The following is a 284,198-nucleotide window of genomic DNA, read 5'->3' as shown; positions in this document are numbered from 1 at the left end:
CATTTTCTGACACCACCTCTATCTAATGTTCCCATGGGTTTTTGGAGGCTGGCAAGTTATATTTTTTTGCATAATGAGCAGTGCACTAATTTTCCCACACCATCTTGTCTGATTTTGTAATCTGTTTTGAGTAAATCACACAGAGATCTAACAGAATTCTAACTTTCTCCTGCCACTTTAGGCTTGAAGAACTACTATTACACTGGGCCCTTTAGTCCAGCAGCTAGGGCCAGGTAATTAGATTACAAAAATGAATGTGAAAATATGGTTGTTTCACTTTCCATGCATTCATTCACATTTTTTAAACTACCTGAGTAGGTTAAAAAAGTATTCAACGACAAGGGTGAGTGATAATCTTTTTTAGAGCACTAAAAAAAAAATATCACAAATTTGAGCCAGCTTTTGACATCAGATGGGTCTTCCTCAGGCGAAGCACCACAGAGCTGTGCAGAAAAAACATAAAAGTTCCGAAAATCATGGCTAGCTTTGTGCGTAAAGCTCTGTGGTTAAAAGTTTCAAAACGTGGGCTGCAGATCCGAATCAGAGGCATAGGTTTCAGATTCTTCTATTTCTGCTGGTGTGGACTGGAATTTCTCCTCCAACCACATTAGATGAAAGGTTGTTCGTCATTTCGATGCAGGCATGCACAATACCTTTATTGGGCCATTAAGAAAATAAAACAAAGAACAACATGATTTTTTGGAGTCATTTAACACTGCCCTCTCCCACATTACCCTATGTTGAAACATAAGGTTTCTTTCTGGCCAGGAGTTGGAGTCACACAGAAATATGGCAAGGCTTAGTTGGGATAAAATGTAGCCTACACAACTAGGTGAGTCAATGACAGCCGAACAAACAATATTACCTAGAATTTGGAGGAAGATTGTTGTCCCAGTTCAAAGTCTCACTTGGGTGATATTAAAGGTCCTTGTTTGGTTGTAGATGGAGCTCTGGTGGACTTCCATAATCCAAGTGGTTTTCAGCTGGGATGGTAGTCATTCAAACTCAGACTGTGGCGAGAGGCTTTTCTCTGGGCACAGGTGTGTTTGGTATAGACATAGGAGAGGGCCTTCTCTGCTGCTGCACCCAGACTCTGGAACTCCCTCCCCCAGGAGGCCAGGCTGGCCCCATCTTTGCTGTTCTTCGGCGAGCAGGCAAAGACCTTTTGCTTCAGGAACACTTTCCTTTAATGACTGGCTGACTGAGTGGGGTTCTTAAATGGATCCTTGTGTCTTACTGCTCTGTATGTGTTTGTGGTGTTGCTTTTGTTTATCATTTTTAGTGTGGCATTTGTTTGCTCCTTTTTAGCATTTGTATGGTTACTGTTGTTAGCTTTATATATTGTCATCTTGAGTCCTTTTTAAGGCCACCTTGAGTCCTTTTTAAGGAAAAAAGGCTGGGTAAAAATATTTTGAAAGAAAGAAAGAACAAATGAACAAACATACATCTCAAAGGGAAGACTGAAATAGATAGATCTGTCCAATTATTTTATAATGCCAGTTCACCCCCCCCTCCTAAAGGTGGAAAACTCTTCATGTTTTGGTAAATTCTTTCTGTTTTACACACACTAAAAAAGCATCATCTTAGGTCCTTATTTTCTGCCCCTAATGACAGAACAAAGTGCCTCTGAGTACATGCATATGCTAAGTTCCTTCCATCTCTGGGGTTCTAAGATTATTTATTATTCTTATTGCACCCTAACTTAATTTGGTCAACAGCCAAATTTAGGAGGGAATTAAAGCCGCTGCCATCCTCCTCCCCAGGCTACTAATTGGGAAACCATTCTGTCTTGGAAACTGGAGCCCTCTTGGAAAGTGAAAATGCTCCAGGTTATAATATATTTTAAAGAGCAATCCAGGGTGCTGAATCTGTTTTGGTAGGAGGTTCAGGACCTTGGACAGCTTCTGTAAAGTTCGGATTAAAAACCAAGCAGATTTATTGCTTCACTGACACTGTAGGCATCAGCAGCATCCACAAAGGAGATTTTTTTCCTCCCCTCTTTGCTCCATGATACGACATACAGATGTTGGCTGAACACACAGAGAAGGAAACAATCTTGTTCTGGTTTTTGCTGTGATGTGCTGTCAAGTCACCACCAACTCGTGACGTCCCTATGAATGAGCAAACTCTCATGTTTCAACTGCCCTGCTCCTTTCTAGTAGACTCAAGGCAGTGGCTTCCTTTAGGGAGTCAGTCCATCTTGTATTTGGTTTTCTTCCATTTCTGCTGCCTTCAACCTTTCCCAGCATGAGTGTCTTTTCCAGAGATTCCTGTTCTGGTTAGCTCCCCCCTTTTTGCCCTGTACTACTTTCTCAACATGATTAGTTCTCAACAGCACAGACCCTGCCCTGCATCACATCATTCTATACCATGAAACACCAGATGGTCTCAACAGCCATGCTTGTGTACCCTTTTCTGAACCACTATTTAAAGCAAAGAAGATCTGCCCTCTTTTGCATTTGGCCACTGTTTTAACCTCCTCCTCCCCTCCTGGTTTTAGAACAAAACACATTTAACTCACATGGGAGGGGATAGCTTAGTGTAGGCAGGTCAGTGGAGGTGGGATGCCCGGCTCCTCTCCTCCTTCAAAGCGTCAGAGCTTGCGGCACGCATTCTGTGTGTCTCCTTTAGCCTCTCTTGACATCAGAAAATGAAAGAGGAAATTGCTTGAATTGATACATAATTAAATGCTCCTTGTGCACTACGCAGGCCTGGCTCTCCTTACCAGCCGCTGTGCAGAGCTCCGTGAAAACATCCCAAACAGCTGCAGAATGGTAAATTTTTTAGCAGCTTTCTCCAACTGTCCTTGCAGACAGAGGAGCCGAAGACGGTGGCTTTCCTCGCCTGGACTTACAGGTCAAGTCAGCTTCCCAATCTTCTTGAGTATTCAGGAACTGAGAGCACAGCCAAGGGCCCTCCATGAGCCGGGGGAGCCAAGGCAGGCAATAATCAATAAGGGGTGTGTGGGGGTGAGGAATTCAAGGAAGGATGCTTGAACAAAAGATGAGAGACAAGAGACAGAGAAGGTTTCCTCCTTTGTTATGGCCCTGGCACATGCATCCTTTGCCGACGCCACTACATCTTGTAGACCTCTATAATGTCAACAGTAGGCTGTCTTTTCTAAATTCTGGGTTGCACCATTTTGGATAAGGGGGAAGCAAAGCTTTTTTTAAAAAATATATTTCTTGAACCACAACTCCCAGAATCTCCAGCCTGGTAAAACTCCCAGAAGCCTTCATCGCTAGCTGTGCTAGCCAGGATTTTTGGGGGTTACAGTCCAAGAACATCTGGGGACCCAAGGCTGGGTACCACTGCCCTAGGATTACAGGTGTAGAATTCAAGGAGCTCCCTGCCACTAGAAAAGTACAGATGTGTAAAGTTTCAATGTGGCACTGTTTTTTTTTAAAGGGTATATGTCTGTATGTAGTGAATTATGCAAAATATAACCCCCACCCCACCCACACTGCAAAAACAATACACCATGATAAGGCACATGGCAGAAGGCAAGTAGGGTCTGGTTGGTGCCTACATGGGAGACTGCATGAGAATCTTATGAACTTGAGTTCATCATCGAGGAAAGATGGGAGAGGGCATGAAATGAAGAGGAAGAAGTGCTCTTTCGGCTAGATGTGCCAGCCAGCTTTCTTGTAACTGGCATGTGTGCTCTCTCCTGACATTTGCAATGACACTGTGTCAATTGATTCATGAGTAGATCCTCCCAGTGTTTATTTTTAAATCTTTATTTTTCTTAGCAATGTTCACCTTTCATCAGGATAGTGCTTTATAAAAGGTAAAGATATACAGTGTGTTTTAGTTAAATAAATAAAAGTAGACACATTTTTTAAAAGTCTGTTTCTGCTCCGAGTTCAAAATTCTGGTTATGACCTATGACACCCTATACACTTTGCAGGGTATAGGGCTGAAGGGCTGTATCCCCCCTCTCCACATGAGCCTTCCTAGCCCCAAAGATCTTCAACAGAGGCCTTTCTCTCAGCCCCATTGCCATCAGAGGCACAAAGCATGGTGGCATAAGAGGACGCCTTCTCTGTGGCTGCTCCCAGGTTCCGGACTGCTCTCCCTCTGAAGATTAGGCTGGCCCCACCCTCTTGCCATTTCAGGGACAGGTAGAGACCCACCACTTTAGGCAGGCTTTTAATAATGGAGTCCCTCTTGGATGCTGGGTATATGATTTTTTTCAATGTATTTTTAAAGTTCTTCAATGTTTATATCACTTTCTTAATTACTATCATATGTTTAGTTTTTCCTTTCAACCCTGTCATTTATTGTAGATCTAGCCAAATTTTAGGAGCTCCCTTGGGTCCTCTCACCAGGAGAAAGGCAGTCTAAAAATGAAAGAAAGAAAGAAAGAAAGAAAGAAAGAAAGAGAGAGAGAGAGAGAGAGAGAGAGAGAGAGAGATGGATAAAGACATACAGAGAGAGAGAGAGAGTACTATTTTTTTAAAATCGCTAGGAGTAACAACAAGAAATCCAGCCAAACGACCACAGATCTAATTGAATTAAAAAGCTTGAGTGAAAACAGAGTTTATCATCCGCTGCCCAAAGGATATCCAAGTAGGAGCCTTTCCATAGTTGATTATTCTGATGAGAAGTTTTCCCAGAATTCTTTCCCCATCTAAAGTACAGGAGTTTTCACTGGGCAAGAGGTCCCTTTTTTTGGATGATTCTGGGCATCGGAAGGGCAAAACCCCTTCACTTTATGTAGGCACTTCATCCAGAAGGCCCTCCGTCTCAGAGTCACCTGCTCTGCTTTGGATAGTGGGAGGCTTCCAAGCGGAACCTGTTCTGATGGAGACCTTCGTATATGGACAGTGGGGGCTGGTACAGTATATTGGGTACGCAGGTTCAAAACCTCTCTCAGTCTCAGTATCTAAGCAAGAGGCACTGTTCCCAATAGTCACCTGACAAGTTTAGTCATGTGACTCTTGGGAACAGTGATTCTTGCTCAGATTCTTTAAGTAATCACGTGCATTCTGACTTAGGGTCACCCTTTTTTCAGAGTTTTCCAGATCAGAATACTCAGAAGTGGTTTCCCATTCCCTTCTTTCTGGAGGTGCCCTGGGACTGTGTGGATTGCCCAAGGCCACCCAGGTTGGCCCTTCTCCCAGGAGGGAAGGTGCTGAATTGAGCTCCAGATCCCTAATTCACTGAGCTATCCAGCCAGCTTATTATTCAGATACTTAGCCAACCCCATAGTTTGTTGTAAGAGTAAAGAACAGAAGAACCATACATCTTGCGTTCAGTTCACTGGACATACAGGGGGAAAAAGGTGAAAAAGATACCCAAGCAATGCAAGTAACTTTTGCAAACTTTATCTACAAGTGGAGAGCAAATAATAACCCCTCATTGAGCCAAGACAAGGTGCATAGTTCCCAAAGCCAGTCAAATTATTTGGAGATATGGAAAAGAAAGCAGCCTAAGGCAACTACATAGTTTGCTTTGCCCAAGAATAGGGCTGGCCCTCCTTAAGACTTTGCCTCCTTTTCCCCCTCCCCCTCATGCAAGCAGCATTGCTGGCTCACTTTCAGCGGTGACCGCATTTAAAGGACAAAGGAACTCTGCCAGAGATGCTGATGGAAGCAAAAGATGGCCTTGAAAGCTTTAACTGATGCTCACGATGATGGGGCAGTGGGGAGTGGAAGCTGACCCGCAGGCCACGAGAAAGGAAGACAGATGTGATTTCCATCTTTGCACTCAGGGGCAGGCAATATGTGTGTGTGTGTGTGTGTGTGTGTGTGTGTTGTGTGTGTGTGTGTGTGTGTGTGTGTAATTAGTCTTGCCAAATGAATGGCAGAGAGCCTAATATAGGGATATGGAAATAAAGGAAGGAGACTATAGATCTGAAATCAGAGAATCCCTGGGGCAGGAAGATGGGGTTCAATGACTGGCAGAGGAGAAGGAGAGAAAATAAGATTTATAGCTGATGCTGAATATACAAGGTCATGCTTTTGTGGGCTTCTTCAGTTGGCCCTGTAGAAATGCTGCCTGCTGGTTTCTTTGCCCATGTTGTTATTAATTTTGTCAAGTCACCTCTGAATTATGGCAACCCTATGCATGAGAAACCTCCGAAACGTCCTATCCACAACAGATCTGCCCAGTTCTTGCAAACATAAGCCTGTGGGTTCCTTTAGGGAGTCACTCCATCTTGTATTTGGTCCTCCTCTTTTCCCGCTGCTTTCCACCTTCCTCAGCATTATTATCTTTTCCAGAGAATCCTGCCGTCTCATGACGTGCCCAAAGTAGGACAATCTCTGTTTCAACACTTTTACCTCCAGAGATAGTTCAATTTTGATTTTATATAGGACCCACTTATTCATCTTTTTGGCACAAAGCTCTCGTCCAGCACCATATTTCAGCACTCGCATAATACTCACATGAGATTAAAACCAGAACTTGATGCAATTACTTTTTTTGACTACAGTTCCCAGAATGCTTCATAATTGGTAGCCTCAAGAAGTAATTTTGTGTGTGTGATCAAAATAGAATTTGTGTGATCTTTTACACTGAGCACCTGCCATCTTTTACACTGAGCACCTGGCTGGGGGGATTTTGGTGGTTGTGATCCAAAAGTGCAACTGAGCTCTGATCAGAGTTTACATCCCTCAGTATCCTGCCTGCAGGGACAAGAGCTGCTTTATAGTGTTTCAGATTACTTGGTCATCTGCCCCAGGCTTTCTCAACCTGGTGCCCTCCAGATGCTTTGGATCACAACCTCCATCATCCAATGGCTACCTGGGGCCAGCAGAAGCTGTAGTCCAACACATCCCGAGGAGTACCAAGCCTGATGCTAATCTAATATTGTCCACTTCGAAGCCGGCAGTGAAAGCTAGTCATTGTGATGTGATGAATCCACTCCAGGTTTCCCCCCTAACTTTACAGGAGCTCTCCAAAGTTCTGAAACTATTTTAGGGATAAGATTCAGCACAAGAACCAAAATCCTGCGCTGCTATTACTCAAATGGTGTAACCTTTGGGAGCAAAGTGTCACAAGTTAAGACATCTCCACAGATAGTATCTGTTGCATACAGTTTTTTTCCCTCCCTCCCAGCACTTGCTGCCTGAAATCAGGGCATTCTCTGTTTCTCTCATTTACTCATGTGCACCTGCTTGGGGCAGAACATCTGCTTGAAAATTAGGATCATCATCATCGTGTACCATCAAGACTTATGGTGACCCTTTCCAGGGTTTTCTACGTAGAGAATATTCAGAGGAGTTTTACTATTCCTTTCTTTTTTGGGGTGGGGGCATCCTGGGACTCTACAGCTTGCCCATGGCTACACAGGCTGGTTCTGCTCACAGGAGACACAGTGGGGAACTGAACTCCCATCCTCTGGCTCCACAGCCAGAGTCCTAAACTATTTAGCTATCCAGGCAGATGAAAAGTAGGAAAAAAGTACAATTTTTAAAAAAACATAGACTAAAGTCCACTAAACTCTAGAAACTCTATGTACTGTGATCCACAGCCATTTCATGCAGAGCTTAGATTTTTTTTCCTTAAAAAATACACCTCCTAGAATCCCCCTGCCTTCTCTGTTTGTTATGTGCCATCAAGTTGGAACCAATTTACAGTGGTGCCTCGCATTACGAGTGCTCCATTTGACGAAGAAATTGCATCACAACGAAGATTTTGCAATCACAAAAGCGATCGCAAAATGATGTTCCCTATGGGGGAATTTCGCTTTGCGATGATCGGTCCCCTGTTTCGCTAACCGATTATCGCAAAGCAATGATTTTCGGCCAGCTGATTGGCGGTTTCAAAATGGCCGCCGGGAGAAAAACATGGTCGCCTGCTATTTTCTGGCACGGATTCCTCGCTGCACAGGCAGCGAAAATGGCCACGCTATGGAGAATCTTCGCTGAACAGTGAGTTTTAAGCCCCTAGGAACGCATTAATTGGGTTTTAAAGCGTTTCTATGGGCTTTTTAAAATCACATGACAACATTTTCATTCGACAGCAATTTTTTTGGAACGAATTAACGTCGTCATGCGAGGCACCACTGTATAGTCAATCCTAATAGGGTTTTTAAGGTAAATGGGTGGGTTTTTAAGGAGTGGTTTTACCAGTTCCACTGGCCCAATGACTTTCCATGGGTGAGAAGGGATTCAAACTCTGATCTCCCGAGCCCTAGTCTGCCACTCTATCCATTGTACCACCCAGCCTTCTATGTAGGGTTCAATTTAATGCAGAGCGTCCTACAGCTTGGTCCAGATCAACAACTGTTTTTTTTTCAGTGACAAAACTCAAATGAGCAAGTGAAGTGATGGAAAAGAGGTGACCTCTGTGCATGTAAAGAGCATCTTTCCCTGCCTCATTACCAAGTAGATACAGCCAGAAAGGAACCTTGGCATTAGGGTGCATCAGAAGCTCCAAACATAATAAAATGAGACGGGATGGGGAGGTAGAATAACAAAGAGACTAGGCAGAGAGAACTCTGGTCCGAAATTCACTCCCACATTTTGGGTTCAGACTCCCCCTTGTTGGAGTTTTTGCAACCTCGCATGCTGCCTTTAGTAGGTGTGGCTGGGAGGGGCCTCTCTGGGTTGGGGTGATTGTTAGTGTATCCAGCACTGGCCAATAGTTCCCTCCTGCCTCTGATTTCAAAGAGAGCTCTGCCTCTCTGCTTTCTCCAACAAATGTTGCAGAGTGAGTTACTGAGACTGTGTCAGTTGAGTAAAAGGAGTGGACTAAATTGGGGGACTTGAAGCTATTCTGCTCTGTGGATCTCCACACTCCTGCTACACAGCTAAAGGAATTTAACCTTTATCTGCAGCATCAGCTCTGCAGCAGTAACAACACACATGCTTACTCAGCTTGGAATGCTAAAATGAACAGCATCTGATGGAGTATAATTATAATTGGCTGATTTTTGATGTATTGGCATCATGCCACTTGCTTATCCCTATGATTTATTATTATTATTATTGAGGGTGAGAAGTAGATTTCAATTCCCCCCCCCCAAAATTTAGTTATCACTTTATATCACGACAAAAACTTATAATTCTAATTAATATTTTAAAATAATACACCTAAATTGGTTCCAGGGAAGCAGCCCTGTTTGTGTGTTGCAGTAAAAACAATTGAGTTTTGTGGTGCCTTAAACTGCTAGATAACTCAGTGGTTTAGGTCTCTGGCCACGGAGCCAGAGGTTGGGAGTTCGATTCCCCCACGATGCCTCCTGGACAGAGGCGGGACTCAGCTCTGCAGTTTAAGATGATGACGATAAACAACTGTTACTTGGGACACACTTTCATCATCCGCTATTTCCAACTTATTATTTTATTCCTGATGAACTGGTTCTATTATTTCCTTTTTCCATCTTGGTACTTTGAAATCCTAACCCCCTTTTAACCCCCCTCCCCGAAAAACTGGGTTTAAAAAAATAAAATAGAAAGTATCATCTCTTCCTCCTCCTTCAGCCCACCTCCTAGCGTTTCGCTCCAGCCACCTATTATCCACAGGTTCCCACCTCGACCCACGGAGCCCTTCAGCACGGGAGGAACGTGCTCCGGGCCATGTGCAGAAGGTCGGGGCATGTCACCAGCAGGCCCAAGCAGGACGCGGGCGTCGGCTGGAGGAGAGCGCGGTCCCTCCCGGGCGACCTGAGCGTCTCGGGGGTGCCGTCCCTCCTGCCGCCCGCGACGGGGCGAGCTCCGCAGACCGGGAGCCGGCGAGGAGCGGGAGGGGGGGGCGTGGCGAGAGCGGTGAATCAGCGCCGCCGGGGAGGGTGGGGGGCGGCCGTGGCGGCGGCGGCGGCGGGGGAGGTGGCCACGGTTTGGGACCGGCGGGGCCGGGTTGCTCAGCTCCCGCAGCCACTGCAGAGAGAGTGGGAGAGAGCGAGCGAGCGTGACGCATCCTTCCACCGCGCATCCTCTCCCCGGCACTCTTGTCTCCCTCCACCGCCCCCTCCCCGCACATCCCCACGTTGCTGATTCCCTACCCACAGCGCCAATCGCCCGATTTTGGGGAAAGGGAGGGGCCGGGTGCGCGACACGCGTGTCCCCCCCCCGCCTGCCCCCTCTGCCTCTCCCTCCCTCCTCCTGCCCTTACCCGCCACCGCTGCTTACTCGCCCCGCGCGTCTGGCTGTGGCGTGGAGACCCCCCCCTACACCCTTTCTCTCTCTCTCTCTCTGCCGATCCCCCCCCCCGCGGGCCTCGAGCCCCTCCGCCCGGGGCCCCCGCCGCCTGGCTCGCCCGCTCGCTCGCTCTGGCGGCTCGGGCTGCTGCAATGCATCAAGTTTCCCCGCGCCCTCCCCCTCCTCCGAGTGGCGCACGCTTTGCCTCCTTCCCCGCCGCCCTCGCCGGCCGCCGCCGCAGCAGCTCGCCGAACGACACCGCGCCTGAGCCCGGCCTGGCCCGCCGCCCCTCTGCCGCAGCGCCGCGCGTCCCCGGGAAAGGCTAAAGGAAGGACGCGCCGGGCGCCTCGACCGGCCCCCTCGTCGAGGAAGGCCAGGGAAAGGGCGCCCGCCGAGAGGGAGAGGGAGAAAGCGAGAGGGAGGGAGGGCCATCCGGCCAGCGAGCGAGCGCCCCCCTCCCCTCCCCTCCTCTCTGCCGCAGGCAGGCAAGGGCGCACCGGCACCCGCGCCTTCGGACTCCCGAGTCCTCCTGGAGTCCCTCCGGGCGGCCGAGTCGCAGATCGGCCCCCTCCACCCACTGCCCAGCGCCGCGCAGGAAGGCGTTTTCCGACGTGCTCCTCCAACTCGCGGTGGAAGCGGGGCTTCAGAGTCCCGGGCGGGCGCCAGCCTCTGGAATCGGCCGAGAGCTTTTCCTCGCCCGCGCCGTCGAGGCGGTTTGCTGACATCGAGTCGCGCCGACTGCAAAGATGCGCTTTCCGAAGCGACCCCGAGTTTAGGAAGGGCGGGGGAGGTCGGGGATCGAACCGACGGACTCACTTTGCCGGGGCAAGGGAATGAGCCTTCAACACGCCTCGGTCGGATCACCTTGAAAGCAGAAGGACGTCTCCCCGGAGTAACCAGGAAGACCTTGACCACTTTGGCCGAAGAACCTGCTCTTTTATTCCGGAGTCACACCGAGTCGCAGGCATTCGGAGCCATGCCATTCATCCCATAACAGGACCATCCTTGGCTGCGCGTAGGGGAAGAAGAAGACCACGACGACGACGGGGAGGGACCCGATCTCCCTACTTTCTCTGCCCGAGCCCTTCCCAACTTTTATGGCTCCTTTCGCCGGCCGCCTCTCGGGCTTCTTGGCAAGTCGCCCCCTCCCCGGATCGGTCCCACCGCAGCAGCAGGCCGAGAGGGGCAAACGCCGTCGGGGAAGGTAGCCGCGGAGCCGCCCCCCCCCCGTGCCGCTCGCGTCCGCTGCGGGCTCGAGCCGGATCGAGTGTCCGAAGCCGGGCCGGGCCCATCCGGCTGGGACATTCCAAGGCGCGCTGGGCTTTTCTTGGGTAGCTGCTAAGCCCCCCGCCCCCGCCCCGCGCGGGCTATAAATACCCTCCTTGGAAGCTTCTCCCCCAGGATCGTCTGTCGGTTGACCGCAAGAGCTTGCTCCGAAGGGCGAGAAGGGCTCGGGGAGGCCTGCCTAGCGCGCTTGTCCCCCCCCACCCCTCCAGGCCAAGCGGGGACCCCCCCCCCCCACGCTGGATCCCGAGCCTGCGGCATGGCTGGCCCTCGCCCCATCGCGATCCTACTCTGCCTTGCCCTGGGTAAGTGGGACCAAGTGCGGGGAGGGCGCAGGGAGGGGGAGAGCCCCCTGTTTTGGTCTCGGAAACTGGGGACCCCCCGATCTTCGACAGCCTTGCTGAGAAGCTCAAGACAGCATTGGGAATGGGGTGGGGGTGGGTGGGGGAGAGGCTCCTGCTTTGGCCCTGTCAGGATCCTGCTTTTTCTGCCAAATTTTTCTAAAAGGAAAAGAAAGGTGATCTTGGAAACCAGCAGGGATAGCGATTCACCGGTTAAGTAGGTCACACACACCCCAAACATTTTTACACCCCCAAATCCTTTTGCCAAGGGGAAACGGCTGTTTCTAGTTTCTTTCTGGTGTTTCTTTTCTTTCTTTGTTTTTGCACTTTGGGGCACTTTTGGAGGTCTGTGAGCCCCCCCCCCAGAAGAATCACTGGGTGGAAAAAGGCCCCACTCCCCCATCTGCTGAAGTTGCCCACTTTGGATGAAGGTAGCTGCTTTCAAGCTTTGGGGGGGGGGGAGAAGGCTGGAAAATTAACGGGGCGAAAGAGGAGGAAGGAGACTTAGGAAGCCAGGGCCTGGTCTTGTTGGTCCGTTCGGGTCGGCACTTCCCATCCAATCCAGGTCCCACGCATGGCGTGAGGTGGAGGAGGCAGCCGCCTCGGGCGGCAAATAGTCAGGGAAGGCACAGAACCATGGTAAAATCTTGAGGGACAGAGGCACACGTCTCGTGAGGCCTTCCTGGCATCTCTTAGGCTAGCCTGATGCTCTTGGACGCAGTGGAAAAAATGTGCTAAAACAAAATACTAGCCAGATTCAACTACCAGCCTAATTATTCCTTGTGGGAATGGGGTGGGTGTGGGGGAGGTGTCCTCTTTTCCCTCAGGCAGCAAAATGTCTTGGGCTGCACTCAAGAAAATAGGTTTCCTGGGACTTAAACACAATATATAATTTAGGGACGCAGTCCCTGCCTTCTCCATAACTAAGGTGTAACCCCTGGATTTACCTGAGAAAACTCTTTGGGGTGGCTTCTCTAAGCTCTTGGAGGCTTAGGGAGGCGAACGCACACAACGCCGCCCAGAGACCTCTGGGTAGAGTGGGTGGCATATAAATAAAATAAAATAAATAAATAAACAAACAAAGGCACACACTCTGCTCTCAGGACTTACCGAAAGGAGCTGGTGGTAAGAGTCACTTCCCGGTGTTCGAAATCCAGCTCCAGGACTTGCTTTTCCTTAGAATTGTCATATAGACTCCAATCCAAGGGCCCAGGATGTCCGTGGCAGGTCCTCTGCACAGAAGCCACGCTGTTCTCCTTTGCTCTCCAAAGGCTTTTTGGCACCTTCACTTTTGGATGCATTCCGGGGACCCTTAAAGTCCGGATTTCCTCCATACTACTGGAAGGGCAAGAAATTCAGCTACAGCTTCCTGGGATCCCCTCAGATTCTATCCCAGCAGGTCTGGTCTCAGAATAGGCCAGAGTAAAGGGCAAGTAAATGAAATTGCTTCTAGTACCTGTAGGGAGAATACCAACTGCAGAGTTAATGGAGATTGAAGTGGGTTTGATAACATGCTGAATTTGGTGATATACTAATTCTGTGGACCAAAATATCTATCTTGAAACTGTATTTGTGGTTGTTGTTATGTGCCATCAAGCTGCCACTGACTCATAGTGATCCTATGAATGAACCATCTCCAAAAGGTCCTGCCCTCAACAGCCCTGCTCAGGGCTTGTAGATTCAAGCCTGTGGTTTCCTTTTGGGAGTTAGTCCACCTTGCATTTGGTCTTCCTCTTTTCCTGCTGCCTTCCACCTTTCCCTGCATTATGGTATTTTCCAGGGAATTCTGCTGTCTCAGGATATGCCCAAAGTTGGACAGCCTCAGTTTCAGCATTTTTGCTTCCAGAGGTAGTTCAGGCTTTAGGGCCGCTATAAGTTGGCTGTGGATTGATGGTCTGTAACAGCAGCAAATCAGATATCCCTTCCTTCCCCAGACCTAGCATCTTTGGAACCTCAACCCACATCATCCCTAGGCTAACATGGTCCTTCTGCCTGGGGGAATAACGGAGGTTGTGGTCCAGACATCTTCAGCGGGAGGCAGACTGGACAGTGGACTACAGTCTCTATGAGAGAATGGGCAGCAGAAATAGACACACATCTTGCTGCAGATGACATAGAATGAAGTGTCTGTTACAGGACGGGGGGAAAAAATAGGAAAGGTGTTTGGTAAAAAGAAGCTTCCCACCTCCTCTGCCTTGTGCTGTCAGCTTCCCTCCGCCCCCTTTGTCCCCAGGAATATTTCCAAAAAGGACAGAGCTTCCATCTGCTCCTGCCTCTGTGTCAGCTCTGTATTTTCCTTATGGGTTTGTAGGGAGTGCTGGTTTTCTCCAGAGGGAGAACCATGGCAGGCAGGGGCAGGAAAAACAACACCAGTTCCTACTGCAATGGAAAGACAAAAAACAACGTAAGACTCCGTGGAGTGTTTAAGATGCTCACGGGGGGGTTCTTTCTGCTCACCCGCTCACTTTTCTGAATCTTTCCCGGAACCTCTCTCTCCATGCTCTTCCTTTCTCTCTTGAATCTAACAATGATTATTATGTGCTGGCCAATTTTGATTGATGACAACCCCTTCCAATGTTTTCTAGGTACGGAGTACTCAAAAGTGGTTTCCAGTTGCTTTCTTCTGGGGGCACTTCGGGGACTGCGTGGCATGCCAGTTCATTAAACCCTCTCCTGGTTTCATTGGGTAGGGCAGGGGAGAAAGATGCATTGAGCTTGGAAGGAGAGAAGGATGTTGAATGCTGGAAACTCCTCCCTCCCTCTCCATCTGGCAGCAGCATCAGCTCCCTTAGGATTTGCTCTGAACTCGGGAGACCTACCTGAATCTTACAGGCAATGGGTTGGGGTGGAAAAAAAATCTGCCCTTAAGTGCTCATATTCTGCTTAGTAGAGCGATTAGAGCCACAAGCTCTTATTGGCTGTTGATTGCCTTCAGCATCTGATTTTTTAACCAGAGTAATTAGACAGTGTAGAGCAGGAACAGACCAAGAAATAATATTACCTCTCTCTCTGGCTCACCTCAAACACCTCCAATTCAGGAATATAATGGGGGGGGGGAAGGCTGGTTTCCGAGCAGCCATGCAGGAAGACAGAGAGGCAATATATTATGTGTTCCCATTCATCCATGTCCTGCTTTATTACTTGTAAGATGATCGGGATGTTTTGTGTGTCTAGCAGGAGTTTTAATATCAGAATATTGGATCAGCAGGTTAAAGCACTGGAACAACATGACACAGCATACGGCTTAAAAGCCCTCTTTAAGTAAAGGGAATCGTAAGCCTGTTTCAGATAAATCCAATTTTGCCACCCATTGGAATATAAACAATACCGGTGGACGTGCGTTCGCAATATAATAATCTCAAAGCCTTCACACCATAAGAATGAGGGAAAGATCCACTGAGGGGTTTGATTCTCAGACGTTTGGAGTGGCATGCATGGCTGCCCCTCCATTTTCATTTTGTTCTCACAATAACTTGCAAGTTAGTTTGGGGCAATTGGCGGTGACTGGCATGAAGGCAGTACACTCAGAGTAGTGGGCACGGATGGGATCTCTCTTAGGGATTTCTGTGCCGAACATGGATTTGAACTCGGCTCTCCCTAGGTCTAGGACGTAGTCTGGCACACCATCCTAGATAACAGCAAACCATCTGTTATTCCACTCCCCCTGACTTCTCAGTGTTCCTGTCCTGCCAGGCCACCCTTGCCTAGTCATTTGTTGATGGCCTAAAAGAGAAGATGTGCCAGTTCCCATCCAGCTTCCAAATGCTGCCTTCTTTGCCTGGAAAGTATTTTCATCTACCCCAGCCGAGTCAGCATTTACAAGGCTGCCTCAACAGCAGGATCTGAGCAAATCTATGTCCATCCTGCATCATCTTGAAAATCTCTGAGAGATCTGTCTCCCTGCTCCCACCCAGCCATGCTGGCAAAGTTTGCTTATTTTGTCATGGAAATCATTGATCTCTATGTTAGAACCACCCTTAGTATGCTGACCTCAGATGATTTTAGAAGCAAAGCAAGATTGGGCTATGCCAGGATTCTGATGGGGAGTCTACCACAGAACAGCAAGGATCGCCAGCTAGGGCTTGGAAAGAATCTTATCTGAAATGCTAGAGAGTCACTACTCGTCAGAGCTGAGAATACGAAGCTAGATGGGCCAAAGACCTGCCACAGTATAAAAGAGTTTTCTGCATTGCTGTCTTGAAAGAGTGGATGATGTAAGAGCCCCTTCTTCTGTTCCCCTTTTCCATATTATACATGTGTTGCTAGGGCTTCTGCAGGAATCTCATAGGGGTGAGATACCTAACACTCTGTGTTGCTGAAATCGGCCGGAAATGTGGTGGCATGAAGACAGAAAGCTTGTCAAGGCAGGCCCCATGCAATGCCGTAGGCCAGGTGTGATTCTGGCTTTTGCTGCCCAACCCTGCTAAATTTGGTGCTGAATTTGCCAGAAATAAGAGTCTAGGCAAGTACCCGTCTGCTACTCCAGTACTAGCCGAGATGAATCAATTTCTAAAGAACTTGCCAAGTTTGTAACCAAAGATCTGATTCATCAGCCATTGAGTATGGGGTGCAGGTGCTAGGGATGAAACAGCTGGAAACCATGATTTTTTTATAAAAAAAGGCAAAATGGGGTAATTGAGTTACCAGCATCCAGCACAATAGCTGCACTTGGGGTCTGAAGTATGTTATCCATATTTTAATCAATAGGAAATTAAGGATCTCTAACCAATTCTGCAAATCAGTTGATCATTCAATTTATTTTGGTATGCAGGTGTAGAGGCTGCTTTTCTAAAGACTTCATCTCCCAGGCTGGTTTATGACAATAGCATAAAGACATAAGAAAAACTCTCATGAATGAAACCAAACTGATCCATAGCTTGGGAGGTTTTGGCATCTGGATGGGGAGCTGGAGGTTGGGAGTTCAGTTCCCCACTGTGGCTCCTTGACATGGACTGGATTTAATGATCCATCAGGTCCCTTCCAGGTCTGCAATTCTAAGATTACGTATTACTCTAAGATTTTAAATGCCTGTTGAGTGCAGCTTTCTGTCTCCGTGGTGGCCAGTCAGGATGAGGGTACAGTACAGTGGTGCCTCGCTTAGCGAGTGCTTCGCTATGCGATGAATTCGCATAGCGAGGGGGTCCGGGCCATCGCTGGAGCATTCGCTCAGCGATGGCCCCTATGGCGATTTTTTGCTTTGCGATGATCGCTAAGCGATTCGCTTAGCGATCTTCGCAAAACGAAGCGGGGGAGAACAGCTGATCGGTGGTTCCAAAATGGCCGCCGGAAGGTCCGCGCCGCATTTTCGCGCCCTGCCCTCGCTTACCGAGGGCGCGAAAATGGCGGAGCTATGGAAGAAACATCGCTTAACGGTGAGTTTTCAAGCCATAGGAACGCATTGAACAAAGTTCAATGCGTTTCTATGGCTTTTTTAGTCCCGTTTAGCGATGTTTTCGCATAGCGAAGGTTAATCCGGAACGGATTAACCTCGCTATGCGAGGCACCACTGTATTTACAATGTTTCATAAGTATCATAGCATCTTTTGTTTACCACGTCTTATGTGTATGCGTGTCTGTAAACTCCATGGTGTGGTAAATTTGGAAGCACAGGCGAGGAGATTCCTCCTTATTGTAACTTGTTTGACAACCATATGTGTTAGAATTTAGCAATTACGGTATATAAATGTACTAAATAGCCTGTGTATTCTCTTATTATCTTGTAGTGTACCAAAGCCCAATGCATTATGCCAAATTGCTCTTTCTTACAAATCACAAAGACAGGGAGGCAATATATAACACCATTAACACAGGCATGTTTAAATCCAGGCCAGATGCAAAAGAAATGTGAGGAAGGAGCTTCAAAGAAATATTTTGTGAGAAAGAAAGCTTGAAAGGAATACCAGTTTTAATTACTTATTTATGATGCTTGTGTAACCATTTATAAAGCTGTCCTGTGCATTCAGCTTTTTGGACTTTTCTTTACTGCACGTTGCTAGGTAAGTATTAAATATATATTAAAATAATAAATAAATAAATTGGTATGAGTATTGGTCTCCTGGATGGCATTAAATAAAATGCTTCCCTGATACCTTGCAACTTAAAATGCCTCCTGGCAGATTTCTAAGAAAAAGGTCTCCACCATTACAGCTGTGCATCATTGGAGTGCTTTTATCCAGAGAAGTTACTTTTTTGGGGCTATAGTGTCCAGAATCAGCCAGCACAGCCAATATTAACCTTGGCCAGGGGATTGACAGAGTTTTGGTCCAAAAAACAAAACAGGAACATTTTGGGCTCCGCTTACATCTTTATACCCGCAATAATAACAAGCACATTTCAGCTTGTGAAGTTTTGAAATAATAGTGAGAGAGGAGGCCTTTGATATGAATCTAATGCATGTTGTTCAAGGATGATGCTAATGATGTCATCACTTTAAAATATTGTAAAGGCTTTTACTTTATAGTAAGAGACTGAGCTGTATATCTGGGCCTTGCCTACTTTAGGATGCTACTTAAAACTAATGGTCAGCTTCTTTCTAATCATTAAATTTGCAGGGTGGCACAGTTGATTTTTCAGGTCTCTTGCCAAATGGCAGTACTCATCTCTTGAAATTCCCAGAAGTATATGCAGGATCCTTCCAAACCTGCCTTCCCAGAGCAAATACAGCCTTAAAGCATCTCTATTTCACGTGACAACTTTCCATATCTGGCCTACTTTTTAAAAAATTACATACTGACTGGGGATTCAGTAGTCCGAAAGAGTGATCTTTCCAAGCTCTGATTGGAAAAGTGGAAGGCGGTGGCTAGATTTGTGTATGAAATATCCCTGCTGTATTTATTACAATATCACAATATTTTGGCAGGAATCCTGAAGGCACTTATTAAGGAGCAAGACCTGCTGTACACAGTGGGACCTGCTTATTATTTATTAATTACGTAATACCACCACCCCTTTTCTCCATTAAGCACAAATACATGGCTCCCATCCTTCTTGCTTTACCTTCACAGTAACTGTGGGATGTAGCTTGAGCTGAGAGGAGGACTGGCCTCAGACCACCTAGTGTAGTGGTTCCCAACCTTGGGAAATCAGGTTTTCTTGGATTGTGACTCCCAGAAACCCTAGCCAGCCCAGCCTAGTGAGTTTCATGGCTGTGTAGGAACTTCCCTTTAAATAAACCAACTTTGGCTAGGTTGGGGATCTAGCTGAATGGCAGAGTCCATCTTCTGAATATGTAGAGTCCTATGTTTAATTCTTGACATCTCCAGTGCTGGAAAAGGTCTTTCTTTTGCAGAGACACCAGAAAGCTGCTGACACTCAGTGAGAGGGGTATTTGGGCTATTGATACTAAGGCTTTGGCCCAGTAAAAAGGTAAAGGTTCCCCTTGACAATTTGTCCAGTCTTGTCGACTTTAGGCGGTGGTGCTCATCTCCGTTTCCAACCCATAGAGCTAGGGTTTGTCCAAAGACAATCTTCCGTGGTCACGTGGCAGCATGACTAGACACGGAACACCGTTACCTTCCCACCATGGTGGTACCTATTTATCTACTCGCATTTTGCATTTTGCATGCTTTCGAACCGCTAGGTTGGCGGGAGCTGGGATAAGCGACGGGGGCTCACTCCGTCGCATGGATTCGATATTATGATTGCAGGTCTTCTGGCCTTGCAGCACAGAGCCTTCTGTGGTTTAATCTGCAGCGTCACCAGTAGCTTTACAAAAATAAGGTCAGCTACCTCCCTCAGGTGGCAGATCCTAAGGAACAGCATCACCAACCTTCCAGGTGTCCCTCTCAAGCCTCCTGGGTTTTACTTCTGTCTTCAAAGGATGGAATATGTGCCAAAAATATTGTTCTACAGCTTCTTGGGTTTGACCAAGTGCCTTCTCTTGGTGCTATTCCAGCAGAGGGAAGTAGTCTTCCTTCTCCCCAGATTCTGGAGCGATGCCAGCTTAATCCAGGGGTGCTGCTTCCTACACTGTGCAAAGTTCTAGTTCCATAAGGACAATCTGCTCTTCACCATCCTAATGCAGTTTTAATTCCTCCCCATTGGAGGACTATTTCAGTGATGGCGTGATACATTGTCGTTGTTTAGTCGTTCAGTCGTGTCTGATTCTTCGTGACCCCATGGACCAGAGCACACTAGGCCCTCCTATCTTCCACTGCTTCCTGGAGTTGTGTCAAATTCATATTGGTTGCTTCAATGACACTGTCTCATCCTCTGTCGTCCCCTTCTCCTCCTGCCTTCACACTTTCCTAACATTAAGGTCTTTTCCAAGGATTCTTCTCTTCTCATCAGATGGCCAAAGTATTGGAGCCTCAGCTTCAGGATCTGTCCTTCCAGTGAGCATTCAGAGTTGATTTCCTTTAGAATGGATAGGTTTGTTCTCCTTGCAGTCCAGGGGACTCTCAAGATCCTCCTCCAGCACCACAGTTCAAGAGCATCAATTCTTCGGCGGTCTGCTTACTTTATGGTCCAGCTCTCACTTCCATACGTCACTACAGGAAAAACCATAGCTTTGACTATGCGGACTTTTGTTGGCAAGGTGATGTCTCTGCTTTTTAAGATGCTGTCAAGGTTTGTCATCGTTTGTCATCGCTTTCCTCCCAGGCATGATACATAGTCACCTGCAAACAATTCTGAACTTGCCATAGACGAGTGGCTATTTATCAGCATGTTCTAAAGCCATTGCATTTGCAGCAGGTTCACATTATATCCTGCTGGTTGTCACTGTGGATAGTCCTTGTTTGAAATAGATCAGAATCAGCTTTTTTGTATATATATTCTGATCAACAAAGCCCTTGTCCTTCAAGCTGGCACAGTGTCCTAGAAGAATGGGAGAAGAAGCAAGGGAAAGAAAGAGCTTGGCTTGCTGGAAGACACAGACAGGATCCCATCTCTCCCACCTGTGCATTGATATATCATGCAGCTACAGTACAGACACATTTGCTCATTTCTCTCCCTCATACGTGATCAGTCACATTTACCGTACTCATGGAGCCCTGAGATTCTATCTCTGTTGGCTTCCCACTCAGTGCCTTTCACTCCAGTCTCCGAACTGATGTTCGTTTTTTAAAGCTGTTTTTCCATCTGCATAAATCTCCCATCAGACACCACACACTAAAAGCCAAAAGCCGGATAGAAAGGGTAGCTTGCTTGTCTTCTCTCTTCTCGCTTCCCACTACATCAATGCTGGTTTCTTTATAGGAGTCATCAGTAATCCTTAACTACAATATAGTGATGATTCATTTATGAATTGCCTTAGTTCAGCAACAAAAGTTCTTTTATGTTTCCATGCTGCCTCGTCAGACATGCACTGCCAAGATGTGTACATCTCAAATGATGGGCTTTATGTTGTAAATTCAAAATCATCCTTCAGCGCTTTCAAAGTGGGCTCGGCATGCTCATGCTATTAACAATTTCCATTCCAAAGCAGTATTTCCAGTGCATAACTTGTCTTTAATTCTCTCCCATGTTTGCAATTCTAGGTCTAATTTCCTCTCCTATTTTTTGAATGGTACTGCCACCAGCTTTCCAAGTATTAGTTTTTTTTGAATGGCTCATTTTACATCTGTTTGCACTCTACTCTCCTGCAGCCCCCCCCTTCCCCATCTTCAGTCAAGAGGCAAAAGTCCTCTAGGATGATGAGAATTTGGCAATGAGCCAGGGAATTGTTTCTTTCAAATAACAGCAACAGCCATAACAAAAAGAAATGGAGAGCATACATTGCTAGAATGAATGAATGGACAGTCAGGGAAACAAACTCCCATGCCTGGGAAATGGGAGACACAGCAGTAGAACAGTATTTAGTTATTATTTATTTTTTTCATAGATTTCTATACCACCCCAATAGGGCTGGGCAGCTGACAGATGTTAAAATCAAACAGACAGTATAAGATATGAAACAAAAAGTCATAAAAACAAATAACAGAGAACACAGAGTCATGATAGATGGTGTGAACATTGCCCATAATAGAGAAGACAGGGAACATAGCAAATGAAATTCATCTGAAGATGCTATCAAAGGCCTCTATAAAGAGCCACGTCTTAAGCATCCTCTTGAAAATGGGTGGGGAGGGGGCCAGGTGCAGCTTGACTAGAAGCCTGTTCCATAGTGTTGGTGCCACTATTAAAAAGGCCCAACTTCTGGTGGATGTTTTCCTGGTCTCTTTTGACATGGCAACTGGGAGAAAAATAGTTGGAGAGGATCTGGTGGTGTAGGTCGATGTTCTGGGGAAAGATGCTGTGACCAGTAATGGGGTCCCAAACTGGGAAGAGCTTTATTGATAGTACAAAGGGACTGTGTTTCATCAGATGTTTTGAATGAAAGTGGTCTTCCTTAAAGAGTTGTTGGCAGTGTGATAAACACTGTGAAGTGTTAAGGAATACTGAGAAAAGCTTATGTGGTATCATGGTTAGATTTCCGTTGAATTAGGATCACTGAGTCTTTAAGTGCTGATCTCCATTGAGCCATGAATTTTACTGGGTGACTCTGACAGGATCTCTCATTTTAACTCATCTTATGTGGTTTTTGTGTGGATAAACAGGGAGGGAAGAATCACATTTCCTGTGCTCTGCTCTTTTGAGAAAACAATAGCAGTAATAATAAATATAGCTTCAAAGAGAGGGCCACATCTTATTTGTCTTGTTTATTTAATATATTTCTTACCTGATGTTAAAGATCATGACCTTTCTTTGAATGGCACATTTCAATATCACAAACACATTTTCGAAGTGCCTCAAAATGAAATGGTTTCTTTAAAAAATGAGCTAAAATAAAGTACAATTTCAGACATATAGTGACAAATGTCACTTTTCAGCCAAAAGCTAGAGGAAAACAACTATTTTTTTGGGGGAAAAAACCTCTTAAAACTAGCCACCCATTTTTTAGGAGCGAATTCTCAGGTTAGGAGTTACCTCACTTGTTTCATGGGTCTTCATCACGTTTACAAAATTTAGTACTGGTGGGTCAGTAAGCAGGGGTTTTAAATTGTCTTGGAATTATTTAAGATTTTGTATATCTTGATTCAACCATCAATCTAAATGGAGCCTGCAGCTAAGAAATCAGGAGACTGAAACTCAGAACGGCAGGAGTGAAAGAATTAGAAGTGTAAGGATGTGTCAAAATCCAAGACCAGCATCATCCATATTATTGTATTCTTGATCACTGTGTACAGGTGTGAAAACTGGGCAATAAAGAAAGCTGACAGAAAAAAATTTGATTTGTTTGAAAGATGATGCTGGAGGAGAGCTTTACAGATACCCTGGACTGCCAGAAAGAGAAGTGGGTCCTAATCCAGATCAGGCCTGAACGCTCTCTTAAGGCAAAAATGATGAAACTGAAGCTGTCGTACTTTGGGCACATCATGAGAAGGAAAGGTTCTGTGGCTTGTCATGATTCCATTCTCTCAGAGCATTTGCTTGTGCCCTTGTTTTTTATTCCCACATCAGCAACACTATGTCCACCCTCTCCTGCAACATGGGCTTACAGCCAGTGGCGAGCAGCATTGGAAGAAGTGCCACAATTCACCCTACAAACTTTGCTGGCAAGCTCCTCTCCATGACCCCACCACCCCTAATCTTGTCCTTTCCAGGAAGCAGTTGCTTGTGCCAGAAGTTTCCAACAAAGGTTTTCATTCCCCCCCCCTTCATCCTAGTCATCTGTTCAAAGAAATAAACTCCAGGCAGGTATGTACACCACCCTGTGTGGCACAGCTTTCTGTCAGAGCATCTCTCCTTAAGATCGTCTACCTGGGCAACCCGGTCTATTCAGGCTTCTCTCTCTGTCCTCCCCCTGTCCCATAAAGATGTCTGGAAAATCACCACTAGGAAATGAGCTTTCTACGTGGTGGCCGCAGTGCTATTGAACGCATTGCCTGTTGAAGTTTGCCAGTTCAACAGCTGTTTTGAACAGTTGCCAAAGTTTTGAAGTTCGTCAAAAAATGGATGAAACCCAAGCATTTCAAAGAGGCCTTAAGACAGTTTATCTGACATTGCTTCTGGAGTGTTTTCATTAGTTTTTTTTATTGGGTTGTATGTGTTGGTGGTTGGGTCATTATTTCTCTTTATTGCTGTTAGCTGTCCAGAGTAGTGCTCTGTCACGAGATGGGTGGAATAAAAAACAAAAAAGCAAATTGTGTGAGGACATTCGTGACTGGCTGCTCATCTCACTTCTTCTCCAGTGTCTCCTGCCCCACTGGGCACACTTCCACCCCTCCCAAGGCAGGCTTGAAAGGCTGCTGGGCCTGCAGCCCTCTCCTATAGCCAAGCATCGGCTGAGCTCCAAGCTGTGGGAGAATGGAGGAGCTGGTGGGACCTGGCGAGGCTGGCTGTGGTTGCGTTAGTCAGACCTTGCATTGGCGTTATGCAATATTTATCAGCATTGGTATTCCGGTACTTTGTGGGAAGGTGGGGGTGGAATCCTGAGGCCTCTCTGTCTCTCTTTCTCTGTGTATAACATTTTAAACTAAACTTCCAAGAATGCTCCAGCGAGGTAATGAAGGCTAGGGGATTCTAGAAAAGGAACATTATCAAGGCTTAGCATAGTCGTATATAGGACTGGATCCTTAGCCGCTCCTGTATTAGGAAGTCCAAGGATATATCGTCATAGATCCCTCCTTTCTGCTTGACAAAAATGGAAAAATGAAAACTTCAGAAGCAGAGTATTCAGAGTCTCTTCAAAAAGGCAGGGAAGACTCAGTTCAGAAGAGACCGTTTGGGGAAACGCCAACTGTTCATTCGTGAACGCAAGGCTGGAGTGGTCCTCCAAACCTTGTTGAACTCCAGTTCCCATCAGCACCAGCCTGCATACCTGATCAGGAGTGATGGGTGGTGTAGTCCAACAATATCTGTGGCAGTACCAGGTTCTCGGTCTCCATATTTTGCAGCTGTATCTGTTCCTATGGAATCTGCCCTCTACTTGGGCTATAATGAATAGCCTCACTTCATGATAAATCACAGGTAGGAATAAGGAAGGAAAACAGGTCTGGCTGTCAACGTTTCTACCTGCCCCTGCTAAGGCTCATATAGCTTTAGCTGAAGAATAAAAGGAAGTGAAACTTTTGCCATCACTGCTTCTCATGGCCAAGATATGCTTTCACTGTTAAAAGTTCAGCCTGTCTTGCAACTGCAGAAGGCATAGGGGTAAAGCCTAATAGCAGGGATATACAGTGTTGGGCCCTTGCTGAGGCCCAAGGCTTGGCATGGCCCTGGAATAATGGCATGTCCTTCCTTTGCAACTCAGGCATGGCTGGCTGTGTCATTAGGGAGAGTGAAACATATATTTTAGGCAGCAGATTGTAATGGCTGAACTCCCAACCTCTGGCTCCACAGCCAGATACCTACCTACCTACCTACCTACCTACCTACCTACCTACCTACCTACCTACCTACCTACCTACCTACCTACCTGCCTGCCTGCCTGCCTGCCTGCCTGCCTGCCTGCCTGCCTGCCTGCCTGCCTGCCTGCCTACCTACCTACCTACCTACCTACCTACCTACCTACCTACCTACCTATTATTTAAACACACACCCCGGCACACAGGAAGGCTTTCTCCCGTGTCCCTGTTAGACACACCTATAAAGCTGACAGGACCACAAGAAAGGCCTCTCCTGGTGATCTTAACATGCAAGCTGCTCATAATGGGAGATATGGTCTTGTAAGATAGCTTGGGTCCAGGCCATTAAGGGCTGTATAAGCTAGAACCAACACTTTGTATTGTGCCTAGAAATGGATTGGCAGCCAGTGGAGCTGCCCTAATGGGGGGATTATGTGATCCCTGTAATGGGGGGGGGGGTCCCCACTAAGGGCAGCTTGATCAGTGTGACTTCTCAGGTCTCAGAACTGGAGCAAGAGCCTTAGTTTGAAGCACTGGTTCTTAACCTTGGTTTGCTCAGGAGTTTTGGACTGCAACTCCCAGAAGCCTTCACCACCAACTGTGCTGGCTGGGGTTTCTGGGAGTTGCAGTTCAAAAACATCCGAGTAACAAAGGTTAAGAACCACTGGTTTGAAGGACTGAAGGCAAACCTCAGTGAGAGAAGCTAGAAGCCCACCATGAAGAAGCTGGAGAAAGGTGATAGGTGTGTGTTGCCCATGTCATAAATTCTCTTTTGCCTCCTCCTTCCAGTGGCATCGTGCCAGGGTGGCTGTGTGGAGGTCGAATCGGAAACCGAGGCTGTGGCCGGCCATGAGTTCAGGATCCGGTGCATCTCTTGTAAGAAGCGTAGTGAGACGGAGGCCGAAACCTTCACCGACTGGTACTTCAAGCAGAAGGGGACGGAGGACTTTGTCAAGGTGTGTGTGGTGGTGATGGAAGGGCAAAAGGTTGTGTGCAGAATCTGTGAGTCAGGACAGGGTGGAAGCACGACATGCCCTTCCTTTGCAACTCAAGACATGGCCGGCCCTGTCATTGGGAAGAGTGAAACCTGTCTTTCAGGCAGCAGAGGGTAAAAGTGCTGGTGATGATGGATTCATATCAGCAACATAATTTTAGCACTTTTGATCTCTAGAAGAAGCAGGGTTTTTTTCTCAAGCAAGTGAATCTTAATTTCTCATTCAAGACCAACCTACCCTCAAATACGTTGGCTAAAAAGTCTATTGAGAAACACTTGAGTCAGGTAAAAGGTAACGGTTCCCCTTGACAATTTGTCCAGTTGTGTCCAACTCCAGGGGGCAGTGCTTATCTCTGTTTCCAACCCATAGAGCTAGCGTTTGTACGAAGACAATCTTCCGTGGTCATGTGGCCAGCACGACTAGACATGGAACACCGTGGTGGTACATATTTATTTACTCGCATTTTGCATGCTTTCGAACCACTAGGTTGGCAGGAGCTGGGACAAGCAACGGGGGCTCACTCCATCATGAGGATTCGATCTTACGACTGCAGGTCTTCTGACCTTGGAGCACAGAGGCTTCTGCGATTTAACCCGCAGCGCCAGCGCTTGAGTTAGGATGTACAACTGTATCGCGGTCCTGTACCAACTGGTGTGCTTGTGCACCTGATTTCACAAGCAGTGCATGATAGCTAACAAGAAGTGAGACTGCAGGGTGTGCATGCCCATGGTTGTCCTTACGTGATCTTGTAACTCAACAAGCTACTTTTCTGCAAGAAGGGAAGAGAAGCTTGCAACAATATATGGTTGTCGGGAAAAAAATTCCATACGCATAACTACACCCACAAAGTCCTGGGAGAACTTCAGTGAAGTGAGCTCAGGGAAACCCAGGGCAGTGTTGAGAAACCATCCGAATACCTGGTAATCTCAGAGTCCCTGTGAGCTCTGATTCCACTGCAACACTGGACTGACTTGAGCAACCAGGCAGTGCTTTCTTACCTTGCTTATCAGAAGGAAAAAAATATGCACAAGTTTTTTTAGCTAAGTAAAAACCTGATGTCAATATACAATAACATATAAAGGGGATTACAACCTGTTCAAACAAACATAGTGTGCTTTATAGCTGTGTGTGGGATTTGATTGAGTGTTCAGTTGCATTTTAACTTGAACCAAGTTAGAAATGGAAAAAAAAGGTATACACTGGCTCCCTGTTAAAAGCTTTTAAAATTAGGCTAAACATTGCCCAACCTGATCTAATTTAATAAATCAGTGGGCCATGGAAGCCAGATATGCATTGTACACCCACAGAATATATGCATCTTTTTGCCAGAGGCAGCTGACATATTAATATATATGTTTATTGGTTTTATTGTTTTTAAATTTGAAAACCGCCCAGGGTTTTGGTCTAGATGGGTGGGATAGAAATCTAATAAATGAATAAATAAAAGAAATAATAATAATAATGTGCCATCAAATCAGTTCTGACTTATGACCGCCCTTTTCAGGGTTTTCCAGGTAGAAAATACTCAGAAGTGGTTTCCCATTCCCTTGGGGCACAGTGGTTAAACCGCAGTATTGCGGCACAGACTCTGCTCATGACTCAAGTTTGACCCTAATGGGCTCAGGTAGTCAGCTCAAAGTTGACTCAACCTTCCATCCTTGTGAGGTTGGTAAATTGGTTCCCAGCTTGCTGGGGCGGGGTCAATGTGTAGCCTTCATAATTAAGTTCTAACATGCCCAGAGAGAACTTTAAGTTCTATGGGGCAGTATATAAGCAGCACACTTTGCTTTCTTCTGGAGGGCTTCCTGGGATTGTGTAGCTTGCCCAAGGCCACAAAGGCTGACTCCTCTGGGGTGAACAGTGGGGATTTTTTTCCACAACCAGATACCTAACTCCCTGAAGCTTGATAGTTTTCTCCTCACACTTATAAAAACAACAACAAAAACAAAGCATGAAGAAGCGTCCTCCAGTAAGCATGGTTCTCCTTGAGATGAAGGCTCATGGTTGGTCATTCATGCTGGACCAACCAGTGTTTGGTGGTTCCCAGCTCCATCTCTGTGAGGGCCCGCTCAGGGACAGTGCTCTGGCTTCCCTGCCCAGCCTGCTGCGGGCTCTGCCTCTGAGTGGGTGCCCACTGGAGGAAGCAGGGCTGGGAAGGGCTGAACACCTGCTCATCCAAAGGACAAACCAGCACGAAACATCTAATTAACAGTTTGTGCCCTTCTCTAATTCTATACAGTGGTGCCTCACATTACAAAGTTAATTCGTTCCAGCGAAATCGCTGTAGAATGAAAACGTCATAATGCGAAAAGAAAAAACCCATTGAAATGCATTAAAACCCATTTAATGCATTCCAAAGGGCTGTAAACTCATTGTCCAGCGAAGATCCTCCATAGGGCAGCCATTTTTGCTGCCTGTGCAGCGAGGAATCCATCCCAGAAAATAGCAGGGGGGCATTTTGAAACCCCCGATCAGCTGTTGGAAAATTGTCGTTTTGCGAAGAATCGGTTCCTGAAGCAGGGAACCGATCATCGCAAAGCAAAATTTCCCCATAGGAAACATCGTTTTGCGATTGCAAAAAGTTCATCGTAATGCGGTTTCGTCGTTAAACAGGGCAATCATAAAGCGAGGCACCACTGTATATATATCGTTTTTCATTAAACCAGAAGTGAACTACTGGCTATTTCTGATTTCAGTATCGAGGGGGAAGTGCAGCCCATAATGATTCTGGAGTGGCCTCCAGAGCCTTTAAATTAGCCGGTCTTTGTCTTAATGCTTACAGAGTTATAACAGACATGAGACAAAACAAACGGTGAGTACCCAGGTACTCCGTGTTCCAGGGAGCTGTTCCTGGGGCTATTTTTACTAACTGCATCAATGATTAACCACTTTAGAAGCACCTGTATGTATATGTTTTAGAAAAAGAGAGAGAAGCAGATGGAAATGCTCCTTCAGGGCAGGGGGCAGATGGTGCAAAAGAAATCCACAAAAGCTGTGCTTCTGGATTTGAGATGTCTTTGCATGTTCACTGTTATTATTGTTCTATATCATAATAATAATGTAACATTAGCTGTCTGTGCCTAGTATTTTCAAGCATTCAAAGAGCAGTGCAGAAAAGTTATTTTTTGGACAACTCTCTGAATCACCTCGCCCAGTAGTTCCCAACCTTGGGAACCCCAGGTGTTTTGGGGTTACCCAAGCAGTTCCCAGAAGCCTTCATCACCAGCTGTGCTGGCCAGGGTTTCTGGGAGTTGCAGTTCAAGAACACCAGAGTCACCAAGGTTGGGAACCACTGACATAGCCAGCCCTGCTGGTTAGGGAAATTCTGGAGGTCATTCTTGAAAAAGTAATTCCCCTTTGCTCCCCTCCCGCTCTGCTTCAAAATGCTTCATATGTGTGTGATTCATCCAGACAGGACAGACATTTATTCCTAGGTGGCCACTCAACTAACAAAGCCCCTTTCCTACTTGGATTCTACCTGAGTTTAATTAGAGGCAGCCTTGCAACTTACTTGACCTTGTCAATTTCCCAGAAGGTGACATTTTAAGCCATTATAGGATGGCCACCTAATAGGGATGCTGTAGCAGTAAGCTCTCTGCAAGGGGTTGGACTAGATGATCTTGGAGGTCCTTTTGAATTGGGTGATGTGATTATTCTTAACACTCTTGTTTTGATAACTATATCCTAAGGCGTGTGCTTTTATTAGTGGCAAATTTGTCTTGGTTCTGGATCAATGATACAAACATAATCTTATAGTGCAAAGGTGAGACCTAGTTAAGGTAAGGATATGACTCTCTCATTCTCAACCTTCTAGATGAAGAGTGATGTACTGTATTTGGTTAGCCAGTAGGCAGTTCAAAGACTGGATCTGCCACTTCTTCTGGTCAATCTGTGACACAGTTCCAGTTCATTTCGAAAGAGTTTCCATTCAATTTCTATTGAATCCTTCCCCATTCTGCCTAAAATTATACCTCAAGCCTGTTGCTTTAGCTGGTGTCCTCACCCTGCCTCTTGATAAAGTAACCCATCATCAAACTTTTTAAAAACTGATTTTGGTTCTGTATATATGTCTGTTTATTTCCTTCCCCCGTTCTTTCTTGGAATACAAGTTGGTGCACAACAGTCAAAAATACATGTATAAAATCACAGTAAATTAAGATATTATCATTAAAATAGGATGAAACCAAAAGAATTGGTTAAAATAGGGGGGCAGGGAATTCCATTGATGGGAAGCAACTGCCAAAAATGCCCTCGCCCAAGTCCGAACGAAAGGGTTGGCTGTGGGACCAAGAGAAATCCTTTCCTCAAAGGTCTCAGAAGAAGTCTTTCTCTTGTATTGGGGGTGAGGAGGTCAGTGGGCTAAATCCAGATTTACTTCCAGTTAGAATGATTCCATGAATAGGATTTGTCAGTCACACTATGGACAGTATATGTCTCATTAATTTTGGTGGGTTTCTTGTGGTCATTGAAATCATATGTTGCCCTGTTTCTTCTGGCTCAGACTCTGATGAGGTTCTCTCATGCCTTTCCTCCAGATCCTTCATTACGATGCTGAGACTAAGCTCAGCGTATTCGACGAGCGCTTTATGGATCTGGTGGGCTGGGAAGGCACCCACAGCGGCCCCGACTTGCAGGAGCTTTCCATTAGATTGAAGAACGTGACCTATGACCACGAGGGCGAGTACATCTGTAGTGTGAACCGCACCCTCCTTTATGCAAATGACTTCGCACACAATGTCTTGGTCAAAAAGACCATACACGTCGACGTGGTGGACAAAGGTAAATGGGGAAATGGAAGGAGGAGTTAGGACCTGGGGTTGGAAGGGAGGCCTCGCCGGTTGCAGTGGTAAGTTTGAAACATAAAGGCCCTGCTTGATTGCATCAAAGATTAATCTCATCCAGCACATGTTTACCTAAAACTGCTGGATCACTCAGTGGTTTAGGCATTTGGGTGCAGAACTAGAGGTTGGGAGTTCAATCCCCCCCTCCCGTTCCTTCCCTGTTAATGATCCCCCTGTTAATGATCCACTGGGTCCCTTCCAGCTCTGCAGTTCTAAGATGATAATGATGATGCTCCTTGGAAGCTCATAAGTTACTGTTTTTACTTTGGACTATAGGCTTTTATCTTTTTAATTGGCAGATTAAATCAGCTCTTCTCTTTGGAGGGAGAGTACAAGAGCCTTTTTTAAAAAATCGTCGATACTGATAGCTTAAACATTGGTTTAGGATAGAGATATAAAGAATACTTGACAAATCTCTTCTTCCTCAGGTTATCTTGACACTATGAGATGCCCCAAAAATGAATTTTTCAAGCCCCTCAAGTTTGCTCAGCTCCAACTGAGAGCAAGACAAAGAATGCCATTTTAAGTAGCAAGGTCTCTATATATTTTCACAGATTACTTCTGTGCAAAACAAGTGTCATTTCTATTTCAGAAACAAAACACATACAAAGCAAGCACAGAACAACTGGCTCATTGTTTTATAATATGCAGATAAGCACCCTGATGCTTCTAATCCTTAAAAGCTGATGCAAGAATGTGGCAGCCATTCTTTTGTCTTAGTTTGAGATATTTGTGCAAAGTTTAGTGCAGTAGAACCACTATATCTGCAAGAGTGTTACCCATGGTTTCACTTATCTGTTGCCTGAAAATATTAAATAACACCCCTGAAAAATGTGCATTTTCAAGGAGTATTACCAGAACTGAACACTAGAGGGAACAAGAAACTATGCAATATACTATAGGAATTGTTATTTCTAGGATTTTCGGCATTCGTGTGGGGAGGGTTTGGAACTGATTCTCTGCAAATATCACAGTCCTACCATATTTAGCAATTTCAATTAGTCTGCATAAAAATTCATTGCCTTTAACATCTCTTCCTTAATGTGTCTCAAAATACTCCACTTTCTCAAAGTACAAGGATAATAATTTTGTGTTTCCTCATCCCTGAGTGCAAGGATAAGACAGATAAGGATTTTCATTATGCAGTTGAGCTATGAAAATACTTAAGCACCTTAAGCCTAATCAGCTAAAATGCAAAACTTAAGAAACTGCACTAAAAATTAAAATACTCTTTGATGCACCCAGTACGTCTTTAGTAATCAATAGGGCAAATGATTCAAAATATAATACAAAAATAGCTTTGATGGAACTCCACTAAAAATAGTAATGACACTCACTCCATCCCAGCCTAACCTTACTGAAAAAATAGTCTTATGCAGTGGGTGCTGTGACTTTAGTCTGACTGTGTTTCCAGTGGGAAGCATATCAACTTCAGTTAATTCATCAGTTACATCCAATTTAACCTGCTGTGAGATGAAAATTCACGGCACATCTTTATATCTGGAATCTACATTAATTCCTTGACACTTAAAACAAGCACATCTCTATCAGCAGCCCTATTGCACTGGGCAAAGTCTCTCTCTTCTAGAGTCTGTTGGGAGATAGAGGGAGTTGCGACTCAAGGGATAAAGGATGAAACATGTATTCCAGATGTTTTCACTTGTAATTCCCATAATTCCTAGGCAGCGTCTGAGGATTATGGAGTTTGTTGTTCAAGACAATTCGTAGGCTTTCCCTTGGTTCAGAATCATGAAATTAAAAAGTGCCTTGCTGCAGCCAGAGATCTCTTCTTAGGGAGGCCAAAAAGGGGATGACAAGAAATCAGCCCGTTTTGGCAGCAGCCCCTAGTCCTTGGAATAAGTTATCAACTGAGATATGCCTCCTGATTTTCCCTCCTGATATTCAAGAAACTGGTGAAAACAGAATTATTCAAAGCTGCTTTTGCCAATGAATTCTCCTGGATGTTGTTAACTTTAATGCTAATTTTAATCCCCCACTCTTTTTGTATGAATTTTAATCCTGTATGTTTAGACTGCCATATACAGTAGTCAAATGTATCCTGTTACATGGGGTTTCATGAGGTTTTAAATTTTAACCTGTAGACTGCCCAGTGGAGTGCTTGCACTAATGGGGTGGTATGATTGATTGATTGATTGATTGATTGATTGATTGATTGATTGATTGATTGATTGATTGATTGATTGATTGATTGATTGATTGATTGATTGATTGATTGATTGATTGATTTATTTATTTATTTATTTATTTATTTATTTATTTATTTATTTATTTATTTATTTATACCCCACCTATCTGGTCAATTGCGACCACTCTAGGTGGCTTACAACACACACTTTAAAAACAATTAGACCTATAGCATAGCACATAACATAATTCGCATAAATAAAAAGAAATAAAAATTTTTCCCCCAAAGATGGCAAGAAACAGGGTATATTATAACAGAATAGGAAAAGAATAATAATTAGGAATTAACTGGAAAGGGGGGAAGGCCTGCCTAAACATCCATGTTTTCAGTTGTTTCTTGAAAATACCCAGTGAGGGAGCCGCGCGAATCTCAGGAGGTAAGTTGTTCCAGAGGCAAGGAGCCACCGCTGAGAAGGCCCGGTTTCTTGTTTTTTTCCTTCTGGGCCTCCCTCGGCATCAGAATAAAAATCAATCAACCAAACAACCAAACAACTAAACAAACAGCCAATCAATCAAACACCCAACCTCTGGCCCCACAGCCAGATGCCTAAACCACTGCAAAGGAGAATCAGTCTGCATAAAAGAACAGCATGATTTAAAATTTGGTGTCTTTTTTGTTAAAAAAAGAAGAAAGGAGGGGCAGCAGAGCAAAGACAGATAAAGGTAAAGGTTCCCCTTGACATTTTAGTCAGTCGTGTTCGACTCTAGGGAGCCGTGCTCATCCCCGTTTCCAAGCTGTAGAGCCAGCGTTTTGTCCGAAGACAATCTTCCGTGGTCACATGGCCAGTGCGACTTCGACATGGAACGCTGTTACCTTCCCACTGAGATGGCCCCTATTTATCTATTTGCATTTGCATGCTTTTGAACCGCTAGGTTGGCGGGAGCTGGGACAAAGTGATGGGAGCTCACTATATCGCGTGGATTTGATCTTATGACTGCTGATCTTCTGACCCTACAGCACACAAAGGCTTAGATATGGGGTATATGTGGTACATTCCTATTCCTGTCTTCCTTTCCACAGCAAACCGAGACATGGCATCCATTGTCTCCGAGATCATGATGTACGTTCTAATTGTTGTCCTGACCATCTGGCTGGTGGCTGAGATGATCTACTGCTACAAGAAAATTGCTGCAGCGACAGAAGCAGCTGCTCAAGAGAATGCGTAAGAAGTGGGGACAGAACAGGAGCTCAACTGTTGGAGGTGGAAATCCAGGCGGGGCAGAAAAAAAGAAAAAGGAGCCACTGGGCAGTGGTAGGGACAGGGGATGGTGCTCCCCTGGTTTCGGTGCTCCATACCAGCAAAACCATCTACCACTTCTATTTGTGTCCTGTTTCACGAGCAAGATTATCTTATAACCGTGGTGGCATTTTGGAATGGGAGTGTTGGATTTCTTGGACTACAGATCTCAGAACTCTCAATTCTGGAAGTTAAATACATGACAGGCAGACTCTTTTCAGAAACCTAGGCGTTCTCTCAAGCTTCCAATTGAGAGAAAGGTCTCAACTGGAAGCTTCTGAGGCTGAACTAGGCCTAGCTCCACCTAAACTTCCTGTTCCTGCCCCAGTGCTACCTGGGACCTTTTTTTCTGAACAAGAATGTAACTAAGCTCTAAGGCATTCCAGCTGAGGCCTTTCTGCCAGGTGAGCCACGTTTAGGTGTCTGTAAAACGTCCGTCCATCAGATAGATCTCCCAAAATGGAGAACTGTGGGATTTGTAGTCCAAGAAACCCAACAATCCCATTCTTAGTAGCATTGCCATCAGTGCTGCGTTACTCTTAAACTACCCGTTGTCTTAAATTCCCAGAATGCCAACAGCTGTATTTGGCCAGCAAGCTGTGTGCAGATCTCCACATCAGTTTCTGTGAGCTCCACAACACCTATTTCAGTCAGAGTTGGTGGTGCACTGCTAAATTCATCAACATTTTTTAAAAAAAAGTGGTTTTGCACTAAAACAAACTAATAACAACCACATGGGTTGTCTGGATTTTCTGCAGTGGTTCTATCACATCTTCACTGTAGGGCATTGTGGGAAATTAAAATGGCAGTGCTCCCCAGCAATATTATTATAATTACCACCAGGTGGTGCTATCTGGAAGCTGTCTTTGTCTATGTCATTACAGTCGTGCCCCACCTAACGATTACCCTGCATTATGACAAATCCACTTTACGACGATGTTTTTGCGATTGCAATTGCAATGGCAAAACGATGGTCTAAATGGGGGAATTTCGCTTAGCAATGATAGGTTCCTTGCTTCAGGAACCGATTTTCACTTTACAACAATCAAAAACAGCTGATTGTCGGGTTTTCAAAATGGCCGCCGGGTGCTTAAAATGGCTCCCCGCTATGCTTAGGGACAGATTCCTCGCTATACAGGCACCGAAAATGGCCGCCATATGAAGGATCTTCGCTGGACGGTGAGATTTTAGCCCACTGGAACGCATTGAACGGTTTTCAGTGCGTTTCAATGGGGTTTTTTATTTCACTTTACGACGTTTTCACTTAACAGCGATTTTCCTGGAACGGATTATCGTCATTAAGTGAGGCACCATTGCATAGGAAATCAAATAGCAATGGTTCCGTAACCCATTGCTCACTGGAGTGCCAAAACCTCTTAGCAATGTTCTTTCTCAGAGAGGGCTGGAGTAGAATTCAACAACAGGCCATGTTAGTCCTGAGATCTCAGCAGTGACTTGAAGGAGTTAGGGTGAGGAAGTTGAGTAGAGCCATTTTCTTACATATTCCTATTTCCGCCCCCCTGTGTCTCAACAGCTCCGAGTACTTGGCTATCACGTCGGAAAGTAAAGAAAATTGTACAGGAGTGCAAGTAGCTGAATAGTCCATGTAGGCCGTCAGCAGGCACAGGGATTCCTGGTTGACAGGTAATTGCATCTTTATGTTGTTCTTCTTGTTGTCAGTACCTCCGCATGTGTGATGGTTTGCACAGTATCGCAAAAGCAGAAGAGAAGAAAGACTTTAGTGGGACCACCAATGTGGCAGGAATAGACAAGAGGAATGCAGGTCTAAATGAGGAAAGAGGATCAGCAAGGAGCAGATGCAAGGACATTGCAGTTCCATGAATAGAAGAGAGCATAATCTGTTCCCCAAAATGGAAGAGCCTGGTTTGTGCTGTAATTAAAAAAAATATCCAAGATCTTTAGGTAGATGATGCTTTTATTAGGATCAAGAATAAATCCACAAAGTGCGCTAGCTTTTGAGTTCCCCAGAATTCATTGGACTAGATGGTAAAAAATTGGAGGTTGAGGGGAAAGGAACTGTGGAAATCCCAGCATTTGGGCTAGATGTCTTAATGGAAGGCATGTGTCCTGGAAATGAATGTAAAGGGAAGAGTCATGGCTCTTGTATCAATCTACCCCAACCTGACTCTCTCTAAATGTTTGGGACCTGCAATTCCCATCATCCTCAGATAGCATGCTGGGGATTAACTGAGGTTAAGGAGCAATCCTGAGATGGATATCATTGTTCATGACCGATTATAGTTGCTAGAGGATTCTGAATTGATCACCTGAAGCTGGGCTTTGAAATTAGTGCATGGAACTCTGATTTTGGAGTAGATAAGAGTTGTTATTTAAAAACAACAACAACAATTTAGTAGATTGTAGTTGCATGCAGTTCTCTCCCCTGGGCTACAACTCTTGCAGAGTTTTGGATTTCTGGTAAAATTCTGGTTGCTACGCAGTAGAAGTACAGAGCTCCGCTGAAGCGAATAGTTAAAAGTTCCCCAAATATTCCACGCCCTCCTCATTAACCGACACTTAAGGTCTCAGTAACGTACTCTGAGAAATTTGTAGGAGAAAGAATAAAAGGTTTCATTAGTCAGGGTTGTGAACAGGTAAGCAGCAAACAACAACCATCAATAGATTAAAGAGAGGGTAAGAGAACACTTAGCAGAGAGACAGGGCTCTCTTTGAAATCAAAGACTGGAAGGAATTATTGGTTATTGCTAGACAGAGAGACAATCGCCCTGAAAAAGTCTCTCCCAGTCACTCAGACCAGTGATAGCACACGAGGTTGCAAATAAAACTCCCAACAGCAATAATCTTGAATGGAAAATGTTACAGTATTTAGCTTTCTGTGGTTGCCTTTTCTGTTACATGAAATAGCAAAGGAAACAGTGCAGTGTCTACAGTGGGCAAAATGCAACATTCTATTTCTGAGGAAGATTGCCAACTGCATTACAGATAGGTGTTTCCATGCATTTTACTAGCTATAAACAGAGAAGAATTTGGCACACACCACTTTTCCATGGACTGTGACAAACTGTCAGGAGATCTGGCATCTCTTGAGCCTTTCTCCACTGTTTAAAATGTGACTCAGCCAATGGCAGCTTCAGTTTTTGGTCGATTTGGGGGACATGGTGCTATCTGTGAGGTCCTCCTACACGACACTCTTGCTGCTGCATCCTCATGTATGTAGGCATGTGTGCAAACAATTTATCTTCTGATCTGCTTTGATGTTTGATTTGTATCTTGCCCTTCCCCACTTCAAAGTATAATTAACAAGCAAATTGAATTTAAAGTAAATTTGTTATGAATATTAAAACACAATTAAATCAGTTACCATACTGAAGCAGACTGTTCAGCAGGAACTGCTCTTTCTTGCCTTCATGTCTGGCCAAGGCACTGTTAGTCTAGAACACTGGTTCTTAACCTTGGGTTACTCAGGAGTTTTGGACTGCAACTCCCAGAAGCCTTCACCACCAGCTGTCCTGACTAGGGTTTCTGGGAGTTGCAGTTCAAAAGCATCCGAGTAACAAAGGTTAAGAACCACTGGTCTAGAAGAACAGGTGAGCCGGCAGAGTGGCCGCAATGAGGAAGATGATGAGAGCTGGGGTCTCAAGAGGTTGACTGTTGTCCTCTGGATGGGATGTGGCCCCTGGAGGGATTCCTGGTCCTGCAAAATCCCTCGGAGGCTGGAGAGAGATGGAAAGCCTAATTCCAGATTATCTTGAGGAAGGAGCCTCCTGGTGCAGTGGTTAAACTGCAACACTTCAGTCAAGACTCTGCTCATGACTTGAGTTTGATCTCACCAGGCTCAGGTAGCAGGCTTGAGGTTGACTCAGCCTTCCATCCTTCTGAGGTTGCTTGGTGGGGGTGGGGAATGTTTAGCCTGCATAATAAAATTGTAAAGGGTCCAGAGAGTGCTTTCAAAACGATCTGCTGGATAGCTCAGTGGTTTAGGCATCTGGCTGCGGAGCCAAAGATTAGGAGTTTCGATTCCCCACTGTGCCTCCTTGATAGGTCTCAATGATCCGGCGGGTCCCTTCCAGCTCTGCAGTTCTAAGATGGTGATGAGCATGATGATTAAGTGGTATGGCGTGGTCTATAAGCAGTGCACTTTGCTTTATCCTGCTGCCGTGACGGTGATCTAATGCTGCTTTGGTTACCATTGTTCCAGGGATGAGGCATCGGCAAGGAGCGGAGGAGAGGGAGAGTGTGACTCAGCAGAGGCATCAGCAGCCCCTGAGAAGCGTGGAACAGGAGCCAAGCAGCAGCAGCAGCAAAAGCCCCTTCCCCCACTGCACGGCCTTTTCTTTTCTGAACAAAAAGCATGCCATTTTCAATAACGAGAACCTGGGATCTGACCTAGCCACCCTGGGACAGACACCCGTGCTTCTACGGGGAAGGGCGTTCTCCTCCTGGCAGGCACCTTGCTCGCTTTAGACACATCCTTTGCACCTTCTCGTGACTGAGGGTTGCCTCCCTGCCACAATGCATGATGGGGAAGCGGCATGGCGGCTTGCTCACACAATGCAAACGCTTCGGGGGGGGTGTCCTACCCTCCCCTCTTCTTGCCATGGCCTCGTGCCAGCTTGAGGCCTCCTTATTTTTATTGGCACTGGCGCTTTCTCGGTTTTTGCACATTTTCTTGCGCTTTGAGGGCTTTGGGGGGTGGTGGTGTATTTTTTGTTTTCCTATTACTTCGCTACCAGCACTTTTTATGGGTCTGAGGAGAGGAGGACCCAATGGTTGGAATTCTTTTGCCCACTTCTGGGCCTACACACTGGGAGTTGGATCCCCCTCAGCTCCCAGGGTAGGACTAGAGTGGAAGAAAGGGTTCAAGATGGCCGCTCCCTAAACATTGCTAAGGCATCACCCCCAGAGGGGGACATCAAGATGTGGACATTATATCCTAATAGGCAAATGCCTTTCATGAGTGAAATATTTAGCACCAACACAGTTATGGACTGTGATGCTTCCAAGGCCTGTCCTGATTAGAGTTAGCCATTTTATTTTCTGACAGGATTTTCCTCCAAGCTGTCACCTTGATGGAGAGTTTGGTTTGCTCAAGGCCTCTTATAAAAGGGAGGAGACACAAATTGGATCGGAAGGGAAGCATTTGGTTCCAAACATTGCTCCTTTTCTCTCTTTATCCTGAAATTTGTTACCGTTGCACCTGATCAAATCTGCTCCCTTGGCTCTTGTCTTTGGTACCAACTCATTCTTGCTATGAAGCCTCCATGTCTTCGCTCTCCTGAAACCTCCCCATCTTGGATCCAGGACCACCTAGTCAGGCTGTTTTGGGCTTGTTGGAGAATACCGTGTCCTTCCCTCTCCTCAGACCTCTGGGGCTGGCCCCCCTCAGGGACCAGCTGCCATCACAATAGAATAGGGTTTGTTCATAAATAAAGATGATTGAATTTCACCTCCTTTGGCTGGATTGTGATTCCAGGTGGTGGAGAATGAGTGAAGTGTTTAGATGTACACAAGCAATAAAAAACACCACAAAAACAATACATGAACTGGGTAATAAGGCTTATAGCAGAAAACAACAGGATATGGCCTTCAGAAGCAAGGAGACGCGATGGAAAGGTTTGAGGCCTTTCCACTTGACAAAGCTACTATCTCTGATTCTCATTAGATGAAATTGCCCCAGATAGGCATTCATTTGTAGTAATCGCTTCATTACTACCTTACATTTGATTGTCTTTCCTGAGTAGTACATGCATGGGGAATGTGAGGAAATGCAGTTTAGTTGGCAGGACATGCGCTTTGTGCATAGCAGGACCCAGATAAAATCGCCAGCCTTTGCAGTTAAAATGACCTCTTATAGCAGAGGGAAGGGAGTCAGTATGGTGTGGCTGTTACAGGGAGTGGACTGAAACATTGTGTTGTCTGAAGCAAAGGGCAAAATGGTGCCCCTTTCCATTCCATGTATAGAAACTGGCAACTGAACTTTGTTCCAAAACTGACATTGGTTGGAATCCTGTAGCAAATCACAACCAACCAGGCCCATTGAATAAGTAGGGATGTGTTGAGTCAATGCCTTGTATAATTTCCACTGACTCTTATAAGCCTTCTGTGTTCGCAACTTACTACTGGATTTCAGCCCTCAAGCCCTATTCACTCATTACATTCCCAGGTGTAACAGACATGGTTAAGAGAGGAGGGCCTTCCCCTTCATCCTTGCACTTTCTGTGTGGAGAATGACATGTCTGAAGAAAACTCACTCATTGTGTGTATGCTGTACACGCAAGCAACAATCCCAGAAAATCTGGATTCTTGCCTGCATTTGGAGCCTGCATGTGAGAAGATGTTTTTCCTCTTCAGACACACCACTTTCCAAGTGAAGGAAATGACAACAGAGAGGGACTGGAATAGCTATTCCTCTCTAAGCATGTTGATAACAGCTGGGGAAGTAATGGTTGAACAGGGGTATGGTGTCCACCATCTCTGCAGCTGATTTAGTGGGTATAGTGCTGCAGTTCTGGCCTCAGGAATGGGGAATGCTGGGGAACTCAGAAAGAATGGCTGAGGTACTAGTATTACTTCTGTTTTCCAGCATTGTGATACCTGAGGCAAATGCCTCACTCTGTCTAATAGTAGGGCCAGCCATGGGTGTTACCACTGTTGGCCAAAACTTGCCAGGGCTGATCCAGTTATTTCCTTCAACCATGAAACACATTGGGTGACTACAGAAGAATTACAATTTAACACTTAAGCTGCTTTGCAGTGTTGTTGTGAGGATAATATTTGGTGTGAATGAGCTTCTTGGGGAAACAGGCAAGATACAAATGTACAGTAGTAGTAAACAAAAAAGGAAACTTCTGTCTGAATTTCTGGAAAACTACTGCCAGTCATAATAAACAGGACTGATGCAGGTAAACACATTGCCACTTGGTATAAAAGAGCTTTACTGAGTGTACAAAGTGGGTTCCCCTGATATATATTCACATTTAAATTGTCTATTTCTGCAGTCTGTACCTCCGTCTCCAAATTCCTTGACATGAGTCTACTTTGATTCTCACAACTATCTTGTGAGGTACCTGACTCTGAGAGGTCATGAGTCATCATGGGCCTCATCTTGGAGCTAGGAGAGACAACCAGATAGCTCTTCCTGGTGCTGTATATGGCAAATCCCATAAGCCCCAGCCAGCACACTCTCTGGTCAGAGATGATGGGAACTGTAGTCTTCAACATCTGGAGATCAATAGGTTGCGGATGTTTGCATTACAGAGGTCTTAGCTGGTATGGATTTAAGGTAGCATTGAAACTGCTATATCCTGTTTTATTGCAGAATATAGTTTTCTGACACCATCCAGTGGCGAGTCATCAAATTACACTCATGACTATTTATTAATTTATTTATTGAATTTTTATATTGCATATCTAGTATCATGGCACGACTCTCAGTGGTTTCCACAGATAAAAACATATAAAAACACCCAATCCCACTCCCATCAGACATATAATCCGAGACAACCCAAAATACCCCCAACAGCGATGATGACAAAAAACAACAACAAATAAAATATAACACAGATATAGTAGGCTATCGTGAGGGGAGGATGTTCTGGAAAACTCTGAAGAGGTATGTTTTTATGAGCTTTTAAAATGCTAGGAGGGAAGGGGCCTGGTGCACCTCCACTGGCAGGGTATTCTATAGCAGTGGTTCTTAACCTTTTTGAAAGAAACGCCCCCTTGAGCCATTGAGGAAGTTATCGTCGCCCCCCTCCCCACGGTGATGATATTTATTTATTTATTTATTTATTTATTTATTTATTTATTTATTCATTCATTCATTCATTCATTCATTCATTCATTCATTCATTTATTTAAGACACTTAAATGCAATGACCCCTGAAAACAAAATTCAATTCCAAGAAAATGAAATGCCCCCAAAAAGTAACATTTAATGATTTAGTTTCAAGCTAATTTTAAGACGCAAAAAGAAATATAAAAAGGGCATAAAAACAAACCGCAATGAAGGAACTAAAAATTTCAAGACAAAAACTCTGAAACTAAATTAAGATTGAAGGAAAATATATATTCATCCACACTGTAAAAGGGCTGCAGCCATCACAGGTTTGGCTTGCTCCAGCGCCCCCCTACCGCCCCCTTCTGCTCCAGCGCCCCCACACCGCCCCTTTTCATTCTACCGCCCCCCTGAAAAATGAAATCGCCCCCTGGGGGGCATTATCGCCCACGTTAAGAACCACTGTTCTATAGTGTGATGGTCACCACCAAGAAGGCCTTATTCCCCAGTCATAGATTTCTGGGCTTCCTTCAGAGCGGCAACCTGCAGCATTACAGCTTTTGGAGGAGCCACTGGATGGTGTCAGAAAACTATATTCTGCAATAAAACAGGATATAGCAGTTTCAATGCTACCTTGAGTCCATACCAGTGGCATGGGTGCACAATCTCAGGGAGAGGTGCTCCAACAATCATATTGGGCATGGTGGTAAGTTTTGGGAGCTGTCAACCCTAATAAGGAATGTTTCAGACTTTTATGTAAGCAGAGGAGGGGCAGGATCTGTCCTTGATCATCCCCAAGTGCGGGACACACAACTGAGTTCAAGTTACAGGAAGCTAGATTTTGGCTGAATATCAGGGGAAACTTCCTAATTGTTAGAGCAGAACAATGGAACCAATTATCTCGAGAGGTGGTGAGTGCTCCAGTACTGGAGGCATTCAAGAGAAATTTAAACACTTACCTGGCAGATTTGATTTGTGTTCCTGCACTGAATAGAAAGTTGAACTTCGTGGCCTTATAGGCCCCTTCCAACTTCATGATTCTTTGATTTCAAGCTACTGCATTCTGACCAAAAATACAAAGGACAGGCTGCAGGGTTTTTTTTTTGTGAAACACTCACGAATTCATAAATGTATCAACATCTTATGTGATATGTGCCATCAAGTCACTTCAAAGTGGTGGGGACCAAATAGGGTTTTTGAGGTATGTGAGATGTTCAAGAAGTGGTTTACCATTGGCACTGTTCAGTGGGTTTCTGTGGCCAAGCATGGGTTTGAACCCTGGTCTCCCGAGTAGCTTAGCACTCTGTCCACTGCATCATGCTGGCTCGTGGACAATCGCCACGAATGTATTGACATTCACCAGGAAGTAAATCTCACTGAGTAAATGTGTGTGTGATGTCCAAATAAATGAGTAGGAAATGCATTAAATCAACATAATCTCTCCTTCAAAATTGTAGTAAATGTTATTGGTCATTCTTCTCAACAATCTGTGTGTGTTTAAAGAGGTGAGAGAGGATTTCGCTTCATCTGAAGAAGAGAATAACAAGATGGATCAGTTCCTGAATTTAGTCAGCCAATATGAAATGGTGTTGAACGCCTCTGTCCAGCTCTCAGCCTTATTCTTTATGGGTTATTCAGGAGCTGAAGCAAATTCAGTTTTCCTCCAGGGCATGAAAGATTGCTTAGGCAAAAAGTATTATATTCTACTCAGAAAAAGCAAAAACAAAACAAAAAGCCAGAGAGAGAGGGAAAGGCACGTCAGAGAAGGTGAGAGCCAAGCTAAGGTAGACAACTGTAGAGATCCCACAAAGAATGCGGTCTTTGTCCTACTTTCATACATTCTTTCAGGATATTTTTTTCCTCACCGTAGCCCAAAGATGGCTGTAACGATGCAACTTTTCCGTAATTATTTCACATGTTAATATTGACAGGCTTTACAGAAAGGGAAGGTGCCTTTTTCTCTTCTTTTAACTTCAAATTCAACAGAGGACTAAGATAATCCTGTACGTTTTTACCCTGCAATGGAATATCTAAGCCTGAATCCAAGTGCAAGTCTCAACTAGAGTAGACTTATTGAATGAATGGGTTTTACACCAGTGTTAACTCCCCATTTATCATGTCCAGTGGGGACTCCTCCAGCTGGGAGTGTAATCATACGGGGAAAGAGAGCGTAATCTGGACCACTTCTGGAGTGGTAAGATATGATATTTCTCCTGGTGCTCTCTGTCTGTCTGTCACACCACCTCATTAATGCAACAATGCATGGGAAAACCTGCTCTAGTCTGACCTTGATTGATGCCCTAGGTGAACCTTTTTGTTCTAGCTGTAGGGCGTCTACTTTTTGGCTGGAGTGATTACATGACAGATGAAACAGTCACTTTCAGGTGGATTGCTTCCATTAAAAAAACCCCTTCTGCTGCACACTAGAAATGGACAAGAATCACGGGATAAATGGATGCTCAGCAGTGTCCTTCCCACCCCCACCTCCTCTGGTGGGCACCCACTCAGAGGAGGTGGGGCAGGGAAAAAACCCAGCATAAACTACCTAACCATGAACCTTCATTTCAAGCAGAATCATGCTTCCTGGAAAGTGCTTATGTTCTTGTTTTTTTAAGTGTGAGGAAAAGACTCTTGAGCTGCAGGGAGCTGCAAATAAACAAATAAACAAATTAAAAAGTGGAGGAGCATGATAGCTCAGTGAGTTAGGTATCTAGCTGCAGAAAGAGTTCAGTTTACCCCTGTTCATCCTAGAAAAGCAAGCTACACAATCCTGGGAAGTCCTCCAGGGGAAAGCAAAGAGCAATGTGTGCTGCTTATATACAGCCCCAAAGTGCTTAAAGCTCTCTCTGGGTGGTTTACAACTCAATGATGAAGGCTACACATTGGCCCTACCCAAGCAAGGGTAATGAATTCACCAATCTCAGAAGGATGGAAGAATGAGTCAACTTTGAGCTGACTACCTGAATCCATCAGGATCAAACTCAGGTTGTGAGCAGAGTCTTGACTGCAGTACTGCAGTTTAACTAGTGGGTCACGAGGGAATGGGTAACCACTTCTGAGTATTCTCTTCCTGGAAAACCTTGAAAAGGGTAGTCATAAGTCATCTTTTTGTTCCAACTATAGGGCTTCTACTTTTTGGGCCGAGAAATTACATGGCAGATGGAAGTCACTTTCCGAGAGATCGCTTTCATTAAAACAGCTCTTTCTGGTGCACACTAGAGATGGAATGACCAGATGAACAGATGTTGAGTGGTTCCTTTTCCAGCCCTGCCTCCTCTGATGGGCACCCATTCAGAGGCAGCACTCAGAACAGAGAAGCCAAGGTGCTGCCTCTGACAGTGCTCACCTCCTGGCCACCCACTGGAGGAGGTGGGGCTGGGAACCACCAAACACCTGTTTGTCCAAAGGACAAACTGGCATGAACTGGCAGTTCATGCCCATCTCTAGTGCACACCTTTACAGCCATCAGATCCCAGGAGACAGTCTTCTTGGCCAAGAAGAACATGTGTTCTTTTACTCTTGGGACTACAGTGGGGTCTCTACTTAAGAACTTAATCCGTATTGGAAGGCGGTTCTCAAGTTGAAAAGTTCTTATGTTGAATCTGCATTTCCCATAGGAATGCATTGAAAACCATTTAATCCGTATCTGCTCTTTTCCGTCCATAGAAACTACAGTGGAACCTCTACTTAAGAACTTAACCCGTTTTGGAATGGTGTTCTTAAGTTGAAACATTCTTAAGTTGAAGCAAAATGTCCCATAGGAATGGACTGAAAACCAATTAATCCGTTCTGGCTGTTTTTTTGTTGTGTAGAGGTGCGTTCGTACATTGAAGCATTAGTTCTCATAGGAACTAATACAAAGCCGGTTAATACGTACTCTACCACTAGGGGGAGAATTTTTTTTTTTAACCTAAGATGACCTAAGGTTAAAAAAAGAGCAGGAAAGGTTTTTTTTTCCTGTTCTTATCTTGGATTTCTGTTCTCAAGTAGAAGCAAAATTTAGCAAATGGAGCTGTTCTTAAGTTGGATTGTTCTTAAGTAGAGATGTTCTTAAGTAGAGACCCCACTGTACTTAACCTCCACCTGCTGAACTATCATTTCTAGTCCTGTTATTGTCTCTTGTCATTTTAATTCCTCTTACAGAGAAAGGGTTATTAAGAAACAGCCCAGCACTAATAATACAAATGCAGGAGCAGGTGATGCTTTTATTAGACCACTAAAACATCAAGTAAACTACAGACAGCTAGCTTTCAATGATAATACACCTTCAGGCTGTGCACCAGATTCTTGTGATTAGCCTGAAGAAGATGAATTATCATTGAAAGCTAGCTGTCTGTTCTTTGCTTGATTGTGTTTTAGTGGTCTAATAAAAGTATCACCTACTTTTGCATTGTTTTGGAGCCTGCGTGGCCCTTTTCTGATTTTTGCCAGCTGTCATGTGCATGTCCGTGGATATGGATACAGCCTTAAGTCATGCTGATCATCGGAACTATAGAAAAGATTTGCATTCAGTAGTGGAAAGAACCTTGGCAGAATGGGGTGGCTTTCACAGAAAGAATTTGTGACATGGAAATAGGGCATTGTGAGTTAATATGGCACCATATTAAGTGCTGCAGGGAAGGATTTGTTTAAATTCCATTTCCTGCTCATTGCAAACTGCAGGTGCCTCAGTGACGCTGAAGAGTCCTGCTGTGGAAGCCGTCTCTGCTTCTGCGGATCCACCTCCAGTTCACAGTCTACCAAATGATTTTTTTTCTCACACAGTACGTGGCAAAGCCAGCATTTATATCAGCCGACACCTCCTGAAGGTGACTTGATTTGCCCAGTCTTGGCACTACCCACAGACATTAAGAGAACATGAACATTCGTCCAGTCACCTCCCAGGCTGCAATATTTGAGCAAAACGAGAGTGCTGAAACTGACTGACAGTAATTCCAGCTTTTTGTGTACCTTTCTGACAGCTCTGGACCATTTAAAATCTAACCTCCCTTCATTAAGATAATATAACTGTAATTTAAGAATGGAAGTTTGGATTTAACCCTGTAATGCTCACCTCAGAAATGAAGGCTTAGCACTGTCAGTGACTACAGTATTATCTTTCCTCTCTTTTTCCTTCTTTTGTCAAAACTAAAACCTGGAAAGTTAGTTTTTCTGATTATAGCACCCATTAATCTCCAGCCAGTGTGTTTGTGCCAACTGAGATATATCGAAGGTGGTAGCGATCGTGTGCTACCAAATGCAGTGGTGCCTCGCATAACGAGCGCACCGTTTAACAACGAATTCGCATAGCGATCCCTTTTTTGGGATTGCTAATGCGATCGCATACCGATGGTTCCAATGGGCAAAACTCACATTGCGATGATCGGTAAGCGTTTCGCTTACCGATCTTCACATTGCGATGTCGGGGAATCAGCTGTTCAGCGGTTCCAAAATGGCTGCCGGAACAACCGAAATGGCCGCCCGCATTGTTTTCGCGCCCTGCCCTCGCTTACCGAGGGCGTGAAAATGGCAGTGCTATGGGGAAACTTCGCACAACGGTGAGTTTTAGAGCCATAGGAATGCATTAAACTAAGTTTAATGAGTTTCTATGGTGTTTTCTGTTCCGTATAGTGATGTTTCCCCATAGCGATGGTTAACCTCGGATTAACAGATTAACCTCGCTATGCAGGGCACCACTTGTGTTGGCATATAGCAATTATGGGGAGCAAGTGGGAGGTGCCATTTTTATTGCCATGTTGCAGGTCCTCTTAAGGAATAAAGATAGTTTTCTTCTGGGACTTCCTGCACCTTCGCACAGTGACTTTGACAGGTGACGGATCAAGTGGCATGCCTGGCACAGGAGGCATTGTCCCAAACTGCAATAAAGAGAGGTAAGGATTTATTATGGACAGTGACCATGTTCAAAGCAATATCTTAATACCTTGATAAGCATGGTAAGGTGGTGCATTTAACAGGTGCTTTCCCATTTATTATTGTTGCTTCTAGATCCTACCTTTCCTCCAATGGGCATATGGTGCTCACCTCCTCCGGTCCTCAGAACCAGAGGAGATAGGTCAGTTGGAGAAAGTGTAACTGTTTTGAGATCCCTAACTCTAACCCTACGTGAGTTCCATGACTGAGTGAAGATCAGAAGACAGGTCTCAAGAGTCTTAATCCAGTACTCTAAACCACTACACATGTGATCTCCCATCCAAAGTCTCTTCAGGCTGGAGCCTCTTAGCTTCCAAAATCAGTTGACATCTGGTGTGCTTGGTAATCACTGAACATGTGGATGCAGTGGAAGAAACAAAGGTGTTGACTTGCATACACCTGATCATATACACATCTGGCAAATCTGATTCTTCCAGAGATCCAATAGAGAGTGCTGGACACATCTTAGAGTCATAGATTTATTTCATTCCCGAGGCTGACATATATGAGAGGGGAGTTAGAATCAAGGCAGCCAGTTTGTATTTATGGTAACCAATGCGGATGATAGACAGCCACTCAGTGGTTTAGCTCTCTGGCTGGATAACCAGAAGCTGGGAGTTCATTTTCCCACTGTGCCTCCTGGACACAGCGATCCACAGTGTCCCTTCCAGCTCTGCAGTTCTAAGATGATGATAATCTTATTTTGGTTTTCTGGAAGCGAGCACTACTAAATTGCCACCTGCATGTCACTTCTTCCTTAGACCACTTCCCCATTCTCCAAGGAACTAGATTAGTTTCTTTGTTCTTTCTTTTGCCATGAAAGGGTGGCCATCAGGATGCTCCCATGTTGGCTTTTGTTGCATTTACACACCTTATGAACATCTGGAGTGATGACTCTACATTCATTGCCATCAGCTCCCATTAGCCTGCTGTACTCTGCTATCTCAAGACATTCCCAGAGCTAGGATTTGCTAATCAGATCCATCTAGATCAAATTCAGCTCCAAATAAATGTGGCCATATCCTTTGTATTTGCATTTATTGATGCTGTTATGATACTTCCTTACTTAAAGATGTGGATGAGTTGTGTAACATGCAAGGGGAAGTGTCACATTGGACAAGGAACTAGTTAACAGCACTATATTTATCACAAATTTTATCCCATTGTTAAAATGGTACCTTTTACACTATTTTTTTAAAAAATCAAAATATGTCGATCTGAAATGTCAAGAGTGACATTTGAGAATTTGAATGCGTTTTCAGCTCGCCCTCAATTTCACTCCAGCTCTGCTTTATGTTTTGTATTTATTTGTGGCTCTCATTTTCTATCCCAGGATTCAGCTATAAATGATCCTTCTGGAACAAGCATGCTTTTCTTGAGAAGTCCACCTCTATGCAGTCACCCACCCAGGATTGTGTTTACCTTATAGGGTGCACTCCACTTCCCAGCTCCTGCCACATTGAGAGCCCTCACGCGGATCAAGTACTGGGTGTCCGGAGTCAGATTCTCCAAGTGCTCTTCTGTCTGTGAGCAAACCCAGCGGATACTGTTGCCTTGACCATCCGGCCTGGCCTCCTGTAGTTGCAGCTCATAGAAGGAGACCAGCTCTCCACTGCGTGGCCTTGTCCAAGAGACCTGCCAGGGGTTGGGGAGAATCAGCTTCATGCCACAAAGAAATGGGGGAAATGTCTCAACTTGCCTCCATGGCAACATGAGAGACTCCTTCGGCATGTATTTGGGCTCAGAATTGTGCTGAGCTTGTATTGAAGGGAGATAATCTATCCACAGCCTGCTAATAGGATAAAAAAAGGCAACAGATGTTATTATGCAGAAAATTTAGGGATAACGTAGGAGAAAAAGTAAACTTATTTTAAATAAGTTCCTAGAGCTGATTTCTGTGCATGAAATCTGATCGGGAAGGTATTCCTCGAACTCAGAAGGAGAAGATGCTGGAAACGACCAGAGAAAAAGAGGAAAGAAGAGACCTCTAAGAGTAACTATCCAGAAAGAGGACAAAACATGTTTCAGCCCCCATTGCCCCCATCCAATCACACTGGATCAGACCACATGCTACCTGCAAACAGAATGGTCCAGAAGATAGAGTTGTCTTTTCCTCTAAGAAGGTGGTATAAAGGAGAGAGAAAACAGGACCATTGACAATGTGGAGAGGCACGGAAGGGAGGTGTACTAGCATAGGAAAAGGGTGGCTTATTTTCCCATCACTCATGTTTTTTGGGGGGGCACTGCTATAATCGAACCTGGGCTCTCAGGGAAAACATTGCTGGGCTTTTTGGATGAGCAGGGAGAGTAACATCAGTTGTTGACTCTCTTGAGCATCTCTGATCCCTCTGAGCTTAGTTGCAGTCCTCATACTAGCTGGCTGGAAAATAGATTTCCTCCAGCAACAGCCTATCGGTGGAAATCCACGAGTAAATCCCAACTAGAGTAGACCCATTGAATTAATGAGAGTCTGATGAGTCATCTCCTCCGTAAGTCCCATTGATTCAAAGGGCCTACTCAAGCTGTGACTTACTACTGGATTTCAACCATTGCTGTGAGTGTCCTAATGCAAAATATTTTGCACCAAATTAATCTTGGGGGGACAAGAAAGAGCTTGTAGCTCAACAAGTGACTTGTCCCTGGGACAAATGGAAACTACCAGAACTGTTGGTTCATATGGATAATCGCAGGTGCAATTATCGCCTGTGAACCTTTTCAGGGCATGATTATGAGGATTCCTGTGATGCACACCTGCATTTCAAAATTCACTGCAGCACCAATGTGAAGGACCTTGGATGACTCATTCCTCGTTATGACTCAAGCAAGACTAATGACTTAAAAATACATGGAGGCACTCCGACAAGAATTCTTCAGTCTTTATGTCATTTTCTTAGCAACCTTGCCTGAGAAGCAAAGTATTCCTTGGTTTTGTTTTTTTGTATTTTCATAGAGTGGCATTTTTTTGATTTTGTCTTTTGCACTTTTGCAAATATCTGCATGGTTGTGATCTCAGAATTGTCTGGTAGAAAGAACCAGAGAGTCTTTTCCTGTATGTTTCTTACCTGCTGGTAAGGACGATGCAATTTGTTAATAATGCCTAAAGAATGATATTACTTAAGTGATTAGTGCGACAATAACAATAAGGACAAAATGGCGACCTAGGAGAAATGGGTAGTGCCATTAAAAGCAACACTCCAAACCCTGTCAAAAATTAACTCTGAGATCAAAGAGCTCATGAGATGGATGAGCCCTCAGTTACAAAAAAAGGGTCTCACCTGAGCACTGATGCTGCTGACAGTGTGTTCATAAATGAAAGGCTGCGGTGGAAGTTCCACGCATACTGGTGACTCGGAGCTACTGTCGGAAATGCTGGTCTCGGCATCGCTCACGTCCAGGTCTACGGGGACACTTAAGTTCCTGCTCTTTTTTGAGCGGCTCTGGGGAGGTTTGCGGGTGGTTTTCTCTGGGACTGGCAACCCCGCCAACAGGTCATCGAAGGAGAGAGGTAAACTGCTGGTGGAGTAGAGGAGGCTATTCTGTCTCTCTGCACTATTTCCTGGGCTGATGGTGGAGGTGTCACTACTTTCGCCGGCAAGGTTGATGTGACTTCTGTATAACTGATGCTAATTGGAGACAAAATTAATGAGTCCCAAAACTGTACTGAGCAAAAATAAAGCAAAGTTTGCTGCTTATTTACCACCCCATAGCTCTTAAAGTACTGTACTCTCTGGGTGATTTACAATTTATTATGCAGGCTACATATTGCTCTCTCTCCCTCTCCCCCACACCCCTGGTGATCTGGGTACTCAATTTTCCAACCTCAAAAGGATGGAAGTCTGAGCTAACCTTGAGCTGGCGACCTGAGCCCATTGGAATCAAATCCAGGTAGTGAACAGAATCTTGACTGTAGTACTGCAGTTTAACCACTGAGCCACGAGGCATCACACTGCTGTCTGAAGGATGGGGCAAGATGGCAGCCCAGTCTATTCCAGCACTGACCCGGAGTACATTTGCAAGTGATTCAGAGTAGAGTATTGCCAATAGCAACATATTTCAGAGATGTTACGTACCTTTTCTGGATTCCATTCTTACAGTGGGTGTGTATGGAGTGTTTTGGAGAACTTGACATCCAAAAGCAAACTTTTCCCTGAATAGGGCAATATCCTGCACAGTGCCTGAAAAGAGGAAGCTGAGCACTGTTCTGCTTCCCTAGACCTTTGGCCACCACGCCAGCATGTGAGGGGTAGCGTGCAGTTCCCAAGGCTGGTTCCGCAGCCTCTTGCCCCCTTTAACTGTGCCATCCCCCTAAAAACTATTTCCCTAATGACAAACAAACAAACAACAGTGTACTCTTGCTGCTGGAAATCTCTATGAGATGCACGGCATATTTCTAACAAGTCACAGCTAAACCTTTAGATTTATTAATCATCAACATCATCAACATTGTATGCTGTCAAGTCAATTCTGACTTATGACAACCCTTTTCAGGGTTTTCCCACACAGAAAATATTCAGAAGTGGTTTGCATGGCCAAAAGCCATACAGGCTATCTCTTCTTCTAGGAGAAACAGTGAGGAATCAAACTCCCAACCTCAGGCCAATATCTAAACCACTGAGCTATCCAACAGTATTTAACATGAGAAAATACTCATGTTTTAAAACCAGAAGTAGACTTCCAGCCATTTCAAATTCCTTCCTTCCTTCCTTCCTTCCTTCCTTCCTTCCTTCCTTCCTTCCTTCCTTCCTTCCTTCCTTCCTTCCTTCCTTCCTTCCTTCCTTCCTTCCTTCCTTCCTTCCTTCCTTCCTTCCTTCCTTCTGGCCCCAGGAGGATCTGAGTGGCTGAAAATCAGCCCCAAACAACCAAAGTTGCCTGCTTCCTCCCCAATATTTGGAGTCCGAGGGAGCCCTTTGCCTTTCCCTAAAGAGGAGGCTGGGCCTTTACTATATATTAGAGTAGGCATCCTTCAGTCTCGAGAGACTATGGTAACGTGCTTTGAATAGAAGTCTTGGAACAGCGTCTAGTGTGGCTGAGAAGGCCAATTCGAGAGTGACCATCCCTTCCACACGGAAGACAGTCTGTCCCCTGCCCAGCTCCCTGATTTTGCTGCTTTCGTGACTGCTTCTTTGCCTCAGCCTGCTGGACAAGGGTCACTTCAAATTGGGAGAGGCCATGCTGCACTGCCTGCCTCCAGGCTGAATGGGCAGTTGTCAAAGTTTCCCATCTGTTGAGGTCCAATCCTAAGGCCCTCAGATCCTGTTTGCAGATATCCTTGTATCGCAGCTGGGGTCACCTCCTAATGTTAACGTTTTTCAAACACTGTGAAATGCTATGCAGTACTTACCATGTTCTAGTGAGAGTGAGGTCAGGCCCTTAGAAAAGAAAGACTTGAGACTTCTCTGTGGTGCACAGTATGATTGGTGATGATGAATTTCTTGCACCTTTACAGGCACATCTGTTGAACCAGAATGAGAAAGTTTTATGCCTTTGAATTTAAGAGAATTCAAAAGCCACATGTCTCTACTTCCCCAAGTTTTCCATGTTTCTCCCTTCAGAAAACTGTCTCAACACTGAAACAAAGAGAGGGGCATGGAGGCTGGAGACTCCAGTTTCACAGGGTCAGTAAATCCACTCTGGGTTTTGGTCTGAACTTTGCAGGAGCAATTCAAAGTGTTGAACCCTGCTCTTCCGAAATATTGAAGTGAGCACCTCTCCCAATCAGGCCAATGACTGCTTATCTGTTACATTGTCTGCAAGATATCTCCTTGGCACTACAAATGTTTTGGGTGATGTTTACCACTGTGTAACCCTAAATACACCTGATTTCATCTGATTTTGGGAATCAGCTAGGTACTCAATTCACTGAGCTATGGAGCCAGACTACCATTACAGTTGCAATATCTTACAATCAACCCTTCTCCTTCCCATTTCTCAAAGATAATTAAAATAGTAACTGTCTAATTTACTTTCTTGGCAAGTCTGAATTCAACAAGCTACTGATGCGTGTTGTAAAACCCATTCTTTTCCTGGACCTTGGCACCTCCAACAGACACCAAGGGTACAGCGCAGGCCAATAATTAAACCATGAAGTATTCTGCCTTCTGCCTTTGGATGGGAACTCATTTTAGTAACCCTAAACATAAGTTAAAAGTTACCATTGCACCATGAAAGGAGTAGCTTTATTCATGGAGTCACCTTGGTAATGTCATTTATTATGCCTTAGTTTTTGAAAAAAAAAAGGATTAAATCCCAGTAGCTTATTATTTGTAATGGATTACTTTGAGGCTCCGGTGTTGTATGAGGCTCTTGATTCTGATTCTGTCCGGGACAATGAATCCCCTCCGGGTTTTGCTGGAACAGTGAATCTGCTCTGGGTAAGTCCATTTTACAAGAACTATCCAAGGTGCTGAACCCTAACTCCCCCAACACAGCAAGACTGAGCAAGTTAACTAGATCTTGCAAAGCTTAGACTAAACCATGGAATGGATTTATTGTGCCCATGAAATTGGAGTCACCAGTTTCAGTGCAGAGATTACAGAAACCTCTCCTTTGCCTTCAGGAGAAAAATGGCGGTAAGCCATATGGAATTCTTACATAGCTTTCTGACCACCCAGGAAGAAAGTCTGGTTCTAGTGTGGGGCTTTGCGGCCACATCTTATAAAAAACACCAAATTTTGCAAAAACCCACAGGCAGGGAAGCCATAGGGCTGGGCAACCATATTGTTAACATATCTCTCTTCCTCCCCTCATGGCCATTCATTGAGTTCCCTCTTTGCTGTATCCAGGTGCCCTCCACCCTTTGCCTCCAAACCTATGAGCTAGTCTTGGCTCACCGCCCACAGGATGCCTCAGTACTAGGAGAGAGACCATCATAGCCATGCTTATGTCCCAGAAAGATCACCATTTGCCTGTCCTCCATTATGCCACAGTAATACTCCTCTCCCATTGTGACCAACTGCACTCAACATGGCACAGGCCTTATACAAGGCTAGGCCCCACAACCTTTTTCCTGGAGAGGGTGAGGGATGGAAAATATTTGAGTTTTAAACTACGATGTACTGAATCCATGTGGTAATTTTCCCAGTAAAAACAAACAAAATACAACACACACTTATGCACATGCCCCATCTGATAGCTTTCCACCAATACTATCTACACAGGACAAAGCCATTCATGTCACAACTGGAAACTTACTTTGACACAGTTATGACACTCACAATCAACATCAACAAAACCAAACCGAGAGATGGTTGAACTTGCCAGAGCAGAGAATTAAACCAATGGTATATATTTTTAGGAATTTCTAAAATAAGTGCTGCCCTGTAATGAATATAGTACATTACCTTCTATTGTCTCTGCTGTATGAAAATAATATTGAATTTTGGCAGAGTACAGTATTGAGTTTTGGCTAAACTCCTTTAGCTGTGCAGCACAAATGAAGGGACTTACAGACCAGAAGTAGCTTGAAGTCTCTCCAGAGTAGACCACGCCTTACTGTCTCATCAACTGGCATTTGTAGTCTTGCTTTATCACTCTGAGACATTGGTAAAAGAAAAAACAAAAAAGATTTCATTTACTCTCAGTTCTGAATAGATCAAAACAGCATACTGTACAAAATATGACTGGTTATAATAGTAGGCTTTAGCAGATTCATCCTGCTTATTTCCAGCAGTTTCCTGCAGACTAAATTCTAACAAGCTCACGAACACCCTAACTAATGACTGACTGAAAAAAGAGGTAAAATATACTTAAGCAGAGAGGCATGGCTGTCTTCAAAATCAAAGGAAGAAAGGAACAATTGGTTGGTGCTGGATTGATTGACAGTCACTCAACTCAGAAAGGTCCCTCCCAGCTAAACCTAATGAGGCAGCATACAAGAGGGAACATAATTTCAACAAAGAGTTCTCTTAGCAGGCTGGCATCACTTACTTTCTTACTGGCTGCAGAAACAACTTGTTAAAGGCTTATTGTTGGGGTTGTTTTCGGATTTGAGTCTCTGGGTAGGCTGCTTTTTCCACAAACAGTGCTTCAGATCTATGTTTACTTCACCTCCCCATATAATTATAAATGTTTACAAGTATCTGCAAGTATTTCGTAATGGTGACAAAAATGAGTGCAAATATTCAGATTTGTCCCACTATTTCTGCCACATCCCTTACCGTTTCTTTATTCCAAATCAGCTGCCTTGGGTCCCTTTTGGGGAGAAAGGCAAGATACAAACAAACAAACAAGCAAGCAAACAAACAAGATGACTTCAGCAGTAATTGTGAGTAGATCCAAGATTTTGGCATCAACATACACTATATTTTGTTCAGCCACAAGGAGGGTGGGCTCTTTTCCTCCCCACTTTTATCCTCATAATTACCTTCATCTCAAAATTCACAGGACAGCACCTTTTCTTGATCCCACCACTCTCACAAGCACATCTGGGGAGGACTAGAGATGGGCACGAACTGCCAGTTCGGTGGTTCGTGCCAGATTGTTTAGCAGCCGAACGGGTGTTTGGCACTTCAAAAGCCCTGGCTTCCATCACTGGAAAATACAGCCTGCAGAAGGTCAACGTACTCTACCCAGCCACAAGGACTAGGGATCATTAGACAAAACAGACCATTTAAAGACACCCATCAACCACAGTGACAGATACTAAATTTATTTTTATTTATTTATTTGATTTATATCCCGCCTATCTGGACTACTCGTCCACTCTAGGCGGCTTACAATATAGGATAAAACAATAAAATAAAATAAAACTATTAATCTCCCCCTCTTATCACAACAATACACCCACAACAAAAACACACTGATCACCCTATCTCCTGAAAAGGACAAAAGCTGTTCCCACTGCTATAAATATTCAGCTACCCAACAAACAGCAACAGAGCATGGACAGAGTTCCTACTCCAGTCCTCTGAAGATGCCGGCCACAGAGACTGGCAAAATGTCAGGAAGAACAACCTTCAGAACATGGCCAAAGAGCCCGAAAAACTCACAACAACCATTAGATCCCGGCTGTGAAAGCCTTCAAGAATACATTGAATTAATGATATCTTACCCTTTCATGATTCCAAACTTTGCTTCCTGGCCATTCACCTCATTCTGCCTGATGACAGGCCGGCCTTATTTCACTTTTTGAGCATTGGATTTTTCATAGTTGAAAATAAAAAGGAGCTTTAAAGGCAGGAGGGTGAAAGTGTGTCTCTGTTTGTTTCTGTGCGAGTGAGTGAATGAGAGAGAGAGAGAGAGACAGCTGACAAGGGCTTATGGTTGTTGGATTACACATCACGAAGACAAAAGTCAGGCCTTGTTTGTAAGACAAAAAACCTGAAACTTTATCCCAAGGGCATCGCTGTGATAAGAACCATCCTGCTGGCACATTCCAAAAACTCTGGCATTTTTCATACTGGCATGTTCCAGTACAAATTACTTTCTAAGCAAAGGTAGACTATGAGTCTAATCAGTGGAGTATTTGAATCATTTTTCCTCTCTCTTTTTTTAAAAAAATGTTGATATATTTGTATGTATAATAGGTAAAGTTTCCCCTTGACATTTAGTCCAATCATGTCTGACTCTAGGGGGCGGTGCTCATCCCCGTTTCCAAGTAGTAGAGCCAGCGTTTGTCTGGAGGCAGTTTCTGTGGTCACGTGGCCAGTGCGACTTAGACACGGAACACTGTGGTCCCTATTTATCTACTCGCATTTGCATGCTTTTGAACCGCTAGGTTGGCGGGAGCTGGGACAAGCGACGGGCGCTCACTCTGTCACGTGGATTCGATCTTACAGCTGAAGATCTACAGACCTTACAGCACAGAGGCTTCTGCGGTTTGACCCATGGCGCCACCACGTCCCTTTACAACAATCTACATTTATTCAAATACAGTCATGTCATCTTCCTCTGGTTGTTGCACTATGGTGGAGGGCAGGCTTTCACTTAACTGGGACTTATTTTTGGAGTAGAGCTTATATTACAAGCATCCTGAAAAATCATACTAGGGCTTATTTTCAGGTTGACATGTGGGTGATGATCTCATTGTGTATGACTTGATCCTTAGGCATATTTTTGCTAGCCCCGTCTCATTTTTTAAAACATATTGCTCTAGTTTTTGTTTTAAGATCCAGAGATATAATATCTCTTACTCTGAATATGGTTCATATGTTTTTATTGAGACTTTACTGGCTTTATATTTACTTATTGGCTTTTATCAGCTTTACTGGCACTTACCTTTTTTTTCTGAATGGTTAACTACTTTGATTATTTGGATAGATAAGATAAATGTTGCAATAAAATAACATTTAAAAACAGCAATAACCTGCGCTTTATGTTCCATAAGCTTAGCTGACTGCAGAACCTGAAAATGTTACTGATACTTTTCAGCTCCATGCTCAACATCTGATTGTTCTAATCACCATCATCATCACGATATGCTGACAAGTCAGTTCTGACTTCTGGCAACCCTTTCCCAGTGTTTTCCAGGTAGAGAATACAGTACTCAGAACTGGTTTACCATTCCCTTCTTCTGGGGGTGGCCTGGGGCCGTGCAGCTTGCCCAAGGCCACACAGGCTGGCTTTTCCCCTAGGAGCCACAATGGGGAATTGAACTCCCAACCTCTGGCTCCAGAGCCAGGTACCTAAACCACTCAGCTAAGCGAAAGGAAAATCTATGTTTGACGAGGTGAGCCAACTCCCACCCCCTTCCCCAAACTCTGTGCTAGCTTGTTTTGTTCACCTGGGCAAACATAATTTTTCCTCTTTCTTGGAAAAACACCCACATATTGAGAATGGGGGCACGCATGGGCTGAAGCCAAGCTTCTTAACTTCTGGGAAGAATCCCCCCCCCTATCCATTTGTCTACAGTACAAGCTGGGCTGCTTTCCTTCCCATGATGCTCGGTGATGAAATAATAGGGAAAATGGAAGGAACAGCCCTTTTCTTGCCCACTCCCACATCTGTTCCTGTCTTCCCTGCCCCCAGTTCTTCTGAAGAAGAGCACAGATCAGCTGTGCCAGGTAATGAGTAACCGAGCCTGTCCAGCCAGCGTGTTCCTCCCCTTGCTGTGCTTGAGCCTCTTCTGCAGGACAGGATGATCTGCTGACCCTTCTCCTTCCCTTTCCCCTACTCCCGGCTGTGCATGCGCCAAAGACTAAGTGTCCCATTTGTTTTGGCAGCATCTCCTCCGCCGGTTCTGCAGCCAGCCTGGATGAAAGTCCATTCTGGTTGCCTACCTTGGAAAATCAGATAGACCTTGGGAAAATGTAATTCAGAACGATTCGTCTCACTGTATATAAACCTCGACCGTGCAACCATTTCAGCCTAAAATTGAACTGAAAGGCAGTGTGGAAATGCAAAGCATAACTATTAATACAATACCTAGTATGTATATACTCTGTGTCTCTGTCTCTTTCTACATACACACATATACACTACCTTGTCTGTATCTCTATATATCTATTGTTGTTCCATGCTGTTAAGTCACCCTTGACTCATGGTGACCCCATGAATGAGCCATCTCCAAAATGCCCTGTCCTCAACTGCCCTGCTCAGATCTTGTAGACTCAAGCCTGTGGCTTCCTTCAGGGAGTCAGTTCCACCTTTCCCAGCATTTTGGTCTTTCCCAGAGAATCCTGCTTTCTCAGGATGTGCCCAAACTAGGACAGCCTCAGCTTCAACATTTTTGCCTCCAGAGTTAGTTCAGTCTTGATTTTATCCGAGACCCACTGGTTCGTCCTTCTGGCAATCCAAACTCTCCTCCAGCACCATATTTGAAACAAATTGTGTTTTTTTTTTCTGCTGGCTTTCTTAATCGCCTGGCTTTCACATGGCGATCAGAAATATAAGATTGTGGATCATCCTGGTCTCCAGTGACATATTTTACACTTGATAATTTTGTCCAGTATCTTCACTGCTGCCTTTCGTAGTCTTAGTCTTCTAATTTCTTGGCTACAGTCTTCATTTGGGTTGATGACTGAACTAATATCTGTCTTTAGGTATAGATGGACAGACGGACGGACGGACGGACGGACGGACGGACGGACGGACGGACGGACGGACGGACAGACAGACAGACAGACAGACAGACAGACAGACAGATAGATAGATAGATAGATAGATAGATAGATAGATAGATAGATAGATGATGGTTGGGCGGACGGACGGACGGACGGACGGACAGACAGACAGACAGACAGACAGATAGATAGATAGATAGATAGATAGATAGATAGATAGATAGATAGATAGATAGATAGATAGATAGATAGATAGATAGATAGATAGATAGATAGATAGATAGATACATTGCTGTCCTTTGGCAAACATGTGAAGATATTTCTCTTTGGGCAAGCTTTCCCTTAATGACTGGCCACCTGAGTGTGGTTTTTAAATGAATTATTGCACCTCCTTACACTTTGTATATATTGTTGGTGTTGCTTTCATTTATTGCCTTTTAGCGTGGTATCTGCTTGATCCTTTTTTAGTGTTCGTATTCTTACTCTTTTTCACTTTCATTTTTGTCTTTTAATGATGTAAGCTGTCCTGAGCCCTTCTTAAGTAGAAGGGTGGGGTAAAATACTTTAAATAAATACATAAATAAAAAATGGACATAAGGTGTCAGGCAACCAACAGCATATGACTGCTCCTGATTTGAACAGAGTTTAGCAACCTAGGGCGACATTTGCTAGAATAAAATGAGGCCAACAGCATTATTCGAAAGCCCTGAAGAATCTTGTGGGAACCTTAAATCCAACAAGTTTTATTTAGAACAAATGGCCTTGGCCTGCAACCCAATCCATGGGACGCAAGTGGGCTTCCAGAAGGTGAAACAGGAGACTCTATTGTTTTTTGCTTTAATGGGCCTGAGCTGGAGAAGGACTCTCCCCCCACTAAATTTCTTACTATTCCCCCCCCCGCCCCCACATTAGAGGAGGAGGAAATAAAGAAAGAGCAGGCTGGGGCGGGTGATCCTGGAAAGCCTGGTGGGTGTTTGTACCTGCAAGCATTCTTTCGGCTGGTTGTGCGCTGTCGTCAGCTCCGCCTCCTTCCCTCTTGAGAGGCTCCTGGCTTGCAGGTGCAGTCTGAGCCCTGGACAATGGGCTCATTGAGAAAGGAACTAGGCTAAAAGAGGCGGGGAGAAGGGGGGACTCACCTGAGCCTCAGGGCACCAAAGCACACTGTATCTCAAGGTTAAAGAAGCTCTTTCGAGTCCCTCCATGGCTATTTCAGAGAGAGGTGTTTTTTTGGGAGGGATGGGGTGGGGGCTGCAGTCCTGCACTGTGTAGGCCCAAAGGCAAAAGGCTGAGGCCAAGAACACCAGTTTATTTGAGCATATCCTTTTTTTTTAATGCCTGGTAACAGAGCCTCAGGGGAGGTATTTAAACCTTTCAGAAGGGGGAAACCACACAAAAACATCAGGACACCAACAAACAAAGGCGTCAAGCGGAAAGGGCATTGCCATCTGGCCAGCTCCTGAGTTGGGTGACAGGAGAGCCGAATCCAACCCTGGGTCCATCCATGCTCCTTGTTATAATTGCCCCAGACTCTTCTTCCTCCATTACATTCCAGAGTGCCTCATAGGTTGAGTGGGGAGCTCCCCCCTCAAAATCCCCGGTTCTCTTCTCCTCAAGTCACAAAATGCTTATGATTATATGTACGGACACCATGCTGGCATGGCTTCCCAATCCAGTCAGATTTTCCTTGGCCCTCCTTTCCATTTTCTAGATGGGTTTTTGTTAATATTTGGCCTGATGAAGACATCTGTGGAATTCAAAAGCTGACACACATTTTGGTGGCCGTTTGATCCCTTCAATGAAGGTTTAGTCCTCAGAACAATTTTTGAACAGGGGAAGTAGGCACACTGCTGATGTATTTATTTTGTGTAGGAACTAAAAATCCCCAAACCATCAATGTGAAGGTAGTGCATATGACACAAATTTAGAATGTGAGAATGTTGAGCCCCTTCTATGTAAAATTTATGTTTAGTTACCCCAAGTTTTCTTTATTTCATCACTACCATTGAGGGCAACATCTTGATGCCTCCACTGTGGAGAGATATCCTTGCCCAACCTATTAGAGTCATTAGGGCAGCTGGCTGGGGCTTTAGAGCAGGTTGTCAAACTTTAGGTGGTGCAAAGTTTTGCCATTGAAAGGGGATAAACACACCCATTGGTATTTGCTGCTTTGTTGTTGTTTAGTCGTTTAGTCATATCCTACTCTTTGTGACCCGAAGCATGCCAGGCCCTCCTATCTTCCACAGCCTCCCAGAGTTGGGTCAAATTCATGTTGGTCGCTTCAATGACACTGTCCAGCCATCTCATCCTCTGTCGCCCCCTTCTCCTCTTGCCTTCACACTTTCCCAACATCAGGGAGTCTTCCCTTCTCATGAGATGGCCAAAGGATTGGAGCCTCAGCTTCAGGATCTGTCCTTCTAGTGAGCACTCAGGGTTGATTTCCTTCAAAAAGGATAGGTTTGTTCTCCATGCAGTCCAGGGGACTCTCAAGAGCCTCCTCCAACACCACAATTCAAAAGCATCAATTCTTCAGTGGTCAGCACATTGGTGGGTGCACTGCAGAACAGGAACAGGTATTGCATGTTGAGATCCAGCAGTTCCTCCCTGTTCCACCGTCCTCTTCACACCCAGCTTGCAAGGATCCAAGCTTAACCAATTGGGCAGTGAAGATCTGGGTGCCCCAAATGGGTCTGCAATTCATTTGAAATCATGTAAGAATGTACCAAAAGATCTAGGTTTCCTTTCTGTACACCTCCAGGCTCTCAGCTGCAGGGATCATCCAGAATTGTACTGGTAGATTCCAAGTGGTTTGAAGCAGAGGGCAAGAAAATCATGATACATTACGGAATTATATACTTTTAAAAAAAAGTTGCATTGATCCACATTTTCTTTCATTTTATAGAAGCCATTCATGCACTCCATATACTGAAACTGTTTGTTTGTTTCCAGGTAGGTAGCCAGTGAAGTGTAGAGGATGGAGTAGGACTTAGAGGAGTCTTGAATCCCAGCTTGACCATGGAAACTCATTGAGATGTATTCTTGAAGGCGTTCATGGCCAGGATCTGATGGTTGTTGTAGGTTTGGTTTTTCGCGGTGTTTGGCCGTGTTCTAGAGGTTTTTCTTCCTAATGTTTTGCTAGTCTCTGTGGCTGGCATCTTCAGAGGACAGGAGTTGGAATTCTAACTCCTGTCCTCTGAAGATGCCGTCTACAGAGACTGGTGAAACGTTAGGAAGAAAAACCTCCAGAACACGGCCAAAGAGCCCGAAAATCCTACAACAACCATCAAACTCAGTGAGAGTTAGAGCTCTAACAGTAATACCACTCTTTCAGTATCTCAGTTACCTTAAAAGCCTATTCATCATCATCAATTCGGACTTATGGTGACCCTTTTCAGGGTTTCCCAGGTAGAGAATGCTCAGAAATGGTTTCTCATTCCCTTCTTCTGGGGTGCCCCGTGGCTGTGCAGCTTGCCCAAGGCCACCCAGGCTGGCTCATTTTCCAGGAGGCACAGTGAAGAATCAACTCCCAGGCATCTCGCTCTTCAGCCAGATGCCTAAACCATGGAGCTATGCAGCCAGCACAAAAATCCTATTGGGAGTCACTATAGGTCAGATGCGTCTTGACAGCCCATAGCACCCAACACATAAAACCCAGCCAGAAGGCCAAAGAAGCAGGTCCGCCTGAAGCACGGAAGAACCTGGCTCAATAATTCCAACCCCAGCTACTCCAGCCTCCTATTGAGTTGCAAGAATCCTGTGATTTCCTGAGTCAGGCGATGCAATGGGATGCAAATGATGATGATCCTACAACTGCGGATAACAGCTGAAAGGGTCCCTATGGATTATAGAATCAAGGAGGGGGCAAGGTGGGGACTCGGAACTCCCATCCACTGAACTGTCCAGCAGTTAAAGTATCCCCCACCTTTCCGCCTGCCCACGCCATGGACTGCTCGCCCCAATCCAGAGTTTAGGACCACAGACCCCCCCACACTCCCCCGCCCAGCCTGGATCGTAGGAGTTGTAGTCCAAGGACCCAGTGAGGGCTTTTCCCACGCCCTGCCCCCGTCCTTCTCTCCCACCGGGGCCCTCCGCATCTTTTGGGCAGAGTGCCTGTCCATTGGGCTGCCTCCCTCCCTCCCTCCGCTCCTGGCAGGCTCTCTCTCCCCTCCTCCTCCCGCCCCGTCTCCAACTTCGTCCCAGGGGAGGCAGCCCTCCACGGCGGCGCTGGTGCTCCCGGCCAGGCACTTCGCCCTTCCCTGCCTTCCCCCGCGTCCCCTCCGCCCCGGGCCGGGCCATGAAGGCGAGCGCCCCGCGGAACCTCGCGCCGCGCCAGTCTGGGAGCGCGCCCGCTTTTGCGCGCCGCGGCTGTTGCGCCTTCCTCGCCCACCGCCTGCGCTCGGCGGAGCAGCCTTTCCACGAGTAACCCGCTTCGATCGTCCACCGCTGGAAGGTACGTGGAGAGGGGAGCCGCTTTCCCACCTTCGCCCTTTCGCTGGTGGACGGTTTTGAAAGAGTTTTGTGCCACCTCGCAGGCGAGCAGGTTGCGTGACCGGTCGGGATCGGGGGCCGGTTTCTCCCGATGGGCTGACCAAGAGCGTCCAACTCTGTGCCCAGCAAAGTCCTTTCGATGTCCTTGATCGTTTGCATTCCAGCTTTGCGGCACCCAAAGGACTTTTATCGGGCAGAAATTGACTTGGATCGTGATCCTCTTGGCTAGCGGCGTAAAACGGGCCTCAGACTGGGAGAATTTATGCCCAGGAAAACTTCCTAGTCCTTAGGGTGCCACAGGTTTCTTGTTTTTTTCCTGCAGTGGACTAACGCGACTCCTCCTTTGGAGACTGGTATGCGTTTGAAATAATTCTTTTAAGGCCCAGGGAAGCCCCTGTTGTTTTAGGATACGTTCCAGAGCTCCCTGCCAGCCTCAAATCTGGATTATTACTTATTTTGACTTGTTGATGAATGTGTGGATATTATAGTAGTTTGGAACCTTAATTTTTCTCTGTGGAAGAAATTTGCACTTCTTCCAGACAATTTATCTGATACTTTGCTGGAAAGGGCAAGATCATCTTCCCTTCTTAATTCCATATATTGAAGAGAGCTGCATTTACAGTGGAATCATTCTTCAGCAGGCACAATAAGACAGGGTCATGCCCAATGGCAGGAAGCTGGTTTTTGGGGGTACAGGATAGACTATGTGACACAGCTGCATCCTCCAACAAAGGGGAATGGCCACGGGGCGGTGGAGAAATGGTTCAAGAGGGTGCCATTTCTGCTCCCTGGCATCTGTTGTTGAGCTAGTTGCCCAGCTGTGCCTAACGGTAGGGCCAGCTCTCTCTGACGGCCTGAAAACATGTGGTATCTAAATGTTAGAAAATGTTCTGTGTGACTTTTTCATATAAAAAGGTTAGGGATTAAAGGGGGAAATATCCCTCCAAACTTTTGTAATTCCTTAATAGAAAATATGGCACTCGTGGCCATCCCAAAAAAGTTTATCAGCTACACAAGCATTTCTTTCTTTCTTTCTTTCTTTCTTTCTTTCTTTCTTTCTTTCTTTCTTTCTTTCTTTCTTTCTTTCTTTCTTTCTTTCTTTCTTTCTTTCTTTCTTTCTTTCTTTCTTTCTTTTTCTTTCTTTCTTTCTTTCTTTCTTTCTTTCTTTCTTTCTTTCTTTTCTTTTCTTTTCTTTTCTTTTCTTTTCTTTTCTTTTCTTTTTTCTTTTCTTTTTCCCACTAGCAGAGAAAAGCTATCCAAAATTATAAACTGAATAAGTGAAATGTAGCTATGAGTCTATTACTTGAAGCAGACGACTCCCTGTCCCAAAGATGAAGGCCAGCCATAGGCTTTCGTGGAAGAGCTTTGCTTAGACCCATTTATAATGACAATTTTCTTGTTATAAGCATTTGATCTCTATCTCAGCTCTACCACACAGCCCACAAGAGCTCCCCATGTGGATAGGTAGGTACTTATAGGGGCTAAGGGCGGGGCTCCTCACATCACACCTGCTCTGGGAGCCTGAAACCTTTGGATTGCTCTGTCTGGGGCTGCGTCCTTGGTTGGTGGGCCCTGGCAGATTTGCCTGAGAGTTGGCAGGAATGCTCTGAGGCACCGGGAAGCTGGATCTTGCGGTTTCTCTTTTTGTTCCACCCACTCCACCCAGAACACGCTCTCTCCCTACTCATACTTTGCTCTATCAAGCCACCCTACCCCTTTAAAAATATTTCTTCCTTTCTAAAATTCACTTTCTGTCCGAGACCGGCTCATCATTTCCCTACAACTTTCTCCTTGATTCCTAAATTATAAAACTTGTGACAAACCTTCTTAAAAACATAATGAACAAATCCATTAACTCAAATTCTAAAATACTCAATTTCTTAGAAATGGTTTCTTTCATACAAAAGTGCCCTTCCTTCCTTCCTTCCTTCCTTCCTTCCTTCCTTCCTTCCTTCCTTCCTTCCTTCCTTCCTTCCTTCCTTCCTTCCTTCCTTCCTTCCTTCCTTCCTTCCACAACCCCATCAAGTAGGAGTACATTTTCTTTTCTTTTTCTTCATGTGAATCCAGGCATGTCCATGGCAAACTTTGCACCCACACCCAACATCTTGATTTCACCAGAGAGCAGGATCAAAAAAGGTGAACAGCAAAGGAATACTGAATCAAACGCATGACCAAGAAATCATTAAACACATAAAATGCAGAAAGCCAGAACACTTCAGCCACTTAATGAGAAACAAAACGTACAGATTGTGCCTGGTTCAGATCCAACTCAGCATCGCTTTTTAGAGCTGCTGTATCCAAGGTCCAGATGGTCATGGTGGCATCTAGGCTCTAGTAGGAGAGATAAGGAAGAAGGGATAGTTGTCATCTACTGGTTCTCTGGAGAAATGGAGAAGCAAGAACTGAGTGGAAGAACTTCCATCTGCAACATGCCTAACCCCTTTTGAAGGGTTTGAAACCAGTCATGGTATCTAGAGTCCTTCCAGGCTAAAGGGCTTTGGACTTCTGCCCAATGTTCCCGCATCTAAGGAGAGCATCCCACAAATCAGGCAGTGCTTGAGATCCTGTATGGGTCGGAAGAGATCTTGTAGGCAACAGCCAGTGCATAAATAACTTACTTTTAAAAACGACACTCCCAGAACGCCCCAACCAGTAAGAGCAACTTTGCCAAATTCTGATAATATACTGACAAGGGTTGTCTACCACCATGTGCCCTGAGTATGAAAAGGTGGGAGTGGAGATTGAATTTTAAAAGTGTAGGGAGCAGAGAAGATGGATGATCATGGGCAGAGATTTGGGTGCAGGATGCTTGGTGGACGAGCTTGGCAAAGTCGCGCTCCTTTCAGGTCTTCCTGGAAGCATTCTTATCTGCCAGAGATTAAAAGGCAGATATGCCTCTACGCATACCTTTTCTCTTTGGGATGCCTCACCTTCCTGGTCTTTTAGTCCTTGGCCAAGGTGATGTGGAGCAGTAGAAGGCTAGGCTTTCCATCTGGTGGCGCATCAGGTTCCCCCCCCCCCCAACTCCTGATTTAATAGATAGAATCCACTTTGCTATTTTAGTAGCTATCTTCCATCCTTCCCCGTGCAGCTTCCTGACACCCTCAATATCTGCTTTGAAGGGTTGGGAGCTCTTCCTGATCCCATGATTCTAAGGTTCCTCCTGGCCATTTGATGGTCAGGAGGACTCAGATGGAAGAGAGGGAGAGGATGGTGATCTGTAGCAGGCACAGTACCAGGAGGGGAGTCATCCAGTGTGAGTATCCAACAGGATCATGGCTGATGTTTTGATGGGCAGAGGGCTTTTTAGATGATACTGTAACGGGCATTTTAAAAACATGGATAAATTGGCTGCGCTGGATTATGGATCCCCCCTGTTTATTCTATTAAGTGGATTTTCAGTTGCCTCGCCTCAAAAATCTAATCTTGTGTGTACTGTACTCACCTTGAGTCTTCTGTCCACAAGTATCTCTGTATGCTGAACACAGCACAGGAAAGTGTCTGAGAAAAGTTACTTTGCAAAGGTTTTCCTGAATATCAGGAAAATCTTCTTAACTGTTAGAGCAGTACGACAACAGAACCAATGATCTTGGGAGCTCCAACACTGGAGGCATTCAAGAGAAAATTGGACAAAGATCTGCTTGGATTTGGATTCCCTCATTGAGCAGGGGGTTGGACTTGATGGCCTTTTAGGCCCCTTCCAACTCCATGATTCTATGGTTCTAAGGTTTTTCTTTTTTAGAAAACAGATTCTACCAGATACAGCCTTAGGATGTTGTCTGTCCTGAAAGGCATGACTTTCCCTCTCGGGTTCTGGCCTATACTTGGAAGAATTCTAACAAGGAAGTTTTAGGGAAGAGGACTCAGAGAAGCAGTCTATTGTGCCTACAGCTGGGAGCCAGGAAACCAAACTTACCTTTGACGTTTGATGTCCGTGTTTGAAAAGTGACTCATCCGACTGAGAAAAGGGAGGGGTGGCAGGGTGGAGTGGTTTTGGAACATTTCCTCCCGAGTTAAGAGCTTAAAGAGGAACCGAAGCAGATCTAACCCAGCATGCTGGTCTCATAATGGCCAACCAGATGTCAAATGGGAACCAGAAGTGCAGAACGTGAGTGCAACAGCACTTTCCTCTGGTGAGAAGGGACAATGAAACAAAATACAAATATTTTGGTAAATTGCTGCCCACTACTTAAATTACAGAGAAAGCTCAGAAGGAGCCCAATTCCCCGTGTTTTGTGATGGCCACTTCGAGAGTTGTGGGGGCAGCACAATTTGGTTAAAATCTGGGACAGTTTGTGTGTATTCTGTCAAGGTTTTCTGTTCCCTCACTTCAAATTTCAGCACTGTTGTTTCTCCCCCCTCAACCCCATCCTACTCTTTTTTCTAGCTCAGGGTTGTGTAGACAGTTCTTCTCCTCAGAAGAACCCTGCGAGATAGGTTCGTTGACTTTCATCCAGACCATCCAGTTTAATAAAATAAAAGCAGTTCAAATACTGGGAGGTCATTGCCAGGACACTTTCTACGATTGACATCACAGGGCTTGTAAAAGTTACCTTCTTGGTAAGTACAACACCCAGAATCCCCAAGCCAGTAGGGAATGATTCATCAAGTGGTTACCCATAGAGAAGATGATGGGCAGGAGAGAGATGCCGCATCCCAACTACAGTGGCGCCTCGCTAGACAGTTACCTCGCATGACAGTTTTTTCGCTAGACATTGACTTTTTGCAATCACTGTAGCGTTTTGCAAAACAGTGATTCCTATGGGGGAATTTCACTGGACAATGTTTGGTCCCTGCTTCGCAAACTGATTTTCGCTAGACGACGATTTTAACAGTTCCCTCCGCGCTCGCAAAACGGGTGTTTTCGGGACCTAAGCTTTGCAAGACAGCTATTTAAACAGCTGATCGGCGGTTCGCAAAGCGGCTTTCCTATGGCCGATCTTCGCTAGACAACGATGATTCTTCCCCATTGGAACGTATTAAACAGGTTTCAATGCATTCCAATGGGGAAATGTTTTTTGCTAGACAATGATTTCGCTAAACTGCGATTTCAGTGGAACGGATTATCATCGTCTAGCAAGGCACCACTGTAGATATCAGCACACCTCACACTGACAGCCCAAACCTGCAGACTCCATTTTGGGACTGAACGAATGACAGCTTCCCTGGCTGTGACCTCCAACAAGGATGAGTTTTTGCAAGCTTCTAGTTCCTTCTCATCCCAAGTTGTATTAATGATATATTGGTGTCCCAAAATAAAGCTTTTACCCAGTTCTTGGGGTCAACCCCTCCAAGTAACATTTCTAAATTCTTGGGTGAGGAATTGTTGACTGTCCAGATGTTTTGGTCTGGATCTCCCACCAAACCTGCCCATCACTGCAAAGCATAAGGGCATGGTCAGCCAAAACATGTAGTGAGGTGGGTAGATTAAAACCAAACAGAAAGGAAAGCAGAACTATTACAGCAACTTAAAAACTAAAGGAAGCCACAGAATTGACTGAGTCTGCAGAAGCTGAACCGGGCTGTTGAGGACAAGACGCTTTGGAGATCCCTCATTCATAAGCTTGCCACAAGTCGGAAGTGGCATGACAGTGCATAACAAACATAGCAAAGACTAACAGATTTATTTCTGTGTGAGCTTACATGGATCTGTTTCTTCAGACTCTTGTAGCACAACATTTTGCCCTAGGTTTCTATACAGATGTACTTTATGAAGCTGGCTGGGTAGCTCAATGGTTTAGGCATCTGGCTATGGAGCCAGAGGTTGGGGGTTCGATTCCCAACTGTACATCCTGGGAACAAAGCCAGCCTATGTAGCCTTGGGCAAGTTGCAAAATCCCAGGAGGCCCCCAAAAGGAAGGGAATGGAAAACCACTTCTGAGTACAGTACTTTGTATCTAGGAGACCCTGAAAGTAAGTCAGAATTGGCTTTGATGGCACATAATGATGACGACAACGACAACGATAACGATGATGATTATATGGCATTGATTCCCAACCTTGGGTAACCCAGGTATATTTGGACGGCAATTCCCAGAAGTCTTTCCCATCAGCTGGACTGGCTGGGGTTTCTGGGAGTTGCAGTCCAAGAATGCATGGGTTCCCTAAGGTTGGGAACCCTTGATTTATGGGGATTGGGATCAAGTGAAAATGGACACAGGCACAGAAAATGAAATGCCAAAATGACAATAGCTGTATTAATGCCAGTAATGAACCTTGAGGGTTTAAATCACATTAACATCCTGACATAGCTGGAGTGTAAGGGCATGGTCTCTCTTTGAGGTGCAAAAATGTAGATCCAGGGAAGTGGCATGTATTTTTCTTGTCTTTGTTGTTCTTTTGCAAGCAGGCAAAGACCTCTCTCTTCAGACAGGCCTTTTCTTAGTGATTGGCTGCCTAAGAGATTTTAAAACCAAACCAAACCAAACCACAAGACTCCTGTGTTTTTATTGTTATCTTAAATGTGTTTATACTACTATTCTTATCTACTAGTTTTAATATTATAGTTGTTTAATTCTTTTGAAAATATTGTAAGAATTTGTTGTCCTAACTTCTGACATTGTTTCTTTTAATACTATCAGCTGCCTTGGATCCTTCCTAGGAGAAAGGCGGCATGCAAATATTTTAAATAAATGAACAACCCTAATGATTCTACAGCCGGAATCAGTCATGCTGTTACACAAAATGATAAAGAAACTTGGTTATTAATATATACAGACTGAAATTCTGTTGCTTAGCATTGTAAGTTGCAACTAGAGTAGGCCCATTTGAAACAACAAAGCCTGATGTCTGGATAGCTCAGTGGCTTAGGCATCTGGCTGCAGAGCCAGAGGTTGGGAGTTCAAATCCACCCCCACCCACCCCCGGTGCCTCCTTCACAAGGGCTGAACTCACTGATCTGTAGGGTCCATTCCCGCTCTGCAGTTCTAAGACAACTATAGAGGAGTTGACTCACTAAGTCACTTTTGAGTCAATGGGCCTACTTTAGTGCACTTTACTATGTTGAACAACAGAATTTCAGTTAAGAATCTGAGGTGAAGACTTCCAAACCTTCAGGTGCACGAAATAGTGTTAGAAGTTAGGACAACGAAATGGCTAATGTTTCCTACTTCATTTCCACACCAGTCTCCAGATAGCCTCACCCTGCTGTTCCTTCGTCACACTGACTGATTGATCCTTACACCCTAATCCCTCAATGCAGCCTGAATTAATGCTTAGCGATGAGCAGTTATGGAGTTATGAACAATAAGGTTCAAACAATAAGTTTGCTGGTTTGGGCTCAGAGTGGAGACTAGGTTTGAATCCCTATGAAGCTCAGTGGGTGTCCTTGGGTTACAGGATTGGCACTCCCATCGGACAGAGTGAGGCCACTGCCTCAGGTGGCAAACAGTTGGTGCGGGGGGGGGGGGGGACTCCTAATCATTTTTCATAAGCCTGCTGGCCATTTTTTTACCTCAGCATTAGCCTGCTGCCCTGAAGGGCAGTTGTGAAGACCATCCAGTGGACAGCGCTGAAGTAAGATGTATGTAAAGTGAAGCAGAGCGACATTTTCCCCCTTGCCTTAGGGGGCAAAATATCTTGGGTTAGTCATCTTCTTTCAGCCCCACCCATGTTACGGGACTGTTGTGAGGAGGATCCAGTGGGTTTTGGGAGAATCAGCTACCCCCACAGTGATCCTTGGGGGTAAATTATAAAGACCCAGTGCATAGTTTGGTTAATAATAATGACATGTATTGCACATTCTAAGTAGTTTGTTAGGCTCACCTGTGAAACCCTACATATAACAGCCCTGTAAGGTTGATCGGTACCAGAATCCCCATTTCAGAGTCGGTGAGGCAAGCACATTTGTGGATTTCTTGGGAGTCCTGTTCATTTCTGAGGAGAGATTTGAACCAAGGTCTTCCCAGTTTTTCATCTGATACTTGTAAACTGCATTCCTATGACTGTTTCCTCATAAGCAAGTCCCATTGAGCCCAGTAAGATTTTTAAGCAATTACACATAAGCTTGCAGCCTTACCTGCTACATTCTGGCTGGATTGAATCTGGTCGGCACTACAGAGAAGGACATGGACTTGAAAGTGATATTGATTCCAGAACCTGCACCCTCAGCCTGTCTCCTCTCGTCTCCATGGTTTCCGTGAGGATGTGGACATGCAGAAACAGACATTATAAGTGGTCCATGATTAGACCTGAAAGTGATGGAAAAACTTGGTTTGGGGTAACTGTTGTGTCTGGAAAAATCAGGCTTCACAAGGAATCTCGTACTGAAGACGTGAAGCCCAATCACAAAACAAAGCCAACAGAGTTCCTAGTTATTTGAGGTGAGAAAAGCTTATGTTGTGTTCTTAGATACTTTGATGCTTTGAGCACTTTTGTAATGCGGGACTTTGGTATCTGACAAAGATTAGTTCCAAGCTATAGATGCCTCCAAAAAACCCCTTGGATTTAGCAAACGCTCTATCTAACATAGTCTCTGGTTCCCCCTAGTGGTCAGTTCTGACAATACATCTTGGAAACACAATTTTTTTGTTTTTTTACGCTTAATATTTTCATACAGTGGATAAGTGAAAGTATGGGTACTGATTCTGTGGATACTGTGGTCCTACTGTATCTGTAACATCCATTTTTATCCAGACAATTTTCTTAGGCTGCAGCTAATCTGGGATACTGCGTGCAAACTAGGAATGCCACCAGTCTTAAGGCAGTGGCTCCTCTGTTGGTCTGATGAGGGCCCTGGGAAATGCCCCGTTGTGCCACCCTCTGGAACTTCCTACATGGTTTGAGACTTTAAGACAGTTACGTTTCTTTCTTGTTTGTACAGTTTCCAGAGGGCGTTTTCTTTGGTCACCAAAGTCTCCTGACTTGGAGGAGCAGGATTTCTGAAAAGACAGTGCAGTGGGTTTGATGATTAACCACTTCCGAAATGGCTGAAAAAGAGGGTGAGTTGGACCTTTAAAAGGATCTGGAACATCTCATGCCTTCCTCTTCTATAATCCCATGGTCACCCCACCCCCTCACTCTCTTCTGTCCAGCAAGAGCAGGACTTAAACATTAACATTTTTGGCAGCTTTGTGCCGGCCTGGGAAACTCAGTAACAGCACTAGCCCATTAAGTACCTCCTCTCTCCTGATTTCTGTTTTCTACTTGGGTGGGCAAATTCCATAAAGGTGGGCTACACTGGGTTCGTGTCCTGTTGGCAGACAACGACAGACTGCTATTTCGAAGCATTCTAGATCTGAATAGCTGTCCAGTCAAAGGGTGAGGTTCCATGGGAATTTTCCCCATAGTTTGGTCCACTCTGGGCATGGTCTGTTTCATTTATTTTCTTGGTGACCACAAAATGTAAGTGCCAGCATGAGCCATTTTATGCCCAGAGTATTCCTACCTATGCTTTTTGGCTCCCTGTCACAGGCTACTTTTTTTTAGGTGAGGGTGGGATCGCTCCACTTTGGTATGGTTCCAGCATGTGTGATTGCTGGGATCAAACCAAAGCAGCTGCTAATTGTCCCTTTCTGAAACAGTCTTCAGAAATGGAAAGCTTCCTTGCCACTTGCCTTTGGAGGACAAAGAGAGGAATTTTTCTTCTTCTTTTTAATTGCTGCTAACATATCAATGATGCTTTGAAATGGCTCATTTTAATGCATTGCTGATGCACTAGTTGATTTTCAACAATTTTTTAAAAGTGCAAAACTTGACCTCCTTTCTCCTCCAAACATGAACAACTAGGAATATTTCTGTTTCTCAGGATTGTTAAGTGGCTTCCTCCTCCATGCCTTGCTTAACTGGGAAGCTTTCTTTTTAAGGGGAAAGAAGTCTTAATTGTGCGAAACAGGATTGCTTGAGGTGCAGTGTAGTTATCCCTTGAGCAATTCTCGAATCATACCAGACATACCAAAACTCAAAGGAATCACAATTAGCATGATCAGACCAATCCAGGCCAGAATAATTCAGTCATCTAGTTTCATTCTAGGTCAGGTTTAAAGAGAAGGGTCAGAATCCTTTTGGGGTTTTGCTTAGGACTTTTTAGGGTAAACAAGATGTAATAAAGCTATGCATCCAAAATAATACATGAAATAAACTGGTATCATTTAGTTGTATCATGATCAATGCTTTCAAGGTGCTTTGAAATTTGGAACGGCTTTTCTGAGGCATGTTAACATCTTTTAGACAGGACTTTTTCAAGCTTTGCAGCATTTTCTTGTTAGGCCTTAAGCCTCCCACAAAAGTAATTGAAAAAGGCAACAAGCTACGTGGCTAGTAATTTAACAATTTACTTTTCTGACTTCCCAGTAAGGAAGGGCAATGAGTTACTTTTCAAACACTGTCATGAGTAGCAGGAATGAGTTGTATTTTTGGAAAAGGACTGTTTCTAAATTTCTGTCTACATTAATAAGCTGCCATATACAAATGTTATGCAAATCTGTTACTTTTCACCCTCTTATTTGCCCAAGGGACCCTCATGAGGAGACCTGGATTTGTTTGCTGCAACTGACTCTGTATCACAAGAACATTTGCTGTTCTCTTTGTTTTCAGGTGGATTCTCTGGTGCATGCGTATGATTAAACAGGGCCCACCCCCAATTTATCTGAAATACCACACTGTGGAGTCCTTACCAATTAATTCCTAATTAAACTGCTTTTTAAAAAAACGTTGCAAGCCACACTGGATCATCTTTAGGAGAAAGTAAATAGATAAAACACAATTAATTCCCTCGGCCTCCCTCCTTCCGTTGCATTCCACCAGTGACAGCATACAGGGCTGAGGTCTCTCGGAATCATGAGATATATGGAGTTCACAATTCTGACTGAATTTATGTTCGGAAGGTAGTAAGCTGCCTAATACTGAGTCACGGCATTATTTTACCCAATGTGGACTGGCAGAGGCATTCCAGAGTTTAAGGCGGGATCTTATTTCCTTTAATTCCAGATGACCCGCCACTTAAGAGTTAACTGACTTTGGTTTTGCCACCATATTATGGGTTAGCTTTTAGATTATCAAATATAGTCAGACTTAGGGAGGGCTTCTTTTCTGTTCGGTGTTTTAACTTGTTATTGAATTTCATTTTACTTTTAGGTTGATGTTTTTGATTGTAAGCCACTCAGAATAGTGGCTTAGCCATTACTTGGGCAGGGCATAAATTTTAAAAAAATAAAATAAAATAAATCTATTACAGCCCTACTTAGAGACCAGATTGTGTTCACACTGTGTGCTTCTGTAGTTTGTGTTTCTCTTAGGAAAGTCTTTTTTGTTTTTAATGGCAGCATGTTGACCATGGGAGCAGGCCTCCTCTCTGAGGCTTACTAAGCCAAGCGTCCCCCTCTTTCTGCCTGAAAGTTCTGGGAACTAGCAGTCATACAGCCACGTCTGGAATGACTGGCCTTCCACTGCCGTCAATTAGACTGAATGTTCAGTCATGAGTTTATCTGGAATGGCAATGAGAACAAAGGTGCTCTTCAGTTATGAACCAGCGCTATAGCTAGAGATGGGCACGAACTGCCTGTTGTGCCGGTTTGTTATTCACCTGAATAGGTGTTTGGTGCTTCTCAGGCACACTGCCTCTGGTGGGCAGTCACTCGGGGGGCAGTGTCCTGGATTCCCTGCCCCGCCTCCTCTGGGTGCTGCCCCTGAATGGGCACCTGCTAGAGGAGGCGGAGCTGGGAAGCACCAAACACTTGTTTGGCCAATAAATGAACCGTCATGAACCGCTGAACTGGTGGTTCGGGCTCATCTCTAGCTATGGCAGATGGTGATAGGCAAAGAAGCCCAAATGATAAACACGGCTTTGTAAGTACAGTGGTGCCTCGCTTAACGAGCGGCCCGGTTAACGACAAAATTGCATAACAATTAGGTTTTTGCGATCGCATTGCGATCTTTTAAATGGGAAATAATCGCTTTGCGATGATCGGTAAGCTGTTTCGCTTACCGATTTTTGCATAGCGATGTTTTCCCAACAGCTGATTGGCGGTTCCAAAATGGCCACCGGGTAAAAAACATGGCCGCCTGCTGTGTTTTGGGATGGTTTCCTCGCATACCGGGCAGTGAAAATGGTTGTCCTATGGAGGATTTTCGGTTAAAGGTGAGTTTTTTGCCCATTGGAGCGCATTGAAGGGGTTTCAACGCATTCCTATGGGCTTTTAAAAACCGCTTAGCGATGTTTTCGGTTAGCGGCAATTTTTGCTGCACCGATTAACATCGCTAAGCAAGGCGCCACTGTAGTGTTGTTTTAAGGCACACGAAAGAATAATGCCCATGTTTCTTTTTCACTGTCTTTATTTTATTTATTTACTTATTCCTTAGTTGCCTTTATATTCTGCCTTTTCCCCAGAGAGCTTGAGGAAGTATTGATGGCTTCCTACCCCCTTTCCACTTTATCCTCACAGCAGTTCTTTGAGGTGAGGGAGAGACGGCACCTGGCCCAAGGTTCACAGGGTGAGTTTCATGAGCATTTGAATCCAGGTCGCTTGAGTCATCATTCAACATTCCAGTCATCACACATTAAAGTGGCTCTCCTTTACTGTACTGTATAGCCAACCTTTCTTCCATAAAGGAGCTCAAGAGTATGATCAGTTGCTTCATGTGCAGGAGGCCAGAGGTTCAATTCCCATCAACTCCAAGAAAACCAGCCTTTTGTAAGATCTAAAATGTGGGAATAATCCATTTTTTGGGCTACAACATATCAATAAAAAGGCGAGCTTCTGTGTTCGCTAGGACTGTTTGTTATGTGCGTGTGTGTAAAAGGAAAGGCACTTTCATCAGTTGTAGCTCACTGCGTCTAACTGAATCTCGGTGTCTTTCAGGAGGCCTTAAATCATGCAGCTGGACACTGAAAATGGTGGCTGTGATTGCCAGTGGATTTCTGCTCCTTGCTGGGATTGGAACTGGAATCTGGGCTATAGGTGAGAAATCTACCTAGATAAATTGTTCCTATGCCATGATATGTATGAAAGCCAGTGCTTCATGACTATTGACTGGATAGGACTTCCCTTGTTCTGGGTGCCTCTCTTGAGAACAGCAAAGGACACTCACGCCAGATTTTTCTGCATGGGCAGACTGTAGTCCAGTAGGATCCCTGTATCCGCAGGATTGGTAGATGTGGTTTTACATATCTACAATCTGGAAATATTAAAATTAATATTAATATTTGAAAATATTACAAGAAAAAAACTTATTTCCATGATGTAATTACCAGAATGGCCTCTAGAGGGAACCAAAGGCCATGCTATGCATAGGGTTCGCTATTATCCACAGTTTTTGGCATCTGCTGGGGAATTTGGCACTGATATATGGGAATTCTACTGTAGTTGCTCCCAGTCTCTGCTCTCCAAAGGTCTGCTGTTTCATCCCAGCGCCTTGGAAGACTGAGCAGATATGTGAACATCAACCGATTTCTGCCAAAGAGGAGCCTGACAAGGGTCCTGAAGCAATAATGCTTTGGTGAAGGGCCAGCGTGAATGCATTAGATGCCAAATGGTTTCTAGTGTAATTGTACATCCTAAAGGGGGAAAGGGCACCGGGAGGGCTCATTCCCCCAGTGGCCATGCTGGCATGAAGGTCTTCCTTGAAGGTGGCTCTTCCTTCTGGGGTATCTGTCATTGGCCCATCTCAAAAAGAATGATGTGCTAACTTCACTCTTGTGTTTCTTCTCCATTGCAGTTATGTCGGTGCTTGGAGGTGAGGGGGAAAGCCTGTACATCGGTGAGTGGTTTTAGAGGAGGCAAAACTGACCTTGTCATAAAGTGACTAATGATCTAATGATTACTCAGAATGAGGCAAGTGCCTCAAATAGAAGATATTGGAGGTTGAGCAGCAGCAGTTGGTAATATTCAGAGACAACCAGTTAAAAAAAGAGTCAAAAACCATAAACAGAAAGTTTGTAAAAACATTAATGAAAGCAAGCAGTCAAGGTAAATCTGCAGCTACAGACTGAATATGGATATATGGATGTTTATCATGGAGGATCAGCTTCTGGCTCTCTTCTACGTAAGCTAATCATGGAAGAAACTAGCCTATTGTTGGTGACATTTCTAATTTGCCCAGGACACGGTGGCTTCAAACAGCAGAAGAGATTGCTGCGAACTAGTGTAGGCCTAGGGTCAGGCTAGATCATACAGATATCATGTCAGCAGAACAGTTTGGGAGTATTTACATGTAATTTAATTATCTGTAACAAGTTACTTTTTGAACAAATAACTGAACTAGTAGTTATCGAGTTATTTTTATGTAATTGGTTATACAATATATGTAGTGAGTAACATAAAGTCAAAGTAACCTTTCAAAAGCATTTTAACGTACCTCAGAGGGATTTTTCCTTGAATATTTGAAGTTTTGTCCTATTCTCTTATCAATCCTAAGTAACAAGGTAAATTCTTTTGCCTTTGGTATTTTTGTATGTATCTGCATTTTGCAATATAAGAACGAGCCACTAGAAGGAACAAGAAAAGTCTTTGTTTCCCTTTATACTTCCACTCTGTTGGTGAGGTCAAAACAACATGTTTGCACTGGGAAAACATCAAATTACTTGTGCAGGCAAAGAAACACTAATGATAATGGTAACTCGGCTGTTAGGAAGGGATGAGTAACACAAGTTCTTTTAAAAATGTATCCTTCCAATTTCTGGTCTACAGACGCTGGGAGACTTTAGAGCTTTGAGTTGTAAATATGAGCAACAATATAGTAGGACCCTGTATCTGCAGGATTGGTATCCATGGTTTCACCTATCTGTGTCCTGAAATCAAAAATGTTAACAAAAACTAGAAATATGTATTTTCACAATGTATTTATCAGAACTGGCCACTAGAGGGATTGTTGAAAAATGCATAGCATGGTTTCTTGGCTCCCTCTAATGGACAATTCTGGTAATACACGTGAAGATACTTTTTTTTTCTGGATATTTTCCCTTTTACTACGTGCAGCATTTACTTCCGGGTTTCAGCATCCACAGGGGTGTTTTGGGACCAATCCCCCATTTATACAGAGGCCCTACTATATTTTTCAATCAAGCCCATGTTTACTACCTAGTGACCCATCACAAAACAAAGCAAGCTGCAGGAGGTGAGAAAAGTTCATGGGAAGACAATCAAGACATCTTTTCACTCTTGAAGAATTCTGCTTCTAACAACAGGCTTGCTGTGTCTGTGGCCCTCAGTCCAACAAGAGGCTGCAGAAAAGATGAAGTGGGGCATGCCCAGCCCTTGCTCATGGCTGTCTTTGGTCTTTTCAGTTCAGGTGAACCAGGGGGACCTGCGGCTCACTATCTACGATGAGAATGAAGGGAAATGGAGACTCCTCTGCTCCTCCTCCTCTGATGCCCAGGTGGCAGCCCTCAGTTGTGAAGAGATGGGGTTTGTCAGGTATGCCCAGAGCACTTCTGTTGCCAGTGGTTTAGACACGAATGGCTGTGCGTTGCGTTATTTTAAGGGGACAGCACAAGCTGCTTTACATTGTAGCCAAGCGTCATTTCTTCAGTGTTGTCACAAGAAAAGATATACTAAAATAGTTATGAAGTTAACACTCCTCTTTGCAACTGAACTAGCAGCCAATTCCATTTTTGTTCGAAGTAATTTTTCAAGCTCTGCTTATTTCTGGCCGAAGCCTTGGAGACGGGGGCGACGCAGAGATCTTTGGTGGTGGTGGTGGTGAGGTAGGGAGTTCTTTTCAGAGGAATTTTGGCAGAGGTAGCCTGGTGTGAGTCAACATACCTCCCCCATGGAGATCTTACCCAGCCGGGTCAGGCTGAACTAAACTGTAATATTGATATCCGTTTTATACCTGTAAATGATTGCCTCAAAGATCAGGCACCAGTCAGATATCGGAAGCAGCCTGGGCAAACTGAAGCATTGCATTTAGTTTCTGAACCTCAATGCCTGGTCACCCCAAACCATCTGCAGCGTGCCACTGATCTGAGCCGAAACGTATGCTTTTCTTATCGAAGATCCTAGGTTCAGCCCCTGATAGCTTCAGCTGTAATCGAGGAGTGAGAAGCTGCTTAACAGTCCCCACTCACCCTATTTTCATCCACAGAAGATGCTGGAAGGTTATACAGTGGTGTCTTGCTTGACAATGTTAATTCGTTCCAGTGAAATCGCTGTGGAGCGAAATAATCATAAAACGAAATAAAAAAACCGTTGAAACGCATTGGAAACCATTCAGTGTGTTCCAATGGGCTGAATACCTGTTCGTCCAGCGAAAATCCTCCATACATTGGCCATTTTGTGGTGCTGTAATGTGAGGAATCCGTCCCTAACACAAAGGGGAGCCATTTTATTCAGCTGGCGGCCATTTTGAAACCCGACAATCAGCTGTTTGCTGATCGTCGTAAAGTGAAAAATCGGTTCCCGAAGCAGGGAACCAATCATCGGTAAGCGAAAAAAAACCCATCTAAACATCGTGAAGCGATCACAGAAACGATTGCAAAATCTTCAATGTTAAGCAGATTCATCGTAGAGCAGGGTAATCGTCCAGCAGGGCATGGCTGTATCTGGTTTGGGGGAAATAAAGAGACTGTTCCAAGCCTTAAACAGGTCCCCGGTCCCTGAAACAGCCTTTCAAGGCCCAGTAGAGCCATGGGAAGGTTCTGCTGGTGCAATTTGCCTCCCCCCCTCCCTATTGAATGCGAGGTCTGGGGAATGAGCTTGGAAGGCTGCATGCAGCCTCGGGGCCATTGATCCCCATCCTTGTTCTAAAGTCTCTCTGATAATCGGGCTAAGACACACCTCTGTTGGTATGGCTTATTTAAAGTGAGGTCATTTGTTGTGAAAGACACCCACGAAACAGCGGGGTTAAAGTTTTCAGACTTACATGGAATGATGCAAGTAAGTCACCATTTTGACTCTCCCATTGTTTGCCTCCATTCCAGGTCCCTCTCCCATTCAGTGCTTTCCGCTGGCAGTGCGGGAGCCAACGGAACCTCAGGCTATTTTTGCGTGGATGAATCTCGGTTGCAATTTGCTCGGAGGCTGAGCGAGGCCATTGTTGTGTGGTAAGGTACAAGATGGGCTGAGCCTCTCCCCTGTTTGTCTTTGACTCAGCCCCTGGGCTGTTCTTTCCCAAGGAAGGTGGGGTTTCCACCAGATGCTGTTGCACTAAAATCCCAGTCATCTACAGTCATCACAACCAAGGGGTGCAGGTTATGGGAGCGGTAATTCAACAAGTTCCAGGATTAACCACCTCAAGCCCTGTAGTAGGATAGGATGCGCAGGGGTTATTATGAAATTATAAAAACATCTGTAAATGCACTAAATTTGCTTGCTTTGCACAGTTCTCCTGCTACATGTGCAGAGAAGGCGAGGGACTATTCAGGGTTATTGTGAATCACATGTTCAATCCTGTGTTGGTTTCTGAGTTACAGCGTGATTGTAAGTTGAACATGTGCCAGCTTGACTATGGGGAGTTACAAATGGGTGTAGGTCTCTGATGCTGACAGCCTAGTCACCCCTCCGTTCTAGTTGAAAGGCCCATTTCTGTTGGCTGATCTCAGAGATCTGCTGATGGAGTAATCTGCTGACAGAACTGTTTTCTGACTCACAGAAGACCCGAAAAAGGGACTGGAGGGAAGAGGCCAGGGTTAAAAAAACACCAAGATGGTCCATGTCCAAATTCCTTCCATCCCAGGAGTGTAGAGACCAGGCCAGTATAAAACTAGGCTAGAACCAGGGTAGGTTTGAAGGTAATTTTGGTATTTCTAGGCTGGGAAGGGTTGGATTCAGCACAGCTTTAACTGGCCTAGCTGTCTTTGCTATCAGTTAGGATTGCGGTGTTGAGCAGGAATGGCTCAGCCATTTACTGGTTTATTTTTATGTAGTCATAAGGAGCAGAATTTTGAAATTAGAGTATATCTGGAGGGCATCGTTCAGGTTAATGTCTGGGCAGAAGATCTCCCGGGAATCCAATGAACATTTCCTTGAGTTCATAATTTTAAAAAGTGGAAGACAATTGGAAAGAATAAATAAAACATACCAAGAGGCAGATGAAGATGAACAGATGAAGAAAAGGAAGCACTCAGAATCTTGAATTCTGCATTCAGCAGAAAGCTTGATTGGCAGGGAGTCTGGAATGGATATACCTGGATTATGCCTCTTTGTTCCTCCTTAGCACAACTAAACCTCTTCCTCTTCCTCTCTCTCTACAGTGAATGTCCAACGGGCCAATTCCTAGCAACACTTTGCCAAGGTATGAAGATCCCAAACCCATCTGTCTGTCTCTATATAGGTTCCTCATTCTCCCAAATTGATTGCATGGAGCTTTTCTTTTTGCCTCCCCTTGCTCTCCTTAAATGCCATCTCCAGCTTTCCTTCTCATCTTCTGATTTTCTCCCAGCTAGATGTTCCTTTGTCATTTGCTAGCCTCTTCGTAAGGGCTCAGCTAGGCTGAGACCAATTCATAGTTAACACTCCTACAATGGGTTGAGAAGCATATTGATGAAAAACACATTAAAATGGGTAAAAATTGGAGGTGAGGTTTTTGATTGGAAGGACCCATGATCCATGACATTGAGTCCTTTGATGGGCCCCTCCGGTTCACAGTTCATCTTCTAGTGGATGTTCTACTAGCGGCGCTCTAGCGATCAACAGCTAAGGTGGCTTTGTACTCATGAATGGAAAGAGACATGCCTAAATCTACAAGAAAGAATAAGATGCAGATTTGTCTAATATTTGTCTATATAAATTTGTAGGCACAGATGCAAATATGAAAATGTTAACTATACAGTAAATAGAACTACAGTCCGTGTCACCAAAACAGAGTTGAATGTGATCACATAAGCTCTCACGTACCTTCATTTGATGGCAACTTGAATGTGCACACTCTTCCTTCTTAAAACAGATCAGATAACACAGCCATTAGAATAAATGACAACTTCAAACAGAGAACTGTCCTCAGTAAAGTAGGACAGTGGTTTTTACTCTTTGACCCATGAGATATTTCAATTTCCATAATCTCTGACCATTGGCCATGTTGGCTGGACCTTTCAGAGATCTGGTTCAAAAGATCTAGTGCAATATCCCCCAACCTTGGGTAACCCAGGTGTTCTTGGACTGCAATTCTCAGGAGCTTTCACCAACCGCTGTGCTGGCCAGGGTTTCTGGGAGTTGCAATCCAAGAAGACCTGAGATATCCAAGGTTGGGAACCATGGATCTAGAGAGTCAAAAATTGAGAAGTCCTGAAGCAGGAGACATGGTTAATGCCAAGTAGCCACATTTACATTTCTCACGGTGCCCATCATGTTCCATGGTAAAGTGACATGGTTTTAAAGCAATGTACTTGAGCATCAGTCCAGTATCTGAGATGTGTTTGGCCTAGATCCATTTCTTGTAGAACTAATTCCAGCCATGTGCTTTGCAGACTGTGGGCGCCGAAAGTTGTCCATGGACCGGATTGTAGGGGGCCAAGATGCGAGCTTGGGCAAATGGCCATGGCAAGTCAGCCTGCGCTATGATGGAACGCACCTTTGTGGTGGCTCCATCATCTCGAATGAGTGGGTCATCACAGCTGCGCACTGCTTCCCAGAGTAAGTATGAGCCCAGATCTTTGTTTCATATGAGGATGTCCCCTGTCTTTGTAGTGTCTCCAGGTCTTAGGGTTTGGCTTGACATTTTAGGATGTTCACTAACACTGTGTATGAGTTTTGGAACACTTGTAGAACTGAGCCAGAGATCCTGAGCAAAGGTACTATTTTCCTTTGTTCTAGACAAGAGGACACGAGAAATGAATAGATATGAAACATTTTCCTCTTTATTATCCCATCTGTCAGATATCTGGAGGTGTCTGCTTCTGGTTGCCATTTCCTGGTGCCAGATTGAAATTCTCCTAGTGGTCACCCTTAAATGTTCCTAAAACACTTTCGGTATGGTATATTTATTTGGGATTCTGTAGGGTAAATGACAATGTCCCAAAACAGGGCAATATCTGGGATATTATGGGAGATAACATGGTAGCTGTCAGAAGATGGCCTCTGTCACCCTAAAGTCATGAATATGGATGTCGGATGGCTGGTTGTTTCCCTTTCATCGTCCCTGCCATCGGTTGTTAACCAGGCAATGATGTAAAACAGAGGAGGGTGCTTCAGAAGTTTTGGGCTTCAACTCCCAGAAGTCCCCACCATCGTGGCCAATGATTTAGGACTGTGGGAGCCCTACTTCAGAGCATCTAGAAGGCCAAAGGTTCTCCACCCTCTTGTGTGAACTGCCCTGTCTTCCTTTCTTTCTTGGGTCTGCCCGTCTCTCTACAGGAGGAACAGAGTGGTGAGCCGGTGGCGGGTGTTCGCAGGGGCAGTTTCTCGGTCTTCCACTAAAGGGGTGCAGGTGGGAGTGGTGAGCGCCATCTACCACAGCGGGTACCTGCCCTTCCAGGATCCCAACAGTGAGGAGAACAGCAACGACATTGCCCTGATGCACCTGGTGACGCCTCTTTCCTTCAATGGTGAGGATATTTTGAGGGATTGGGGAAGATCAGGGATGGGCAGAGGTTGCAGAAGGACCTGGTCGGGTTGGGAAGTTCTGCAAGCTGAAGTCCAAAAAGTACATTCCTCAAATTCTTGAGGTAAAATGCACTTGGTCCTCTTCTTAGGGGAGATGTAACCCCTGGTCCCTTTCACTGTTGTCTTGAGGCTGAATGTGCACCCCCATCCACAGGGAGAAGGTGAAGGGCATCCCTCTTCTGATCTTTATTCTAGATGAAACATCTTCAAACAGGTGTCCTCCAGATGAGTTGAACTGCAGCTAACATTGTCCCATAGCTAACTATACTCAAAAGAAAGAAAGAAATTAGAGCCAATTAGCATGCTAGCAAGGGGATTCTTGTAATCCAAAAAGTAAATTTTCCCAACCTTTTTGTGTAGATCTCTTGATGTGTCATTGGTGATGTTACTAACAAGGTTTTCTCTGAGCCTTTGATCTTTTCTCCCCCACTAAATTCTGGAGCCACCGTCACATTGGCTTCCTTGCTTGTTTACCTGCTTGGTGGTGTAGGAGCATTTTGTGTGTGTTTGTTTGATTCCAATCATATTGCGTCTGTTTTCCAAGATTGACTCAAGGCAGGTTGCAATGAAATAAAACCAACTACAGTTGTAGAGTAGGAAGCAGGGCAGAAAGACTGCCCCCCCCCCTCTAATAGCGTACTTTCTTCCTTCAGAATATATCCAGCCCATCTGTCTTCCAGCTCTGGGTCAACCTCTTGTGGACGGGAAACTTTGCACAGTGACTGGCTGGGGCAACACAGAGTACTATGGTAAGTCCTTTCCCCTGCCTTCTCCCCAGCTCCATGTGGCAACAGCTCTGACGAGATGTGATGGAAGGGAGCCGGTATATTCTGCAGCCCCACTTTGAAAGTCCTGAAAGTGCGGAACGTTTAAGCCTGAAAGACCCATATTCCTTTCTTGACAAAGAAAACCACACGTTTTTCGGTCTTAAGTAGAAATGGCCATAAAAACTGTGGTTCGTGGTGGTTTGTGGTCCTTCACTATCACTTGCACAAACTTGCTAACGAAATGAACCATTTCATGGTTTGTGTGATTCGGGACTTCCGGAGTGGTAGAACGGCATGAGTTAGAGATGCCAAAATCACAGTGAGACTTCAGCTGACATTCCTCCCCCTCTCCTCCAAGTTTGGTGAATTTTGGATTTGGGGTGTCCAAGTTATAGCCCCAAACACAGACCCTGCCCAGGAAAGTGCTCTTTTATCGCTAAGTTATTGCAAATGGGAAACTCCTGCTGATCCACTGCAAAGCCCCTGGAGATAACACCTTCTGCAATACTGGCCAAGCGGACAAACACTCTGCCACAGTTTGTAAGAGTGTCCTATCCTTCCTGTGATGCTGCATCCGTCCACTGAAATGCTGGACCTAAAGAACCAGCAATCTGTTATGGCAGTGGTTTCCAACCTTGGGTAACCTAGGCATTTTTGGACTGCAGTTCCCAAAAACCCTGGTCAGCACAGCTGGTGGTGAAGGCTTCTGGGAACTGTAGTTCAAGCACACCTGGTTACCTAAAGTTGGGAACCCACTATGTGATGGTTTCTTCTCATGCTGTATCTTATGACGCTTTGCCTAGGCCAACAGTCAGATATACTACAGGAGGCCGCTGTGCCCATCATCAGCACCAGCGTCTGCAACAGCCCCGAGTACTATGACAATCAGATCAAGCCCCGGATGTTCTGTGCTGGGTTCGCTGCTGGTGGCACAGATGCCTGTCAGGTAGGTAGCACTTGCCAACAAATTTTGTTTTTGGTGCTGGTGGACAATGACGAAGGGGGCACATTTTGAAATGCAGGTGCTCACCGTGTCAAGACCCAGTGACCGGGTCCTGAAGGAGAATCCAAAAATGCAAGTGGCTGGTTTGGATTCAGCAATTCTAGCTGGGCTCATTGTCAGCAGGATTTCGTAAAACCAGTGATTCCTAATCCTTTTGATGAGGAGGTGCAAAGTGCAATGAATGTGTAAAATAATGTTTTATTTCTTCACATTGTGTAACGTTCTAAAAAATATACATTGATTAAAAGGGCAAAAGGGCAATGAACATAGGCTTTGGATGTTTATGGCCTTGAGTTCTGGGTCAGCCAGGTGAAAACAGAAGCCTCTTAAGGCTTTTCTCCCTAGATTGACAGGGACTCAGTCAGACTCCATCCCCTTCATGCACTGCTGATTCTTGGAGATAAGAGTTCCAATACTGCATTAACCACATGATCCTCTCTCCAGCCTTCGAAGAGACCACCATGGAGTGAAGTGAGTTTAATTTAGATCAGGATTAGAAGTAGAGGGGCGTGGTGCTGCTGCAGATTAAACTGCAGAAGCCTCTGTGCTGTAAGGCAGTGGTCCCCAACCTTGGCCCTCCAGATGTTCTTGGACTTCAGCTCTCAGAAATCCTGGCCAGCAGAGGTGGTGGTGAAGGCTTCTGGGAGTTGTAGTCCAAGAACATCTGGAGGCCCAAGGTTGGGGACCACTGCTGTAAGGTCTGTAGATCTTCAGCTCTAAGATTGAATCCATGCAACGGAGTGAGCTCCTGTCACTGGTCCCAGCTCCCGCCAACCTAGTGGTTCGAAAGCATGCAAATGCAAGTAGATAAATAGGGACCACCTCGGTGGGAAGGTAACAGCATTCCATGTCTAGTTGCGCTGGCTACGTGACCACGGAAACTGTCTTTGGACAAACGCTGGCTCTGCGGCTTGGAGACGGGGATGAGCACTGCCCCCTAGAGTCAAACACGGCTGGAGAAAATGTCAAGGGGAACCTATACCTTTACCTAGAGGTAGACACGAACTGCTGAAACGATGGTTTGTCCTTTGGACGAACAGGTGTTTGGTGCTTCCCAGCCGTGCCCCCTGCAGCAGGTGCAGACTCAGAGGCAGCACCTCGGCTTCCCTCCCTGCCTTCTGCCTCTGAGTGGGCTCCTGCCAGGGGAGGCAGGGCTGGGAAGCGCCGAAGATCTGTTCACCCAAAAGACAAATTGGCACAACGTTCTGAACTGGTGGTTCATGCCCGTCTCTAATCAGGATCACAGGAGGGCCAAGGTATGTAGACCCTTCCTGTTTGCCACAGCATCCTGCACACCCAGAAGCTCATTGATTTTAGAGTCTAAGCAGGGCTGAGGCTGGATTGTGTTTGGACGGGAGTCCACTAGGGGAGACCGTGTGCTGCACTGAGGGGAGGCAGTGGCTTGGGTGTTCATTCCTACCTCTTCCAGGTAGGGCTGGGAAAGAAACCATGGCCACTCATTGCTGCTAGTCAGAGTTGAAAATATTGGATCAGGTGGACCAACGATCAATGAGTATAGATCAGCTTCTTATATTCCTGTGTTTCACTTTCTTGTCAAAAATTGCCTCTTGACAAGCTGCAATGTTCTAAACCAGTGGTCCCCAACCTTGGGCCTCCAGATGTTCTTGGACTTCAACTCCCAGAAGCTTTCACCACCACCTCTGCTGGTCAGGATTTCTGGGAGTTGAAGTCCAAGAACATCTGGAGGCCCAAGTTTGGGGACCACTGTTCTAAACCACAGAAGTTGATTTTGGAATCATTGTCTTGATTCCAAGACTACTGTTTCCAGTTTGACCTCCTCTAATGCAAATTCTTTCACCTGAATCTATTTTTCAGTCAGTCGGTCAGTTGTCAGTTCCAACTAGAGAAGACCAGTTGAAATGATGGGATTTACCCAAGTGTTGACCTGTCATTCTTTAGTTGATTTGAAGGGACTAGCAGTAGGGTTTAGGTCCTAATGCCTATCAGAATGCAGAAAGTTACTTTAAAAAACAATTCTTGATACTTGCTATTGTGTTATAAAAGTAATTTGTTGAGGGTATCCATTCGACTGTCAAAAACTAACTTTGTAGTGTCAACAATAAATTTTGCTTACTGCATTTTCTGCTATCTTCCATTAAATTTTTGCTACTGGAAAATATAGCCCCTATCATTGATAAGAGAATGGTATCAAAATACAGTGGACCCTTGACTTACAGACGGCTTGACTTACAGATTTCTCTGGCCGCAAAATTTAGGTTTGACTTGCAGCCTGAGAATTGACTTACAGACCAGAAAAAAACCAAAATGGAACAAAAACGGCCTGTTACGGGATTAATCAGTTTTCAATGCACTGTAGGTCAATGGAGACTTGACTTACAGACTTTTTGACTTGAGAATTGCCTTCCAATACGGATTAAGTTCTCAAGTCAAGACCCCACTGTACTCCTGTAGAAACACCAAAATAACATTTAAAAGTAACTGGAAAATGTAAACCATTACACCAGTAAAATAATATGTTCCCCACTTGTTATCATACTATCAAAATATGACTTTGTTAAGTATTGATATGTTTAATTTGCTTTACCTATGTTGCATGTCACTTGTTACTTCCAACTTTTCACTGCAATACAATAATATGTCTTGTCTGGCAGAGAGAATGCTACGAGTTCAGGTTGCAACCTCTCTCTTTCTCTTTTTAAAATGTGGCAGGGTGACAGTGGTGGCCCCTTTGTGTGTGAGGATAGCATCTCACGGACTTCACGTTGGCGGCTTTGTGGCATTGTGAGTTGGGGCACTGGTTGTGCCCTGGCCAGTAAGCCAGGTGTTTACACTAAGGTCAATGACTTCCATGGATGGATCGTCCAGGTCATGAAGGTAAGAGCGCTGATGCCAGAGGTGTGGGTGTACAACTCTACTGGTGGAACGAATATGTTGCAGCCTGAACTTTGCTGTGGAGAGTGGCTTTTTCTGCAGCAAAGGTCTTTGGATTTGCCCATTTGAATGAATGCTTCCTACTCTTGAGTACCAAAAACAGAATTCTCCAAAGTCTGTCCCTGCCAGATGCCTTAATTATTTTGCAAAACAACCATGCTAATCACAATTCTTGATCTGTCTAGAAGGATGACCTCGTGATAATACTTACTGCTGCCTCGTGGCGCAGTGGTTAAACTGCTGTACTGCAGCCAAAACTGTGCTCACGACCTGGGGTTCAAATCCCAGGTAGCCAGCTCAAGGTTGACTCAGCCTTCTATCCTTCCGAGGTCGGTAAAATGAGTACCCAGTTCGCGGGGGGGGGGGATGTGTAGCCTGCATAATTAACTTGTAAACCGCCCAGAGAGTGCTTGAAGCACTATGGGGCGGTATATAAGCAGCATGCTTTGCTTTTTGCTTTTGCCTCTTCCCCAACATGTTCATTAAGGAGAGAAACAGGCAGTCTGGTGTTAGTGGGCAGCACAGCTTTAAAAAGTTCTCTTTTTGGGGAACAAGCCCTACATCTCCACTGCTAGCCTGACTGGCCACTAACCACATAAGCTGGAAGATTCTTGGAGTGGTTCAAAAAAGTGAGTTTTGCAAGCTGTGGTGGGCAGCACTAGCTGTTTTAATTTAGTTGCCATTTTAAGTTTTGATTATGCTCTTGATCACTGGTTCTTAACCTTGGGTTACTCAGGAGTTTTGGACTGCAACTCCCAGAAGCCTTCACCACCAGCAGTGCTGACTGGGGTTTCTGGGAGTTGCAGTTCAAAAGCATCCGAGTAACAAAGGTTAAGAACCACTGCTCTTGATAACAGCAGCATTCAGAGGTGTTGCGCAATGCCTTTGAAGCTCTAGCAAACATAAAGATACAGCTCTTGATGTGTCCATTAGAGACTGGACAGTCAGCTTAACCCAAATGGGAGGAAAACATGGAAGACCCTTTGTTTCATTTTTGGAGTCTTCTGCGGCTTTAGGGTAGGGAGAGTCTGAAATATAAAAGATTCGGGATTCCAAAAGAGATCTTAACAAAACTCTTCTTATTGTGGATTGCCCTGCCTTTAATTTTTGCATTTTATTTTATTGATATTTTGGGGGGCACGATTTCTCACCCTTCTCTTTATTTTTGCCTGACACGCCTGCCTGCCCCTCGCCTGGTGGACTACTGCCTGCACTGCTGGATAGAAGGGAGACTTGTTTTCTCAGTTCCCCCAAGGATCTGGGTTGGGGGGTTTTAGTTAAATTGCCCTTAGCGACTGTGTCTGTTTTTGGTTTTGATTATGATCATGATGATGGTTTCTTTCTCATCTGTACTGTTTCCTGCTGATGAATTGATGACGATTTGATGATAAATGTGAACTTCAAAGTAATACTAGTCCCTGCATAGGTCTGCGGAGGATTGATTTTTTTTTCTTTCTCCTGCACTGTTCTTGCTCACTTTTGGAATGAATGATTTTCTGTTGTCTTGACCCAGCTTTCTCCCCCTTTTTCTTTTTGAGGGCTCTGCACAGTTTAATTGTCTCTAGTGCCAGAACCTACGGTGAGAAAACTAAAAGGAAAGAACCAGAAAGATCTGAGTATTTTCAGATTTGTTGAAAGGACCCGCATCCAAAAGAACCCAAAACTGAAAACTTGAGTTTCCTAAAAGGCCCTGAAATGAAAGCAATGCATAATTTTCCCACCTGCACATTGCCGGTGCCCATGTTTTGATTGGAGGAGGTGGTGTGTTCTGGCATCGGAATTTCCTTGCTGTTTTGGTATTGCTTCAACCCTAACTTCTGAAATGAAACAATGGGTCATGTGCTATTCTTCTGTGTTTTTTCTTTAAAGAGAGAGAACTGTTTTAAACAGAGGAATAGCATGGGGCCCATTGTTTCATTTTCTTAGGATGTCACTGGAAGGGATGTCAAAGGTTTTCAAGGAGCATAGAAGAGGTGCATTGTCATGAAGATGCATGCTGACTGGAGATGGGCACAAATCACATCATCATAGGCATCCTTCAGTCTCGAGAGACTATGGTGACATGCTCTGAATTGAGGAGTGTCCTCTCCAGAGCATGAAGCCCGGGTAGAGTAATATGGAGGAGAGACTGTTACCCAAGCAGCAAATCCCCCCTCTCCACATTGCTGAAGTGGTCCAATGGAAAGGCAAGAGCCAACACAACTGGTTCCAGCAACGTCGCAGGAGTTGGCAGAACGACACAAGCTGCCTCCGGGACTCCTGCTCCGGATTTTGCCTCGAGGTTTACTCCTGAAGCCTCTTCCATGAGTGGATATAGCCACAAGGTGGTGGAGGTTTGAAATCGGAGTTTTCCTTCTCCTAGATGGGCTGCCTTCCATGGCTGACGAGCCCCACCTACCCGGCCTGCTCTTTAATAGTTACAAATCACATGGTGGTTTCTAACAGTTTGTTCTTTGGACATCCTGGTCTTCTGCGGGTGGCCCCTCAGCTTCTCTCCTCCTCCGCAGCCTCCAGCAGGTGGCTCCTCAAAGGAGAAGGTGGGGCAGGGAAGCCCGGGATGCTGCTGGTGGTTCATGCCCATCTCTAAGGCTGGCACACACACCCCTCCTTCTTAGCAGCAACGTAATATGGTTGAACACATTGTCAACCCCCCTTCTCTCTCTCTCTCTCTCTGCAGACTTATTCCCATGTCAGCGGGACAGTGACGCAGCACTGAAGCTGCAGGAAGTGCCACACAGAGCCATATCCTTGCCAACCTCCTTCTCTCCTAGCGAGGAGATGCTGCTTTAAAAGAAAAGGGGAGGGAGAGAAACCCCCGCAGAGAGACACAGGGATTTCGAAAAAGAACAAGTCTTTCCACATCGGGACTCTGTACTTTGGACTGTCCTCGCATTATGGAAGTGGACCAGAGAATCCCTTGCCAATTTCCTGCAGCCGCTGGTGCCTTGCCGTTTTAGCAAGGGTGCTTCTGGACCTTTTTTTGCTCTTTATCAAAGTATGACTTTTCACCCTGCTCTTTAGGGCAGCTGGGAGCATTTGAACGCGGGGTGGCTGCCGACGCTGCGGTTGCTGTAGTTCATGTGAAAATCAAATGCCTCTTGGTCAACAGTCATGGATGTACTTGAAATTAAGGGGTTCTAGGGACATGCGATGAAAGTATTGAATTCCGACAAGTCATGCCTCCAAAGTTGAAGACACACACTCTGAACTTCTTACTGAAGTTTAAATTTGTGCAAAACTGTCTTTGCAGATCTAATTTTGTCTGAGCCAGGAAGTTAATCGTCACAATATTTTTTCTCATCACCTATAGACTTGTTTGGAGACTTCAGTTGTCAGGTGGTGGCGTCCGAATTTCTCCTGATCTCTTTGTCTGCACTTTGGGGTGGTGGGTGACAGCCTGTGAGCAGGCTGCACCCCAGTCTGGAATTTTAGTTGTTATGTACCGTCAGATTGCTTCCAATGAATGGCAGCCCTGTGAATGAACAATCTCCAAAATGCCCTGTCCTCAACAGCCCTGCTCAGCTCTTGCAAACCCAAGCCTGTGGCTTCTTTTAGGGAGTCAGCCCATCTTGTATTTGGTCTTCCTCTTTTCCTGTTGCCTTCCCCCTTTCCCAGCATTTGGGTCTTTTCTATAGAATCATGAGAGGGACATGGTGGCGCTGTGGGTTAAACTGCAGACGCCTCTGTGCTGCAAGGTCAGAAGACCGGCAGTCGTAAGATCGAATCCACGCGATGGAGTGAGCTCCCATCGCTTGTCTCAGCTCCCATCAACCTAGCCGTTTGAAAGCATGTAAAAATGTGAGTAGATCAACAGGTACCACCTCGGTGGGAAGGCAGCGGCGTTCCGTGTCTAGTCATGTTGGCCAAATGCTGGCTCTGCGGCTTGGAAACGGGGATGAGCACCGCGCCCTAGAGTCGGACACAACTGGACTAAATGTCAAGGGGAACCTTTTATCTTTACCTATAGAATCATGCCTTCTCAGGATATGCCCCAAATAGGACAGCCTCAGTTTCAACATTTTTTTGCCTCCAGAAATAGTTCAGGCTTGATTTGATCCAGGACATACATATTTGTCTTTCTTTCAGTCCAAGGTATCCACAAAGCTCTCCTCCAGCCCTGTATTTCAAACATTTTTTTCTCTGTCAACTTCCTTTCCTGTCCAGCTTCCACACCCATACATGATGATTGGAAATACACGAGTATCGATGATCTTGGTCTGGGGTTCCAGTGACACGTCCTTGCACTTGAATATTTTTGTAAATCCTGTATTGCTGCCCTTCCTAGTCTCTGTCTTCTTCCGATTTTTTGGCTGCACTTTGAAATGGGATGCCCCAAAGGATCCCACTGCCCATTTTAGCCTTGCCCTTTTGTTTAAGGGTTTGGAAATGGAAGGGCAAAAGCCAGAAGAACAATGCGTGTTTGAGAATGTGTTTTGCATCACAAAGGGACTGGGTCCAGGGGCTTGACGTTTAGAGGGCAAGGGTAGTCATAGGCAAGGGTAACTGGAAAGTTTTACAGAGAAACTAATTGTTAAAGCTTGCAGAGGGAAGCCTTGTGTGAACTGAAGAAGGCCCTACTGGACTGTTACTAAATCTCGTGTTCTGGATATAATTTCAAGGGGAATGTTCAGTTCTGTTCCCTTCATCATCACTTGTTTTTCCACACAAACATCGGCGAGACTGAGAAGGGGAGATTTCTGCTCTCATGTAAGCTGAAACCCATGAAAATCCCATCTTTCAGTAGCATTGGCAGCCTATATCCGAAGCAGAAAGTGCTTCTCTTTAGGCTTGGTGAGGAAAGTGTGAAGAAAATGATAATGGAGGAGGGTTGGGCTACATGCTCTCCCCCAAACATACCCAACGTGCCATATTCAGTAAGGGCCCATCGTTGCAAATGTCTCAATTAGAGATGGGGACGAATAGAAAAACAGATTAGTTTTTTTAAAAAACAAAAATAGCCGGTTCGATAAATATTTGTTGATCCGTATTTCTCAAATTTTAAGTCCCAATGAATATGGATTGATGAATATTTTCCCGTTTTTATTTGTACTCCGTAAATTTTTTGGAAAAAAAACTCCATTCTGCCTACCAGCCGCCGATCACCTGATTGGTGTGCCGAGAGACAGCCACCCACCCCCACAGCCCACCCCTCCCCTTCTTCTCCCTACCTTAGCGCCCCCTGCTGACACTCCCTTACCATAATCGCTGCTGCCGAGGTCTCTATCTGGCCTCCGCAGCCATGGTGTGTAAAAAGGGAGATTGGTTGCCCTTTTCAAAGATGGTGGCTACGGCTTCATTTAGGGCAGGGAAGCTGCAGCTGCCATCTTTGCAAAGGGCAGCCTGGATTCCCTTAGCTTGCCTAAGGGAATTCAGGCAGCGGCGCAGCAGTGGGGGCGGTGGCCGTGGGGAGTGGCAGTGGTGTGTGTTTTTTTTTTTAATAACACCCCCATGAATCAACAAATAACTTTGCTTCATGGGGGCAACTTCATGCTTCATGAGTTGTCAAAAGTTGACGACTCACGAAGTGGGACGACTCGCCAAAATGGTGAGCCGTCCCCATCTCTAGTCTCAATCACCATTTAATAAGGACCAAAAAGGGTCCCTTTGTCTCAGGTTGGGAAGCACTAAAGTTGAATCCCTATTCCAAAGATTCTCACTGTGAGTCAAAAGAGCAATATCCAGGGAAAGATGTTGCTGTGGTTAAGATCCACAGCTTGGAAATGGTTACTTCTTGTGGCCTATGTCCCCCAAATAGTTCTCACATCATCATCATTTGGAACTGCAGAACTTGAAGGGACCTTATGGATCATTGAGTCCAGTCCTTGCCAAGGAGCCCCAGTGGGGAATCGAACTCCCAGCTTCTGGTTCTGCAGCCAGATACCTAAACTACTGAGCTTTCCAGCAGTTCATACTAGCTGTCATATAAATTTCCCATCATACGGCAGTGTGTAGTACCGGATATTTCTTAAAAATAGACTGAAGCCGGTGGTGATGATGGCTTCGAGTAATGATTCACAGTATCTTCAAGCAATGGAACAAGGATAAACAGCTCCATACATTACAGTATCCTGTTTGTTGATTCAGTCAGCTTTTTAGGTACCTTTGATATCTTTCTGACTGGAAAAGGCAAAGACAAGTCTTTTGTTTGTATGTCTGAGGCCACCCCCCCAAAAGCACCCCAAACTTTATTATGCTGTATTGTTTTGTAAATAGATTACTTTATTGGCTTTCTGATGTCCTTAGTGGTTTTGGATCAGTTCACCTAAATTGTATATATATTTGTATATGATTGCGATGATTTTAAATAAACTAAAATGGTTTTGATTATAGATGGCTCTAACATGACAGTCATGCTGTCTGAAAACTTATGGAGTGGCTGATGGTCAGAGGTGTTAACAATGGCCTTTGTAGACCAATGGCTTGATGTGGTATGGGGCAGTTTTTTCTGTTCCCACCAGAGAACAGAAAATGTTCTCTGGTGATTCAAGTTCATGGCAACAGTCCATTTTCCACGAAAAAAGGTTCCTAGCATTCATCATTTAGTGCACTAATACAACTCTTGTTCATATTAGTGCACTAAATGATTAATGCTGGCACATTTTTTCGTGGAAAATGGACTGCTGCCATGAACTTGAATCACGTGGTGGGAGGAAGGACCTTGGAATGCAGACATGATGATGATTACCTCTATCCCAATAGAATTACAGTGGCCCAAGAGCAAAGGTCGTTCTGGAGCCACATCCAAGTATTGATCTGTTCTTTGATCTATTATTTTGGACCAACATGACCATCTTTGTTTTGAAAGACCATTTAGGACAGAAATGACCAATGGAGAGAGAAGATTCTCCTACCTCCAAAAAAAAAAGGTCCTGCGCTGAGGAGTCCACCATCTGAAATCACTAAGTCATATTCTCAGTTTGACCGATTTACTCCAGAGCAACATCCCAACAGGATTCTGAGCCCTATTTTTGAACAAATAGAAACAGAATTTTCAGAAACAGATTTAATACAAGCCTGTCTTGAAGGTTTCTTGCAAGGATAACAAGATGGCTTGAGCATCAAAACTCTTTTATTGAAATAGTGAAGTATTCTACGTATGCTATGGCGAGAATCAGGGCTATTCCGGGAGGGAGAAAAATCTCACTCATGAAGACCTTTCTGATCCCTGGACCACAAATGGAGTTCAACTTTCAATGACGGGCTATGTGTAAGGTGTCGTTGGCTCATAACTCTTTATAGTTTGTTGATGTAACATTTTTCACCCACAAAGATTCTTTCCCTCCCCTATACATTGTGCTGTGAAAAATCTTCAGTCACGTGGAAAATAAATTTCAACTATTGTGTGATGTTGTCACCATAAATTAGGTATGAAACAAAATAGGGGGAATGCAAGCCATGGATCCTGGTTGTGAAAAGAGAGAAAAAAGATTCTGGAAACTGCATTATCAGAACAGATGGTGGCAGCATTGCCTGACAGCCGTCTGTGACACTGGGGGATGGCCATAGAACTGAAATGTACATTATGATTACCTGTATATAATAATCTATTATCTATTACAATCTTAGAATCACAGAACTGGAAGAGATCCTATGGATCAAGGACTCTCAACCTCTAGCTCCTCAGCCAGACGCCTAAAACGCTCTTCTTTTTACAAATAAATAATTCTTTTAATGAAGCTAATTCATGGTCTTTTAGATCATTAACAAAAATATGCTCTTTGACGTCCCATTTCCAGATGGAAAGCACAAATTTCAGATTCTTCCATTGCCCTCTTCAAATTCTGTGCCCGCAAGGTAGATGTAATGAAAAACAAAAGGCATATATTAAATAATGGGATTAGAATATAATGAATGGGAAAAAATGTAACCATGGATCCATTAAGAAAAACATGATCAAAGGCATTCCTTAGGAAATGTTTGTACTAATATACTGACAAATCTGTTGGTGAAGAAAAGTCTTCCAGTCTGACTTGCTACCTGGACCGAATAGTGTTTCGATGTCGTGAAAGGTAGAGAGAATGTAATATTTTTTTGAATCCTTAGAGGTGGACAAAAACAAGAATACTAGGAAAATAAGAAGACTGAATATGAGATGGATGGGCTCCCTAAAGGAAGCCATAGGTTTGAGTTTATAAGAACTGAGGAGGGCCATTCAGGACAGGACACTTTGAAGATGGCTCATTCATGGGACTGCCATAAGTCTGAGGTGATGTGGTGGCACATACAACAACAACCAAGAGGTGGTTTACAGCACCATTTCTTTTGTACAGCTAACAGGAAATTCAGAAGCCTGAGTGACATGAAAGTCAGCCATCTTTGGGAGTCAGGGGGAAGTTTTTGTTGGTGTTTAGTCGTTTAGTCGTGTCCGACTCTTTGTGACCCCATGGACCAGAGCACGCCAGACCCTCCTGTCTTCCACTGCTTCCCGGAGTTGGGACAAATTCATGTTGATCGCTTCGATGACCCTGTCCGACCATCTCATCATCTGTCATCCCCTTCTCCTCTTGCCTTCACACTTTCCCAACATCAGGGTCTTTTCCAGGGAGTCTTCTCTTCTCATGAGATGGCCAAAGTCTTGGAGCCTCAGCTTCAGGATCTGTCCTTCCAGGGAGCACTCCGGGTTGATTTCCTTCAGAATGGATAGGTTTGTTCTCCTTGCAGTCCAGGAGACTCTCAAGAGCCTCCTCCAGCACCACAATTCAAAAGCATCAATTCCTCGAGAATGAAGCATACGATTTGTCAATGCCAAGAATAGTTTGGTGTTTTGTTTCGTTCTGGCCTGGTATGTTTCCTCGAAGTGCCCGAAAACGGAACCACAAAATAGACTGATTTGTGGTGGGTTTCTTTTTTTTTTCTTCATCACTTGTTTCATACCAATCTCTAGTCAAGCTACACTATGGCTGAGGTTCGAAGATCCCACATAGTATTAATCTCAGGATCAAGATCATGGCCACTGGTCCCATCACCTCCTGGGAAATAGAAGGGGAAGATATGGAGGCAGTGACAGATTTTACTTTCTTGGGCTCCATGATCACTGCAGATGGAGACAGCAGCCCCGAAGTTAAAAGACGCCTGCTTCTTGGGAGGAAAGCAATGACAAACCTTGACAGCATCTTAAAAAGCAGAGACATCACCTTGCCAACAAACGTCCGAATAGTCAAAGCTATGTTTTTTCCTGTAGTGTTGTATGGAAGTGAGAGCTGGACCATAAAGAAAGCTGACCGCCGAAGAATTGATGCCTTTGAATTGTGGTGCTGGAGGAGACTCTTGAGAGTCTCCTGGACTGCAAAGAGAACAAACCTATCAGTTCTAAAGGAAATCAACCCGGAGTGCTCATTGGAAGGACAGATCCTGAAGCTGAGGCTCCAGTACTTTGGCCATCTCATGAGAAGAGAAGACTCCTTGGAAAAGACTTTGATCTTGGGAAAGTGTGAAGGCAAGAGGAGAAGGGGACGACTGAGGATGAGATGGTTGGACAGTGTCATCGAAGCAACCAACATGAATTTGACACAACTCCGGGAGGCAGTGGAAGACAGGAGGGCCTGGTGTGCTCTGGTCCATGGGGTCATGAAGAGTCGTACACGACTAAACGACTGAACAAACAAACAAATGTTTGTGGAATTCATGCATATGCCTGTAGAGGGTGCTTGTTAACTGAAGAAAGAAAAGAAAAAACTAAGGAGGACCAATGGGAAATGCACAACGTAACAAAAAGGCTGAATTTTTAGGCAGCAAGGAAATCTTTGTCAGGCATAGAGTAGGGAAAATTGAATAAGCTACTTCAGGAACCAAGAAGGCTGTATCCTTTTTTCCAAGGTCCTGCACCTCAATTGTAGAGAACCCAGGGTACTGCCCTTCAGCTAAAAAATGCAGCAAGTAACCCAATAATATCCTTTTAAATGTTACATGGCATGTACGTGTCTCAGAGGATGATCCTGAATTTTTTCCTTGCTGTACATGAGAAAAATTACTTTGTTTTGTTTTTAAGGGACCATATGCTTTTATTTTTAGTTTGATTTTTCTGTACCAGAATTCGAAAGAGTAACTAACTGCTGGACGAATAGAATTCAGTTCCAACTGAATAACGTTAGTACTAATAAAGCAATGGCAACGACGCCACCACATACACTCAGCTTCACAGGCATGATCGCTCACTATCCTCTCTTGCCAGGGGTTGTTATTGGTTTGAGGAGAAGGTGACTAGTAGATCATTATAACCTCTGACATAATCATTATCAGAGATGGCCACAAATCAGAAGATGGATTGAGGTGGTTCGTGGTTCGTGGCTATCCAGGAACCACAAACCACTCCTAAACCCTAAAAAAAAAAAAAGGTTCACAATTTGGATTTTTTGAGTTTGTGCCTGGGGGTGGGTGGGAGCCTAACCTGCTCCTGCCACCTCCTCCTCCTCTTCTTCGTCTTCCTCCTCCACCAACTTTTTAAAAATCATTTTATCTGTTATTTTATTTTAGTTGAATTTTAATTGTTGTAAACCACCCAGAGACCTTTGGGTAGAGTGGGCGGCATAATGAATGAATGAATGAATGAATGAATGAATGAATGAATGAATGAATGAATGAATGAATGAATGAATGAATAAATAAATAAATAAATAAATAAATAAATAAATAAATAAATAAATAAACTTCTGAGACAATGGCCCAGCATCACTTTCGGGAGCCAAGCCTGCTGTCTCTGAAGATGATGTTGGTGGAGGAGGAAGGAGATGACAGGACCAGGTAGGGAGGCGATGGGGGCAGGAAGAAGGGGCCGGTCAAAGCAAAATTAAGCCCTAAACTGACAAAAGTTTGGGACTTTAATTTTGTCAAAATGGGATCCACCAGCTCAACCATGAACCGAAACATGAACCAGCCGGGTTTGTGGTTTTTTTCAAGGTTGAAGTTCAGTTCATGCCCCTCTCTAATCATCATCATATTTTCATTCTCTATTTATCATTATGGATATCTGTTGCTCTGCACTCATTTCACAGAAATATGGAAGAAATTTGAGAAGTCTTGAAAATGGCCTGCTGGATCACAAGAGTCTGTCCTGTCGTGAGAACACAAATAAGGTGACGATCATGATGCCACTGCATACGATCTGCTTCACAGGCATGATCTCTCCAAAGCCCCCCCCCCCCGTTGCAATCAGTTGCTTGTGGGATGCTTTGACAAGATGATTCTTAGATCATCATAAACTCTGACATTAGCATTATTATATTTTACTACACATCTATCTGTATAAAACTCTCTTGTTTTGCATTCATGATCAGAAATGGAATGTGCCTTAAATTCCCCTCTCAGTTTTATTAGTTGCTGCCTGCCTGAGATTCTTTCTTTTTTTAATTTTTAATTTTTATTTTTATTTTCAAAACTATTGGGGAATAGGGAAGGAATACAAAAGATAAAGGGCAGTGGAAGGGGTGGGAAAAGGGTTTTGAGTATAAGAAAACATCAGATATATAATCAGTCAATCTTTTCATATCAAGTATATAAACATATAATCCATATTCCAGTAAAAGCTCATCTTTCTTCTTCTTCTTCTTCTTCTTCTTCTTCTTCTTCTTCTTCTTCTTCTTCTTCTTCTTCTTCTTCTTCTTCTTCTTCTAACTATTTTGTCTATGTATTTAGCCCTTTAGCTTTCAACTTACACTTATAACACAGCTTAAATCTAAGTTATTCCAACACCATCAGAACACCAAGGCCAATTGTGAGATATATCCCCTCTTTCACCCCACTTATAAGACAGCTTAAGTCTAAGTTATTCCAACACCATCAGAACACCAAGGCCAATTGTGAGGTATATCCCCTCTTTCACCCTCCTTTTGTCTTGAGAGTATGCTCGACAGGCCTGAAATAGTATAGATTCTACTCACTTCCCCCTTTTTCTCCATGTGCTTCTTTTGTTTCTGTGACTCTGCTTTCTTCCGTATTTTGCAGGGGGAAACAACACCTAAAGCAATAGTTCGCTTTTCAGCCCCAGTTTTCCTAGCTGCTATAGCTACGTAGCTTACTGGGTGACACACCATCCCCTTTATATTATCTGGTATTGCCATCAATACATCCGGTTCTGGCATTTCTTTTAGATGTAATTTAACCTCTGCTATTTTCTCTTCCTTAGCGTCTTTAATTACATCTTGCATCTGGTCAAGATAATAATTTACCTGCTTAAATTCTTTCAACACTGTCATTTGAAAGGAGATTTTCCACTCTAGCCATTGATCTCTGATTTTCCCAGGGAGAGGTTCCATTTTTCCAGTATATCTGATCTATATATACAAAATACTCTTCAATTTCCACTATTTTATCCCTCACTTGGAATTCCCTCTCCCCTTTGCCCAAATATACATAATGTATAGATCAACGTCGAGTCCAATATTTCACATTACAACTATTACAGTGTTAACAGTAAAATAGTAGGCACACTCAAACAAGAAATGGAATTTAAAACATGAATCTCTCAAGTGTCTTTGTAGTCCAATCCCTTTTCTCGTCACCAACCTCCAGACTGGTTGTTTCTTCTTTTCTCTTCTCAAAGTTTATTGTTACCTTCACCCGGCAAGACTATATTTTCAGAGTGTCATTTATCAAAATACTCAGTTCAGTTCAAGCCATATGGCTCTCAGTTTACAGCTCACAGTCTGTTTTTCTTTTTCTTTTTACTTCTAAAGCCTTCTTTCTCCTCCCCCAAAAAGCGAGGTCCAGCAATCCGAGTCCCAGCAAATGTATTATCCACAGAAAACAGAGTCCCACACAGTCTAAGAATATATATCCAAAAGGAGAAAAGGTCCAAAGTGAACAGCTTACAGCAGAATTTATTCTTTCAAAGCCTGTCCAGTGTTAATTCTCCAGGAATTTTTTTTCTTTAATAGAGACACGAGCTATTTCTGCCTGACTCTTCCCTTAAATCAGCTCAACCTTGAATCAGCTAAATATGTCGCTCCTTATCTCATTTCGGTCATAAATTTTCACACATTCACTTGTTCTTCATTTTAATGGGGTTTTTCATAGAACAAGGGCTTCCACTTCCTTTGTTATATATTTTCGCCGTGCTTCTTGTTCTCTTATTCTCGGCGAACGGAGCTATCTTGGCTGATTGCCAAAAATGGCGCCCGTCTTCGGTCCGGGCTTATGTGAATTTCCAGAAGAAAGAAAAATCGAGTTGCTGCCCAATCTTCTAGCTTCTGTAGCTCACCAACTGCTGCAGAAGAGTCTCTCCTGACCCTCCCTCGGTTCCCCCATTTCTAGGGGGATCCCAGACCAAAGTGGTTCTAGCTTCTCCGGGAGCTGTTCCCAAGAGCTGCTAGCTTCACCAGGATGTAGCTCCTCCCCCTTTCTAAGATGACCTTGTGGTCCGCCCTGGGAGTCCCAAGTAGCAGCAATCTCTGCCTTGTGACTATTTATTCCCATACTTGAATCCCACTTTCATCCTGCCTTGATGTTGTTGCTTCTTCTTCTTCTTAGTTTTTCTTTCCACTTGGTCACCTCTTGTAGCAGAGGATGACAAGAAGCTCTAGAGGTCCACCTCCAACTATGACCCACATTGTCTTTTCTAAGTTTGCACAAGTTCTGGCAGTCTGGCAGGTGCAAATCCAGTACCTCCAGTCTGGCAGGTATAAATCCATCACCCTATAAAAGCCAAGATTACCAACAGTTGGCCAGTTTGGGGTGCGCCGGTTTTGCAAATGGCAGAACAGTCCAGCTGGAGACTTGGAGAACCTCAGTGATCTTTGGGAACTGTCCTTTCACTCCACCACCATTCTGTATGACCCTCGCCTAAGATTTTGTCAGTGATGACATTGTTGCACAGTACAGAAGCCTCTCTCTCAGAGCACGTTGATACTGCAAAGCTATATTTGTGGGATACACCCCAATTCCTTATTCATGTAAACTAAGGGTCAAATGATACATTACAAAGCTGACCACTACGATTGACATAAATTGCATTTTATGGAAAAATGACTTGTACAGCCCTTTGAGTATGAAGGACAGCTAGTTTAATGCTAGTTTAATATTGTGTACTCAGTAGTTCACCATATATGAACACACACCCAGACACATGACTACTTACATCCTTAGCCGCTCTACTGCTGGCTGGCTGGGCCACCCATGAAGCCTATGGGTGACTGGCATGCCTTGATGCTTCTGTGGGTCTCTCTCCAAATGAGGACTGTAATCCTCCTTCTTCTGTAGACTTTTGCAGTTTCAAGCCCTCTACCCAAAGCTGCTTCCTCCTCATTTTCAGATTGCATTTCCTATGGCTGCTTTCTTCCAATTCTTGTTAACTGCTGTTTATCTGCTCCACATTTGGTCAATTATTAGTTTGCAAACACCCGTTTCCACTCTATTCTCTGCCCAGAACACTCTGTCCTTTGGATATTTTTCATGCACAGGTCAGATGTTTTTGTCAGCGAAACAATGCTTGTGTTTCCCCAGCTGTGTATCTATTTACCTATTCATAACATATTATTCGACCCCTGCCCACCCCATTACCTGAATAGTGTACACTATTCAGATAACATTACAGGACAAGGTAAAAGCTAGAATGGGATGGAAAGGGGACATTAACAAAAAGAAAGTAGTGGAATGTGATGGCAAATGGGCCCACTGCTCTTCAACATCTTCATAAATGACCTGCCTGAGGCCATTGAAGGAGCGCTCATCAAATTTGCTGATGACACAAAGCTGGGGGGAATTGCTAATACTTTGGAAGATAGACTCAGCATTCAGAAGGATCTAGACAGACTTGAACATCGGGCCCTATCCAATAAGGTGCAGTTCAGTGGCAGGAAAAAGTAAGGGCCTGCACCTAGGCAGGAGAAACCAGATGTACAGGTAGAGGATAGGGTTGGACTAGAAGACCTTCAAGGTCCCTTCCAACCCTACGACGATTTTATGATTCTGTGATTCTTTCCTCGATTTTTCCACTTCCCCTGGACCACCTATAATTCCATCTGCAACCATTTCTTCAGGTGCCTTGTCTGAAAAATCCCCTGAACACATTGTTTTCTTATACTAAGAACTTGATCTCACTGACAATAAAAACTCCTGTTCAACTGAGTTCTGGTTTTTTAAAAAAGCAATTTAAAATTAGATGTCTCCATTATATAAAAACAAGCACAGATTATTTTGTTTTTTCTTTTGAAGGAGACTTAAAACACTCTTCTGCCAGAAGATCATTTATTTTAAATCACTTGCCAAAATGATTTATTTCAATTGGTTTGGCAGATCTAAATTGGTCTTACAAGCAAGAGGGGAGAAACGGGAGTTGGGAGGAAGAGAACCAGTGACGGCAGAGGCAGGAGGAGGAGTGTCGGGCTTCGCTTTGCTGGCTCCTCTCAGCTGGCTTCTCAGGGGCTGGGGAGCGAGGATGCTGGCACTGAGTGGACTTAGTGTGGCCCAGCTGATCCAGGCAGCAAAGTACCATCCTAATAGGTTCTAGCTCTTGTCATCACTTCAACAGCTCAAATCTTACCAACCATTAACAATAGCCATCACTTAAGATTATGGTATCAGCAACATCCACGTTGCAGATCTGATTCTGGCAACAACTCAACCAAGGAATTTACATACCAAGGAAGCTCGGAAAAACTACCAGGAACAGCAGCAGCAGTGGCAGAATTAAATTTGGATAATTAGGCGACGAGTTCAGATACTAGCCAAAACACTAAGCTAGGCTTCCCCTTCAGGTCAAATCCAGAATTCGGGACAAATCAATTTCTTCAGCCCACAATCCTTCAAGGCAAGAATTTTCCCAGGATCTTATCATTTGATATAGTAATAAATTTAGCAAAATCCCCTGATTCCAGAACTGGGAACAAAACAGGGTAACCAGGCATCTGCCATCTGACAGAGTGACATGGCTTGGATGTCTAATCCGTTTAACAAAACCTCAAGGGGGGGGGGGAGAAGAAGTTCTTTGTCAGAATAAATTGGTCTTACCAGCAAGAGGGTAAGATCATGCTTCAACTGTTTCAACACGGGTCAGGAAAAACAATATGCAATACCAAAGCTACACACATAAGAACACACTATCAAGAAGAGCATCAAGATAATGGAAATGTAGAGCACATGTGACAGATAACATGCGTAGATAGAGCCATTGAGATGGTAAGATAGGACCAACTCCCTTATCTCTGTGGAGAGGCTAGGTCAGTTTGATCTCTCTCTCCTTGAATTCATTGCAACCGATAATCCTGGCGCTTGCTTTGCCACTCCTACCGACCTCTTTGCCATTCTTTTTGTGTCAGGTCATGGCAGAAAATGTCAACTAAGGATGCCTTGTTCAGTACTGATTGTTTTGTACTGATGGCTTCCAGCTGAAAGTACAGAAAGTGAAAATAGGGAGGCCAAAGATAAGATAGTGGTCACTCACTGAGATAGAAGATTGAACACACAGACATTACTCCGAACCCACTATTGGCAACAGAACTCCCTTAAGAGGTTAAATTCATTAATTCATCCTCTGGGGAGTTTTCTCAGCTCTGTAAATTTCAGATTTCGTGGCTTTATTTGGTGATTCATTATCAGAAAATAAGCTCACACTTTATTTGCTGGTGGATTGTGTTGACAGAGCAGCTTTAAAACAGTGTATATTTGGAGGAGAGAGAACGTTTTGTCACCTTCAAACTGCGAAGCTAGCATCTCATCAAATTCTGCTTGAAGGTAAGTATAGGGATTCTTTTGGAGCCGCAGAAGAGGAAGGTCCGGGATCATTTCTAGGTTTATGTGCTTCCAGATGCCCTTGTCTTTAGCTACAGTCCCATCGAATCCAAGGTGTCTTCCTTTAGTTGATGGGTGTTTTCGTTTTTAGAAGGTCTCTGGAACCCCCTGAAACAAGGTGTGCACCATGTAGGGTTTAATGAGATCACAGTATCCCCCCTTTCTCTGTTACCATTTTGGCTGTGTGGAATAACACTATCAATAGCAATTCAAAGCCCACAAGATGAGAGACAGCTTCCAAGCATTCTGTGTGATCGAGAGGCATAAAGATAGACGTCTCCCTTTGGGGTGACATGGCTGTCCCCTTGCCTCTTCTCCTTTCTTTCGGTTTTGTTGTTGTTGTTAAGTACACATGTTGTCTTTTGTGTAGAGATGCGTAGTACCTTGGATTTAAGGATGTAAATGAAGGGAAGAAGAGTTACTTTCTTACATTTCTGCCAAAGAAATTCTATAGAGATTTGAAACCCCATATTAAATGTACTATATTTTTCCATGTATAAGACCCCCCATGTATAAGATGCCCCCCCACTTTTCTAATCTAAAATTAATAAATCTAAGTGGGGCTTAGCAAGGATGAGGGAAAAGGGATCAAAGCACTGCAGGATAGCTTTGATCCCTGCTTTCCCCTCCACTTGTTTTTGTTCTCTCCTCAGATTATTTCTGTGTATAAGACGACCCTCAATTTTTAATTTAAAGGTTTTAGACAAAAGTATAGTCTTATACACAGAAAAATATGGTACTAACTAGCTGTTTGGTCCCTCATGAGATCTTCAGAGTTTGGAAGCAGTAACTTAGAAATAATACCATTGTGTTCAAATGAGTTACTTTCCTTTTGGTAATGTAAGATTGAACTCGTCTATGAAAACTGGCACAACCTCAGATGTTTTGGGAATGACATTAAATAACCTTTTATCTGATTACTAGCCTCTCTTAGTTCAGTGGTGAATGGTCCCTTAGTGGCTGCTTACCTCAGCTCACGTCCAGGTTACCCTTGACTTTCTTTAGCCTGATGGCCTCCTTATTGGAAGTGGAGGGCGAGGTCCTCCCTTGTGTCACCCTTCTACCAAGTGTATATGTGAATGATGGTTGTTGTGGGTTTTTCGGGCTCTTTGGCCGTGTTTTGAAGGTTGTTCTTCCTGACTTTTCGCCAGTCTCTGTGGCCGGCATCTTCAGAGGATAGTAGGAACTCTGTCCGTGCTCTGTTGCAGTTTGAATCCTTGCTTCCATTGATGTGTGCCACTCTCTGTGGGAGAGAGGGCACTAATAGCCATTTTTGGCCCTAGCTCCGATGAGCACCTGTGCTTCCCCCTTCCAATGTTGTCACATCATCTCCACCAACTGCGCTGAGTGCCAGCCATCACTGTTGGTTTTAAGATTATTTTGGGGGCAAGCGACTTCATATTTTTGCCACGCTCCTATCAATTCTATGGGTTTTTATGCAATGAAAATGAACAAATTTCTTCCCTACATGAAGAAACCCTAAAAATGCTATAACATCTCCCTTCCCCCTTATTTCTTACTTATAGATATACAGTTTTTCAATGGCAAAAAGGACCTATTTCACCTATAAGGGGATCCTTCTTCCCACGGCAGGCTACTCAGAGGAATCAGTGAGCTTTATGGAAAATGAATTTCAGCTCCTTGATGATGATGTGGTGACTGTCAGCTATCCCAAGTCAGGTGGGTGTCTCAGTAAAATGACAGTAATCCCTGAAATAGTTCCACTACTGGAATTAAATGTTTTTAAACAGCCCATTTAGATGATAGAGATGGACTTACACACAGGCTACCATGGAAGGACAATGTCGAAATGAGATTTAATGCAGGATGCTAAAAATTTCTTGCACTGATTGGGCAGACGATGAAGAAACATGAAAGCAAATGAATAAAGATGAAGAAATCAGAAAACACATGGAATGCAGAAAGCTCAACTATTTCAGCTATTCTTATAGCTGATCATGCATAGTAAGATAAATAGGAAGGATAAGAACTTAAGGACAGAAGAATCAGGCAGACTGGCTGAATGCAACCCATCATCATAGTTTAGAGCTTTTCCATTCAAAGTCAAAACAGCCTTGATCATGTCTATCTCTGGTAGGAGAAGGACAAATGAAGGACACTTAACAGAATATCTGTTAAGTGATCAGGAATACAAGCAGCTGCTTAAGGAAAAGTTGAAAGCTTGGTTCAATGAATCACACATGCCCTGGTGAAATGCTAGCAACTGCTAGATACCGTAGTTTATCAGAAATTGGTCAATGTTCAGCCAATTGACCATAGTGTATGAATTACTACCCTAGAGCTCAAAAGGAACTAGTTACAAATAATGAGTTGTATGTAATTAATTCATCCTTGTATTTTAACAACAACAACAACAACAACAACAACAACAACAACAACAACAACAACAACAACAACAACAACAACAACAACATATGGCAGAGCACTCTTCAGGCGGTTCACAACAAGGCAAACAAACCATACAGAATAACAGAGCAATCTACAAATATATATCAACAAATGATAAACTCAATCAGTTAATGAAATCACTGAACTATCTAGCCTATCTTTCAATAAATATAAATTCTAAAGCAACATTGGGTAATCACAGGTTAGTTAGGCATCCTTCAGTCTCGAAAGACTATGGTAGCGTGCTCTGTGTGGAGGACTTGGAACAGTGTCTAGTGTGGCTGAGAAGGCCAATTCGAGAGTGACAATCCCTTCCACACTGAAGACAAATCCAATCTGTCCCCTGTCCAGCTCCCTGGTTTTGCTGCTTTTGTGATTTCCTCTTTGCCTCGGCCTGCTGGGCAAGGGTCGCTTCAAATTGGGAGAGGCCACGATGCAGTGCCTGCCTCCAGGCTGAACGCTCAGATGTCAGGGTTTCCCATCTGTTGAGGTCTATTCCTAAGCCCTTCAGATCTCGCTTGCAGACGTCCTTGTATCGCAGCTGTGGTCTCCCTCTGGGGCGATTTCCCTGCACTAATTCTCCATACAGGAGGTCCTTTGGAATCCAACCATCAGCCATTCTCACGACGTGCCCAAGCCAACGTAGACGTCGCTGTTTCAGCAATGTATTCATGCTGAAAATTCCAGCTCGTTCTAGGACTACTCTGTTTGGGACTTTGTCCTGCCAGGTGATGCCAAAAATCCGTCGGAGGCAACGCATATGGAACGTGTTCAGCTTCCTCTCCTGCCGTGCACAAAGGGTCCAGGACTCGCTGCAGTACAGGAGTGTGCTTAGGACACAGACTCTATAGACTTGGATCTTTGTATGTGTCGTCAGCTTCTTATTGAGCCATACTCTCTTTGTGAGTCTAGAGAACATGGTGGCTGCTTTGCCAATGCGTTTATCCAGCTCGACATCCAGAGAGAGGGTGTCAGAGATGGTTGAGCCAAGGTACACAAAGTCATGAACAACCTCCAATTCTTGTGTAGAGATGGTAATGGAAGGAGATGAGTCCACGCCCTGGCCCATGACTTGTGTTTTCTTCAGGCTGATTGTTAGTCCAAAGTCTTGGCAGGCCTTGCTGAAACGATTCATGAGTTGTTGGAGGTCTTCAGCAGAGTGGGCAACGATGGCTGCATCATCTGCGAAGAGGAAGTCCTGCATGCATTTCAGTTGGACTTTGGTCTTCGCTCTCAATCTGGAGAGATTAAAGAGCTTTCCGTCTGATCTAGTCCGGAGATAGACACCCTCGGTTGCAGTTCCAAAGGCATGCTTCAGCATGACAGCAAAAAAGATCCCAAAAAGTGTTGGTGCGAGGACACAGCCCTGTTTCACTCCGCTTTGGATGTCAAAGGGGTCTGATGTTGAGCCGTCAAAAACTACAGTGCCTTTCATTCCCTCATGGAAAGATCTGATGATGTTAAGGAGACGAGGTGGACATCCAATCTTGGGAAGTATTTTAAAAAGGCCATCCCTGCTAACCAGATCAAATGCTTTTGTAAGGTCTATGAAGGCCACTAAGAGCGGCTGTTGTTGTTCCCTGCATTTCTCCTGCAGCTGTCGGAGGGAGAATACCATGTCAGTGGTGGATCTATTAGCTCGAAATCCGCACTGTGATTCTGGATAGACTCTGTCTGCAAGCACCTGGAGCCTCTTCAGAACAACACGGGCAAGCAGCTTCCCTACAACGCTAAGAAGAGAGATGCCACGGTAGTTATTGCAGTCACCCCTGTCTCCTTTGTTCTTGTACAATGTGACAATGTTTGCATCCTTCATGTCCTGTGGTACTCCACCTTCCCTCCAGCAGAGACAAAAGATTTCGTACAGTTCAGTGGTGATGATCTCCTTACAGCATTTCAGCACTTCAGCAGGGATGTTATCCTTTCCAGGTGCCTTGCCGGAGGCGAGGGAGTCCAAGGCCGCTTTTATTTCTGCTAGGGTTGGTTCGCTGTCCAGCTCTTCCAAGACAGGTAGGCACTCAATGTTATTTAATGCTTCTTCGGTTACTACATTCTCTCTGGAATATAGCTCAGAGTAGTGCTGTACCCAGCGTTCCATCTGCTGTGCTCGGTCCTGGATGAGCACACCTGTAGCAGACTTCAAGGGAGCAGATTTCTTCTGTATTGGACCTAAGGCCTGCTTGATACCGTCATACATTCCTTTGATGTTACCTGTGTCCGCTGCTAACTGTATATGAGAGCTGAGCTGGAGCCAATAGTCGTTGGAGCATCTCCTGGCAGCCTGTTGGACTTGGCTGCGAGCAGCTCGAAGAGCTTGCAAGTTGTACTCGCTAGGACAGGCTTTGTATGCTGCTAGTGCTCTTCTCTTAACCTCGATGGCTGGCATTAACTCCTCTGAATGGGCTTCGAACCAGTCAGCCACCTTTTGGGTCTTCTTGCCAAAGGTGGACAAGGCGGTGTTATAGACAGTGTTCTTGAAGTGTTCCCATCGTTCAGGTGCATTTGCAGTAGCCGGACCTGGAAGGGCTTCCTCAAGTGCTTGGGCAAATTCTTTCACTTTTCTTTGATCGCGAGTCTTGCTGATGTCAATACGTGGTCTTCCTTCCTTTTTCGTGTGATATACTCTCTTTGTTCGCAGTTTTACTCTACTACACACCAGGGAGTGATCAGTATCACAATCAGCACTCCGGTAACTGCGTGTGATCGTAATACTAGGAAGGCTGGAACGTCTAGTGAGGATTAGATCGAGCTGATGCCAATGCTTGGATCTTGGATGTCTCCAGGAAACTCTGTGTTGCAGCTTCGTGTTAAAGAATGTGTTGCTGACGCAAAGACCATAATGGCAGCAAAGCTCCAGCAAGCGCTGGCCATTTTCATTCATCTTTCCAATGCCAAAGCGACCTAGACAAGTGGGCCAAGAATTATGATCAGCACCAACTCTAGCGTTAAAGTCTCCAAGAATGAACAGTGCCTCTCTTTCAGGGACTTTTTTGATAGCAGCTGCCAGATCGTCATAGAATTTGTCTTTCACTTCTGGAGTGGATGACAGTGTTGGTGCATATGCACTAATGAGGGTTACTGGTCCTGCTGATGAGTGGAGCTGCAGAGACAGGATTCTTTCACTCCCCACAGTAGGTGGAACAATGCATCTCAGGAGAGTATTTCTGACTGCAAAGCCAACACCATATTCCCTGGTCTCATTCGATGGTTTTCCCTGCCAGAAGAATGAGAAGTTTTTTTCCTTGACAGATCCCGAGTCTGGCAATCTTGTCTCTTGCAGGGCAACAATGTCCATCTGCAGTCTACTCAGTTCCATGTCAATGACAGCTGTCTTGCGCACATCGTCTATTTCTTGCAGGTCATTAGGAAAGCCGTAGTCAGGAAAGCCAAGGGTCATTGTCCGTACATTCCAGGTGCCCAGCTTTAGGGCAGGCGTTTTCTTACGATTGTTGCATGGTGCACAGTTATCGATCTGCTTGTCGGGTTTGACCCTAAACCCCACGCACCCCGTGAAGTTAACAGACCGTGGCGAGGTAGCACCTTACTGGCTGGGGGCTGCCCAGCTTAAGGCGGGCGGTATCTACCTGGTGAGGTGTAATGACCTCTCCCACCGTCAGAAGTAGCCCCTGGCGTCATGCTCTACGCCAATTGAGCAAGGACTCACAGGTAAGACCACTAATAAAAAGCAGCTTTAAACATTTCAGTTTTAACCAACTTCTTCAAACTTGAGAGGAAAGGCACCAGGTGAATGTCAGCTAGGAATTTGTTCAAGAACTGAAAAAGCTCAGTTCCTGATGTTTACCCTTTTTGGCCTCCTTACCTTTTTAAACACACTGGACTCCGAAGAGTGGGAAGGATTTGCAGCTGTTTTGTAGGAGAGACATTCCAACAGGTATTGAGGTTGTATGGTTGTTGTGGGTTTTTCGGGCTTCTTGGCCGTGTTCTGAAAGTGGTTCTTCCTAACGTTTCGCCAGTCTCTGTGGCCGGCATCTTCAGAGGACAGCAAACTGGACAGCACAGTTTGCTGTCCTCTGAAGATGCCAGCCACAGAGACTGGCAAAACGTTAGGAAGAACCACTTTCAGAACATGGCCAAGAAGCCCGAAAAACCCATAACAACCATTAGATCCCGGCCGTGAAAGCCTTCGCGAATACACAGGTATATTGAGGTCCTTGATAGGTGATAACCAGCCCTTGAATTGAGCATGGTAACTAACAGGGAGCCAATAGAGACATGGCAAGACTGACCAGAAATACATGGTCATATCTTAATTGGTACCTGAGATCAGTCTGGCTGCCACATTTTGGACCTGCTGAAGTTTCTGTACTGATTTCAATGGTAGCCCTATGTAGAAAGCATTACAATACTCTATTTTGGAGATTACCCAAGCATGAACTGCTGTTATTAGCCATTTCTTTCTCCAGATAGGGGCCAAGAGTCTTTTTCATCAACTGGAGTTGGCTGTGGAGAAAGCTGGGTACACCCAAACTATAAACCTTATCTTTCACGGTGGGTGTAACCCCACTGAGAGCAGGAAAATATCCCTCTAATGGGTGAGACAATCCTCCCGACAGCAGAATATACTGCATGTCTTATCTGGATTCACTTTTGGTTTATTACCCTTTGTCCATTCATCACCAGACAGTGCTGAAGGACCTGCACCGCATCATGTGCATATAAAGAAAAGGAGAGACAAGTGAATTGACTTCTCCCAGCAGCTTCATATAGTTATTGAAATCATTGGGGAAATGATCAGTCCCACAACAGAGGCCTGAAGGAGTAGGCCTCACTTCCTCAAGTGGTACTCTCTGAGAACGACCCTCAAGGAAGTATTGGAACTTCCAAAGAATGATGGGCCCAAGTCCTAAACTTAATAGTCATCCCAGAATGTTGTTGATGGTATCAAAGGCAGTTGAAATATCTAGGAGGATCAGCAAGGCTGCACTCCCCCATCAGCCTCTCTTAAGAGACAAGAGATGTTCCAACAGGTATTGATAAATTTAACCGTTCAGGCTTTATAGTTGATGGCCAGCATCTTGAATTGAGCGCAGAAACTAACAGAAGACTAACAATTGTGATGCATTCCTGAAGTCATGGAAAAGCGGTGATTTCATTTGCTGTTTGGTGTCATGGTTAAAACATTCTAGCTGTTTAAAGTTATTATTTGGATTCATTTTTGTTATTGTACACAGGATTTGTTTTTTGTTACTTTTCTACCTAATGGAATGTTAATTTTGTACCACAGATCAGTGACTTGCAATATTCTGAGGTTTTGAAAATGTAACTAAAATTGAATAATGTGAAAGGAAAGAGTTACTTTCAAAAAGAGAACTTTAACTGTAAGTCGCTACTATGGATACCTTGGGGGAGGATCTGAAATAAATTACTTTAAGCATAACTTTCTAAGATCAGTACTCACATGCTCCACAATGCCTGGGGTTTTGCTGTACATCCAGATTTACTCAATCCTTCCCCTTGAAATTTCTTCTGTCTCTTACTGATTTTGCAAGAAGCAAGGGATTTTTACTGGGAAGTCAAAGTGAATGAGAAATTAGGTACATGAAAAGGATTGAGAAAAAAGATGTAACCCCACGCTCCAGGTACCATCTGGATGTTGGAAATCTTGGGCTTAATCTGGCATGATGGAAATCCTTCATGGGTCCAGAGTATGATCTCGTATGAACGGTCACCATGGATTGAGACTGTCGATGGTCTGAAAGCTGCCTTGAACTATCCTCCACCCAGGTTCCTGACGACTCACCTACCATTCCAGCTTTTCCCTAAATCCTTTCTGCATTCCAAGTGCAAGGTAAGCAAGAATTAAGCCATCAATGAAAACCACCTTTAGGTCCATTTGGTTGGTGCTGTTGTCCTGGGGACTCTAGGCTGAACACAGGTACGAACAGTGCTGTGTAGTTGGTCAAACAGCTCAGTAAGTCAGGATTCAATTCCTTACCTTAGCTCTTTGGAAGAGCCAGGCTGTGCAGCCTTGAGAAGCTGCAGTCCCAGAGCAAACCCCAGAAGAGAGGAGTGAAAAACTGCTTCTTAATATCTGTTCTTAAACAACCCTGGAATGGTTTACTGTTAGTCAGGGTCAACTTGACAGCATGTAATTAATGAATTATATACAAAGGTATAAGAACACTATATGCATTCAGTGTGGATGTTATGAAGCTGTATGGTCCAACTTGGGATAAAGATGTTTCCATCATCATCATCGTCGTCGTCGTCGTCGTCATTGTCGTCGTCGTCGTCATCGTCATCGTTGTTGTTTTTTAATGCTAAGATGGTCTGTTATGCAAGCAAGTGCATAAGTGATTGTGCAAGAGTTTGTACAATTAGAGCAATTGCTTGTGCAGCCGCTTGTGCTAGTGGGGGTATACACCACATTCACATCGTGGTCAATTTAGCCCACAATGGTTTGACAAATGGGTAGAAAATTCTTCCATCTCTAAATAGAACTTTCTCTCTCTTACAGATAATCTGTCTTATGAGAAACCCCAAGGATGTGCTGGTCTCACATTATCACTTCTCAAAGTTTTTTAAAGTATTTGAGGAACCTGGGACCATGGAAGAGTTCCTGGAGAAGTTCTTGAATGGGAATGGTATGGAAAGAGATAATTCACTTATCTATTTTAACAGGGAAAAAGCTCTGATGATTGAAAAGGCTGGGGTTTGATTTTTACAGAGTGGAAAGAATGACCTGTTCCATCCGTTTCCGCATTGACTTCAAAGTTCTAATGCTCACCTATAAGGCCCTAAACGGTTTAGGACCTCGATACCTGGCGGAGCGCCTGCTCCCACCAAGATCTACTCGGATCACCCGTGCGAGTCAGGAGGTGAGGCTGAGGAACCTGACGCCGAGGGAGGCCCGGAGGGAAAAGACACGAAGCCGGGCCTTCTCGGTGGTGGCTCCTCGCTTTTGGAACAACCTCCCTCCGGAGATTCGCGGGGCCCCTACGCTGGGTACTTTCAAACGCCAGCTGAAAACATGGATGTACACCCAGGCCTTTCCTCCTGTCAACTACTGATTTCTTTTGCTTTGCTATTTATTATTTATTATATTCCTGCACTATTTGTTACTGTTGTATTCTAATGTTTTTATGTTTTCTTAATTGTTTTGATATTCTGTAAGCCGCCCAGGTGGCGCTGCGGGCTAAACCGCAGAAGCCTGTGCTGCAGGGTCAGAAGACCAGCAGTCGTAAGATCGAATCCATGCGACGGAGTGAGCGCCCGTCGCTTGTCCCAGCTCCCGCCAACCTAGCGGTTCGAAAGCATGCAAATGCGAGTAGATAAATAGAGGGACCACCTCGGTGGGAAGGTAACGGCGTTCCGTGTCTAAGTCGCACTGGCCACGTGACCACGGAATGTGCGAAAATGGGGCCTTTGGGATGATTGCGGGGGAGCGCTCCCCCGCAATCATCCCAAAGGCCCCATTTTCGCACAGCTGATTGGTGGGGCCTTTGGGATGATCACGGGGAAGCGCTCCCCCACAATCATCGGAAAGCGAATTTTCCCCATAGGGGCCATCGCAAAGCGATCGCTCTTGTGATGGCAAAAAGTCCATAAAACGGAGAGATCACTATGCGCGGCACCACTGCACAGTACTTAGCATGTGTATTTCTAGGTTCTTTTATAAAAATATTTTAATATTTTCAGACCGTGAATACAGTAAATGAAACCATGGATACTGATCTCACCGATATGGGGTCCTATTGTATTAGTCTGTGTAACTCCACTGAGCTTCTACCACATACATTCATGGCCATAACTCTCTCCTTTAAATTAGCAGTGTTCTTTCCTGATCCCCTTTCCCTCTCCTAAAAGCAAAACATTTCCCCCTTTCGCTCATATTCATTATTTCATTTTCTTTCTCTCTCCTCTTCTTTCTGTCTCCCTCTCAGGTATACTCAGAGATCCATCTGGACAATACTTTAAGGGGGAAAAGATTGTTGTGTTGCTTACTCTCGGGCAGCTTTTCACAAACCTGCCTTCCACAAATTAGTTTGTGTATTTTTCATAACGGGTCACTGGGAGGTGAGCATGGGATTGTTTCCATGTCTTTCTTTCACCACAGTAACTCTAAAGATTTGTGTGTCAGGAGGGAGGACGTTTCTAAGGAGAGGGAATATGTGTTTCTTGTATCGTGTTCTGACTCTCAAAGTACCTACCCTGTTTCCTGGAAAATAAGACCTACCCTAGTAGGATTTTTCAGGATGCTCCTAATATAAGTCCTACCCCCCAAAATAAGCCCCCAGTTAAGTGAAAACCCGCTCTCCACCATTGTGCAGCATTGTGCAGAAACCAGAAGAAGATGACATGACTGTAAAATAACCCCTAATGTGTTTTTTTTGGAGCAAAAATTAATATAAGACCCTGTCTTATTTTCGGGGAAACGCGGTAAGTGTGATGAGTCTGGGAGTTCAGAATGAGGGACAGACAAGTAGAGCCCTGAAAAACCAATTCTGGTAAGAAGGAAAGAAGAAGAGGGCTGATTGGAATAATAATTCTTATTCTTATGTGCTGTCAAATTAGTTCTGAGTTGTGGCAACTCTTATTGGGGGTTTCTAGATACCCAGGACTCAGCAGAGTGGATCAGTCTCTTGTTCTGGGAGTGCTCTAGGACTGTGTAGCTTGCCTAAGGTTACACAGGCTGGTTCTTCTCCTAGGAGGCACAATGGGGAATGAAACTCTACATGAGGCCGCTGGGTGGGGTCATCAGGGGGTGTGGAGCCTTGTGTCATCAGTACACTGATGACACTCAGCTCTACATCTCCTTTTCACCAACTGCAGGAGATGCCGTTCTGTCCCTTCAGCGCTGCTTGGGGACTGTACTGCAATGGATGCAGGAGAACAGGCTGAGGCTGAACCCAGACAAGAAGGAGGTACTGAGGGTGGGCGCCCCCACAGTTGGGGATTTGGGAAACTCCCTCTCTTTTTTGGGGGGGTGACTCTGCCCACCAGGGATGGGGTCCGCAGCTTGGGGATCCATCGGGACCCGGCACTTACTATGGAACTTCAGGTGGTGTTGGTGGTCCGTACCGCCTTTTCCCATCTTAGGTGGATAGCCCAGCTGCGGTCCTACCTTGATGTTGGGGCGCTCACTACCTTGGTCCATGCGCTCGTAATCTCAAGATTAGACCACTATAATGTGCGCTACGTTGGGCTACCTTTGAGGCTGTTGCGGAAACTACAGGTGGTGCAGAATGCAGCGGCCAGGCTCCTTAGTGGGGTGAAAAAATTCCAACATATCTCACCCACTCTGGCCGCATTGCACTGGCTGCCCATCCGATTCCGCATCGACTTCAAGGTGTTGATGCTTACGTACAAAGCCCTAAATGGTTTAGGGCCTCGATATCTGGCGGAATGCCTACTCCCACCAAGATCTACCCGTGTCACTCGTGCGAGCCAGGAGGTGAGGCTGAGGAGCCTAAAGCCGAGGGAGGCCCGGAAGGAAAAAACAAGAAACCGGGCCTTCTTGGCGGTGGCTCCTCGCCTCTGGAACAACCTACCTCCTGAGATTCGCATGGTTCCCTCGCTGGGTATCTTTAAAAATCAATTAAAAACATGGATGTTTCGGCAGGGCTTCCCATCAGATAATTCCTGATGCCCTTTTTCTTTCCCTTTCCTATTATTTTTCCCATCTTGTTTACTGTTTCGGTTGTGTAAAAATTGTTTTATATATATGTATTGTATTATTTTATGTTGTTAGCCGTCTAGAGTGGTCCTAATCCGACCAGATAGGTGGGATATAAAATAAATAAATAGTCCTATTATCTTTAACAAAAGCTGGTCTCCGTCGTACCCTATCTAAATTTCAAACTTTCTGTTCAGCTAATGATCTGGTTATAAATGCTGACAAGACTAAAATAATTAACTTTTCCAACTCCGTATCACTATCTCCCTGGACAATTGGAGCACAAACCTTTCAGCAGGTTTTAACCTTTAAATATTTAGGTATCACTCTGCATCATAAACTCAGTTGGCGCCCCCACAAAAAATTGGTTCTATCTTCCTCTAGCCTCCATCTTAATGCCATCTCAAAATTTCACTACTCATCTGGCAATCAATTTGTGCCTGCAGCGTTGCTTATTTTTCGGACTAAATTGCTTTCCCACTTACTATATGGAGCTCCTATTTGGATCGAGGCCATAGATCATGATGTTGACACTTTGGCAGCTGCCTTTTTCAGGAAAATCTTAGGAGTCCCCAACATGATTCATCTTTCAACTTTAGTTTTGGAATTAGGTACCCATCTCCCTTCTACCCTTGCTTGGTCCACCACATTTAAATATTGGCTTCGTTTACATTTAAACTCCAAGCCCAATTCCTTACTATATGATCTACTCAGAGACAATTTCCTTTCCAAGTGGCTGAAGTTGATTGAGATTAAACTTCAATCCCTTGATTTGAATCTAGAATCCCTAAATGATTTAGGAATTCAACAGGCTCATGCTCTTATTAAATCTAAACTCTGGCAGCATGAGTTTGAGGTTCTTGCAGCCAAACTGAATCCTACCTGTTCCCCGCTCTCTTTTGGTCTTTTCCCTTCACTTGGTTATCATCCAAATTATTTTTCCTCACTTATCAACCCCAGGTCAAGAAGAGCATTTATGTTAGCCCGATTTAACATTTTTCCCTCAGCGAACCATGCCGGTCGATTTGCAAATATTCCTAAAGAGGACCGATTATGCCTGTTCTGCCATTTGGTTCCGGATACACTTGATCATATACTGTTTTCCTGCCCAGTTCATTTCTCCATTCGTAAGGCACTACTAGAACCCTGGTTATCTTCCCTGTCGAACACCCCTGAGATTTTTCTGAATGATTCTTCCTCCCGTATCACTGAAGCTGTTGCTATTTTTCTGCTTGAGATTCTTAAATTAACTTCCAAGTTATAACCCGTTGTGTTTATTGTTAGTAATCCCAGCTGTATTTATGCCAATAAAGGTTTGGAGAAAGACAAACAAACAAATAAATAAATAAATAAATAAATTCTGCGATTGCCCGGGAACTGTGGACATTGCACATGGCTACATAGGCTAGCTCTTCTCCCAGGAGCCTTCAACCTCTGGCTTCATGGTGCTAAACCACTGTGCTGTCCAGCCAGCTTCTGCAGCCACATATTAATTACCAATTTTGTAATGGTTTGCACAACTTTAATTTACGCAATAAGATTTTGGCCGCCGACTCCCTGACTAATGGCCAGTCCAGGTCATAAGCTTAGCAAATGGAAAAGGAGCTCTCTTGGGAAGCAAGAGACACGGATCTATTTTAGCATGAGTGCAAATTAGCTTGTTTCTCCAGAATATGACTTGGAATAAAGTATGCCTGCTGTCTGAGATGGTGTCTAAACCAGGAGAACTGCACTGAGGACTGATTAGAATCGGTGCAATACTCTAGTAAATGAGATGCTCATTTTTGGTCACTGAGATTTAGGACTGTTTCCTGGAATTCACTTTTGTTTGAATTAGCAGAACTGGAATTCTGGGATAAGGGTCCCCATCTGCCTAAATGTCACATCCCTTGCTCAGCTCTTTATATTCGACCTTTGTGTTGGCTTGGCTTTTCCAGTGGTTTATGGTTCCTGGTTCGACCATGTGAAAGGCTGGATGAAGCTGAAGGAGAGACCCAACTTCTTCTTAATCACCTATGAAGAGATGCAGCAGGTCTGGTTCATCCTTTTCTTGTGTTCATTCATCTACCATTATTTGACCTGCTGAAGTTTCTGCCTTTTGGCATTCTGTCATACTTTAGAAAGTAGACCCAACATTCCCAAATGATTACTGAGCTTCTTCTTCAGCTCCAAGTGAGGATTTTTTTTTAAAAGCAAATTGAAGGGTCAAAGAATCTCTTTTTATGAGCAGGTTACATTTTCTCAGGGCTGTGTTATGCTAGTATTCCTTGGACTTTCAGATTCTGAAACTAATTCAAGATTTTACCTCTTTTCAACTTTGCCAGGAGTTGGGCAGACTGATACATGATGGGACACAATACAGCACTTTGCCAGTCGGCTGGTTCCCATTGTCATTTTGGCATGGTTGAATAGCAGATAAGGGAATACTGGATTTCTTTGAACTACAGACTGAGAGCAGACTGATGTCATGTTAATTCTTCATGGAATTCTGAGACCTGGAGTTTGGTGACTTAGAATTCTGTTAGACGTCTTCCATGTACTTTATTGAGCTACAGCAAATAATTTTAAATACATCACCAAACTGCAGATCCAAGGATCAACCTATGGCTGTTCAACCAGTTTCAAACTGCTGTACATCCGTACTGGAGCTGTGCTCTAAAGATGAATGCAGCAGTTTAACTTAATGCAGCTTGAAAGGTGGAAACAACTGATTCTCATGAAGGGGCTGATATCTCTGTGGAAGGACACTATTAGAATCTGCGTACGGATTTTCTCTGTTTCAGGACCTGCGAGGCAGTGTGAAGAAAATCTGCCGCTTCCTTGGTAAGGAACTGGACAGTCGCCAGTTGGATGCGGTGGTGAAAAATGCCTCCTTTGAAATCATGAAGGACAACAAGATGTCCAACTTCTCCCATGTACCAGAGGATTATATGGATCACGAGAAAGGAAAATTCATGAGGAAAGGTAAAAGCAGAGCTGAATTAAAATGGCATGCATGCATTATGATTCCTAAACAACGGATGAATGAGAATTTCTCTGCTCCAATCCCATATCAAGTCGTTGACTAAATTGCCACGTGACTCATGCTTGGACACTAATCTGTGGCTGGTTTCCACCACTGTGCCTCAGGGCAGCAGCATAGCTTTGCATGTACAGCATGGAAGATTCTAAACAATACACACAGTAAAGGTAAAGGTTAAAATTTCCTGCTAACCGCTTTGCTTGACTCCTGGCCTTTGCGGTGATGCTGCCTCTGATGCATTCCGTGAAGTTGAAAGGACCATTGAGATGGTCAGCTGAGCAGGCAAATTTGCAAAGGGCAACAAAAATAACATGGAGCCCCTTCAGATAGAAGACCACTTCTTTGACACCTCAGGAAGACACAATAGCCAGGAGAAAAGGTTGCCATGCTACTCTCGAGTTACCCAGTGTATTGGATAGAGTGTGGGACTAAGACTCAGGAGACATCGGTTCAAATGCCTACTTGGCTTTGGGCAGCCACTGGGGGTGTGGAATTGGTAAAACTACTCCTTAAATTTCTCTTTTGTTTCAAAACCCCTATTGTGTGTGTGTCTCCAGTGAATCTGCAGAGTGGCAGTCAGCTCTATATTGGTGCTGACCATTAGAGGTATATTATTTTCAGTAAAAGCATAGCTCTACTTTGTTATGGATACTCCTCTTCCTTGTGGTGTTTCAGGGGTCTGTGGAGACTGGAAGAACCACCTCACCGTGGCACAGGGCGAACACTTCGACCGTGTGTATTGGGAGAAGATGCAGGGTGTGGGTGTGGCCTTTCCATGGGATTGAAGAAGGCCCGATTGCATCCTGTGCTGCTATTTCTAGGCAGCGTCTTTTGTGTGTGTGAGTTTTGTGTGAAGCGTACGTCTTTCTTCAGGGCTACAGATCTACAGTATATGATTTTTTTAAAAAAAAAATCACATGGTCTTCACATGCTGCATCTTTTACAGTTTGGAATCTTTCTTTTAAATATAAGCAAACTTGCCGAGCACATCTTTTCTCTTCAGCTGTGTAGAAATCAAAGGAACAATGTCATGGTGCAACTACCACAAGGTGGCAGATAATAAAAGACACCTATATCTGCATGTGTGCCTTATAAATTACTACCGGAGCTTTGGACAGTCTTTAGGATTTTGGATTCCTTTAGTCTTTGCAATCCACCAGGATTCTGTAGGACCCTAAGCTCAGGTTCTGAATGTGATGATGTGGAAACCTCTCTTGTAGAGCATGTTGGATTTGAGGTCCTGCAAACTAAATTTGTTGGGTGCACCCCAGTACCTTATTTATGTAGACTAAGGGTCAACTGATACATGGCAGATATCATTTGAAATGAATTGAGTTTTTTGGAAGATGATTTGTGGAGGCCCTTGTGTCTGAAGAATCATCCTATAGGGGCACTTAAGCAGCTTTAATAACGAGTTTGCTCCTAATTTACACCTCCTTTTTGGTGCTGATTTCTTTCCTTTAAAATATTTTGCACCGAAACAATGGACTAACCCAGGAGATTTTGAAACCAATGCTATTAGTTTTTGTGCTCTAAAACTGTGTATTTGGGCAGTACAGTACTATTTCTTCTGCACACAGAGACATGCACCCTGAAGCAATAATTGTATTATACAGGGCACTAATGATTCATCTAGTGATAAATGATACTATCGGATACTGATATCATTGGCAGACCTATGATTTCTGCCCATGTTCTTCCACTTTGAATAATAATGACACTACAGGCACGGCACAGATTTGCTTTTGGACTACAACTCCTAGAATTCTTTAGTTGGAAGGTCTAAAGCCATAGATTTGCACAGCGCCAGAAGTTACTGGTGTGTTTCTGTCCGAGTACAGGGGAGAGAAAGAAAAAGGATTCCACTTCATGTAATGACCTTGCCTTGAAAAATGAAATGAAACAAAATGAAACAGAACCAAACAAAAAGAGGAAAAAAATGAACCTTGAAGTTTTAATCCATTGACATTAACAATGAACTTGAAGATGTTTAACGTGTTAAGCTGAGGGTACCTGAGCAGAGGTGCTCAATTCCTCTTTCAGCTCACTCTTTTCCCATTGGACAGACCACAAACCTCCAGACAAATGTGAAGTGCAAGTGGAGGGGACAGGATTGCACCTGGAGATGGATAAACAGATAGTCAAGGAACACCTTACCACCTTGAATGAGTTCAGATCTCCAGGGCTGGATGAACTGCATCTGAGAGTACTGAAGGCATTGGCTACAGGAACCTGGGAACTATAAGCCAATTGGCCTAACATCAATCCCAGGAAAGGTTGTGGAACAAATTATAAAAAGGTCACTATCAAAGCACCTAGAAAAGTTGATTTCAAAGTTTTAATGATTACATACAAGATCCTAAACAGTTTAGGACCTCAATACTTGGCAGAGCGCCTCCTCTCGCCTGGATTTACCCATACCACCTGATCTAACCAGGAGGGGTGATTGAGGAGCTTAATGCTGAGGGAGGCCCGGAAAGAAAAAAACAAGACACTGGGCCTTCTCAGCAGTGGCTCCCAGGCTCTGGAACAAACTCCCCTCCGAGATTCGCTTGGCCCCTTCGTTGGGTATTTTCAGAAACCAACTTAAGACCTGGTTATTCAGACAGGCCTTCCCTCCAGGCACTACTTAACTTCTCTTTTCATCCCAACTTGAAGTATTGTTGTCTTGTATATTGTTGAAAAACTGTTAATATATATTTTGAATTGTTTTTATCTTGTATGGTGTGAGCTGCCCAGAGTAGACTATGTCTAGATGTGCAGCATATAAACAAACAATCAAACAAACAAACAAACAAACAAACAAACAAACAATGCAGTAATAACTAGAGGCCAACACAGGATTGTCAAGAACAAATTCTGCCAGACTAATCTGATCTGGTAACATAGACAGAGGGAATGCTGTAGATGTAGTATATCTTGACGTCAAGCTTTTGACAAAGTGCTCCATGATATCCTGATTAGCAAGCTAACTAGGTGTGTGCAGGATAGATCTAGTGTCATGTGGACACACAATTGGCTACAGAATCATACTCAGGGGGTGATGATTAATGGCTCCTTCTCCAACTGGTAACAAGTGGGACACCCCAGAGCACAGCTCAGTCCTGCGTCCAATGCTCTTCAACATTTTTATTAATTATGTGGATGAGGGAGTTCAGGGAATGCTTATCAGATTTGCGATGACACAAAATTGGGTGGAATAACTAATACCCTTGAAGACAGAAATGATATTGATAGGCTGGAGTGCTGGGCTGAAAACAACATAATAAATTTGAACAGGGATAAGTGCAAAGTATTGCACCTTGAAAAAAGAAACCAAATGCAAAGTTACAAGAAGGGGGATACTTGGCTCAGCAATACTACAACTGAGAAGGATCTTGAAATTGTCGCAGATCACAAGCTGATGTGGCTCCAAAAAGGCAAATGCTATTTTAGATTGCATTAGAAGAAGTATAGTTTCCAAATCCTGCAAGGTGTTAGTTCCCTTTTATTCAGCACTAGTTCAGCCTCACCTTGAGTCTTGTCTCTAGTTCTGGACACCACATTTCAAGAAGGATGCTGACAAATTGGAAAAAGTTCAGAGGAGAGCAACAAGGATGATCAGGGGACTGGAATCCAAGCCCTGTGAGGAAGAACTGAAAGAATTGGGCATGTTTAGCCTTGAGAAAAGAAACAGAGGAGTGATATGATAGCACTCTTCAAATATTTGAAAGGCTGTCATATAGAGGAGGGGCAGGATCTGTTCTCCATCACCCCAGAGTGTAGGACATGATACAATGTGCTCAAGTTACAGGAAGTCAGATTTCAGTTGAATATCAGGGGGGAAAAATTCTACCTGTTAGAGCAGTACAACAGTGGAACCAATTACCTCAAGAGGTGGTGAGTGCTCCATCACTGGAGATGTTCAAGAGAGATTTAGACAGCCACCTGGTGGATATCCTTTGATTTGTATTTTTGCCTTGAGCAGAGAGTTGGACTTAAGGGCCATATAGGCTCCTTCCAACTTCACAATTCTATGATTCCCCCACTTACCCATCACTATCATTGTCCTCCAAGGACTCAACTAAATCACTTTGATCTTCTGCTTCTGAAGAGGGTTCTGAATGTGCCCTCCTTACGTGGAGCCCCTCTAAAGAGGTGGGAGGTCGAGTCCAGATACACACCCAGTTTTGGGGCTGTTGCAGAATTCTGCTCCCTCAGGTGACTCAGGGGGCCCACAAGGGGATGCATTGGCTCATAGTTGGTTTGGGGCATGAGGATGGATCCGCAAGGTATGAGGAGGGCCCCTGGGTGGGTGGGTCCTCCTCAAGTTAAGTTTCCTTTATCGGAGTGTTGGGTGGAATCCAAATGCACGCTTATGCACCTGGCTTGGGGGATGTTGCAGAATTCCACCCCACTCAGCTGACAGTGGTGTCCAAACAATGGCACTTTCTTATGTGGTTAATTCTAGTTTGGTTACCTGGATTATCATCAGCTGGCAGGTGGGTTGACCGACATGTGAACCGCCCACTGTGGCCAGGGCTATTTCGCAGTTCTAACCAATAAGGTTGTGGCCATTTTTTCCCCAAATAAACTTGAGTCTCTGTGATTCCTTGGAGTTTTCCCTTCCCTACCCCTGTCATTATGTTCTAAAGACAACGAAGAGCTGGGCTGACTAAACCATATTAGAGTGGTCTTTTAGACCAGATGGGCGGGATATAAATCAAATAAATAAATAAATAAATAGTTCTGTTCTGGTTAATTGGTGCTGAGTTCAATATCTGAGGACTCAATATGTGGAGAGCTTTAGCAGTTCCTTGAGTGAAGGGGCAAATACAAACACATAGGGAACAGCTAAAGGTTAGTGGCAGTGAAAGAAGAAGAGAGGAATTAAGGGAAGATTACTATACCAACACATTTATTCCTCTCGTTAAGTAAAGAAATATTTAATGGTTGTTCTGGGTTTTTCGGGCTCTTTGGCCGTGTTCTGAAGGTTGTTCTTCCTGACGTTTCGCCAGTCTCTGTGGCCGGCATCTTCAGAGGGCAGCAACCTGTGCTCTGATGTAGTTGGCTTGGGAGTGCAGTATTTATGGCTGTGAGATAGGCTTTTGTCTTTTTCTGTAGATGGGTGATTAGTGTGTATTGTTGTGGGTGCATTGTTGTGCTAAGGAGAAGAGACCAATGCACCCACAACAATACACACTAATCACCCATCTACAGGAAGAAGACAAAAGCCTATCTCACAGCCATAAATACTGCACTCCCAAGCCAACTACACCAGATTACAGGTTGCTGTCCTCTGAAGAGGCCGGCCACAGAGACTGGCGAAACGTCAGGAAGAACAACCTTCAGAACACGGCCAAAGAGCCCGAAAAAAAAACAGAACAACCATTAGATCCCGGCCGTGAAAGCCTTCGCGAATATAAAGAAATATTTAATTCTGCAAAAGAACTCCCAAACAAAACAAAACAAAACAACAACAAAGGAGCCCTTCTTTTTATGAATGTGGCATATTGGTGTTTCGTATCAATGACTTAAATGCCAGGAAACTGCCCGGTATTGTTGCACCGTATTGTGTCCACAAGACTGGGAATTGTAGTGTGAGAATATCGGGGATCCCATGGTTGGGAACCACTGGATGTGTGATCTAGTGGTCATTGGAGCAAACATGGACAGTTCTTGGTCTGCTGTTGTTATGCTGCATCTTTCCAAAAAGGTTTCTGCTCAACAGATTCTTGAGCCATCAAGAATAAAATCAACATGGATGTCAATGGAAGCGGAAGGCATGCCACTCAGACCACTCACGTACAGAGAGCCTGTGTGATGGGAAAAGCAAGACCTCCTCCATTATCTCTATAGAGAGGCCTGTTTGATCTCCCTCTCTCTGGATTCTTTCCATAATAAATGGAGAACTTTAAAAAAACATTGTTGTTGTTCAGTCGTTTAGTTGTGTCCGACTCTTCGTGAACCCATAGACCAGAGCACACCAGGCCCTCCTGTCTTCCACTGCCTCCTGGAGTTTGGTCAAATTCATGTTGGTTGCTTCGATGACACTGTCCAACCATCTCGTCCTCTGTCGTCCCCTTCTCCTCTTGCCCTCACACTTTCCCAACATCAGGGCCTTTTCCGAGGAGTCTTCTCTTCTCATGAGATGGCCAAAGTACTGGAGCCTCAGCTTCAGGATCTGTCCTTCCAGTGAGCACTCAGTGACCAATAACACCCAAATTTGCATTTCCTTTTCTCTTTTCTTATTAGCCACTTCTTTCGTTTCAGGTCATGGCAGTTAGTAACCTTGTGGGCCAAGGCTGCCTTGTTTGTCTAGCTTTTACTGTCCTTGACGATTAGCCCATCACTTCAGGCAGAAGGAAGAGACAGGGGCCAAAGATCAGAAGCTACTACTTGGAAAGTGAGGCAGAGGTTTCGTTTGCAGGGGGATTGTGTTGACGGAGCAGCTTGAAAGCTGCACCTTTGAAGGAGAGAGAAAAAACATTGTCACCTTCAAACTGAGAAGCTAGCATGTCATCCAGTTTTCTGCATGGAAGTTCAATGCTCAGGTAAGAAGGAGATCTTTGGGGACCACAGATGAGGAGGGAATGGTATCTACTATGGGAATGAATGTTTCCACTTCCCACTGCCTTCTCTTTAGTCAAATATAGCTAAGTCATGTTTTCCTTTTAGAACCATCACTGGAACTTTTTGAAACAAGGTGTGCACCCTGTGGGGTCAATGGAGCCCAAAGGACCCCAGTTTTCTCTTAGTTTATTTACTAAGTCCAAGAAACCAATTAAAACCAAATTAAAGTCAATGGAATTGTTTTTGCCTGATCAGTAAGAGCAGATGTACCTTTTTGCCCTCTATATAGAGAAAATACCTTGGGCTGAAGCACAAGGCAAGGGAAATGAAGGGAAGAAAAGTTACTTTCCCACAGCTCTGCCAAGTGGATGCCATAGAGACTTGAAACCCCATATTATTATATATGAACTAGCCGTTTGGTTCCTCATAAGAACTTCAGAGTGTGGGAGTGTGTGATCTGGTGCGAATCCCTTTTCTCCTTTATCTGGATCTTGCTGGATGGATGACTCAAGAACGCCAGACGTTTCTAACAAAAACCCTTTATTCTTTAACCCCTTGCTCAATGCAGCATCAGCAACAGACTCTTGTCTTTTGTTTCAGGGATGTTGTGCCTTTTCCTTTTTCATTGAACCCTAATAACCCCCCCTCTAATTGCATCAGAGTAGAACTCAGGTCTCTGTAATGCCACCTCTGTGGAACACCCGATCTATCAGGTACATCTGCCGCCGACCTTATTGGGGAGGGTGGAAAACCCAGCCCGCCTGTGGTTCCCATACTTTCTTGCCCAGGTTTTGTCTCATCCACGGGGTTACCCAGGACGGTCTTGTTTTCCCTCTTTTGTGCCTCCCACTGCTGCCATTCCCTGAATTTTGTTCTTTTTCTTCTTTCTTGCCCCAGTAATGTGGCTTTCTATAGGTTTTTCTCCTCAATTCCTTCTCAGCAGACTCCCTTGGTAGCAGTAGGATTTATTTTGCAGTCCCAGATCCAATAAAATACATTTAAAATTTCAAGAATGATTTAAAACACTTTAAAATTCAGTAGATTCAGCTGCAAAACATTAGATATTATAAAGCACAGGCGAGGATTTCCTTTCGTGTTCTCTGTGCAGGAAAAAAAAAAAAAAGAAACTTGGCCACAAGTTCTGTAGTGGGCTTATTTGTGTCCGCTAGGAAATATCTTGTATACCAGTCCAAGGACCTGCCTGGGAAATCTCTTATTACTGGGCTGAGGAGCCTGGCATCGTCATCGCTGTAGAAACTGCGTATGAAAAAGGAGATGCTCTAATGTTTCGATTTCTTTATCGAAACATTAGAGCATCTCCTTTTCATACGTAAGCAAGAATGAACTTATATTAATTTTTGCTCCAACAATGCATTAGGGCTTATTTTCAGGGGATGTTTTATTTTATATTCATGTACAACTATCTACATTTATTCAAATACAGTCATGTCATCTTCTTCAGGTTGCTGCACAAGGGTGGAGGGCAGGGTTTCTCTTAACAGTGGTTTATTTTTAGGGTAGGGCTTATATGACGAGCATCCTGAAAAATCATACTAGGGCTTACAGTGGTGCCTTGCTAGACGATGATAATCCGTTCCACTGAAATTGCTGTTTAGCGAAATCATTGTCTAGTGAAAAGCATTTCCCCATTGGAATGCATTGAAACCTGTTTTAATGTGTTCCAATGGGGAAGAATCGTCGTTGTCTAGCGAAGATTGGCCGTAGGAAAGCTGCTTTGCGAACCGCCGATCAGCTGTTTAAATTGCTGTCTTGCAAAGCTTAGGTCCCGAAAACACCTGTTTGCGAGCGCAGAGGGAGCTGTCAAAATCATTGTCTAGTGAAAATCGGTTTGCGAAGCAGGGACCAAACATATTTTTAGGGTAAATAATAGTGTACCCTCATTCACTGATGACTGGTCCATTAGAAAATGTGGGATGCTACCCCCATCTCATGTCTAGGTTACCTATGGCTACCACCCTCCTGCCTTCCTCCTTATTTGAGGTAGAGGGCCAGGAGTCTACCTGTGTACACCTTCTGCTACTGTACGGAATATGAATATGTATTTCCTTTATATGTAAGTCTCTGGAGGCTTCTGTGCAGAAATACATATTCTTATCCTTCGTTCTGCTTGCCCTCTGTACCTGTTTCCCATGCTGACCATTCTGCTCCACCAACTGCACTGAGCGCAAGCCACTATCATCCAACTTTTAAAATATTTTTAGAGGCAAAATACAGTACTCCATGTTTTTGCCACTCTCTTAGCAATCGCATGGTTTTTTAAGTAATGAAGAAATAACAGCATGTTGTCCCATTTGGAAAACCCTAAAGATGTTACATCATAACGTCTCCCTCCCTCATTTTGCCCCCTCATGGATATACAGCTTTCCTAAGGCAAAGAGGACCTATTTCTCGTATAAGGGGATCTTTCTCCCCACAGTCAGCTACTCTGAGGAATCACTAAGGTATACAGAAAACGAATTCCAGCTCCTTGATGATGATGTGGTGACCACCAGCTATCCCAAGTCAGGTTAGTGTTGCAGTGAAATAATGTTCACCACTGGAATTGTTTCACCATTGGAATTAATGTTGTTCCAGGGTCCCTTTATATGAAACAGATGGTTGGACACACAGGATTCCATGAAAAGGATAAGGACTTAATAGCATAAGAAGCCTGAAAACTTGCTGAATGCAAGACAACATCTTAGTTTAGAGTTTTCTTATTTAAAGCCAAAAACAGCCAATATGACATCTAGGACAACAAGAGGAAAGAAGAATATTTGTTAAGTGTCTAAGAATAGTTGCACCAGCTTAATGACAAACTGAAAGCATGGTCTAATGCTCTGGTTGATTCCCCACAAGTAGTAAATAGCTGATCAGAAATTGACCAGTGGTCTACCAATTGACCATAATGCATGGGTTAATAATCAACAGCTCAGAAGGAACAAGTTACAACTAATTATCATTAATTCAAATTTGCATTAGATACATTTTATATCAAAATTGTGATGTGTCCAATCATGGCTGTTCATTTTGGCTGAAGTTAATTTTGGCTGACATCTATTGTCCATAGGCGGACAAGGAAAGAAGAATATTTGTTTCAGGGTAAAGGGCGTACAAGTTAAGTGAGATATTTAAAGGAGTGGTTTTACCAGTTCTGCCTGCCCAGTAGGTAGGGATTCAAACGCTCTTCTTCAGAGGCCTAGCACATCACTCTATCCACTGCATCACACTGGGAATCTGCAAATAATGAGTTCCTTGTAATTAATTCATTTTTAATCACCGTATTTTCTGTTTATAAGATGCCACCATATATAAGACTTTTCTAATCCAAAATTAAGAAATCTAAGTGGGGCTTAGCAAGGGTGGGGGGAAAGGGATCAAAGCGCTGCAGGTTCGCTTTGATCCCTGCTTTCCCCTCCACTTGTTTTTGTTTTCTCCTCTGATTACTTCCATGTATAAGATGACTCTCAATTTTTAGTCTAAAGATTTTAGACAAACGTATAATCTTATACACGGAAAAATACGGTAGCTAAACTATATATCACAAAGGTGACGTGTATAAACGTGGCTGTTAACTTTGGCTGAAGTTTTCCTGGGACTTTATTTTGCTTTAGGAAAATGTTTAGATCTTTACCCCTTCATGTACATTTAAACAGTTTTTCTGTAAAATTGGTCAATATGGTTGGATCCTGTGTACCCTCAATGCAAAAAAAAAAAAAAAAGATTTATACTAGTCCTACCCAACATTCATTAATTTGTTTATAATTAAGAGTATGGGAAATCAAGCTTCATTTTTTTTGTTTAACTTTGTATCACAGACAAGAGACTCACAGCATTCTGAAGTTCCAAATTGTAACAAAAATGACTAGTTACAGTTGAATAATGAGAGTTACTTTCAAAAATATAAATATAACTGTAAGTAATTGCTTGTGGAACCTTGGACCAAGAACGGTAACATATTACAGTCTCTGTATTTCATTAAAAAAGTCTTTGGATTCCTAAAAACCAAATTATTAACTTTATACGCTACTGTAGATTTTTTTTAAAAAAGAACATATTATTTTATATTCAGTTTCTTCTTGTAATTATCTGATTTGCTTAATTTTTTTAAAAGTCCATTAACTGCTTAATGAATTAATTCCTTCTTTGCTCAATACTGCGAAGATTCCTGCAAATTATGACATTACCATGTTGAGCGGCTTTTGCATTTTGAACTCCTGCTCTGATAGGGTGAGATTTGTAGCTGTTCCGCCCCCGCTCCCCAATATTTTGGATTGTACTTAACTGATTTTGCAAGAGGCGGAGAGATATGACTGAGAAGTCAAAGAGAAGGAGAAATCAGCTTTATTGAAGGTATGTTGTGAGATAAGATGCAACTTTGTGACTATTGGATTCACCCCACCGCCAGGTACTAACTGGATGTTGGAGATCTTGGGCTTAATCTGGCATGATGGAGACCCCTCGTGGGTTCAGAGTACATTCATGTTTGATCGGTCACCATGGATTGAGTCTGAGTCCGGTCTGAAAGCTGCCTTGAACTATCCTCCACCCAGGTTCCTGACGACTCACCTGCCATTCCAGCTTTTCCCTAAGTCCTTCTTGCATTCCAAGTGCAAGGTAAGCAAGAATTAAGCCATCAGTCAAGACCACCTTTAGGCCTTGTTGGTTTGTGAACGCTAACCTAGGGAATTCTAGGCTGGACATATTCCATTTATGGGTATATACAGTGTTGTGTACTGGCCATATAGCTCATCGAACTGAGGGTTCAATTGTCCGTTGTGGCTCATAGAAGAAGAGGCCGTCTTATTACTCTTTGGTCTAAGTAATTGTGCAGTTTAGTTGTACAAGCAGAGCTACTTGCAAACCAGCTTACACAATTGCTTGTGGAACCACTTGAATAATGGAGGTTAGCACTAGTGTGGGTCAGCGCTAGTGGGGTTTTCACTGCAGTTGCATCCTAGTCAATACAGCCCACAATGGTTTAACCCACGAGTGGAGGACGCTGCCCTATCTAAATATAACTTTTTCTCTCCTACAGATTATCTACATCATGCGAAACCCCAAGGACGTGCTGGTCTCACATTATCACTTTGCAAAGTGTTGTAAATTCTATGAGGAACCTGGGACCATGGAAGAGCTGATGGAAAAGTTCTTGAATGGGAATGGTATGAAAAAAAGGCAGTTCCTTGGTCTTCTTCGATTGGGGGAAAAAAACTCTATGCACTACACTCTATTAGATATTTATGTACAACTATAGCCAATAAGTTGAGTTCCTTTTTCAAACTGGAAAGAATAGCTTGTTACTTAATTTATCTCCTTTATTTCTTGTACTGGTTTTCACTTGTGGTGCAATTATATGGCAAGAAAGCTGCATATCTGATCAAACTGGTAGCGGTCACCTTGCGGGGAAATATCTCTCTTAAAGCAAATCTTCCATCCTTCAGTGGAATTACCCAAGCCTAGCCACTCAAGATAATATCTCTACTGTTGGTTCCACAAGGTCCAACATGAGCACAGATCAGGGTTAGGCTAAATCACTATTCGCTGCATGTCATGTGATCAACAGGAAACAAATCAGACTGGAGCATGTCACAAGGGTTTCAAAATATGAACTATATTGCCTGTGATCACACCATCAGACTCATTTCTATCTCTACCCCATTCATTCCCTGCATATACTCTCTTCCCCAAATTAGAAATGTTCCTTCTTGACCCCATTTCCCTCTGTTTTTCTTTTCAAGGCTGAGTAGCTCTCCCTTTCTCTCACAGTCATTATTTCATTACAGTGGGGTCTCTACTTAAGAACTTAATCCGTATTGGAAGGTGGTTCTCAAGTTGAAAAGTTCTTATGTTGAATCTGCATTTCCCATAGGAATGCATTGAAAACCTTTTAATCCGTATCTGCTCTTTTCCGTCCATAGAAACTACAGTGGAACCTCTACTTAAGAACTTAATACGTTTTGGAATGGTGTTCTTAAGTTGAAACGTTCTTAAGTTGAAGCAAAATTTCCCATAGGAATGGACTGAAAACCAATTAATCCGTTCTGGCTGTTTTTTTGTTATGTAGAGGTGCGTTCGTACATTGAAGCATTAGTTCTCATAGGAACTAATGCAAAGCTGGTTAATACGTACTCTACCACTAGGGGGAGAATTTTTTTTTTAACCTAAGATGACCTAAGGTTAAAAAAAGAGCAGAAAAGGTTTTTTTTCCTGTTCTTATCTTGGATTTCTGTTCTCAAGTAGAAGCAAAATTTAGCAAATGGAGCTGTTCTTAAGTTGGATTGTTCTTAAGTAGAGACGTTCTTAAGTAGAGACCCCACTGTACTTTTTTCTTTCCCCCTCTTTCCCTTTCCCTCTCCGGTGTACTCAGGGCCCAACCAGACAGCACAGTGAACACAGAAGTTTCCATAGAACTTCCTCAGGAAGGAAAATATTGTCTGTTTTAATACTCTGAGCTTTTAACAATCCCACAGTTCACAAATTAGCCTTGTCATGTTTCATAACTGCTCACTGGGAAATGAGCATGGCATTGCTTTCAGCCTGGTTTCTCAGTCAGAGTAGCTCTAAAGATTTCTGTGCCAGGAGGGAAGGCATTTGTAAGGAGAGGGAATATGTGTTTGTTGTATCATGTGTTCTGGCTCTCAAAGTAAGTGTGGTGATTCTGGGAGTTCAGAATGAGGGGCACATGAGTGGAACCCTCATCTGCCAGCTCTGATAAGGAGGGAAGAAGAAGCAGGCTGGTTGGAAAAATAATAATTTTATTATTGTCTGCCCTGGGGTCAATTCCACCTTATATGGTTCTTTCCTAGATTTTCTGGTAGCCAGGACTTTGCAGTAGCTTACTAATTTCTTCTTCAGCTGGTGCCCTGGCATTGTGTAGCTACACAGTGTAGGCTACATTGGCTGGCAGATACACAATGGGAAATCAGATTCCCAACGTTGAGCTCTGCAGACAGATACCTAACTCAGTAGGGGTACCTAATTTTGTTTTCACCCGTACGTGAAAAATTTCAGAAGCGTTTTCACACATTTTTCACCTTCTAGTGTGGAGACTTTTCTTCTTACATATATATCAAGAGGCATGACAAGATGCTTCAGGAAAATGCTTTATTTCTGCTAGCGATCAGAGATAGTCAATATATACATTACACAACAGCAATGTGTTTAAGGAGAGCCCAAAAGCAAAGTTGTAAACATAGCTTATATGGGAAGACATACAAAGGGTCATAAATGACTAATTTAAATTGGTAATTGTTTGAAACTCTTTCTCCCAGGATATATCCTAAAGGAAAACATTCCTTTGGCATCTGGTTATCTTTCTATATGATAGAACAAGAAAAGGCTGTGTGGTTCCCAAGATAACACAAATGTAATGAAAGAGTGAGTGAGTTCTAAACCACTGGTTCTTAACCTTGGGTTACTCAGGAGTTTTGGACTGCAACTCCCAGAAGCCTTCACCACCAACTGTGCTGGCTGGGGTTTCTGGGAGTTGCAGTTCAAAAACATCCGAGTAACAAAGGTTAAGAACCACTGTTCTAAACTACCAGAAAGACTTGTGTGATAAGGAGCAGCGAAATGATGGACCTGCTTTCTGAAGACCCAATGAAGAAAACTAAGAAAGAATAAGTAATGAGTCAAATGCCAACTCCCCACCAACTACCTACCATTAATCTTCAAACCAACTCTGCATTGATGACCAGTTAAATTCTGGAAATGTGAGAACAGAATCTGTTCTCTTGCTGAGAACAGATTTGGCCTAGTAGAGCAGCTGGAAGAAGTAAACTCTCTCAATTCCTTTGTTGTATAGTCACCCAAAGAGCAAGAGAAAAGGAGAAGAGGTGTTATTTTCCAGCTTGAAGGCCATTGTAGACTCCAACTCCTCCAATTGTACAGCCAATTGTACCAATGAATTCATGATGGATAGTTAAATTTCATACAGTTAGTACATCATTAGAAGTGGAGCTCCCTCAGGAGACAAAAGGCATTGACTGTCCCAGCTTGTTTATGATTTCTTCCTTCAGTTTGTATGTAAAAATAAGCTTTGTTTTCAAGTTTATTTGCCCAGGCATGGAGCTTCCAAGCAAGTGCATGCAGAGAGAAAATGCTTCTCAATAATTTATTTATTTATTTATTTATTTATTTATTTATTTATTTATTTATTTATTTAATTTTAACTTATATGCCACCCACTCTACCCAAAGGTCTCTGGATGGCTTACAACAATTAAAATACAATTAAAATATACCATATTTTTCCGTGTATAAGACACCCCTATGTATAAGACAGCCCCACTTTTCTAATCCAAAATTAAGAAAAATAAGTGGGGCTTAGCAAGTATAGGGGGAAAGGGATCAAAGCATTGCAGGATTGCTTTGATCCCTGCTTTCCCTTCCACTTGTTTTTTTTCTCTCCTCAGCTTACTCTGTGTCAGTTTTTAGACCGTCAATTTTTAGCCTAAAGATTTTAGACAAAAGTATAAGTACTTTTGTCTAAAATCTTATACCTCCTGCCAACCTAGCAGTTCGAAAGCATGCAAATGCAAGTAGATAAATAGGTACCACCTCGGTGGGAAGGTAACAGAGTTCCGTGTCTAAGTTGCACTGGCCATGTGACCACGGAAGATTGTCTTCTGACAAAATGCTGGCTCTATGGCTTGGAAACAGGGATGAGCACCGCCCCCTAGAGTCGAATTCGACTGGACAAAAATTGTCAAGGGGAACCTTTACCTTTATAGTCTTATACATGGAAAAATACAGCATACTCTAAAAATTGCCATCAGGATCCATAGTTGATACTATTTCAATTAAAAGCCTTTTGAAACAGGAAGGTTTTGACCTGGCACTGAAATGTCATCAGCATTGGTGCCAGACGAATCTCAATTGGGATGGCATTCCATAGCCTGGGGGCAGCTGCCGAAAAAGCCCTTTGTCTACAAGCCCTCCCTCTTACCTCCTTGAGGGACGGCTCTTTCAGGAGGGCCCCCTGGCTAGATCTTAGCTGCCGGGTAGGTTCATATGGAAGGAGACAGCCCTTCAGGTATCCAGGACCCAAGCCGTTTAGGGCTTTATAGGTCGAAACAAGCACTTTGAACTGGGCCCGGACAGCAACTGGTAGCCCATAATAAGAAACAAGCTAATAAATCAGCCAGCGTCTGCTCCTGAATGCCCCACTGTTATCTCCAGATTCTGATTAGAAATAACATGCATCCTCTATCTGAGCTGCAGGAGGAGTTTCAGCAGGACAGCCACACTAAGGATGGATCTGTGCAGACCTCTGATGGATGAAATTCATATGTTTGGTCAGGGAGATTAGGACTGTATCCTGAAGTTCACCTTCCTCCGAATTAGGGAAACTGGAATTCTGGGATAAGACTCCCCATCTGCCAAGTGTCACATCCCTTGCTCAGCTCCTTATATTCCACCTTTGTCTTGGCTTGGCTTTTCCAGTGGTTTATGGTTCCTGGTTCGACCATGTGAAAGGTTGGATGAAGCTGAAGGAGAGACCCAACTTCTTCTTAATCACCTATGAAGAGCTGCAGCAGGTCTGTTTAACCATTTTCCTGTGTTCATACATCTCCTATTATTTAACCTTATGAGATTTCCAAAAATCAAATACTTTAGAGGTTAGACCAAACATTCTTTGGTGCTTTCAAGGTCCTTTCTTCTCTTCCAAGTCAAGATGTAAAAAAACAAAAAGGTCAAAAGGGCAAAGAACCTCTAGTCAAATGCAAACCAACTCATCCTTCGGTCACTCTAGACTCGGTCTGTGCTCCGGTCTGAGTTTCTGAACCTGATTCAAGGGCTTAGTCCTCTTCAGCTCATTGCCAGGAGTTGGGTTGGCTGAGACATGATGGCACACCGTACTTTGCCAGGCAGAGGGTTTCCAAGGGTTCTGTTGTCCATTTGGCTTGGCTGAATGGCAGATAAGGGAATATTGGGTTTCTCTGAACTTCAAACTGTCGACAGTGTCCAGACACATAGTATTCCCTACTAGAGATCTGTCATGCACTTTTTTGAACTACAGCAAATAATTCTAAAAACCTCACTCAACTGCAGATCCTGGGATCCAACTAAGGTATTTAAACTGTTATCGAACAGGTATAACTGTGTATTTTAGCTGTACTCTAAAGATCAAAAAAGCTGTCTAGCTTAATGCAGCATGCAAAATGGAATCAAGTGATTCTTATGAAGGAGCTGATCTTCTCTGCCCCTTGACTTTCTCTGCTGCAGGACCTGCGAGGCAGTGTGGAGAAGATCTGCCACTTCCTTGGTAAGGAACTGGCCAGTCACCAGTTGGATGCGGTGGTGAAAAATGCCTCCTTCCAAATTATGAAGGACAACAAGATGTCCAACTTTTCCCTAGTAATAAATATGGATCATGAGAAAGGAAAATTCATGAGGAAAGGTAAAAAGAGAGCTGAAGAGAAATGGGATGTGTGCATTTTGACTTCTAAACACTGAATGAATTAGATGGGTGGTATCCCAATCTCATATGAAGCCTGTGAATAGCTTACCAATTGAATCATGCTTGGACACTGATCTGTCCATGGTATCCACGACCATGCCCCAGGACAGAAGCGTACTTCAACAGGTGTAGAGCATGCCATTTGATAACACGGAGCTACATCTGAAGTTTCTTGCTCACCATTTTGCTTCACGTCTGGCCTTCGCCAGTGCTGGTGCTTCTTCTGTCGCATTCAGTGAAGCTGAAATGCCCATTGAGATGATTAGCTCAGAAGGCCTAATTGTTGTGGCCAATAAAAACAATACATCACTCCTTCTTTGACAGAGATCTGAGTAAGATAAAATAACCGTGAGAAAAGGGTATGGTATCTACTTTCAAGCTTCCCAGTGAAGTGCAGAGCAGTGGTTCCCACACATGGATCCTTAAATGTGGTTGGACTAAAATTCCCAGAAGACTTCACCTACTAGCTGTGTTGGCCAGGATCCCTGGGAGCTGCAGTCCAAGAGCATGTGGGCATCCACTGGTGTAGAGGAAAGAGTGGTTGACTAGGACTGAAGAGACCTTAGTTTGAATCCTCGCTTGGGGACTTTTTTTTCCCTTGGAAACTTATTGGGCTGGTGGAACGGGGTGGGGAGATGGATCATTTTTGGAACATCTCAGTTGCCTTGAAAGCTCTTTTAAGGTTGTTAGAAATCTGTTTTGACTTGAGGACATGTAACAAAACATGCTGCTCTGCAGTGTATCTGGAGAGTGCAGGGCATGTTAGGTGGGCCCCTCTAAGCTGGTGTTGATCATTAGAGGTAGAGATGGGCACGGAGCTCTAGATAGCCCTCCATCCCAATTCATAGGCATGGTACCACAAGTGCTGCATGTTTACTTCCCCATCTCCCCCAGCAGCCTGCCCCATGTATGAGCCTTGGCGTGCTGCCTGGGGTGCCCTCCATTGCCAGCTGCCCAGTTTGGGCAGTAGCCTAGGCTTCCCTTCCATGCCAGCTCCCACAGTTGGCCATTGAGAGGAGGAGGCGGGAGGGGGATCTTCCCTGTCCAGCTGGGGAGTCATCAGCTGTCAGAGGAGGTAGGGAAGGGAAACCTGTGCTTCTGTCCAGACCTGGCAGCCGGTGACGGAGGATGAGCTGGGAGGCATATTGAGGCTTTTGAATGGGGGGCACATCCAGGGGGTAGGGAGAGGGAAAGTGACACACATACAAATTGGGATGAAATGCTACAAAGAGCTTCTTGCAGCCATTTCTATGCTGGCGCTGATCATTAGTTTTGGTACACTGACTCCACTTGCTTATGGTTACTTCTCCCTCTTGTGGTGTTTCAGGGATCTGCGGAGACTGGAAGAACCACCTCACCGTGGCACAGAGCGAACACTTTGACCACGTTTATCAGGAGAAAATGCAGAGTGTGGGTGTGACTTTCCCGTGGGATTGAACAATGCCAGATAATTCCCTCTGCTGTTATTTCTAGGCAGGATCTTTCATGTGCGAATTTTGTGTGGAATGTGCCCATCTTCAAGTTTACCAAGTGTTCACACTCTACGTCTCCTACACTTCGTATGAGGAGGCCGGGGGGGGGGGGAGTTCTGTTCTTTTCTTGTCGGGTGTGCAGAAATGGAAGGAAAAATGTCATAGTTGAACTGCTGCAAGGTGACCGACAATAAAAGATGCCCATATCTGCAGGTGTGCTTTATATACTGAATTCTAAAGGAATTCCAAAGTTAATTCTTCCATACTACAGCAATTCCCACCATCATTGTGGGTAATTCCAGGGACTGAAAAAAAAAGTTCTTTTCCAAACTGCAAAAACAAAAAAACAAAAAATAAACTTTCTGCAAAAAAATCCCTCCTTTTACTCCTCCTCACTGTATAGTGGTTGATTCAGAGATCCTGCAGTGTGTGCTTTCAATACAGATTGTCATCTACTCCCTGAAAATATTGCAGGTGGAAGTAATTGCTAGGCAGCGTTTGAGGCATGAATATTGTATGGAAATAATAACATCTGTGCCTCCAGGGAGAAGAGCCAGCCTATGTAGCCTAGGGCAGGCTGCATGGTTCCAGAGCAGCCCCTGGAATGGTCAACCATTCACGACTACTGTATATCTAGGAAACTCTGAAAAAGAGTTGACATAAGTTAGCATTGACTTGCACTTATGATTAGATCAGTATATGAGAGAGGGGTGAGACTGTAGCACATTATGCTCTTCCTTTTTCTGTGTGGGAATTCACACCCATGTCCCAGCTGAATGATCGGGATATGGTGTTGTTTCCCTTGGACATCAAAATTTCTTGCTTATCACTGTCTGGCGCAGTCTTCTCATTTCTCCTGATAGCTTTTCTCACAGGGGATGCTGCCACTTCTTCCAAACTGCACAGTCAGTATTCTGTGGCTTCTGAACTAACTGCTGTCCCTGTGGTTCCTCCGTTTCTGCTATTTGCTGAAGCGTGAATCCTCTAATTCATTGCTCCACATGACGTTCTCCAGATATTCTTGGATTAATTCCCAGAAGGCTTCTCCACTAGAGAGGAGAAGCCTTCTGGATTTCTGGGAGTTGTAGTCCAAGAACCTCAGGGAACCCAAGATTGGCAACCACTGCTTTTATCCCTTGCAGAAGCAGAAAGCCACCTGGTGTTCAGTGGGATGTTCTCAATTTTGTGTAACCTAGTTATCCTTGGAGGAAGCACCGACAGCTGTTCTTTGTGCTGCAGCTTTCCAAAGAGCATTCTTCTCAACAGATTCTGGAGCCCTCAGAAATAACAACAACAACATGAATGTCAATGGAAGTGTAAATCATGCCTGCCAGCTCATTCATGTACAGATAGCCAGTGTGATGGGCAGAGCTGGATTTAGACCTGGGGGGTGGGCTTTAGGATCTGGGGTTCCTCATATACAGGGATTAAGATAAATGGCAAATAGCCAAATTTACACACCAATGTCCATATATTGCATGTCACTGGAACTTATACATACATACAGAAAAGCTAAATGAATCATATATCTAAAGTAAATACATGTATACCTTTAAATACATGCCAGCAAAAATACAGATAAAATTTTAGGTAAGAGAAATGACAAAGAACAGCTCTGCTGCTATGTACTCTCCAGTTTTCATGGATAAAATGGGCAACTCAGCTATTTACACAACCAAACTAAACTCTGAAACTGCAAAAGTTTTAAGTTTATCTAAGCTAAGAGCAGTACGTTTTGCCAACTTACAGCTATATACACCACACTAGAATATCTCCAAAATGTCTTTCTACACTTGGCATCTGAAAAATCTTTAAGGAACCCCTCAGGCTATATCATCTTTTGAACACTGCTCTCTACATTCAGTAGGCACGGAGGATTTAGTCCTTCATGGGTCATCATGGCTCTCGGATGCTTCTTTATGAGTGCCAATTTGCTGAAGGATGCTCTCTCTATATATATATTTGGTGACTCTTGCCAACAATTTTTGTTATACTCTCAGTCAAGTTGTGGTGTCCAGCATGATAAAGTAGCATTTTCTCCATGAAAACTTAGAATGTATTGGATTTTTAGTGATCTAATAAAAGGTATCATTATACTCTTGTACTGTATTTGCTTTTAAAAAGAGAAAAGCAGGGAAAGGAAGGGTGAGAGGACAGCCATCTGCCCCCGTGAACTGAGACTTCATACATAGAGTTTACACAGAATGTCTGCGAAACTGGTTCTCATCTTGTGGACTTTGAGTTGCTCTTTACAAGCGGTTTCACAAAGCCTAAAAGGTGGCAGAGAAAACTGGGGGACCCTTTGGCCTCCATTAACCCCACAGGATGCACGCCTTGTTTCAGGATTTCCGGTGACCGTTCTAAAAAAGGAAAACATGTTTTAGCTAAAGTAGGATCCATTTGATTGTGTGGAACTGTAAATGAAGACAGGCAGATACCAACAAGAAGCACTCATTCCCCAAGAAGATACTAGACCAGTGATGGTGAACCTATAGCACGCGTACCACAGCTGACATACAGAGACCTGCCAGTGGGCACGTGAACCATAAGTCGCCAGATCGCTAACACCCCCCCCCCAACACAACCTCAGACACTGCACAGTCATAAACCACCTATCTCTGCTGCCTTCCTTGGTTGTAAATCCATTCTATATATATAGATCAGATGTCTGTGCCAGGTCTGTTTTTGTGAGGTGAGTTCAGACTCAGGTTTCAGGCATCATCTGGCGGATGGGTGCAGCCTCAAGCACCATCTTTTGCAGCCTGGTTTGAATTTTCTATCCAAAATGTCAAACACAGGGTTTGCTAATTATTTTGTGACTGCCACCCCTCATGAACCAAGACATCGCCTGCTTCCAAAACACAGAGCTTCTTTCTGTCTGTGGGAGGAAAAAAGCACAAAGACACAGGAACCTGTATTATAAATTGGGGTTACAATTTAGTTTATTCACCCGGTCAAAGAAACCAATTAAAATCAAATTGCTCCAGATCTTTGCTTCAGCTGAGGAGACCAATGATCTAGTCTCCTTTCTTTTGCAAACTCTGGGGAGGCCCTAAACACATCCTTCCCTTGAGACGCTAAAATTTTTCCTTATTTTGTGCAATAGTTAATTCAGGCACTTTTACAGATGATTGCAGGCAAAGTATTGTTTTCCATTTTAAGTTTTAATAAAAGAAAACATTAATTTAATTGGTATATTTTTGTACAGAATGGCCCCCCTTCTGGGAGGTGGGGGCTGAGGCAATTACCAGCACTGGTGATGGGAAGGTAGGCCTTAATTCACTATCATGACAGGACCTGTTTGATCTCCCTCTCCCTGAATTACTGGCATATTAAATGGAGAACTTTTTAGAAAAAAACAATAATGCTGGACTTTGCTTTTCTCCTCCTCCTTTCCCATTGCCCATTCATTTTATTTCAGGTCATGACAGGTAGCAAAGCTCAATTCTAGCTGATTAGCCCTTTGTTCCTGGCAGACAGCAGGGACAAGGGAGATACAGGGGCCAAAGATCAGAAGCTACTACTTGGAAAGTGAGGCAGAGTTTTCGTTTGCAGGTGGATTTTGTTAATGGAGCAGCTTGAAAGGACTTTCAAGGAGAGAAAAAAATATTGTCACCTTTAAACTGTGAAGCTAGTATGCCATCCAGTTTTTTTGCAAGAAAGTTCAATGTTCAGGTAAGAAGATCTTTGGGGACCACAGAGGAGGAGGGACTGGTATCTACTATGGGAATGAATGCTCCCACTTGCCATTGTCTTCTTGTCTTTAGTCAAAGGTACCCTCCCTTAGCTAAATCATGTTTTCCTTTTAGAGTGGTCACTGGAACTCCCTGGAATAAGGTGTGCAGTCTGTTGGGTAAATAGAACCGAAAAGATCCCCCAGTTTTCTCTGCCACCTTTTAGGCTTTGTGGAATCGCTTGTAAAGAGCAACTCAAAGCCCACAAGATGAGAACCAGTTTCTTATACATCCTGTGCAAACTCTAAGTATGAAGTCTCGCTTTGGGGTGTGATGGTTGTCCACTCACCTTTCCCTTCTTCTTTTAATGCCAAATGTTTTTACAAAGCATTTGGAATTTTTGAAAACGTAAAGGTCTATGTTTTCCCTCTGCTTGATTGGTCTAAGGACCATAACAATAAATAAATACCTAGTTCCTTACTTTACTTTTGTAACACAATAATGAATTCCTATTTAAAACTAGTAAAATGTCCTGCAGATTATGTAAAATATCCTTGGGGATGACTTGTAACATACCCTCGTTCAGTGACGATTGTTCCATTAGGAAAAGTAGGATGATGTCCCAACTTATGTTTAGGTTACTGATGACTACCTGCTCCTGTCTTCCTCCTTATTAGAGGTTCCCCTTCTACTATGTGTACTATATGAATACATCTTTGTTTCCATGTGTAGACTGGAGACCTCTGTGCAGAAATACATATTCTTACCGTATTTCCCCGAAAATAAGACAGGGTCTTATGTGAATTTTTGCTCCAAAAATGCATTAGGGCTTATTTTCAGGGGATGTTTTTGTCCCCCCCCCCCATGTACAACAATCTACATTTATTCAAATACAGTAATGTCACATTCTGGTTGCTGCACAAAGGTGGAGGGCAGGGTTTCACTTAAATGGGGCTTATTTTTGGAGTAGGGCTTATATTATGGGCATCCTGAAAAATCTTACAAGGCCTAATTTTCAGGTTAGGTCTTATTTTCAGGGAAACAGGGTATCCTAAGTTCTGCTTGCCATCTGCACTTGCCCTTCATGATCCCTTCTGCTCCACCAGCTGCACTGGGCTCAAGCCCCATACTCCCAGTTTTAGAGGCAAAATACATCATGTTTTTGCTGTTCTCATATCAATTCTATGAGTTTTAAGAAAAATTTTGGTCCCACTTGGAAAGCCCTAAAGATGATACATCATAACCTCTCCCTTCCTTCTTCCCCCTCCATTGGATATCCAGTTGTTCTATGGCAAAGAGGACCTATTGCACCTATAAGGGGATCCCTCTCCCCACAATGGGCTACTCCAAGGAATCACTAAGTTATATGGAAAACGAATTCCAGCTTCTTGATGATGATGTGGTGACTGTCAGCTATCCCAAGTCAGGTTGGTGTTGCAGTGGAATAGCATTCATTGCTTGGAATTATTTTATCAATGAAATTAGTATTGTTGTTTCAGGGCTTCTTTAGATGAAACAGATGGTTTTACACACAGGTTTCCACAAAAAGGATAAGGGCTTACCCTCAGTGTAAGAAGCCTGCAGACTTGCTGAATGCAAGGCAACGTCATATGTTTGCGTTTCTCCATTCAAAGTCAAAACAGCCATGATGATGTCTACCTCCTGTAGGAGAAGGACAAGTAGGGGAAAGGGGAATATTTGTTAAGCAACCAGGAATATGCGAACCTGCTTAAGGACAAGTTGGAAGCATAGTCTTGTTGAATCCTTGCAGGCACCAGATAGTTTATGAGATACAGTGGTGCCTCGCAAGACGATGTTAATTCGTTCCACGAAACTTGCTGTCTTACGAAAACATCGTTTTGCGAAATGAAAAAGCCCATTGAAATGCATTGAAACCGGTTCAATGCGTTCTAATGGGCTGAAAACTCACCATCTAGCGAAGATCCTCCATGAGGGTAGCCATTTTCGCTGCCTGTAAAGCGGGGAATCCGTCCTGAAAACACAGCGGGGAGCCATTTTGTACAGCGGGCGGCCATTTTAGAACTGCTGATCAGCTGTTTCTAAATGATTGTTGAGTGAAAAATCGGTTCCCGAAGCATGGAACCGATCACCGTTAAGCAAATTTCCCCCATAGGTACATGGTTTTGCAACTGCAAAAACTTCATCGTAAAGCGGTTTTGTCGTTTAATGAGGCAATCGTTAAGCGAGGCACCACTGTATTGGCTAGTGGTTCACAAATTGACCATAGTGTGAAGGTTACTAAGCAACAGGTCACTACAACTAATATGTCCCTTATAATTAGTTCATTTTTGTGTTAGCTACATTTTATATCACAATGCTGATGTGTCCAACTGTGGTTGTTAACTTTGGCTGGAGTTTTGCTGGGATTTCATTTTTATTTGTACCTCTTCTTGAATATTTAAATTCTATTCCTGTGAGGTGAAGTCTATCTATTGGTCAAGGTGGTTGGATCCTGTGTGCCCTTCTTGTAGTAAAAGCATGATACTAGTTTTCCTATATAACATTTGTATATTGTTTCTTTTATACGTAACATAATGCATGCAACCTAGCTTCACTGCTTTGGTTTGCTTTGTATCACAGACCAGTGACTTGCAGCATTCTAAGGTTTCAGATTGTAGCTAAATGACTAAATAGTATTGAATAATGAGAAAGAGTTACTTTCAAACATATATCTATAACTGTACGTAACTACTTGTGGGACCTTGGACCACCATATTACTCTTAAGCATAACTTTCCAAACTCAGTACAGTACTTAGTCACGCTTGACAATGCCTGGGGTTTGATGTAAACCTTACTTTAGTTAATTTCTTCCCTCCATTTTTTTTGTTTTCTGCTACCTCTTTTCACAACTCACCCATTCACTGTCTTTCAGTAAAAAAAGCTCTTTGGATACTTGGAAACCAAATTAAAATTTTTAGACTCCCACTATATATGGGGCCTCTCTCTCTCTCCCCCCCCCCCCACATACACAACACATCGCTATGCAGATTCGTCGTTAAACCAATCGCTCGTTATGCGGGGCACCACTGTACAGTATATCTTGTATAATGTATATATTATTTTATATTCAGTTTCTTTTTGTAATATTCTGATTTGTTGAAATTATTTTTAAGATAATTAATTCCGTAATTACTTGCTCACTTGCTGAATATAATAAAGATGCTTGCTAATTACGACATTGCCATGTTGAGCGGCTTATACATTTTGAACTCCTGCCCTTGTACGATGAGATGCGTAGCTACTTGCTGCTCAGAATTATTTTCCCAGTATTTTGGATGGTAGTGACTGAGTCTGAAAGGGGCAGGGACAGGGAGGTATGACTAGGCAGTCAAAGGGAAGGAGAAATTAGCTTTATTCAAGGTGCATTGTGTGAGAAGATGTAACTTTGTGACTATTGGATCACATGCACATCCTCCTCCCCCTCCAGGTACCAACTGGATGTTGGAGATCTTGGGCTTAATCTGGCATGATGGAGACCCCTCATGGGTTCAGAGTGTGTTCATGGCTAACAGGTCACCATGGATTGAGACTGTTGATGGTTTGAATGTTGCCTTGAACTATCCTCCACCCAGGTTCCTGACGACTCACCTGCCATTCCAGTTTTTCCCTAAGTCCTTTCTGCATTCCAAATGCAAGGTAATCAAGAATGAAGTCATCAATCAAGACTCACCTTTAGGTCCTGTGGGTTGGTGATGCTGACCTAGAGAATTCTAGGCTGGACCCATTCCATTTATGGATAGAGCCAGCAATCAGCCAGATTGCTGATTGAACTGAGGGTTCAGTTCTCCACCATGGTTCATAGGAGAAGAGTCAGCCTGTATATTGTTACTCTTTCCCTCAGATGTCCACGAATGGCTCAGCAGCCTTTTCTGACAGGAAAAGATGTTGGTAAACTAGGCTTATGGGGCAAGTTGCCCTTTTTTGGCTGGGTACTTAGCCAGTAAATCAGATTCAGAGGAAGAAAAGGAGGGAAATAAGTGGTACCTCGACTTACGAATGTCTCCACTTGCAAATGTTTCGAGGTATGATTGGTTCCGTTCACAAAATGTTGCTTCGACTTGCGAACGGAGCCTCGACTTGTGAATGAAAAAAAAGGCAGGGGAAAGGGCGAGAAATTCAAATTTCCCCTGCCTTTTTTCATTCATTTCAAACTGTTGGTGTCTTTGATGGCGGCGGGGAAGCCCTGAGAGGTCAGAGACTTGGGGGTCCCATGCCACCATGATTGGACCCCCAGGAGGCCTCCGGTCTACCCCCTGGGAAAGCCTGAAGTCACCGATCGCAGTGGCGGGGGACCCCCAGGAGGTCTCCAATGGTGGCAGAGAAGCCCTGGGAGACCTCCCAGGGGTCCCCCGCCACCGCGATCGGAGGCAGCGGTCACCCAGCACTGGGAGGCTTGAGCTGGCCGGGCGCTTGGCCGCTTGGTATTTTTTTGAAATGCTGGAATGGATTAATCCTGTTCCCATGCATTTCAATGGGAAATGGTACTTCGACTTATGAATGTTTCAACTTATGAACGCTGTTCCAATATGGATAAAGTTCGTAAGTCGAGGTACTATCTATCCCAGGCCTCAGTGAACTATGCCTCTAGGCAACTGGTTTTCAGATGGAGGGCTGGTCTAACTGGATCGTGTGCAGACCAGCCTTGTCTTGTTGGAGAGCAGTTTTACTTGGGCTGAACAAATCAGGAATTCAAGGTATTAGCTATAGTTATACTTGGATATCCAATATAGTTTATAGAGTAATGGATTAGGACTCTGGGTTTAAATCTCTACTCTTCCATGGAAACACTTGGAGGCAATGAGTTTAAGCATGTCTGAGAATTCTATACCTAAAAAACTATGGAATGTGTTTCCATAAGTTGAAATCAACATGTTAAATCATCATCATCACCATCATTTTCATCATCCTTATTATTTAGTGCTAATACTACTACAACTACTGCCACCACCACTATTATTATTATTACACGACTGTGTATTGAAGTTTGGGAAGACTATAGGAAATCTCCATAACATTGTTCTGAATCCAGAAGTACTTGAATTTGTTAAACAAAACAAAAAGAAGTAGCATTCCATTTTAAAGATATATTTTTAGTCATTTCTTATGCTTTAAAAATACAGAATAATACATCAGATAGATAGGATTACATCCAATGATATCTTTTCTACATTCCAAAAGAAGACTCCAGTGATGTCATCGTACAGGTGGTAGTTACTGTTACATACAGCACTGATGTTACCTGTCTGTCATGGGTTTGGAGGGAAAGTTCCATCCTATGGGGAGTGGAAGGCGGGACATCAGGAGGAGGGGCTGTACTGTATATATATGTGGAGTTTGTGTGGAGAAGTTAGGAGAGCTGAGAGAGAGCTGAAGGAGAGCTGAGAGAAGAAGCTGGTGTGGGAGTCTGTGTGTCAGACAGGGTACTACTGTGTGTCAGTCAGTACCAACCTGATAGGTTCAGGTGTCTGTATGGGTAGCCAGAACTGATAGGTTCAGGGTCTGTGCTTTATTTAAAGGTGTTCTGTGTGAACCAAACCGGTGTATGTATGATTGAGACTAAGCCACGTTACTGTATCTTATTCACTTGATCATTTTATTTTCCCTGTGTGTTATTTAAATAAACCTTATTCCTTTGTTTGTTTAAAAATCCATTCCTGGTCTGTGTGACTCCTTACAGGGAATGGTTGGTGGCAGCTTAGTGAAACTGTGGCATATCCCAGTAGGTCGGGGGTTGTCACAGTTACTATTAAGATGGCACATCGTACAAAGAACTGTCAAAGTGATTGTGGCAGCCTTTTTAAAAGCAAATTTATACTTGCAAAGCTGCTTGTGCAATTGCTTGTGGTGTTAGCATTATTAGCGCTAGCGGGGATTTTCACTGCAGTTGCATCATGGTCAATATAGCCCACAATGGTTTGACACATTGGTGGGAGATTTTCCTTCCCTAAATATAACTTTTCTGTCCTACAGATTATCTACGTCATGCGAAACCCTAAGGATGTGCTGGTCTCACATTATCACTTTGCAAAGTGTTGTGAAACATTAGAGGAACCTGGGACCGTAGAAGAGTTCCTGGAGAAGTTCTTGAATGGGAAGGGTATGGAAAGAGGCAGTTCATTGGTCTTTTTTAACTGGGGAAAAACTCTACGCACTACACTCTATGGAATATCCATAAATAGGTATAGCTAATTTCTTTATCAGACTGAAAAGAATCATAGAATCATGGGAAAGTGAAGTTGGGAGGGGCCTACAAGGCCATCAAGTCCAACCCCCTGCTTAACGCAGGAATACAATCAAAGCATATCTTACAGGTGATTATCTAAGTTTTTCTTGGATTCCTCCAGTGTTGGAGAACTCACCGTCTCCCAAGGTAACTGCTTCCATTGTTGTACTGCTCTAACAGTTAGGACATCTTTCCTGATATTCAACCAAAATTTGGCTTCCTTTAACTTGAGCCCATTGTTGTATGTCCTGCACTCTGGGGTGATCAAGAACAGATCCTGCCCTTCCTCTGTATGACAACCTTCCAAATATTTGAAATGGGCTATCATATCACCCCTCAGTCTTCTTATCTAAAGGCTAAACATGCCCAGTTCTTTCAGCCTTTCCTCATAAGGCTTGGTTTCCAGCCCTCTGATCATCCTTGTCATCCTCCTCTGAACGTGTTCCAATTTGTTGGCATCCTTCTTGAAGTGTGGTGCCCAGGACTGGACACAATACTCAAGGTGAGGCCTAACCAGTGCTGAATAGAGGGAGATTAGCACCTTGCAGGGTTTGGAAACTATACTTCTATTAATGCAGCCTAAAACAGCATTTGCCTTTTTTAATAGCCACATCACATTGTTGACTCATATTTAGCTTGTGATCTACGACAATTCCGAGATCCTTATTCTGCAAGTTTACTCACCCCCTCTTCTGCAGGTGCCCTGGCACCGTGTAGCTCACCCAAGGCTAAGGTTGGCTGGAAGATACACAGTGGGGAACCAGACTCCCGGCTTTGGGATCGGCACACAGATTAGATGCCTAACTCAGTGGGGATGCATCCACTGTTCTTGTGAAACATTTCAGAAGAGGTCTTGCATATTTTTCACCTTCTAGTGTGGACACTTTTCTTCTCACAAGAGGTGTGACAAGAGGCTCTGTTCTGTTCTGAAACCTTTAATGGCATTTATAAATTACAACAAACCAAGCAAAATAGGAGAAGTAAAATTACACAAATTTCACAAATTAGGAGCGAGAAGCAGGGGACAATTTCAGAATTGCAGATAAGACACATGCAACGGCAGCGGTCAGGACATTACATTCATCACTCATGAAAATAAAAAGAATTGACTCAGAAGAATTGGAAAAATAGGAGATTCAAGGTTCAAGAAAAAAAATTTCAGAGGTGAGAACGAGCAGGGCATTGAAACAGTATATGAACCAGGGTGTCAGGCGTCTCTAAACAAAAAAAAAAAGAGAGTCTTTTTTTCACGAGGGATATTGAGAAATCATATGGCATGGGTGGCCAAAAGGAAAATATTAAAACGGGCTAACATAAAAGCTCTTCTTAAATGTGGGTTTACTAGGGAATAGAAATATTTGGGAGAATGATCTGAGATGGAAAAAATCCAACAGAAAGAGGGGAGCGTACAGGATTAAGGTTATTGGATAGGTAATTGAATTCGGCGTGACAGAGCTTGTCCTTGATTATGGAATAAGCTCTGGTGAGATTCATATCTGCCAAACATTCCAGGGATATGTGAAGAGAGAAGAGTTTCTTTTCAATAAGCTGGAACCAAGAAAAGGAGTAAAAATCACACAATAAATCATATATCAGGGATCCAGAATGTGAATTTAAAAAAAAGATGGAGCCAGAATTTAAATGTGAGTAACCAGGCAGTTGTGGAAGGCAGGTGAATGCCCAATTCTAAAGAAATAGTAGAAAGCTGAATTAAGTTGGGAACTCCTAGTGTGGACACTTTTCTTTTCACAAGAGGTGTGACAAGAGGCTCCAGGGAAATGTTTTATCTGTGCTAGCTGGCAGAGACAGTCAATATGCACACACACAACAGGAATTTGTATAAGGAGAGTCCAAAACCAAAGATGTATACACAGATTAATTAGGAAAAAAAACACCAGAAAGAGCCATAAATGAGTAATTTAAGTTGGTAGTTGTTTGAACGTCTTTTTCCCGGGATATAGCAGACAGAGGGACAGAGCAGCCTCTAGTCTAGCACAAGTTGGGGGTTATAACTTGGCTTATTCATCAGGGAGATGCAGTCAATTGTGCTAATGCATCCCTGACTGAAGGTGAAATGTCACACAGTCAGTACATCATTAGAAGCGGAGCTCCCTCCGGAGGCAAAAGACATTGACCGTCCTAGCTTGTTTCGGGTTTGTGCTTGGCCACTGGCAGGTAAATGCCACCTTTGATCACATGTTTATTTGCCCAGGCATGGAGTTTTCAAGAAACTGTGTGCCCAGAGAGAAAATGCTTACACAAGAAGAAAGAAGCTAATAAATCAGTCAACTTCTGCTTGCGAGTGCCCCACTGTTATCTCCAGATTCTGATTTAGTAATAACATGCACCCTCTATCTGAGCTGAAGGAAATGTCTAAAGCAGGAGAAGTCTAAAGCACATTAAGGATGAATCAGAATCGGTACAAACATCTGATGGGTAAAATGCATATTCTTGGTCAGTGAGATTAGGACTGTATCTTGGCATTGACTTTTGTCTGCATTAGGGAAACTGGAATTCTGGGATAATAGTCCCCAAATGCCACGTCCCTTGCTCAGCTCTTTATATTCCACCTTTGTCTCGGTTTCACTTTTCCAATGATGTATGGTTCCTGGTTCAACCATATGAAAGGCTGGGTGAAGCTGAAGGAGAGACCCAACTTCTTCCTAATCACCTATGAAGAGCTCCAGCAGGTCTGGTTCATTGTTTCTCTTTTCATGGACCTACAGTGCCGTTAATTCATTCCGAAAAAATTGCTGTTGCACAAAAATGTCGCAATGCGAAAATAAAAAGCCATAGAAACGCATTAAAACCTGATTAATGCATTCCTATGGGCTTAAAATTCACAGTTCAGCGAAGATCCTCCATAGCGCCGCCATTTTCACTGCCTCTAAAGCAGGGAATCCGTCCCAGAAAACAGCGGGTGGCCATGTTTTTTTCCCAGTGGCCATTTTGAAACCACCAATCAGCTGTGCGAAAAGGGTTGCTTTGCGATGGTCGGTCATCGCAAAGCGAAATACCCCATAGGGAACATCGCAAAGCGATCGCAAAAGTGATCGCAAAAACAGCGCCGCTAAGCTATTTTGTCGCTAAGCAAGGTACCACTGTATACATATTCTCACCATTCAGCTTTCAACAAGTCAAATACTTTAGAGCTTAAACTAAACATTCTTTAATGCTTTCAAGGTTCTTTCTTCTCCTCCAAGTGAAGATTTTTAACAAGTTGAAATGGCAATTAATCTCTAACCAAGTAGAGAGCAACTCTTCTAGGGGCCATATTAGACGGGGTCTGCCCTCCATCCTCACTTTCTGAACCCGATTCAAGGTCTTAGTTCTCTTCAGCTGATTTCCAGGAGTTGGGTTGGCTGAGACATGATGGCAACCGTACTTTTGCCAGGCAGAGGTTTTCCAAGGGCTCTGTTGTCCATTTGGCTTGGTTGAATGGCAAATAAGGGTATACTGGGTTTCTCTAAACTACAAACATGGAGCAGATTGATAGCACATTAATTGTTGGTGGAATCCTGAAACGTAGAATCAGTGCTAGAGAGCTCTCATGCACTTTCTCTACTAGAGATCTCTCAAGCACAGCAAATAATTTTAAAAACCTCACCCAACTGCAGATCTTGGGTTCCGGGTAAGGCCTTTAAACTGGTATCAAACCCAACTCCTGTAACTGTATATTTTAACAGTACTCTAAAGATCAAGGAAGCAGTCTAACTTAATTCAGCCTGCAAAATGGGAAAAAAGGAGATTCTTATGAAGGAGCTGATCTTCTCTGTCCCTTGATATTTTCTGCTTCAGGACCTGCGAGGCAGTGTGAAGAAGATCTGCCACTTCCTTGGTAAGGAACTGGCCAGTCACCAGCTGGACGAAGTGACAAAATATGCCTCCTTCCAAATCATGAAGGACAACAAGATGTCCAACTACTCCCTGTTACCAAGTATGGATCACTCTAAAGGAAAATTCATGAGGAAAGGTAAAAAGAGAGCTGAAGAGAAATGGCATGTGTGCATTTTGATTCCTAAATATAGGCTGAATTAGAATAGCTGTGTCTCTATCCTATTTGAAGGCACTGACTAGATTGCCAGTTGCTTCACACTTGGACATTTTTGTGTGGATGTTGTCTACCATTGTGCCTCAGAGCAGCAATGTACCTCAACAGGAGTTGTTGTTTAGTTGTTAAGTCGTGTCCGACTCTTCATGACACCATGGACCAGAGCACGCCAGGCCTGCCTGTCTTCCACTGCCTCTTGGAGTTGGGTCAAATTTATGTTGGTTGCTACGATGACACTGCCCATCCATCTTGTCCTCTGTCATCCCCTTCTCCTCTTGCCTTCACACTTTCCCAACGTCAGGTATGCCATCACCTCCACTGGCCTTGTTGTTAGCCAGGCTTTCTAAGGCCCACTTGACCTCACTCTCCAGGATGTCTGGCTCTAGGTCAGCAACTATATTGTCTGGGTTGTCCGGGATATCCAAAACTTTCTGATATAATTCCTCTGTGTATTCTTGCCACCTCTTCTTGATGTCTTCTGCTTCTGTTAGGTCCCTCCCGTTTTTGTCCTTTATCATGTCCATCTTTGCACAAAATGTTCCTTTAATATCTCCAATTTTCCTGAACAGATCTCTGTTTTTTCCCTTTCTATTATTTCCCTCTGTTTCTTTGCACTGTTCATTTAAGAAGGCCCTCTTGTCTCTCCTTGCTATTCCATTTTCTGTAACTTTCCCTATCTCCTTTGCATTTTGTTTCCCTTCTCTTCTCTCCTGTTTGTAAGGCCTCGTTGGACAGCCACTTTGCTTTCTTGCATTTCCTTTTCTTTGGGGTGGTTGTTGTTGCTGCCTCGTGTACAATGTTACCAGCCTCCATCCATAGTTCTTCTGGCACTCTGTCCACCAAAGCTACTTCCTTAAATCTGTTCTTCACTTCCACTGTGTATTCCTAACAGGTTTAGTGCACCCCATGTGATAACACAGTGCTACATTTAAACTCCTCACTACTCACTTTGCTTGATGCAAAGTGCTGCTACCTCTGATGCACTCAATGAAGTTGAAATTACCATTGTGATGGTCAGTTGAGAAGGCCAATAAAAACAACATATTGATACTTCTCTGACAAAGCTCTGAATAAGATACAACTGCCATTACAAAAGGTTGCAGTAGCTACTCTTGAGCTTCCCAGTGAACTGCAGAGTAGTGGTTCCCACATTTGGGTCCCTAAGTATTCTTTGATGAAAAGTCCCAGAAGCCTTCACCACGAGCTGTGGTGACTAGGATTTCTGGGAGTTGTAGTCCAAGAACATCTGGGCACCCAAGGTTAAGAGCCACTGGTGTCGAGGAAAGAATGGGAGACTAGGGCTCAGGAGACCTTAGTTGTAATCCCCACTTGGCCTTGGAAATTTATTGGGGTAGTGGAATGGGGGTACCATTCTTTGAATATCTGTGAAGATTCCCAGTCATCCAGGTGTGGTTATCTGGAAGCTGAGTCATGGCAACTGGACTTTTTTCCTATTAGGTTGAAAAGTTTTGCTCCTCATACAAGTAGCTTCTGCAGTCTGAGGAGAGTTAGTAGGAGATCTCTGATATATCTTCCATGTTGGTTTCACTTCCCCCTTGTCTGAAAAGGCTCATTAGATGGACAAAGGACTGGGGGGGAGGTGAGGGATAATCTCACTTCTTCAGTCCTTTTTCACACACACACCCCGGTCATGGATCATTAACGGTCACGAACAGTGGTCTTTCTGGTGTGTGTGGTCCTAATCTTTCTGTTGTTAGATGAAAGGGCAGCATGATAAATGGGAGACATATTGCATCATGGGACATTCTTTGAATATTTCACTTGCCTTGAAAACTCTACTAAGGTTCTTATGAATCAGTTCTGACTTGATGGCATGTAACATAATGCGCTGTTCTGTGGTGTATCTGCAGAGCATGTTCGGCGGCCGCCTCTGTGCTGGTGTTGATCACCAGAGTTCTATTAGTTTTGATTTACTGACTCCGCTTGTTTACGGTTACTTCTCCCTCTTGTGGTGTTTCAGGGATCTGCGGAGACTGGAAGAACCACCTCACCGTGGCACAGAGCGAACACTTTGACCACGTTTATCAGGAGAAAATGCAGGGTGTGGGCGTGACTTTCCCGTGGGATTGAAGAATGCCAGATAATTCCCTCTGCTGTTATTTCCAGGCAGGATATTTCATGTGCGAATTTTGTGTGGAATGTGGCCATCTTCAAGTTTACCAAGTCCTCACACTCTACGTCTTCTACACTTCGTATGAGGAGACCTGGGGGGGGGAGTTATCTTCTTTTCAGGTGTGCAGAAATAGAAGGAAGAACGTCATGGTGCAATTACTGCAAGGTAGCTGACAATAAAAGATGCCCATATCTATAACCCAAAGGTTAACTCTTCCTTAGTACCGATTCCCAACCCCCACCATAACTGTAGGTAATGCCAAGGACTGGAACAATCTTTTCCAGACTGCCTCCCTTTCTTAACGATGTTTGCACTGCTTTTCACTACCTCTCACTGTGTATCATTCAATACAGAGAATTCAGAGATTCTGTTAGATTTCCATGTAAAATTCTTAGCCACTCCAGGAACATAAACATTGCAGGTGGAAGATATATTGGGTATGAATATTGGATAGAATTAATCATATTTATGTTTGGTGGGAAAAGAGCCAGCCTGTACAATCCCAGGGTAGCTGCAGAAGAAAGGAACAGCCAACCAGTTCTGAGTACTCTACACCTACGAAGCTCTGAAAATGAGTTGCCATAGGTCATAACTGACTTGGTGACATACCATGCAGGTGATGGCAATGATCCCACCCCATACATCAGCTTCTCACTGCACATTAAGTAGGGTTGCTACTGGTCTTATGGGTCGTTCTGAATATAAGATCATTGAAACATATTATCATCAAATTTCCTCTATATGCCTGTCTGAATGAATTTCCCCTGATTTGCACTCTAGGTTATAAATGTGATGTGCCTTAGTTTGCCGTTCAGTTTTATTCGTTGCTGCCTTACTGAGATGCCTAAGGGTGCTCCTTCTAAGAAGATCTAGTGGTCCTCCCTGCAGGTAACAGCGATCACTTCCCTGCTGATGGCAATAATTACTTTCTCATATCCAGTTGGTCACCTTTTGTAGCAGATGGTGAAAGCTGCAGCAGTCCATCTTAAACCATGTTATAATTTCCCAGCTTGTGCAAGGATCCATCCCATATCCATCCCACTTTGGGAGGTATAATTCCATCCTCTAAAAGTCAAGACAAGCATCTGTGGATCAATTTTTGGCGTGCTGGTTTTGCAAAGGACATCTTTCAAGAAACAGCTTTTCACTCCACCAGCTTTCTATATGAACTTAACACAGGATTTTTTGTTGCTGGAAAGCTAAATTTGCATGTTGCCTCCAAGTTCCTTATTCATGAAGACCCAGGATCAAATGATACATGACAAATAAGGCCTTCATGTTTGAAGAACAGGCCTGTGTCCAGAAGACCAGCTGCGAAAGAAAGGTACTTAACCAATAAAGTGAGGACGTCGAAACTCCTTTGTGACAAACATCTGAGTTCTGCCTTTTAATGATGAGTTTGACAACATGGAGAGTCCTATGCATTCCACCCACATTCTTCCCCTTTGAGATGTAAGGATCTTTGGAGAGCTGCTTTTGGATTACAACTGCCCAGATTCTCTGGGTAGAAGGTCCAAAGCCACAGGTTTATAGAGTCCTAGAAGTTACAGATGCATTTCTATCTGAGTACAGAAATGATTCTACATTGTAGGATGAGCTCCTCGGATGGCAGTAAACAAAGGTTTACAAAGTGAAACTGAAGTAAGCGAAGCAAGCTGAAAGGAAAGAAAAACTACAGTGGGACCCTGCTTAACAACGTTAATTCGTTCCAGCGAAATCGCTGCAGAGCGAAAATGTAAAGCGAGATTAAAAAGCCCATTGAAACGCATTGAAAACCCTTCAATACGTTCCAATGGGTTGAAAACTCACCGTCCAGTGAAGATCCTCCATAGGGCGGCCATTTTCGGTGCCTGTATAGTGAGGAATCTGTCCCTAAGCACAGTGGGGAGCCATTTTGAGCACCCGGTGGCCATTTTGAAAACCCGACAATCAGCTGTTTTGATCATCGTAATGCGAAGAATCAGTTCCTGAAGCAGGGAATTGATCTTTGCAAAGCGAAAAAAAAACCCATTTAAAACATTGTTTTGCAATCAAAACATCATCGTGAAGCAGATTCATCGTAATGTGGGGTAATCGTTAAGCGGGGCACGACTGTACAATCTTGTGGGCTTCATTAGCAGAACTATAGATTAGAAAGTTAGTAGAAAGTTAGTGCTGCGAACTGTTGTTTCCCTAGCTTCAAAATTTAATCCTTTGAGAGCAATCAATGGATCAGTCATGGCCAGGGAAAATGTTAAACCCACAGCATGTTCCTTGCTGACATTGATGTTAGAAAACACAGGTCTGGAGCTAAAATTGCATTTAATACTTTGGTAGGCATGCCATTACTCTCAGGTGGCACTGCTGGGTTCTGGCCTCATTCAAAAGCTCTACTCTGGAAGTTTAAGTTGCTTTCTGCATTCTTTCAAAATGCCTCTTAAAATGTGGGAAAAACCATTTTACAAATGACTTTAAGCAGCTAGAATGTTTTACTCATTGCACCAGGACAGCTAATATAAGTATTTTATTATAAATAAATACAATTATGCTGTCATAGACCTCATTATACAAATATAAAATACATAAAATAAATACATAGTATAATATAAAATCTTGCTATAACATTTTGCAAGTTCTCATAGCTGAAAATAAAAACTTAGCCACCAATTGTATTATTATTTGATTCTCTTCAGACAACAGAAACTTGAGATAGCCTGTGGAAGGTAAACCAGTACATTTGCTCACGACTGAACCAGGATATCGAATATATTAATTCTATATAGGTTACTGTGATGGCTAAACCGCAGAAGCCTGTGCTGCAGGGTCAGAAGACCAAGCAGTCGTAAGATCGAATCCACACGACGGAATGAGCTCCTGTCGCTTGTCCCAGCTCCCGCCAACCTAGCGGTTTGAAAGCATGCAAATGCAAGTAGATAAATAGGGAACACCTTAGTGGGAAGGTAACAGCGTTCCGTGTCTAAGTCGCACTGGCCATGTGACCACGGAAGATTGTCTTCGGACAAAACGCTGGCTCTATGGCTTGGAAACAGGGATGAGCACCGCCCCCTAGAGTCAGACATGACTGGACAAAAATGGTCAAGGGGAACCTTTACCTTTTACCTACTGTGATGATTACCCCGCATCACTCCTGTCACTCATAGTCAGGATCTCATTTGCATGAACATATGAGACGATTGGAGGGGCAGAGTCAGCGGATAAAAAGGTTTAGAAGAGAAAGATAGGGAAGATAGAATTTGCAGCTAGAGAGTCAGATAGTCAGATAGTGAGAGAAGAAAGAAGGAACAGATACTAATAGAGATAAGCTGTTCAAGATACAGTGGGGTCTTGACTTGAGAACTTAATCCGTATTGGAAGGCGGTTCTCAAGTCAAAAAGTCTGTAAGTCAAGTCTCCATTGACCTACAGTGCATTGAAAACCGATTAATCCCGTAACAGGCCGTTTTTGTTCCATTTTGGTTTTTTTCTGGTCTGTAAGTCAAATCTCAGTCTGCAAGTCAAACCTAAATTTTGCAGCCAGAGAAGTCTGTAACTCAAAAAGTCTGTAAGTCAAGCCGTCTGTAAGTCAAGGGTCCACTGTAAATAGATAGAGAAGGTGGGGATTGGTTATGTGGCAAGGTATATGGTATTTTAATGATTTGATTGTGTACAATGAGGATCTGAAGAACATCTGTGATTATGATTAAATTTGATACCCTTCAAAAATAAGTTCTGTTGGCAGTTACCAGACAAGTGTTTGAATTATTCCACATAGTACATGATCTATCTGGAATTAGTCATAGTGATTGTCCTCTCCCTAGTATTTCACCTGACCAATTTGCAGCATTTTTAAAGCTAAAGTGGAGGCCACCCACCGGGAACTAACCCACTATTTGAAACCAGTAGATTGAGCCAAGACATCCAGCGCACCTTCTTGCCCGGTTAGAATTACTCACTTTCAACCAGAGACATCATTTGAGGTTGACAAGGCACTTGATCGTGGCCGTGCCACCTCCTCCTCCCTTCGCCCTTGCCCAGCCTGGCTAACTGAATGTGCCACTGTAATAATTAATGGGTCTCTCCAGGAGAGCAGGGCTCCTCTTGCCCTCAAGGAGACACTCCTTAGGCCCATTAGGATGAAACTGAACTTGGCGGTGGACAATATTGGCAATTATAGGCCTGTTGCCAATGTTTCTTTCCTTAGCAAGGTTGTAGAGAGGGCGGTGGCCGATCAACTTCAGAATCTCTTGGATGAAACCAATGCCCTGGATCCGTTTCAGTTGGGTTTCAGGCTGCGTCATGCTATGGAAATGGCATTGGTCACCCTGCTTGATGACCTATTGAGGGAAGCTGATAGGGGCAAAATGTCCTCGTTGGTTCTCTTTGATATCTCAGCAGCCTTTGATACTGTCAACCACTGTATCCTCCTGGGATGGCTTTCCGAGTTGGGGATCGGTGGCCTGGCTCTTGCCTGGCTCTGGTCCTTCATGGAGGACCATTCCCAGAGAGTCCAGGTTGGAGAGAGTGTATCGGCCCTGTGGCTTCTAAATTACGGGGTGTTGCAGGGCTTGATCATCTCTCCAATGCTGTTTAATATCTATATGAGGCCGCTGGGAGGGGTCATCCGGGGGTGCAGGGCTTCATGTCATCAGTACACTGATGACACACAGCTCTATATCTCCTTTTTTCCAACAACAGTGGATGTCATTGGATCCCTTGAGTGCTGCCTGGGGGCTGTACTGCAATGGATGCAGGAGAGTGGACTGAGGCTGAATCTGGATAAGGTGGAGGTTTTGAAGGTGGACACCCCTCCTATCAGTGGTTTGGGAAGCTCTCTTTTGGGGGTGTGTGACTCTCACCGCAAAGAGTGCGGTCCGCAGCTTGGGAGTCCATCTTAACCCAGTACTTACCATGGAGTCCCAGGTAGCATCTGTGGTCCGTACCGCCCATCTACATCTTCGGTGGATTGCCCAGCTGTGCTCCTATCTTGATGTTGGGGCGCTCATCACTCTGTTCCGTGCACTCTTAATCTCGAGATTAGACTACTGTAATGCACTCTACGTGGGACTATCCTTGAGAATGATGAGGAAACTACAAATGATCCAGAATACGGCCACCAGATTATTAACTGGGGTGAAAATACACCAACATATTTACCCCACTCTGACGGCTTTACACTAGTTGCCTATTCGTTTCCACTTTGACTTCAAGGTGTTAATGCTTACATATAAAGTCCTAGATGGTTTAGGACCTCAATACCTGACAGAATGCCTGCTCCCACCTAGCTCTACTCATGTCACTCAATCTAGCCAAGGGCTTGACTCTGAGAGAGGTCCGGAAGGAGAGAAGTAGAAACCGGGCCTTCTCAGCGGTGACCCCTCACCTCTGGAACATCTTGCTCCTTGAGATTCGCCTGGCTCCCTCGCTGGGAGTTTTTAAGAACAACCTGAAGCCTTGGTTCTTCAGGCAAGCCTTCCTCCCTTCCATTTCTTAATTCCCTGTGTCTTATCATCTTGGACCTTTCTATGTTGTTTCATATTGTTTGTTTTAAATTTTGTTTGTAAGGCGCCCAGAGTAGATTCATTGAGTCTAGATGGGTGGGGGTAAAAGTTGGAAAATAAATAAATAAATAAATAAATAAATAAATAAATAAATAAATAAATAAATAAATAAATGAATAAATAAATAAATAAATAAATAAATAAATAAATAAATAAATAAATAAATAAATAAATATGAAAGCTGCAAAGAGGTAGCTGGCTCCACAAGGGCCCATATACTTCTCTGCAAGGTAGTTTAAAACTATACAGTGGACCCTCTACTTACATAATTAATCTGTATTGGAATGGTGGCTGCAGGTTGAAAAGTCTGTAAGTTGAGTCTCCATTGACCTACAATGCATTGAAAACTGATTAATCCCGTAACCGGATGTTTTTGTTCCATTTTTGTTCCATTTTGGTTTTTTTCTGGTCTGTAGGTCAATTCTCCAGCTGCAAGTCGAACCTAAATTTTGCGGCCAGAGAAATCTGTAACTCAAAAAGTCTGTAGGTCAAGCCGTCTATAAGTCGAGGGTTCACTGTACAATGGTCAAGGGTGGAGTGATTCTTTCACAAGCCATCTGTTTGTGACCTAAAATGTTCTCCACCTCAATTGATGAGCTTAGTCTCTCATTTAAGTATCTGGCATACAGCTTACCCACTATAGAGAGAAGGCTGATTGGTCTATACTTTGAGGGTTTGTTCTAGGACAGCTAATGAAATTACTACTTATGTTACTTCAGAAATGTACCTCTGTTATGCCATCATTATTAAAATAAATAACATAAGATTTATAGTTCATGATTCCATGCCAGGGAAGCACCACCTTGTTAATGATGGGCAATTGCTTGGCAAGACATGTGTAAATCGGTAATAGGATTCTAGCCAAAACTTCGTTTTGCCGGCTTGTTTGATCATTCTTTACCTGCATTCTTTGCATATTGAATGGAGAACCTTTGCAAACGTACCAACCAATCATGCCGGAGTTTGCTTTTCCCCTCCTCCTTCCCCATTGGCCATTCATTTTGTTTCAGGTCATGCCAGGTAGTAGTAACCTTTTGGGCCAAGGCTGCCTTGTTTTTCTAGCTCTTACTGTTCTTCTGATTGGCCCATTGCTTCGGGGAGAAAGCGGGGAGAAGGAAGATCCAGGGGCCAAAGATCAGAGGCAGTTCCTGGAAAGTGAGATACAGCCTTCATTTGCAGGTGGATTACACTGACAGAGCAGCTTGAAAGGACTGAACCTTTGAAGGGAAAAACAACAACATACTGTGAACCTAGCACCTCATCAAATTCTCACAGACGTTAAATTTTAAGGTACGTATGAGATCTTTGGGAGCCAAACAGGAGGGTCTAGTATCTTCTTGGGGAATGAGTGCTTCTTGTTGTTATCTGCCTGTCTTCATTTACAGTTCCACACAATCAAATGGATCCTACTTTAGCTAAAAGATGTTTTCCTTTTTTAGAACGGTCACTGGAAATCCTGAAACAAGGCGTGCATCCTGTGGGGTTAATGGAGGCCAAAGGGTCCCCCAGTTTTCTCTGCCACCTTTTAGGCTTTGTGAAACCGCTTGTAAAGAGCAACTCAAAGTCCACAAGATGAGAACCAGTTTCGCAGACATTCTGTGTAAACTCTATGTATGAAGTCTCGGTTCATGGGGGCAGATGGCTGTCCTCTCACCCTTCCTTGCCCTTCTTTTCTCTTTCTAAAAGCAAATACAAGAGTATGATGACACCTTTTATTAGATCACTAAAAATCCAATACATTCTAAGTTTTCATGGAGAAAATGCTACTTTATCATGCTGGGCACCACCACTTGAATGAGATTATAACCAAAATTGTAGGAAAGAATCACCAAATATATATATACTTAGTTTATTCTCTTGGTCAAAGAAAACAATTAAAAGTCAAGTCAAGTCAATGGAATTGTTTTTACCTGATCAGTAAGAGTAGATGTACCCTTTTGCCACCTATATAGAGAAAATACCTTGGGCTGAAGCACAAGGCAAGGGAAAGGAAGGGAAGAAAAGTTACATATATATATGAACTGGCTGTTTGGTTCCTCATAAGAACTTCACAGCATGGGAGTGATATGTTGGAAATAATACCTTGCAAATTAATTACTTGAGTTTTATGACCCAAGAATGCACTCATATTTGGAAACTAGCACAACCTCAAGTGCTCTGGGTAACTAGTAATATAGCCTCTTACAGTTATGACGGGTCCATTAGGAAATTTAAAATACTACCCCCAGTCCATGCTCAGTTACCCCTGATTATCTCCCTCCTGCCTTCCTCCTCCAGGCCCCTGATGTGTACCCTTTCTACTGTGTGTGCTATATGAATATGTGCTTGCTTCCACGTGAAGGTAACTGGAGACTGTGCTTCTGTGCAGAAATACGTATTCTTAGCCCTAGCTCTGTTTACCATCTTTGCCCCCCCCCCCCCGTGTTGACTCTTCTGCTCCACCACGTGCCCTGAGGTCAAGCCAGAATCATCCTAGTTATAAAACTATTTTGGAAGCAACATACTTCATGTCTTTGCCATTCTCTTATCAATTCTATGGGTCTTAAGAAATGAAACAACCAAACCATTTCCCCTACTTCTAACTTAAAAGGCTACATCATAACATCTTCTCCCTCCTTTTTTCCCCCCATGGATATTCAGTTTTTCGATGACAGAGAGGACCTGTTTCACCTATAAGGGGATCCCTCTCCCCACAATGGGCTACTCCGAGGAATCACTAAGTTATATGGAAAACGAATTCCAGCTCCTTGATGATGATGTGGTGACTGTCAGCTATCCTAAGTCAGGTGGGTGCTTCAGTGGAATAATGTTCACCCCCTTGAATAGTTTCACTACTGGAATTAATATTAGCACAGGGCCCCTTTAAATGATGGGCTTCCACATTGGCTTCCATAAAAAGATGGAAGACTTTGACGCAGAATTTAATGCAGCATACTGAGAGTTTCCGGGAGGGCCACAAATGAAGAAACTGAAGCAGATGGATAAGTAACAGGAAATCATAAAACTCGTAAAAAGCAGAAAGTTTGAATACTTGAGTCTTGTCATGCAAAATGATAGGTACAGATAGTCACAGCTGAGCATGCAAAAAAAAAAGATAAATAGGAAGGATGAAGGATATGGGCTTAAAGGCTGAAGAACCTTGCAGACTGGCTGAATGCCGCATATCCTCATAGTGTAGAACATCCCTATACAAAGTCAATGACATGATGATGTCTAACTTTGACAGCAGAGCAAGGGGGAAAAATCTCTCTAGTGATAACGAATGCGTCCTACTGATTAAGAAAAACTTGAAAGGATGGATGAATCCCAGCAACCACCAAGTGGCTTATGGGAAATTGGCCAGTGGTTCATCAATTGAGCATAGAATCTGAGTTACTCACTGACAGCTCAGAAGGAACAAACTAGAACGAATAAGTCCCTTGTCATTTATTCTTATTTGCAATGACTGAACTTAACATCATAGTTGCAACGTGGCAAATCGTGTCTGTTATTTTTGCCTGGAGTTTCTCTGTGATTTGATTTTGCTTTAGGAAAACCTATTTGTACACCCTCCTGTAAATGTAAATAATATTTCAGTCAAATGAAACTTACCTGATGGCCAAAGTGATTAGATCCTTTATTGCAACAAAAAGATATACAGAAGTTTTCATCTATAAGATTTGCAGAGTGGATGCAATATAACCTCCCAACTTTGGTTCACTTTGTACCATAGACCAAGGTTTAATTACATGAAAGAGGATTGTGAAAGAATATTCAATCTTGAGACTAGTGCGCGCTTCCTCCTCCCCCAGGTACCAACTGGATGTTGGAGATCTTGGGCTTAATCTGGCATGATGGAGACCCCTCATGGGTTCAGAGTGTGTTGATGTCTGACAGGTCACCATGGATTGAGACGGCCAGTGGTTTGAACGTTGCCTTGAACTATCCTCCACCCAGGTTCCTGACAACTCACCTGCCATTCCAGCTTTTCCCTAAATCCTTTCTGCATTCCAAGTGCAAGGTAAGCAAGGAATAAAAAGTCATTGGTCAGAACTACTCTTAGGCCCTGTTGCTTGGTGATTCTGACATGGGAAATTCTAGGCTGGACACAGCTTATTTTTAGAAGTTTAAGCATTGTGTAGCAAACTGAGGGTTCAATTCTGCACTGTGGCTCCTAGAAGAAAAGCCAGCTTGTGTATTGTTGCTCTTTCCCCATGACTTCTAAGAATGACCCAGCAGCCTGGTAAAGACGTTGGCAAAGGAAAAAAAATGTTGGTAAACTAGGCTTTTGGGGGCAAACTGCCATGTTTTGGGTAGACACATAGAATGGTCCAGGTTAAGGAGGAAAATGGGAGGGGCAGATCTAACCCAGGGCTCAGTAAACTAGGTCTCTAGACCTCTAGCCACTTTCAAGATAGAGGGCTGGTCTAATTATATGTGGGTAGACCAGCCTTACCTTGTTGGAGGGCAGTTCTACACAGGCTGAACAAAACAGGTAATCAGCTCAGGATCCTGTTGCAAACATCTCTGGCTACTAGAGCACACTAAAAAGTTTCAAATGAAGATCCATCTACTATAAATCCTTTGACTGTGTGCATCATGAGAAGCTATAGCTCATTCTGAAAGAAACTGGCATGCACCAGCACTTGATTGCCCTGATGCATAACCTGTATTGTGGACAAAAAGGTACCATTAGGACAAAATATGGAGTGACTGAATGGTTTCCTATAGGGACAGGTAATAGCCAAGGGTACATTTTATTCCCTTATCTGTTTAGTTTCTATGCAGAACAGATCATACGGAAAGCTGGACTAGATTCAGGTGAAGGAGGAGTGAACATTGGTGGAAGAAATATCAATAATTTAAGATACACAGATGAAACAATCTTGCTAACTGAAAGAAGTGACTACTTAAAATGAGTGTTAGTAAATGTGAAAGGAGAAAGGATAAGACAAAAATCATTGCTACCGAAGAACTACCCAACTTTAATGTCGACTATTTATTTATTTATTTATTTATTTATTTATTTATTTATTTATTTATTTATTCATTCATTCATTCATTCATTCATTCATTTAACATATATGCCACCCACACTACCCAAAGTTCTCTGGGCGGCTTACAACAATTTAAATACTGTATAGTAAAAAGATAAAAAGATAAAACATTTAAAATACAATTAAAAATACAATGAAGAAACTGAAATTGTTAAAGAAGTTGAATGCCTTGGCTTGGTCTTCAATCCCAGTGGAGACTGCAGCCAAGAAATCAGAAGAATACTGAGGCTCAGAAAGGCAGCAATGAAGGAATTGAAAAAGATAATCAAGTGTAAAGATGTTTCTTTGGAGTCCAAGACCAAAATCATCCACATTCTTGTATTTCTAATCACCATGCATGGTTTTGAAAGCTGGACAGTAGAGAGGGGTTTCAAATTGAATCACCAAATTTGTTCAAAATCACCCATTTGTTGATTCGTATTGATATGAATCAATGTCCAAGACAAATAAGAATCAATGCATGTTTAGTGATTTATGATTCATCAATTTGTTGGGCTATAAAATGCAGCCCCCAGGGACCTAAAGACACCAAAATTCCACTGACTCTTGTCTACAATCCCTCCAAGTTTGGTGAAGATTGGATTTCACCAAGCCAGCTGCTAAAGTGCACTTTCTTGGGGGGACCCACTTTGTGGGTGTCTAGCTAATTGTCAAAAATGCAGGATTCTCTGAAAAAGGCAAAAATACTGGAAAATATTGAAGGCAGCAGGAAAAAAGGAAGACCGATATGAGACGGATTGACTCTCTAAAGCAGTGGTCCCCAACCTTTTTGTCACCGCAGACCAGTTGGAGGAAGATGGGGTCCATGTGCAGGGAAGGCAGGGCACCCCGCGTGCTTGTGCACATGTGCAATGGGGGCTCTTGCATAGGTGTGCATGTACTTGTGTGCATGTGCAAAGGGGTGGGGCACTTTAGAGGTGCTCACGTGGGTGCGGTGCATGCGCAAATGGGTGGGGGACGCTCACAGGGGATTTGTGTGCATGTGTGAAGGGGCTGTGCAGGGGGGACTGCGTGCGGGGGCATGGGAAATCTGTCTCCGTGGCCTAGTCTGGCCCAGGCCACGGACCGGGGGTGGGGGACCCCTGCTCTAAAGGAAGGCTTGAGTTTACAAGAGTTGAGCAAGGCTATTGATGGCAGAATATTTAGAAGGGCTCTCAATCTTAGAATTGTAAATTGGAAGCAAATTGACTGCAGATAAGACAACAAATAGTTATAGCCATATTTGGATACACAGTATAGTGTAGTATATGGAGTGATGGACTAAGACTCTGGGTTCGAATTCCCACTCTGCCATGTGAACTCATGGGGCTGTAAGTTCAACCACTTCTGGTCAATGCAGCCACAATGGTTTGATACATGGGTGGTAAATGTTTCCCTCTCTAAATATAACATTTTTCTCGCCTACAGATCATCTACGTCATGCGAAACCCCAAGGATGTGTTGGTCTCACATTATCACTTTGCAAAGTTTTTTCAGCCATTAGAGGAACCTGGGACCATGGAAGAGTTTGTGGAGAAGTTCTTGAATGGGAATGGTATGAAAAGAGAAGAATCATTTGTCTTTAACTGGGAAAAAAATACTCTGAAGAAGGGAACTGCTGGGCTTCTTTTTCAGAGGGCAAGCATTGTCTTGTAACTTATCTCCTTTATTTGTTGCATTGACCTTCAGGAAATACAGCCTGGTTGTCCCCTTGTGCTTTCAGGACTGGTGAAGCAGAAGACACAGCTCGCTCTCTCTCTCTCTCTTTCTCTTTCTCTCTCTCTCTCTCTGTGTGTGTGTTTTGCATGGACATACACACACAGACAATAAGTCATCACACAGAGAAAGGGAGGTTTTCACTCAAGGTGAGAAAGGCTATCTGATCGCACTGGAAAGGGTCACCTTGTTGTGAGAGAGATCTCTTAAAGCAATCCTCCCACCTCTTGATGGAATCACTCCAGCCTGGCCATCAAAGCAGTAGCTCTACTGGTGGGTGGGAAAAGATCCCGCTTGGCCACAGACTGAGATCAGGCTGGAGTGCTATTCCATGTACATCATGTGATCTCTGGGAAAGAGACTGCGGTGGACTATGTCACAAGCAGTTCAAAATGTGAGCTACCTCCCACGGGACTACATAATCAGCGCCTGCCTAACTCCCACCTCATTCATTCTCTCTACATACATCTTCTGCTCCAAATTAGATATGTTATTCACAGGGATCACCAACAAAGCAGTGTGGAAGTCTTGGCCTTGAAATAAAACCTATTTAAAATATTTCTGGGAATTGTAATTCTGTGCTGGTGGTCTAGGAAGATTCAGTTCAGTTATCGGTAAGATCCAGCTTGGTAAGATCCCAGAGACTCTTTAACCCAACTGTTTCATATTCGAAACTGGGTGAAAACAATCTACAACTGTGAATGTTTTCCTGAGAACTTTGGCTGAAAAACAGGCTGATAGGCTCCCACCTTCTTCAAAGCCCTGCTCTGTTGTTTTTCATCTGTATCTTTTTCTTGATTTTAATGTGTTTTATGGTGGGACTAGGTTATAAGATTTTATATTTTTTAAGTCTAAATTTGATGTCATCTTTTTCTTCTTTTAAAACCTTGTAAGCAGCCTTGACAACTATTTTTTGTTTTAAAGTTAGTTCTAAACTTAATCAAGAAATAAATAATAATAATCAAGAACCATGTTTCTAAGCATCCAGTGGCTGAAATCCTATTGTACTTGGTGTATCATAAAGTTACGCCTGCAGATGTTTATGGAGAGCTCCACGGAGGCAGTCCTGCACACATTGCTGATATGGCTGAACAAGCAAGTGCATCCATGGAACTGTCTTTTGAATCATACGTAGTTACACCTTTGTTAAAATTTTATAATGATTTGCACAACTTCAAGTAGCTAAGCAATAGAATGCTGGCCAATGAGTCCCAGATTGATGGTTAAACTAGGTCATACAGTTATTCCATCATTAGAAGTGGCGCTCCCTCAGCAGGCAAAAGACATTGACTATCCTAGTTTTTTTCTGCTTAGTGCTTGGCCATTGGTAAGTAAAAACAGACTTTGTTTGCAATTTTATTTGATTGGGTACGGCGTTTGAAGAAATTTCATGCCTGGACAGAAAATGCTTTCATAGCAAGAAATAAGCTGAGACCTCAGAGAGTTCTGGCCTGGAAGTGCCCCACAGCTGTCTTCAGAATCTGATTAGAAAAATCATGTACCTTCTGCCTAAACTGAAGAAGGACTATAAAACAGGAGAGTTGCACTGAGGATGGATCAGAATCAGTACAAACTTCTGGTGTGTGAGATTCATATTTTCAGTTGGTGAGATGAAGAGGACTGTATCTTGAAGTTCACCTTCCTTGGAATTAGAGAAACTGGAATTTTCAGTCCTCCTCTGCCCATATGTCTTATTCCTTGTTCATCTCTTTTTGAATTCTGACTTTGTCTTTGCTTCCCCCCACCCCCCCAGTGATTTATGGTTCCTGGTTCGACCATGTGAAAGGCTGGATGAAGATGAAGAACAGACCCAACATCTTCTTCATCTCTTATGAAGAACTGCATCAGGTCTGGTTCGGTCTTTTCCTGTGTTCATGCACCTACTGTTGTTGTTTAGTTGTTAAGTTGTGTCCTCTGTCGTCCCCGTCTCCTCTTGCCCTCACTCTTTCCCAACATCAGCATCTTTTCCATGGAGTCTTCTCTTCTCATGAGATGGCCAAAGTGTTGGAGCCTCAGCTTCAGGATCTGTCCTTCCAGTGAGCACTCAGGGTTGATTTCCTTCAAAATGGATAGGTTTGTTCTCCTTGCAGTCCAGGGGACTCTCAAGAGCCTCCTCCAGCACCACAATTCAAAAGCATCAATTCTTTGGCAGTCAGCCTTCTTTATGGTCCAGCTCTCACTTCCATACATGGCTACTGGAAAAACCATAGCTTTGACTATGCGGACCTTTGTCGGCAAGGTGATGTCCGTGCTTTTAAAGATGCTGTCTAGGTTTACCATTGCCCAAGAAGCAGGCGTCTTTTAATTTTGTGGCTGCTGTCACCATCTGTAGTGATCATGGAGCCCAAGAAAGTAAATCTGTCACTGCCTCTATATCCTCCCCTTCTATTTGCCAGGAGGTGATGCACCTATACTCATGTGAAAAAGGAACTGCAATCTCCTTAAACTCAATGGCTTTACTCATCAGGACATAATAAAAATCATCTGGTCCTTAGCAGGTCTGTAAATTAGGTAAATACAACCTCCAGATGTACAACACATAACATATTGCACCGTGTAATGATTTATTTTATAAAAATGAAGCCAAAATGGAGGTGCCATATGTGAAAAACTAAGTACACCTTATGATTCAATAGCTCGTAGAACTACCGTTAGCAGCAATAACTTGAAGTAATCTTTTTCTGTATGACTTTTTCAGTCTCTCATATGAATGAATTTTGGCCCACCCTTCTTTCCAGTGTTGCTTTAGTTCACCGAAGTTTCTAGGCAATTGTTTATACACAGATCTCTGAATGTCCCACCACAGTATTTCAATCAGGTGGATGTCTGGACTTTGACTGGACCATTGCAACACCTTGATTCTTTTTGCCATTGTAGATTGGCTGGTGTGCTTGGGATCATTGTCCTCTTGCATGACTCAATTTCAGCCAAGCTTTAGCTGTCAAACAGATGGCCTCATCTTTGACTCTAGAATACTTCAGTGTACAGAGGAGTTCATGGTCAACTCAATGACTGCAAGGTGCTCAGGTCCTGTGGCTGCAAAAGGAGCCCAAATCATCACCCCTTCACAACTTTGCTTGACAGCTGGTATTAGGTGTTTGTTTATCACCTATGCTGATATGCTGTGTTTGGTTTTCACCAAACATGGTGCTGTGCATTATGGCCAAACGTATCCACTTTCGCCTTATCTGTCCAAAGGACATTGTTCCAGAAGTCTTGTGGTTTGTCCAGATGCAACTTTGCAGACCTAACTGTGCTGCCATGTTCTTTTTAGAGAGAAGAGGCTTTCTCCTGGAAACCCTTCCAACTGAACCATTCTTGTTCAGTATTTTTCTAATTGTCCTGCCATGAACTTGAATATTTAACATGCTAACTGAGGCCTGTAGTCTCTCAGATGTAACTCTTCTTCTTCGTCGTCTTTTTTTTTTTTTTTTTTGCAATTTTTATGAGCATTGCATGATATGACCTTGGAGTGAATTAGGACGTTCACTCAAATTTTGGCAAATGTCTTGAATGTTTCCCACTTAAGAATAATTTTCCTCAAAGTAAAATGATGGATTTAAATTGGAAATGGTGTTATAACCCTTCCCAGATTGATGGGAAGCAATAATTGCTTTTCTACAATAATTACTGGTGTGTTTCCTCCTTGACATTATGTAAACACACACCTGAATACTCCAGACCTGTAAACTGCTAAAATTCGGCTTTTATAGAGGTGGTCACACTTGCTGATTATCAATTCTCAAGGGCATTTGGTTAGCAGCACTTGGCTGCTACTTGGCCTTTTAATTCCTATGGAAGCAGTAAAAATGTACTTAATTTTTCACACATGGCTTCTCCAGTTTGTAAAATAACTCATAACAGTGGAATATGTCATGTGTTGTTGTTCATCTAAGGTTTCATTTACTTAATTTTGAGACCTGCTAAGGACTGGATGATATGTAAAGCCATAGAATTCAAACAGAGTGCACTTTCTTTTTCATATTACTGTATATTTATTTAACCACATGGTTTTTTCCCAATTTGGATTTCAAAAAGACTAATGTTTCAGAATTTAAATCAAACATTCTTGGGTGCTTTCAAGGTTCTTTCTTTTCTTCCAAGAAAAAATGTAAATAAATAAAATTTGTTGTTGTTTAGTCATCAAGTTGTGTCTGACTCTTCGTGACCCTATGGACCAGAGCACGCCAGGCCCTCCTGGCATGCTCTGGCACCTGGAGTTGGGTCAAATTCATGTTGGTAACTTCGGTGACACTGTCCAACCATCTCGTCCTCTCTCATCCCCTTCTCCTCTTGCCTTCACTCTTTCCCAACACCAGGGTCTTTTCCAGTGAGTCTTCTCTTCTCACGAGATGGCCAAAGCATTGGAGCCTCAGCTTCAGGATCTGTCCTTCGAGTGAGCACTCGGGGTTGATTTCCTGCAAAATGGATAGGTTTGTTCTCCTTGCAGTCCAGGGGATTCCCAAAAGTCTCCTCCAGCACCACAATTCAAAAGCATCAATTCTTCCCCAGTCAGCTCTCATACATGGCTACTGGAAAAACCATAGCTTTGACCATGCAGACTTTTGTTGGCAAGGTGATGTCTCTGCTTTTTAAGATGCTGTCTAGGTTTGTCATCACTTTCCTCCAAAGAAGCAGGTGTGTTTTAATTTCGTGGCTGCTGTCACCATCTGCAGTGATCATGGAGCCCAAGAAGGTAAAATCTGTCACTGCCTCCATATCTTCCTCTTCTATTTGCCAGGAGGTGATGGGACCAGTGGCCATGATCTTAGTTTGTTTTTTTTTATGTTGAACTTCAGACCATTTTTGGCACTCTCCTCTTTCACGAGGTTCTTTAATTCCTCCTCACTTTCTGCCATCAGAGTGGTATCAGCTGCATATCAGAGATTGTTGATATTTCTTCTGGCAATCTTAATTCCATCTTGGGATTCATCCAGTCCTGCCTTTCGCATGATGTATTGTGCATATAAGTTAAATAAGCCGGGGGACAATATACAGCCTTGTCGTACTCCTTTCCCAATTTTGAACCAATCAGTTGTTCCATATCCAGTTCTAACTGTTGCTTCCTGTCCCACATATAGATTTCTCAGGAGATAGATAAGGTGGTCAGGCACTCCCATTTCTTAAAGAACCTGCCATAGTTTGCTCTGGTCCACACAGTCAAACGCTTTTGCATAGTCAATGAAGCAGAACTAGATGTTTTCCTGGAACTTTCTGGCTTTCTTCATAAGCCAGCGCATGTTAGCAATTTTCTCTCTAGTTCCTCTGCCCCTTCGGAATCCAGCTTGTACTTCTGGGAATTCTCGGTCCACATACTGCTGAAGCCTACCTTGTAGGATTTTGAGCATAACTTTGCTAGTGTGTGAAATGAGTGCAATTGTACAGTAGTTGGAGCATTCTTTGGCACTGCCCTTCTTTGGGATTGGGATGTAGACTGATCTTTTCCAGTCCTCTGGCCACTGGTGAATTTTCCAAACTTGCTCGTATATTGAGTATAGCACCTTAACAGCGTCATCTTTTAAGATTTTAAATAGTTTAACAGGAATGCCATCATCTCTACTGGCCTTGTTGTTAGCCATGCTTTCTAAGGCCCACTTGAATTCACTCTCTAGGATATCTGGCTCAAGCAACCACACTATTTGGGTTGTCTGGGACATCCAGATCTTTCTGGTGTAATTCCTCTGTGTATTCTTGTCACCTCTTCTTGATGTCTTCTGCTTCTGTGAGGTCCCTATCATTTTTGTCTTTTATCATATTGATCTTTGCACAAAATGTTCCTTTAATAGCTCCAATTTTTTTGAACTGATCTCTGGTTTTTCCCTTTCTATTATTTCCCTCTGTTTCTTTGCACTGTTCATTTAAGAAGGCTCTCTTGTCCCTCCTTGCTATTCTTTGGAAGTCTCCATTCAATTTTCTGTAACTTTCCCTATCTCCCTTGCATTTTGTTTCCCTTCTCTTCCCTGCTATTTGTAAGACCTGGTTGGACAGCCACTTTGCTTTATTGCATTTCCTTTTCTTTGGGATGGTTTTTGTTGCTGCCTCCTGTACAATGTTACGATCCTCCATCCATAGTTCTTCAGGCACTCTGTCCACCAAATCTAGTTCCTTAAATCTGTTCTTCACTTCCACTGTATATTCATATATATTTTTAATCAATCCCTGACACTATGCGCAGTTCCCGTCTGTCTCAAGGCTTCCGTCATTGTTCCACTGCCTAAAAAGTTGCCTACAAACAGTCCGAATGACTACAGGCCGGTGGCACTAACTTCAATCTTAATGAAGTGCTTTGAGCAGTTAGTTCGGAAATATATTATCTCCTGCCTTCCTGATCCCTTTGATGGGCTTCAGTTTGCTTATAAAGAAAATAGATCAACCGAGGATGCGATCAATACTGTGCTTTATATGGCTTTATCCCACTTGGAAACACAAGGGAATTATGTAAGAATGCTGTTCGCGGACTTTAGCTCTGCTTTTAACACCATTATACCCCACAGATTAATAGACAAACTTAAAGATCTTGATTTTCCAGATTCTATCTGTCTGTGGATTTTGGATTTTTTAACAAATCGTCCACAAAGGGTTAAACTGAATGACTACATCTCTACTGACAAGATACTCAGCACTGGCGCTCCACAAGGCTGTGTCCTTAGTCCACTACTGTTCTCCATTTATTCATCGGATTGCACCAATAACCATCCCAGTAATAGGATTATCAAATTTGCAGACGATACTACACTAGTAGGACTTATCTCTGGGGATGATGAGTCTGCGTATCGGGACGAGGTATTACAGCTATCCCGCTGGTGCAAAAAAACCAATCTTTTATTTAACATCCAAAAAACCAAGGAATTCATAGTGGACTATAGGAAAAAAAGAGCAGACATTCAGCCACTGTATATAGATGGAGTTTGTGTGGAACAGGTGGTTGAATGTAAGTTTCTTGGGACTATCATAACAAATGACCTGACTTGGAGTGCAAACACCGCTGCGTTAATCAGGAAGGCACAACAACGGTTGTATTTTCTAAGGATTCTTAGAAAGCAACAATTGACTGAGAGTTTGTTAATCACCTTCTATCGGAGTTCGATTGAGAGCATATTATCCTACTGTCTCTGTGTATGGTTCACGAGCTGCACAGTGGCAGAGAAAAAGGCAATTCAAAGGGTGATTAAGACGGCCCAAAACATCATTGGCTGTTCACTCCTCTCTTTGGAAGAATTGTATAAGAACAGATGTAAGAGGAAGATATCTAACATACTGAAAGACTCCTCTCATCCGGGATATCAGCTCTTTAAACTATTACCATCAGGAAGGAGATTCAGGGTATTGAAAGCAAGGACAAGCAGATTCAAGAACAGTTTTTACCCAAGTGCAGTATTGAGTTTAAATGCGGGGCCATAGGTTTTTGGTGGAATTTTAATTGCTGAGAGAAAACGGGGTATCTATATTTGGATGGTGAAAGTTGTGTATATTTTAACTTTTTTTGTAGTGTTGTCCAGTTTTACCTTGGGGAAGAGCACCTCATTTCGTTGCACCCACTTGTGAGCGCAATGACAAATAAATTTCTTATGTCTTATGTCTTATAAAGGATTTGGTTTAGATTATACCTGAGTAGTTTTTCCTACTTTCTTTAGTTTCAGCTTGAGCTTTGCTATAAGAAGCTGATGATCAGAGCCACAATCAGCTCCAGGTCTTGTTTTTGCTGACTATATAGAGCTTCTCAATCTTTGGCTGCAGAGAATATAATCAATCTGATTTCAGTATTGCCCATCTGGCGATGTCCATGTGTAGAGTCGCCTCTTGTGTTGTTGGAAAAGAGTGTTTTTTGATGACCAGCTTGTTCTCTTGACAAAACTCTATTAGCTTTTGACCTGCTTCATTTTGAACTCTAAGGCCAAACTTTCCTGTTGTTCTTTTTATTTATTGACTCCCTACTTTAGCATTCCAATCCCTATAATGAGCAGAACATCTTTCTTTGGTGTCAGTTCTAGAAGGTGTTGTACATCTTCATAGAATTGGTCAATTGGTCATATAAATTCAAATTTAAATAAATAAAATAGATCAAAGCAATCTGTATGCTCAACCTTTATCATGGATTTCCTCTGCTACAGGACCTACGAGGCAGTGTTAAGAGGATCTGCTACTTTCTTGGCAAAGAACTGGACAGTCACCAGCTGGATGAGGTGGTAAAATATGCCTCCTTCCAAATCATGAAGGACAACAAAATGTCCAACTTCTCTCAAATACCAGAAGAATATATGAATCACAAGAAGGGGAAATTCATGAGGAAAGGTAAAAGCAGAGCTGAAGAGAAATGGCATGGATGTCTCTGATTCCTAAATAAAAGATGAATTAGAATTCATATATTCTAATCTTATATCACGACTTTTACTAGATGCCAAACTGAATTATAGAATTGTAGAATAATTGAGTTGGAAGGGGCCTGTAAAGCCATTGAGTGCAACCCTATTGTGCTTAGACACTGATCTGTGAACATTGTTATTGAGACCATAGGTCAACCATGTTAAATACAATAAACTAAAATGCAGTAACAAATCATATAGCATTTACAAGTGATACAAAGCAGACTGAAATTCAAATTGCAGTTGTTTAAGTTTCTAAATTGATGAGTGCAGTGATTTTATCATCTGTTTTCTTATTATAAAAGCCACTGTACAGAATTTTGTAACAGGTGTAATTTCACTTGAGGAATAGGACATGAGAAAAGACATACACATTTTATCAGATTTACCTGGATGCTGTACCAACAGTGTGGGAATCTTTATAAAATGTGCAGTGCAGCAGGACATGTTCCAGAGTTTCCAGCATACCAGATTTGCAAGGGCAAAGATCTTGATTGTAAGGGATATGTGAGTATCTTCTGTCCAGAACACCTGAAGGCAGAGCATCAAAACGGGCTAGGGTGAAAGTTTTCCAGTGTCTTTGAAATTCCAAGTTGTAAACTTTAACATTTAACATACTAACTGAGACCTGTAGAGTCTGAGATGTAACTCTTGGGGGTTTTGCAATTTCTCTGAGCATTGCACAGTCTGATCTTGGGGTGAGCTGTAAAGATAATCTGTTGGGATGAAGATCATGTTATGATTTCCAGCCACTGAGTAATTCTATTGAACTGAATAGCTGTATCCCAGATTCCTAACGGTCTAGTTGGGTTTCATAAGTCCCAAATGTAACGAAGCCAAAGGGGTGCCTATCAGTGTGCCTCAGGACAGCAACATCGTTTTCCACATAGAAAGGACCCCAAAGAATACATGCAGTGCCATGTTTGAATTTCTTGCTAACCACTTTGCTTGATGCTTTCTGCAGAGGTGCAGCCCCGATACCCTCAGTGAAGTTGAGAAGGTCATTGAAATACTGTAGTCAGCTGAGAAGGTCAAGTTGTCAGCATATAGCCAGTTCTTTGACAGGAGTGTGAGGAGAATATAATAGCAAGGAGAAAGGGGTGCAATTAAAGATGGGCATGAATCACCAGTACAACAGGTCATGCCATTTGGGCCATCAGCCCAACAGATGCTCTGTGGTTCCAAGATGGTCCCCACTTGGAGGCAGTACCCCAGCTACCCTTCCCCACCTCCTCTGGATACTGCCTCTGAGTGGTTGGTAGCTGGAGGCGGCTGGGTTCAGAACTCCATCGGAATTGCAAAACGCCTGTTTGGCCAACAGCCGAACCAGCATGAACGGTCAAACTGGCAGTTTGTGCCCATCTCTAGGTGGAGAAGATACTCTTAAGATACACAGTGTAGTGTAGAACAGCGGTCCCCAACCTTTTCGGGACCGCAGACTGGTTGGGGGGAGTGAGCTCCATGTGTGGGGGGTATCCCCATGTGAACGTGGTGGGCGTGTCACACTTGCACGGTGGGTGTGTCGTGCTTGCGTGCATGTGGGGGACGGAGATCTGTATCCATGGGCCAGTTCCAGCAAGCCCACGGACCGGCACAGTTGACTACCCCTGGTGTAGAGGACAGAGTGATGGGCCAAGGCTTGAATCATTGATCAAATCCCCACTTGGCCATTGAAAGCCCCATTAGAGTTGTGATGACCCAGTTGGCACGTGACACACTGGACATGTATCTGGAGAGTGCCAGGCATTTGAAACAACCACTTTTACGCTGGCTTTGATCATCAGAGTTATTTTGGTACACTGACTCCCCTTGCTTATGGTTACTTCTCCCTCTTGTGGTGTTTCAGGGATCTGTGGAGACTGGAAGAACCACCTCACCGTGGCACAGAGTGAACACTTTGACCACGTTTATCAGGAGAAAATGCAGGGTGTGGGTGTGACTTTCCCATGGGATTGAAGATTCCCAGATAATTCCTTCTGCTGTTACTTTCAGGCAAATATTTTACCTGAGAATATTATGTGGAATATGTCCATCTTCAAAGTCACAAATCAAAAGTATGGGAAGAACAGGCTCGTGTAGGCTTCACACTCTGCATCTTCTACATGTCGGGATCTTTATATTAAATTCAATCAGTCCTGCCAAGCAATGCTTTCCTCTTCAAATTAGTTGAAATTGAAGGAGCAATGCCATGATGTAATTAGCAATTATAAGAATGAACGAGAGGTATTAATTGCATAATAGAACATGCGTAACCAATCAAATTGTGTCTAGTGTCAGCCAGGTGCTTAGAGGTTTAACTGCCAGATATGAAAAAAAAATGTCTCTGTTGGCATGAAGCTTGTCTGTTAAGATATTCCTTTTCAGTTAAGATCATTTGCTACTAGGTTTTCTGCTTGTTACTATGTTACTAAGGAAGATGTTAAGAAAATGTTTATGAAAATGTTATAAGAAATCTTACAAACACAAACCAAATCCATACCAAGTCAAATGCTCTAGTATTGTCAGTTTATTGCCAACATATTTTTAAGTAAACATTAGGAAAGTTCACTATGAATGACTGAGTGATTTTTCTTTTATCTGATGGCACACATAAATATATATCAAGGGAGAATATTATTTATAACTTGTGTAGTTTTTAATACTCATGCTTGATTCACTATGTACAAACTCTCAAAAACCTTTACAGCTTGAAATTTAACCTTTCCTTACTGCCTCTCCCTCCCACCCACCCCCATTGTGGCTAATGTCAGAGCTTGAAACCAATATCCTTTTCCAAACTGACTCTCTTTTTTATGTTTGCAAGAAATGCTTCTTTTTGCTGCTTCTCAGTATGTAGCTGCCCATACAGAGTAAGGGATTCAGGGATTCTGTTAGGTTTCAACACAGATTGCAAGCTACAGCTTAAACATATATATAGCAGGTGGAAAGTATTGTAGTGTTTTAGGTAAAAATATTGTTTGGAGTTAATTACATTTATGTCTCCTGGGAGAAAAGCCAACTGTGTGGTCTTGGGTCAGCTGCATAGTCCCAGGGCACCCTTAGAAGTGGTCAACCACTTCTGAGTATTCTCTACCTAAAAAACCTTGGAAAAGGTCACCATAAATCAACTTGACAGCACACAATTGTGAGGAAGAGACTGAGGAAACATCAAAGAGTGTGCCGTCCCTCAAAGAGCTAGCATAGATATGCAGACGCGAGAGATAGCAGAGACAGGAGCACCATCAGAGGAGAAAGAAGAAGGTCGCGCGCCAGAAGCAGTGAGGGCTCCAGACCGAAGATTCTGTGAGGAAAAAAAAGTCAGTTAAGGCAGTTAGTTGGGACCGGGGCAAGGGAGAGGAGAACCGCGAAAGGGAAAGGGTGGATGTGTTCCTGACCACTGAGGAAGGAACATCATCCAAAGAGACGGAGAAAATCACAGTGTTCAGAGAGGCAGCGATGGATAGAGCTAACAGTGGTGCTCAGGTTTTTGCTCTTGGTCCGCAACAACTTCCTGAGGCAACTGACGGAGGAAGAGGAAAAAACAAAAACCTATTATTCAAGGACTTAAACGAAGAAAAATCATTGTTGTGGTTTTTGGAGAGTTCTCCTCCCCTATACGAAGTTCAATTGTTCGTAACAAAGAAGATTTAAACAGTTCTGTTAATAAAAATTCTTTATTTAATAAATCTGAATCCTCATTTGTATCACCTGAGAGAGAAATGCCCAAAGGTAACCGAGAACCCACTCACAACAATACATAATAAATGAAACAAACTGAAACAAAAGGAGGCAAAACGAGATGAAACACAATGAAAACTGCAGATTGGTAGCTTCATTAGCAAAACTATAGATTGAAAAGTTAACCTATCCTTTGAACTGTTGAAAATGTAATCCATCACCAGCAGAGAAAATGTTGAACCTGTTAAACCGATAGCATGTTTATTCTTGACCTTATGTTTAAAAAGGGTCTGGAGTTAAAATGGCATTTAATACTTTGGTTTGTCATTATTCTCAAGTGGCGCACCACAGCATTGTAGCCTCATTCAGAAGTTCTACTCTAGAAGTTTAAGTTCCTTTCTGCCTCTTGTCACTTTCCAGATAGGTGAGAAATCCTTTCAAAATATCTCTTAAAGTGTGGGAAAATAAATAAACAGCTAGGACATTTTACTCATTACCTCAGAAGAGCCAATGAAATTACCACTCACTTTACTTCAGACACATACTCTGTTGTGCCATAATGACTGAAATAAATGTGTTATTTATAACTCATTATTCAATGCCTATTTTTTAAAATCACTCCCTCTTTTTCATTGCTTCAGATAGGAGCATTTCTTAGCCCTAGAAGGAGATGCATTCTCTGTTCCATGTAGTTCCCCCATCCAATAGTGGCCAGGCCTGACCTTGTTTAAAGTATAAAATGGGTTTGTTAAGCACAATGCAGTGGTTTTTGGTTGACAAGCAAACTTCACTTCCATTTTGAAGGACTGTGATGAAATGCGCTTTTGACACTGTCATTTTAATAAAACGATATTGATTCTATTCAGGCTGAGTGGTGCTGAGTTCAATACCTTTGGGCTAATTATTTTGAGTGTGTTAGAGGGAACTAAGTGAAGAGGCAACTATGCACATATGGGGGCAGTAAACGTTTGATGGATGCAAAACAGGAAGCTAGGACCTAAGTGAAAATTACTCTACAACACACATTTATTTCTGTCCTTATTTAAAGGAACTATTATCTAAATAGTACTGCAGTGAGTCCTGGATCCTTTGTGCATGGCAGGAGAGGAAGCTGAACGTGTTCCATATGCGTTGCCTCCAATGCTTTTTTAGTATCACCTGGCAGGACAAAGTTCCAAATAGAGTAGTCCTAGAATGAGCTGGAAGTTTTAGCATGTATACATTACTGAAACAGTGACATCTATGTTGGCTTGGGCAAGTCGTGAGAATGGCTGATGGTCGGACTCCAAAGGATCTCCTGTACGGAGAATTAGTGCAGGGAAATCGCCCCAGAGGGAGACCACAGCTGCGATACAAGGATATCTGTAAGCGGGATCTGAAGGCCTTAGGAATGGACCTCAACAGATGGGAAACCCTGGCATCTGAACATTCAGCCTGGAGGCAGGCATTGCATCACAGCCTCTCCCAGTTCGAAGAGACCCTTGTCCAGCAGGCCGAGGCAAAGAGGAAGTCACAAAAGCAGCAAAATCAGGGAGCTGGACAGGGGACAGATTGGATTTGTCTTAAGTGTGGAAGGGATTGTCACTCTCGAATTGGCCTCCTCAGCCACACTAGATGCTGTTCCAAGTCCTCCATACATACCCTAGTCTCTCGAGACTGAAGGATGCCTGTGATGGACAAGTCAGGAAAAACTCCTGTCCATCACAATGGAACCCTGACTCAGGAGCCAATGGCTGTACAGAAGAGGCGGAACTAAGGATATTTAAGAAAATGGATGACAGTTAGATAAAGGAGTTGGCAGTTAGAGAAAGGATTTGAGAGTTAGAGAAAGGAGGGTCTGTGTTAAAGTTGGAGTTAGAGAGGACTTCAGTAAGGGATGAAGTAGGGACCTCAGTTAGAGAGAAGCAGTTTAAGTAGTTAGGATCAGCCTGGTGTTAAAGAAGGAGAGAGAGATAGAGAATAAGATGTGAAATGAATAAACATGAGGATTAACATGATTCTATCTAAGCAAATATAAATGTTATAAAGGCACAGTTGATTGCATGAATAAAATAAGACCATCCATGATTTACATTACATGATTTACTTGTGAACACTTTAATAAACATTGTTTAATTGAATGACACTGATTGAAGAGTCATATTTGATGTAGTGAGGAGTGAATCCTGTGGTGGCAGCAGAAAGGGTTGAAAACAAATGTCAGTCCCAAAAGTGAACCTGGGTTGTGTGGAGAAAAAAACAGGGGAACTGGGTTCATGACATAAAGTGGTGAGCAGCGAGAGGGATTCGAAGGGAATCCAGTGAGCCAAAATAGAGATTTATTAGGAAGAAATTTGAATGAAATCCAGTGAGCCATAATAAAGTGAGATTTATTAGGTTGGCCACGAATGAAAAAGAAATTCTCTGAGTCTAAGAGACCTGGTTGTCAATAGTTCAGGAGTGGGAAACCCTAAGACTTAAGGTGAATAGCTTGATAGGGACTCCTGAAAGTGTGGAAAGACAAAGGCAGGAAAAGGACTCTGAGGAGATTTCTATACTGTGGTTAAAAGTTTACCTCAAGCTGAGAGTGTGAGGACCAAGAGGGCTAGCTTGCGATCCCAAAGCTCTGAGAAAGGGAGCACTGAGGGGAATCTAAAAGTGGAAGCCAAGGTCTAATTAAAAGGAAAAGCTGAGGTGGATTTGGAAAAGGCTTATTGGAAAAGAAAAATATTGCTTGGAAAATCTAGGTGTCTGTAGACCAAGAGATACAAAATAACAGACACAAGGAATGGCTGAAGCTGAAGCCCAAAGATAGAACATAGTGATCTTAAGCTGCCAAAAGAAAGCTACATAGTTCAAATCTAACACAGGAAAAAAAGAGGTCATTTTAAATTGGGGCTAGTATATTGGAACTGGTGAAAAAGCAGCCTACCAATTTAATAGTAAATATAAACTGTTAAGTGTCCCAAGAGAGGGAAGAAGGCAGTTATGGAACTTGCTGAGAGTCAGATTTTACCTCAGGAAGAGGAAATTTCAGACCCAGAAACCAAAGCTTGGTTTGAGGAAAAGAGTTTACAGATTAGGGCTGAGTTTGGGGCTAAGATAAAGGAACTGGATTTGAGAATAAACGAGAGAAATTTGCAGCAAGAAAAGAAATGAATGAAATTATCAGCCCAAAATAAAAGTACTAATAATGATTCAAATCCTGAGGGAAATATATCAAAACCAGCTGAAAATATAAAAGAAATAAGAAACTCAAAGTATTCTGAGGAAAAAAATGGAGGGGAAGATAGAAAGACAGAACCCAAAGAGTACCTCAAAGATGAACTGGCAGTTGAAGGCCATTTTAGAGAGAGACCCTCAGAGCGATACCAAGAGAAGGGTAAAAGCTTTGAAGGAAACAAAGAAATTTATAATGAACAAAGAAATTTAATAACTTGCTTTGGTTGTGGAAAACCAGATCATTTCATTTCAAATTGTGAATTTATTAAAAACAAAGAAAGGGGACAACAGAAAACAGGGGGAGTTGTATTTTATACAAAAGCAGAATGAGGATTCTAAAGTGAGCCAAGATGGCAGTTTAACTGACGCAGGGGAGCAGGAGCAACTGCCTCCTCTAGCAGAGATAGTCCACTGCTATTACATTAAAACCAACAAGGAATGGATGAAATCAGCTGGAGAAAATATTTATATTAATAATATCAAATATCTAGCATTGAGAGATCCTTGTTCTCAGATTACTATATGCCATACAGATATTATTCCTCAGGAAGACATCATTCCAAATGAGAAAATTTCAGTTAAAGGAATTAGGGCAAAAGTGATTAAGCTACCAGTAGCTGAAGTACATATAAATTATCAAGGGTGGGCTGGTAAATTTATAGTGGCTGTTTCACATGAGATCCATACGCCTTGTTTAATTGGCTTAGATTTGATTAATTATATTAAGACTGATGTGATCGTCACACACTCACAGACAGAAAAGATAGAAAATCTTTATGGAAATAGTGAGGTTCCTGAAGAAGTTATAAATGTCAGCCCATCACCTGAACTTGTAGGAGGCATAGATATAATAAAGTCTCAGAAAAGGCATTTTAAATCAGAACAAGAAAATGATTTTACTTGGCTACAACTTTGTAATGCAGTTAAAAAAGAACCAGTAATTTCAGAATCCCCTAAAAGATTCTTTATAGATAGAAAAATCCACCAACAATTGGATATTCCTTTTGAGTGGAGAGAGATGTATGGAGTTGAAAAAGAGATTTGGAGTAAGATGAGACATGTTAAAGGTGGTTTCATATATATATAAGCTCGCAAGATAGTCAGAACACATCCATTACAGTAACTAGAGAACATGGGAGAGAAAAAAAATTGCTAGAAAGTCAGAGAAATAAGTGGGTAGAAGAAAGCTGTAAAGGTATGAGAAAGCCCAATGAAAGGAGTTTTAACCAGGAGATGAAGGAGAATAGTAGCTTACAGGATTGGTTAAAAGAGTTTCAAGATATCACCCTATTATTCCCTGAAAGTCCTGAGAAAATCTATGCAAAGATCCTGTAATTAAAGAAAAATCCTTAGTGATGACTTCTGAAAAAGAGGAAAACTTACATGAGGATCAGGAAACATCATGCTATCCTGAGATGGTGAAATTGAAAACTTTAGAGGGAAGTGAAGACCGTGGCCGAGGTGGCAGGGACATGAGCAGGTAGCTCCCCCGCACCCGGCATGTAGCAAAATAATTAACTGTGAATTGGGTATAGGACAAATTTGGATGATTCGAAACCCACAGCAACCATTCTTTTTTAAAAATGTGAATTTTTAATGCTTTTGGGAAAAAGCAATCCCCTGGCATAGTAAAGGCTTACAAAGAATGATCACCAGTTGAAATGGGCACGGACTGGGAAAATGGTGGTTCGTGATGGTTTTTGGTTCATCACTATTCCCAAACTGTGAATCACAAACTTTTACGAACTTTCTGACAAAATGAAACATGGGGTTTGTGCAATTCAGGATTTCTGGGAATGGCAGAATGGCCCCCACACGAGTTAGAGATGCCAAACTCTCAGTGATTCTTCAGCTGGTTGTTCTTCCCAACCTCTCCAAGTTTGGAGAAGTTTGGATTTGGGACATCTTAGGTATAGCATCCCCCAAAAAGCAAACCCCCCAGGAGACAGCTGCTAAAAAGCACTTTTCTGGGGGGGGGACCTTTACCAAATTTGGCTGAGGTGGGGAGGAGAAATATCCCAAGAGTCAGTCCAATGTTGGCAAATATTGGATATGAGATACCTGAGTTATGGCCCAGATATATATCACCAACACCAATAATAGTTTGGTATTTCATTTTGTTCTGGGGAGGCACATTTCCCCAAAATGGCCCAAAATGAACCATGAAACAGACTGGTTCGTGGGTCTGTTTGCTTCATGTTCAGCTCTAATTACCAGCATTCTCTTGCACTTAATCGCTGTTTTACTACAATGTTTATAACCTCTCCATACAGATGTGTGCATAGGTTTGGCTGCTCAAGAATCCACATTTGGAGAATACCCAATGAATCCCATAAAAAGACACATGCCACCTTAAAAACTAACCTATTTTATTCAGCATGAACCTGAATACATTACTGGAGGAGGAAAAGTAGTCTTAGCTGGTGCAGAGATATTTATTTCCACGTAGGCCAAAATCCTGTTTGGGGTGTGCCTGAACAATGGGGAATAGGCCATCAGTAGCAGCAAAGAGCTGCCAATTAAAGGCCTCCCTTTGTGCTTTTGGGATGCACATGGTTCCTTCACATCATGAGCACATTTGCACACCCCAACATTGCAAAACGACACCTTGAGCTGGTAGCACTCCACCGCTGCCATCCTTCCTGTTCTGCAGACAGAGCTGTGGGACAGGATTTCAGCCACGCCCTCCTATGCTGTTGGTGTACCCAATGCATGAGAATGGAAATGAAAACTAAAAACAAACCAGGAAGCCAAACGGAACAAGCAAATGGCGATTTGGACAATGGTGGTTTAACTGTTGACAAGGATGTTTGTGTACAGCTAAGCAGACATAAATACAGTGGTGCCTCGCTAGACAGTTACCCCACATAATAGTTTTTTCGCTAGACATTGGCTTTTTGCAATCACTATATCGATTCGCAAAACAGTGATTCCTATGGGGGAATTTCGCTGGACAATGTTTGGTCCCTGCTTTGCAAACTGATTTTCACTAGATGATTTTGACAGCTCCCTCCGCGCTCACAAACAGGTGTTTTTTCCATTCTCTCTCTCTCTTCTCTCCACTCGCCTCTCTCCCCGGACGCACCGCCGTCTTATTGACCGGTGGTGCGGGCGCGGTTCCTGGTACTTCTTTTGTTTTTCTTGTGCTCGGTGTCATGTTCTATACGAACACAGCAATTGCAACAGTAATATTGTCTGATGTTATAGATAATCCTGATTAGTGAGCGCGTCCGGCAGCTGGAGGGAGGGTCGTTTACGCTCAGGTGGTCACCTTCCTCCTCCAGGAGCTCTCCACCAAAGGAGCTTCCTGAAAGGGCTGGACATCCATCAGCGTTGTAGAGGACGGGAGGAACACCGCCGTTTTCAACCTCGAAGGGAAAAGACCAGGAAACTGCTCCCCAAACACCTAGAAACAAAGAGAGACGGTTGGGGGGGAGGGAGTTGTTGTTTTGTGTGTGTGTGTTATTCAGCCTCTTTGGGTCCTCTACTCCCACCCTGAGAAACCCAACAGATCCTTAAGTGGATCCTCCAGTTTTGATCCTCTCCCTCCCCTTTCACTGCTCTTTCTCCAGCAGTGAAACCAGCAGCTCCCCTCTCGGGGCAGGGGTCTTCCTGTCTGCATCCTCTGTGGAGGGCTGTGGGAGGGGGGGCAAGTGAAGCCAGGCAGGACTAAGCTACAAAGTCCCACCTTCCTCTTCCTCCCAAGCAAGCAGCCTTTGTTCTTACCTCCACAATAGAAAGCAGGTGATCTCTGCTTGGGTCCTCCTCTAACAGCCCCCGAAGGAGATGTTCTGCCATCTTGGTGGTGTTCCTGAAGGCCTCCTGCAAGAGAAGGAAGGTGCCTTTGTTGAGCTTCCTGGAGTGGCTCTTAGGTCACATCTCTCCATGCTGAGGCAGCTGTGTGTGAGGGCTGCTTTTCCTGGCGTGTGCCCTTCCCAGAGCCCTGAGGTGTTGGGTTCTAGCCTGGCTATGGGCAGAATCAGCCGTGGTTGCCCTGACCTTCCCTGGGAGGGAGAGGAGGGAGGACAACCCTTGGGTTTCCCCTTGATTTCTCAGGAGCCCCTTCCAAGGAAGGAAGGAAAAGGGGCTGGAAGAAAGCCAAGGACTGACCTGTCCCTCCGGATCCTGGCTTAGCTCCTCCAGGATGAACAATGAGCAGAGGGCCAAGCGAAGGAAGCGCGTCTCCAGGTCCTTTGGGGTCCTTGGCTGCATTTTGCTGTGCAGAGAAAAAGGAAAGTGTGAGAGGGGGGGCCGTGAGCGAGGGGGCCTCCAGCGGGCTGAAGCTCGTCCTACAACTGGTAGGAGAGGCTGCTCCAGCAGACCAGCTCTTTGGCAGGGCGTGAGGGCTGGCCACCCCATGGGGGCTTCCTCTGTTCTCTCCCCCACTGATTCCCCTGCCCTTCACGCACCCAGGACCCTTCACCCCTAGCTCTTCTTTTTTCTCGCCTTCCTGCCCTTCCCTCTGCCTCACAACCTCCACTCCTCTTCTAATCCTGAGGACTGGAGAAAGACACTGCTTTGCCCCCCCCCAGTATCCCAGCCCCCCCCACACACACCAGAAGACCTACCTCAGCTGGTAGAGAGCAACCATGGCCCAAGGTAGGAGGTCGCTGGGCGTGGGTTCTGGCTGGTGCTCCTCCATCACCTCCTAAAAGAGATCAAGGAGGGAGAGGAGGAGGGTCAGTCCCCCGAGGCTTTCAGGGGAAGGCCTCCTGCCCCATTCGGATACCCATCCTCTGCTTTCCTCCCTTTCCAGCCGGTGAAACCGCTCTGTTTCCCTTCCGAGGCCTTTGCACAAGCTCCAAGAGTTCAAACTCCATCCTTTCCAGGCAGTCAGGAATGCAGTGTTTCATAAACCTTGGGTGCCCAGGCGTTTCAGGACTCAAACGCCCAGAAGCCTTCACCCCAGCTGTGCTGGCCAGGATGTCTGGGAGTTGTAGTCCAAGAACACCTTGGCACCCAAGGTTAGGAATCACGGCATGCAAGGCACTGGCTGCGTCTCCCCAAAGGGCTGCCTGGCTGGCAGGGAGGATCACCAGGGCTCCCCCCCTCCCAGACTTCCAAAATGAAAAGGAAGGCGCCAGCACTCACCACAACCGCAGCAACCAGCTCTGCCTTGGGATAGGGGACAGCCAGTTCGTCCCTGTTGGTAGCCAAGGAATCCATGCTGCAGTTTTTAATGTCCTTGAAGAACCGAATACTAAAGTATTCATCAAGGACAACCTGGAGGTGGGAGGGGGAGAAGGTCGCCATTATTTGGGGGGCTCTCTCTCTCTCTCTCTGCCTTTCCTGACATTCCCCCAAAGACAGACCCCATGAGGGCTCTGGAGGAGAGGGGAAGGTCAGGAGAGGCTTTCCCCTTCCCCTCCCACACCCTGGGATCCCCGGGGGGGGGGATTCCTAGGAGGGCTGTACCTGCTGTCTCCTGCTGGCCATGGCGAGCTCGATGACCCACCCTGGCAGATCATCGATGGCCAGCGAATCCAGCGAGGAGCACATGGACATGAGGCTGTCCTCGGAAGAGGAATCCTTCGATGCTTCCAGGGAGCATCGGGAGGAAGGTCTGCGCTCCCCAACTGCCTTGGTGACATTGGCAGCCTTGGGGAGGCCTTCGGTGTTCTGGCCGCTGGCAGGGTGGACCTTCCTCTTCCTCCCGAAGCAGGGCAGCCTCTCCCATAGCTTCCTCGGTCTCTGCCCTTCAGCTTGGTCCTTTCTCCCAAACAGGCTTCTCAGCCTGGATAACCTAGAAGAACGGAAGAAGAGGAGACGGGAATGAGGGCTTGGAGTGCCCACCTGACCTCTGTGGGTAGACAGTGGGGCGAATGTGGGAGAGATACCTTCTCTGCCCGGACCAAAGATCTAGGAAAGATGGGGCCATCTTGGCATTTTCGGGGGGGGGGGGGAGTTCCAAAGTCTGGGGGGAATGGCAGAGAAGTCCCTTTCTTTCGCGTCCCCACCCAATGTGAAGGCGGAGGGGCCAAAGGAGAGGCTTCTCCTGAAGATCTTAACCGGGTCAGAAAGGGAGAGGGGGTGGGGGGGCCCTTGGAGACATCCTGGACTAAATCCTTGTAGGGCATTCTAGGTTAAAAGCCGCCCTTTGAATTGGGACTGGAAATACATCGGACGCCAGTGGAGCTGCTGCAAGAGGGAAAGGAGGTGAACCCTGCCTGCCTGGCCCAGTTTGGACCCACAGACCTCTAGGGCTTGGACAAAAAGCCAGAAGCGGAAATACAAATGGCAACATAGCGTCACTGATAACAAAAGCAACAACAACGCAAACATAAACACTGTCAAATGAAGAGGCCAGAGGGCAGAGCCGAAGGAAACCAGGGGACGGACACTGCCTTCTGGCCAGGCAATCTCTGGGAAAGCCTGCCCGAGAAGCCATGTCTGAAGAGACCCTTGGAAGGTGCCCAGCGAAGGGGCCGGGCAGATTTCGGGCAGGCGGTTGTTCCACAGGTGGGCAGCGACCGCTGAGACGAACCGGAGTCTACTTGTCGGGGGTGGCTGGGAAGAATCCCAACTGACAACCACACGCCCCCCCGGAACAACATAACCCATCACCTCCTCCTCTAGCTGTCTCTGTTCTCTAGAGAAGCCCCCCCTTTTTAATTAATATTTAATTTTTACACATATAAACCTACAAAACTAACCAGAAAACACACAAACAAAAAAACAAAGACAATACAAATAGAATCAAAAACAAAACAAAACCTCCCGCATATATAGGCCCCCTTCTGACCTCCCCACAGTCATCCCTCCCCAATGAAGGGCCCAACCCCCGAGGGAGGAGACCCAGAAATCTACTTACATTTTTGCTCCTTCTCCGATGTGGTTGCCCAAGGAGTCCAAAATACTGAATTTGGCCTCACTTGGGCAGGCGCTTGGCTCCTCCAGTCCTAGAGAACTTGTCTCTAGGCCAGTCAGCCACGCAATGAGGCCCTCCAGCCTCTGGAGCGGTCATGGAGGCCGGATGGGTCACAATGGCTGGAGACAAGGGACAGCCAGGCAGGGAGGGGTAGCCCTGGAGGGCTTTGGGCTGAAAGGAGGGCCCGATTTTGCCTTCTGAGGAGCTCAGGCTTCCCCTCTACAGAGAAAAATAAAAGAATTGACATATTTCTCCTCAGCTGCGTGCTTTGCAGTCCCTCAGGCCAAACAAGGGCCTGAACTGATATAAGGAACACAAGGTCTCATCCTCAGCATTTGTTTAAAAAGAAAACCAAGTTTCTAGCCCACATAAAGGCTGTGATGGACCTACATTTTGGGGGCTATACAATGATTTCGCTAAACAGCGATTTCAGTGGAACAGATTATCATCGTCTAGCGAGGCACCACTGTACAATAAACTATAGGTTTTATCTGATTCAGGTATGTGAGAGAGTTTAATCTCTCAACAGAGCTGGAAGAAACAAATTCCAAAAGTGCCTGAACAGTAAAGAGAAAAGGAACCATTTAGCTAGTTCCTTGTTCAACCCCATCTCCCATTCACGTTCAAAGGCCTGCCTGCTATTCTAACACAAAGGTTCTCCCAGACAGGGCAAATTTCCTCTTTCTTTCCTCCCACTGGGTGTTGAAGGAGTGCACAACTCAGACGTGAAGGACGTTGTCCTGGTTCCAAGCTGTTGCCCTCCAGCATCTGGAACGAGGAGTTCTGAAGAGGGAGGTTTGATGCAGCCATTGTGGCTCATGAGTCTATCAAGATGCATTTGCGAAATCCCCTTTATTTTGCCTTGGCACCAGCTGCATTTGGACCTTGGCAAGGTGTAATATTGAACAGAGGAGTGTGATAGAATTTTGCCCCTGACTCCAAGAAAAGATACTTTTCCTATTTTCCCACTTCCCCCCTAATCTTTCTCTCAAGGAACTGTTCAGTTTTTTTAAATGGATGCAATGTAATTTTTCTTTTATATTGATTTTCTTTTATATTCTTTTATATTTCTTTTATATTCAGCCTGTGTCTCAAGTTTACTTCCATTCTCTCTCTCTTCTCTCCACTCGCCTCTCTCCCCGGACGCACCGCTGTCTTATTGACTGGTGGTGCGGGCGCGGTTTTTGGTACTTCTTTTGTTTTTGGTACTTCTTTTGTTTTTCTTGTGCTCGGTGTCATGTTCTATACGAACACAGCAATTGCAACAGTAAAATCGTGTGATGTTATATATAATCCTGATCAGTGGGCGCTTCCGGCAGCTGGAGGGAGGGTCGTTTGCACTCAGGTGGTCACCTTCCTCCTCCAGGAGCTCTCCACCAAAGGAGCTTCCTGAAAGGGCTGGACATCCATCAGCGTTGTAGAGGACGGGAGGAACACTGCTCCCCAAACACCTAGAAACAAAGAGAGACGGTTGGGGGGGGGAGTTGTTTTTTTGTGTGTGTGTGTGTTATTCAGCCTCTTTGGGTCCTCTACTCCCACCCTGAGAAACCCAACAGATCCTTAAGTGGATCCTCTGGTTTTGATCCTCTCCCTCCCCTTTCACTGCTCTTTCTCCAGCAGTGAAACCAGAAGCTCCCCTCTCGGGGCAGGGGTCTTCCTGTCTGCATCCTCTGTGGAGGGCTGTGGGAGGGGGGGCAAGTGAAGCCAGGCAGGACTAAGCTACAAAGTCCCACCTTCCTCTTCCTCCCAAGCAAGCAGCCTTTGTTCTTACCTCCACGATAGAAAGCAGGTGGTCGCTGCTTGGGTCCTCCTCTAACAGCCCCCGAAGGAGATGTTCTGCCATCTTGGTGGTGTTCCTGAAGGCCTCCTGCAAGAGAAGGAAGGTGCCTTTGTTGAGCTGCCTGGAGTGGCTCTTAGGTCACATCTCTCCATGCTGAGGCAGCTGTGTGAGGGCTGCTTTTCCTGGCGTCTGCCCTTCCCAGAGCCCTGAGGTGTTGGGTTCTAGCCTGGCTATGGGCAGAATCAGCCGTGGTTGCCCTGACCTTCCCTGGGAGGGAGAGGAGGGAGGACAACCCTTGGGTTTCCCCTTGATTTCTCAGGAGCCCCTTCCAAGGAAGGAAGGAAAAGGGGCTGGAAGAAAGCCAAGGACTGACCTGTCCCTCCGGATCCTGGCTTGGCTCCTCCAGGATGAACAAGGAACGGAGGGCCAAGCGAAGGAAGCGGGTCTCCAGGTCCTTTGGGGTCCTTGGCTGCATTTTGCTGTGCAGAGGAAAAGGAAAGTGTGAGATGGGGGGCCGTGAGCGAGGGGGCCTCCAGCGGGCTGAAGCTCATCCTACAACTGGTGGGAGAGACTGCTCCAGCAGACCAGCTCTTTGGCAGGGCGTGAGGGCTGGCCACCCCATGGGGGCTTCCTCTGTTCTCTCCCCCACTGATTCCCCTGCCCTTCACGCACCCAGGACCCTTCACCCCTAGCTCTTCTTTTTTCTCGCCTTCCTGCCCTTCCCTCTGCTTCACAACCTCCACTCCTCTTCTAATCCTGAGGACTGGAGAAAGACACTGCTTTGCCCCCCCCCCAGTATCCCAGCCCCCCCACACCAGAAGACCTACCTCAGCTGGTAGAGAGCAACCATGGCCCAAGGTAGGAGGTCGCTGGGCGTGGGTTCTGGCTGGTGCTCCTCCATCACCTCCTAAAAGAGATCAAGGAGGGAGAGGAGGAGGGTCAGTCCCCCGAGGCTTTCAGGGGAAGGCCTCCTGCCCCATTCGGATACCCATCCTCTGCTTTCCTCCCTTTCCAGCCAGTGAAACCGCTCTGTTTCCCTTCCGAGGCCTTTGCACAAGCCCCAGGAGTTCAAACCCCATCCTTTCCAGGCAGTCAGGAATGCAGTGTTTTATAAACCTTGGGTGCCCAGGCGTTTCAGGACTCAAACGCCCAGAAGCCTTCACCCCAGCTGTGCTGGCCAGGATGTCTGGGAGTTGTAGTCCAAGAACACCTTGGCACCCAAGGTTAGGAATCACGGCATGCAAGGCACTGGCCGCATCTCCCCAAAGGGCTGCCTGGCTGGCAGGGAGGATCACCAGGGCTCCCCCCCCCCCCGACTTCCAAAATGAAAAGGAAGGCGCCAGCACTCACCACGACCGCAGCAACCACCTCTGCCTTGGGATAGGGGACAGCCAGTTCGTCCCTGTTGGCAGCCAAGGAATCCATGCTGCAGGCTTTAATGTCCTTGAAGAACCGAATACTAAAGTATTCATCAAGGACAACCTGGAGGTGGGAGGGGGAGAAGGTCGCCATTATTTGGGGGGCTCTCTCTCTCTCTCTCTCTGCCTTTCCTGACATTCCCCCAAAGACAGACCCCGTGAGGGCTCTGGAGGAGAGGGGAAGGTCAGGAGAGGCTTTCCCCTTCCCCTCCCACACCCTGGGATCCCCGAGGGGGGATTCCGAGGAGGGCTGTACCTGCTGTCTCCTGCTGGCCATGGCGAGCTCGATGACCCACCCTGGCAGATCATCGATGTCCTGCGAATCCAGCGAGGAGCACATGGATGCTGTAAGGGAGCACCTCATGAGGCTGTCCTCGGAGGAGGAATCCTTCAATGCTTCCCGGGAGCATCGGGAGGAAGGTCTGCGCTCCCCAACTGCCTTGTTGACATTGGCAGCCTTGGGGAGGCCTTCGGTGTTCTGGCCGCTGGCAGGGTGGACCTTCCTCTTCCTCCCGAAGCAGGGCAGCCTCTCCCATAGCTTCCTCGGTCTCTGCCCTTCAGCTTGGTCCTTTCTCCCAAACAGGCTTCTCAGCCTGGATAACCTTTAAGAACGGAAGAAGAGGAGATGGGAATGAGGGCTTGGAGTGCCCACCTGACCTCTGTGGGTAGACAGTGGGGCGAATGTGGGAGAGATACCTTCTCTGCCTGGACCAAAGATCTAGGAAAGATGGGGCCATCTTGGCATTTTCTGGGGGGGGGGAGTTCCAAAGTCTGGGGGGAATGGCAGAGAAGTCCCTTTCTTTCGCGTCCCCACCCAATGTGAAGGCGGAGGGGCCAAAGGAGAGGCTTCTCCTGAAGATCTTAACCGGGTCAGAAAGGGAGAGGGAGTGGGGGGGCCCTTGGAGACATCCTGGACTAAATCCTTGTAGGGCATTCTAGGGAAAAAGCCGCCCTTTGAATTGGGACTGGAAATACATCGGACGCCAGTGGAGCTGCTGCAAGAGGGAAAGGAGGTGAACCCAGCCTGCCTGGCCCAGTTTGGACCCACAGACCTCTAGGGCTTAGACAAAAAGCCAGAAGCGGAAACACAAATGGCAACATAGCGTCACTGATAACAAAAGCAACAACAACGCAAACATAAACACTGTCAAATGAAGAGGCCAGAGGGCAGAGCCGAAGGAAACCAGGGGACGGACACTGCCTTCTGGCCAGGCAATCTCTGGGAAAGCCTGCCCGAGAAGCCACGTCTGAAGAGACCCTTGGAAGGTGCCCAGCGAAGGGGCTGGGCAGATTTCGGGCAGGCGGTTGTTCCACAGGTGGGCAGCGACCGCTGAGACGAACCGGAGTCTACTTGTCGGGGGTGGCTGGGAAGAATCCCAACTGACAACCACACGACCCCCTGGAACAACATAACCCATCACCTCCTCCTCTAGCTGTCTCTGTTCTCTAGAGAAGCCCCCCCTTTTTAATTAATATTTAATTTTTACACATATAAACCTACAAAACTAACCAGAAAACACACAAACAAAAAAGCAAAGACAATACAAATAGAATCAAAAACAAAACAAAACCTCCCGCATATATAGGCCCCCTTCTGACCTCCCCACAGTCATCCCTCCCCAATGAAGGGCCCAACCCCGGAGGGAGGAGACCCAGAAATCTACTTACATTTTCGCTCCTTCTCCAATATGGTCGCCCAAGGAGTCCAAAATAAATTTTGGGCTCACTTGGGCAAGACACTGCGCTCCTCCAGTCCTAGAGAACTCGTCACCAGGACAGGCAGCCACGCAATGAGGCCCTCCAGCCTCTGGAGCGGTCATGGAGGCCGGATGGGTCACAATGGCCGGAGACAAGGGACAGCCAGGCAGGGAGGGGTAGCCCTGGAGGGCTTTGGGCTGAAAGGAGGGCCCGATTTTGCCTTCTGAGGAGCTCAGGCTTCCCCTCTACAGAGAAAAATTGACATATTTCTCCTCAGCTGCGTGCTTTGCAGTCCCTCAGGCCAAACAAGGGCCTGAACTGATATAAGGAACACAAGGTCTCATCCTCAGCATTTGTTTAAAAAGAAAACCAAGTTTCTAGCCCACATAAAGGCGGTGATGGACCTACATTTTGGGGGCTAGACAATGATTTCGCTAAACAGCGATTTCAGTGGAACAGATTATCATCGTCTAGCGAGGCACCACTGTACAATAAACTATAGGTTTTATCTGATTCAGGTATGTGAGAGAGTTTAATCTCTCAACAGAGCTGGAAGAAACAAATTCCAAAAGTGCCTGAACAGTAAAGAGAAAAGGAACCATTTAGCTAGTTCCTTGTTCAACCCCATCTCCCATTCACGTTCAAAGGCCTGCCTGCTATTCTAACACAAAGGTTCTCCCAGACAGGGCAAATTTCCTCTTTCTTTCCTCCCACTGGGTGTTGAAGGAGTGCACAACTCAGACGTGAAGGACGTTGTCCTGGTTCCAAGCTGTTGCCCTCCAGCATCTGGAACGAGGAGTTCTGAAGAGGGAGGTTTGATGCAGCCATTGTGGCTCATGAGTCTATCAAGATGCATTTGCGAAATCCCCTTTGTTTTGCCTTGGCACCAGCTGCATTTGGACCTTGGCAAGGGGTAATGTTGAACAGAGGAGTGTGATAGAATTTTGCCCCTGACTCCAAGAAAAGATACTTTTCCTATTCTCCCACTTCCCCCCTAATCTTTCTCCCAAGGAACTGTTCAGTTTTTTTAAATGGATGCAATGTAATTTTTCTTTTATATTGATTTTGGACATGATTCAGAGGAATATTTTGAATATAAAATTAGACGTCTTATGCCATCTTCAGCCAGTGTCTCAAGTTTACTTCCATTCTCTCTGTCTTCTCTCCGCTCGCCTCTCTCCCTGGACGTGCTGCCGTCTTATTGACTGGTGGTGCGGGCGCGGTTCCTGGTACTTCTTTTGTTTTTCTTGTGCTCGGTGTCATGTTCTATACGAACACAGCAATTGCAACAGTAAAATCGTCTGATGTTATATATAATCCTGATCAGTGAGCCCGTCCGGCAGCTGGAGGGAGGGTCGTTTGCACTCAGGTGGTCACCTTCCTCCTCCAGGAGCTCTCCACCAAAGGAGCTTCCTGAAAGGGCTGGACATCCATCCGCGTTGTAGAGGACGGGAGGAACACCGCCGTTTTCAACCTCGAAGGGAAAAGACCAGGAAACTGCTCCCCAAACACCTAGAAACAAAGAGAGACGGTTGGGGGGGGAGGGAGTTGTTGTTTTGTGTGTGTGTGTTATTCAGCCTCTTTGGGTCCTCTACTCCCACCCTGAGAAACCCAACAGATCCTTAAGTGGATCCTCTGGTTTTGATCCTCTCCCTCCCCTTTCACTGCTCTTTCTCCAGCAGTGAAACCAGAAGCTCCCCTCTCGGGGCAGGGGTCTTCCTGTCTGCATCCTCTGTGGAGGGCTGTGGGAGGGGGGGCAAGTGAAGCCAGGCAGGACTAAGCTACAAAGTCCCACCTTCCTCTTCCTCCCAGGCAAGCAGCCTTTGTTCTTACCTCCACGATAGAAAGCAGGTGGTCTCTGCTCGGGTCCTCCTCTATCAGCCCCCGAAGGAGATGTTCTGCCATCTTGGTGGTGTTCCTGAAGGCCTCCTGCAAGAGAAGGAAGGTGCCTTTGTTGAGCTTCCTGGAGTGGCTCTTAGGTCACATCTCTCCATGCTGAGGCAGCCGTGCGAGGGCTGCTTTTCCTGGCGTGTGCCCTTCCCAGAGCCCTGAGGTGTTGGGTTCTAGCCTGGCTATGGGCAGAATCAGCCGTGGTTGCCCTGACCTTCCCTGGGAGGGAGAGGAGGGAGGACAACCCTTGGGTTTCCCCTTGATTTCTCAGGAGCCCCTTCCAAGGAAGGAAGGAAAAGGGACTGGAAGGAAGCCAAGGACTGACCTGTCCCTCCGGATCCTGGCTTAGCTCCTCCAGGATGAACAAGGAGCGGAGGGCCAAGCGAAGGAAGCGGGTCTCCAGGTCCTTTGGGGTCCTTGGCTGCATTTTGCTGTGCAGAGGAAAAGGAAAGTGTGAGAGGGGGGGCCGTGAGCGAGGGGGCCTCCAGCGGGCTGAAGCTCATCCTACAACTGGTGGGAGAGACTGCTCCAGCAGACCAGCTCTTTGGCAGGGCGTGAAGGCTGGCAACCCCATGGGGCTTCCTCTGTTCTCTCCTCCCCCACTGATTCCCCTGCCCTTCACGCACCCAGGACCCTTCACCCCTAGCTCTTCTTTTTTCTCGCCTTCCTGCCCTTCCCTCTGCCTCACAACCTCCACTCCTCTTCTAATCCTGAGGACTGGAGAAAGACACTGCTTTGCCCCCCCCCAGTATCCCAGCCCCCCCCCACCCCAGAAGACCTACCTCAGCTGGTAGAGAGCAACCATGGCCCAAGGTAGGAGGTCGCTGGGCGTGGGTTCTGGCTGGTGCTCCTCCATCACCTCCTAAAAGAGGTCAAGGAGGGAGAGGGATGGTGGGAGGGAGAGGAGGAGGGTCAGTCACCCGAGGCTTTCAGGGGAAGGCCTCCTGCCCCATTCAAATACCCATCCTCTGCTTTCCTCCCTTTCCAGCCAGTGAAACCGCTCTGTTTCCCTTCCGAGGCCTTTGCACAAGCTCCAAGAGTTCAAACTCCATCCTTTCCAGGCAGTCAGGAATGCAGTGTTTTATAAACCTTGGGTGCCCAGGCGTTTCAGGACTCAAACGCCCAGAAGCCTTCACCCCAGCTGTGCTGGCCAGGATGTCTGGGAGTTGTAGTCCAAGAACACCTTGGCACCCAAGGTTAGGAATCACGGCATGCAAGGCACTGGCCGCATCTCCCCAAAGGGCTGCCTGGCTGGCAGGGAGGATCACCAGGGCTCCCCCCCCCCCGACTTCCAAAATGAAAAGGAAGGCGCCAGCACTCACCACGACCGCAGCAACCACCTCTGCCTTGGGATAGGGGACAGCCAGTTCGTCCCTGTTGGCAGCCAAGGAATCCATGCTGCAGGTTTTAATGTCCTTGAAGAACCGAATACTAAAGTATTCATCAAGGACAACCTGGAGGTGGGAGGGGGAGAAGGTCGCCATTATTTGGGGGGCTCTCTCTCTCTCTCTCTCTCTGCCTTTCCTGACATTCCCCCAAAGACAGACCCCGTGAGGGCTCTGGAGGAGAGGGGAAGGTCAGGAGAGGCTTTCCCCTTCCCCTCCCACACCCTGGGATCCCCGAGGGGGGATTCCGAGGAGGGCTGTACCTGCTGTCTCCTGCTGGCCATGGCGAGCTCGATGACCCACCCTGGCAGATCATCGATGTCCTGCGAATCCAGCGAGGAGCACATGGATGCTGTAAGGGAGCACCTCATGAGGCTGTCCTCGGAGGAGGAATCCTTCAATGCTTCCCGGGAGCATCGGGAGGAAGGTCTGCGCTCCCCAACTGCCTTGTTGACATTGGCAGCCTTGGGGAGGCCTTCGGTGTTCTGGCCGCCGGCAGGGTGGACCTTCCTCTTCCTCCCGAAGCAGGGCAGCCTCTCCCATAGCTTCCTCGGTCTCTGCCCTTCAGCTTGGTCCTTTCTCCCAAACAGGCTTCTCAGCCTGGATAACCTTTAAGAACGGAAGAAGAGGAGATGGGAATGAGGGCTTGGAGTGCCCACCTGACCTCTGTGGGTAGACAGTGGGGCGAATGCGGGAGAGATAACTTCTCTGCCTGGACCAAAGATCTAGGAAAGATGGGGCCATCTTGGCATTTTCTGGGGGGGGGGAGTTCCAAAGTCTGGGGGGAATGGCAGAGAAGTCCCTTTCTTTCGCGTCCCCACCCAATGTGAAGGCGGAGGGGCCAAAGGAGAGGCTTCTCTTGAAGATTTTAACCGGGTCAGAAAGGGAGAGGGGGTGGGGGGGGGCTTGGAGACATCCTGGACTAAATCCTTGTAGGGCATTCTAGGGAAAAAGCCGCCCTTTGAATTGGGACTGGAAATACATTGGACGCCAGTGGAGCTGCTGCAAGAGGGAAAGGAGGTGAACCCTGCCTGCCTGGCCCAGTTTGGACCCACAGACCTCTAGGGCTTAGACAAAAAGCCAGAAGCGGAAACACAAATGGCAACATAGCGTCACTGATAACAAAAGCAACAACAACGCAAACATAAACACTGTCAAATGAAGAGGCCAGAGGGCAGAGCCGAAGGAAACCAGGGGACGGACACTGCCTTCTGGCCAGGCAATCTCTGGGAAAGCCTGCCCGAGAAGCCACGTCTGAAGAGACCCTTGGAAGGTGCATAGCGAAGGGGCCGGGCAGATTTCGGGCAGGCGGTTGTTCCACAGGTGGGCAGCAACCGCTGAGACGAACCGGAGTCTAGTTGTCGGGGGGGTGGGAAGAATCCCAACTGACAACCACACGCCCCCCGGAAGAACATAACCCATCACCTCCTCCTCTAGCTGTCTCTGTTCTCTAGAGAAGCCCCCCCCCCTTTTAATTAATATTTAATTTTTACACATATAAACCTACAAAACTAACCAGAAAACACACAAACAAAAAAACAAAAACAATACAAATAGAATCAAAAACAAAACAAAAGCTCCCGCATATATAGGCCCCCTTCTGACCTCCCCACAGTCATCCCCCCCCCCCAATGACGGGCCCGACCCCAAGGGAGGAGATCCGGAAATCTACTTACATTTTTGGTGCTTCTTCACTGTGGTCGCCCAAGGAGTCCAAAATAAATTTTAGCCTCGCTTGGGCAAACGCTGCGCTCCTCCAGTCCTAGAGAACTTGTCTCTAGGCCAGTCAGCCACGCAATGAGGCCCTCCAGCCTCTGGAGCGGTCATGAAGGCCGGATGGGTCACAATGGCTGGAGACAAGGGACAGCCAGGCAGGGAGGGGTAGCCCTGGAGGGCTTTGGGCTGAAAGGAGGGCCCGATTTTGCCCTCTGAGGAGCTCAGGCTTCCCCTCTACAGAGAAAAATAAAAGAATTGACATATTTCTCCTCAGCTGCATGCTTTGCAGTCCCTCAGGCCAAACAAGGGCCTGAACTGATATAAGGAACACAAGGTCTCATCCTCAGCATTTGTTTAAAAAGAAAACCAAGTTTCTAGCCCACATAAAGGCTGTGATGGACCTACATTTTGGGGGCCCTCTTCTTCTGGTTGCTGCACAATCCTGCACAATGGTGGATGTTGGGTTTTCACTTAATGGGCTTATTTTTGGTAGGGCTTATGAGCATCTTGAAAAATCATACTAGGGCTTATATTCAGGTTAGGTCTTATTTTAGGTTACTTACAGTAGATTAAGATGAGCAAGTGACTTTAAATCCTGACCTCTATGGGAATTGGAAATCTGGAGGTCTGGGTATTTCTAGTTTTGACTTTGTGTCAAAATGTTTGTGTGTGTGTTTAATATACATGTTACCGTTTAATGCTTCATGCAGTAGGTCATGGTTTGACTATCTGCCCTCTGCCAAAATTTCCCACCTCTGGGGTAGAATTCTTCTTCCTGAAGCTTCCTTCTGGGACCTGGGACCGATCCTGTATCACCCCTCGACATCTCCAGGCCCAGGGATCTGAATTCGATTGGAATTCCAGGACTAAGACTAAGGTAGAATCATCAGCTTTTACTACTCAGGTGTTGAGTCACCCTCAATAAGTGCTTCAATAACTTTGGTCTGGTTGGAACTTAGGCCAGGATGTTATTAAACGCATTAATATTATTTTAAAAGCTAATTATTATTATTAGCCCCGGTCAGTTTCCACGGGGGAAAAATCTGAATACCCCCATTAAGCTCGTGATCAACTGGCTTCTCATGGATGACCCAGAGATTTGTGTCCTTGACACACCTGACAAGGATTGTATATATGGTCTCAGAAGATATTGTACCTTTTTAATATTCATTTTAAATCTTTATTCCTGGTTTCCATGTGTTAATTTTGTCTTCAGAGTTAAAGAATATATCCTTTGTTTCTTTAAAAGGTTTATTTAACCAGCAAGCAACTAACTAAAATACGAAATATGTATAAAATATATTGTTGTTGTTGTTGTTGTTGTTGTTGTTGTTGTTGTTGTTGTTGTTGTTGTTGTTGTTGTTGTTGTTGTTGTTGTTGTTGTTGTTGTTGTTGTTGTTGTTGTTGTTGTTGTTATCATTATCGTTATCGTTATCATTATTATCATTATTATCATTATTATCATTATTATTATCATTATTATTATGTATTCTTTAAAAGCTATTGACTTAGTAAGTTTTATATTGTTTTCCCATATTTGTTCCCACTGATCCAAACTCATATTGTGCCAGATATTCTGTGCCCACCTTATCATGCATTCTTTACCCACTTCCTCTTGGGTATCAAAATCTAATAAAAATTATATAATACTTTAATATGCTTGAAATTGGTATCCAGGAGAACTCTGTCAAAGGGGGTATTGTCTACATAAAAATCTTGCGGCTTAGCTTTACTATATCATGAAATCAACTGAGAGTGTTACCACCGATCTATATCAAATCTCTCTGTCATTAATTCATCTTTGTTTTTTCTTGTCCTATCTGGTTTTAGTGTTTCTCTATAACCTTAGGAGTTTCTTCAAACAAGATGAACTTTTGAGTCCTTCCAATTACTGTAGCTATAAAGGTAGTTTCAGCTCCTTATATTGTGAGAATGGGGAGGAAAGAAAGGGAGAGAGGGAGGGAGAGAAGGAAGGAAGGAAGGAAGGAAGGAAGGAAGGAAGGAAGGAAGGAAGGAAGGAAGGAAGGAAGGAAGGAAGGAAGGAAGGATCCCAAGCAAGCAGTATTCCTGTCTCACAGATTCATGATTGTAGCTGGACCATCTGACTTCCAGTAGAAAGATCAAAGGATAAGCAAATGGGGGTATTGCATACAGGACAAATTTTCTGTGATTGTTGAGAAATTAAATCAATGCAGCATTTATGCACATGTAATTTATGCTCCACCAGGTGTACAAAAGAAGATCTAGCAAATGGCCAAGATAACACTACTGAAGTATTCCAATTCTGGCCAGAATAGTCTAATTATTTTAGCGTTTGAATATATATTTAATTTTACCTATATTTCATATATGTCCACAGTTTTAAATTGTGCAATGCTCTGATACAAATGAATATATAAAGTCTGTTCTGTTCTCTAGCTCTTGCACTAGATGTACAGATGAAGCGTCCAGATGCTCCTTCATTAATCAATTCTACTCTGCTTTTCTTTACTTCAAACAAAGCCCTAGCCTCCTTGATTTAGCCCACCAATTACTTCATTCCAACAGGCAGTAGATCTAGCCAGAACATCTCGTTCCAACTCACCTGCAGAAAGCAGAGCACAGAGAACACATGCTCAGAAGTACCTTCCTTTTTGCTTGAGAGGCTGAGAGCCAGGGAGGTCTTAGAGAAGATCTGGAGTAGCTCAGGTGACAGACATAAGAAGGACCCTCACTCAGAAGAATTTATAGGTCAAGGACAGAACTCAGGGGAATGACATGAAAAGAACTGGCTCCACAGGGTTTCTCTTTCATTGTTGAAAGGGGATGGAATATCTTTCTGGAACGCTGTGAAATCACACCAGATATCCCATCCAGTTCATCTCCACCTCCATAATAACAATTCACAGCGAGCTTTTATACAGTTCTGTTTGTACATCACATTGTCTTCATTTCCAACCATTTGGGTGCTTCTGGGAACTGGTTGATTGCCTTGACATACTTTACTTTATTGGTTAATTGCTTAAAACCGTAAGTCATTGCAATATACAGTGGTGCCTCACTAGACAGTTACCCTGCATGAGTTTTTTCACTAGACATTGACTTTTAGCGATCGCTATAGCGATTCGCAAAACAGTGATTCCTATGGGGAAATTTCACTGGACAATGTTTGGTCCCTGCTTCCCAAACCGATTTTCACTAGATGACGATTTTGACAGCTCCCTCCACGCTCGCAAAACAGGTGTTTTCAGGACCTAAGCTTCGCAAGACAGCGATTTAAACAGCTGATCGGCAGTTCGCAAAGCGGCTTTCCTATGGCTGATCTTTGCTAGACAACGATGATTCTTCCCCATTGGAACGCATTAAACAGGTTTCAATGCATTCCAATGGGGAAATGCTTTTCGCTATCCAATGATTTCGCTAAACAGCTATTTCAGTGAAATGGATTATCATTGTCTAGCAAGGCACCACTGTATCAATAACAGCATCAAACATATGTGGCACTGTCATGTCACAATTACACTTAAAAAGAAAGATTTAGGATTTTGGATGCTTGGCATGAATCTTCATTGCTGCCAGGGCACATTTTGCTACTTGATGGGTAGTAAATACATCCCTGTCCACACACAGCATGCAGAGTTGAGCCAAGGGAGGGCTGTCACACAAAGTTCTAAGCATGCCTGCGAGGAATTTGCTCTTGGAGTGATCATATAAAGGACATCTTAACAAATAATGAGAAACACATTTAAGTTCTCCTGATCCACATATACAAATTCTTTGATCAAAAGGAACATTTTCATATCTTCCTACTAACACTGCAGTCGGCATACACTGAAAGTGCAGAGCTGTAAACGCTTTTCTTAGAGGGACTGAGGTTAAATTAACAAAGTAGTCCTCCAAACAGAATGATGTTTTATACAAAGGGAAACAACAGTTATAGGACATTTCTGAGATGGCACAGAGATCCTGCCACTTAAAGACATATTTTTCTTTAACCAAGCACTTAGCTCTATTTGAAATAAATGTAGGAAGGAAATCTGTGTCAATCCCACAGTTCTCCAAAATGGGTCTAGCTAAATTCACCCAGGATTTTCGAGGTGGATTCTGAAGCTGTTCAGTGTAGCACTTCCTAGGAATGCGAGAATCATTCATAATGGCCAATTTCAGCCAATACATGGCCATCACAATATGAGAATGCATTTCAGTTGGAATCAATCCTACTTCGGCCCTTAGATATGCAGAGGGTTTGTTGTGAGGGACAGAAGAGATGAATAAAAGAATTTTGAACATTCATACAGTTGTCTGCTGGCTGAATTATGCAGAGCATAGCTTAATCAGTAGAATTAAGCACTTGCAAGCAGTAAGGAAACTAAACCTTTTCTTTGATTTTTGTCAGTTCTAATGCAAAATGGAGCAAAATAACATTTTTATCACTCAGGCCCCCCACAGCATAAAATAGAAGACTTCAAATATGGATATTTGGAGTTGAGGAAGAAAACAGCAGAAGAAACAACAGGAGTCTCAATACATCAGAAGCAAATGTTGGGAATCAGCAAGGAGAGAAAAGAAAAAGTCCAGCCTGAAGATAAATTCTCATTGTTGACTCAAGGGAGTCGGTAGGAGTAACACAATTCAGAGCAGCAGGCCAGCAGTTCTGCTGTTTCTTCTCCCCTTTTCCTTGTTGTGTTGGCAAAACAACAGGAATTCTGGAGGTTGTTTTGACTCCCTAAATACATGACTTCAGAAGCTGCTTTGAGAGCTATTTAGAAGCTATTTAGAGGGAGTTAAGTGTAGTTTTCTAAAAAGAATTGATAAACTATGTATATGTTGTTGTTGTTTAGTCGTTTTGTCATCTCCAACTCTTTGTGACCTCATGGACTACAGCAGGCTAGGCCCTCCTGTCCAACCATTTCATCCTCTGTCGTCCCCTTCTCCTCCTGCCTTCAAACTTTCCCAACATCAGGGTCTTTTCCAGGGAGTCTTCTCTTCTCATGAGATGGCCAAAGTATTGGAGCCTCAGGTTCAGGGTCTGTCCTTCCAGTGAGCACTCAGGGTTGATTTCCTTTAGAATGGATAGGTTTGTTCTCCTTACAGTCCAGGGGACTCTCAAGAGTCTCCTCCAGCACCACAGAGGTGATGTCTCTGCTTTTTAAGATGCTGTTGAGGTTTGTCATCACTTTCCTCCCAAGAAGCAGGTTTCTTTTAATTTCGTAGCTGCTGTCACCATCTGCAGTGGTCATGGAGCCCAAGAAGGTAAAATCTGTCACTGCCTCCATATCTTCCTCTTCTGTTTGCCAGGAGGTGATGGGAGCAGTGGCCATGATCTTAGTTTTTTTGATGTTGAACTTAAGACCGTTTTTTGCACTCTCACTCTTATTATGAGTTTCCTTAATTCCTCCTCACTTTCTGCCATCAGCGTGGTATCATCTGCATATCAGAGGTTGTTGATATTTCTTCCGTCAACCTTAATTCTGGCTTGGGATTCCTCCAGTCTGGCCTTTCGCATGATTTATTGTGCATATAAGTTAAATAAGCAGGGTGACAATATACAGCCTTGTCGTACTCCTTTCCCAATTTTGAACCAATCAGTTGTTCCATATCCAGTTATAACTGTTGATTCCTGTCCCATGTATAGGTTTCTCAGGAGATAGATAAGGTGGTCAGGCACTCCCATTTCTTTAAGGACTTGCCATAGTTTGCTGTAGTCCACACAGTCAAAAGCTTTTGCGTAGTCAATGAAGCATAAGTAGATGTTTTTCTGGAACTCTCTGGCTTTCTTCATAAGCCAGCGCATGTTAGCAAATTGGTCTCGAGTTCCTCTGCCCCTTCGGAATCCAGCTTGTACTTCTGGGAATTCTCCTCGGTCCACATACTGCTGAAGCCTACCTTGTAGGATTTTGAGCATAACCTTGCTAGTGTATGAAATGAGTGCAATTATACAGTAGCTGGAGCATTCTTTCGCACTGCCCTTCTTTGGGACTGGAATGTAGACTGATCTTTTGCAGTCCTCTGGGCACTGTTTAGTTTTCCAGACTTGCTGGCATATTGAATGTAGCACCTTAACAGCGTCATTTTTTAAGATTTTAAATAGTTCCACTGGAATGCCATCACCTCCACTGGCCTTGTTGTTAGCCAGGCTTTCTAAGGCCCACTTGACTTATCTGGCTCAAGGTGAGCAACCACACTATCTGGGTTGTCCTCGATATCCAAATCTTTCTGGTATAATTCCTCTGTGTATTCTTGCCACCTCTTCTTGATGTCTTCTCCTTCTGTGAGGTCCCTCCCATTTTTGTCCTTTCTCATGTTTATCTTTGCACATAATGTCCCTTTAATATCTCTGATTTTCCTGAACAAATCTGTGGTTTTTCTTTTTCTATTATTTCCTCTATTTCTTTGCATTGTTCATTGAAGACTATGTATACATAAAACTATGTATATATAAAAGTTAAAAGGTCTGAATAAAAACAGAAAAGCAGAAAAGTTAGGGAGAGAACACTGCTGCCGAACCCAATCGGAACCGGAAGCCAGAAGAACTTTTTAAGCATAACAACTGGTAGTTCCTGAGTTTTCTCCCCCCACCCACACCTTTGCTCTTCTTTTTGTGTCCAGTCAGGGCAGTTAGTGAGTGACCCTGTGGGCCAAGGCTGCCTTGCTTTCATAGCCTTTGGGGAGGCATTTCCTTGGAAAGGGAGAGGGAGGTTTCATTTGCAGGTGGATTCTGTTGACAAAGCCGCCCAAAAGGACTGACCCTTTGAACGAGAGACAACGTATTTGTGTCCTCTTCTAATTGCAAAGCTAGAATTTCATCAAATTCTCTCCACACAAGTTGAAATTTAAGGTAAGTATGAAATCTTTGGGGAGGTGGGCATAGAGGAGGAGTGTCTGGCATCTGTTTTGAGAATGAGTGTCTACAGTTGCCATTCCCTTCCCCCTTGATTCTAGTTCCAGTTCTGCACAATGAAATGGATCCTCCTTTAGCGAAAGCATGCATTTCTTTTTGGCACAGATGCTGTCAACGGGTTAATGGAGGCCAAAGGCTCCCCCAGATTTCTCTGCCACCTGCTTGGCTCTGTAGAATAGCCTGCACAGAGTAATTTCTGTGCTTTCTCTATGTACGAAGTTTTGCTCTGGGGTGGCACGGCTGTCCAGTCACCCTACCCTTCTCCCTCTTCTTACCATTAGCAGGCTGATGCCTTTTATTGGACCACTAAGAAATCTGGCAGATGGCTAATTTTCATGGAGAAGATCCCATTTCTTCAGGCTAAGCCATATAACTTCATGGATAGTGCAGAAAATTGTAGATAAGTGTCCCAAAAATTCATGGCAGATGACAGACTGTGGCGGGTCTTTGTGTGAGGTGAGTTCAGACTCAGGTTGGAGGCATCGTCTGGATGGCAGGTGCTTCCGCCCCCGTCTTCAGACAAAAGCTTTGCTAATTGCTCTGAGACCATCACACACCAACACTTTGCCTCCTTCCAAAACAGTAAGTTTCCTTTTGGTTGTGGGGTTGCTGGAGGTGGGAGGAACAAAACAGAGACACAGCAACCACTATTAGAAGATTGGGGATATAATTTACTTTAAATAGTTTTACCAGGTGATTATGAGCAATAGTACCATTTTGCCCCCCCCCCTCCATGTAGAGATTGTACTGTGGACTGAAGTCTGTAAGAGAAAAGTTACTTTCCTGCAACTCTGCCCACAGATTCTATAGAAAATTGAACCCCCATGTTATAAACACACACACACACACACACACACACACACACACACACACAGTGTTGCCTCGCATTACGATGTTATTTCGTTCCAGCGAAATCGCTATAGAACGAAAACATCGTAAAGCAAAATTAAAAAGCCCATTGAAACACATAAAAACCTGTTTAATGCGTTCCAATGGGCTTAAAACTCACAGTCCAGTGAAGATCCTCCATAGGGCGGCCACACAGCAGGGAGCCATTTTATTTACTCGGCAGCTACTTAGTGGTAACTTAGAAACAGTACTGTTACTTACAAATAAGTTACTTTGTTTTTGTAACACAAAAATGAACTCATATTTGAAACCTGAGTTATTAGTTGTGATAATGACATTAAAATGTTTTCTTGGGGTAACTAGAATCATACCCTCATTCAGTGATGACATGTCCATTAGGGAATGTAGAATGCTACCCCTAGATGATGTTTCCGGTTACCCCAGACTACTCTCCTCCTGCCTTCCTCCTTCTTAGAGGTGGAGGGCCTGTGCTCTCCTCCTACTATGTGTACCTATGAATATGTGCTTTCTTCCAAGTGTGGGTCTCTGGAGACTGTCCTTCTGCATAGAAATACACATTCTTAGCCCTAGCTCTAATTGCCATCTGCACCTCTTTCCCACGCTGACCGTTCTGCTCAAACAACTGCACTAAATCCAAGCTCCTATCATCCAAGTTCTAAAACTCTTTTGAGGCATAATATTTCATGTTTTTGCCATTCTGTTATCAATTGTGTATGTCTCAAACTGTTTTTTCCATTTAAGAAAGCCCTAAAATGCTAAATTGCAGAGTCTCCCTCCTTTCTTCTTTCTTTCTGATGGATTTACAGGTTTTCTATGGCCAAAAGGACTTATTTCACCTACAGGAGGACCCTTTTCCCCACACTTTACCATTCAGAGGAATCACTAAGGTATGCGGAAAATGAATTCCAGCTCCTTGATGATGACGTGGTGACTGTCAGCTATCCCAAGTCAGGTTGGTTTTGCAGTGAAATAACATTTATCCCTGGATTATTTTCACCACCGGAGTTAATGTTCTTACAGGTCCCCTTTAGATAAAACATATGGATTACACACTGGCTGAAAAAAAATAGAAGTATTTAAAATAGGATTTAATGCAGGCTAAGATTTTCTTGGTTTGAAAAGGTAACAAACGAAGAAACATTGTAGTCAAGTCATGAGAAATGAGAATTATAGATTGCCAGCAAACACATGGAATGTGGAAAGCTAGTCTACTTTAGTCTTATCATTGTTCAGCTGATCTTGTAAAGGTAAGATAAATATGAAGTCAGAAGAATGTGGACTTACAAGCTTAAGCGGAACGGCTCCTCCCACCTGGATCTAATCGTATCACCCAATCTAGCCAGGAGGGGCGACTGAGGATGCTAACGCCGAGGGAGAGCCTTAAAGAAAAAAGAAGACACGGGGCTCCCAGGCTCTGGAACACGCTCCCCCCCCCCTCAAGATTCATCAGTCCCCCTCGCTGGGCATTTTCAAAAAGCAACTCAAGACCTGGTTAGATAGACAGGCCTTCCCTCCGGGCACTACGTAACTTTCTCTTTTTCTCTATCTTTGTCTACTTTTTAAAAATGTAAATGTTGTAAACATATTTATTGTTTTTATTCTGCATTTTGGGAGCCGCCCAGGGTAGACTATGTCTAAATGGGTGGCATATAAGCTTTATAAATAAATAAATATAAATAAATAAATTAAGAACCTTGCTGATTGGCTGACTGCAACTCAACATCATAGTTCAGAGCTTTCTCATTTAATGTCAAGGCCGTTATGATGTCTACCTCTGAGTAGAGGAAAGAAGAATATCTGACCACTGGTCCACCAATAGGACATAGTATGTGATTTACCATGTTCAAAAGGAACTAACTACATATAATGAAGCCTTGGCATTAATTCTTTTTTTTTTTTTCAATACCTGACCTATACAACACGATTGTGATGTTTTTAACTATGATGTTAATTGTGGCTGAAGTTTTTCTGGGACTTGCTTTTGTTTTAGGAAAATTTAAAGAATATTCCTGTGAGACGAATCCTACATATTGGTCAAGATGCTTGGATCCTGTGTCCCCTCGATGTGAGGGGAAAAAAGATTTATACAAGTTCTCCTACACAACATTTGCCTTTTGTTACTTTTGTTGCCAACAAAGTGTACAAAATCAAGGTTCAGTCTTTTATTTCACTTTGTATCATAGACCAGTGACTCGCAGCATTCTGAGGTTTCAAATGATAAGGAAGATAACAAATTGGTACGTAGTGAATAATGAGAGTTGCTTTCAAAAATATAACTATAACTCTAAGCAACTACTTTTATGGGACCTTCGACCAGGAACGGCAACATATTACTTTTAAGCATAACTTTCCAAGCTCAGTACTCACTCACTACCGTTGTGCTATCCTACTACGTATAAGTCATTTCCCCCTCTAAGTTCATGGTCTGAAGTTCCACAAGCAGTTCCTTTGTGTCATGTCTCTGCCACTCTTCGCAGTCCATCCTCTCTCTGCCTTTCAATAAAAAGCTCTTTGAATTCGTGAAAACCTAATTAAATGTTTTGGATACTACCATGTATGTTTCTTATGTAATGTATATGTTGCTTTATATTCAGCCTCTTTGTGTGATATTGTTCTTTGTGGATTTTTTTTTAAAAAGCGGATTCAGTTCTGCTGAATACAGGAAGGGCTCTTGGTCATCCTGACACTATCATGTTGAACTGCTTGTGGATTTTGGACTCCTGCCCATGTGGTGTCTGATGGGTAGCTCTTAACTGTTTAGGAAGATATTTCCCATATCTTGGATTTCACTTTACTGATTTTTGCAAGAGACCGGGAGCTATGACTGGAAAGTCCAAAGGAAGGGGGAATTAGGCACATAAAGAGGGAAGATTATGAAAGAAGAAGCAACCTTATGACTTTTGGACTCATCCCCATCTCAACAGGTACCAACTGGATGTTGGAGATCTTGGGCTTAATCTCGCATGATGGAGACCCCTCATGGGTTCAGAGTGTGCTGACGGGTGACAGGTCACCATGGATTGAGACTGTCGATGGTCTGAAAGCTGCCTTGAACTATCCTCCACCCAGGTTCCTGACGACTCACCTCCCATTCCAGCTTTTCCCTAAGTCCTTTCTGCATTCCAAATGCAAGGTAAGCAGAATGAAGTCATCAATCAAGACTCACCTTCGGGTCCTCTGAGTTTGTTGATAGTGACCTAGGGAATTCTAGGCCAGGCAAAGTCCATTTTAAAGTAGATAAAGTATTGAGTAGCTGGCTGAGTAATTTAGTGAACTGAGGGTGTAATTCTCCACTGTTACTCCTAGAAGAACCAAGTATTGTTACTCTTTTCTCCAGTTTTGCAAGAATGGCCCAGCAGCCTGATAAAGATGTTGGCAAAGGGAAAGATATTAGTAAACTAGGCTTCTACCACAAGCTACCATGTTATGACCAGGCACATAGTTATTAGAACTCGATGCAGGGGAGGAATGGGAGGGGCAGATCTACCCCAGATCTCAGTAAACTGGGATTTCAGGCAACTAATTTCCAGAGGGAGGGCTGGTCTCATCATGGGTAGACCACTCCTACCTTGTTGGAGAGCCATGTGAAGAAAACAGGAAGTTAGCTTATTAGCTTTAGCTGTACATATCCAGTATAGTTTATAAAGTAATGGATTAGGACCCTGAGTTTGAATTTCCACTCTGCCATGGGAACTCCTGGGTGCAGCGAGTTCAACCACGTCTGGGAACTCTATACTTAAACATCCCTGGAAAGTGTTGTCCTAGGTTGGAATCAACTGAATGCCATATCATCATTTTCATCATCTCAATCATTACTTATTACGACTACTATGACTACTGCTACCACCACTACTATTATTACTACACTATTGTGTATTGTAGTCTCGGAAACATGATAGGAGATCTGCCTAATCAAGAAGTACTTGGATTTGTTTTCGTTAAAAGTAAAAGCATTCTATTAAAAGAAACATTTTCAGCCTTTTTTATATTTTAAAAATATAAAATATAAAAGATAGACCTGCATCTAATGATGTCCTTCCTGCATTCCAAGAGAGGAATCCCATGATGTCATGGTAGGTTGGATGGTATATTGTGCAAAGAATTGTCAAAGTGGTTTATGCAAGCATTTGTACAGGCAGAACAATTTGCAGAATGGCTAACACAATTACTTGTGCAATCACTTGTGTAGTAAGGATTAGAGCTTTTTTGTGTTAGTTCCACTAGGAGGTTTCCTTGCCATTTCATCATGGCTAATATAGCTCGCAATAGTTTGGCACATGGGTGGAAGCTGCTTCCTTCCCTAAACATAACTTTTTCTCTCCTACAGATTGTCTATATCATGCGAAACCCTAAGGATGTACTGATCTCACAATACTACTTTGCAAAGTTTTGTGATGCATTAGAGGAACCTGGGACCATGGAAGAGTTTGTGGAGAAGTTCTTGAATGGGAAGGGTATGGAAAGAGGCAGTTCATTTTCCTTCTGTAATGGGGAAAAAACTCTGAAGAAGGAAACGGCCGGGTTTTTTTCATATTACAAAGAATCTCCTGTTGTTTGTTGTAATGACCTTTAGGAGTACTATGTGTTTGCCCCCTTGTGCTTTCAGGAGAGGAAAGGGAGAAACGGGGGCCAGAGGTACAGGGTAACAGACAGATGCACAGCAAAAGAGTACGTGCTGTGTATGCACCCATCCATGCATACACTCACACATAGTTAGGCAATTAAGCAATCTTATAGAGAAAGGCAGGCTTTCCCTCTGTGTGCCATCATATGGCAGGAAAAGTTGCATGTCTAATCCCACTGGAAATGGTCACCTTGCCAAGGAGATCTCTTTGAAAGCAACCATTCCATCCATCAATGGAATCCCTCCAGGCTGCTCCCCAAAGTAGTATCTCTCCTGTTGGTTCAAAAAGGTCCACCTTGGACACAGATTGAGGTCATGTGATAACCAGGAAACAGATTGCACTGGGGTCGTGTCACAAGCAGTCCAAAATGTGAGCTGTACGCCATGTGATCATGCCATCAGACTCTGCCTAAACCCACCCCGTTGATTCACTGAACATATAATCTCTCTCCTGAATTAGAAATGTCCTTTCCTGACCCATTTCCCTCTCTACGTCTTTTCAAAGCTGAGCAGTTCACCCTTTCTCCTTCATTCTTTCGTTTTCTCTCTCTTTCCTTCTCAGGCACACTCAGGGCCCAATCAGACTTTACAGTGAACACATAAGTTGACATAGAACTCCTTTAAGAGGAAAATAATGTCTGTTACATTACCCTGAGCTTTTAACAAACCTTGTCATGTTTCATAGCTGGTCACTGGGAGATGAGCATGCTGTTGAGGAAATATGCATTTGCTGTTTCATGTGATCTGGCCCTCAAGCAAAGTGTGATGATTTTGAGGGTTCAGAATGAGGGACACACAAGCAGAGCCCTCATCTGCTAACTCTGGTAAGAAGGAAGGAACTAACAGGCTAGTTGTAACAACAGCAGCAGCAGCAACAACAGCAGCAGCAGCAACAGCAGCAGCAACAGCAACACTAATGTGCCATTAGGTCATTTCCAACGAATGGTGGTTCTTTCCAGGATTCTGGGAAGTGTAGTTCAGTGATAATTGGCTTAGAAGCTTCAGAATAGTTCCCAGTTTAGCAGGATCCCAGACCATTCTTCCAAACTGCATCATATTCAAAATTGGATTGAACCAATATGCCGTTCTGAGAGCATTGGCTGAAAGGCAGGCTGATGGCTTTCCATCTTTTTCTAAGTTCTGCATCTCTATGTTTTGCTGGTTTTAATGCTTTTTCTGATGGAGTTAGTCTATGATTTTATTCTTTTAACTAAATTTCATTTTATCTGTTTTTATTCTTTCAAAATTGTTTAAGCCACCTGGAGAGCCACTTTATAATAGCGACATACAAAATAAACATCAAGAAAAATGCTTCCAAGTATCCAGTGGCTGAAATTCTGTTGTAGTACGGGCAGAATAAACTTGAGGAATTAACTACACAATTGACCATACAATTGATCTGATGCCTGATTGCACATACTAAACATGAAGCTGAACATGCAACTACTTTTTGGATCACAGTTACACTTTTGTGCAAATTTCTTCAAGCTTTGAAAAATTCTAAGCAAAACTAGGTGATACCGTTTGTACATCACTAGAAATGGACCCTCCCTCTGGAAGCAAAAAATAAAATAAAATGACTATTCTAACTTGTTTTTGCTTCACCACTGGCAGGTAAACATAGGCCTTGTTTGCAAGTTTATGTGCCCAGGTCCAGAACTTTGAAGAAATTGCTTTCATAGCAAGAAAAAAAAAGGCTCAAACTCAGTTATTTCCTGCCTGCAAGTGGCCCACCGTTTCCCCCTGAATCTGAATATGCACAACCTCTCTCTGGGCAGGAGTTAGATACAGCTCAGGATCAATGCAAACCTCTAGTGTGTGAGATTTGTAATCTTGGTGGCTGAAATGAGGACCATATCCTGGAGTTCACCTTCCTCTGAATTAGTGAAACTGGACTTCTAGGATATCAGTCTTCATCTGCCCAAATGCCACATTCCATGCCCAGCTCTTTATAGTTCATTGCATATGTTTTTGTTTTCCAGTGGTTTTTGGTTCCTGGTTTGACCATGTGAAAGGCTGGCTGGAACTGAAGGACAGACCCAATCTCTTCGTCATCACTTATGAAGAGCTGTATCAGGTCTGGTTTGCCCTTTCCCTGTATTCATGTTTCTCCAATTACTTGACCATAAGAACTTTCTACCGTTTGATCTTCCAAAAGTCTAATATTTTAACATTTCAACCAAAAATTCCTCTGTGGCTGCAAGATACCTTTTTCTCTTCCAAGGCAAGATTTTTTTAAGGAAATGGAAGACATAGAATGGGCAGAGAACCTGTGATAATGTGCAGCCCACCTTTTTTGTGGGCCATATTAGACGGGATCTGCCCTCCACCCTCACTCTCCGAACCGAATTCAAGGTCTTAGCTCTCTTGAGCTGATTTCCAGGAGTTGGGTTGGCTGAGACACGATGGCACACCGTACTTTTGCCAGGCAGAAGGTTTCCAAGGGCTCTGTTGTCCACTTGGCTCAGTTGGATGGCAGATAAAGGAATACTGGGTTTCTGTGAACCTCAATCTGAGAGTAGATTGATACCACATTAATTGTGGATGGAATCCTGTAACTTAGAATTCCCTACTCTTAGGCATCTCTTAGCCTCTTTCTTGAAGTAATTTTAAAAACCTCCTCCAACTGCAGATCCTGTGTTCCAGGTAAGGCCTTTAAACTGGTATGAAACTGCTGTAACTGTGTATTTTAGCAGTACTCTAAAGATCAAGGAAGCAGTCTAACTTAATTTAGCATGCAAAATGAAAAAAAAAGATATTTTTTATGGGGGGGCTGAACTTCTCTGTCCCTTGATGTTCTCTGCTGCAGGACCTGCGAGGCAGTGTGGAGAAGATCTGCCACTTCCTTGGCAAGGAACTGGCCAGTCACCAGCTGGATGAAGTGGCGAAATATGCCTCCTTCCAAATCATGAAGGACAACAAGATGTCCAACTTCTCCCTATTACCAGATATGGATCACAGTAAAGGAAAATTCATGAGGAAAGGTAAAAGCATTGCTGAAAAGAGATGGCACGTGTCTTTTCATCTGAGACAGACAATATTACAGTAGTGTTTATTTCTTTAAAATATTTTTATAGTTTCTCATTAAAGCATTGACCATATTATTTTTGGTACATTGACACCCCCCCCCCTGTTTATAGTTACTTCTCCCTCTTGTGGTGTTTCAGGGATCTGTGGAGACTGGAAGAACCACCTCACCGTGGCACAGAGTGAACACTTTGACCACGTTTATCAGGAGAAAATGCAGGGTGTGGGTGTGACTTTCCCATGGGATTGAAGAATGACAGATTACGCCCTTTGCTGTTACTGATATGGAGGATATTTTATGCATGAATCTTTTGTGGAACTTCTGTCCATCTCCAAGGTTACCAATCAAGAGTATGTGGAGAATGGGATCATGTAGTCTTCACATTCTCCATTGCCTACACTTTGGGGTCTTTGTATTAAAGATGAGAAGATGTACCAGGGAATTCTTTCCTCTTCTGATGTGCAGAAATCACAGGGACAATGTCATGGCGTAATTAGCAGAAGGCGACAGTCAATAAAGGAAGCCCGTATCTGCATGTGTGCCTTATACACTAAATTCTAAAGCCCAGAGAGTTATGTCACTGTCCTGAGCTAATGTTGGCTTTTGGCTTCTTTGCAGCAGGATCTGGAGGCTATGTTGATTTGGGGGTGCTTTCCTCTGAAGGACAGGGATGAAGAGTCATGACCACAGAGTACAATTTTTTTCATACTTATTTATTTTTTATTAATTAAAGAAAAACAATAATGACAATGATAACATAAAATGTGTGTACAGAAGGCCTCCTTGGCTAATCCTTATCATCACTGTTTGGGTACTGGCTCATAGGAAGATATTAAAAGTCAGATATGGGGAAGGTCTATGGTTAGAGCTGCCATTGCTGCCCTCTGACATTGGGCAGTTCAGGGAGCTTCCCCACTCTGCCTAACTGGAGGGCCGGCCTGTAGAGGATTACTGATCTCAGTATGATGTTACAAGTATTTTGTCATTGCTGCTAAGGACATGTAGGGGGAAAACCTTAGTATTTTGTTTTGTTTCAAGGGCTTTCGGGGGGCTCCGTTTGCAGTTTCAGATATTTTTGGGTTGAGGGGGCTAAAGGTCTTACATTAACCAGAAATTACCCAAATCTTTGTGATTCTTTCATTTTATACTGCCCATTCTTATTTCTGATGCTGGACCCGATTAAGCTCCGAACTACTCCAAAAGAGCAGGGACAGGGAAAAAATAATCTGGTACAAAAATGGTAAAAAAAAAAGACAAATAAAAATTAATTATCCACAGACTCATGCAGGCACTAACAGTACTTCAAAGTTCACATTTATCATCACACACACGTTCTCCTCATCCTCATCAGTTCATCAGCAGGAAACAGTAAAGGTGAGAAAGAGAAGTCGTCATCACAATCATCAAAATAACACACACACACACTAAGGAGAATATCATCAAACCCTCCCCAAGCCAAACCCCCACATATAGGGGATGGGGAGATGGTTCTCCCTTCTGCTCCATTGATAGCTTCACCAGGAGAAGGCCAGGCAGCCAGGCACATCGACAATGAATGATATGGGAGAAAATATAGGAGTCCCAAGCCTCATGGTGTGTGTGTGGGGGCGGCAGGGCAAGTGGGCCCAGACTCAGGGCTTGGGACTAGAGATGGGGCTATTCGTATTCAAATCTGGAATTAACGAGGGTCCAGCCCTTGGGGCCGGACCATCCACTGCAGAAGGTAAAAAGAACCTTCTTTTTGTTTACATCTCCAACAGAGATTTGGAATTTTAACATCCATTTTGGTTAATTTTGTGGGTGTTATATACCATCTATAAAATATTACATATTTTTAAAAAAGCTTTAAAAGGGAAGCTAGGACCTTCTCCATTACCTTTATAGAGAGGTTAGCTGAGTTTGATCTCCCTCTACCTAAATTCTTTGAACATTAAATGAAGAACTTTTTAAACATAACAACCGGTAGTGCCCGAGTTTTCTCTCTCCCTCCCTTTACCGTTCTTTTTGTGTCAAGTCACGGTAGCTAGTGAGTGACCCTGTGGGCCAGGGCTGCCTTGTTTTCATAGCCTTTGCAGTTCTCCCTGATTATCCCAATAGCTTCTGGCAGAGAGCAGGGAGAAGGAAGATACAGGAGTCAAAGATCAGAGGCAGTTCCCGGGAAAGTGAGAGGGAGGTTTCATTTGGAGGTGGATTCTGTTGACAAAGCAGCCCAAAAGGACTGACCCTTTGAACGAGAGACAACGTATTTGTGTCATCTTCTAACTGCAAAGCTAGAATTTCATCAAATTCTCTCCACACAAGTTGAACTTTCAGGTAAGTAGGAAACCTTTGGGGAGGGGGGCAAAGAGGAGGAGTGTCTGGCATCTATTTTGAGAGTGAGTGTTCCCAGTTGCCATTCCCTTCCCCCTTGTTTTTAGTTCCAGTTCTGCACAATGAAATGGATCCTCCTTTAGCGAAAGCATGCATTTCTTTTTGGCACACACCCTGTCAATGGGTTAATGGTGGCCAAAAGCTCCCCCAGTTTTCTCAGCCACCTGCTTGGCTCTGTGAAATAGCCTGCACAGAGTAATTTGAATCCCACAAGACGAGAGCCCGCTCCCAATCTTTCTGTGCTATCTCTATGTACGAAGTCTTGCTCTGGGGCGGCAACGGCTGTCCAGTCACCCTACCCTTCTCCCTCTTCTTACCATTAGCAGGCTGATGCCTTTTATTGGACCACTAAGAAATCCAACAGATTGTTAGTTTTCATGGAGAAGATGTCAGTTCTTCAGGCTAAGCCGTATAACTTCATGGATAGTGCAGAAAAATGTAGATAAGTGTCCCAAAAATTCATGGCAGATGACAGACTGTGGTGGGTCTTTGTGTGAGGTGAGTTCAGACTCAGGTTGGAAGCATCGTCTGGATGGCGGGTGCTTCTGCCCCTGTCTTCAGACAAAAGCTTTGCTAATTGCTCTGTGACCATCACACACCAACACATTGCCTACTTCCAAAACAATAAGTCTCCTTTTGGTTATGGGGCTGGTGGTGGTGGGAGGAACAAAACAGAGACACAGCAACCACTGGTAGAAGGTTGGGGGAATAATTTACTTTATTTACCAGATAAAGTAAAGGTAAATGTTTCCCCTGACATTTAGTCCAGTCATGTCCGACTCTAGGGTGCGGTGCTCATCCCTATTCCTAAGCCGTAGAGCCAGCATTATGTCTGTAGCCAATTCCCGTGGTCACGTGGCCAGCGTGACTAGACACGGAATGCCGTTACCTTTCCACTGAGGTGGTACCTAGTTATCTACTTGCATTTGCATGCTTTCGAACTGCTAGGTTGGCAGGAGCAGGGAGAAGCAACAGGAGCTCACTCCATCACGTGGATTCGATTGTTACTATGGCTGGTCTTCTGACCTTGTGGCACAAATGCCTCTGCAGTTCAACCCACAGCACCACCACATCCCTGTTTACCAGATAGAAGAAGTCAATTACAGTCAAATTAAATTCAGATTAATAGTTTTATCTGGTGACTATGCGCAGTGGCACCATTTTGCCACCCCCCCCACTCCATGTAGAGATTGTACTGTGGGCTGAAGTCTGTAAGAGAAATGAAAGGAAGAAAAGTTACTTTGCTACATCTCTGCCCACAGATTCTATACAGAATCGAACCCCCATGTTATATATATATATATTAAGTGGCTGTTTGGTTCCTCATAAGAACTTCAGAGTGCGGGAATGGTAATTTGGAAACAGTACTGTTACTTGCCAATAAATTACTTTATTTTTGTAAAGCAAAGATGAACTCATATTTGAAACCTGAGTTATTGTTTGGGATAATGACATTAAAATGTTTTCTTGGGGTAATTAGAATCATACCCCCATTCAGTGATGACATGTCCATTAGGACATGTAGAATGCTACCCCTAGATGATGTTTCAGGTTACCCCAGACTACTCTCCTCCTGCCTTCCTCTTTCTTAGAGGTGGAGGGCCTGTGCTCTCCTCCTACTATGTGTACCTATGAATATGTGCTTTCTTCCAAGTGTGGGTCTCTGGAGACTGTCCTTCTGCATAGAAATACACATTCTTAATGCTAGCTCTAATTGCCATCTGCACCTGTTTCACATACTGACCTTTCTGCTCAAACAACTGCACTAAATCCAGGCTACTATCATCCCAGTTCTAAAACTCTTTTGAGGCATAATATTTTATGTTTTCACCACTCTCTTATGAATTCTATGAGTCTCAAACTTTTTTCCATTTAAGAAAGCCCTAAAATGCTAAATCGTAGAGTCTCCCTCCTTTCTTCTTTCTTTCTGATGGATTTACAGGTTTTCTAAGGCCAAAAGGACTTATTTCAGCTACAGGAGGATCCTTTTCTCCAAGCTTTACCATTCAGAGGAATCAGTGAGGTATGCGGAAAATCAGTTCCAGCTCCTTGATGATGACGTGGTGACTGTCAGCTATCCCAAGTCAGGTTGGTTTTGTAGTGAAATAATGTTCATCCCTATTTTCACTACCAGAGTTAATGTTCTTACAGGTCCCCTTTAAATAAAACAGATGGATTACACACTGGCTGAAAAAAAAATACAAGTATTTAAAATACGATTTAATGCAGTCTGCTAAGATTTTCTTGCACTGAAAACGTGACAAACGAGGAAACATTGTAGTCAAGTCATGAGAAAAGAGAAATATAGATTGTCAGCAAACACATGGAATGTGGAAAACTAGCTTACTTCACTCTTGTCATTGTTCAGCTGATCTTGTAAGGTAAGATAAATATGAAGTTTATATTTAAACAATATTCCTGTGAGACGAATCCTACATATTGGTCAAGATGCTTGGATCCTGTGTCCCCTCGATGTGAGGAAAAAAAAAAGATTTATGCAAGTTCTCCTACACAACATTTGCCTTTTGTTACTTTTATAGCCAACAAAGTGTACAAAATCATGGTTCAGTCTTTTATTTCACTTTGTGTCATAGACCAGTGACTCGCAGCATTCTGAGGTTTCAAATGATAAGGAAGATAACAAATTGGTACGTAGTGAATAATGAGAGTTGCTTTCAAAAATATAACTATAACTCTAAGCAACTACTTTTACGGGACCTTCGACCAGGAACGGCAACATATTACTTTTAAGCATAACTTTCCCAGCTCAGTACTCACTCAGTACTGTTGTGCCATCCTACTACGTATAGGTCATTTCCCCCTCCAAGTTCATGGTCTGAAGTCCCACAAGCAGTTCCTTTGTGTCATGTCTCTGCCACTCTTCGCAGTCCATCCTCTCTCTGCCTTTCAACAAAAAGCTCTTTGAATTCGTGAAAACCTAATTAAATGTTTTGGACACTACCATGTATGTTTCTTATTTAACGTATATTTTGCTTTATATTCAGCCTCTTTGTGTGATATTCTTCTTTGTGGATTTTTTTTAAAAAGCAGATTCAGTCCTGCTGAATACAGGAAGGGCTCTTGGTCGTCCTGACACTATCATGTTGAACTGCTTGTGGATTTTGGATTCCTGCCCATGTGGTGTCTGATGGGTAGCTCTTACCTGTTTAGGAAGATATTTTCCATATCTTGGATTTCACTTACTGATTTTGCAAGAGACTGGGAGCTATGACTGGATAGCCCATTAGGTTAGGCATCCTTCAGTCTCGAGAGACTATGGTAATGTGCTCTGTATGGAGGAGCTGGAGTGTCCTTTCCAGAGCCTAAAGCGGGGGTAAAATAATATGGAGGATATGCAGTTACTAAAGTAGCAAATCCCCCCTCTCCACATCGCTGAAATAGTCCAATGGAAAGGCAAGAGCCAATACAACTGGTTCCAGCGACCTCACAGGAGTTGACAGAATGACATGAACTGCCTCTGGGACTCTGGCTCCGAATTTTGCCTTAAGGTTAACTCCCAAGGTCTTTTCCATCAAGAGATATAGCCACAAGGCTGTGGGAAGGGGGTATTAGGCACATAAAGGGGAAAGGTTATGAAAGAAGATACATCCTTGTGAGTTCTGAACTCATCCCCATCTCAACAGGTACAAACTGGATGTTGGAGATCTTGGGCTTAATCTGGCATGATGGAGACCCCTCATGGGTTCAGAGTGTGCTGATGGCTGAAAGGTCACCATGGATTGAGTCTGTCGATGGTCTGAAAGCTGCCTTGAACTATCCTCCACCCAGGTTCCTGACGACTCACCTCCCATTCCAGCTTTTCCCTAAGTCCTTTCTGCATTCCAAATGCAAGGTAAGCAAGAATGAAGTCATCAATCAAGACTCACCTTCGGGTCCTGTGAGTTTGTTGATAGTGACCTAGTGAATTCTAGGCCGGACAAAGTCCATTTTAAAGTAGATAAAGTATTGAGTAGCTGGCTGAGTAGTTTGGTGAACTGAGGGTTTAATTCTTCACTGTTACTCCTAGAAGAACCAAGTATTGTTACTCTTTTCTCCAGTTTTGCAAGAATGGCCCAGCAGCCTGATAAAGATGATGGCAAAGGGAAAGATATTAGTAAACTAGGCTTCTACCACAAGCTACCATGTTATGACCAGGCACATAGTTATTAGAACTCGATGCAGGGGAAGAATGGGAGGGGCAGATCTATCCCAGATCTCAGTAAACTGGGATTTCAGGCAACTAATTCCCAGAGGGAGGGCTGGTCTCATAATAGGTAGTCCACTCCTATGTTGTTGGAGGGCCGTTCTCCCTGGGCTGAAGAAAACAGGAAGTTAGCTTATTAGCTATAGCTATACATGGATATCCAGTATAGTTTAGAGCATAGAGTAATGGATTAGGACTCTGAGTTTGAATTTCCACTCTGCCATGGGAACTCATGGGGGCAGTGAGTTCAACCATGTCTGAGAACTCTATATTTAAAAATCCCCAGAAAGGGTTCTCCTAGGTTGGAATCAACTGAATGCCATATCATCATCTTCATCATTATTCATTATGACTACTTTGACTACTGCTACCACCACTACTATTATTACTACACCATTGAGTATTGTAATCAGGGAAAGATTATAGGAGATCTGCCTAATCAAGAAATACTTGGATTTGTTTTCTTTAAAAGTAAGAGTATTCAATTGAAAGACACATTTTCAGTCATTTCTTATATTTTAAAAATATAAAATATTGAAGATAGACCTGCATCCAATGATGTCCTTGTGCAATCACTTGTGTAATGAGGGTTACAGCTTTTTTGTGTTAGTTCCACTAGGGGGTTTCCTTGCCATTTCATCATGGCTAATATAGCTCGCAATAGTTTGGCACATGGGTGGAAGCTGCTTCCTTCCCTAAATATAACTTTTTCTCTCCTACAGATTGTCTATATCATGCGAAACCCTAAGGATGTGCTGGTCTCACACTACTACTTTACAAAGTTTTGTGAAGGATGTGAGGAACCTGGGACCATGGAAGAGTTTGTGGAGAAGTTCTTGAATGGGAAGGGTATGGAAAGAGGCAGTTCATTTTCCTTCTGTAATGGGGAAAAAACTCTGAAGAAGGAAACGGCCGGGTTTTTTTCATATTACAAAGAATCTCCTGTTATTTGTTGTCATGACCTTCAGGAGTACTATGTGTTGGCCCCCTTGTGCTTTCAGGAGAGGAAAGGGAGAAACGGGGGCCAGAGGTACAGGGTAACAGACAGATGCACAGCAAAAGTGTACGTGCTGTGTATGCACCCATCCATGCATACACTCACACATAGTTAGGCAATTAAGCAATCTTATAGAGAAAGTCAGGCTTCCCCTCTGTGTTCCATCATATGGCAGGAAAAGTTGCATGTCTAATCACACTGGAAAGGGTCACCTTGCCAAGGAGATCTCTTTGAAAGCAACCATTCCATCCATCAATGGAATCCCTCCAGGCTGCTCCCCAAAGTAGTATCTCTACTGTTGGTTCAAAAAGGTCCGCCTTGGACAAAAATTGAGGTCATGTGATAACCAGGAAACAGATTGCACTGGGGTCGTGTCACAAGCAGTCCAAAATGTGAGCTGTACGCCATGTGATCATGCCATCAGACTCTGCCTAAACCCACCCCGTTGATTCACTGAACATATGACTTCTCTCCCGAATTAGAAATGTCCCTTCCTGACCCATTTCCCTCTCCACTTTTTCTTTCCAAAGCTGAGCAGTTCACCCTTTCTCCTTCACTCTTTCATTTTCTTTCTCTTTCTTTCTCAGGCACACTCAGGGCCCAATCAGACTTTACAGTGAACACATAAGTTGACATAGAACTCCTTTAAGAGGAAAATAATGTCTGTTACATTACCCTGAGCTTTTAACAAACCTTGTCATGTTTCATAGCTGGTCACTGGGAGATGAGCATGCTGTTGAGGAAATATGCATTTGTTGTTTCATGTGCTCTGGCCCTCAAGCAAAGTGTGATGATTTTGAGGGTTCAGAATGAGGGACACACAAGCAGAGCCCTCATCTGCTAACTCTGGTAAGAAGGAAGGAACTAACAGGCTAGTTGTAAAAACAACAGCAGCAACAACAACAGCAGCAGCAGCAACAGCAGCAGCAACAGCAACACTAATGTGCCATTAGGTCATTTCCAACGAATGGTGGTTCTTTCCAGGATTCTGGGAAGTGTAGTTCAGTGATAATTGGCTTAGAAGCTTCAGAATAGTTCCCAGTTTAGCAGGATCCCAGACCATTCTTCCAAACTGCATCATATTCAAAATTGGATTGAACCAATATGCCGTTCTGAGAGCATTGGCTGAAAGGCAGGCTGATGGCTTTCCATCTTTTTCTAAGTTCTGCATCTCTATGTTTTGCTGGTTTTAATGCTTTTTCTGATGGAGCTAGTCTATGATTTTATTCTTTTAACTAAATTTCATTTTAGCTGTTTTTATTCTTTCAAAATGGTTTAAGCCACCTGGAGAGCCACTTTATAATAGCGACATACAAAATAAACATCAAGAAAAATGCTTCCAAATATCCAGTGGCTGAAATTCTGTTGTAGTACGGGCAGAATAAACTTGAGGAATTAACTACACAATTGACCATACAATTGATCTGATGCCTGATTGCACATACTAAACATGAAGCTGAACATGCAACTGCTTTTTGGATCACAGTTCCACTTTTGTGCAAATTTCTTCAAGCTTTGAAAAATTCTAAGCAAAACGAGGTGATACCGTTTGTACATCAGTAGAAATGGACCCTCCCTCTGGAAGCAAAAAATAAAATAAAATGACTATTCTAACTTGTTTTTGCTTGACCACTGGCAGGTAAACATAGGCCTTTTTTGCAAGTTTATGTGCCCAGGCCCAGAACTTTGAAGAAATTGCTTTCATAGCAAGAAAAAAAAAGGCTCAAACTCAGTTATTTCCTGCCTGCAAGTGGCCCACTGTTTCCCCCTGAATCTGAATATGCACAACCTCTGTCTGGGCAGGAGTTAGATACAGCTCAGGATCAATGCAAACCTCTAGTGTGTGAGATTTGTAATCTTGGTGGCTGAAATGAGGACCATATCCTGGAGGTTCACCCTCCTCTGAATTAGGGAAACTGGACTTCTAGGATATCAGTCCTCCTTTGCCCAAATGCCACATTCCTTGCTCAGCTCTTTATAATTCATTGCATATGTTTTGGTTTTCCAGTGGTTTTTGGTTCCTGGTTTGACCATGTGAAAGGCTGGCTGGAACTGAAGGACAGACCCAATCTCTTCTTCATCACTTATGAAGAGCTGTATCAGGTCTGGTTTGCCCTTTCCCCGTATTCATGTTTCTCCAATTACTTGACCATAAGAACTTTCTACCGTTTGGTCTTCCAAAAGTCTAATATTTTAACATTTCAACCAAAAATTCCTCTGTGGCTGCAAGATACCTTTTTCTCTTCCAAGGCAAGGTTTTTTTAAGGAAATGGAAGACATATATAACTTTTTCTCTCCTACAGATTGTCTATATCATGCGAAACCCTAAGGATGTGCTGGTCTCACACTACTACTTTGCAAAGTTTTGTGAAGGATGTGAGGAACCTGGGACCATGGAAGAGTTTGTGGAGAAGTTCTTGAATGGGAAGGGTATGGAAAGAGGCAGTTCCTTTTTCTTCTGTAATGGGGAAAAAACTCTGAAGAAGGAAACAGGCGGGTTTCTTTTTCAAATTGCAAAGAATCTCCTGTTATTTGTTGTAATGACCTTCAAGAGCACAATGTGTTTTGCCCTCTTGTGCTTTCTGGGCAGGAAAGGGAGAAACGGGGGCCAAAGATGAGTGGTGCTACAGGGTAACAGACGGATGCACAGCAAAAGTGTATGTGTTGTGTATGCGTGCATGCATACAATTGCACATAGTTAGGCAAGTAAGCAATAGAGAAAGCCAGGCTTCCCCTCTGTGTGCCATCATATGGCAGGAAAAGTTGCATGTCTAATCACACTGGAAAGGGTCACCTCGCCAAGGAGATCTCTCTGAAAGCATCAATTCCATCCATCAATGGAATCCCTCCAGGCTGCTCCCCAAAGTAGTATCTCTACTAGTTGTTGTGGGTTTTTTGGGCTCTTTGGCTGTGTTGTGAAGGTTGTTTTTCCTAACATTTCCTAACATGAGAGTCTATTTCAAAATACTGAAATACTGGACAACACCAGCAATCATTATGTTAGACTGCACAGGGAAGCAATTGAAATGCAAACATCAGCAGAACTTCAACAAAAAAGAAGAAAGTTTGAAACGCAACAAAACGTGACTCCCAGGGCTGATAAATACAATGTGCAAAAGGTCAATGAACTCTACCCAGCCACAAATACCGGTGATCATTACACACAAAAGACCAGCTAACAACACCCATCAATTACAGTGACAGATAATCTCTCCTCCATATCACAACAATACACCCACAACAAAAATACACTGATCACCCATCTCCTGAAAAGGACAAAAGCTGATCTCACAGCCATAAATACTGAGCTCCCAAGAAAACTGCACCAGAGCACAGACTGCTGTCCTCTGAAGATGCCGGTCCCAGAGACTGGTGAAACATTAAGAAGAACAACCTCTGGAACATGACCAAAGACACCAAAAGACCTGCAACAACCATTAGATCCCAGCAGTGAAAGCCTTTGTGTTGGTTCAAAAAGGTCCACCTTGGGCACAGATTGAGGTCATGTTATCACATGGAAACAGATTGCACTTGGGCCATATCAAAGCAGTCGAAAATATGAACTATATGCTATGTGATCATGCCATCAGACTCTGCCTAAACCCACCCTGTTCATTCACTGAACATATGACTTCTCTCCTGAATTAAAAATGTCCTTTCCTGACCCATTTCCCTCTCTACTTCTTTTCAAAGCTGAGCAGTTCACCCTTTCTCCTTCATTCTTCCATTTTCTTTCTCTTTCCTTCTCAGGCACACTCAGGGCCCGTTCAGACTTTACAGTGAACACATAAATGGACATAGAACTCCCTTAAGAGGAAAAGAATGTCTGTTTCATTACCCTGAGCTTTTAACAAACCTTGTCATGTTTCATAGCTGGTCACTGGGATATAAGCATGCTGTTGAGGAAATAAGCATTTGTTGTTTCATGTGATCTGGCCCTCAAGCAAAGTGTGATGATTTTGAGGGTTCAGAATGAGGGGCACACAAGCAGAGCCCTCATCTGCCAACTCTGGTAAGAAGGAAGGAACTAACAGGCTGATTGGAACAACAACACCACCCATAACAACAACAGCAACAATAATACACCATTAGATCATTTCCAACGAATGGTGGTTCTTTCCAGGATTCTGGGAAGTGTAGTTCAGTGAGAGTAGGCTTAGATGCTTCAGAATAGTTCCCAGATTAGCAGGATCCCAGACTATTCTTCCAAACTGCATCATATTCAAAATTGGGTTGAACCAATAGGCCACTCTAAGAGCCTTGACTGAAAGACAGGCTGATGGCTTTCTATTATTTTCTAAGTTCTGCATCTGTATGTTTTGTTGGTTTTAATGCTTTTTCTGATGGAGCTTATGATTTTATTCTTTTAAACTAAATTTCATTTTATCTGTATTTATTCTTTTAAAATTGTTTAAGCCCCCTGGAGTGCCACTTCTGGTGGAATGTGGGCTCTAAATATAATAACAACATACAAAATAAGCATCAAGAAAAATGCTTCTAAGTGGCTGAAATTCTATTGTAGTTGGGGCAGAATAAACTTAGGGAATTAACTACACAATTGACCATACAACTGATCTGATGTCTGATTGCACATACTAAACATGAAGCTGAATGTGCAACTGGTTTTTGGATCACAGTTCCACTTTTGTGCAAATTTCTTCAAGCTTTGAAAAATTCTAAGCAAAATGTAAGCCATTGAGTCTCACACCAAGGGTTAAACTAGGTGATACCGTTTGTACATCACTAGAAATGGACCCTCCCTCTGGAAGCAAAAAATAAAATAAAATGACTATTCTAACTTGTTTTTGCTTGACCATTGGCAGGTAAACATGGGCGTTGTTTGCAAGTTTATGTGCCCAGGCCCAGAACTTTAGAGAAATTGTTTCTTAGCAAGAAATAAAAGCTCATAGGCAGTTATTTTCTATCTGCAAGTGGCCCATCGTTTTCCCCTGAATCTGAATATGCACAACCTCTGTCTGGGCAGGAGTTCGATAATGAAGCTGGGGAGCAGCTCTAAGGACAGCTCAGGATCAATGCAAACCTCTAGTGTGTGAGATTTGTAATCTTGGTGGCTGAAATGAGGACCATATCCTGGAGTTCACCTTCCTCTGAATTAGTGAAACTGGACTTCTAGGATATCAGTCTTCATCTGCCCAAATGCCACATTCCATGCCCAGCTCTTTATAGTTCATTGCATATGTTTTTGTTTTCCAGTGGTTTTTGGTTCCTGGTTCGACCATGTGAAAGGCTGGCTGGAACTGAAGGACAGACCCAATCTCTTCTTCATCACCTATGAAGAGCTGTATCAGGTCTAGTTTGCCCTTTTCCCGTATTCATGTTACTCCAATTACTTGACCATAAGAAGTTTTTACCATTTGGTCTTCCAAAAGTCTAATATTTTAACATTTCAACCCAAAATTCCTCTGTGGCTGCAAGATACCTTTTTCTCTTCCAAGGCAAGATTTTTTTTAAGGAAATGGAAGACATAGAATGGGCAGAGAACCTGTGATCATGTGCAGCCCACCCTTTCTGTGTGCCATATTAGACGGGGTCTGCCCTCCACCCTCACTTTCTGAACCGGATTCAAGGTCTTAGCTCTCTTGAGCTGATTTCCAGGAGTTGGGTTGGCTGAGACATGATGGAACACCGTACTTTGCCAGGCAGAGGTTTTCCGAGGGCTCTGTTGTCCATTTGGCTCAGCTGAACGGCAGATAAAGGAATACTGGGTTTCTCTGAACCACAATTTGAGAGTAGATTGATACCACATTAATTGTGGATGGAATCCTGTAACTTAGAATTCCCTACTCTCAGGCATATCTTATGCTCTTTCTTGAAGTAATTCTAAAAACCTCACTCAACTGCAGATCCTGGGATCCAGCTAAGGTATTTAAACTGGTATCGAACAGGTATAACTGTGTATTTCAGTTGTACTCTAAAGATCAAAAAATCTGTCTAGCTTGATGCAGCATGCAAAATGGAATCAAGTGATTCTTATGAAGGAGCTCATCTTCTCTGCCCCTTGACTTTCTCTGCTGCAGGACCTGCGAGGCAGTGTGGAGAAGATCTGCCACTTCCTTGGTAAGGAACTGACCAGTCACCAGCTGGATGAAGTGGCGAAATATGCCTCCTTCCAAATCATGAAGGACAACAAGATGTCCAACTTCTCCCTAATACCAGATATGGATCACAGTAAAGGAAAATTCATGAGGAAAGGTAAAAGCAGAGCTGAAAAGAGAGGGCACGTGTGTGCTTTGATTCTGAAACCAAGGACAATTTAGAAAACTCTGTCCCCATCTCATACCAAGTCATTGAGCAGGCTGGCAATTAAAGCATGCTTTGGCCATGGATCTGTGGATCGTGTCCACCATTGTGCCTCAGGGCAGCTGCATTGTTTGACAGGTGTAGAGAATGCCAAACGCGCAGTGCTATGTTAGAATTTCTCGATAATGGCTTTGCTTGATGACTGCTTGGTCAGAATTAGACATAGGGACAAATACAAAAATGAACTGCTATATTTATTGAATATTGCTGATCTTTGATTCATCACTTCGTATTCGTGAGTTCCGAAGACCTCGACCAATGCAAAGTGAGAGATCTACCCCTTTTATATTAGTCCTCTCGTGCCTTCCCTCTCCGCCTATGTGCCCCGGGGATCAGCTGTTCTTTGGGGGCTTGGGCAGAGAGGGAAGGCTAGGATGCTGTTTGCAAAGATGGAAGGGGGGGCTTCCCTTCGAGGAAGCAGACTTACTCTCTCCGTCTACTCCCCATAAAACAGCAGATCGGCAGGCACTTAGACAGTCAGGGCAAGCCTGGCCACCTGAACGGAATCTCCTCTGTTGTCTGCAAAGACAGTGAAGGGGGGTGATTTCCTTCACCCAGGTTTGCCCTGCCTATTCCCCTGCAAATCAGCTGATCCACAGGCCATGGACAGGCAGGGCAAGCCTGGTTGCCGGAGGGAGACACCACCTGTCATCCCCCATCTGTTTGCAATAGAATGGAAGCTAGGCTGCTGGAATTGAAACTGCTCCTCTGACAGCCTCGCTTTTGCTCTGCCCGTGGCCATGCGGAGGTGGCAGCAGCAGGAAAGGACTGTGTGGGGGGGTAGGCTGTGGAGGTGAGGGGGCTCAGGTCTTTGTAAAAAGACAGCTCCATGGGCTGTCTAAAAAAGAAAAGACCCGATGAACCAATGAACCGACAGACCAATTCATGGCTTGTTTCACCAAGGGGAAACTGGTGGTTTGTCGACGACAAACCAAGATGCACCACGAATTGGGCGGTTGGTTCCTTCCCACCTCTAGTCAGAATCTTTCCCCAGTGGTGCTGCCTCTGATGCATCCAATGAAATTGAAAGGACCGCTGAGATGTTCTGCTGAGAAGGCCAAGGTGTCAAAGTCAATGAAACCAACGTATAGTTCCTTCTTTGACAGGCGTCTGGGATACAATAGCCAGGAGAAAATGGGACAATTGCTCCTCTTGAGCTACCCAGTGAACTGAAGACAGAATGATGGACTAGGACCCGGTTAGAATCCCCAGTTGGCCTTGGAAACGTACTGGGGTGGTGGAAGAGGTGGAACCATGCTTTAACTATTTCTTTAACCATTCTTTAACCATAACCAGTTCTGACCTGATGGCATGTGATATATTGTGGTGCCCTCCAGTGCCTCTAGAGAGTGCTTGGCATCTGAGACAGCCAACCTTACACTGGTGTTTATTTATTTAAAATATTTTTATATTTCCTCCTTAAAAAGAATCTAAAGCCTTGACCATTAGAGATATATTATTTTTGGTACATTGACCCACCCCTCACTTGTTTATAGTTACTTCTCCTTCTTGTGGTGTTTCAGGGATCTGTGGAGACTGGAAGAACCACCTCACCGTGGCACAGAGTGAACACTTTGACCACGTTTATCAGGAGAAAATGCAGGGTGTGGGTGTGACTTTCCCGTGGGATTGAAGAATGACAGATTATGCCCTCTGCTGTTACTGATATGGAGGATATTTAATGCATGAATCTTTTGTGGAACGCATGTCCATCTCCAAGGTTACCAATCAAGAGTATGTGGAGAATGGGATCATGTAGTCTTCACATTCTACATCGCCTGCACTTTGGGGTCTTTGTATTAAAGATGAGAAGATGTACCAGGGAATTCTTTCCCCTTCTGATGTGCAGAAATCACGGGGACAATGTCATGGCATAATTAGCACAAGGCTAGAGTCAATAAAGGATGCCCGTATCTGTATGTGTGCCTTATGTGCTAAATTCTAAAGCCCAGAGAGTTATGTCGCTGTCCTGAGTGAATGTTGGCTTCTGGCTTCTTTGCAGCAAGGTCTGGGGGCCATGCTGATTTGGGGGTGCTTTCCACTGAAGGACAGGGATGAAGAGTCATGACCACAGAGCATAGTTTTTTTCATATTGATTTATTTTTTATTAATTAAAAAAGACAATAATAACAACACTAACATAAAATGTGTGTACACAAAGTCAGGTTTTTTCTAACTCTTTGGCTAATCCTTATCGTCACTGTTGGGGGACTGGCTCATAGGAAGGTATTAAAGTCAGATATGGGGAAAGCCTACGGTCAGAGCTGTCACTACTGCCCTCTGACATTGGGCAATTCAGGGAGCTTCCCCACAATGTTCTGTATTCTGGTTGACTTCATTTTCTTCATTCTACGATTTGGGGTGGTGGTGGTTCTGCTGGTTTGCAGTCTGCCTGGGAAATCTGGGCTTCAAAAACTTGATTTGCTGCCTTTACTGCTTCCTTTTTGAAGCTGCATGCCTTGGCTGTTGTGCAACCTTGGAAAGGACTCCTCCCATTCAAAATGCCTGTTAGGAAAGAAGATATTCTTTGGGAAATAATTTTTTTTAAAAAAAAGCTATCTAAGATGCACAATTCTAATTCATGCTATTGGAAATACGTAGACTATTCATTCATTTAATGGCAAAGTCTTAGTCTTGCCTGCAAACATTCCAGGTTCAGTTCTCTGCTGGAAAAGATGGTAGTAGACCAGGCATGGTGAATCACTGGCACTTCAGATTTTTTGGGGACTACAACTCCCATAGTCCCTTGCCAGTGGCAGTACAGACCAGGATGCTAGAAGTTGTAGTGTAACACATCTGGAGTGCCAAAACTCTCTGTATGTAGTACTTGAGTGCAAGGAGCGAACACCACTCAAAACATCTTTGGACAGAGAAGACAAAGAAAGGGAGAATCGTGCTGTCATCTCACAAGACTTACTTCTTTTGATGGAACCAGCCAGGTTGAAGCAGGGGTCTTCTTTCTGTGTGCAGCTGTCCATTCCTTTACTGCCACAGTCATCCGAATGGGTGGAAAAGCAGCCGGGGCATTGAAACCCATTGGCAACCAGCTTTTCCGGATCAGGTACTGGTGGCAAAAAAAACCCAATCATTGCAGTTAGATCTGGTTGGGGCAGATTTTTTTTCAGTCAATTTTCCCCCCTGAACGTTAAAGACCTCATTTCTCACAAGACTTGAAATATTTTCTTGACTGTGGTCTTCTTCCTGTGGCCATTTTGCTCCTTCAGAATGACCCAGGGAATGATATTGCATCATGGGGTTCTATCATTGCCTAGAGATTGCTGGAACAACCCTGGGCCCTTGAAGCTTGTAGCTGGGCACTCCTCTTAGGGATCTGCTATGCAGTTTTAACAAAAATCAAAATGAAAACAAAAGAACCGAGATGCCTTGAAAACTAACAATTTAGTATGAGTTCTGGTGGAGTACAATCCACTTCTTCTGATGCAGCTCTTCTCCGCACTGGGCTTCCTACCACACACCAGCTGCAGAGGGGTGAGGTGACACAAACGAATTTCAACATGCCTGTCAAAAGATATGTGGGGATCAAATTAGAGGATGTACAGAACTGCTCCATGAAGTGTTGACGGACACCTGTTTGCCACCACATATTTTTGCCCTCTCCATACCTTGCACTTAGCAGGCTCTGTTTTCTGATTGGTCATTGGCAGGTAAATATGGACTTAATTTCCATGTCTTGTTGCTGAACAGTTTCTCTCTTGAGGAACTCCATGCCGAGAGGGGAAACGAGTTAATTGTAGGGCACTTGAATTCCTTAGCACTCAGGCTTCACATCTCCTCCTGGCAGCAGGTGATCTGGGTCCGAATGTGAACGTCTTCTTCCACACTGGCAGTATAAGAGCCTGCCTGGCACAACTGCTGGTCAAGGCACGATTTGAAAGAGAAGGAGTCCCTCAAGCCATCTGTGAAGGGAAAGAATGGAAAAGAAATGACTAGTGATGGAGGGGCAGTCAGACCAGTTTTGGTCTCCTAGGGATCTGAAGAAGCTTCTTTTAAGAGAAGGTGCTATAATTATGTCAAATTTCTGTTCACTTGCAAACCAATTAGTGACATTCTTCTTATCTGTTTAGTTTGTTTCACAATGCTGTCTCGCTGCATAGCTCAGAGGTTTAGGTCTCTGGCTGCAGAACCAGAGGCTGCAGGTTCAATTTCCCACTGGGCCTCTCTGGAGAGGAGCCAGCCTGTGTGGCCTAGGGCCAGCTGCACAGTCCCAGGGCACCTCGGAGAGGGATGGAAGGGTAAACCTGACTATTTTCTACCTGGAAAACCCAGGAAAAGGTCACCATAAAGCAGAATCGACTGGATGGCACACTACTGTTAGAAGCTTTAGCCCACATGTCAAGTCAAAGGGTGGCTTCCTACACCCCCAGTGTTTTGTGGTTGACAGAAATGTCCGGCTGTAGGAGAGAAGCATCAGCCCACTTACTCATGGAGACTTCCGAGACAGCCGAAACATAGACGTCTTGACTGGACTGACACTCCTGAGTGGTTTCAGTTGTAGACGTTGCGCTCGTGTCCTGACAAAACTGACATTGGAGAGATACCCCTGTAGAATCGATGGAGCAGGGGAGGAAAGGAGAGGTCATAAAATCACACCGTTACCCATTTAGATACCAAATGCTCAGGAAAAAAACAGCAACAGCAGAACTACATTTTTAAAAGATGCTTGAGCATAACACTCATGACGCTCCTCCGAGTCTGAATTCATGTAAGGCCAAGAACTTTTTCCACTCCCTTTGTAAGCGCAACAAGGGACGGGGGGGACATAGAAGGAACCTCTCCAAAGAGCGGAAAGCATTGCTTGTACACACCTGGGCATCCGCTGGGACAGCCCAGCCAGTCCTTCGCTTCCAGGAATGTTATATGGAGAACTTGCTGATAAGCAAAACGACCCAGCCATCCTTTTTAGGACCACAAAAGACAATAATTTCCAACTTTTTCATTTTTAACCTCCATTTCGTAAAAGCCCATAATTTTAAATTGTGCAGTCCTCTGATACGAATAAGGAAGAAAGACAAATGTCCCCATCGATATCTTCCAAGAACTTGTCCAGGATCATCATTTCTCCTCTTATCTGCCCCCCACCTTCCGCATCCCATTTAGTTTCTTCAAAAAACACGGCTGAGGAGGAGAGCAGGACAGCTTTCCCTCACGGCCTGAGGTGTCGGCAAGTCTTTGGGTCCAGATCTCATGGCCAAGTCTAAGCCTTTGGTCCCAAGTCCCAAGCCTGAGTCCCTATTAAAAACAAGAAATGAAAGGAGGGATGGGGGGAGGGGGGGTCCCAGTCAGGAGTCAGGCCCAAGTCATTGAAAACAAGCCCTGAATCAAGTCACCCGCATGACTTAAGCCCAACTTGATAGCAAGTTCCACAACTCAAGTTCCCATCCTTTCTCACTACTCAATAAAAAATTATCTCTTAAAAATTACTTTTAATTTAAAAAAATATTAAAATGTGATTACTTCTCTCTTCTCTTTCTCTCTCTCCCCTCTTTCCTTGAATCTTTTCCATAAGCGATTATTTCCTGTCTACAAAAGAGAGGACTTTTCTTACAGCATCAGGATTTTTTGAATGCTCTCAGAGATATAACGTCTATGCCTGACCTTGTCTTTATTCCTCTTCCTTTCAAAGCACAGCTCTCAGTTCTTTCCTCGCATTCTTTCCTTGGCTTTCCTGAATAATTCTCTACCTCTATTCCCAAAATATCAGGAGGAATTTAACAAGCGTGCTCGGTACTACTCACCAGACGAATGTAGGCTCAAGAGAAGCCATGAGTTTGGGAATGGCTTCATTGTGCTGCTGGAAGGATCAAACCAAGCCAAGAATGGGAACATCTTAGTTCGAGGAATTTATTGGCCGTGATGATCCTGTGCTCCAGAGGAAACTCCTGGAATGATGACACTGCTTTGAAGTTATTGACAGAAAGTGGCCAAGATCTAATAACTCTGTATGAGAATTCAAAGTTCAGTTCTGGATGCCAATTAAGGATTTCTCTTTTTCTGGAACTCCATGAACAAATCTCTAACATTCTGTCCCAAGCAGCTTCGGGCCAGAGAGACTCAACGTCTTATGCCAGGGTTCAGAGCTCACCATTCAAACTCCAGAAAATCAATCAATGAATAACGAGCAAGTAAAAACTTGATCCCCTTATAAATAAACACCGCCAGTTATATTTATTTATTCTTTAGTAGCCTGTCTTGCAATGACTTGACAAACGGAGTATTTCGTAAAACACTTACAATAATCCATGCATTCACTTCTTCAAACCAAGCCAATGAGGAAAGATTGAAAGAACTGGACATGTGTAGCCTTGAGAAAAGAAGAGAGAGGGGTGAGATGATAACACTTTTCACATATTTGAAATGCTGTCCTGCAGAGGGGCAGGATCCATCCTCCATCATCCCAGAGTGCCGGACACGTACCAAGGGGCTCAAGCCACAGGAAGCCAATTTCAGGCTGAGCTTTGAACCAAGCTCATAAAAGAAATGGCAACCAGGAGCAGGAGGTGAGCGGCCACAGAAGTGCCGACTCCTGTTGGATCGGCAGCAGCTCAGAACCTCGCAGGCACCTGCGCTGGCAGGAGGGGGAGCTTCCCTCGCCACTCACCTCCTGCTTGCCGCTCCTCTGTCCCAGCGGCCTGGTGCTTCCAAGGCCACAGACTGGCGGTTGGGTGACCCCTGCGTTAGAGCATTATTTGAGGGAATGGAACCAAAGACCAAATTGGGAGGTGATGAGCACTCCAAAGCTGGCGGCATTCAAGAGAAAATTGGACAACCTGACCTGCTTTGATGGGGATTCCTGCCTTGAGCAGGGGTTGTACTTGATGGCCTTTTGGGCCCCTTCAATTCCATTTGTCTGTGATTCTGCAATCCATTCATTAAGGGGAAGGAGGGAAGAAAATGTAAGAAAACAGAGACTGTGACAAGCAGGAATGCTCAGAACATGCGACGCTGTGGATTAGCTGGACTGCAATTCCCATCATCCCCAGTCAGGATAGCCAATGCGGTGGACGATGGGATTTGCCATTCAGCAGCATCTAGAAGAACCGAATTTTTCCATATCTATCTTAGAGCCTGCTCCACTAAGTTTAGTCACAAGCACACATACCTGAGGTTGAGTCGTTCTAACATTATGCAGACTTGCTTTGAAGCCAGTTTCATGGACATCAATGGATTCGCATCCCCTTCAAGAGGTAAAAGGGTGGCAAGATCTGTATTCAGGAGAGGAAGGCTGTCTCGTGAAAGCAAGGGAAGGACAAGGTCAAATCTGCAGAACAGGGCATGAATGGGTGGTAAGAGGAAAGATCAATTAATGGGCTGCAACTATAGAAGATGTGGCCAAGGACAAGCATTATAAAAGATATCAGAGGACAAACCTATTCATTCCCCTCTTCCCAGCAATAGGATGTGATTCGGAAGCATTAGAACAAAGTGGCCCCAAAAGGCACACACTTCTGGGTCCAGCTGCTATTCTCAGTTGCAGTTCAAGCAACAGAGATAAATTTTCCTGGCCGTCACCTTTCCGTTCCTGGTACAGATCAGAGATTTCATAATCGTGTAACTTGCCACACTGGATCATCCAACTGTCTTGGATGGTTTAGGACGGCTGGTTCCTACTCAGTTGCTTTAGGTAAAGGAGCGGATTTCTGGGGCTCTTTTTTTGAAACCACTATGAAACCTATGAAACATCATCAGGACGTTTAGGAACCTCTCCAGATGAGAGGTGCAACCAAAGAAAGGCTCGCCCGGCTCGCCCCCAGGTGGCCCTGACGCCCTCCGCATGCACTCGCCTTTCCCGAGTCGGCGCGCAAAGCTTCACGGCCGCCGCGGCTCCGCGCCTCGCACACATGGCCTTACCTTCGACCTGCGCATTATTCCACTGACACCGGCTTATGGAAGCAATAGAATTCTGCCCATTACACCTTAATCACCGCGGGCCATGGGGAGGAATACGAGCAAGGACTCCATCACTAGTGGGGACTTACACTGAAACTGGGCATTGTTCAACTTACACCGGCCTCTGTGAAAAATAGAATTCTGAACAGTTCACAGCAGGTTATGTTCATTGAAGCTGCCTTGGCGATAACAAGGGTTATATATCCAGAGAAAGGAAATAAAGAACGAGAATGGTATTTGGTGTGAATTCAGCAAAAATGACACCAAGGAAACACTCGGGTGCAGGCATTTCACACAACTGGGAGAGCAGCTTTGTTGCCTGGGCTTTTAAAGATCAGGAGGAAGGGGAAGACCCTCCGTGTCTGTTGGTGTCTGCATTGCTGTTGATGGCACTTAAACAGGCTTCTGGTGAGACTCAAATGGAGAAATGCCCACTTTTGAACAGTGGTTCCTACTCTCGGGTCCCCTGGGGGACTTGCACGTCTTCCTACATCAGATAACAGCTTCTCCTGGACGGAAAATGGAAGCAATGATGTCAGAGCAGACTTACCCCTCACATTGACCTGATGCACACCTGACACCACCTGACACCATGGGTGGGGGAACTTTGAAAAAGGACCATTTCTCTGAAAGAGTTCCAGTCGCTGTTTCCACGAAACCACCAAAGTTGAGTCGAAAGATCACCAAAGTGGTCAGCACAAAGGCCCATCATTGCAGCTCCCAGGACGGCCACCAACTGCTCCATCAAGGTCAATTCCCTTCCTGGGTCTCACCTTCTACCTGAGAGGGTCACTCTGAGCCACGGGCCTGGAAGGATATAGCTCTTGGAGAAACAGAGAAACCCTAGGAAACAGAATCAAGACGTTTAGGAATCTCTCCACCATCAGACGAAACGCGCGGACTCTCCTTCTGGTCCATCATTGCAGCTTCCAGGACGGTCGCCCCCTGCTCCAAGGAGCTCAATTCCTCCCCCTGGGTCTCACCTTCTGCCTGAGTAGGTCGCTCTGGGCTGCCGGCCTGGAAGGATATAGCTCTTGGTGAAACAGAGAAACCCTACAAAACAGAATCAGGACGTTTAGGAATCTCTCCCCCATCAGACGAAACGCTCCGACTCTCCTTCTGGTCCATCACTGCAGCTCCAGGACGGCCGCCCCCTGCTCTAAGGAGCTCAATTCCTCCCCCTGGGTCTCACCTTCTGCCTGAGTAGGTCGCTCTGGGACGCTGGCCTGGAAGGATAGCGCTCTTCGTGAAACAGCTTAACCCTAGGAAATAGAATCAGGATGTTTAGGAAGCTCTCCACCATCAGATGAAATGCACGGATTCTCCTTCTGGTCCATCACTGCAGTTTCCAGGATGGCCGCCCCCTGCTCCAAGGAGCTCAATTCCTCCCCCTGGGTCTCACCTTCTGCCTGAGTAGGTCGCTTTGGGACGCCAGCCTGGAAGGATAGAGCTCTTGGTGAAAGAGCTAAACCCTAGGAAACAGAATCAGGACGTTTAGGAATCTCTCCCCTATCAGACAAAACGCTCCGACTCTCCTTCTGGTCCATCATTGCACCTCCCAGGACGGCTGCCCCCTGCTCCAAGGAGCTCAATTCCTCCCACTGGGTCTCACCTTCTGCCTGAGTAGGTCGCTCTGGGCTGCCGGCCTGGGAGGATATAGCTGTTGGTGAAACAGCTAAACCCTAGAAAACAGAATCAGGACGTTTAGGAATCTCTCCACCATCAGACGAAACACATGGATTCTCCTTCTGGTCCATCACTGCAGTTTCCAGGATGGCCGCCCCCTGCTCCAAGGAGCTCAATTCCTCCCCCTGGGTCTCACCTTCTGCCTGAGTAGGTCGCTTTGGGACGCCAGCCTGGAAGGATAGAGCTCTTGGTGAAAGAGCTAAACCCTAGAAAACAGAATCAGGACATTTAGGAATCTCTCCACCGTCAGACGAAACGCACGGATTCTCTTTCTGGTCCATCATTGCAGCTTCCAGGACGGCCGCCCCCTCCTCCAAGGAGCTCAATTCCTCCCCCTGGGTCTCACCTTCTGCCTGAATAGGTTGCTCTGGGACGCCGGCCTGGAAGGATATAGTTCTTGGAGAATGAGAAAAACTCTAGGAAACAGAATCAGAAAGTTTAGGAATCTGCTTAGATTGGATTCTTGAGAGCAAAAAGTGTGACACCTTTCATAACCACAGGCAATTCTGGCAACTGTATTATACAAGGATTTGATCTGCTCTGCTTCTTTTAGTTGGCTGGATTGCTCAGTGATTTAGGCAGTGGGCTACAGAGAAAAGAGTCATCCTGCACCTGTACAGAATTGCTTGGAAATGACTAGAGCTTCTCCAAGTGTTTGCTAGGACCTCCCTCCAGCTGCTCCTTCTCCACCCGTGGCCAGGGAGCCTCACCTGTAGAGAACGTTCCTCTGGTGTCCAGTAGTGACTTTATCAGGATGGAACTATAGAAACAGAGGATCTGCCTGGAGTGCCGTCAGTTGACCGGCTCTGTACACTGCTTCTAGTATAGAAGGTGAAACATTTCGTCCTCCAGACACCCCTCGTGGCTGCAGAGGAGGAGTCTGCTCGGCTGTGTTCTGTAGAGTCGTGGAGTGCAACCAGGAGGACGTGGCGAGTGCAATACCATTTCCTTAGCTGGACCACGGGGGGGGGGGGCGGGGGAGTAAAAGAGGCAAACTGAGTGTGTTCCTCATTGCTTGTTGATGTAAAATACGACAGTGGGATTGTAGGTAACTACCTGAACATGGTGATCTGTTGGGAGGCCTTCAAACACACAGAACGCTTTCCTGGCTTTCTAAATGGTTGAGGTGAAGCTGTGGTTCTGTAGTGGATCATAGGCGGTGTATGAAGGTGTCGTTGCAATGGAGCCTCCGGGTCCTAGGGCTGGTGTCCCTTTTATTTGGAAAGACAAGCGTAGAGCTTGGAATGTCCTGATGATGTAGCCGTCGTGGTCGTTGGCTCACCAGGTCAATTGAGATGCCAAGTCTTCTTTAAGTTTCACTGACTTGGAGGGAGAGGGTCGAATAAATAAAGATAGCCTTGGCTCGGAAATTCTCCATGGAATGGGTAGCAAAGGTAGAGGCTGTGGCCCAGGTGGCTGTTTTACAGACGTCTGTTAGGTCAGCCGCTCTGAGAAAGGCCAAGGAGGAGGCAGCAAGAGCTCTAGCAGAGTCTGTCCAGGCGGTTTGGAGGCAGTTTTCCCTTGAAAGGAAACTGGAGAACCTTTAGATGAATCAGGATAGCTCACCAAAAACTTCTTGGCCGATTTTTTAAAAAGAGTAACGGGAGGTATAAAATGCCAAGGCTCATCAGAATGCAAAGACTGCAGAGAATGTTCTCGGTCGTTGGAAAGTGAAGGGAAGACGGTCAGAAGCATGATGGGTAATAGCCGCCAGGAAAAGGGTTTTGAGGGATAAAAGTCTTTCCAGGATCGTTGCTAGCAGTCCAAATGCTAGCCGGTATGCTACATGGTGGAGGACCGGCTGAAGGGATTATTGGAGATCTGGTGGTCTCTGCGAGAGGAGAAAGTTCTGCAGACGTTCTAGGACATTTTTGAGAGTGGGGTTGCCAGAAGACAAAGGCAGAATCCACATTTTCAGGTGAATGTGCAGTTCTGGCAGCGATACGTACTTTGAAAGCATAGAGGAAGAGATCCTGCTTGAAGAGGCAGAGGAGGAGAGCAGGAGCAGCATCCAAGCTCATTGGCACAATGGAGGAGTTATGGGATAATGCACACTGGGAGAAGGAGTTCCACTTGCAAGTAGATAGAATAGTTGTGGAAAGCTTTCAGGCTTTCCCCCAATAATTGGGCCATTGAGAACGTATCTTCCAGGCCGTGAGGCATAACGTTTGGAGATCTGAATGGAAGATCCTGTCGTGGTCCAGTAACAGGAAATGTGGCATCCGTGGGAGGAGAAGAAATCCCAGGTCCGGAGATCATAGGGTTGTGAACCACAGCTGATGGTGCCACCAATTTCATGGAAAAATGAATACAACATTGGAATTGTCCTGTGGGATCTTGATGATCCTTTGGAGACGCGTGGTGGGAGAAATAGGTATAAGAGGCCCGGAGACCCCGTGGTTGTAGTTTCAGGCGGGATGTGCTGTCACGAGGAAATATATATAAAAGTCAGACATGACTTTAGGAAGTCACGTAAGATCCTGGTAAAGAATTACTTTGTCAGGATGGAGTTGTAGAAAAGGAGGATCCACTCGGAGGTCTGCCAGCTCAATGGCTCTGTGAGCTGGTGTAATAGCAGCCAGGAAAAGCGTTTTGAGGGATAAAAGTCTTTCCAGGATCGTTGCTAGCAGTCCAAATGCTAGCCGGTATGCTACATGGTGGAGGACCAGCTGAAGGGATTATTGGAGATCTGGTGGTCTCTGCGAGAGGAGAAAGTTCTGCAGACGTTCTAGGACATTTTTGAGAGTGGGGTGCCAGAAGACAAAGGCAGAATCCACATTTTGAGGTGAATGTGCAGTTCTGGCAGCGATACGTACTTTGAAAGCATAGAGGAAGAGATCCTGCTTGAAGAGGCAGAGGAGGAGAGCAGGAGCAGCATCCAAGCTCATTGGCGCAATGGAGGAGTTATGGGATAATGCACACTGGGAGAAGGAGTTCCACTTGCAAGTAGATAGAATAGTTGTGGAAAGCTTTCAGGCTTTCCCCCAATAATTGGGCCGTGAGGTGTAACGTTTGGAGATCTGAATGGAAGATCCTGTCGTGGTCCAGTAACAGGAAATGTGGCATCCGTGGGAGGAGAAGAAATCCCAGTTCCGGAGATCATAGGGTTGTGAACCACAGCTGATGGCGCCACCAATTTCATGGAAAAATGAATACAACATTGGAATTGTCCTGTGGGATCTTGATGATCCTTCTTTGGAGACGCGTGGTGGGAGAAATAAGTATAAGAGGCCCGGAGACCCCGTGGTTGTAGTTTCAGGCGGGATGTGCTGTCGCAAGGAAATATATATAAAAGTCAGACATGACCTTAGGACGTCATGTAAGATCCTGGTAAAGAATTACTTTGTCAGGATGGAGTTGTAGAAAAGGAGGATCCACTTGGAGGTCTGCCAGCTCAATGGCTCTGTGAGCTGGTGTAATAGCAGCCAGGAAAAGGGTTTTGAGGGATAAAAGTCTTTTCAGTTTTGTTGCTAGCAGTCCAAATGCTAGCCTTTATGCTACCCAGTGGAGGACCAGCTGAAGGGATCATTGGAGATCTGTTGGTCTCTGCAAGTGGAGAATGTTCTGCAGCCCTTCTAGGAAGTTTTTGAGAGTGGGGTGCCAGAAGACAAAGGCAGAATCCACATTTTGAGGTAAATGTGCAGTTCTGGCAGCGATACATACTTTGAAAGCATAGAGGAAGAGATCCTGCTTGAAGAGGCAGAGGAGGAGAGCAGGAGCAGCATCCAAGCTCATTGGCGCAATGGAGGAGTTATGGGATAATGCACATTGGGAGAAGGATTTCCACTTGCAAATAGATAGAATAGTTGTGGAAAGCTTTCAGGCTTTCCCCCAATAATTGGGCCACTGAGGACGTATCTTCCAGGCCGTGAGGCGTAACGTTTGGAGATCTGAATGGAAGATCCTGTCGTGGTCCAGTAACAGGAAATGTGGCATCCGTGGGAGGCGAAGAAATCCCAGGTCCGGAGATCATAGGGTCATGAACCACAGCTGATGGTGCCACCAATTTCATGGAGAAATGGATACAACATTGGAATTGTCCTGTGGGATCTTGATGATCCTTCTTTGGAGACGCGTGGTGGGAGAAATAAGTATAAGAGGCCCGGAGACCCCGTGGTTGTAGTTTCAGGCGGGATGTGCTGTCGCAAGGAAATATATATAAAAGTCAGACATGACCTTAGGACGTCATGTAAGATCCTGGTAAAGAATTACTTTGTCAGGATGGAGTTGTAGAAAAGGAGGATCCACTTGGAGGTCTGCCAGCTCAATGGCTCTGTGAGCTGGTGTAATAGCCGCCAGGAAAAGGGTTTTGAGGGATAAAAGTCTTTTCAGTTTTGTTGCTAGCAGTCCAAATGCTAGCCTTTATGCTACCCAGTGGAGGACCAGCTGAAGGGATCATTGGAGATCTGTTGGTCTCTGCAAGTGGAGAATGTTCTGCAGCCCTTCTAGGAAGTTTTTGAGAGTGGAGTGCCGGATGACAAAGGCAGAGTCCGCATTTTGAAGCAAATGTGCAATTCTGGCAGCGATACATACTTTGAAAGCATAGTGGAAGAGATCCTGCTTGAAGAGGCAGAGGAGGAGAGCAGGAGCAGCATCCAAGCTCATTGGCGCAATGCAGGAGTTATGGGATAATGCACATTGGGAGAAGGATTTCCACTTGCAAATAGATAGAATAGTTGTGGAAAGCTTTCAGGCTTTCCCCCAATAATTGGGCCACTGAGGACGTATCTTCCAGGCCGTGAGGCGTAACGTTTGGAGATCTGAATGGAAGATCCGATCGTGGTCCAGTAACAAGAAATGTGGCATCCGTGGGAGGCGAAGAAATCCCAGGTCCGGAGATCACAGGGTCATGAACCACAGCTGATGGTGCCACCAATTTCATGGAGAAATGGATACAACATTGGAATTGTCCTGTGGCATCTTGATGATCCTTCTTTGGAGACGTGGGGTGGGAGGGAAGAGGTATAGGAGGCCCGGAGACCCCGTGGTTGTAGTTTCAGGCGGCATGTGCGGTCACGCCCAGAAGCTACAGCCTAGAGCAGCAGTAGGTTGTCTTGTCAGCGTTCCGACATAAAGGAACTGCTTCCGCTGGATAAAGATGGGCAATGGAAGCAGGTGATGACTGAGGAGAGAGACCCCTTCCCTTCACTTCTTGCAAAACAGAGACCACCGGTTGCACAGCTCAGGAAAAAGGACCATCTCTCAGGAAGAGTTTCAGTCGCCCGTTCCAAGAATTCATGAAATCTGACTTGAAAGGTCACCAAAGCAGTCAGCGCAAAGAAAACTAGAAAACAGAATCAGGAAGTTTAGGAATAAGTCCAGATGTCATGTTTGAAAACAAAAAGTGTGACCATACTGAAAAATATGTGGTTCATTCTGGGATCTGTGTTCTATTGGAATTTAAATTGATCTGCTTCTGAGCTCCTTGTTACCTACGTCTCTTGCTCCAGGAGTTCACTGGAAAGGTTGCCATCTGATCAGAATTGACTTGACAACATGCAGTTCGTTTAACCCATGAGGTCAAATTGACTGGATCCTTAAATTGAACACCCTAGTACCTCGTGGGTTAAACAAAGTAACAGACTTTCTCCCTTTATTAGGAGGACACTGCTGCAAACACTTTCAATTAATTGTGGAGCTGGTATAGACCAAAGAAAGGTGCAGAGCATATAAAGTCTATAATAAGGATGTGACTCGAAAAAGCTTGAAAAACTCTGCTCAAAGAGTTTCCGCATTAGAGAAGCTCCTCAGTCAAACTCACCCCATCCCAGTCTGAATGAAACCCTAGCAACAGCCCTAGCCGGAACCCCAATGCTCAACCTAAACCTAAACCCACACCCAGCCATTCTACCCCCCATCCGATTCAAGCCAAACTATACCTTCTGTGCTGCTCAAGAAACGGGAGTTCTCATCCATGCAGAAGATCCACCAACCAGGAGGGATGGGCTGCACAGAAGACTCTGAATAGATGACCTATCCAGAAGGCCATCACCAGGATTAAGAAAAAACACACACACAATTCTTGGAAGCATTAGGCATGCATGCTGACAACTCAGCATGGGGACCTGGGACCGCTTGAAGAGCTGTTGACCCACGTCTTTGTGTTGAGACCGAGGAAGAGATTTTCCAGCATGGGCACCCAAATATTGATAGATGTTTTTAAAAAATGCAGTTAACCAATAGCTTCTGAGAGTCATTGGAGAAATGTTCTAGCTCTGAGCAGAAAAACACCAGTTTTCTCTCCATTGGAGTAGATGTGTTGCCTACACAAGACAAAAGTCATGATGAAAAGGCCACAATGGTCGTTTTGCTGAAAATGATCAGTTGAAAGTCTCTTCAGCATTTAAATGAAAATGGAAAAGATAAAATTGATTTTGTGTTCAATACCATGAATATTAAATGGTGAAAGGAAACCTAGCCATGAAGAGCCACCAAAATTATCTAGCATAAGACATTATTTGAACTAGGAAGGCTTCTTTTTTTTTCCCCAAGAGGCTATAACATGAGATCTGGATTTCTTCACTTCTTGTTATTAACTATGGTTTTTCTTTCTTTAGTCCATATGCTTTTTCTGTGACTCAGCCAAATAGAACCCATTATTGGTAGAAACGTTGGGTTCCCTGAAGGTTGGGTAGAAAATGAGAACGTCTGGAAGTTCTGTCCATGCATTTCAAAAAATGCACTGAACAAAATGTCTTTTGGAAAGATCAAGGTGTGAGCTGTTGCCAAATAAGTAGAGTCTGTAGATGGCACTTTGCTCCCGAGAGTTAAGTGGAGGGACTCGGTAAACGCCAAAATGGAAGAGGATTTGATAACAGAGCAGGAAAAAATCATCCTTTCCTTGGGAAGTCACGCTCGGGAACTCTGGTTTCCCCAAACCGATTCATGGCAGGTCATCACACAGGAGTCAGTAGAGACGGGAGAGGAAATTGGCATTCACAATCCTCGATGGCAGCTTGAGGATAGTCAAGGAGGAGACAGGAAATCAAGTGAATGAGACCGTCCCAATTCCGCAGCATTTCCTCTGTGGTTTGTCTAGGTAGCAATGATGTCAACGTTGATGAGATGTGAGGGAGACACATCAGAACAATATTTTAGAAATGGAAGCTATTAAATGCAACTCTTTCTTTTGCCTCATAATCTCTCCAATATACCACGGAAGAATACATCGTCTGGGCATGGAAACAAACGAATGCATAGAATTAGTGCACCAGGCTCACAACAACCCCTGTGACTTTGGGTGTGATCGGCTGGCCACTTAGCCTGCCGTCTGGCCCATTGAGAGGAGAAATGATTTGCAATGAAATAACTGAGCAAAAAATGAAAACAGGAAGATCCTCATTGGACATTTTAAAAGCCTCTGATAGCGTGGAACAGCCAATGTCCAGAACGTTGCTAGGCTCTTGGGGTATTCCGCAAGGAAGTCTCCTTGCCCCTATATTGTTGGCTGTCGTGACAGCTTTATAGGCAAATTGGTATGAAGCAAGACAAAATAATCAGGGATATGGGTTTTGATTTCACAGTTAAGATTAGTTCATTTGCAGGCCATACAGGAAGTCTTTCCCTGAAAAATTGGTGTACTGAGAGGGGCTTGCTCTATTGTTTATTTGTGGTTATTATTTTAAGCCCAGCACCTTCCGATGGGGCTTGCTCTGTTGTAAATTTTTTGGGTTTTTTGTTTGTTTGTTTTAAGCCCCAGCGCCTTCCGATGGGGCTTCCTCTGTTGTTTATTTTTGGTCATTTTTAAAAAGCTCCAGTGCCTTCTGATGGGGTTTGCTCTGTTGTTTATTTATTTATTTTTTTGGTGGTTGTTGTGGGTTCTTCGGGCTCTTTGATCGTGTTCTGAACGTTTTATTTATTTATTTATTTATTTATTTATTTATTTATTTAATTTTTATTTATTTATTTATTTATTTATTTATTTGTTTATTTATTTATTTATTTATTTATTTATTTATTTGATTTATACCACCCCCATCTGGTCTACTCGACCACTCTTCCTAACCTAGGTTGGTGTTCCTAACAATTTTGCCAGTCTCTGTCCTCATCTTCAGAGGACAGGATTGGCACTCTGTGCTCTGGTGCAGTTTTTGGGCAGTTGAGTATTTATAGCTGTGGAATCATCTTCAAAGTTCCGATTTGCACGGTCTACCAGTGTTTTCATTATGCCCTTTTTTGCTGTGGGTGGTGGTTGGATTTTTTGTTTAGATACTGGTCTGTGTAGGTGGGTTTTCTGTAGACCTTGTACCCCAATAGGAGGTCAGTTTTGCGTACGACCATGACATCTATGAACGGGAGTTGGCCCTCCCACCAAGACTATATGGACTCTCCAAAATCCATAAGGACCCAATCCCACTCAGGCCCATTGTAAGTGCCATCGGCTCCCCAGCATATGAATTAGCCAAATACCTAGCCACCCTCCTGCAGAGCCACATTGGAGAAACCTCATCCTTCATCAAAGACTCAGAACATTTCCTAAGCAAGATCAGCACCCTAAAACTCAACCCTGCAAAAAAGACTGATCAGCTTTCATGTAGCATCTCTGTTCACTAAGGTACTAATAAGGTCACTCTGACACTCCTCCAGCAGATCTTTCCAGAGCACATCAAGGCCCTTTTCCAACACTGCCTAACAACCAGCTATTTGGAGCCATGGTGAAGAAAAATTGGAAGAATTTCTAAACCATCTCAACAGCATCCACCCAAATATACAATTCACCATGGAAAAAAAAATAGAGGGCCACCTCCCATTCTTAGACGGCATGGTCGTACGCAAAACTGACCTATTGGGACACAAGGTCTAAGGAAAACCCACCCACACAGACAGGTACCTACACAAAAACTCCAACCACCACCCATAGCAAAAGAGAAGCATAATCAAAACAATGGTGGACCGTGCAAATCGGAACTGTGAAGCTCTTAGCACTGAACTCAACCATCTGAATTGGGCCCTACAGGCAAACAGCTACAGTGGTGCCTCGCACAGCGAAGTTAATCCGTTCCAGATTAACCCTCGCTGTGTGAAAGCATCGTTGAACGGGGCAAGAAAACCAATTGGAACGCATTAAACAGTGTTTAATGCGTTCCAATTGGGCTGAATACTCACTGTTCAACGATGCTGGTAGTCATTTAAGCGCCCTCCCCTCGATGAACGAGGGTGCGAAAACGCTGCGATCAGCTGTCCGGCGGGTCCAAAATGGCCGCCGGAACAGCCGAAAGGGCCGGGTGCAGCGTTTTCGTGCCCTTGGTAAGCGAGGGGAGGGCGCGAAAATGCTGCGCGCAGCCATTTTGGCTGTTCCGGCAGCGTTTTCGCGTCCTCCCCTTGCTTACGAAGGGCGCGAAAACGCTGCGCCCCGCCCTTTCAGCTGTTCCGGCGGTCATTTTGAAGCCGCGGAACAGCTGATCGGCGGGTCGCAAAGCGAAGGTCGGTAAGCGAACTGCTTACCGCCGTTTGCTCTGTGATTCATGCCCTATCTAGGTGCCGTTTCGCGATCGCTTTTGCGATCGCAAAAACAGCACCGTTGCACGGATTCGTCACTCTACGGAGCGACCATTCTGCGAGGCACCACTGTACTTCGAAAATGAAACCACAAGTGCCATCAAACTAAGAAAACAACACCAAACTGAAGATGAAAAACAGCCACCCACAAATAAATTCTTTCTGCCATACCTAAGAGGGGTCACGGACCGCATGGGGAAACTTTTGAAAAAACACAACCTACAAACGGTATTCAAGCCCACCACAAAAATACAACCAATGTTACGGTCAGCAAAGAACATAAGGGACTCCTCACCACTGCAGGAGTATACTGGATACCTTGCAGTTGTGGCCAGGTATATATTGGAACCATAAAATGAAGCATCCACACTACAATCAAAGAAAATGAGAGACACTGCAAACTAAAACAACTGGAAAAATCGGCAGTAGCTGAACATGCCCTAAAACAAACTGGACAGGAAATTCTATTTCAAAATACTGAAATGCTGGACAACACCAAAAATCATGACGATTTTAAAACTCAACAAAGCTTGGCTCCCAGCACTGAAATGTACAGCCTACAAAAGGTCAACAAACTCTACACAGCCACAAGCACTAGGGATGATTGCACAAAAAAGACCAGCTAACAACACCCATCCATCACAGGGACAGATAATCTCTCCTCCTTATCACAACAATGCACCCGCAACAAAAACACACTGATCACCATAGTCACCCATCTCCTAAAAAGGACAAAAGCTGATCCCGCAGCTATAAATATTCAACCCCCAAACAAACTGCACCAGAGCACAGAGCGCTACTCCTGTCCCTCTGAAGATGCTGGCCACAGAAACTGGTGAGATGTTAGGAAGAACAACCTTCAGAACACGGCCAAAGAGCCCAAAGAACCCACAACAACCATTAGATCAGGGGTGAGGGAACCTTTTTACCTAAACACCCCCAAATTTATTTACATTGACATAACCCCCCCCCTTGGCTCTTGCTGTCCATGGCCGACACCTGCCCCTTCTGTGCTCGCCCGGGACCTGTGGCCACCGTCCAGGCAGCCAGTCTGGACCTGCCACACCACTGGGAAAGCGCGTCCTTGGAGAGGGCTGGCAGGTCCACTGGCCATGAGCTCAGGGGAGGCGGGGTGGGAAGGGGGCCTCCTTGCCTGGGGGTAAAATGCCTGCAGTGGCCATCCCCATTACCCCCAGGATTTTCATTTTTACCCCATTTGGGGTAATTTACCCCTGTTTCCTAATTTTTATAACAATTTTTAATATTTTTTCCCTTTTAAGAACAATTTTTAAAATATAGAACCATGAGTATAATGAAATTGAATTGAATAAAATATTCTATAAAACTTAGCTGATTAATACTATCGCGTAAAATTAAAGATTGTAACCTATATATTTTTTTAAAGAGAATAACATATTTTTTTTCTTTTTTAATTTTTTTTAAAGAGAAAAGTTTGTATAATGACACACTATGGGCTAATTTTTATAACACTTTTAAATATTTTTTACTTTTTAAGAACAATTTTTAAAATATAAAATCATGAGTATAATGAAATTGAATTGAATAAAATATTCTATAAAACTTAGTTGATTAATACTATAGCATAAAATTAAAGATTGTAACCTATATATATTTGTAAAGAGAATAACATATATTTTTTTCTTTTTTTAATTTTTTTTAAAGAGAAAAGTTTGTATAATGACACACTATGGGCTAATTTTTATAACAATTTTAAATATTTTTTACTTTTTAAGAACAATTTTTAAAATATAGAATCCTGAGTATAATGAAATTGAATTTAATAAAATATTCTATAAAACCTAGTTGATTAATATTATCACTTATAAAATTAAAGGTTGTAACCTATATATTTTTTAAAGAGAATAACATATTTTTTTTTATATTTAAAATTTTTTAAAAAACAATTTGAGGTGGTGAGGATGGTCTCCTTTTGAAAAATCACCAGGGCAGCAGTGATGTGTAGCATCTGCCACAACATGTGCCACAGCATCTGGGAAGGGGCAGGCAATGATGTTTGGCAAACAGGGCCATTTGAAAAACTAGCGGATAATTTAAATGGATTCCGGCATGAACGAGGGGGTGGAACCTGTTGGCATTAGGCCTTGTGCCGCTCCCAGCTCCATGGCCCCACTTTAGCAATCTTCAGTGGATCTGAGGCGTGAAATGCTGTTCTGATGTGGGTCCTCTCTCATCTGATGGCTTTTGCTTTGGCTTTTGTCAATCCGCGTCTCTTCCATTTTCTTCCTTTCAGGCTTGGAGACCGATGGTTTTTTTGGTTTTTGTTTTTGTTTTGTGGTCTGAGTCACAGTCTTCACGCGAGAGGTTTCGCTCTTCAGGCTTCACCTTGGCATCAGGAAGGAGAGAAGGGAAGGTGATCTCCGCTTTCTGTCCGGTGGCCCTTCTCTGCGCTGAGCCATTTCTCCTTCTCCTCAAGAAGGCTGGTGTTCTCTGCATGTATTTGGGTGGCCGCATCTGGAGGGGGCTCCGAGGTGCTCACCAACTGGCTTCCTCATCTTCAAGTTCTTCGATGAGGAGATCGTCTGCGTGGAGAAGAGGGGGACCTTGTTAGAAGAGCTTAATAATTGCACAGAGGCATCATCAAAATACTCACCGAGCTATCCTGCCAGATGGGCTGCCGGAGAGGATCCCTTACCTGGATAGGCCTGGAGGCCCTGGAGCGCCGCCGGCTGGTTTGCGCTGCCGTGCTCGGCCTCGCTCATCCAGACCTGGAGAGAGACAAGAAGGCTTACTCACCGTCAGAGGTTTCCTTTTCACCCTTTCCCAAAGGGACCAGCCCAAAGTCATTCGGGCAACTTACCTCTGCCCCCAACAGGTCGTTTGCCATTCCAATTAAGGAATGGAAGAGGAGGAGCCCAGGGTTGGAGGTGGGGGGAGCGGGCAGGGGGAGTCCCTGCCGGGCAGTCTCCAGGAAGATGGCTTTCTCCTCTGGAAACAGCTCCCCGAACACCTAGAAAAAAAGAGAGAGGGTTGGGGGGGGCCGAGGGAGTTAGTTTTAGGTGTGTGTGTGCGTGTTATTCAGCCCCTTCCTCTTCCTCCCAGGCAAGCAGCCTTTGTCCTGACCTCCACGATGGAAAGCAGGTGGTCTCTGCTCGGGTCCTCCTCTATCAGCCCCCGAAGGAGATGTTCTCCCATCTTGGTGGCGTTCCTGAAGGCCTCCTGCAAGAGAAGGAAGGTGCCTTTGTTGAGCTTCCCCTTGATTTCTCAGGAGCCCCTTCCAAGGAAGGAAGGAAAAGGGGCTGGAAGGAAGCCAAGGACTGACCTCTCCCTTCGGATCCTGGCTTGGCTCCTCCAGGATGGTCAACGCACGGAGGGCCAAGCGAAGGAAGCGGGCCTCCAGGTCCTTCGGGGTCCTTGGCTGCATTTTGCTGTGGAGAGGAAAAGGAAAGTGAGAGAGGGGGGGCTGGGAGGGAGGGAAGATCGTCCTACAACTGGTGGGAGAGGGTGCTCCAGCAGACCAGCTCTTTGGCAGGGCGTGAGGGCTGGCCACCCCATGGGGCTCCCTATGTTCTCTCCCCCCCCACTAATTCCCCCGCCCTTCACCCACCCAGGACCCTTCACCCCTTGCTCTTCTAGTGTCTCGCCTTCCTGCCCTTCCCTCTGCCTCACCACCCCCAACCATCTGCTAATCCTTTGCCCCCCCAACCCGGTGTCCCAGCCCCCACCCCACCCCAGAAGACCTACCTCAGCTGGTAGACAGCAACCATGGCCCAAGGCAGGAGGTCGCTGGGCGTGGGTTCTGGCTGGTGCTCCTCCATCAGCTCCTAAAAGAGATCAAGGAGGGAGAGGAGGAGGGTCAGTCCCCCGAGGCTTTCAGGGGAAGGCCTCCTGCCCCATTCGGATACCCATCCTCTGCTGTCCTCCCTTTCCAGGCGGTGAAATGGCTCCGTTTCTCTTCCGAGGCCTTTGCACAAGCCCCAGGAGTTCAAACTCCATCCTTTCCAGGCAGTCAGGAATGCAGTGGTTTATAAACCTTGGGTGCCCAAGCGTTTCGGGACTCAAACACCCAGAAGCCTTCACTTCTAGCTGTGCTGGCCAGGATTTCTGGGAGTTGTAGTCCAAGAACACCTTGGCACCCAAGGTTAGGAATCACGGCATTCAAGGCACTGGCCGCGTCTCCCCAAAGGGCTGCCTGGCTGGCAGGGAGGATCACCAGCCCCCCCCCCGACTTCCAAAATGAAAAGGAAGGCGCCAGCACTCACCACGACCGCAGCAACCAGCTCTGCCTTGGAATAGGGGACAGCCAGTTCGTCCCTGTTGGCAGCCAAGGAATCCATGCTGCAGGCTTTAATGTCCTTGAAGAACCGAATACTAAAGTATTCGTCAAGGACAACCTGGAGGTGGGAGGAGGAGAAGGTCACCATTATTTGGGGGGCTCTCTCTCTCTCTCTCTCTCTCTCTCTGCCTTTCCTGACATTCCCCCAAAGACAGACCCCGTGAGGGCTCTGGAGGAGAGGGGAAGGTCAGGAGAGGCTTTCCCCTTCCCCTCCCACACCCTGGGATCCCCGAGGGGGGATTCCTAGGAGGGCTGTACCTGCTGTCTCCTGCTGGCCATGGCGAGCTCGATGACCCACCCTGGCAGATCATCGATGGCCTGCGAATCCAGCGAGGAGCACATGGATGCTGTAAGGGAGCACCTCATGAGGCTGTCCTCGGAGGAGGAATCCTTCGATGCTTCCAGGGAGCATCGGGAGGAAGGTCTGCGCTCCCCAACTGCCTTGGTGACATTGGCAGCCTTGGGGAGGCCTCCGGTGTTCTGCTCGCCAGCAGGGTGGACCTTCCTCTTCCTCCCGAAGCAGGGCAGCCTCTCCCATAGCTTCCTCGGTCTCTGCCCTTCAGCTTGGTCCTTTCTCCCAAAGAGGCTTCTTAGCCTGGATAACCTAGAAGAACGGAAGAAGAGGAGACAGGAATGAGGGCTTGGAGTGCCCACCTGACCTCTGTGGGTAGACAGTGGGGCGAATGCGGGAGAGATAACTTCTCTGCCTGGACCAAAGATCTAGGAAAGATGGGGCCATCTTGGCCTTTACTTGGGGGGGGGAGTTCCAAAGTCTTGGGGGGAATGGCAGAGAAGTCCCTCTCTTTCGCGTCCCCACCCAATGTGAAGACGGAGGGGCCAAAGGAGAGGCTTCTCCTGAAGATCTTAACCAGGTCAGAAAGGGAGAGAGAGTGGGGGGGGGGGCCTTGGAGACATCTTGGACTAAATCTTTGTAGGGCATTCTAGGGAAAAAGCCGCCCTTTGAATTGGGACTGGAAACAGATTGGCCGCAAATAAGCCAGGAAGATGGTTAGCATATAGAATAAAAAGAGAGAGAGAAAAAACAAGAATTACGGAAATATTGGATAAGGAAGAGAAGGAAATCTATACGCAAAAGGAGATTGAAAAAGAAATTCTATGCTGGCCTCTATAAGAGAAGTAGAGCAGGAGAAACAAATGGAGTATTTGAATAAATCTCCAAAATGGAGGCTTGACTCCCAACAACTTGAGAAATTAAACACATCAATCACAATGGAGGAGATTCAAGAGGCATGGAAAAAAACAGAAAAGTGGGAAGATATTGAGTCCAAGGGAGTAGTACCAAATACATGGAAAGAGGCACACATCTCATTAAGGCATAAAGAGGGGACTGAAAAGAACAAAATCAAGAATTACAGACCAATCTCTCTACTAAATGTGGATTATAAGATCTTCACAACCAATAGAGCCTCAAGATTAAAGGAAATATTGGGAGAAATAATACATAAAGACCAAACAGGTTTCCTCCCTAAAAGGAAATTGTCATCAAACATAAGGACAATAATAGACATTTTAGAATATTATGAACTACATCCAGGAAAGCAGATGATGCTAATTTTCCTAGACGCAGAGAAAGCCTTTGATAATGTCAACTGGGAGTTTATGATGTTACTTCCGGTTCCGGCTCAGCCAGGCAGCACGCTCATGGCTAAGCAGCGGTGATTTTATCTTTATTTTATCTAATTTTATATGTTTTTATCGCTTTTGTTTAGCTGAAGCTCCTATTTTACTCTGGCTGGAGACATGATTTTAACCTTGGCAAAAGTAAATACAGAGATAATGACCACTGGAGCTGCCGAGAGAAATTAGAAATACTTCCTGCCTCTGTATCGCAAAATTAAAACAACTGAAGCCTGGGAAGAAAACAGAAGGAAATAACACCACTTAATCCGTTCTGGGAGCAGGTTGGTACCCCAGAAAGTTCATAAATTGACCTACCATTTCCCATTGAAATGCATGGGAACGGAATTAATCCGGTCCAGCATTTAAAAAACAACAACAAAAAAAAACAAAAATAAAAATAAAAGAGCAAGTCCCACGTTGGGACTGAAAACACACACACACACACACTAACCACAGAAAAATAACCCCCCAGTCCAAACCCACCCTCCAAAACCCACACATAAATGTATTTTTAAAAAGGACTTACCGGTCCGAAGCCTCCCGGCACCCTGCTGGCTCCACGTGGCCGGGGGTGAGCGGCCAGGGGCCTGACCTGCTCTAGCCTCCCGGCCCTCTGCTGGCTCCACTTGGCCGGGGGCGAGCGGCCAGGGGCACGGCCTGCTCTAGCCTCCCGGCCCTCTGCTGGCTCCACTTGGCCGGGGGCGAGCGGCCAGGGGCCTGACCTGCTCTAGCCTCCCGGCCCTCTGCTGGCTCCACTTGGCCGGGGGCGAGCGGTCAGGGGCACAGCCTGCTCTAGCCTCCCGGCCCTCTGCTGGCTCCACTTGGCCGGGGGCGAGCGGCCAGGGGCCTGACCTGCTCTAGCCTCCCGGCCCTCTGCTGGCTCCACTTGGCCGGGGGCGAGCGGCCAGGGGCCTGACCTGCTCTAGCCTCCCGGCCCTCTACTGGCTCCACTTGGCCGGGGGCGAGCGGCCAGGGGCCCGGCCTGCTCTAGCCTCCCTGCCCTCTGCTGGCTCCACTTGGCCGGGGGCGAGCAGCCAGGGGCCCGGCCTGCTCTAGCCTCCCAGCCCCTGGCTGGTTCTGTGCGGCCGGGGGCGAGCGGCCAGGGGCCCGGCCTGCTCTACCAAGCCAGCTGGCCAGGGAGGAATCGGCTCCCTCCTTCCACCCGACGGTGAGTCCCCTTCGCGCCAGCTGAGCTCAGCTCAGCGTGAAGAGGACCCTGTGTCGGGTGAAAGGAGGGAGCCAATTTCTCCCTGGCCGCATGGCTTGCTTTTCCAAACAAGAAGCAAGCCAGCCAGCTAGGGAGGAATTGGCTCCCTCCTTCCACTCAGCCCATTAAAACTCTCTCTGCCACAAGAGGGGAAATGACTTCAAAGGCAGAAGAACTGATCATTCAGGAGCTAAATGGGGCACCAGACACTCAAGTATGGCGTTGTGCCCCAGAAAGCAACCCAAAATCTGCATCTAAAGTTGAACTTTTATCATGGAATGTGGCAGGCTGGACCAGATGTATCTCTCATACCCATGATACTCCTTTCTTTCGCAGCAAATATGACATCATTCTTTTGCAAGAAACATGGTCTGACAAAGATATAATACTAGATGGTTTCAACTCTTTCATCGTAAAGGCAATTCCAGGGCGCGGACCAGGGAGACTGAAGGGGGGACTGAGCATTCTGGTATCAACGGCTCTGAAAGTGAAATCTACGATGAAACCCCCCCTTGAGACAGCTGGCCATGGCAGTAGTACTTACAGGAAGTATGAAAACCCTATTGATCATTAACATATATTTACCTCCTACATCTAGAAAAGCAGAAACAGAAGGAAATTGGACAGACCTTGAAAATTATGTAAGAGAGCTTATCATGGAACACCCGGATGCTTTGGTCCTGGCTGGTGGGGATCTAAACGCCCGTATGGGACCAGATGACGACTATCTGGGAACCAAATTTAAGATGATAGCCAATATAAGAAATGATAATGTGGGGACCCTGAGTCAGGAGAGGGCATCTAAAGATCAACGTGCAAACTTTGCTCAGGCCTGTCTGTGCAAATTTGCTTACAGATTGGGCCTCTCAGTTTTAAATGGCACAATCACAGGTGATACGCCAGGAAAATACACATTTATGGCAGCATCCAAAGCTAGTACAATTGACTACATCCTGGTGTGCAGAGAGCTCCTTTCCGTGGTTGAAACTCTCCAAGTACTGCGTTACATGGAGGGGGATCATTTGTCCCTACATCTAAGTTTTCACCTAAACATTAGAAATCTAAGACATAAGACATAGACATAAGAAATTTATTGTCATTGCACTCACAAGTGGGTGCAACGAAATGAGATGCTCTTCCCCAAGATAAAATTGGACAACAGCACTCCAAAAAAAAAAGTTAAAATATACACAACACTCACCATACCAATATAGACACAGAACCAAGCTATCAGACTGAAATCACAGCATTGGAAAGAGTGGGTTGCCGAGTAAGATGGTCACCTAAACTGGCACAAAATGTAAAGCAGTTTTTAACCTCGAAAAATCTGATTGATGCCTTTAATCCAGTAGGAAGCCAGACAGTCCACCAGAATCCTATAGATACATATGAAATTCTCTTACAACAGCTAAATCCACATCTTAGCCACTCATATAGCAGGAACCTTCAGAAATCATATAACCAATCCAAACCTTGGTTCAACCAAAGCTGTAAGGCAGCAAAACAATTAGTAAATGAGACATGGCAGGAATACCTGAGAGCAGAAGACCAGGTCACAAAAGAGGCCCTCCTAAAACTATTGATACAAAGAAAAGAATACAAACAGTGGATACAACAGAAAAGTTTTTTAAAAAGGACTTACTGTATCACAAAGGGATGTTGTTAACCTATAAAGAATTACATAACAGAGAACAAAATATAAAAAGTAAGCAAGAATTAGAGGAACTAGGGGTGGCAACAGATTGGTGGGCATTGAATAAATTAGAATCAAGATATAGAAAAGATAGAAATTTGGGCTTTTTTGAAGGTGAAGTACAGGTAGATGAACTGTGAATCTATGCTGATGAGAAAACAATAAAGAAAATGTATACATACTTATTGGAATATGAACTGGAGGACGAGAGGGTAAAGGAGACAATGATAAAATGGGCAAGTGATTTTGGTTATAATATTGATATTGATCACTGGGTGATGATGTGGAAAGACTGTTATAAAATGATTAAGCCAGTAAATCTAAGAGAAAATATCCTCAAAATATTTTACAGATGGCATTATACTCCTATAAAACTGGAAAAATATGTCAGAAGGTAGCAGCAATAACTGTTGGAAATGTAAAAAAAAAAAGGTAGGAACTTATTACCATACGTGGTGGTCATGTGAAAAAGCCAGGGTTTATTGGTTACAGTTGTGGGAAATAATAAAAGGAATCATTCAAAAGAAATTAAATTTTAAACCAGAAATAGCACTATTAAATATTATGCCAGAAATTACTGATAAGAAAACCAAATATTGTTTGATGTATATATTGGTAGCAGCAAGGTTACTCTGGGCCCAAAAATGGGAAAGGGAAGACATACCTACCATGGAGGAGTTCCTGAAGAAGCTGTTGGACATTACAGAACTAGATCCATTGTCAGAAGCACTAGGAGATCCACCAGGAGACTATCCAAAACCAAGTGGGAACTTAATACACGTTTGGGCCCAGGGACAGGTCTGAAGACAGGGCAAAAGGATTGTTGGGCTTTGTTTTTTCTTTTTTCTCTTTTTGCTTTCAATGCTGTCTGGAATTTGGAAAGGTTGGGATGCAATGAGGTCTGAATCTCTGTCCTCAAAGGGGGGGGAAGGGTTTGGGGTGTTTGTATGGTATGAAGCTCCACAAAACGTGGCTCCCAGCGATCAAACAGAATACGTGCAAAAGGTCAACAATCTCTACCCACCCACAAGGACAGGGGACCACGACACACAAAAGACCCGCTAATGACACCCATCAACCACAGGAACAGATAGTCTCTTCCCCTTAGCACGACAAGACACCCACAACAATACACACTATTTACACATCTACAGGAAAAAGACAAAAGCCTATCTCACAGCCATAAATACTGCACTCCCAAGCCAACTACACCAGAGCGCAGGTTGCGGTCCTCTGAAGAGGCCCATGGCCACAGAGACTGGCGAAACGTCAGGAAGAAGAACAACCGTCAGAACACGGCCAAAGAGCCCGAAAAAAACAACAGCAGAACAACCATTAGATCCCGGCCGTGAAAGCCTTCGCAAATAAAATACAAATAAAATCCAAAACAAAACAAAACCCCCCTCTGACCTCCCCACAGCCATCCCCCCACCCGAATGAAGGGCCCAACCTTGAGGGAGGAGACCCAGAAATCTACTTACATTTTCGCTCCTTCACCGATGTGGTTGCCCAAGGAGTCCAAAATAAATTTTGGCCTCGCTTGGGCAGACGCTTGGCTCCTCCAGTCCTAGTGCACTGGTCACTAGGACAGGCAGCCACGCAATGAGGCCCTCCAGCCTCCGGCACGGTCAAGAAGGCCGGACGGGTCACAATGGCCGGAGAGAAGGGACAGCCAATCAGGGAGGGGCAGCCCCGGAGGGCTTTGGGCCTGCTTTCCCCAAGAAAGCCTTGGGCCCGATTTTGCCCTCCGAGGAGCTCAGGCTTCCCCTCTGCGGAGAAAAATAAAATAATTGACATGTTTCTCCTCAGCTGCGTGCTTTGCAGGCCCTCAGACCAAACAAGGGCCTGAACTGATATAAGGAACACAAGGCCTCATCCCAAGAATCCTAGCATTTGTTTAAAAAGGAAATCAAGTTTCTAGTCCACATAAAGGCTGTGATGGGCCCAAATGTGGGGGCCCCTGGCTATCAAAAGTGTTATGGAGGCCCCTTCACAACCAGCCTCTGCTCTCTCCTTTAGTGGGGTTGTTGCACAACAAATCACCACAGGATTTTTTAAAAATGTGGATTAAAGTCAGTTCTGAGGAGGGCCGTCTCTGGGATCAGGACCCCAGAACTTAAGCTCCATTAGTTTCCTGGGAGAGCTCCCCATGGATAAAGACTTTGGGGTGGCTGAGCCATGACTGGTGGGGTGGGGGGTGAAGAGGTGAAATGGCAGGCTGTGGCTGATGTCTGGGGAAGCTGATGTCTGTATCATCTCCCTCGGCTCCCTTCTCTTGCTCCCTTTTGAAAAGACTCCTCTGGGACTGTGGAGAGCGTGAAAAAGGTGGATTTCTCCATATGAGATACACGTGAAGCCCCTGAGTGTGTCTGCACAGTTGCACCATGTGGATAACCCCTTAGCCATTGCATGCAACCTTATAAAAATGTCTCTGCAATTTAGAAAGGAACTCTATGAACCGTTTGCCTGAACACCCAGTCAAATAAAAGTACTTTGCAGTTGTAACAAATGATTGGGGAGAGCACACATAAAGCTATTAGAGATTGCCTTTGAAGATTGCGTTGAATGTCTGGTGCCAGAATCAGGATGGGGCCCCTGCAGTTGACCAAGGCTGGAACGGATGCCTGGTTTGAAAGGAAAGGAAAGGAAAAAGGGCTGGAGCAGCCAAAGCAGTGGATTCAGGAATGGGCTTCTTCAGCAGGAGGAATATGTGTGTGTGAGAAGATATGACAATGAATTGTGTGTTTCCCGTAAGTCCCACATGGCTGCATCTGACCTGCAAGGTCCCTGCTGAAGTTGGGTACGATTACTGGAACCTCCGAGTCCTTCTGCCAGGCACCCTTGCCAGCTTTGCCAACTTCAATTGCGCCATACCCACCAGGCACCCGGGGCTGTTTTGCAAGAAGCCGAGTTCTGCTTCACACAGTCTCCTCCTCCCAAGAAGTGGTCAGAGATAGGGGATGGAAATAAACGGTCCTTGTCCTTGCCGGGGAGAGTTTCATTCTCTTCCATAAGTCAGGATTCAAGACCTGTAGCCCTCCAGTTAATGCCACCAGGAGAGGTTTTGGGTCTGTCTTGCCTACTGTGGTTGCCCATGCCAACCTGAGCCTTGAGGTCTGCAACAAGGAAGGTTTATACGCGCACACCAAGAGCAAAGACGACAGTCCCATTCCTCCTTTTTTCCTCTAACTCTGGTGTGAGTGTACCTGCTGGAATGGTTTCGGCCAGCATCAAAGCTGAGTCGTGGCCAGCTCCTGTGGCCTGGGTTGTTTGGGGTGGCATCTTTTCCCTTGTGCCTCATCAAGAGGGCAGAGAGGAGGGATGGGGGTTTCTCTGCTCCCCTTTGGGCACTGGCAGTTCCACAAGCACCCCAGTCTTGGGGGGTCTTCTCTATAAATATATGGAGACATGGACTCAAAAGGACCTTCCTTCGTGCTGGAGAGGTCCAGAGACAGGGAGGTCTTGGAGTAGATCTGGACCAGCTGAGGTGACTGACCCAAGAAAGGCCTTGTTCAATACCATGTGGCAGAGGCCAAGGATAGGAGTCCAAGGGCACTTCTGGGAAGAACTGGCTCAGGGGGGCTCGGGGGGGATGGCAAGGATAAGTGCGACCAGTGAGTGGTAGAAGGGGATGCTATGTTTGGCAGGGCACTGTGAGAGCGCATGGGATGGCCCTTCCAGTTCATTTCCTCCTCCTTGGGAACAGAGTATTCAGGAGGGAGATCACTTTGTACATCACAACGTCTTCGTTCTGCACCATTGGAGATCTTCTGAGAATAGCTTTTTTTCACAATTTTCTTTGTGCACCCGATAATTACAAATGATAATGGGAAATATATACTATCCTACTGACTGCTCATAGTTTTATATCAGTTTGCTTATTTTGTTTCAAGAAAGAAGTGTAGATGTCTCAGTACTCATTAAGGTATCTTGGAATGTGTAGTTTTATGAAAGTCCTCTCTACTGTGTTTCACCGAAAATAAGACAGGGTTTTATATTAATTTTTCCTCCATAAAAATGCATCAGGACTCATTTTCAGGGGCTATTTTATTTTTCATTTTACAATCTACATTTATTCCAATACAATCATGTCATCTTCTTCTGGTAGCTGCACAATCCTGCACAATGGTGGAGGGTGGGGTTTCACTTAATGGGCTTATTTCTGGTAGGGCTTATATTATGAGCATCCTGAAAAATCATGCTAGGGCTTATTTTCAGGTTAGGTCTTATTTTAGGGTAATTGCAGTAGATCAGGATGAGCAAGTGACCTTAAACCCTGCCCTGTATGGAAATTGGAAATCTGGAAGTCTGGGCACTTCTAGTTTTGACTTTGTGTCAAAATGTTTGTGTGTGTGTTTAATATACATGTTACCGTTTAATGTTTCATGCAGTAGGTCATGGTGTGACTATCTGCCCCCTGCCAAGGTTTCCCACCTCTGGGGTAGAATTCTTCTTCCTGAAGCTTCCTTCTGGGACCTGGAACCGATCCTGTATCACCCCTCGACATCTCCAGACCCAGGGATCTGAATTCGATTGGAATTCCAGGACTAAGACTAAGGTAGAATCATCAGCTTTTGCTGCTCAGGTGTTGAGTCACCCTTAACAAGTGCTTCAATAACTTTGGAATTATCAACTTAGGCCAGGATATTATTAAACTCATTAATATTATTATTAAAGCTAATTATTAGCCCCGGTCAGTTTCCACGGGGGAAAAATCTGAATGCCCCCATTAAGCTCGTGATCAACTGGCTTCTCATGGATGAACCAGAGATTTGTGTCCTTGACACACCTGAGAAGGATTGTATATATGGTCTCAGAAGATATTGTACCCTTTTAATATTCATTTTAAATCTTTATTCCTGGTTTCCATGTGTTAATTTTGTCTTTAGAGTTAAAAAATAGATCTGGAGGTTTTTCTTCCGAACAATTTGCCAGTCTCTGTGGCTGGCATCTTCAGAGGACAGCAGCTAGAACTCTGTGTTCTGGTATAGTGTGTGGGATTCTTGAGTATTTGTGGCTGTGTGATGAGGTTTTGTAATTTTCAGGAGACTGGGTGTTTCCTGTGATCAAGGTGGTTTTTGGGGTGGTATTGTTGTTTTGGGTGTATCTCCTCCTAAGGGGGGGGGGAGATGATTTGTCACTGTGGTTGGTGGATGATTTTGGCTAGTCTTTTGTGTGCAGTGGGTAGAAGAGTTCATAGACCTTTTTGCAGGCTGTTATTTTTCAGTGCTGGGAGCCAGGCTTTGTTGATTTTTACACGTTCTTATTTTTTCTTGAAACTGTGCTGGTGTTTCTGGATTTCAATGGCTTCCCTGTGTAGTCCAACATAATGATTGCTTGTGTTATTCAGTCCTTCTGTGTTTTGAAATAGGATTTCATGTCCAGCTTGTTTCAGGGCATGTTCAACTACTGTGGATTTTTTCAGTTGTTTTAGTCTGCAGTGTCTTTCATGTTCTTTGAACTCTACCCAGACACAAGGACCAGTGCTCACTGTAAACAAAAGACTAGCCAAGGACACCCATCAATCACAGTGACAGATCATCCCCCCCTTATATCAACAAAACACCCATAACAAAAACACCTTGATCACAGGAAACACCCAGTCTGCTGAAAAGAACACAGAGATTGGTGAAGTGTTATGAAGAAAAACATCTAGAAGATGGCCAACCAGCCCAAAAAATCCACAACAGCCATCGGATCGTGGCCATGAAAGCCTTCAAGAACACAAATTGGTATATAGTTATATTCCTGGTGAATTTGCCCTAGAATATGGGTCAAGATATTTGAGAAAATTCAGAATATAACATCAAAAACTATGGTTAGAAGTCCAGCAATGGGAGTAATAAATTTATTCTTAGATCCCAATATACTATTACACCATGATACAGATTATGAGTGGGTTGTTGAAGCTGATCTTTAATGATGCCGTCTATTGCCTGCCAGGAGGATACATGACTAAAGTGGCTATTGATCTCCTTCTGATCACTGGTTCAGCCAAAAGCTCCTCATTGATACTTGTATTGACGGCCAAAAGCAAAGCAAAAGTGTGTTGCTTAAATACTACCCCATGGATCTTAAAACACTCTCTGGGCAGTTTACAATTTAATTATTCAGGCTACTCATTCCCCACCCCCACCCCCGGCAAGCTGGGTACTCATTTTACCGACCTCGGAAGGACAGAAGGCTGAGTCAACCTTAAGCTGGCTACCTGGGATTGAACGCCGGGTTGTGAGCACAGTTTTGGCTGCAGTACAGCAGTTTAACCTCTGTGCCATGAGCCAACGAAGATTTTAAGAGTAATCCAAATTCCGTCCCATGAACACTAGTTTGATTCTCCATTGTGCCACTCCAGAAGATGTAGCCACTGATTAGTCAACATCTGCTGGCAGGGTTAAGGCCAACTGTAGAGATAGGGTTGGGAATAGCAGTAGTGTGAGAAGGCCAAGAATCTGAAATTAGAAGCCCATTGTGTAGCCCTTGTGATTGATGCTATGGGAAATTCAGAATTCTGTGCTGATGGAGAATGCTAGACCCCAGTTGAATTAGGGATTTTTGATGTTTTCCCCCATATATTTTTGGTAATTCTGCAAGCTTCTGGATAGATGCTGCAACTTTTATAGATGGTGTTTTATCATCATCATCATCATCAGCAGCAGCATCATTTTGCTACATACGGTTCTATGCTTGGAGGATTAGTAATAGATTCAGGAGACGAGGGTTCTATTCCCCAGCTTTATTTGTGACATTATAAGTCAGTTCTGACTTGAAAGCACAGAACCACAAAAATACTGAACTTGCACTATGTAAAGGAAGGAATGGTTTGGAGCATTATAAGTGAAGAGTGTACACATGGGCGAATGAATCAGTCTTGTTAACAATGGCGTAGCAATCTCTCCATTTGTCACTCAGCCCCCCCCCCCACATAAAACGGAAGAGATCCTGGCAACCATCATATGGACGTTTGGAGTTGAGGAAGAAAACAGCAGAAGAAACGAGTCTCAATACATCAGAAGCAAATGTTGGGAATCAGCAAGGAGAGAAAAGAAAAAGTCCAGCCTGAAGATAAATTCTCATTGTTGACTCAAAGGAGTAGGTAGGGGTAACATAATTCAGAGCAGCAGGCCAGCCGTTCAGCTGTTTCTTCTCCCCTTTTCCTTGTTGGCGAAACAACAGGAATTCTGGAGGTTGTTTCGATCCCTAAATATTTGGCTTCAGAAGCTTCTTCGGGAGCTGTTTAGAAGCTATTTAGAGGGAGTTAAGCATAGTTTTTTTAAAAAAAACATATAAGCTATGTATATATAAAAGATAAAAGGGCTGAATAAAAACAAAAAAGCAGAAAAGTGAGGGAGAGAACATCGCTGCCGTACCCTATTTGAACCGGAAACCAGAAGAACATTTTAATCGTAACAACCTGTAGTGCCCGAATTTACTCCCCCCACGCCTTTGTTGTTCTTTTTGTGTCACGTCAAGGCAAGGAAGAAACCCAATCTGTTGGCGGACGAAATTGGCAATTATAGGCCCGTCGCCAGTGTTTCCTTCCTCAGCAAAGTGGTCGAGAGAGTGGTGGCAGATCAGCTTCAGGCGCTCTTAGATGAAACCAGTGCTCTGGACCCATTTCAGTCGGGCTTCAGGCCGTGCTATGGTACAGAGACGGCACTGGTCGCACTGATGGATGACCTGTTGAGGGAGGCTGATGGGGGCAATGTGTCCTTGTTGGTCCTCCTCGACATCTCAGCTGCCTTTGATACTGTCGACCATGGTATCCTCCTGAGGAGGCTCTCCGAGTTGGGAGTTGGCGGCCTTGCACTTGCCTGGCTCCGCTCCTTCTTGGAGGACCGCCCTCAGAGAGTACAGCTTGGGGAGAATGTCTCGGCCCCGTGGAGTCTCAATTGTGGGGTTCCACAGGGGTCGATCATCTCCCCAATGCTGTTTAACATCTATATGAGGCCGCTGGGTGGGGTCATCAGGGGGTGTGGGGCATCGTGTCACCAGTATGCTGATGACACACAGCTCTACATCTCCTTTACTCCAACTTCAGTGGATGCCGTCCAGTGCCTTCAGCGCTGCCTGGAGACTGTACTGGAATGGATGCAGTCAAATGGATTGAGGCTGAACCCGGACAAGACGGACGTCTTGAGGGTGGGTGGCCCTCCCGTCAACGGCATAGGCGACTCCCTCTCTTTTGGAGGGACGACCCTTGCCGCAAAGAGCGAGGTCCGCAGCTTGGGGATACATCTGGACCCGGCGCTTACCATGGAAACCCAGGTGGCGTCCGTGTTCCGCTCCGCCTATTTTCATCTATGGCGGATTGCCTAGCTGCGGCCATATCTTGATCGGGGGGCCCTCACTACTCTAGTCCATGCGCTCGTAATCTCGAGATTAGACCATTGTAATGCACTCTACGTGGGGCTGCCTTTGAGGCTCATGCGGAAACTTCAGACGGTCCAGAATGCAGCAGCCAGGCTTATTAGTGGGGTGAGAAAATTTCAGCATATCTCCCCCACTCTGGTTGCACTGCACTGGTTACCTATTCGTTTCCGCATTGACTTCAAAGTGCTAATGATCACATATAAAGCCCTTAACGGTTTGGGACCTCAATATTTGGCAGATCGCCTCCTCCGGCCCAGATCTACCTGAATCACCCAATATAGCCAGCGGGGTCGGCTGAGGGGTTTGACGCCGAGGGAGGCCCGGAAGGAGAAAACAAGAAACCGGGCCTTCTCGGCGGTCGCCCCTCGGCTGTGGAACACACTCCCCACTGAAATTCGGCTGGCACCCTCGCTGGGTGCTTTTAAAAGCCAACTAAAAACCTGGTTATTGAAACAGGCCTTCCCCCCAGTCAACTAAGTTATTTTTTCTTTCCTTTTCTTCTGTTTTTTGAGTTTTAGCCATCTTGAATAATATTGCTTATAATTATTGTATTATATATGTTATTTATATGTCCTTTTCATTTGTTTTAGCCTATGTAAGCCGCCCCGAGTAGACGTTGTCTAGAGGGGCGGGGTAAAAATCAAATAAATAAATAAATAAATAAATAAACAAGTAGTCATCCTGTGGGGCAAGGCTGCCTTGTTTTTACTGCTTTTGCAATTCTCCCTGATTATCCTATAGCTTCTGGCAGAGAGAAGGGAGAAGGAAGATACAGGAGTCAAAGATCAGAGGCAGTTCCCGGGAAAGTGAGAGGGAGGTTTCATTTGCAGGTGGATTCTGTTGACAAAGCCGCCCAAAAGGACTGACCCTTTGAACAAGAAACAACGTATTTGTGTCATCTTCTAACTGCAAAGCTAGAATTTCATCAAATTCCCTCCACAGAAGTTGAACTTTAAGGTAAGTAGGAAATCTTTGGGGAAGTGGGCATAGAGGAGGAGTGTCTGGCATCTATTTTGAGAGTGAGTGTTCCCAGTTGCCATTCCCTTCCCCCTTGTTTTTAGTTCCAGTTCTGCACAATGAAATGGATACTCCTTTAGCAAAAGCATGCTTTTCTTTTTGGCACACACCCTGTTAATAACGGGTTAATGGAGGCCAAAGGCTCCCCGAGTTTTCTCTGCCACCTGCTTGGCTCTGTGGAATAGCCTGCACAGAGTAATTTGAATCCCAGGAGATGAGAGACCACTCCAAATCTTTCCTCTGCTATCTCTATGTACGAAGTTTTGCTGTGGGGCGGCACGGCTGTCCAGTCACCCACCCTTCTTCCTCGTCTTACCATTAGCAGGCTGATGCCTTTTATTGGGCCACTAAGAAATCCAGCAGATTGCTAATTTTCATGGAGAAGATTCCATTTCTTCAGTCTAAACTGCATGACTTCATGGATAGTGCAGAAAATTGTAGATAAGTGTCCCAAAAATTCATGGCAGATAACTGATTGTGGGGGGGTCTGTTTGTGCGAGGCGAGTTCAGCCTCAGGTTGGAGGCATCATCTGGACGGCGGGTGCTTCTGCCCCTGTCTTCTGTGACCATCTGTGGTGTTCACCCTCGTGCCCCTTGTTTGACCATCGAGCCTCAGAGCACACAAAGGCAAACAGAAATGTTATTTTCCTACAGCTCTGCCCACAGATTCTATACAGAATAGGACCCCCATATATATAAACTGGTTGTTTGGTTCCTCATCAGAACTTCAGAGTGCGGGAATGGTAGCTTCGAAACAGTACTGTTACTTGCAAATAAGTTACGTTATTTTTGTAACACAAGAATGAACTCATATTTGAATCCTGAGTTATTAGTTGCAATAATGACATTAAAATGTTTTCTTGGGGTAACTAGAATCATACCCTAATTCAGTGATGACATGTCCGTTAGGGCATGTAGAATGCTACCCCTAGATGGTGTTTCAGGTTACCCCAGACTACTCTCCTCCCGCCTTCCTCTTTCTTAGAGGTGGAGGGCCTGTGCTCTCCTCCTACTATGTGTACCTATGAATATGTGCTTTCTTCCAAGTGTGGGTCTCTGGAGACTATCCTTCTGCATAGAAATACACATTCTTAGCCCTAGCTCTAATTGCCATCTGCACCTCTTTCCCACGCTGACCGTTCTGCTCAAACAACTGCACTAAATCCAAGCTACTATCATCCAAGTTCTAAAACTCTTTTGAGGCATAATATTTCATGTTTTTGCCATTCTGTTGTCAATTGTGTATGTCTCAAACTATTTTTTCCATTTAAGAAAGCCCTAAAATGCTAAATTGCAGAGTCTCCCTCCTTTCTTCTTTCTTTCTGATGGATTTACAGTTTTTCTATGGCCAAAAGGACTTATTTCACCTATAGGAGGACCCTTTTCTCCACGTTTTACCATTCAGAGGAATCACTAAGGTATGCGGAAAATGAATTCCAGCTCCTTGATGATGACGTGGTGACTGTCAGCTATCCCAAGTCAGGTTGGTTTTGCAGTGAAATAAGGTTCATCTCTGGATTATTTTCACCACTGGAGTTAATGTTCTTACAGGTCCCCTTTAGATAAAACAGATGGATTACACACTGGCTGAAAAAAGTAGGAGTATTTAAAATAGGATTTAATAGGATTGGACTGAAAAAGTGACAAATGAAGAAACATTGTAGTCAAGTCATGAGAAAAGGGAAATATAGATTGTCAGCAAACACAGGGAATGTGGAAAACTAGTCTACTTCAGTCTTCTCATTGTTCAGCTGATCTTGTAAGGTAAGATAAATATGAAGTCGGAAGAATGTGGACTTACAGGCTTAAGCTGAACACCTCCGCCCACCTAGATCTAGTCGTATCACCCGAGCTAGCCAGGAGGGGCGACTGAGGAGGCCCAGAAAGAAAAAAACAAGACACGGGGCCTTCTCGGCAGTGGCTCCTGGGCTCTGGAACATACTCCCCCCGAGATTTGTCTGTCCCCCTCGCTGGGCACTTTCAAAAACCAACTCAAGGCCTGGTTAGATAGACAGGCCTTCCCTCCAGGCATTACATAACTTTCTCTTTTTCTCCATCTTTATCTACTTTGTTTTGTGTAAATGTTGTAAACTGTAATTTCATACTTATTGTTTTTATTCTGCGTTTTGTGAGCCGCCCAGAGTAGACTATGTCTAAATGGGTGGCATATAAGCTTAACAAATAAATATAAATAAATAAATTAAGAACCTTGCCGATTGGCTGACTGCAACTCAACATCACAATTCAGAGCTTTCTCATTTAATGTCAAGGCCGTTATGATGTCAAAAGGAACTAACTATAAATAATGAATCCTTGCCATTAATTCATTTTTTTTTCAATAACACGATTGTAATGATTTTAAGTATGATGTTAATTTTGGCTGAAGTTTTGCTGGGAGTTGATTTTGTTTTAGGAAGATGTTTATATTTTAACAATATTCCTGTGAGATGAAATCTACATATTGGTCAAGATGGTTGGATCCTGTGTGCCCTCAATGTAAAGGGAAAGAAAAGACTTATACATGTTCTCCTTCACAACATTTGCCTTTTGTTACTTTTTTTTAAAATTTTATTTATTTTTTTAAATTTTATTTTATACAAAAAATACACAAAAAACACATACATAACAAAAAATACAAAAAATTTACAAGTAATAGTACATATTATAAAATTCTAACGTGCACCCCATATCCACGGGACTCTATTTACTATAATAATATTTTTTTTACAGATTACCTCTCCAAAATTGTATTGAGTATTCTTTAGAGGCTTTCCCCCTTCCTTTCACTAACACAAAATCCACATATTTACCCCAAATATCATAGAAATTGTTAGAACTTATTTCCCCTCTTTTTATTTTAAGTTCCATAGTCTATCATTTAATGCAATGTCCCATACTTCACAATACCAGTCTTCTATTTTAATATCATTCTTGTCTTTCCAAAATCTAGTTATTAATATTCTAGCACTTGTCATAAAATTGGTGATTAATTCTTTCGAGTGATGGTCCAAATCTGTGTTATCAAAAATTGACAATAAAGCAATTTTGGCATTAAAATCAATATCTTTACCAAATATATCACACATTTCCTTAAAAACCAATTCTCAAAATTTCTTAACCACTTTACATTCCCACCACATATGAAAATACGTACCAATTTCCTCATCACATTTCCAACATGCTTTGGGGTATGTTGGATTTATTATATTTAATTTTACAGTAGTCAAATACCACCTTAGGCAGATTTTAAAAATTTTTCCTTTATTCTTGTTGACATTAATCTTAAGACTCTCATCCTCCACATTTTTGTCCAATCCTCTATTTTAATTTCTATTTTTAAATCATTTTCCCAAATTATTTTCAAACCTTTTATTCCCCATTCTTTATCCTCTTGTTCCAAAATTATATTATGTATTTTACTTACTATTCCTTTCAAAATTGTATTTTGCATATCTCCATGTGATGACAGAAATTGTTCGTACTTGGTAAGTTCTCTACATTTACCATTAGTTTTCAACCAATCCTTTGTCCAAGTGTCTAACTGAATAAGATTATACCATGATAGTTTATTAGTTTGAAGTTTAGACCTAACCAACTCATTCAATCTCATTTCACACATCCAGTCCTTCAATCTTGCAACCCTTTTATTCTTAAATAGTTCTACTAAATCTTTTAAATTTGTAGGAAAACTTTGTCTCAGTCACTAATTTTAATGGTGAAGTTGAGGGACAAAACTTCTCTTTATATTTATACCAAATATTTAACAGGTTTCTTTAAAAAGGGTTTTTTATTTGATTTATTGAACTTCTCTTTGCTATTTTAAACAAGTATCCTTCAGCATTTCCATTTATTTCTGAAGATTCCATCTCCCACCAAATTAATTTTTCTTTATTGTATATAATATCTCCAATAACTCTTAATTGATTTGCAGTCTTTTTTTACTTTTGTAGCCAACAAAGTGTACAAAATCAAGGTTCAGTCTTTTATTTCACTTTGTATCATAGACCAGTGACTTGCAGCATTCTGAGGTTTCAAATGATAAGGAAGATAACAAATTGGTACGTAGTGAATAATGAGAGTTGCTTTCAAAAATATAACTATAACTCTAAGCAACTACATATGGGACCTTCAACCAGGAACGGCAACATATTACTTTTAAGCATAACTTTCCCAGCTCAGTACTCACTCAGTACCGTTGTGCCATCCTACTACGTATAGGTCATTTCCCCCTCCAAGTTCATGGTCTGAAGTCCCACAAGCAGTTACTCTGTGACATGTCTCTGCCACTCTTTGCAGTCCATCCTCTCTCTGCCTTTCAACAAAAAGCTCTTTGAATTCGTGAAAACCTAATTAAATGTTTTGGACACTACCATGTATGTTTCTTATGTAACGTATATGTTGCTTTATATTGAGCCTCTTATGTGTGATATTCTTCTTTGTGGAATTTTTTTAAAAAGCGGATTCAGTTCTGCTGAATACAGGAAGGGCTCTTGGTCGTCCTGACACTATCATGTTGAACTGCTTGTGGATTTTGGACTCCTGCCCATGTGGTGTCTGATGGGTAGCTCTTAACTGTTTAGGAAGATATTTTCCATATCTTGGATTTCACTTACTGATTTTGCAAGAGACAGGAAGCTATGACTTTATAGTCCAAGGGAAAGGGGAATTAGGCACATAAAGAGGGAAGGTTATGAAAGAAGATGCAACCTTGTGACTTTTGGACTCATCCCCATCTCAACAGGTACCAACTGGATGTTGGAGATCTTGGGCTTAATCTGGCATGATGGAGACCCCTCATGGGTTCAGAGTGTGTTCATGACTAACAGGTCACCATGGATTGAGACTGTCGATGGTCTGAAAGCTGCCTTGAACTATCCTCCACCCAGGTTCCTGACGACTCACCTGCCATTCCAGTTTTTCCCTAAGTCCTTTCTGCATTCCAAATGCAAGGTAAGCAAGAATTAAGTCAATAATCAACACTCACCTTTAGGTCCTGTGGGTTTGTTGATAGTGACCTAGGGAATTCTAGGCTGGACAAAGTCCATTTTAAAGTAAATAAAGTATTGAGTAGCTGGCTGAGTAGTTTAGTGAACTGAGGGTGTAATTCTCCACTGTTACTCCTAGAAGAATCAAGTATTGTTACTCTTTTCTCCAGTTTTGCAAGAATGGCCCAGCAGCCTGATAAAGATGTTGGCAAAGGGAAAGATATTAGTAAACTAGGCTTCTACTGTAAGCTACCATGTTATGACCAGGCACATAGTTATTAGAACTCGATGCAGGGGAAGAATGGGAGGGGCAGATCTACCCCAGATCTCAGTAAACTGGGATTGTTGGAGGGCTGATCTCCCTGGGGTGAAGGAAACAGGAAAATAGCTTACTGTATTAGCTATATTTGTTTGTTTGTTTGTTTGTTTTATATCCCGCTCATCTGGCCTAAAAGACCACTCTAGGCGGCTATACATAGATATCCAGTATTGTTTAGAGTATCGAGTAATGGATTAGGACTCTTGATTTTGAATTTCCACTCTGCCATGCGAACTCCTGGGGGCAGCGAGTTCAACCATGTCTGAGAACTCTATACTTAAACATCCCTGGAAAGTGTTGTCCTAGGTTGGAATGAACTGAATGCCATATCATCATCTTCATCATCTCCATCATTATTCATTATGACTACTATGACTACTGCTACCACCACTACTATTATTACTACACCATTGTGTATTGTAGTCTGGGAAACATGATAGGAGATCTGCATAATCAAGAAGTACTTGGATTTGTTTTCTTTAAAAGTAAGAGTATTCTATTAAAAGACACTTTTTCAGCCATTTTTTATATTTTAAAAATATAAAATATAAAAGTTATATCGGTATCCAATGATGTCTTTCCTGCATTCCAAGAGAGGAATCCCATGATGTCACAGTAGGTTGTATGGTATGTTGTGCAAAGAAATGTCTAAGTGGTTTGTGCAAGCATTTGTACAGGCAGAACCATTTGCAGAATGGCTTACACTATTGCTTGTGCAATCACTTGTGCAATGAGGGTTACAGCTTTTGTGTGTTAGTTCCACTAGGAGGTTTCCTTGCCATTTCTTCATGGCTAATATAGCTCGCAATAGTTTGGCACATGGGTGGAAGCTGCTTCCTTCCCTAAACATAACTTTTTCTCTCCTACAGATTGTCTATATCATGCGAAACCCTAAGGATGTGCTGGTCTCACACTACTACTTTGCAAAGTTTTGTGAAGGATGTGAGGAACCTGGGAGCATGGAAGAGTTTGTGGAGAAGTTCTTGAATGGGAAGGGTATGGAAAGAGGCAGTTCATTTCTCTTCTGTAATGGGGAAAAAACTCTGAAGAAGAAAACGGCCAGGTTTTTTTCCTATTACAAAGTATCTCCTGTTATTTGTTGTAATGACATTCAGGAGCACAATGTGTTTGCCCCCTTGTGCTTTCAGGAGAGGAAAGGGAGTAACGGGGGACAGAGGTACAGGGTAACAGACGGATGCACAGCAAAAGTGTACGTGCTGTGTATGCACCCATCCATGCATACACTTACACATAGTTAGGCAATTAAGCAATCTTATAGAGAAAGGCAGGCTTTCCCTCTGTGTGCCTTCATATGGCAGGAAAAGTTGCATGTCTAATCCCACTGGAAATCGTCACCTTGCCAAGGAGATCTCTTTGAAAGCAACCATTCCATCCATCAATGGAATCCCTCCAGGCTGCTCCCCAAAGTAGTATCTCTCCTGTTGGTTCAAAAAGGTCCACCTTGGACACAGATTGAGGTCATGTGATCACCAGGAAAGAGATTGCACTGGGACCGTGTCACAAGCAGTCCAAAATGTGAGCTGTACGCCATGTGATCATGCCATCAGACTCTGCCTAAACCCACCCCGTGTATTCACTGAACATATGACTTCTCTCCCGAATTAGAAATGTCCCTTCCTGACCCATTTCCCTCTCCACTTTTTCTTTTCAAAGCTGAGCAGTTCACCCTTTCTCCTTCATTCTTTCATTTTCTTTCTCTTTCTTTCTCAGGCACACTCAGGGACCAGTCAGACTTTACAGTGAACACATAAGTTGACATAGAACGCCTTAAGAGGAAAATAATGTCTGTTTCATTACCCTGAGCTTTTAACAAACCTTGTCATGTTTCATATCTGGTCACTGGGAGATGAGCATGCTGTTGAGGAAATATGCATTTGTTGTTTCATGTGATATGACCATCAAGCAAAGTGTGATGATTTTGAGAGTTCAGAATGAGGGACACACAATCAGAGCCCTCATCTGCCAACTCTGGTAAGAAGGAGGGAACTAACAGGCTGATTGGAACAACAACAACACCCATAACAACAACAAGAGCAACAATAATGCACCATTAGGTCATTTCCAACGAATGGTGGTTCTTTCCAGGATTCTGGGAAGTGTAGTTCAGTGAGAATGGGCTTAGAAGCTTCAGAATAGTTCCCAGCTTAGCAGCATCCCAGATGATTCTTCCAAACTGCATCATATTCAAAATTGGGTTGAACCAATACGCCTCTCTAAGAGCATTGGCAGAAAGACAGGCTGATGGCTTTCTATCATTTTTTAAGTTCTGCATCTCTATGTTCTGCTGGTTTTAATGCTTTTTCTGATGGAGCTAGTCTATGATTTTATTCTTTTAACTTAATTTCATTTTAGCTGTTTTTATTCTTTCAAAATTGTTTAAGCCACCTGGAGAGCCACTTTATAATAGCAAGATACAAAATAACCATCAAGAAAAATGCTTCTAAGTTTCCACTGGCTGAAATTCTATTGTGGCTGGGGCAGAATAAATTTAGGGAATTAACTACACAATTGACCATACAATTGATCTGATGTCTGATTGCACATACTAAACATGAAGCTGAATGTGCAACTGCTTTTTGGATCACAGTTACACTTTTGTGCAAATTTCTTCATGCTTTGAAAAATTCTAAGCAAAATTTAAGCCACTGAGTCTCACATCAATGGTTAAACTAGGTGATACCGTTTGTACATCACGAGAAATGGACCCTCCCTCTGGAAGCAAAAAATAAAATAAAATGACTATTCTAACTCGTTTTTGCTTGACCATTGACAAGTAAACATGGGCGTTGTTTGCAAGTTTATGTGCCCAGGCCCAGAACTTTAGAGAAATTGTTTCTTAGCAAGAAATAAAAGCTCATAGGCAGTTATTTCCTATCTGCAAGTGGCCCATCGTTTCCCCCTGAATCTGAATATGCACAACCTCTGTCTGGCCAGGAGTTCGATAATGAAGCTGGAGAGCAGCTCTAAGGACAGCTCAGGATCAATGCAAACCTCTCGGGCGTGAGATTTGTAGTCTTGGTGGCTGAAATGAGGACCATATCTTGGAGGTTCACCCTCCTCTGAATTAGGGAAACTGGGCTTCTAGGATATCAGTCCTCCTTTGCCCAAATGCCACATTCCTTGCTCAGCTCTTTATAGTTCATTGCATATGTTTTGGTTTTCCAGTGGTTTTTGGTTCCTGGTTCGACCATGTGAAAGGCTGGCTGGAACTGAAGGACAGACCCAATCTCTTCTTTATCACCTATGAAGAGCTGTATCAGGTCTGGTTTGCCCTTTTCTCGTATTCATGTTACTCCAATTACTTGACCATAAGAAGTTTCTACCATTTGGTCTTCCAAAAGTCTAATATTTTAACATTTCAACCCAAAATTCCTCTGTGGCTGCAAGATACCTTTTTCTCTTCCAAGGCAAGATTTTTTTTAAGGAAATGGAAGACATAGAATGGGCAGAGAACCTGTGATCATGTGCAGCCCACCCTTTCTGTGTGCCATATTAGACGGGGTCTGCCCTCCACCCTCACTTTCTGAACCGGATTCAAGGTCTTAGCTCTCTTGAGCTGATTTCCAGGAGTTGGGTTGGCTGAGACATGATGGCACACCGTACTTTGCCAGGCAGAGGTTTTCCGAGGGCTCTGTTGTCCATTTGGCTCAGTTGAACGGCAGATAAAGGAATAGTGGGTTTTGTCTGAACCACAATTTGAGAGTAGATAGATACCACATTAATTGTGGATGGAATCCTGTAACTTAGAATTCCCTACTCTTAGGCATATCTTATGCTCTTTCTTGAAGTAATTCTGAAAACCTCACTCAACTGCAGATCCTGAGATCCAGCTAAGGTATTTAAACTGGTATCGAACAGGTATAACTGTGTATTTCAGTTGTACTCTAAAGATCAAAAAATCTGTCTAGCTTGATGCAGCATGCAAAATGGAATCAAGTGATTCTTATGAAGGAGCTGATCTTCTCTGCCCTTGACTTTCTCTGCTGCAGGACCTGCGAGGCAGTGTGGAGAAGATCTGCCACTTCCTTGGTAAGGAACTGGCCGGTCACCAGCTGGATGAAGTGGCGAAATATGCCTCCTTCCAAATCATGAAGGACAACAAGATGTCCAACTTCTCCCTATTACCAGATATGGATCACAGTAAAGGAAAATTCATGAGGAAAGGTAAAAGCAGAGCTGAAAAGAGAGGGCATGTGGGTATTTTGATTCTTAAACCAAGGACAATTTAGAAAACTCTGTCCCCATCTCATACCAAGTCATTGAGCAGGTTGGCAGTTAAAGCATGCTTTGGCCATGGATCTGTGGATCGTGTCCACCATTGTGCCTCAGGGCAGCTGCATTGTTTGACAGGTGTAGAGGACCCCAAACTATGTTAGCATTGCTTGATGTTCTATGTTAGAATTTCTTCATAATGGCTTTGCTTGTTGCCTGCTTGGTCAGAATTAGACATGGGGATAAATACAAAAACGAACAGCTTTATTTATTTATTTATTTATTTATTTATTTATTTATTTATTTATTTATTTATTTATTTATTTATTTATTCATATGTATTGAATATTGTTGATTTGTTAGATATTCATCGCTTTGTATTTGTGAATTCCAAAGACCTCGACCAATGCGAAGTGAGAGATCTACCCCTTTTATATTAGTCCTCTCGTCCCTTCCCTCCCTATGCGCCCGGGGAGCAGGTGTTCTTTGGGGCCATAGGCAGAGAGGGAAGGCTAGGCTGCGGGACGAAACCCAAGAATTCATGTTCCCTTCAGGCAGACAGACTTCCTCTCTTTGTCTACTCCCCGCAAAACAGCGGATCAGCAGGCACTTAGACAGTGAGGGCAAGCCTGCCCGCCTGAAGCGAATTTCCTCTGTTGTCTGCAAAGACAGTGGGGTGGATTTCCTTCTCCCAGGCTTGCCCTGCTTATTCCCCTGCAAATCAGCTGATCCACAGGCCACGGACAGGCAGGGCAAGCCTGGTTGCCGGAGGGAGACACCACCTCCCCTCCCCCATCTGTTTGCAATAGAATGGAAGCTAGGCTGCTGGAATTGAAACTGCTCCTCTGACAGCCTCGCTTTTGCTCTGCCCGTGGCCATGCGGAGGTGGCAGTGACAGAAGAGGACTGGGGAGGGGCAGGATGTGGAGGTGAGGGGGCTCAGGTCTTTTTAAAAAGGCAGCTCCATGGGCTGTCTAAAAAAGAAAAGACCTGATGAACCAATGAACCGACAGACCAATTCATGGCTTGTTTCACCATGGGGAAACTGGTGGTTTGTCGACCACAAACCAAGATGAACCACCAATTGGGAGGTTGGTTCCTTCCCACCTCTAGTCAGAATCTTTCCCCACTTGTGCTGCCTCTGATGCATCCAATGAAATTGAAAGGACTGCTGAGATGTTCTGCTGAGAAGGCCAAGGTGTCAAAGTCAATGAAACCAACGTATAGCTCCTTCTTTGACAGCCGTCTGGGATACAATAGCCAGGAGAAAAAGGGACAATTGCTCCTCTTGAGCTACCCAGTGAACTGAAGACAGAATGATGGAATAGGACTCAGGTTACCCCGGTTAGAATCCCCAGTTGGCCTTGGAAACGTACTGGGGTGGTGGAAGAGGTGGAACCATTCTTTAACTATTTCTTTAACCATTCTTTAACCATAACCAGTTCTGACCTGATGGCATGTGATATATTGTGGTGCCCTCCAGTGCCTCTAGAGAGTGCTTGGCATCTGAGACAGCCAACCTTACACTGGTGTTTATTTATTTAAAATATTTTTATATTTCCTCCTTAAAAAGAATCTAAAGTGTTGACCATTAGAGGTATATTATTTTTGTTACATTGACCCACCCTCCCTCACTTGTTTATAGTTACTTCTCCCTCTTGTGGTGTTTCAGGGATCTGTGGAGACTGGAAGAACCACCTCACCGTGGCACAGAGTGAACACTTTGACCACGTTTATCAGGAGAAAATGCAGGGTGTGGGTGTGACTTTCCCGTGGGATTGAAGAATGACAGATTATGCCCTCTGCTGTTACTGATATGGAGGATATTTTATGCATGAATCTTTTGTGGAACGCATGTCCATCTCCAAGGTTACCAATCAAGAGTATGTGGAGAATGGGATCATCTAGTCTTCACATTCTACATCGCCTACACTTTGGGGTCTTTGTATTTAAGATGAGAAGATGTACCAGGGAATTCTTTCCCCTTCTGATGTGCAGAAATCACAGGGACAATGTCATGGCGTAATTAGCAGAAGGCGACAGTCAATAAAGGATGCCTGTATCTGTATGTGTGCCTTATATGCTAAATTCTAAAGCCCAGAGAGTTATGTCGCTGTCCTGAGCGAATGTTGGCTTTTGGCTTCTTTGCAGCAAGTTCTGGGGGCCATGCTGATTTGGGGGTGCTTTCCACTGAAGGACAGGGATGAAGAGTCATGACCACAGAGCATAGTTTTTTTTTCATATTGATTTTTTATTAATTAAAAAAGACAGTAATAACACTAACATAAAATGTGTGTACAGAAGGTCAGGTTTTTTAAAACTCTTTGGCTAATCCTTATCATCACTGTTGGGGGACTGGCTCATACGAAGGTATTAAAGTCAGATATGGGGAAAGCCTACAGTAAGAGCTGTCACAGCTGTCCTCTGTCTGACATTGGGCAATTCAGGGAGCTTCCCCACAATGTTCTCTATTCTGGTTGACTTCATTTTCTTCATCCTACGATTTTTGGGGCGGGGGTGTAACTTTTTCTTCTGGTTTGCAGTCTGCCTGGGAAATATGGGCTTCAAAAACTTGATTTGCTGCCTTTACTGCTTCCCTTTTGAAGCTGCATGCCTTGGCTGTCGTACAACCTTGGAAAGCACTCCTTCCATTCAAAATGCCTGTCAGGAGAGAAGATATTCTTTGAGAAACAATTTTTAAAAAAAGCTATCTAAGATGCACCATTATAATTCATGCTATTGGAAATACATAGGCTATTCATTCATTTAATAGCAAAGTCTTCGTCTCTCCTGCAAACATTCCAGGTTCAATTCTCTGCTGGGAAAGATGATAGTAGACCAGGCATGGTGAATCACTGGCACTTCAGATTTTTGGGGACTACAACTCCCATAGTCCCTTGCCAATGGCAGTACAGACAGGGATGCTGGAAGTTGTAGTGTAACACATCTGGAGTGCCAAAACTCTCTGTACGTGGTACTTGAGTGCAAGGAGCGAACACCACTCGAGACATCTTTGGACAGAGAGCACAAAGCAAGGGAGACTCCTGCTCTCTGTCATTATCACAAGACTTACTTCTGTTGATGGAACCAGCCAGGTTGAAGCAGGGGTCTTCTTTCTGTGTGCAGTTGACCATTCCTTTACTGCCACAGCGATCCGAAAGGATGGAAAAGCAGCTGGGGCATTGAAACCCATTGGCAACCAGCTTTTTCGGATCAGGTACTGGTGGGGAAAAAAACGGTCACTGCAGTTAGATCTGGTTGGGGCAAACTTTTTTTAGTCAAATTTTCCCCTGAACGTTAAAGACCTCATTTCCTCCAAGACTTAAAATATTTTCTTGACTGAGGTCTTCTTCCTGTAGTACCTTTGCTCCTTAAACATGACCCAGGGAAGGATACTGCATCATGGGGTTGTATCATTGCCTAGGGATGCTTACACTGAAGAGCCCCGCGGTTACACTGGTCCTCCTGGCAGCAGTTGATCTGGGTCCGAATGTGAACATCATCTTCCACACTGGCAGTATAAGAGCCTGCCTGGCAGAACCAATGGTCAAGGCATGATTTGAAAGGCAAGGAGACCCTCAAGCCATCTGTGAAGGGAAAGAATAGGACAGAAATGACTAGTGATGGAGGGGCAGTCAGACCAGTTTTGGTCTCCTGGGGATCTGAAGAAGCTTCTTTTTAGAGATGATGCTATAATTATGTCAAATTTATGTTGGCTTGCAAACCAGTTAGTGGGATTCTTATTTGTTTAGTTTGTTTCACAATGCTGTCTCACTGCATAGCTCAGAGGTTTAGGTCTCTGGCTGCAGAACCAGAGGCTGCGAGTTCAATTCCCCACTGGGCCTCTCTGGAGAGGAGCCAACCTGTGTGGCCTTGGGCCAGCTGCACAGTCCCAGGGCACCTCGGAGAGGGATGGAAGGGTAAACCTGACTATTTTCTACCTGGAAAACCCAGGAAAAGGTCACCATAAAGCAGAATCGACTGGATGGCACACTACTGTTAGAAGCTTTAGCCCACATGTCAAGTCAAAGGGTGGCTCCTTCCCACCCCCCCGTTGTTTTGTGGTTGACAGAAATGTCTGTCTGCAAGAGAGAAGCATCAGCCCACTTACTCATGGAGACTTACGAGACAGCCGAAACACAGAGGTCCTGACTGGACTGACACTCCTGAGTGGTTTCAGTTGTACACGTTGCGCTCATGTCCTGACAAAACTGACATTGGAGAGATACCCCTGTAGAGTCGATGGAGCAGGGGAGGAAAGGAGAGGTCACAAAATCACACCGTTACCCATTTAGATACCAAATGCTCAGGAAAAAAACAACAACAGCAAAACTATATTTTTAAAAGATGCTTGAGCATAACACTCACAACGCTCCTCCTAGTCTTAATTCATTTAAGTGCAAGAACTTTCTCCACTCCCTTCGTAAGCATAATGGGGGGGGGACATAGAAGGAACCTCTCCAAAGAGCGGAAAGCATTGCTTGTACACACCTGGGCATCCCCGCGGACAGCCGGCCAGTCCTTCGCTTCCAGGAATGTTACATGGCGAACTTGCCGATAAGCAAAATGACCCAGCCGTCCTTTTTAGGACCACAAAAGACAATAACTTCCAACTTTTTTCATTTTTAACCTCCATTTCGTAAAAGCCCATAATTTTAAATTGTGCAGTCCTCTGATACGAAGAAAGAAGAAAGACAAATGTCCCCATCGATATCTTCCAAGAACTTGTCCAGGATCATCAGTTCTCCTCTCATCCCCCCCACCTTCCGCATCCCATTTAGTTTCTTCAAAAAACATGGCTGAGGAGGAGAGCAGGACAGCTTGCCCTCACGGCATGGGGTGTTGGCAAGTCTTTGGGTCCAGATCTCATGGCCAAGTCTGAGCCTTTGGTCCCAAGTCCCAAGTCTGAGTCCCTATTAAAAACAAGAAATGAAAGGAGGGATGGGGGGAGGGGGGGTCCCAGTCAGGAGTCAGGCCCAAGTCATTGAAAACAAGCCCTGAATCAAGTCACCCGCATGACTTAAGCCCAACTTGATAGCAAGTTCCACAACTCAAGTCCCCATCCCTGCTCACTACTAAATAAAAAATTACCTATTAAAAATACTTTTAATTTAAAAAAAATATTAAAATGTGATTACTTCTCTCTTCTCTTTCTCTCTCTCCCCTCTTTCCTTGAATCTTTTCCATAAGAGATTATTTCCTGTCTACAAAAGAGAGAACTTTTCTTACAGCATCAGGATTTCTTGAATGCTCTCAGAGATATAACGTCTATCCCTGACCTTGGCTTTATTCCTCTTCCTTTCAAAGCACAGCTCTCAGTTCTTTCCTTGCATTCTTTCCTTGGCTTTCCTGAATAATTCTCTACCTCTATTCCCAAAATATCAGGAGAAATTTAACAAGAGTGCTCGGTACTACTCACCAGACGAAAGCAGGCTCAAGAGAAGCCATGAGTTTGGGAATGGCTTCATTGTGCTGCTGGAAGGATCAAACCAAGCCAAGAATGGGAACAGTTCGAGGAATTTATTGACCCTGATGATCCTGTGCTCCAGAGGAAACTCCTGGAATGATGACACTGCTTTGAAGTTATTGACAGAAAGTGGCCAAGGTCTAATAACTTTGTGTGAGAATTCAAAGTTCAGTTCTGGATGCCAATTAAGGATTTCTCTTTTTCTGGAACTCCATGAACAAATCTCTTACATACTGTCCCAAGCAGCTTTGGGCCAGCAGGACTCAAAGTATTATGCCAGGGTTCAGAGCTCACCATTCAAACTCCAGAAAATCAATCAATGCATAACGAGCAAGTAAAAACTTGATCCCCTTATACATTAACACCGTCAGCTATATTTATTCTTTAGTAGCCTGTCTTGCAATGACTTGAGAAATGGAGTATTTCATAAAGCACTTACAATAATCCATTCACTTCTGCAAACCAAGCCGATGAGGAAAGATTGAAAGAACTGGACATGTGTAGCCTTGAGAAAAGAAGACAGAGGGGTGAGATGATAACACTGTTCACATATCTGAAAGGCTGTCCTGCAGAGGAGGGGCAGGATCCGTCCTCCATCATCCCAGAGTGCAGGACACGTACCAAGGGGCTCAAGCCATAGGAAGCCAGTTTCAGGCTGAGCTTTGAACCAAGCTCATAAAAGAAAGGGCGAACAGGAGCAGGAGGTGAGCAGCCACGGAAGTGCCGACTCCTGTTGGATCGGCAGCAGCTCAGAACCTCGCAGGCACCTGCGCTGGCAGGAGGCGGAGCTTCCCTCGCCACTCACCTCCTGCTTGCCGCTCCTCTGTTCCAGCGACCTGGTGCTTCCAAGGCCACAGACTGGCGGTTGGGTGACCCCTGTGTTAAGAGCATTATTTGAGAGAATGGAACCAAAGACCAAATTGGGAGGTGACGAGCATTCCAATGCCGGCGGCATTCAAGAGAAAATTGGACAACCTGACCTGCTTTGATGGGGATTCCTGCCTTGAGCAGGGGTTGTACTTGATGGCCTTTTGGGCCCCTTCAATTCCATTTGTCTGTGATTCTGCAATCCATTTATTAAGGGGAAAGAGGGAAGAAAATGTAAGAAAACAGAGACTGTGACAAGCAGGAATGCTCAGAACATGTGACACTGTTGATTAGCTGGATTGCAAGTCCTATCATCCCCAGTCAGCATAGCCAATGGGGTGGATGATGGGATTTGCCATTCACCAGCATCTAGAAGAACCGAATTTTTCCATATCTATCTTAGAGCCTGCTCCACTAAATTTAGTCACAAGCACACATACCTGAGGTTGAGTCGTTCTAACATTATGCAGACTTGCTTTGAAGCCAGCTTCATGGAGTTCTGTGGATTTGCATCCCGTTCAAAAGGCAAAAGGGTGGCAAGATCTGTGTTCAGAAGAGGAAGGCTGTCTCGTGAAAGCAAGGGAAGGACAAGGTCAAATCTGCAGAACAGGGCATGAATGGGTGGTGAGAGGAAAGATCGATTAATGTGCTGCAACTTTAGAAGATGTGGCCAAGGACAAGCATTGTTAAAGATATCAGAGGACAGTCCTATTCATTCCCCTCTTCCCAGCAATAGGATGTGATTGGGAAGCATTAGAACAAAGTGGCCCCAAAAGGCACACACTTCTGGGTCCAGCTGCTATTCTCAGTTGCAGTTCAAGCAACGGAGATAAATTTTCCTGGCCATCACCTTTCCGTTCTTGGTACAGATCCGAGATTTCATAATCGTGTAACTTGCCACACTGGATCATCCAACTGTCTTGGATGGTTTAGGACGGCTGGTTCCTACTCAGTTGCTTTAGGTAAAGGAGCAGATTTTCTTTTTTTGAAACCACTATGAAACCTATGAAACATCATGAGGACGTTTAGGAACCTCTCCAGATGAGAGGCGCAACCAAAGAAAGGCTCGCCCGGCTCGCCCCCAGGTGGCCCTGACGCCCTCCGAATGCACTCGCCTTTTCCGAGTCAGCGCGCAAAGCTTCACGGCCGCCACGGCTCCGCGCCTCGCACACATGGCCTTACCTTCGACCTGCGCATTATTCCACTGACACCGGCTTATGGAAGCAATAGAATTCTGCCCATTACACCTTAATCACCGCGGCCCATGGGGAGGAATACGAGCAAGGACTCCATCACTAGTGGGGACTTACACTGAAACTGGGCATTGTTCAACTTACACCGGCCTCTGTGAGGAATAGAATTCTGAACAGTTCACAGCAGGTTATGTTCATTGAAGCTGCCTTGGCGATAACAAGGGTTATAAATGCAGAGAAAGGAAAGA

The 284,198-nt window shown here is 44.3% G+C and overlaps 12 protein-coding genes and 1 long non-coding RNA gene across 16 annotated transcripts; 9 read left to right on the top strand and 4 right to left on the bottom strand.

Annotated features, from left to right (window-relative positions):
* Positions 1-10,395: 10,395 nt before the first annotated feature.
* On the top strand, positions 10,396-39,751 carry SCN1B (sodium voltage-gated channel beta subunit 1). The gene is made up of 6 exons (XM_020811915.3): positions 10,396-11,680; positions 25,834-26,000; positions 30,575-30,818; positions 34,107-34,248; positions 35,858-35,967; positions 38,504-39,751. Exons 1-5 carry the CDS (start codon positions 11,635-11,637, stop codon positions 35,922-35,924), a joined length of 666 nt encoding a protein of 221 aa, XP_020667574.2. The 5' UTR covers positions 10,396-11,634; the 3' UTR covers positions 35,925-35,967; positions 38,504-39,751.
* Positions 39,752-47,655: 7,904 nt separating this feature from the next.
* Positions 47,656-59,647, bottom strand: FNDC8 (fibronectin type III domain containing 8). The gene is made up of 4 exons (XM_078380256.1): positions 53,334-59,647; positions 51,268-51,615; positions 49,415-49,627; positions 47,656-47,937 (listed from the first exon to the last, which is right to left on the bottom strand). Exons 1-4 carry the CDS (start codon positions 53,334-53,336, stop codon positions 47,830-47,832), a joined length of 672 nt encoding a protein of 223 aa, XP_078236382.1. The 5' UTR covers positions 53,337-59,647; the 3' UTR covers positions 47,656-47,829.
* Positions 59,648-64,182: 4,535 nt separating this feature from the next.
* HPN (hepsin) lies at positions 64,183-95,962 on the top strand. Of its 2 annotated transcripts, XM_020778449.3 has the most exons (14): positions 68,491-68,584; positions 73,298-73,415; positions 76,802-76,905; positions 77,274-77,372; positions 78,130-78,171; positions 79,697-79,826; positions 81,332-81,454; positions 82,604-82,644; positions 83,816-83,981; positions 84,702-84,892; positions 85,604-85,699; positions 86,521-86,663; positions 89,412-89,576; positions 92,311-95,962. In XM_020778449.3, exons 3-14 carry the CDS (start codon positions 76,821-76,823, stop codon positions 92,347-92,349), a joined length of 1,320 nt encoding a protein of 439 aa, XP_020634108.3. In that variant the 5' UTR covers positions 68,491-68,584; positions 73,298-73,415; positions 76,802-76,820; the 3' UTR covers positions 92,350-95,962. The 2 variants fall into 2 exon arrangements, with proteins under 2 accessions (XP_020634109.3, XP_020634108.3); XM_020778450.3 differs by lacking the exons at positions 68,491-68,584; positions 76,802-76,905 and adding an exon at positions 64,183-64,438.
* Positions 95,963-96,491: 529 nt separating this feature from the next.
* LOC110070729 (sulfotransferase 2B1-like) lies at positions 96,492-124,743 on the top strand. 2 transcript variants are annotated; one of them, XM_072980378.2, is made up of 7 exons: positions 96,492-100,705; positions 107,882-108,035; positions 114,365-114,573; positions 115,243-115,369; positions 120,339-120,433; positions 121,185-121,365; positions 122,099-124,743. In XM_072980378.2, exons 1-7 carry the CDS (start codon positions 100,592-100,594, stop codon positions 122,206-122,208), a joined length of 990 nt encoding a protein of 329 aa, XP_072836479.2. In that variant the 5' UTR covers positions 96,492-100,591; the 3' UTR covers positions 122,209-124,743. The 2 variants fall into 2 exon arrangements, with proteins under 2 accessions (XP_072836479.2, XP_020634107.3); XM_020778448.3 differs by having other exon boundaries at positions 96,492-106,298.
* A 4,805-nt stretch (positions 124,744-129,548) lies between these two features.
* LOC110070728 (sulfotransferase 2A1-like) lies at positions 129,549-140,974 on the top strand. The gene is made up of 5 exons (XM_078380254.1): positions 129,549-132,592; positions 133,014-133,140; positions 137,422-137,516; positions 138,205-138,379; positions 139,767-140,974. Exons 1-5 carry the CDS (start codon positions 132,395-132,397, stop codon positions 139,874-139,876), a joined length of 705 nt encoding a protein of 234 aa, XP_078236380.1. The 5' UTR covers positions 129,549-132,394; the 3' UTR covers positions 139,877-140,974.
* A 3,872-nt stretch (positions 140,975-144,846) lies between these two features.
* Positions 144,847-158,783, top strand: LOC110071040 (sulfotransferase 2B1-like). The gene is made up of 6 exons (XM_078380253.1): positions 144,847-145,012; positions 147,035-147,243; positions 149,578-149,704; positions 152,426-152,520; positions 153,629-153,803; positions 155,863-158,783. The coding sequence occupies exons 1-6, from the start codon at positions 144,874-144,876 to the stop codon at positions 155,970-155,972; spliced, it is 855 nt and encodes a 284-aa protein (XP_078236379.1). The 5' UTR covers positions 144,847-144,873; the 3' UTR covers positions 155,973-158,783.
* Positions 158,784-162,629: 3,846 nt separating this feature from the next.
* On the top strand, positions 162,630-183,465 carry LOC144582987 (sulfotransferase 2B1-like). Its single transcript, XM_072979924.2, has 7 exons — positions 162,630-162,841; positions 164,192-164,337; positions 165,343-165,551; positions 167,995-168,121; positions 170,036-170,130; positions 176,394-176,574; positions 178,492-183,465. The coding sequence occupies exons 2-7, from the start codon at positions 164,199-164,201 to the stop codon at positions 178,599-178,601; spliced, it is 861 nt and encodes a 286-aa protein (XP_072836025.2). The 5' UTR covers positions 162,630-162,841; positions 164,192-164,198; the 3' UTR covers positions 178,602-183,465.
* Positions 183,466-183,800: 335 nt separating this feature from the next.
* LOC144584317 (uncharacterized) lies at positions 183,801-187,350 on the bottom strand. Its single transcript, XR_013538494.1, has 2 exons — positions 187,230-187,350; positions 183,801-186,909 (listed from the first exon to the last, which is right to left on the bottom strand). It is a non-coding gene; the product is annotated as an uncharacterized LOC144584317 (long non-coding RNA).
* Positions 187,351-206,899: 19,549 nt separating this feature from the next.
* On the top strand, positions 206,900-216,094 carry LOC110071039 (sulfotransferase 2B1). Its single transcript, XM_072979926.2, has 7 exons — positions 206,900-207,075; positions 208,815-208,960; positions 210,933-211,141; positions 212,336-212,462; positions 214,615-214,709; positions 215,442-215,616; positions 215,800-216,094. The coding sequence occupies exons 2-7, from the start codon at positions 208,822-208,824 to the stop codon at positions 215,907-215,909; spliced, it is 855 nt and encodes a 284-aa protein (XP_072836027.2). The 5' UTR covers positions 206,900-207,075; positions 208,815-208,821; the 3' UTR covers positions 215,910-216,094.
* Positions 216,095-217,211: 1,117 nt separating this feature from the next.
* LOC110071280 (3-beta-hydroxysteroid sulfotransferase) lies at positions 217,212-231,360 on the top strand. The gene is made up of 8 exons (XM_078379973.1): positions 217,212-217,253; positions 217,758-217,822; positions 219,973-220,118; positions 221,675-221,883; positions 222,957-223,083; positions 225,240-225,334; positions 229,270-229,444; positions 231,076-231,360. The coding sequence occupies exons 1-8, from the start codon at positions 217,212-217,214 to the stop codon at positions 231,183-231,185; spliced, it is 969 nt and encodes a 322-aa protein (XP_078236099.1). The 3' UTR covers positions 231,186-231,360.
* A 273-nt stretch (positions 231,361-231,633) lies between these two features.
* Positions 231,634-282,950, bottom strand: LOC140702031 (uncharacterized). The gene is made up of 8 exons (XM_078380252.1): positions 282,871-282,950; positions 282,330-282,395; positions 281,843-281,981; positions 234,379-234,468; positions 233,994-234,113; positions 233,176-233,469; positions 232,470-233,071; positions 231,634-232,057 (listed from the first exon to the last, which is right to left on the bottom strand). The coding sequence occupies exons 3-6, from the start codon at positions 281,889-281,891 to the stop codon at positions 233,336-233,338; spliced, it is 393 nt and encodes a 130-aa protein (XP_078236378.1). The 5' UTR covers positions 281,892-281,981; positions 282,330-282,395; positions 282,871-282,950; the 3' UTR covers positions 231,634-232,057; positions 232,470-233,071; positions 233,176-233,335.
* LOC144584246 (uncharacterized) lies at positions 248,836-254,935 on the bottom strand. The gene is made up of 9 exons (XM_078379957.1): positions 254,916-254,935; positions 253,218-253,563; positions 252,886-253,017; positions 252,368-252,447; positions 251,946-252,051; positions 251,747-251,842; positions 251,484-251,633; positions 251,319-251,391; positions 248,836-251,205 (listed from the first exon to the last, which is right to left on the bottom strand). Exons 1-9 carry the CDS (start codon positions 254,933-254,935, stop codon positions 251,159-251,161), a joined length of 1,050 nt encoding a protein of 349 aa, XP_078236083.1. The 3' UTR covers positions 248,836-251,158.
* On the top strand, positions 261,313-278,994 carry LOC140702028 (sulfotransferase 2B1-like). 2 transcript variants are annotated; one of them, XM_078380250.1, is made up of 8 exons: positions 261,313-264,593; positions 266,612-266,827; positions 268,225-268,370; positions 271,629-271,837; positions 273,061-273,187; positions 275,378-275,472; positions 276,202-276,376; positions 278,096-278,994. In XM_078380250.1, the coding sequence occupies exons 3-8, from the start codon at positions 268,232-268,234 to the stop codon at positions 278,203-278,205; spliced, it is 855 nt and encodes a 284-aa protein (XP_078236376.1). In that variant the 5' UTR covers positions 261,313-264,593; positions 266,612-266,827; positions 268,225-268,231; the 3' UTR covers positions 278,206-278,994. The 2 variants fall into 2 exon arrangements, with proteins under 2 accessions (XP_078236376.1, XP_078236377.1); XM_078380251.1 differs by lacking the exons at positions 261,313-264,593; positions 266,612-266,827 and having other exon boundaries at positions 268,219-268,305.
* Positions 282,951-284,198: the final 1,248 nt, after the last annotated feature.

This window comes from Pogona vitticeps, chromosome 9 (assembly GCF_051106095.1).
Source record: "Pogona vitticeps strain Pit_001003342236 chromosome 9, PviZW2.1, whole genome shotgun sequence".
Taxonomy (NCBI): Eukaryota; Metazoa; Chordata; class Lepidosauria; order Squamata; family Agamidae; genus Pogona; species Pogona vitticeps.
Note: the sequence above shows the minus strand (reverse complement) of the source record. Positions and strands in the feature narration are given on the sequence as shown.

Coding starts and splice junctions, on each gene's coding strand:
- LOC110071039 (XM_072979926.2), top strand. CDS start 208,822: ATGGCCAAAAGGACTTATTTCACCTACAGGAGGACCCTTTTCCCCACA. Junction 208,961..210,932: donor TGTCAGCTATCCCAAGTCAG/GTTGGTTTTGCA, acceptor CCATCTCAACAG/GTACCAACTGGATGTTGGAG. Junction 214,710..215,441: donor CTTATGAAGAGCTGTATCAG/GTCTGGTTTGCC, acceptor TCTCTGCTGCAG/GACCTGCGAGGCAGTGTGGA.
- SCN1B (XM_020811915.3), top strand. CDS start 11,635: ATGGCTGGCCCTCGCCCCATCGCGATCCTACTCTGCCTTGCCCTGG. Junction 11,681..25,833: donor CCTACTCTGCCTTGCCCTGG/GTAAGTGGGACC, acceptor TCCTCCTTCCAG/TGGCATCGTGCCAGGGTGGC. Junction 34,249..35,857: donor GCAGCTGCTCAAGAGAATGC/GTAAGAAGTGGG, acceptor GTGTCTCAACAG/CTCCGAGTACTTGGCTATCA.
- FNDC8 (XM_078380256.1), bottom strand. Junction 49,628..51,267: donor TCAGCAGCATCAGTGCTCAG/GTGAGACCCTTT, acceptor AACCCCTGGCAG/GTCTCTTGGACAAGGCCACG. Junction 47,938..49,414: donor AGTGGAGTGCACCCTATAAG/GTAAACACAATC, acceptor TCTTTATTGCAG/TTTGGGACAATGCCTCCTGT.
- LOC110070728 (XM_078380254.1), top strand. CDS start 132,395: ATGTTGGAGATCTTGGGCTTAATCTGGCATGATGGAGACCCCTCGTGG. Junction 133,141..137,421: donor AAAGTTCTTGAATGGGAATG/GTATGAAAAAAA, acceptor TGGCTTTTCCAG/TGGTTTATGGTTCCTGGTTC. Junction 138,380..139,766: donor AGGAAAATTCATGAGGAAAG/GTAAAAAGAGAG, acceptor GTGGTGTTTCAG/GGATCTGCGGAGACTGGAAG.
- LOC144582987 (XM_072979924.2), top strand. CDS start 164,199: ATGACAGAGAGGACCTGTTTCACCTATAAGGGGATCCCTCTCCCCACA. Junction 168,122..170,035: donor GAAGTTCTTGAATGGGAATG/GTATGAAAAGAG, acceptor CCACCCCCCCAG/TGATTTATGGTTCCTGGTTC. Junction 170,131..176,393: donor CTTATGAAGAACTGCATCAG/GTCTGGTTCGGT, acceptor CCTCTGCTACAG/GACCTACGAGGCAGTGTTAA.
- LOC140702028 (XM_078380250.1), top strand. CDS start 268,232: ATGGCCAAAAGGACTTATTTCACCTATAGGAGGACCCTTTTCTCCACG. Junction 271,838..273,060: donor TTCTGCATTCCAAATGCAAG/GTAAGCAAGAAT, acceptor TCTCTCCTACAG/ATTGTCTATATCATGCGAAA. Junction 273,188..275,377: donor GAAGTTCTTGAATGGGAAGG/GTATGGAAAGAG, acceptor TTGGTTTTCCAG/TGGTTTTTGGTTCCTGGTTC.
- LOC110071280 (XM_078379973.1), top strand. CDS start 217,212: ATGAATGATATGGGAGAAAATATAGGAGTCCCAAGCCTCATG. Junction 220,119..221,674: donor TGTCAGCTATCCCAAGTCAG/GTTGGTTTTGTA, acceptor CCATCTCAACAG/GTACAAACTGGATGTTGGAG. Junction 225,335..229,269: donor CTTATGAAGAGCTGTATCAG/GTCTGGTTTGCC, acceptor TCTCTGCTGCAG/GACCTGCGAGGCAGTGTGGA.
- LOC140702031 (XM_078380252.1), bottom strand. CDS start 281,891: ATGAAGCCATTCCCAAACTCATGGCTTCTCTTGAGCCTGCTTTCGTCT. Junction 234,469..281,842: donor CTTGAGCCTGCTTTCGTCTG/GTGAGTAGTACC, acceptor GGTCCTAAAAAG/GATGGCTGGGTCGTTTTGCT. Junction 233,470..233,993: donor TGTCTCGGAAGTCTCCATGA/GTAAGTGGGCTG, acceptor TTCCCTTCACAG/ATGGCTTGAGGGACTCCTTC.
- LOC144584246 (XM_078379957.1), bottom strand. CDS start 254,935: ATGCATTTCAATGGGAAATG. Junction 251,843..251,945: donor GCCAGGATCCGAAGGGAGAG/GTCAGTCCTTGG, acceptor CTTCTCTTGCAG/GAGGCCTTCAGGAACGCCAC. Junction 251,392..251,483: donor ACGACCTGTTGGGGGCAGAG/GTAAGTTGCCCG, acceptor GTCTCTCTCCAG/GTCTGGATGAGCGAGGCCGA.
- LOC110071040 (XM_078380253.1), top strand. CDS start 144,874: ATGGCAAAGAGGACCTATTGCACCTATAAGGGGATCCCTCTCCCCACA. Junction 145,013..147,034: donor TGTCAGCTATCCCAAGTCAG/GTTGGTGTTGCA, acceptor CTCCCCCTCCAG/GTACCAACTGGATGTTGGAG. Junction 153,804..155,862: donor AGGAAAATTCATGAGGAAAG/GTAAAAAGAGAG, acceptor GTGGTGTTTCAG/GGATCTGCGGAGACTGGAAG.
- LOC110070729 (XM_072980378.2), top strand. CDS start 100,592: ATGGATATCTGTTGCTCTGCACTCATTTCACAGAAATATGGAAGAAAT. Junction 100,706..107,881: donor GTCGTGAGAACACAAATAAG/GTGACGATCATG, acceptor TCTTACTTATAG/ATATACAGTTTTTCAATGGC. Junction 108,036..114,364: donor TGTCAGCTATCCCAAGTCAG/GTGGGTGTCTCA, acceptor CCCACGCTCCAG/GTACCATCTGGATGTTGGAA.
- HPN (XM_020778449.3), top strand. CDS start 76,821: ATGGCTTCCTACCCCCTTTCCACTTTATCCTCACAGCAGTTCTTTGAG. Junction 79,827..81,331: donor GAAGAGATGGGGTTTGTCAG/GTATGCCCAGAG, acceptor CCTCCATTCCAG/GTCCCTCTCCCATTCAGTGC. Junction 83,982..84,701: donor GCTGCGCACTGCTTCCCAGA/GTAAGTATGAGC, acceptor GTCTCTCTACAG/GAGGAACAGAGTGGTGAGCC.